Here is a 243,934-nt window from a genome sequence, read left to right on the forward strand (position 1 = left end):
CCAAGAGAAAGGGTCCTTGAAAACTTTTGAGCAAGATGGAAGGGCGGTCATTAAGACTGTTAGAAACAGCACAAGGGACGGGTCAGAGGCACTAAGGCAGCTAAGGGGAAGGAGGGTGGGCGGGGCTAGGACAGCACATGGACACGGTGATGGGAGCTTAGACCTAAGCAGAGAGCTGGCCGCTCTGGAAGGTGCATGTGACAAACTGGTCTGTCCGCGCAGGTTGTTAACTCCAGACAAGACAGCGATACAATGAGTGGACCTGGGAAGTTTGAGAGAGACTTGTAAAAGCAGTTGGTGACATCAGAGGAGGAAGGGGTGGAGAGGAAGAGAGCAATGGAAAACTAAAAATTTTTAGTATTAATCCTGCTATCTTCTCAAACTGCCACCAGCCCCTTATCCTGACTGGCAACCAGATATAAGGAGTAGCTCCATTGTTGCCCACCCTTTTATCTTGGTCATCTTCCTGCTGGAAACTGCCCCTGAAAAGTACCGGGACCAGCTTCCTGGCTGACTGGTCCTTGACCTTCACCACTAGGTGCCCTTGGCTTCTAAGCCCACCATTGGCATTTCGGACTCCTCTCTCCAGGGTCCCAGGTGTCTTCAATTCTCTTTCTCATCTTTAGCAGCTCCTCTCTTTCCTTTCCCTAAAACAGCTGGTCTCCCCAGGATCAGTCCTTACCATTCAGGTAGTCTCAGCTGAGACGCCACCTCCAGGATGGCCTCCCCTGTCCCAGCCCCTACACTTGTTTTCTTTCCTTCCCCTCCCTTGTGACCAGCCTCTGGACTGGGAATGCAGCCCCAGAGCTGGCACACTACAGAGGAGAGTGACGCCCTTGTGTCAGGTGAATGAGCACAGGCCTTCCACTGTAGACAGTTTGGTGCCACGGCAGCTCGGAAAGAGGGGTCTCCAGCCCCGTCTTTCACTGTCACTCCTTCTGCCCCCCCCCATTCTGCCCAGGCCAATTCTCTCTGCCCATAAGGTCTACTCAACAAAATAAAAATGGATTCAGTATTATAACCCCTAAGAAAAATGTTTCCCCTTCCCCAAAACCCAACAAGATAGAGCTGAAAACTATTCTTTCCTGAGGAAGATTTAGTCCAAAGAGAAATGACTATCAGAAGCTAGCCTTTCTCAAGAATGGGTATCCTGTAGGATGGTGATAACAGCCTTCCGTCCTCATTCCCCTTCTCCCAGGGCGCTGAGCTCTCCACCAGAGACATCTCTTTTCAAAGCAGTGCAGGGCCCTTAGCAGTTGCCCTGCAGTGCCACCATCAGGACACCTGAGGAACTGCTCCATGTCTGTCTGCACCCCAGGAACACTCCAAAAACAGAAAGAAAACGAATTACTGCTAACTTCTGGCCTTTGTTAACTTCAAGTGGAGAAAAGAATTGATATAATTCTATGATGGCCTCTGAGACAGTGATCCTCCTGTCTGGGCACTTGACCAAAACGGATAAAAGCAAAATGTTGTTTGAATCCCAGCTTTTGTTTACAGCCTGTGTCCTCAAAAGGTCGCTGGCTTGCTCTAATACACCGCCTCCGGGTATGAACAAGAAATAACGTCATCAGCCTCTCTTAGAGGATCCTGCGGGGAATTCAGCACAGAAGCAAAATTCTGTCAATACAGAGCATCACGCATGGACCACCTGAACGATGCAGGACCACCTGAACCTATCTCTGGTTACCGGAGCTTAGAAAGCCTCTGCACTGTGTGTGCATACTGCAGACAGAAGGAAGGAAATGGATAAACACGTAGCAGGCAAAGTAGAACCGTCTCCCCCACTCAGTCAGTCAGAAATAACATCAAATTTGGGTCATGAAAAATGGACTGTTTCCTTTAGGTAACAAAAAAATCCATTTTTGTATTATCTGCTCCTTCAAATAATTTAAGTTGACATTTTGACTAAAAAAGGGGTATGAGAACTCCAACAGGAAGTGCACGAAGATGGTAAGAAAAGCCTGACCTGCAGTGGCGCAGTGGATAAAGTGTCAACCTGGAATGCTGAGATCGCTGGTTCGAAACCCAGGCTTGCCGAGTCAAGGCACATACGAGAAGCAAGTTGATGCTTCCTGATCCCCCTCCTTCTCTCTCCTCTCTCTAAAATCAATAAATAAAATCTTTAAAAAAGCCCTGGCTGGTTGGCTCAGCGGTAGAGCGTCGGCCTGGCGTGCGGGGGACCCGGGTTCGATTCCCGGCCAGGGCACATAGGAGAAGCGCCCATTTGCTTCTCCACCCCCACCCCCTCCTTCCTCTCTGTCTCTCTCTTCCCCTCCCGCAGCCAAGGCTCCATTGGAGCAAAGATGGCCCGGGCGCTGGGGATGGCTCCTTGGCCTCTGCCCCAGGCGCTAGAGTGGCTCTGGTCGCGGTAGAGCATCGCCCCCTGGTGGGCAGAGCGTCGCCCCTGGTGGGCGTGCCGGGTGGATCCCGGTCGGGCGCATGCGGGAATCTGTCTGACTGTCTCTCCCCGTTTCCAGCTTCAGAAAAAAGAAAATTAAAAAAAAAAAGAAAAAAAAATATTTAAAAGAAAAAAATATTTTAAAAAAAGATAGTAAGAAAAAAAGTGGAATTTGAGAACAGGCTAACATTACATAAAAAACATAGTTACATAATTTAGATAAAAAATAAAAATGGTAAATATAAAATATGTATAATGTAGTAATTAAAGAAATTCAAAACAAAGTAACATTTTGCCATCAAAGAAGCATAACCTAAAGAAAACCAATAATATTAAAGTTGACTCACTAGTGAAAATATAAATTAGTATACTTTCTGGAGGGCAAGTTAGCAATATTGATATAAATCTTTAAAAACAAACAGGATTTTTGCCCGGGCTAGATAGCTTGGTTGGTTATAAGCATCATCCCAATACATAAAGGTTACAAGTTAAATCTCTGGTCAGGGCACATACAGGGACAGGTCAGTATTTCTGTCTCTTTTTCTCTCCCTTCTTCTTGCTCTTAAAAAACACAACTTGATAGGATTCTTGACCAGTAGTACAACTTACAGGAATTTATCTCATGGAAATAAAGATAGAGGGAGCTTCAGCTGCAAACACCATGTGTAAAGGGAAATTTGAAAAGACCCTGTTATCTAACCATGGAGGTTTATTAAATAAACAGCTGTGTTTACTCAACGGGCTACTATGCGGCCATTAAAAAGCACATCAAATGCCTTTATAGATCCACAGATGTGAAAAGAATATTACACAGGAATAAAAGCTAGGTAATGCAATAACAACAAAAAACTTCATGTATGATCCAATCTGGCAACAACAGTCGCTTACGTAAGACTGCAATCAAAGGGACAAAAGCTGTACAGGCAGCTGAAACCACTTACTTTAAAACAGTTTTCCTTTAAATAAATAAATAATTTTTTCGCTTTCATTTTTATTTTCTCAAATTGCTATAATGAAATATATTCTTTAGGTAATAAGAAAAAAAACAATGAAGAGAATTTCCTAGACTGAATAGAAAACCACTGTAAGAGATAAACAAACTGCGCTGAAGCAGGAAGACAGGCAGGAGCACGAGCCCCATCCTCGGCTGCCGACCACCCACCCTCAGGCCGGCCACTCCCACCCAGAGCTCCAGCCTCCCCAGCTCCATCAGAAGGTGGTCAGAAAACATGGTATCTCAACAATACTTCTCATGTGACTCGATAAACATAAAAGGCAAAGCTATTTCAGTAGGACTTGGTTGCACAGCCGTACCTGAGGTAAAACCCGAGTTCTGTGCAGGTCCTAGTGCACAGAAGCGCCACAAGAACCATGCTGGAAATGGCCACAAGAGGCTCCGCGACTCTATTGAGTTTGCCCATTCTGAGGTATATTTTCAGGATTCTATTGTAATACTTACTACATAAAAATAATGTAAAAAACACTCAGTGGTAATCACAGGACTGTAAAACACAGTATGTACAGTAAATAAACCCAGAAGGTTTTCGCACATTTCCCACGGTGGATGAGAACATCTGAAGTCTCCACTCTCCACATTGCGCAGGACACCATCACGCAGTCTTAGACGGTGTACCGCTTCTCCCCTTCGTGTTTTCCCTTGTAGTACTTGACATAGTCATTGTGCAGCTCCCGGAAGACATCTCTGGCCCCTGGAGGCAGTGAGGCCCGCAGGAACTGGACGTCTGGCTCTATGCAGAGGTCCAGGACAAGGTAGATGCCCTCCTGCAGAAGGCCTTTCACTGCTGGATACAAGGTGACCTGGGGAGGGACACATGTCTCCATCAGACAAAACAGGTAGGTGCTAGGCAGTCCTGATGAGGCATTTCAACGTCTGCCTCCAACTTGAGAAAAGATATTCCTTTTAAAATACCAATTTGTATACAACTTACATAATTGAATATTCATATCTTAAAAGTTTCTACTTCGGAAAAATAGAAGCCAACTCAAGTGAACAAAAACCTGGACATCACAGGGGTAACTTTGAATAAATAAACACAGGAGGCCTATATGTTTAACAGGGGCAGTTAAAAATGGGACTCGTGGCCCTGGCAGGTTGGCTCAGTGGTGGAGCGTCGGCCTGGTGTGCAGGGGACCCGGGTTCGATTCCCGGCCGGGGCACATAGGAGAAGCGCCCATTTGCTTCTCCACCCCCCCCCCTCCTTCCTCTCTGTCTCTCTCTTCCCCTCCCGCAGCCAAGGCTCCATTGGAGCAAGGATGGCCCAGGCACTGGGGATGGCTCCTTGCCCTCTGCCCCAGGCGCTAGAGTGGCTCTGGTCACGGCAGAGCGACGCCCCAGAGGGGCAGAGCATCGCCCCCTGGTGGGCAGAGCGTCACCCCTGATGGGCGTGCCGGGTGGATCCTGGTCAGGCGCATGCGGGAGTCTGTCTGACTGTCTCTCCCCGTTTCCAGCTGCAGAAAAATAAAAAAAAAAAAAAAAAAAAAAAAAGGGACTCGTATTTACATCTAAGCTGCCTGCACATGGTGTTAAATTCTTCCACATGGTCAATTGCGCTAGAGGCTATACTAACTGGCAGCAATGTTTACTACCCTGACTGACCTCACCGCCCCCAAGCGAGCAGTGAGTGAATAGGCAGGGGAGCAGAAAGGCTCTGACACTCAACAAACAGATCACTGACAGGCCTACATTAGCGACTAAATCCCACTATACCACCCAGCATCAGATGTGATTTGATTATCACTTAATGGATATTTTTATTTCCATCAACAAAAGCACAATGGGCCCTAAATCTCTAACTGCCCGAGAATGGTCACATTGGTCCCTGTGTCTAAAAGGACTGATTTCTTTCCTGACATTCTGGGTTAACTAAAACCTAGACTACAATAGCAGAGTGGGCAGTCTGGCTCTGACTGGGTTATACTGGATATCACACACAAACTTTCAGATCAGACTCAGACTAATATCTAGACAAAAGACCAGGAGAGCAGGACTGGCCTCTGTGACTGCTGCTCAGGTTTCAGCTGAACGTGGAGCTGAGCAGAGTCTGAGTGTCCCACGAACTGAAAACAAAAAGCAGTCGAAAGGTCCCACCAGCAGAGAGGTCGGGATGTGGCTGACTTTACTAATGTGCTGATGACCTAGAAGAGGTCATCTGCAAACCACAGTGCCTTTCCGCTAACTACAGCTTGCAGCGGGGACCTAGCTTATTAACTGGGAGGAGTCTGAGTTACCAAGGCAACCACTGGGAGGTAGATTCCTAAAGAGGCCATTTGTGTCTGTCACTAAAAGGATGCTATTCTTCAAAGTCATGATCATGTTCACATGAGAGTTCAAAACACTTGTGACAGATGATCATCTTAAATTGCACTGTTTTATAAATGAGAACACTCAAGGACGAAAGGTGCACTGCCTTGCTGGTAGATTTCACAGTACAGCAGCAGGGAGGGAAAGAAGAATAGAACAAGAAGGATAAGTGAAAAACAAAAGGAGGGTGAGGACTTTAAAGTCAACTGTTCATTCCCTCATTCAATCATCACACACTAAACAAGTAACTCCGCTTCCAAAGGCAGAAGAGGTGAAGTGACTTCCCAGGTGCAGAACTGAGACTGGAGCCACGTTTGTCAGGATTCCTTCTCACAGATAGGATGTCAACACCGGAGCCGAGAGCTCTGGTGGCTAACAGGAGGCCCACATGACCATCGCATCTTTATGTTTTAGACCAGTGGTTTTCAACCTTTTTATATTTGGGGAACAGTGAAAACAGAATTATTTCAGAGACCACTAAGGCAGAAATCACCCTGAGCATAAGCAAATTCGACTTAGTTCATGGGGTCTGTAATCTTCATACAACCTGAGAGTGGATTAACTCTTTCACAGACCAGCATGAAATTTCTGGGGGACGGTCCATGGACCAGCAGTTGAAAAACTGTGTTTTAGACAACTTACTTATAAAACAAGGAGATAAAAGTCAATTTCTATAGCATTAAGATCACTGGCCAATAAATGAAAATATCCCTGAGTAGCTCCAAAAAGTCTTGGGCAGGATGAGCAGCACAAACTATTATTTTAAGCTATTGCAGAGGAACAGTTGTAAATTTGATCTATGGGTAAAAGAGGAAAGTGACCATAAAAGAAATGCCCTGACTCGTCTCCACTGTGACACATTACTGCATGGAGGGAACAAGATCTGCAGGAGTCACTGCTTCTTCTGAATGACGGTCCCACCAGGTCATCTGCTCAAACTACTGACAGACCTTCACTAATGCCCACTCCACAGAATTATGAGGGGAACGCAAAGAGGTTTGCTCAGCTTTACTTGCTATCTATCAGTAATTAACTTTAAAATCATCCTTCCGGTCTACAAAGATTCATAGCTCTTGCAGTAGAAACCTCTGGTGCATAAGGACTATTTTCTGCATCACTAAATTGAGAAACAAATGAAAGATAAGCACAGACTCTCCTGCCAATGGATGCTGGGATACTACAGCCCTTGTTAATTCCCTGGGCCTTTGGCTTTCAAGATTAAAAATAAAAAAATAACTGATAAGCATAAATTAGACAGGAATAATGAGGTCAGGAAACCAGAGACTTTTTATAAGGTGAATTTCAAGAGTAATAATTAGGGACTTACGGATTCAAATTATAACTTCCCTTCTTGGCTCTTACTTAAGTGATATCAGTGTCTCATTTTATTTTTCAACGAAACAGAAAATAATGCCAGCTTTTCCTTAAATGAACCCTTACAGATTAATACTTAAGTGCTTGGAAAATATCAAGACTATAAAAATGCTAAACAATCCCAAGGAAACCAAATTCCAAGCCCACATCTCATTCAGAGGCTGATTCAGAGGACAATTTGAAGGTCTTAAACACAGAGGGTCTGGTGAGGACAAAGTGTGCTCCCTTGGAGCAAGAATGTCCCCTAAAGCGTGGTCCCTCCTCCCTACCTGGCCAATGGCCCACCATTAACAGGCATCTCCACAGGCTGAGGTGAGCAGGGCCAGTGGCATTGAAAATTATCTAGTAGTTATACACTCATCCCAAGATGGGGTCAGGATGAAAGCTAGTGCACTGCCATGTTTTGTGAGGAAGGCCATCCAGCCTAATGGCCCTTGAAAAATGCAGCATCTCTAACATTACAAGTTTACCAATGGTTTTAATTGTTCTGCTGCTGCCCCCACCATGTCATCTACTCTTAGGGTCTGGCAGCAGCAGAGTCACATGCACAGTGGACCCAATGAGAATAGATCCGTGAACTCCTGCTGCTGAGGGGTCCCAGGGCCCCTCTTTCTGGTCACCAATAAGCCTGGTCCTATGAGAGCTCCTGTGTTCCTGGGGAGCATTTCATCTTCCTGACTACTCAAGAGGCTAAGCTAAACAGGGGCAAGAAGAGACCTAACAGTTACTGGGTGCATGCCATGCACCAGCACTGTGCCCTTTGAACGTCACTTCGTTCAGTCCTCAACTACAATGCAGATGTGCTGCTCTGCCCCTGGGGACATGCAGGACAGCTGCCTCAAAACTGGATGAGCCGGCCAGAACAGCAGTGGACACTCTCATGGAGAAGCTGCTCCAAAGGGCGCCGGCGGAAATACTGCGGAGAGGGGGCCACAGGCTCACCTTCTGCAGCTCCATCACATACTGGGCCACCAGGAAGGGGGAAAACACCGTGAAGTCCTCAGCCCGCGCGGCGATGTGGCTATACATCCTCTCCACCAGGCGGGCGCACTCCAGGACCACCGGCAAGTCATCCGCACTGCCTGTAGGAGCCAAGGTTGCCAAACCAATCTGTTCAAAAACCACGTGTTGTAATTCTTCCAATTTTATACTTTTCATTTAGCCCCAAATTATACAAACTTTCTATTTGTCTCACTCTTTAATTAGACTACTCTGTAGCCAGAATGAGGGAAGATGCTATGTCCAAATATTTGCCTGTATAACAGAGGGAAAAACATTTAATATACTTAAAACACTTTTTTTTAAGACTCTACTGAAATAAGCAAGATTTTTAGGATGAAATCTAGGATATATATTGTATTTGAAAAGGGATGGAGCTCTACAAGGAAGGCTTAAAATATAGAAATGATGAAAAATTCTCTTTAAAAATGGTTTTTGACATCATATGACTTTAAAGATGGCCTAATTATGTCATTACCTCCTTATATTTCAGAAAATATGTAGGATTCTTCTCTTATAGGCAGACACATGTATTAGAATCAATTATTATTACTATCTTCCCAAATTTCTTTCTTTTTTGGTGACAGAAGCAGAGAGACAGAGACAGAGACAGAGAGAGGGGCAGATAGGGACAGACAGACAGGAAGGGAGAGAGATAGGAAGCATCAATTCTTTGTTGCAGCATCTTAGTTGTTCACTGATTGCTTTCTCATATGTGCCTTAACCAGAGGCTACAGCAGAGTGAGTGACCCCTTGCTCAAGCCAGCAACCCTGCACTCAAGTTGGTGATCCTGCACTCAAGCCAGTGAACTTGGGATTTCGAACTTGGATCCTCTGCATCCCAGTCTGATGCTTTATCCTGTGCCACCACCTGGTCAGACCCCAGATTTATTCTGATTCCTAGTTCCTTCCATCTTAAGGTGCCAGGGCCATGCAAACCCTCTTTAACAAATCCCACTCAAGAACTTGAACACTTGAACAGGGTGAGACAACTAAACCAAGAATTCTAAAGTGTTACCCACAGCCCAGATTATACTTGCTCCCCCAGGCCTCCACCACAGAGTCAGGTGGAGAACCCCAGCTCAGCCAGAGGACCTGCCCCATTCTCATCATTCAACAGAATGATATACCTACTTTTATAAAATCCTAGAAAATGCAAACAGGCTACAGTGCCATAAAAACAGATGAGTGGTTGCCAGGGGCTGGTGCCTCAGCAGGGAACAGACTGCAAGATCCTGGAGGCCTGACTGGTGGTGGCGCAGTGGATAGAGCAACAATCTGGGATGCTGAGGTCCCAGATTCAAAACCCTGAGGTATCCAACTTGAGCCCAGGACCTCCAGCTTGAGCACAGGGGTCAACAGCTTGAATATGGGATCACAGACATGATCTCATGGTTTGAGCCCAAGGTCACTGGCTTAGCTGGAGGCCCCCAGTCAATACATGTATAAGAAGCAATCAATGAACAAGTAAGGTGCCACAACTACAAGTTGATGTTTCTCATCTCTCTCTCCCATCCTATCTGTTTCTGTTTGTAGCTAATAAATGAAAGATTTTTAAAAGTGGGACTCTAGGGCGTGATGCAAATGTTCTCTAGTTTGATTATGGTGGGGGGTTTCCTGCATGTAGTTGCTTATCAAAGTACATTAATTGTATACTTTAAATGAATATAGTTTGTGACTCAGATATTATGACTTAATAAAAACTTGATTTTTAGAATGCACAATGTCTTCTTTAAGATGTTGATTATACATACAAACATCTTACGTATGTGCAAATTTTCTAGATCAATGTTATTTCATAAAACTATGTAAATTGTTAACATTCACTAGATAGTACATCAGATACCAACCAAAAGAGAGCAAGTGGTTAAAATTCTACTTGGTCATTCCTCAAAAACATTAGAGAACCACGTCTTGGCTGACTGGAGATGACTGAGCCACACCAGCTTGGAGGCAGCAGACCATATGGCAGAATCAGCCCACATACTGTGTCCCCATGCCTCCTCAGGACAAAGGACACATGGTGAGCTGCACATAGAACCGCCTGCGACAGCGTGTGACCAGGACTCTGAGGACTGCTGCGCTGCTTGGTGAGACCACGAACAGGGCTTCCTTCTCACTGAGCTGAGACGTGCCCTGGAGGCCTCGACGCGAAACTGCAGTTGGCCACCAGCAGCTGACCCAGGCTCACGGCAGATCTGGAGCCTGTTTCCCAATCCTGCCCCTAAATATATTTACATGATCACATGGAAGCTTTCTCTGCACCAGGCACGGGATACAGCCAAACACCTAACTGTGTAATCTCTGACTAGTCTCCAAATCAGGCAGAATAAATTGGTAATTATAACGCTAACTATACCTGCTCTTTCCCCTCAAAAGTTAGTTGGTTTGAATAGAGACAGCTTAAATCTATAAATCTGAACCTGCTGAACTGATTCACAGTGGCAGGGGAGAAGCGGAGCACCTCTTATCTATTCCTAGTCAGTCCAGAACCACTGCCCAGGGTCATCTCTGACACCCTCCAACTGTACTTACAAAGCCCTCCCTTACAGTCCCAGGCTCCCATCATATGGCATGATGCCGGTCCATGCTTAGCAAGCTAGACAGTGCGCAATACACAGTCTCACTTTACATGTCTTATTTATATTTACATTTATAATTTAAAACCAAATTTCTAATAAGAATCTCCCCAAATCAGAAATTTAGCAGGAATCAACAATCTTCTTTATTTATTTATTTATTTATTTATTTATTTTTTTTTTCAAGGCAGGAAAACAAGTCGTCCATATCATGTATGTCTTGCCACATAGCAGCCGGCTTCATTGGTAAACAAGCAGGACTTCACCAGGATGGGGCTGGCATGCGGAGCTGCAGGAGGGACCCATCCCTTTTCATAAAGCAAGACAGAGCTACAACTGCCTGTTCCTCTTTATCTCCCATTAAAATATGAAGTTCTTAGGGCCAAGAATGGGATTCTAGCTGCTTTTATATCCCTTTTATATAAAAGTAAATATTTTCTGAATCTAGATATGGGTTTTTTTTCCCCAGAAAAAGAACTAGTTCAATTAGGAGGTATCAAATGCATTCACTTCTAGATATAGAAAAAAATTATGACAGTCTGAAATTTTTTAAAATTGTTTTTCATATTCATTTGATGGTCGGAGTATTTCTTTTGCTTACACCCAACTGAATGGTTTTATTTTCAGTAGCATATGTGGCCAGAGACACCGCAAGATAAACACATTTGAAATTGTGTGGCTGATTATCTGACTATGAAGTTACTTACCTTTGTCTTTCTGCCTTCCTTCATGCATAACTGAAACCACCAACCGATGAAAACAGTTCAAGAAAGAAGGGATGGCTTTCAGCATTACCTGTAATGATAACAGACAAAAGAATGTAAAAATATGTAAGTAATTGTTAGTTCAACTTTTCTTTGAAGGCGTTCATCTTCATTTCCCTCTTAACCTCATTTGCTAGGATGTTCTAAGCAGCTGTGGTGACATCTTTTTTGCCTGGACTTTCTGGGGAAATTGTTCATCTATTTACTTGACTCCTTAATACTTAAGGTCTGAGGCAGGGCTTCCATGCTGCAGAATGTTAGGAATCTAATGGGGCAACCCTAGTTTATTATTTGCTGAATCTGTATCTTTTACTATAAACTATTACATCTGTATTATGGGAATGGGTAGAAATAAGCAATAAAAGGAACAAAAACCAATGTACTCAAATATAACTGGCACTAGAAAAAAAATTATGTAAAGCCAATACATTTAAAATAAGGATCAAGGCTCTTCTTTCTTGCCCTGGACAGTTGGCTCAATGATAAGAGCACTGGCCTGGCATGCGGACATCCCAGTTTCAATCCCTGGTCAAGGCACACATGAGAAGCAATCATCTGCCTCTTTTCCCCTCTTTCTCCCCCTTCTCTCTCTCTTCCCTTCTCATAGCCAGTCACTCAAATGGTTTGAGCGTCAATTCCAGGCACTGAGAATAGCTTGGTTGATTCCAGCGTCAGCCCCAGGCACTAAAGATAGCTTGGTTGATTTGAGCATCAGCCCCAGATGGAGGTTGCTGGATGGATCCTCCTCAGAGAGCATGTGGGAGTCTGTCTCTCTAGCTCCCCACTTCTTACTTTAAAAAAATAAATAAATAAAAGAAAATTTCTCATTTCTTAGTGATGAAAGGGCTGGTTGGAACTTTATCTTGAAAAATGATATGAAAATTATGAACACGCTTCTTTTATATTCAACCATCCTTAGATCACAAAACAAAAAACTGTCCAATAAAGTATCCACAAACAAATCAAATGTGACAACTTACTAATTAAAATTCAGGTCTTAGTCATATAGTTCCTAGACCACATTTCAACTGGTTAAGACATGTGTGGCCAGTGGTCACCATGCTGGACAGTGCAAGTCCAGAGCATATCTCTCACCACAGAAAGTTCTTTCAGACGGCACTGCTCTGATTCTTAGAATGAACAAACAATAAATCCAAGGGTGGAATTGTTTTCTTTGGTCCAACTTATCCAGCCAAATGCTTAGCAACAAAACATCACATTCTTTTCATCAAATTATCAACATTTTCAACAAGTTCAGAAAAAGGTTATTTCTGCAAAGTACTCCGGAGCCTCATCAAATCTTCCTAGGATCTGTTAATCCTCTATTATATAATTGAAAGTGCAAAAACCCAGGGCCAGACTATCTGAGTTCACACCCTGGCTTATATGTGATCTTGGGCAGGTCACCCAACTTTTCTGTGCTTGTTTCCATAGCTACAAATTGAGAATGATAACTGATCATAAGAATTAAATAGCTACAACATGTAAGATGCTTAGAAGAACACCCGCTGCTGACCCTTCTGCTGGGTGCTCTGCCCGGGCTCGCTTCATGCCACCTCTCCCCTTTCGGCCGACCTAAGCAGATTCCGGCCTGGTACACCCATCAGCTTGGACCTACTGCGTACACTGCCAACACTGACCAGGTACCACAAGGGCCCCATTCCCCCTCTCTACCCCACAGGCAATATGAGGGTGAGCAATTATTATTAGTCACATCATCCTTATGCCATTATCCTTGTCAATTCTCTCATTAAACAGTCTGATTCTGCTAAATGGACATTTGTTACTGGTTTCGCAGGAGATTTATACACCCTAACATTACTTTTATCAGTTGTGTGAAATCCTACATCTTTCAGAAGACCTGCAATTTCAGCTTGTTATTGATTGCTACTGTATTTATTCTATGTGGTCACATAAAACTCTGTCAGCAGAGAGACTGAATAACAAAGATTCTGACCAGAGAGGCAGAGCCAAAGGCAGCTGTTCAGTAAGGGGGCAGCACTAGAGTGGGCCAGTATCATGTGGGATTAGTGTGCCAGGGAATGAATGTTTCAAAACCCGCATCACTGGCGGGTCTCCATCCTTAGACATTAAAACACTCAGAACTTAGTGACTACGCCTGTGGATACATCTCTATCCTTATTTATGAGTTCCCAGGCATCCCACCTGTAGACGTGGCACAGTGAAAAGAACACTGGCCAGAGAAATCCAGTCCTAAATGTAAGACTTAGACTTAGCTGGATGACACTGCAGTTCTGAGCCTCTGTGTCTTTATCAGTAAAATCGGATTACCACCTGCTTTTTACATTTGCATGCAGCAGTGAAAGGAGACCTATAGCAAATGTTCAATAAATATTGGCTGGACTAGATCCCTTTCTACCTTTTCTGAGGCATTAGTTTCCAGTGTCAGTTTAATTTAAAAGGCAGCATACTAGCTTGACCGGGCAGTGGCTCAGTGGATAGAGTGTTGGACTGGGATGCAGAAGACCCAGAATCGAGACCCCAAGGTTGCCAGCTTGAGCGAGGGCTTATCTGGTTTGAGCAAAGCTCACCAGCTTGGACCTAAGATCGCTGGCTCGAGCAAGGGGTTACTCGGTCTGCTGAAGGCCCACAGTCAAGGCACGTATGAGAAGGCAATCAATGAATAATTAAGGTGTTGCAATGTGCAACGAAAAACTAATGACTGATGCTTCTCATCTCTCTGTTCCTGTCTGTCTGTCTCTGTCTAACCCTCTCTCTCTCTCTCTATAAAAATAAAAAAAAAGGCAGCATACTAAAAGACTGGAACTCAGGATGCCTCCCTCTCTATACCCACTTGAATTACAAACTCAAAAAGAAAGCTAAGCAAGTGAGTGACATTTAAACACTTGATCTGCAAAAACAGAGTAATTTCTAATAAGCTTCCTTAAATAGCCAGTAGGCAAACACTGTTCAAAGTGTCAGATCCAACACTCAAACAGCCCAATGGGAAGGTCAAATATCTCTGTGCCTGAGAAGACACTCTGGCTCCGGAAAGTACTGGAGCCAACTGTTCACTGAGCAAATCACTTTTATCCCGCTACAGTGAAGTTTTACTGCTGCTTTTCTGAAGGCAAAATCACCATGCCAACAAAGAGAAGGCGACCCAGCCTCTCAGTCTTCACCTTCGGATGGCACTGCAGGATCGAGAAGAGCACGTTGTGCACCCGTGGGAAGATGCTCCCATACTCGGAGGGCTTCAGGTGGTCCACCGGCACTGTCAGCAGGATACTGAAGGCCAGGCTGACGTGGTGCGGGTTGCCAATGGCCTCCTCCCCCTGCCGCAGCAGCGCGGCCAGGACGTCCAAGGTAGGCTCAAACACCGCCAAGGGCAGGGGCTGCTCCTGACAAGCCTCTTGGTTTTGCAGCTACAGGACAGGAAGAAATGAGAGAGAGAAAATAAAGGTGATTTTCAAATGACATAACACAAAAATGAAGAAGACAGGTAAGAACTGAAGTGACAGAAGTAAGAACATTCAAACTCCCAAATTTATCCATGTGGTTGGTCAATGGGCATCTCCAAGGGCGACCACTATGGACTTGGCCATTTTAGGCCATACTTTTTTTGGATCCATCTACTGTGAAAAGAAGCCATTTCTTATCAAACTGTGATTCATCCAATTTTTCAAAACTTCACATCAAACACATATTTTCCTTAAAAGATCATTAGTTCTACATGTCTCTAATTAAACTTATTTGTTACAGTTTTGAACAATCAGTTCTAGTTAAGAATGTTCAATTACGATTCTTGAGCATAAAGAGAACAGACTCCAGACGAGAGGTAGCTCAGTCTTGCCTCCGTAACCTGCAAGCAAGTCCCTGCGACCCTCTTCCCAATGCCACTATCTGTAAACAGCACTTCTGCTGAGGCCTCTTAAGGCCTGGGTCTAACAATGCTCATCTTTTTCTGGGTGTTCTGGCTGTGCTAACATCACACTATCCCATTTAGATCTATCTAAGCCATATCTAGCCTGTTGTTTATAGCAACACAGACCTACCCACGCACACAGCCAACACTGACCACAAGCCACGTGGCCCCTCTTCTCCAACTCTAACCCCCCACCACACACACATTAGTTAGAGATGGGATTCATCACCTAACTCAGGTTCCCAGGAAAACAGCAAAACAGAACAGAAGAACAAGCAAGAACAGCAAGTCTATTCTTCTGACCCTATGTCCTGGAAATGTGCTAACCTAGGGCAGTCCTCTCAGTCAGCACAAGCTTGCATCAGGGCTGGTGAGGATGGCAAATAGATGTTGATCATTCAAACCAAAGTATAACACTGATGCCAGACTTTTCAAAGGACAGAAACACTGAGTCAGTCCCAATCAGAAGTTGGCTTTTGTTCTAGTGAAACACAAAAGACCTGTGATGACTGTACATAATCACTAGGTGCCGATACATAACGTTTGGGTGGGATTATAACAATAATCTACCTGCGACATTATCATCCCATTCTATAAAGCTATTTTTCTCTCACTGTAGCACAGACTTTAAACACACACACACACACACACACACACACACCTACAATAAATGAATGCACTAAAATGACCACAAAATTTTGTGGGGACCAAGGAAGCTCCAGAATTACTTCTCACCTCATCTGATTTAAACAGGCCTCCATAGTAGCCTCATCTATGACTACATTTCTTCCATTGCTGCCTGTCTACAGGGTCACAGCCCAGCACAGCAAGGGAGCAACCCCTCACCCTTGGAAGAAGTTACCAACCAGAACTGATGTGACCTCCTAGATGTTAATGCCATTAACATCAACACTGTCACCCAGAAAAATACAACAATAAAAACTCTAATGCTTCCTAATGCTCCTCAATGTCCTCACACCACCTCCACGCCATTATCTTCCACTGGTGACCCTGATGTGCGCAGACAGACAGAAGACGGACACACACTGACAGAGAAGCACCCTGTTGACAGCCTTCTCCAGGACGCAGCCCCTGGAACACTCCACACAGAACCAGAGACCGGCAGAAGCAAACAGCACCCTCTGTCTGCACAGGGAGATGAGGTGGAGCACTCACAGTCAGCGCCGTGACGATCTGGGGGCAGGCGTGCCAGAACAGACTGGCTTTCTCTCCACCAAATGGGCAGTTCAGCAGCAACTTGATCAATTTAAGAGCCGACAAAATGGCCTAAGGAAAAAAGAGAAAAAACTTTGCAGAAATAGCTACCTCTCTCCTAAGAAGTCCACCTTGGGAAGAAGCTTGTCACTGGTGCTGAGGTCATAGAGCCGAGCCCATTAGGACACAGTGTCAGGGTCATGGGCAAGGCCTGGCTGGGCGAGGTCCTGAGAGGGATGCTCTGCATCCCCAAACAAGGAATAAATGAATAAGGTGCGCAGAACTGGGGCAAAGTAGGTCTTTCCAATAGTGTCTCACTAAACCAGTGGTTCTCAAAGTGTGCACCAGGGTGCATTGGTGCACCCTATAAGATTTCCAGGTGCGCCCTATGGTATTCCAGAGAAATATGTGCCTGTTAGGGATCAAAAAACCAACAGGGTTTTTGGAGTTTAGATTCTTGGGGGACAGAGTGTGGGGAATTGGCTGTAAGCTGACAGTCTGCCCAACCCCCCACCTCACTTGCCTGATTAGGTTGCAAAAGGCTGTTAAGCTGTGGTGCTGGATTGTTTATACTACCCCCCCACCATGTTCCCCGGAAAGACTGGAGGTAAGTTTCTTCTATCCTTTGTTTGGTGTCAAGATGTGATATGTATGGTGGGGGTTTTCTGCACTCAACACAATTAAGAGTAAAAAGAGAGGAATTCTTCAATGTATTGATGAGGAAATGAGAGTTTGCCTATCAAATACATGCCCAAACATTGAAGAAATCGCTAGGACACATCAGGCTCATGTTTCTCATAAACACAAGAATGGAAAAACTTAACACATTCAAGCTGGACCTGCCAAATTTACTAAATCTTACTAAGATGTATCTATATATATATATATAAAGATTAACTTTTTGTCCTTTTTTTAAATTTTTTAACCCCCCTTTTTTACAAATTCTAAAAAGCATAACTCAAAAAATGTAACACAAAAATGTTTTTTAATGTCAAAATAAATTTAATTTTGTTGTTTTTATTTCGTTTAATTACCATAAAAGCACGCTTGGACTTTATATATTTTTTCTTTAATATTTGACTTATTATAACATATTTCTCAGAAATTTGTATATAGTCTGCCTACAATTATATGTAGGATTTTAAATGCGTCCCGACTTCGAAACGTTTGAGAACCACTGCACTACACCAAACATGTACAAGTGTCAGGACGGTGCAATGATAAGCCACAAATGAGTTCAGCGATCCAAATGTAGAGATCCTGTCTTGTCATGACAGTGTTGTGAGAAGGCCGGCTGCAACCTACTTGTTTCACTTTCCATTCAAGAACTGTGAGTGCTCACGGATGCAAGGGGTGAGAGGAAACAGGGACAAAGTAAAATAACTGGATTAGATGCTGTGATTATAGGTGATGGTTTTAAACCATGAGAAGGGAACTACGCAGGAAAGAACCCACTTTTACGTGGTGCTGTCAATAAGTGGGCATTTCACAACATCAATTTCAGCCTCTCACCTTCTTCCCAACACTGCAAATCACAACCCACAAATTCTGACTTCCACCCTTTGCTTCTTTCCCTGACTACTTTTGATTACACACACCCCTACACTCTCCCACAGCCATCAGTGGCCCTGCTCCCTCCCACCCGCCTGCAGGGTATGTCTCCACACCAAGGCCTGCCCACTGGCACCTCCCTTGCCCATCCATTTTCTCACACACACACACACACACACATGCACACCCTCTGCTCACTGTGCTGTGCCCACACCACCCTTGTCCTTGTCTTGATAGCAATGTCCCCCTGCTCTGGGCCATCCCACCAAAATCTTCTCCATCTCTAAATGCTGGGCTTCAGTCTCACCTCCTCCTCTGTGAATCTTCTCTATCTGACTGGTTTGAATAGAAATGTGTGGCTCGTTGAAGGAAAGCCCAAAGGCCTTCTCAAAGCCAGAGCCCAGCCATGCTGCAGACACACAAGATGAAACTCCAGGAGATAGGCCAGCACTGTGGAGGGCAGAAAAGCCGGCCCTGGTCCCACTGTGCCTCAGGCTCACACAGGGAGATGGGAGTCCCCTCTGCTGACCCACTCTAACATATAGCACCCTCTCCAGCTCCCCTCCCACCCAGATCAAAGCCCAATCCCTTTGCAGATTATAATCAAGAGTCAAGAAGACACTTCTGAGGCAGAGAAAGTTTAGAACCAGAAACCTAGCCTGTAATCCTGGCCCTGTGACAGCTCTGTGGCCTTCTGCCTCCTGGGTAAGAAAGCATATCTCACCAGTCCAGGGCATGGGGCCAGTAAGAGAGCTGATGCCAGTGTGTGGGCTCCGTGCAGAGGCTCTTCAAAACACAAAGGCCAAATGCAATGCAGGGCTTTATTAGAAACTACCAAATGCACAAAGGTACAAAGGACCAAAGGGCAGCCTGCTAAGTTGATTCTTAAATGAGATCCAGACTATTAACCAAATCAACTAAAAATTTTCAAAAAGGTATAGTAAGAGGTATTGAAAGGATGGGCAGAATTTAACTTGTGTGTCTATTTTGAGTATATATTTAATATTTTACATAATAAGAATATAGTTGTAATGTGAAACATAATATCTCTTACATGGAGGCCGTGGGCCTCCGGAAGCCAGAGCTCCTTCCATAAACTCCCTCCCTGCCTAAAGTCTCTGTCTGCGTGTGTGTGTGGTTTTAGGGGTGACATGACATCTTAAGTTTTCCCATTTGAGCTAATATCATTCACGTGTCTGCCACGCAAGGGAGGTAGGAACGACCTACCTGCTGGTCTGCAGTCCACACGTTCCTGATGTCCAGTCCTTGGAGAATATACTGCATCATCCCCTGGAAGTCCTCTGTTGTCCCAACTTCGAACATGTGGGTGAACAAGGCTCCCAAATGAGGCTCAATGTCCTGAATTACCTGAACTGGAATTGCAGGATCTGTGTGGAAAAGAAACCACAACTGTTAAGATGTGACAAAGGGAGGTGAAATAAATCAGAGCAGCCACATGATGAAACAGTGTACAGCCATTGAAGTCCCCACTCCAGGGGCATGGGGATACCCCAGCACAGGCCCACCCCCCTCAGCATGCACAGTGGAGTGCTTGTCAGCACACAGTACAGGGAAGTCTGAGGGACAGCAATAGTGATCTGGACTGGGGAGACAGATGACTGTGACTTTCTGTAGTTTTTTCCTACTTTTCTTGAGTGCTTTTATAAAACCAGCAGGGTCTTAGGGGTGGGCTCGTACTTTTAAACAGATGAGAATGTTAAAGTGATTAAAAGAACTTTAGAGGCCCTGGCCAGTTGGCTCAGCAGTAGAGCGTCAGCCTGGCGTGCGGGGGACCCGGGTTCAATTCCCGGCCAGGGCACATAGGAGAAGCGCCCATTTGCTTCTCCACCCCCCCCCCCCCCCTCCTTCCTGTCTCTCTCTTCCCCTCCCGCAGCCAAGGCTCCATTGGAGCAAAGATGGCCCGGGCGCTGGGGATGGCTCCTTGGCCTCTGCCCCAGGCGCTAGAGTGGCTCTGGTCGCCGGGAGGGGCAGAGCATCGCCCCCTGGTGGGCAGAGCGTCGCCCCTGGTGGGCGTGCCGGGTGGATCCCGGTCGGGCGCATGCGGGAGTCTGTCTGACTGTCTCTCCCCGTTTCCAGCTTCAGAAAAATACAAAAAAAATTAATTAATTAATTAAAAAAAAAAAAAGAACCTTAAACATCTGGAAACTTCCTGTTATAGTCACCCAGTTCTCTCACCCAAGGCAGGAAAGCCTCCCAATATGCCGGGGTCCCTCCTCCAGCCTGGAGTTTCATAACAGAGCCCTTTACAATCTGACCCAGCTTGTTTCCAGCTGTGTCTCAGCCAGCAGTCTGTTGCATACTGTATCAGACTACTGCACAGTGTGGTATGCATTCCTGTGTCCGTCTTTACTCACTATGTACAGCATGAGGGCAGAGGGATTAAAGGCTTTGAGAGATCTGGTTCCCAGTCTCCTACAGGCTGTAAGATCCTAGTTGCACGACCTCTCTGAACCTCAATGCCCTCACCAGTGAGATGGTCGTAACCGCACCACTCCTGGGTTTGGCACTGCAGTTTGGATCATCTGGGAGGCTGTGCGTGAGTACCATCTCCACCTGGCTTACCGATCCTTCCAAGGCCATTGCTTACTAAAGCTCTGTCTGCATGCAGTCTCTCAACCCACAGTCCCAAAGTCTGGTTCACTTTACAGCATTTCATAGTCTGTTTACTTAATTAGGTAAGTGAAAATCAGTACTTTATCTCCAAATAGGATAGAGTTCCACATGTACATGAGCATTTTTAAAAGTGAAAGTCTTCCTAATTGAACTAAAGTAGTCTATTCTACCGTCACCTTTATGGGGGAAGCACAGATGAGTCCCCCATGGACACAGGTGGCCACCCTTCAGCGGACACCTTACTGCTGGCTCTCTCTGCCCGACACCCTGAGCTTCTCCTAACTTGGCACTCCTTCCAGACCTCTCACCACTTTGGTCCCTTCTCAGCAGCCCAGGTATGAGGCCTGGACACAGAGGTAACAGCCGGGCCCATGGTCTGAGGGGGCTGTGGGGTGGCCAGCTTTGCCTTCAGACTGCCCTGAGGTCAGAGGTACCACAAGTCAAGGGGCACAGTTAGGACTCACGGGCTACCACTACTCATGACGCTGGAGGGACATAGGATGACCCAGCATTCTGTTTAGCAAAGGGGCCCTGGGGCCAGAGCTTCAGACCATCAGCTGCCATTTCTTAGGACATTCATTTAGAATGCTGTAACGCATGTTAATAAGAGACTAACTTTCAGCCTCCATTCTCTAAGAGTTGCTGACAGAATAACATAGAACATGTCACACGGAAGTCTTTCATCAGTCCAGAACCCAGGAAAAGACAGAAAGGCCACTGACAGGGAGACGACAGCAGCTATTCAGGCCACCGCACCACAGCCCTGGAACTGGTCCAGGCAGCCAGTGGCTCTGCTTCTTTGCGGCCCCATTTAACACTTTCGTACTTGAGCTGGTCCATGGCTCCTCCTCGCCCATCACAGCTTGTCTGCTGGGAAACAGAGGGGCTGGCACGCGTCTGAGGTCAGGCTTGGCTGATAGTTCCCCCAACCTCACCTCAAAAGATCATCCTAACTAACCGCAACCCCCAGGACAACCAAAACAAAAAAGATAAACCCACGCCAGGTGTGGTACATGATATGGGGTATCTTGAAACAGTTAGGGATGGAATCTAGCCCATTAACCTTTGACCTAGGGGACAACAGATATAGAATTCCAGTACATGAAGACACTGGCTGGCTGTGCGGTCCCGGGACATCCCACTAAAACACCGCAATAATGTCACAGTCTGAGCCAATCAGCTGATGATGGCCAGCACCACACTGAAACCTAGGGGGCTGAAGCCCAGCCCCTAAGGAATTTTATGGGATTCCCTATGAATCAAGTCATTGTCACTTATCAAAAGTTAGCAGATTTTGTACATTTCTTAAGGCAATTGCTGGCACTGAGGAGCTGATACAAAGAGCCCACTAATATGAACGGAATGATCTGTGTTGACTACCCAGGGCCAGGACAGATAAAAGCTGGAAAAGAGAAGTGGAGATTTCAAACCTATAAACTAGAACCATCTGCAAAAATAAGTGAAAAACTCAGGTGCTACACAACACACCTCAAAGGCTACTGTGTGAGACACTGAAAAGTGTGGGGGCCACGGATGACCTGTGCAGGAACACCCACACTGCCCTGGAATGCCCAGGGAGGGCTGGGGAGAGGTATCCTCACGGCTCACGTGTTGCACCTCTGAAATGCACACCTGTTCCTAATGGGGAGAGGCTGCAACTCAGTTTGTGGGCCGGTTCACTAGCTTTTACCGAAAGCCCTAGAGTACAGAATTAGCTTGAGAGAAGACTTACCTGCAAGAACTTTCCTCACAGAATGAAACATGGAAGTAAATACAGACTCCTCCTTGGAATGTAGTTCTGGGGCTAAAAGGAAGAGAGTTAAAAACCGCACAGCTGCCTGGAGAGACTGAGAGCTTCCTGCCAGAGCTGGCAGCTCGGACAGTACTTGAGAGTAAACGCTCTGGTAGAGGGCAGGGTGGGAGAGCACTTCGTCCACCCCTGGAGAGATCTCTGCCCCCCTGTGCCTGCCCTGCTGGCCCACATCCGCTTCCAAGAGCGTGCTGACCGCCAAGATGAAGGCGGAGGAGAGGCGCCAGGCCCCGCAAGCCGCATCTGTCTGGAGCAAGGTGCCCATCTGGAGCACAGCCTGCTGCAGCAGCCCCCGCAGGGCGGTGGGGCCCTCGTGCTGCTGCTGCTTCCGCTTTTTGACCAAAGGCCCTAGGACTTGGCACAACTTGGTTAAGGACACCAGAAGGAGCTGCCAGCCCAGAGGATTCTGATTTTTCAACCGTCTTCCTGAAGCTGCACCAGCGTCCACTTGGCACGTTGAAAGGAACGCGACGATTTTCCCAAAGTTGAGCACCAAGCTGAGCTTCATCTGGACAACCATCTGCATCAGCTGTTCTAAGAATGTCCCCATCACTTGGAGGAATTCCAACCAAGAGGGGTCATCCCTATCGATCAGAAAGCCACTACTGACTTTGAACAAGGAGGTCAGTATGATTTCAAAAATATCACTGGCATACACAACCCTGAGCACTGAGTGGGCGCTTTTCCCTCTTTGCAGGTAACCGAGCAGCCGGCAGCAAGTCATCAGAAATTTCAGGGTCAGTGAGGAGGAGCAAGAGCCTCCCAACCTGGTGATGGCCGTGGACAGTAACAGAAGGAAACAGTGCACGTGGTGAGGAACCCAGAGGCTGTCCAGCTGCAGGGCAGACATGACTTTCAAAAGCCCCAGGATACACTCTAACTGCTCTCCCTGCAACTGAATGGGGAAGTCACTCTTGACCAAGGACAGTAAGTTCTGGGCAATTTCTCCTCTTGGTTCTGGACCTTCACGGCTGACTTTGGCAAATCCGTTTTCCCAATGAGCCATATCCATGAGGTCCTTTTCAAAAAGCCAGGGCAACTTCTGACTGAGAAGACAGGGGTCACTCTGGGCACCGGCACACAGGATGCTAGCGCACTGCTTAGCGATGCCCAGCAGGAAAGCGGAGTGAAGGGACTGCAACTCTGGAAAGAGAGGACTGTGAAGCATGGCCTCGGATATTTTTTCAAGTGTGGTGTTTGGCTCTTCTTCTGCTGAGTCTTCCTGGGCTTTGTTCACTGGCAAAGTTCTCAGCATGACATCGGCCAGGTATGTCACATCATCTGGACAAAGATAGGATAGTAAGATTGTGAGATTCGACACAATCAAGTGCCAGTGTGCTATAGGGTATGTGACTGCGCTTACTGTCCCAACTTGGCCATCCCAGGAAGCAGTTATCCCCTGAGTCAATCTTGCTCTGCCAGAACCAAGAACATGGGCAGCATCGTCCCTCAGAGCACAGAGGGCTTCTTCAGACTGGGAACTAGTTTGCATTAAAGTCCTTTTCATCTTCTGCAGGTAGAGCTGTTCTAAACAATACCTGCCAAGAGAGTTGAACTGAGCTGCAGTCTTTTCTATCTTCTTCCAATGGTGTGTTTCTACACCTGGGAGCAATAAAGGGAGGTCTGAGATCTCCAGGGCAATGCCTGTAAGGGGTCCAGACATGGTGTGATATTGACTACAGTTTAACCTGAGCATGGTGTCAACCTGGGCCCAGGTGTGAGAGAGCAGCAGTGCAGAATCGCTGACCTTCTGCAGCCACAGCTCCAGCTCTGGGCTCCGGGGATCCAGGAGAAGGTCCAGCAAGGGCTTCATGAGTTCTCGGAGCATCCTCTCCATCGTGCCCTGCATTCGCCTGACGATGGGCAGAGGTGTGCTGTTGTCCAGGCTCCTCATGTTGAACATGATGCAATGCAGCAGTGAGCTCAGCGACAATGACTTCAGGGCCATGTCATAATCACCCCACAAATAAGGCAGGACCAGAGACTGGAACTTGTCCAGCACAAGGGACCATGTGTCCAAGACCTGACTTGGAGGCAACTCCACAAGGCACTCACAGAGGACTGTGGAGAGGCCTGCGGCCAGCAATGGCTGCCTCAGCGCCTCGGCTGCTGGACGACACAACACCCCCAAAATCTCCTCAAACAACTGTGGCACCTGTCGAAGTTTGATATACGTCTGGAAGAGACTGTGAATAAGGGCCTCCTGGGCCTTTTTAGTTCGAAATTCTGTTACGTCTGCATCGATCCAAGCTGAAGCCAGCAAGTCGTCCAGGTCTGGCTCCAGGATCAAATGATTCAGAGACATCAAAACCTTGAGGCAGCGGAACCAGGCGGGCACAGACGCCTGCGAGTGGTTTATCAACAGCTCAGCCACACGGCGGAAGAAGCGGAACTGAACCTCTCCGTGCTGAATCTTATCAGCCGCAATGTTGTAGATGTTGTCTGCCACAGAGTTTAACAGCTGCTCCACAACCAGGAGTTCTGTGGTCCAGTCCGATGTGGACAGGGTTTGCGTCTGCTCCTCCTGCAGGCGTGAAATCCTCAGGCAGCCAAACAGCCTGGGGAGCACCTGGAAGCAGAGAAGCTGATTGCCCTCCTTGAAGTAAGAATCCAGAAAGAGCTTGTAGAGCAAGGCCACCGAGCTGGCCACAACAGCATCATGCAGGGATGGTTCACAGTAGCCAGCCTCTACCAGCCTAGCAATCACAGTGCCCATGGGCGCTAGAAGATTCTTCATGGCCCCCATCTTTGTGTCATCCTGCTGCTGGTCCAAGAGCTCCTCCTTGTAGGATGAGAGCAGCTCGAGCTGAAAGATTCCACCTCGAAGCATGGCTTCAATCTGACTCCTAAGGTCCCGGCTCAGCGCCTGCTGCAGCTGGCCCTGGCGGGCCTGCATCCACGTGCCCCCTGAGAGTAGGTGCCTCAGGACCAAGCAGGGCTGGAGCAGATGCCCAGTCACCTCTCCAAAGGCACGCCTTGGGGTGACCTGCTGCTGTTGGATCAAGAGGTAATGGCCAAGGGCCAGATGAATGACCTTGAATAACAGGGCCACCACAGTGCCTTCTGGTTGCCTGCAGGCCGACCAGCACAGCTGGCTCAGCAAGGCCACTATCAGCTCCTGTCTGGCCGTATAGATGACAGCAAGGGCAGGCATCGAAAGGATGCCCTGGCAGCAGCTGAGCACAGCACAGAGGTTTCTTTGAGATCCTGAAAGTGAGAACTCAGCTATTCTCTCATTTATGATCTGAGCATTAAGAGAGAAAGAAAACTCATTAGTGACCCTTAACTCACACATACATATAAAAAATATAACAGAATTAATCAACTCTCTCCTTCCCCCATCTTGATAAGAAATACCAGATTATCACATCTACGTGAACTTGAACCTGTTTCAATTCCTGAACATACCCTTCTCCTACCAATATAAATTCAGAAAAGGATGCAGAGGAGTGCCTTTGTAAATCTGCTGTCCCTTTTTAAAGAGCTGGGTTTTATAAGGCTTAAACTCCAAAGATCCTAAACTAGCAATTCAGCTTAGATATTACAGCTTGATGGACAGCGGCCTTTGGTTGTGATCCTGCAGTTCAAATGATATTTTTGTAGTCAATTATACCGTTTCTGTTTTTAATGCCAAAAGAAAAGGACACTCTTCAAAGAGGAAAGGAAATGTTTTCAGTTACTGTGTATTACACGGCTAACCCCTCTTGTACTGCTTTCAAAATTCTGAAATCCATAAACACCAGAAATTATGATGGTTGGACAGATTCCAAAATCCACTCATAGGCTAAGTGACCTGATCCCAGCCTTACAGAATCTGGGAATCAAATTTATTCTAGGTGCTAAGTTGTCAGTAGTTCAATGAAAGGTGTGATTATCTGCATTCAAGTAACTGCTGGCTCTGGAAAAGCTGAAACAAAAATGTCATAATACTTAAAGGCCAATGTACTGCTATACTATTCTGATCACACAACTAACCTGTAACACTTTCTCCACATTTATACCCAAATAAGGGTAATTTATCTACATACTAAATGCATATACTACAGAATTAATATTTTATATAATTACAATGCACACAAAAATATTAGAATATGACTTTTGAAAAAATAAAGATTTTCTTACCATTCTCTCAAAGAATCATTCAGAATAACCCACTTTAGTGGTCACCAGTCTATTATTCTAAAAAGTGACATATAATTTAGAACATAATTTAAAGAACCAGTAAAGTACATAAACCATCAGGCAGCTGCACTATTTAATTCCTGTTAGCAGCCTTCACTGGTTTCTTCTTCTTCCTGCACACACATGGGCAAGGCAGTGTGATGGTACAGGGCACAGCTTTGTAGTCGGGCAGTCTTGGGCCACTCACAAGCTGTGGCTTTCAGCAAGTTATTTAACCTCTCTGAGCCTGGCACACAGTAAGTGCTCATTCTTAGTGCTTTTCATTGTTACTAGCTATTCTCAGAGCATTTCCAAATACTCAGTTTTGACAATGAAGTTCGTAAGTCTGATCTGAGACTTCAAAATCACTTTGAGTCAAGAATCTGAGAAAATTCCTATCCTGATTTTGGCCTTTGCTATCTCTTCAGGGCAAAAGAAAGTTCAGGGTGTGTGGGGGGAATCACAAAGTTGCATCATTTGCTGGCTAGTTTTTCTAATTAAAAAGGTAATTAATAACCACTCCATAAGATAACTCGAAGGTTTTCTCAAATATTAACAAAGTTCTTAGCACACAGTGTACAGTATACAATACTTATTCAGTAAATATCTTTTTTTTTACTTTTATTTACTCATTTCTGAGAGGAGAAAGAAGGGGGCAAGGAGCAGAAATAATCAACTCCTATATGGGCGTTGACTGGGCAAGCTCAGGGTTTCAAACTAGCATTATCCACTGCATCACCACAGGTCAGGTAATATAGTCATTACAATTCAAATACCTGTACTCTTTTCTTCTCTCCTGCCTTAGAATATTCTAAATCTTCATACAATTAATCCTAAAACAAATAAGCCTCCAGCACTAAGAGGAAATCAACAAAGATGCATGTAACATATACAGGACAGCCTAAGTGAACACCTGACACTATTACCTTGACTAGGGAAATCTGAAGGTTAATTGTCTTTCCATTCTTGATGAAATTCTGTAATTTTTTGCTATGCAGAATGTTATCTATGTAGATCCAAAGCCTTTCAACAATGTCTTCCTTCAGTTCAAGCTTCTTCTTATAAAATGCAACTAATGACTGTCTTGCCCAGTCAAGTAATACCTAAATTTGGAAAAATAAATCAATAATTTGAATATAAATAAATAATCTGAATATAAATGAACTTATTTACCAACAAATAAAAACACTGAACATTTACAGAGACATTCCATGTACAAATAAATCCAACTACCAGGGAGAAAGCGCTCCTTTAACCCTTTGAGTAGTGAGTTTTCATGCTCGCTGACCCCCAGAAGTGAGTGTTTTTTAAAAAAATGAAATCAGTTCCAGTTAGTTTTATTAACTTAAAATCACGTTTGTTTGATAACCAATTAATGGAAACAAGAAGAACATACATTTGCCTTTTTTTAATGTTGCCTTACACATTTTTAAAATAAAATTCTTTTTATTTTGGATGGTCAGGAGGCACGAGGACATACATGAATGTTCAAACTACTCAAAGGGTTAAGACTCACCTTTGACAATATTATGTTACATAAATGGTCTGGTTTGTCAAGATGTTATTATCCAAGAATAAAAACAATTTTGTCTTCATCTGAGGCCAACAGCAAGTTTTATGTTAAACTCTAACAGCGTCCTCTAACTTCTTTATATAGTTATATGCTAAGTTTCAAGTGTTAGAAGCACAATAGTTGCTCAGAATAGCCACAAAATGAAGCAAAACTGCAAAGTTAGAAGACGGGTTTGTATTTTGGCTTCCCATGTAACTGCTAAATACACTTACCTCGTCTAAAAAGCAGAGAGATTCTTCTATAAATAATGCACTAGTGCTTTATGAAAAAAAGGGATGGGCATGTGTAATTTCCATTATTGTGACATTTCTTTATTCAATACCAGAACTGTCAGTAATAGTATGAACAGTGACAGATGCTAAAAAGAAATAACCTATCAGGAGAAGAGTGGAGACCTTGATCAAGTTGCCTGCTATGACCATAAAAAAGAAGGAAATCTTACCATTTGCAACAGCATGGATGAGCTGAAGGGTATTATGCTAAATAAGTCAGACAGAGAAAGACAGATGCCATATGATTTCACTTACATGCAGAATCTAAAGAACAAAATAAATGAGGAAACAGACTCATAGATACAGAGAACTGATGGTTGCCAGAGGGGATGGGAGTTCGGGTGAAGAGGGGGCAGAGGAACTGGGTAACTGGGTGAAAAAGGTGAAGGGATTAAGAAGTACAAATTAGTAGTAACAGAATAGTCATGGGGATATAAAATACAGCACAGGAAATAAAGTCAATAATGTTGTAATCACTATGCATGGTGCCAAGTGGATACTTGAAATATCAGGGGGGTCACTTTGTAAATGATGACTGTCTAACCACTGTGATGTACACCTGAAACTAATATAAAATAATATGGAATGTCAGCTATAATTGAAAAGTAAAATTTAAAAAATGTCTGCCGTAACTTCCCCTTTCATCTTGCCCTGTGCAGAGCTTACCAGGTGACTGTCAAGCTGCCAAGAATCTCAGGTGCAGCCAGTTTTAAAAACTACTAGATGTGCTAGTGTTCTACATACTGTACCTCATGGTCATATAACAGATGTAATCCATCTTTGACACATTTTGTGCTGTTGTCTTTAATACATCTCTAACATATGGGTTGTAGGCAAACCCAATTTCATGAGCTCATCCAAATACACTTAGCCAAATAAGACTGAGAAATGATAGCAAAGAGCATTGTCTTTTTTGGTCCCTAATCCATTTCTAGAATGGCTTAATACAATACTAACGCTTCGCTACTTCTCAACCTTTGATTCACCAAATTGCAAAGATATTTAACAAAGCTTCAATAAGCAAGCATATGGAGTGTCACTCTGGATTTAAAAACAAATGGAGCTGCCAATACAATCAGAACTTAACTTTTGTAATCTAATTTCCAATTTTTTACTGATGTATATATACTTAATTTGGAATATAAGAGAGGTTTCTAAATATAAAAGGGACACTAATGGAGGTTTTGCAACAGAAAAAGTTTGTTAATGAAACATCTACCTGACTTATTGTTTTTCAGACATTAACTTTCAACCATGTTTCCTTCCCAAACTTTTCCTCTAACCTTTAAAAATTTTAACTGTCAACATGCAATATACATAAGTGATAAGTATATTAGATTATAAAAATGTATGTTTCAGATATAACTTACTTGTTCTTTATTTGGAAGAACACACTGGTGGGAAATCCAAACAAAATGAGCTAGCTTTAGTTTATCTTCCCAGGAAGTTATCTTGCTTTTAAGCTTAAGGGAAATGCCAGAATAAACAGCAGCCATTGCTACACTTTATCTACAATATAAAACAATGGAAAAAATTATACTAAGGTCAAAGTCAAGAAGCACCAAAAATAAACGTTACATATCTTTTTTTTTTTGAGAATTTTTATAAAGGTTTATTTGAGCCAAACTGATGACATGCTGGGAATGCTCTGGAGAAGGACATTTTTGAAGTCCTTTTTATACATTACACATCTTATTATCTACATAATATATGTGTGTATATTTTCCTTTAATGAATTAAAAAAATCAGCAGAACTGTTGGGCATAAATAACTCTATACATAAGTTGCTGGGGCCCAAAAATTTTCTGGGGGAAATTCAGGAGTGTTCCTGCTGTGATTGAACTCACATCCTTAAAGGTGAGTGTGCAGAATTCAACTGGACAAAACCCAAAGTGTTCAAATTACTTGCAAAAAAAGATTCATTCACACATGGTTTTAGGTTGAAAAAGTTATATTTTGTACAAATCTCCTAAAATATACATGAACTATGTATTAGCAACAGGTTTGTTAAGCAGTTCAAAGAATTAAATAAGAAGTATTTAGAGAAAGTAATATTCCTCCAAGTGAAAAGGAAATATAGCACAAACCCAGTCACAATGAGAGTACTGTTATTTCAGCTGCAACAGTAACTTCCCACTGTAACTTTATTAATGTATAAATTTACAAAGACACACTGCTTCCAAAAGGACTACAAAATATAGCTACACAATTAACACTGTAAATAGAAAATACAATAAAATTATGAACAAAAAAGGAAAGCAAACACACCAACCAGCTATGCTACCTAACTAAGGTAAATGTAGCTGTGAGTTTCCTAAAAGTCATAAAAAGGGAAAATATATTTGGTTAAGCCATTTTAATTATATGAAAGTACACAAGTCAGTTCTTTAAAAGAGAAAATTTTTCATGATACTAAATACTGAAATAAAATGATTATAAATAATAAACAAAATGAAACAATGGAAATACCAAAAGAATACCCGCAATCCCATGATTCTAAAATAAAACTGTCAAAACTAAAAAAAAAAAAAAAAAAAATTGCTGCTGGGCCACTTTTTTTTTTTAAATCTATGAGGGCTTGAAATTCTATAGATCTACCTTCAGAACTTACCCCCACCCCCCACACACCCACACAGGTGACTGACTACATAACGAATGAGCAAACACCGAGTGACGGACACACTCAGCACGGTTTCCTTCACTCTATCTAGCACGGAGAACAAAAACAATGGAGAGCTGTCATTTTCCTGCTTTGTTAAAATGTCCAATACCTAACAAAAGTTACTTAGTCTAAGTTCAATATGTTCGCAGCTATCGCCAGAGCTACAAAGTACTTTAAAAGTGTTTGCAGAACTGGCTACAAAGATGCCCCAGGTATCCACCCGGAGTTTATGAACGTTCCACTCTGGGTTCTCTCAAGTGGTCTTCTTACAAGGAGTGTGAACAGCCCAGTGTGACAGCAAAGCCCCGTTATTTCCCACGCAAAAGCTGCTTGCGCGAGGCTACTCTAAATCTCGCTAAGGTTGTGAGCCCAGCGAGCTCTCGCCCAGCGAGTAACTGAAGGAGAGGCCGAGACCGGGGCGGACGGTAGCCGCCAGGTAACCAGCTCACCTCGAGTCCACGCCGGGTAGGGGGCCGCGGGCGGGGGCGGGGCGGAGGGCTGTACTACGTTAGGTGCTCACCTCCAGGTCGACCCCGGGTAGGGGATCAACCTGTAGGCGGTCCCCAGGTAAGGGGCTCACGTCTGGCCCCCGCTACGGGCGAAGACGGAAGGCAGTCCCCACGTAGGGAGCTCACCTCGAGGCCTGGCCGGGACACGGTCCGCGGGCGAGAGCCAAGCACGGCGGCGATGGTCCGGGCTCCCAGGCTGCCCACCACGTGGGACCGGCCCCCGCGCTCCTTCCGCCCGACGGCGGCGGGGCGGGGCGGCGCGCACGCCAGGCATCGCCAGCAGAGCGCCGAGGCGCCTCGCCCATTGGTGGAGAAGGTTGCGCGTTGGAGGCCCGAGCGGCCCAGCCCGCGGCCCACTCCGTGTCAGTCAGTCATGGGGCGGCCGCCCAGAGCCGCGGCGGGGGTGGCGAGGCGCGGGGCGCGGGGGCCCGGCTGAATCGGCCGTCGGAGCTAGACCCTGCAGCAGAGACGACGGAGGCGGAAGCAACCCGATCCCGGAGGCGGCGGCGGCGGGAGGAGCCGGAGCCGCCTGGGATGTTCAGTAAGTGCGGGGCGCGCGGGCGGCGGGGGCCGGGAGCGAGGGAGGGAGGGCGCGCGGGCGGCGGCGCGCTGCGAGGCCTAGGCGGGGCGCGCGCTCGCAGCTCCCGCCGGCGGGGCGGTGGGGGCGGGGCGGGCTGGGCTAGCTGTGCGCGGGCGCTGTGGCCGCGCCTCCGCCCTCGGCCTGCGAGTCCCGGGCGCCCGCGGGCGGCGTGGCCTGCAGTCAGCGGCTCCACCTGGAGGGGCACCACGTTCCTGCTCGCGGTGGGTCCTGCCGGGGCGGCTTCGGGGCGCCCTCCGGGAAGGGGTCCTGAGCGCTGGGCAGCCGGGCCGGGGCGTCCGTCCAGAGCTCTTTTTCATTTAAGGGAAAAGGAAACGTCTTTGGCCCGAACTCAAGATTAAACTTCGCACATGGTGATGGGGGGCGGATGGATGTGAGATCGACCTCGGCTTGTGACAGGGGAGATCGCGAGTTAGAGTAGTTGTTGCTGGAGAAGAGCTGCCTGCAAGGTGGCCTTTCAGGGGGTTTAACTCATGACAGCCCTGGAAGAATTGGGCGCTTAGGTGGCATTCGCAGAGCTCCGAGGCTTTTGGACCTGAATTAGGTGAGGCGTTGGTCCGAAGTGAGTTGATGGTTAGAATAGGGGTGTCAATGTTAGACTTAGCGGAAGTGCAGCGCAGGAGAGCTTGATGCAGTTCTATCAGATGTAAGAAGTGTTCTTATAATGCGGATCTCGCAGCATGTGTGATTCTAGGATCAATAGGTAAGTCTGCCAGCCCCACGCGGCGCTCGTCTTCAGTGAACTAAACTCAGACCTTGCTGACTGAAATCTTGGAATGGCCCCTCCTGTTAACGATCATTTTTGGGTGCAGTGTTGGGAAGAACAGTAAGGGCAGAGTTTTTCTCCTGTTAGGTGATACAAGTGTGTCAGATACCTGAGTTGGGGGCGGGGGGACGACGATGACGCTGTCGCGTTCCCCAGCCTAGGTCACAGCCCTGCTTGAAAATGAGAGTAGGAAGGGGAGTTTGTCTCACACCTTTAAACTCCGAAAAACTTAATGGAGTGGAGGCTTGGTAACTACAGAGACCTGAGGTAGAAACTATGTTACTATGTGTAACTTATGTGAGCCTTAGTTTCCTCTTAAGGTAGAATAGAGAAATGACTGATAACTTAGATGGAGCTATTAAAGGGTACCAAAGAATGGAATACTGTACATGAAAATGCCAAACAGGAAGTGCTCTGTAAATAAATATTAACTATGAGGTATTATAATTTATTTTTTGTCAAACTGCCTTCAAGGTTCCTTGTAGGCCTAAATTTTTTGTGTGTAAAATGTGAAGCAAACTAACTTGATTTTCTTTATGAATTACAAATTCTTTCTGCCTTGAAAATTAGTGTTAAACTAGAAAACCAAAAGATGGGTTTGCCTTGAGTGTTTTTCTTTGTGATCAACAATAAATTAGATCAAAGTGTTTTGGAATAGTTTTGTTGTTCCTACCTCTAAATGTGAGATTTATGTGTGCTGCTTTCACTCTGAAACTAGGTAAAGGTCTCACTTAACTGCTCAGTAACTTTTGGGTTTGGGGGAATGGGTATTTTTGCAAACCTATGAAGGCTAACTCTGGAGAAAAGGAAGGGGTTTTGTTTTTGACAGTTAGCTTTAGCTGGAAAGGAGTCCTGGGGATCCTGTTAAACCAGCATTGCTCAGTGGATAATACTAGAAGTCAACTTTCCAGCCTCTCTCCATGTGGCAGACAGCTTCTTAGGTAGTGACTGTTCTGATCACTCTCTTCACAAGCATCAGGTAAGCCTTCATTATTGTTTCCACCAAAAGGCCCTGATCTAATGTAGAACCCTTTGAGCAGTGGAACACTAAAGAGTAAGAGAGCTCTCAGATCTATGGCCAGAGTTCCCAGTGAGCCACTGTGGGACCTTGGGCACATTGTCTCACTTCTCTGGGCCTCACCTTTCCTATCTGAAGAATTGTACCTATCTCATAGGGTTGTTGTGAGGTGTAAAGGAGAGGCACTTAAAATCGTTTTTTACAAGTGGTATATACCCAGCAAGTGTCAGGTATTAGTAATGGTAATGAAGGAAGTAGATCAATGGTGTGGTGAGTACTGTCATAAAGGTTTGCCCCCGGGTTCAGTGGGTTGAGGGGTCCATACTCAAGGAAGCTTCTGGAAGGAAGAGATGGCTGAGCTGTGAAGCCTGAGTAGGATTTAGCTAAACCAGGTTGGAGTGCCAGTATGGGGGTGCCTTCAGGAGGAGCCTGACCAAATCCCTGAAGTGAGAAGGCGGGGTGGTAACCACCAGTTAGGTTAATAAAGGTGGATCAGAGTAGCCTTGAAATGACAGAGTGGAGATTGAGGGGTGTGTTTTTTTACTCTCCACACTAATGGAAGCAATAGAACATTTTGAAGATGAGCACAGATCACATCAGATTATCTTTCTGGAAAAAGAGTATCTGCAGTTGTATGAGATTGGGTTGAAAGTAGAGAAGGCTCATCCACTTGTCCTGGCAGCTTTGTGTCTGCCTGACTTCTTACGGAAAAGGATGGCTTAGCAGAGACATTCTAATCCAAATATGGAAGCCTAGAGAGCACTTATGGGAGGCGTGAAGGAACTTAGCTCATTCCAGGCAGCCTTCCCTCTTAAAAATTATCTTCATGTGTACACTATATATGCCTGATTAGAAGACAGTTACCCCTTTGAAAAGAGGGTGTCACTACGTATTCAAGTCTCTCCTATTACAAGACACTTCTCAATTACTGTATCTCCAACAACAAGATGCTCTTTGGGAAATACATACTGGACTCAAATAACCTCAGTCTATGCCTGATTGAGTATGTATACAATCAATCGATAAAGTTTGTGATAAATGAAAAAAGCTATGCCCACCTGAAGGGGTATTGCTGGCTGGGTTGAGATTTCTATTGAGGGCATCATATATGGATTCAAGCAATGCTCTGTCATAGCTGATTTGGTAGAAGCAGAGATGATGTACTCTGGAAAATGGAATCTAAAGATTCCAGAGTGGCGCCCTGGCCGGTTGGCTCAGCGGTAGAGCGTCGGCCTGGCGTGCGGGGGACCCGGGTTCGATTCCCGGCCAGGGCACATAGGAGAAGCGCCCATTTGCTTCTCCACCCCCCCCTCCTTCCTCTCTGTCTCTCTCTTCCCCTCCCGCAGCCAAGGCTCCATTGGAGCAAAGATGGCCCGGGCACTGGGGATGGCTCCTTGGCCTCTGCCCCAGGCGCTAGATTGGCTCTGGTCCCGGCAGAGCGACGCCCCGGAGGGGCAGAGCATTGCCCCCTAGTGGGCAGAGCATCGCCCCTGGTGGGCGTGCCGGGTGGATCCCGGTCCGGGGCATGCGGGGGAAAAAAAAAAAAAAGGATTCCAGAGTGGCTCAAAGGACCACAGACATTGATGTTGAAGGTGGTGGTTAGTTAGAGTAAAATTGTTTCATGATAATATTCCTTATATAAGGGATTAATATTTATGTAATATACTTTTAAATACATGTAAATTAATAAATTAAAGATTATAAGTAGACATTTAGCTAATTATCTACAATCCATGAGGTTTGTTTTTTTTTAAGTTAAAGGAATTTGTAATTTTCTCATTGCAAGGGTAAGGTCTTACCTTTTCATTGGACATTTTACACAGATTACTGCTCCATTGCTCTGCTGAAGCAAATTCCCTTTTCCCATCTCTTTTTAAATCTAAAGAGGTTTAAAGAATATATACTGGCAAGATTTAGAAAATGCTTCAGAGAACTTCCACTCAATAGTTCTTTGTTTAGCAGTCTAATAAGTATTCATCTGGGAAGATGTAGAGAGGTGTATCTGTATCTTAGTAACTTTACAGTGTTTGTTGATAATAAAAGATAGCTTTTACCTGACCTGTGGTGGCACAGTGGACATTCAACCTGGAATGCTGAGGCCATCAGTTGGAGACCCCAGGCTTGCCCGGTCAAGGCACATATAAGAAGCAACAAGTTGATGCTTCCCATTCTGCCACCCCACCTTCTGTCTGTCTGTCTCTCTCTTCTCTCTAAAGTCAATAAATAAAATCTTTAATAAATAAATAAAAGATAGTTTTTTACTTACAAAGTATTAGAATTTGGAGTTTTGGTAATTTAGTAATCAGAAGTGTTTTGCAAAACTTGTGAATTAACATTTGTAAGCTAAGGTGCTGAACTGTGTTGTCCAATACAGTAACCATGAGCCACATGTGGTTACTTAATTTAGTTTAATTAAAATTTAAAATTCAGTGCCTCAGTTGCAATAGCAGTTTGTGACTGGTGGCTACACACTGAACAGTGTAGATCTAGAACAGTTTTGTCATTGCAGAAAGTCTCATTGTACAGTACTATGAAAAACTGAAGGTCATTCCACTCTCTCATACACACACACACACACACACACACACACACTGTAGTGTCATTAGAGCATCTCTGAATCCTCACTTGCTGCATTTGAATTCAGTTTCAGGGAGAATGATAAACACAAAAAGACATATCCTCCCTTTTTCTCTGAGAGTAAAATATCCTCTCTTTTTCTGTTTATAGTGGTGTTTGCAAATAAAGCAAACATGGATGTTTTCTCTATGAAGTCAGAAATGTGGTATTTGTACATGTCCATTTTGTAGATCATCCCGTACTCTTTCAAGTTAATGAAATTTTGTCTAGAAATAACTTTTCTGTGCCATAAAACAGTATTACTGTAGGAATCAAATATGTATGCCTTTTTGATTCATAAAAATCTAGACAAATCATGACATTAAATTGTCAGTTCCAAACAAAAGCTAGACAACCCTCACATTATTTTCAATGTGAGTTTCAAAGGTGAGACAAACACTGTCCCAGGGAGCTCTCCATCTGTCTGGGCAGCTATGGGCCAGTGATGGCAGGGGATGGGTGGCCTGCATCACGGCTGGAGGGTAGAGTTCAAGCTTAGGACTAGCCTAATCAGATCTGTCTTTTACTCGGGCTACAGTCTAAAGCAGGGGTCAGGAACCTATGGCTCGCAAGCCAGATGTGGCTCTTTTGATGGCTGCATCTGGCTCGCAGACAAATCTTTAATAAAAAAAAATAATAACGGTAAAAATATAAAACATTCTCATGTATTACAATCCATTCATTTCCTACCATTCGTATTCATGGTCGTAGGTGGCTGGAGCCAATCACAGCTGTCCTCCAGGACAACACCAAATTTTTATTGGATAATGCCTAACGTACACGGGTCCTTGTATGGCTCTCATGGAATTACACTTTAAAATATGTGGCGTTCATGGCTCTCTCAGCCAAAAAGATTCCTGACCCCTGTTCTAAAGGGTGGTTTGAGGTGGGGCTGCCCAGCTGAGAAGTGACTTGTTCTGTCAGAACAGTAGCAGTGACGATAGGGAAGCAGCAATGACTCCAACAGGGAATCCTGTGTAGAATAGGAGTCGGTGGCCTCTTAGAGAGAAAGAGTCATAAGATGATGACTTTTTTTGGCTTTAGTGGTAGATGACAGCACCAAAGGACAACTACAAGCAGGAAAAGGTTTTAAAGAAGCATAAATCTGAGCACATTGAATTCCAAGATGTATGCGGCATCCAGGTAGAAATGTCTTTTAGACTTGAGCTCAGGAAGGCAATCTGACTAGAGACTGTACGTTGTGGGTGAGTAGTGCAATGATGTAGGGAATGTGAGGAATGAGAACCAGACCAAGAATTAGAGGGGGGGGGCACAGAAGACATGCTTGCAAGGGGGTGCGACTGAGAGAGGGAGTTTCGAGAAAGGAGGCATGTAGGATAATGTGGACATGTGACTATTAGATTTGGCAAGATTTGAGGAATCTCAAGTCTTAGTAAATAGCCCACTGAGGTAGGAGACAGGGTCAGCTGGCTGGGTAAGGGGACAAGTGCAGGTTTGGAATTGCTGGAGTGGGGGCTGTAGGGAAAGAAAGTAGTTGGAAAGCAGTCTTTACTTCTGGGATGTCACAGAGGTCCCAGCTGATGTTGGAGGAAATCAGTTTCTAGTGGTATCTGGCTGCCTGTTTGTATGATTTCTGTTTCCCCTTTTTCTCCCCCACCACCTCCGCCAAAAACAAGAAACAAAATAAAAACATCTTCAGTTGCATCCTGAGCCCCCAACTTTGAGCATTATTCTTGTGTCATTTATACCTTAGGACAGATATATCCATGTCATTCTGTATCTGAGCAAAAACTGAATATAAAAGGCCATCATCATTTTAAAATCACTTAAGGTATGACTGAAGCTAAGAGTGGTATGGCTCATTTATTTTTTCTCTATGATTTATATTTTCACGAAGCTAATTAAATACACTTTATCATGATTAATGGAAAAGGTTAGACTTTTAGGTCCTACTCAGAATGACCTTTTTGATACCTACTTCAACCATTCAGACTGCAACAAATAAAAAGTAAAGAACTGCCCTGGCCGGTTGGCTCAGCGGTAGAGCGTCGGCCTAGCGTGCGGAGGACCCGGGTTCGATTCCCGGCCAGGGCACATAGGAGAAGTGCCCATTTGCTTCTCCACCCCTCTGCCGCGCCTTCCTCTCTGTCTCTCTCTTCCCCTCCCGCAGCCAAGGCTCCATTGGAGCAAAGATGGCCCGGGCGCTGGGGATGGCTCTGTGGCCTCTGCCCCAGGCGCTAGAGTGGCTCTGGTCGCAACATGGCGACGCCCAGGAGGGTCGCAACATGGCGACGCCCAGGATGGGCAGAGCATCGCCCCCTGGTGGGCAGAGCGTCGCCCCCTGGTGGGCGTGCCGGGTGGATCCCGGTCGGGCGCATGCGGGAGTCTGTCTGACTGTCTCTCCCTGTTTCCAGCTTCAGAAAAATGCAAAAAAAAAAAAAAAAAAAAAAAGTAAAGAACTAATATCAGAGTGAGTGATTGGCACTTTACATGACATCTCATTTAACAATAAATACAAAATAGTTTTAATCTGTTTTTAAACAATAAACAACAAAAACCTAGCTACCTGTCAGTATATTCAGATAGGCTGCTGATTTGAGGATAGTGGTGGTGAATGTGCTGGATTGATTTTAAACCCATCTGTGCTCAGAGTTGCCACTTCTTATCTGGCAGGTGCTGTCCATATAGTACTCTATTGGCATTTCAGGGAATTGTGTAGTACTTAGTCTTTGAGGTAGTGGGATGGAGGCATTTCTCCAAACACCCGTCCACCAACCATGTATCATGTACATTTAAACATAAGCAGGTGGGGTTAGGATGCAGTGAAGAGGGAAGGGTTACTCAGCTGCGGTCCCATATTTGCATCATATTAAAAGTGTGCCTGGTTTCCATGTGTGTTTGCATCCCTATATATATATGTAGATAAACATTCAGAGTGGCTGAGGTTCTTCCTGCACAGTTGTTACTATGAAACAGGAAAATAATCATGTCCTGATTTTATATGGCAACATTGTTGAAGTATTAAACAGTGGACAACTATTGGCATATGAGAAAGAGATACATATTATGTCAGAATCCTCAGTTTAAATACTAATAATATGACAGAGAGAAAAGGTATGTGATCATCTATTTTTATCTTTAAAAGTTACGATATTGGCCCTGGCCGGTTGGCTCAGCGGTAGAGCGTCGGCCTGGCGTGCGGGGGACCCGGGTTTGATTCCCGGCCAGGGTACATAGGAGAAGCGCCCATTTGCTTTTCCACCCCCCCCCCCTTCCTCTCTGTCTCTCTCTTCCCCTCCCGCAGCCAAGGCTCCATTGGAACAAAGATGGCCTGGGTGCTGGGGATGGCTCCTTGGCCTCTGACCCAGGCACTAGAGTGGCTCTGGTCGCGGCAGAGCTACGCCCCGGAGGGGCAGAGCATCGCCCCCTGGTGGGCAGAGCATTGCCCCTGGTGGGCGTGCCAGGTCGATCCCGGTTGGGCGCATGCAGGAGTCTGTCTGACTGTCTCTCCCCGTTTCCAGCTTCAGAAAAAAAGAAAAAAAGAAAAAAAAAAGTTACGATATTTAGGTAAATTGAAAATTATGAGAAATCCTGAAATTTTAACAAAGACACATTTATATCCAAACTCAAATTTAAAAGACTTTTGTGATTAAAAAGCTAAGCTGTTATTCTTTTTTTTTTTTTTTTTTCCTGAAGCTGGAAACAGGGAGAGACAGTCAGACAGACTCCCGCATGCGCCCGACCGGGATCCACCCAGCACGCCCACCAGGGGCGAAGCTCTGCCCACCAGGGGGCGATGCTCTGCCCCTCTGGGGCATCACTCTGCAGCGACCAGAGCCACTCTAGTGCCTGGGGCAGAGGCCAAAGAGGCATCCCCAGCGGCGGGGCCATCTTTGCTCCTGCAAGCTAACACTGCAGTTGAAATTGCAGTGTTAGTCTCATGTCTGAGTCTCAAAAGGCAGATCTATTTTAAGGAGGGTTTTCTTTAATGTGTCCATTTATGGATATTAGTACTATAAAAATAAGTTGGAGGAAGGGAACTGACTTCTCTGCAGAATTCTTTTAATTTTTTGAGGGGGGATTTTTATAAGAATTTATTTGAGCAAACCTACAACACATGCTGGGGGAACAAGATCTCAAATGCTCCAAAGAATAAGTTTTGGCCCTGGCCGGTTGACTCAGCGGTAGAGCTTCGGCCTGGCATGCAGGGGACCTGGGTTTGATTCCCGGCCAGGGCACATAGGAGAAGCACCCATTTGCTTCTCCACCCCCCACCCCCTCCTTCCTCTCTGTCTCTCTCTTCCCTTCCCACAGCCAAGGCTCCATTGGAGCAAAGATGGCCCCGCCGCTGGGGATGCCTCTTTGGCCTCTGCCCCAGGCACTAGAGTGGCTCTGGTCGCTGCAGAGTGATGCCCCAGAGGGGCAGAGCATCGCCCCCTGGTGGGCAGAGCTTCGCCCCTGGTGGGCGTGCTGGGTGGATCCCGGTCGGGCGCATGCGGGAGTCTGTCTGACTGTCTCTCCCTGTTTCCAGCTTCAGGAAAAAAAAAAAAAAAAAAAGAATAACAGTTTTGTGGCGGCTTTTATGCATTTGAAATTAAGGAAGGAACTAAGGAAGATTTACATGGAAGTGGGAGAAAGCAAGGCAGGGATGGAATTACAGGCTAGTTAACAAGGTTAACTTGTTATGTGCCCTCTAGAGGGTTAATACCCCTTAAAGGGATATTACTTCTGATATTTCAGAGGTGTGTTAACCTAGATGCACAAGAACAATGGACAGAACTGGTTTAAAACTTTTCACTAAAGAAGTTCTGGGCCTGATGCATGACAACCTACCATGACCTGCCCAGTTAGGAATTTATGACCCAATCTCCCGTAAGGTTACTTTCTATATAAGCCCTTTATGTTTTTCTATCCATAGGTGCCTATTTTCCCGTAAGGTTACTTTCTATATAAGCCCTTTATGTTTTTCTATCCATAGGTGCCTATTTTGGTTATTAATCAACCTGAAAACCCGCATCAGTGACCAACATTTTGGTCAGGTAGTGTGGTCTCACAACATTTAGAAGGCTCTTTCCTAAGACACACCCTGGTGGCCACAGGGATGTGGGGCAATACTGTAGCCATAAGGATCTGAGCTGAGGCTGAATTTTCCCAAAATGGGGAGGGCAGATAGTGGAATGCAGTCAGGTCTTACAGCTTTCACTAGGGTGGGCGGGGGGGGGGGGGGGGGGGCTCTGAATTACTTCTAACCAGTGAACTGTCATGATCTGGTTTTGCCTTCTAGCTCATTTTTCTGTATTTAGCATGTAGTATTACATTTACATAAGCCATGATAAGGGTAAATAGTTGGACTATATAGAAAAACCTAAAGGACAAATATACCATTATGGCTAAAATCATTTGCAAACAAGTAGAGACAAACAAAAGGGGTTCTGAGTTCAGTAGCACTCTGTCAGAGTACTGTCCTTGTTGATGTCTTGGAATAGCTGTTGAGCTCTGGTGTCAATGGCTTCTCTAGAGTCTTTGATGTCCACTCGTAGTTAGGTTCCTTCCAGTGAGATTGAGGAGTGTCTCTGTGTGTGTGTGTGTGCGTGTGTTTGCACGTGTGTGTATGCGCACGCGCGGGAGTGTGTCAGAGACAGATAGGAACAGACAGACCAGAAGGGAGAGAGATGAGAAGCATCAATTCTTCATTGCTGCACCTTAGTTGTTCATTGATTGCTTTCTCATATGTGCCCCGACTAGGATCTACAGCAGACTGAGTAACCCCTTACTCAAGCCTGTGACATTGGGCTCAAACTGGTGAGCCTTGCTCAAACCAGATGAGCCCATGCTCAAACCGGTGACCTCGGGGTTCAAACCTGGGTCCTCCCGCATCCCAGTCCGATGCTCTATCCACTGTGACACTGCCTGGTCAGGAGACAGGGGAGTGTCTTTTATTTGATGTCCTTTCCAATAAACCAAATCTCTAGGTAGTGAGCAAATGATCTTTAAAATCTTTGTCTCCTGGTAACTCTCTGTGAAAGAAAATGGTTGTTACCAACTTCTCATTTTCTTGAATTGACTCTCAAAGCTTGGTGGAAACTCACTAGTTTATAAAATAATGTTGGATCCAGATTTTGCCCTGGAGGCATTTACATCTGCCCTTGGTGAGTCAAGTTCCAAATGACCTTCCGCCCTTTTAAAATAAGAATGGCCATTTTTAATAACTCAGAGAATTGGGTTGACATCATTCTGCCTACTTTTAAAACTGGCTTTTTCTAACTGTGCATGGAAAAGATTAATTTAGAAATGTCAATTCTTTCTTTGGCCATCTTACTTATAAATAGGAGACTGACTGTGGTGGGTCTTGTTGGCATCAGATGCGGGATGTCCCGTGTGAATTTTGAGATTGGAGTAAACTTCTAGGGAAAACCAGCCTTTACGTGCATGTCTTCAGATGCGCCAGTAGTGCTGTGGATATCCCTGTAGGACAACTTTATGCCCTAGAGCAGGGGTCTCAAACTCAACTCAGCATGTGGGCCACAGAGCAAGATCACAGCCGTTAGGCGGGCTGCACTAGGTCTACAAAAGGCAACTGTTACGCAACACTTTTCTCACTGCAGTTGAAAACAAAAAAAAATCAGTACAACATGCACAATCGTACATGCGTTTACTCAGTGTCACAAAACGACCAGAAACTGTAGTTCGCATCACAACTGCTGTTAACTAAGCTAATATCTAGCTAGGATGCTAGAGAAATGAAAAATACAAGTAGGCCCCTAGGCTTACTTAATTTTATCCAAAATATTTTGAACTTCGTGGATTAGTCTGCGGGCCGCGGGCCGCGAGTTTGAGACCCCTGCCCTAGAGGAAAGTTTCTCAGGCAACCCCATAAAGATTCATTAGCCACCTGAGAATACCTGAGCAAGGGCCAGTGAGAGCTGATTGGATGACACCAGAACCAGAACTACACTGCTTCCCAAGGCACAGGTTCATCTCAGGTGAACCTATTCCAGGGCGTCCTCTGCAGAACTCTTTTTATGTTTTCATTTCTCTTGAAATATGTTCATTGGAATCAAATGCAGTTTACTCGATTGAATCATGTCCCTGGTATCTTAGTTGAGTGTGGCTAGTAAAGAGTTAATGCCAGCATTCTTGCCCTTCAGAGCCTTGTTCCTACAGTTAGTGGCTCCCTCCTCACCTCAGGAAAAGTCCCATGTTATAAAGGGTGGTTTAGATCCAGAGAGACTGCCATCAGGGGCAACTAATTTGGGCAAATTTGTTAATATTTGCAAACTAGTTCCTAGCAATCTACTTTTACTGTCATTCATTTTCATTCCTTTCTGTTTACTCTTCAATGACCTTTCTATCCTTCTCCCTCCTCAGAAATGGAATTTACATTGTCCCACCTTGAGAACACTGTCACTACCCAGTCTGTTCTCTTTGTCAGTTTTCCTGCCTTTCACATTCTTGGTTTTTGTTTTTGTGGGGTTTTTTTTCATTAGAGAAGTGATCTCTTACTCCGGTCTTATTTGGAACACTAAGGCAGTGGTCCCCAAACCCCAGGCCACAGATCAGTACCTGTCCGTGGGCTATTTGGTACTGGTCCGCAGAGAAAGAATAAATAACTTACATTATTTCTGTTTTATTTATATTTAAGTCTGAACGATGTTTTATTTTTTAAAAATGACCAGATTCCCTCTGTTACATCCGTCTAAGACTCACTCTTCTTTTTTTTTTTTTATAATAATTTTATTTTTTTAATGGGGTGACATCAATAAATCAGGATACATATATTCAAAGATAACAAGTCCAGGTTATCTTGTCGTTCAATTATGTTGCATACCCACCACCCAAAGTCAGATTGTCCTCTGTCACCTTCTATCTTGTTTTCTTTGTGCCCCTCCCCACCCCCTTTCCCTCTCCCATTCCCCCCTCCCCCCCATAACCACCACACTCTTATCAATGTCTCTTAGTTTCACTATTATGTCCCACCTACGTATGGAATAATACAGTTCCTGGTTTTTTCTGATTTACTTATTTCGCTTCGTATCATGTTATCAAGATCCCACCATTTTGCTGTAAATGTTCCGATGTCATCATTTCTTATGGCTGAGTAGTATTCCATAGTGTATATGTGCCACATCTTCTTTATCCAGTCATCTATTGACGGGCTTTTTGGTTGTTTCCATGTCCTGGCCACTGTGAACAATGCTGCAATAAACATGGGGCTGCATGTGTCTTTACGTATCAATGTTTCTGAGTTTTTGGGATATATACCCAGTAGAGGGATTGCTGGGTCATAAGGTAGTTCTATTTTCAGTTTTTTGAGGAACCACCATACTTTCTTCCATAATGGTTGTACTACTTTACATTCCCACCAACAGTGTATGAGGGTTCCTTTTTCTCCACAGCCTCTCCAACATTTGCTATTACCTGTAAGACTTACTCTTGACGCTTTCTCGGTCACGTGATACATTTATCCATCCCACCCTAAAGGTGGGTTCGTGAAAATATTTTCTGACATTAAACTGGTCTGTGGCCCAAAAAAGGTTGGGGACCACTGCACTAAGGGATACACATTGATACAGGCATACATTCCCATGGCAACAAGAGATTGGCAGTTTGAAATCTGGAAAAGTTTTAGTCTCTGTTAAAATACAAGGAATCAGGCTCCTTTGGAAGAATTTGGATACTAAGGGCTCTTGAAGTTAGATTAAAAGCAGGTTTAGCTGGCGGGAGTGGGGTGGGGGTTGAAGGTGGTGGATTAACTAGTCCTGACTTTGGGCCAATCTGGGAAAGGGCAGTACTGTCACAGGCTCTATGGGCATTTAATTTTTTTCCCTCTAAACATTAAATCAGAATCTCAGGGCTGAAGTTTACATACACACCACACACTCAGTCAGAAGATTCTTATGTGTAACCAGGTTAGAGTACCATGGAGGAGCACTGGTGCAAACTGGTAACAGTAGTACTTCTTAGTTAATACAGAGAAACAATTATCTGTCTTCATTAATGGAATGCTTAGAACAGGGGTCCCCAAACTTTTTACAGAGGGGGCCAGTTCACTGTCCCTCAGACCGTTGGAGGGTCGGACTATAAAAAAAAACTATGAATAAATCCCTATGCACACTGCACATATCTTATTTTAAAGTAAAAAAAACAAAACGGGAACAAATACAGTATTTAAAATAAAGAACAAGTAAATTTAAATCAACAAACTGACCAGTATTTCATTGGGAACTATGGGCCTGCTTTTGGCTAATGAAATGGTCAATGTCTGGTTCCATATTTGTCACTGCTAGCCATATCAAGTGATATGACGTGCTTCCAGAGCCGTGAGGCGTGTGTCCTGCGTCACCGGAAGTAGTACTGTATGTGAGTGACGCCGTGCTTTGCGGTGCCGCCACATACAGTGCTCCTCTCACTGACCACCAATGAAAGAGGTGCCCCTTCCAGAAGTGCGGCGGGGGCCAGATAAATGGCTTCAGGGGGCCGCATGTGGCCCGTGAGCCGTAGTTTGGGGACCCCTGGCTTAGAACAAGGATCCCCACTCTCAAAGTATCAGAATTCTTAGAGTAGCAATTAAGTAATCTCTATTAAAAAATAATCTAAGTTATCAATACACTGGAGGACTAATATACCATAACCAAGTGGGGCAAATGCATAGTGAAAAGATGGTTTAATATTGAGATCAGATCAATATTAATCAGATCAGACCCAGTGCCCCTCCATTTAAACAAGTATTTTATATACTCTCTTAGGTAATCCAGAAATGAAATGCATAGGTAATATAATCTTGCTACACACATAATTTAAAATAATGTATTTATGATGTCCTAACATTTTATATGAAAGGGGCCACCACAAATCAGGTCAGAAAGATTATTTACAAGTGACTTTGGACCAATTTGTTTGCAGCATTTGGTTGCTCACCATATGTTCTACACTGAAAGAAATTACAGATGGATAAAAATTAGACACAGATATATATTTTTAAGGTTTAAACAACAAAAAAATAGATTTCTGGAAAGACGGGAATTCAATCTTTAGGAAGAATGGAAAAGATCATAAAGAAGAAAGCCAGTGCATGTCGTTGAACAAAGTTTAAATACTGAAAACTTCAATACATCCAAACAAAATTATCAAAAGCAGATTCCCCCCCCCCAAAAAAAAAAAAATTGAGAGCCCTTGACTCAGGAATGTTACGTGGCTAGGGACAGTCATGTGCATGTGGATAATGTTGTGTGCATTCTAAAATGGACACCATATTTTCAACCTGAAGGTGAACAATTTGCTGCAGTATCTGCATAGATGGACCTAGAAGGGTCATCTGCATCGCAGTATTCTGTTTAAGGCCCTTGGTGATATCACGGATTCCTGTCATTCTTGATAATAAATTTAACAGTCAAGGAAAATAGTTATTTTGCCAGGGAAACCCTCAAATTAGCTGTAATTTATTCCCATTGAACACTTCTCACCATTTTCCTTTTTTTACAAGAATTCATGAGACGTATTCTAACTCATATATATACCCTCTTACCGTTTTGATGCTTTTTCTGTACTTGCAGTTACAAATAGAGACTGAGGGAGGTAAATAATATGTTTAATATGAAAACATACTGTTCAGAGCCTTGACTTAATGCTGGCAGACTTTTCCTGACGATTAAGAGACAGCATAGCATTCCCTTTCCCTATTATTAACTTCTCACTTTCTCAACATCTATTTATCCATTTTCTGACTTTCTCAGGTCTTTGCTTTTGTGCTGCCTCCTGCCTGATTTTTTGGCTGGCTCACTGCTAATTAACACCTGTCTCACAGAGTAGGCAGAAGAATTAAAGGCCCTAGAATTCAACTGGTCTTGTTTAGTCTTTGATAGCATCTCTAATGAAAAGGTCAGTGGAGCTGATCCATATCTTGACATTAAATGGAGTTGGGGGGTGATCTGTGGGGTTCATTATCTATGATTTTTCCAGTTTTTCATAATTGACATTAGTTGTATTGTCACTGGGAAAATAGATAAAATGAAGGTGAGCACCCGGTTGGTATTGAGGGAACTTAGTTTTGTATTTTAGCTATTCACATGGCTAGTCTTTCTCTACTGTTTATTTGATGGGAGTGTGACATCCTGGCTAAACCAGTGGTGTCCCAGCTCACAGTGCTGTGTCCTGTGGTCCCCAACCCCCAGGTCATGAAACGAGTGCGCACCGAACAGATTCAGATGGCAGTGTCCTGCTACCTCAAACGCCGACAGTACGTGGACGCAGACGGTCCCCTGAAGCAAGGACTGCGGCTGTCACAGACTGCTGAGGAGATGGCAGCCAACCTCACAGGTAACGGTGGGGGCTGCTCTTGGGAGAGCCGGAGCAGAAGGACTCATGCCCAGGTCCATGAGACATTACTTGCCTTCTGGAGATAATGCCGGAGAGAGCAGACTATCCAGCAGCCTCAGTGGGCAGGCAGCACAGGGGAGTGCTGGCCTCCGAGACGCTGTCTGTCCTTCAAAGCCATGCTCAAATGCCACTTCTAAAAACCTCCTGTTGCAATATATCCCTCCCCAGAATGCTGAATGCTTTTATCTCTACCAGGTGTTACAGGCAACTTTCTCCTTCTATAAACTATTATCCTGCAAGACTGACAGAGCTGGGTCTCTGTCCGCCTCCTGTGTATGCTCCCTCTGCTGTAGCCCAGGGCCTTGCCTGTGGAAGTCAGGTTTGCTTGGTGAATGAGTGCTTTGGGATCAGTGGTTGCAAATATTGGCAACATAAATATGTTCCTGAGATCTTTTTTTAATTTGGGGTTTTGTTTTCTGTTTCAAAATTGGATTCTCATTTTGAAAAATTTGTCTTAAATTCTTCTGGAGCAGCAAATAATTGTCATACTATTTTGTGAGTTCAGCTTTTTATGTGAATATAATTTTGTTTTTGAATTTATGCACTGGAGATTTGGCGGGGGGGGGGGAGTTCACGGTTCACTGTGGTGCGTTCAGGGTGATTACGAACTTGTTTCCTGGGCATAGGTGGGGTTTGAGTTAGTGTTTTCTCCAGCTTGGCCCGGTTCCTCTTACCTGCCCACCCTGGGCCCTCCCCCTCTTTGTTCCTGTCCTTCCTTCTGCTTTTCTAAAAATCTCTCACCACCTGCTCCATCTCTGAGTGGTTTTGGCCTTCATGCTGGTAGTGGCAGCCACCTTGCCTACCTTTTTCCTTCTTACCTCCAAAGTCAGGGACCCAGACCCTCTCTGCTCTCAGGGTATATGGCTGTGGCTATAGAAAAGAGTGTTGAGACAGCGAATAGCAGAGGATGTCCTCAAAAGCCTGGTTCCAGCCCTGGCCAGTTGGCTCAGTGGTAGAGCGTCGGCCTGGTGTGCAGGAGTCCTGGGTTTGATTCCCGGCCAGGGCACACAGGAGAAGCACCCATCTGCTTCTCCACCCCCCCTCTCCTTCCTCTCTGTCTCTCTCTTCCCCTCCCGCAGCCAAGGCTCCATTGGAGCAAAGTTGGCCCCGGGCACTGGGGGTGGCTCTATGGCCTCTGCCTCAGGTGCTAGAATGGCTCTGGTTGCAACCGAGTGATGCCCCAGATGGGCAGAACATCGCCTGCTGGTGGGCATGCTGGGTGGATCCCAGTCGGGCTCATGCTGTGGTCTGTCTGACTGCCTCCCCATTTCCAACTTCAGGAAAAAAAAAAAAAAAAAAAAAAGCCTGGTTTCTGGTCTCTCCAAGACAGTAGAAGAGACTCAGTTAGGCATCAACCTTCTGAGCCTTCAGCATAGAAGCCACCTATTGTTCCCTTCCCCAGACTCTACGCATCACCCTTGACAAGAACAGGGCCAGATGATAGATTTGGGATAGAGTTTGTAAATGCTTTCGGAACCTGCTGCTGCTGTCACAGCCTTTCACGTCCATCAATCGTCCCCTGCTGCCCTCTGTTCATCAGGACCTGCAGTTGTTGATAGGACATAGGGGCCAGCACTGTTGCAGACTTCAGAACTCCCCTAGTTCAGTCGCCTTAGTTACATATAATGGCTTATTAGGAGAGTCACTGTTGTTCCTGGAAAACCACCAGCAAATGTGAGAAGCGTGAAAGTAAGATTTTGTCCTAGGTCTTTTCTGTTAATCTGAGTAATCTGAATACTTCTGTCTTCACTGAGCAGATAATTATTGAACATCTGCTGTAGGCTGTGCTGGAAAGTTCTAAGGATAGCTATGATTTGCTCCATCTACTGAGGAGCTTAACTTTCCAGTCGGGAAATAGAGCAGATAAATCAGCCATAACAGAAGGGCGTATGTTAGTAAGTTCTGTGTAGGGCAGGTGCTTCAGATTCTGTAGAAGCAAAGAAGATTGTGATCTAAATTAGCCTGACAGGTCAGAGAAAGCTTCCTAAAAGTTCTCGTGGTGCCTAGCATATAGCCAGGGATCAAGGAGTCATTGGTTATTGAAGGGGTTATCCCAAGTATCAAGTGTGAATGTTGGAAAGGTCACTATGGCAGCTGTGCTGAGTGGGAAGGCCCAGATGAGAAGCAGGGAAGCTAGTTAGAAGGCCACAGAGCCATGCAGTGAGAAGGGAGAGCAGCCTGAGTTAAGAAAGGGCAATAGCAGTGGAGGAAAAGAAGAGAGGAGAGGTGTTCAGAATCTAAAGGACTTGGTAATTGATTGACTCAGGTGGTGGCAACATAAAGGTGAGGGAAGGGTTTCATTCTTCTTTCTACACCCAGCATTCTAAAACACCCTCCTGCTTCCAGCGTGTCTTTGGGCTCTGGCAGAGTACACAGACCTCTCCTCCTCTGGGTCCTGCTCTATGTCATGGCTTCCTCAGTCCTGCATTGATTACCATTCCTGCATCCATATTCCATCCTCTGAAATGTATTCATGTTTCACCCAGATTATTATGAAACATGGATTTTCTCTGTCCCAGTACCTCCCTCCTCCTGCAAAAAAAGGGGAATTTTGTTTTTCTGTTTAGAAAACCTAAACTCACAGAACAGAGATTAAGTGTATATACTGAATATTGAGACTCCAGCCTTCTTTTCCCTGGTCCTCTGCCCAGAACACTAGCAGCCAGGCACATGTCCTCCAGGAAGGCAACTAAAAGATTCTTCCTGGTGAATCTGACCTGCCCAAGAGAAAAGACCTAAAGACACTGACTTTGGGAAATGGCTCATCCGGGTCATCCTGGGCGATGAGCACATGCATGGAGTTCCTCCGTGCTGGGACTTTAAGCTGTGCACTGACCACTAGGGACTGTCAGGCCCTGGCAGAACCTCATCTACTTACTGTGAAAAATAGAGATGGAAAGAAATAGTGAAAAGCAACTTCAAGGAAGCAAACAGCAGAGGAAAGAAAACTTCAAAAATACCATCACTGTTAGTCTTGAGACAGAGAGAATGCTATTTTTAAAAAGAAAGAACGTTCTTAGACCAAAAAAAATTTATAAATTCAAATATGTGATATGAATGTGAGGGCGATCTGGCTGCGACATCTGTCACCCCATTGATCACTGTCGTTGATCCAGCTGATCTGGCTGGCTAGGCGAGGGTCCCCTTCCTCCCTCACTGCTCCATGTGCATCCGACCCGAAACTGCGCGCTGGGTCAAAGAGGACGACCTTCCCCAATAGAGGAGAGGACTATTCTTCAGTCAAGGGTATACGAGTAGCTGCGCTCCCTGCTAGATCCTCCAAACAAGTCTCAAATGCATAATAGTAAAACTGAAAAATTGGAAGAGGTGAAAGTTAAGGAAGCAGAGCAGAAAAATAAGTGGAATATGGGAGAGAAAATTAAAGGATCAATTCTGGAAATCTCACCTTGAAACAATAAGAGTGCCAGAAAGAGAAGACAAGAGAGAGTCAGCAAAATGATTCAAGAAAATTGTCCGGAACTGGAAAACATGAATTTCCAGATTGAAAGGGCCACTAAATTCCCAGCACAATGGTTATAAATAGACCCACACCAGGGCATATTATTGTCAAATGTCAGAACGTGGGCTCAGACGCTTCCAGATAAGTTGGTCATGAATCTGTGGACCTACCCTCTCTCGTTAAACTAAATTATTCCATGATTATAACTTTTCCTTCCTCTGCTGTCATTTTGTTGGGTATCAGGAGGGAGAGGAGATAGATGTGTATCCTCAGTCTGGGATATTGAACAAGAAGCCCAGAATACTTTGAAAATCTACTGAAATGTTGGTTGCTATTGATGCAAACTCAACACCCTCTCCCATCCATCCTGCCACATATTGGGCTAATAATTCTCTTTCCCCTCCCTATCTGTGTATCTTTTCCTCCTTAGTCCAATCAGAATCGGGTTGTGCCAACATAGTGTCTTCAGCCCCTTGTCAGGCAGAGCCCCAGCAATATGAAGTACAGTTCGGACGACTGCGGAACTTTCTCACCGGTAAGTACTCAGCACTAGGAACCTTTTTTTCTATTAAGGGAATAATGCCAGTTTCCCTCAAAACCTGTAATATTCCAGGTATGATGTTAAGTACTAGAGACTCAAAGGTAGTTTAACACAGTTCTTGCCTCAAACTTAGAGTCCGTTGGAATTTCTGAGAGAGTTAAATCACAAGGTTAACATTTGCAAGGGCCAGGGCTCTAAGTGTTTTATTTACTGTTTTATCCATGGCCTTCACAGTGACTGACTTGTGTTGAATAAATGAAAGCTAAATCAGCCCTGTAGAGTAACATGTTTAAATAGTGTGTTTGAAATGTACATTGGTATCATTAATAATAGTATACAGTATACGTCAAATGGTCTTTCCCCTTATTTCCAAAAGTGCAAGACAATAGTTTCCATGAACCAAAATTAAAAATTGTAATTTCAATCAGCTTGTGGGTGGTATAATGAAACACAACACAATATCAGTAGCTATGAGTTCTAATCAGTTCTTCTGATCACTGTGTGACTTTTTAAATCAGTCACTTTTTTAAAATGGAGTCACTTAGCCTTTCTGGGGCCTTTGCTTCCAGAAATGAAGAAGGCATTTCAAACGGGAAACCAACTGATTTCATCCAGTCCTAAGATGACTGATTATATTTTTAATCTTAGAAAGATGATTGCAGTAAGAGAGACCATGTTGATTCTAGTTATTAGTCTTTTGTTGAGTACTTTATGTAAAACAACTTTATGTATAAGAAATACAACATATTCTCTGTCCTCAGAGGATTGAGAGTAATTAGCATGTATTAGTGGGAATACTTTGAAATTGTTTTATTTTTCTTTTCTTATTTGAATAATCCTTGGATTAATCTTAATGGTAAAGATGTTTATAAGGTATCAATATGTAAACCAAAATAATATACCCTGTTTTACACACACTTACTTAGAGTTGTCCTGATTTTACTTGATCCTTAGGTTAGTTTTTTGTGTGTTTTTTTTTTTTTTTGTATTTTTCTGAAGTTGGAAACGGGGAGGCAGTCAGACTCCTGCGTGCACCCGACCTGGATCCACCCGGCACGCCTACCAGGGGGCAATCTACCCATCTGGGGGGGTCGCTCTGCCGCAATCAGAGCCATTCTAGCGCCTGAGGCAGAGGCAATAGAGCCATCCTCAGTGCCCAGGCAAACCCTGCTCCAGTGGAGCCCCAGCTACGGGAGGGGAAGAGAGAGACAGAGTGGAAGGAGAGGGGGAGGGGTGGAGAAGCAGAAGGGCGCTTCTCCTGTGTGCCCTGGCCGGGAATCGAACCCGGGACTCCCGCACGCCAGGCCGACGCTCTACCACTGAGCTAACCGGCCAGGGCCTAGGTTAGTATTTTAAAGGTAAGAATCCATACTTTCTGTATTCTTTGGTTGGGGAAATTGGGGAAATGGCCAAAATGGTACAGGAAATAAAGGTTACAAAATAAAACCATAGAGAGGGTTATCTTATCGGTCTCACAGTTGTTGAGTAGTGAAATTCATAACTACAGACTAGTTTGTTAAATAGTTACAAAAATGGGAAAAAAAATTCATAAAGATTAAAGTTTTAATGAAAAGAGTCTATTATGTTTAGCTGGAAAGAAGGAAATTCCATTAAGCTCCTCATATCATATGAATGTTAAATATCTCAGAACAGTGATCAGCTGCTTTCCATCTCCACTATGGATAAAAAAGAAAAATTGAATTTATAAGAAGGATTTCATTCAGAGGTAAGCAAGAACTTGGAGATAATGAGTTATTTTTTAATTGTTGATGTTGGTTTTTAAGGCTTTAATTGGTTTTTAAATTTTTAAATCAGTATTTAGAGAGCTAATTTACTTGGTTTTTTAAAAATGGTGATTTTGTCTCCATGGTAGATTTCTCTCGCATTCTAGTGGTGGCGAGGCTGGCTCAGAGAGAGGAGGGTGGCAGAGTCCCCGCCCCTTTTGCCTTTCTCTTTAGTCCTTCAGCCTATGTTTGTGTTAAGCACTGCCAGCGTACCAGGCTAGATGTTGCAATACACAATATTGATCACTAATGTGGTTTATCCTGATACAAGTTTTCTGTTCATATTTATCTCTTTTGGACCTTGATATTTTTAAAAAATATTTGCCAGAGCTCCTAAAGTAAAATAACTATCTACTCCTCGCATTTGATGGTGTAGTTTTTTTTCCTAAAATGTGGCACCTTCTTCATATTTCTCTTGCCCAGAAATTTACATTTCCATGTATTGGGATATGACAACATTTTTCTTCGTAATTTTGTGTATTGTTTAAAAACTGAGAAAGTTGTCTGTTATAGTGTCTGTAATTTAATTCTTTAATCCATTGGTCACAGATTATTTGGAAGGGGTGAATATATATGTTTCTCCTTAAAGACTGCTTTTCCTGGAACATTTTTCTCTACCTTCAGGTCTCTGAAGAGCAGTCAACCAAATCAAATGAACAAATATTTCCTGGGCACCAAGATCAAGTATAACATGTAGCCATTCATCTAAATTGGAAACTAATCATAACATAAGTCTAAAAGTAAAAGTTTTTAAATAAAATCTAAATTTGAACATAGAACTGTTTTTACAAACCAGTGTGAAATCAGCCGTTGAATGTTGTCCATAGAGGATTTGCACTTGGAATGGAAGGAGAAACAAATTGAGATGGTGGTGTAGTCAGAGAAGGCCTTAGTAGGATGCAGGATTTAAGTTAGCACTTGGAAGATGGGTTGGAAGTTGGTTGCAGCCAACTGTGGAAGAGAGGAAGTAGGAGGATCAGGGTACGTGGAAAGATGGGAGCAATAGTGCAAGATGACAGGAATGGCATTCTTGTGCAGGAGCAGTGAAGGGTCCGGCTTTGTTGAGAATAGGGCTCTCAGGTTGGAGATGAAGCCAGACACATGGGAGTCCAAACCTCATCTTCTGTGATGGAGACAACCGTTGATGTGACTAGAGGTCGGAAAGGAGTTTGTAATAGGATTTGTAAGAGGGGTGACTAGGAAGCCAGCCTGAGGTCCACCACAGTGCTTGAGATGTGCAGAGAATAGGCCCAGAATTGCCAGTGTGGTGGGAATGGAAAGCAGGGTCTTGCTTTCATATTTAGATTAACCAAGCCAGACTCTCCAAGGCTTGGAAGTAAAGGAGGAAGAAGAGGTGAGAATGTCTTAAGCTCCAGGGAGGGGCCTAAAATATATTGAACAGAAGTAAGACCATTATGGATGTAAAGGGTCTGGCTCAAAGGAGGTGGATGCACATTCAGTGTTCATTCAACGTGAAAAGGAGCCCGAAAGCCGAGAGGTGAAGGGCGGGAAGGTAAAGGGTCAAGCCAGATGATGTCAGTATTTCAGAACAAAGGACAGGATGTCATGGTCAGTGGCATCCAGCCCTACTAGAATGAGGGCTGACAAGCTCTGTTTGTGTTTAACTTAATGTCCTTTTCACTACAAATTTCTGCAAACGCCATGAAAAACTCCGTCGTTCTTAGGTTTTAACATCAGCAGAGTGGAGGACCAAGTAGACATTCATTATATATTCAGTGGCTAGATGGATGGAAAGAAGATGAAACACACGTTTCAGAAGATGTGTTAATTTGTAATGAGAAAAAATACATACTTTAAGCAAGCACAGCCTGACCTGTGGTGGCACAGTGGATAAAGCGTTGACCTGGAACACTGAGGTCGCAGGTTCAGAACCCTGCACTTGTCTGGTCAAGTCACATACGGGAGTTGATGCTTCCTGCTCCTCCCCCCTTTCTCTCTCTTTCTCTCTCTTTCTCTCTCTCATACTCTCTACTCCCTCTCCTCTCTAAAATAAATAAATAAGCAAGCACACTTTTGGTAAAATATACAGTGTATGTTGTGACTGCAAGGGAGCAATGGTCAAAAAGAGTTAAGGCGAGTTTACCGTATTTCACATATAGAATGTGTTGATTGATGTTTATTTTATACATAACATGCTGTTCTATTCAAACAAGAGAAAAAAATTAAGCAGTTTTGAAACTGAGCTCAAACAACAGTGAATTTCAATAAGTTTTAAAGCAGTGCATCCTTATTTCTTGATGGCTATATTTTTTTCTAAACTTACCAAAAATAAAATGCCTCTCATTTGAAAAATAAGCCTGAAACTAAGATTTTAAGGAGTTGAAAACACTTCTTCATCACAATAAAATATATAGGCAGTCTAATTGATAAGGGTGGAATCTTTTTTTTTTAATAGTATTTTGAGAAATAAACTTTACAGAGGTTTTCTACAGAATACAGTATTTAAAGAAATACCAAAATCTGTATTAGTCAGTGTTCTCCAGAGAAATATAATCAACAGAATGTATATATAGAGAGATTTATTAAGAAATTGACTCATGTGATTATGTGGGTGAGCAGGCCCACAGTCTTCAGGGCTGGCCAACAGGCTGAAGACCCAGCAAGATCAAATCCAAGAGCGGGTGGTGGTGGGGGGAGGTCTTTGTTCTCTTAAGGCTTTCAACTGATTGAGTCCCACACATATTGAGGGAGGATAATCTGCTTTACTCAAAGACTACTGATTTAAATGTTAATCTCATCTAAAAGTTACCTTCCCAGAAACATCTAGAACAGTGATTCTCAACCTTTCTAATGCCGTAACCCTGCAATACAGTTCCTCATGTTGCGGTGACCCCAAACCAAAAAATAATTTTGGTTGCTACTTCATAACTGTAATTTTGCTACAGTTATGATTCGGAATGTAAATACCTGATATACATTATGTATTCTCATTGCTACAAATCAAACATAATTTAAACATAGTGATTAATCACAAAAACAATATTTAATTATATATTGAGAAATATTTATTACTAATGGACCTCCTTACCTAGTGTATTGGGGCTACCATTCCGTAAATAGCTGCTTAACTAATGGATCTGTTTTTTCCAGATTAGTGGCAGGTTTTCTATATAGAACAGTGTGAACTACGTCATAGGATACACTGCAGTTTCTGCACAGCATGGTATCTTTCAGGGCTCTTTCACACTATAAAGCAGCGGTTTCTGCAGTGGAATCCACATCTCCTTTACTTCAATGGGAGACCCGTGGATTCTGCAGAAGAGAGATCCCCTGTACGGCAGAAATGCAGTTCTGACACATTTCTTCCTCTCCTATTCAAGTCAACTCCCAATAGACTGAAAGAGGCCTCACACTGAGGAATCTGCTGTGCAGATTCTGCAGTGTAAAAGATCTGCCTCCTATAGAAGTCTACTGGGGGTGGCGGATTCCACCTTTGGAATTTTTCTGTTCTAGGAAAAGTTCTAGCGTGGAAAAAATTAAGCAACATGCTCTATATTTGATCGGAATCTGCTGCGGCCTCCCATTGACTTGAATAGGAGAGGAAGAAATGTGTCTGAAACTGTCATTTCTCCGCCTCTTATTGAAATCAAAAGGAGGCTGCGGTGGATTGTGTGGTAACCCAAGATTCTCGGGAGCTCTCTTCCACAAAATCCGCAGCACTCCCAATGAAATCAATAGGAGGCGGATTCAATGCTGGAAACCGCTGATTTCAGCAGTTTCCTCATTCAGAATATGGGAAAATAGTGGGAGATAATTATACATTGGGGAACAGTGTGAACTACATCTTATAGTGGTCTCTTATAGTATAAGACCGATGTAGTTCACACTGTGTAAATGTATGGTGTTTTGTGTAAGTGTAAGCTGCTTTGTGTACTGTGTAATGATTACACACAAAGCACCTTACACTTACACAGTATTGTGTGTATGGTGTGTATACTGTTTTTACATTATTAACCTTTTTTACACCAGCAGGCTGTCTCACAGGCTCTCTTGGCTCTCCGCCTCTTGCCTCTCCGCCTCCTAGGCTTCTGTCCTCTGGCGCTTGCTGCCCCTACCCACTGATGACATCAGCAAGCACCGGACACACATATTGCACTGCTATGGATGAGCAGCCATGCTGCTATGGACTGTGGAGCGTCCCCCCCCTTCCCCCGCCCTTAGGCCCCGGACAGATAATGCAATCATATCTGCGCATGACCGCAGGCATTCAGTTTGGAATGCATGTCCATAATGGCGTGCGTTCAAGCTGAATAGCGCTGCTGCAGACCGTAGCGCAGCTTCTCAGCAGCTAAAGCCATCGGAAATATGTATTTTCCGATGGCTTTAGGCAACCCCTGTGTTTTGGTCGTTGGACCCCCGCCGGGGTCGAGACTCACAGGTTGAGAACCACTGATCTAGAACAATGTTTGACCAAGTATAAGGCTGCTGTGGCCCAGCCAAGTTGACCCATAAAATTAACCATTACAAGGCCCCTGTCAAATTGGTACCCATTTCCATCTTTTTAAAGCACACTTAATCTTCAAGGAAAGACAGTTAACAGGTTATAATATGGCCTACTATAATCCAGCTCTCCTGAGCATAGCTGAAGATGCACTAATCCCCCAGAGAGGAAGTAGAGTTCTTGGTGATGCTCACTCTTCTCCTGATATGCCCTTACTAAATACCGTGATGTCTAGTTAACAATACTTAAATACTATGATATAAAGTCAGTGTAACTTAAATTATATATTAAAGGGATAGAGGAAAAGACATTTACATATATAAACACACATATTAATAACAAAACAGAAAGGATACTCATGACAATTGCAGTCCTCATTTCTGTAAGTCACATAGTCATAGCTGATATTTAACTGTGTTCTTCACTGTCCATTCAGCAAGCATCTCAGCTGGTCCTGGCTATTTACTGAGTGGTGTGACCCAACCTTCCTTCCTGAAGGGTCTGGGCCATTACTAGCCCTGCCTGGATTGGGTTGTGGTTTCTATCGATCTTAACTACAGGGCACGCTAATCTAAGGAACACCCTCTGGGGTCTTATATTTTCCAGACGTACTCTTCCTTGTCTCTGTGGTGAAATAGCTGTCCAGTTTCCCCTTGGTAGTCCAGATCAGTCACCCCAGCTAGCACAGGGACCCCCTTCTCTGCCTGTGGATGCAGTCATGAAAAGCCCAAAGTGGCCAGGTGAAAGTCTTTCCTTCCAGTTCAGTGGAATTATTATAATTTAAGTTCATGTTCTATATATGTATTTAAGTAGGGACACCTGTATTCTAAAATGCATATATAATACTAGAAAGCCCGGCGGTCATACGAAATGACCACTGTTCTAGATATTATAAATTGTAATTAAAATGATTTGTGCAAAGGTGTCTGCTAATTCAAACTGAATTACCCAGGGCAGGCGGCGAGGACGCCCCTTTGCTTACTGCCCCATGGGGTTTCCCCCTTCTACTTGCTTAATTGCTTAAAGTAGAGTGCAATGAAGGAAACCACTGGCGGTACATTTCTTAAGAGCCACCACTAGCTCAATAAATAAAGGTGATTTAAATAATAAAATGTTAATTCACATGTCAAAGATCTCTTTGTACACAACATTTCTTGTGTAGATCTTTCCATCATTTTTAAGCTCGCCTTGCAGAGGACCATCAATTATTTTTAATTTTTACGTCCGTTCTTTCACGAACTCTTGAACAGGCAACATAAAGTTGACCGTGTCCAAATGCAGGCTCAGGTAAAAAAATGCCAACACACTTAAGCGTTTGGCCCTGAGGTTTATTGATGGTCATAGCAAAGGCAAGTTTTACAGGAAGTTGTCTACGTCTCAATTGAAATGGCAACCCTGTTTGAGATGGAGCCAAATCAATTCTTGGAATTACATGTATTTCACCTTTAGAGGAGCCGGTCAAAAATTTAGCTATTATGACATTATTTTTCAATTGGAGAACCTCTAGTCTTGTACCATTGCAAAGACCCCTTCTGGTATTAAGATTTCTTAACAGCATAATAATTGCTCCAATCTTTAACCTCAGTTTGTGAGGTGGCATGCCAGAAGGCAGGACTATTTGAATGCCGTGGCAACTTCACCCCATTGGCTAGTATAGTTATGCAAGCAACCAATAAGCTATCGGCAACAAACAGACACTTAAGCCTCATATAATAAAGATAATTAATTCACCTATGATAAAGTGAAATAAGGTATTAAGCAGAGATAGCATGGTGGTAACATTTATCATCAAATTAGGGAGGCAAGATTCCCTAATGCAGTGTTCCTAAATCTTGAGCCATGTGTGTGTTTCTTTTCCAAAAAAAATACTAGCAGAAGTGCTAGGTGTACAAACATTACATTAGATATAAAACCTTTATGCTTACTATATTTCTGAATGAAACCTAAACTTACAAATAAAGTATAAGCAAAAACCACAAAAGCAATAAAGTTCAAATTAACAGTGAGTGAGTGTAATGGATGGATTTTGCCGGAATTAATTGGCTGCTCCGTGTGGGCACAGGGATGGTGCTGATGGCGGTGACACAGGCTGGTTCCATTCAGCTCTCCTGAGGCACCTGTGTCCTGCAGTGGCCCTGCTCTCTGCTGCTGATGTAGGTGTTAGACGCACCTCTGAGCTTTTCTCATTGGCCCATGACAAAGCTGTACACTCTTTTGAATATTCTTTGTCATGGTGTTCAAGTCTGAAATTGGCAAATGGTTTAGGCTTAATGACATGAAAATGTCTGGTTTGTAACTGATCACTGCAAAAGAGAAGTTTTACTGTTTAACCAACAAAATCAAAATGAGTATACTGACAGGACAATTAAGAATGAATGTTGTCATCTTAACATTAGGATATGCCAGCCTGGGTAGCCAGGCATGTTAATGAACCTACTAAAATAAGTACTTTGATTGCCGGGGTCCAGCCCCGGGGGGAATCCAGGGGTCCCACAGGAAGAGACGGCGTCAGCACGAATTGAGTGAGAGAGCCGAATTCTTTTCTTTCTCATTCTCTCGTTAGCATTTACTGCCAGGCATCTCTGCCAAATGCTGGTCTAGCTTTCTTTTTATGCACACACACTAAGTTACAATCACATGGTATTTTGTTTCACTATGGTTACATATTTCCAGATAACAGTTAATTCATATCTATAAGCTACAAATCAGGTGGTAAGTTATTCAAAGTACAATTATACAATAACTTGAATAGCAATAACAATATTGGTACAAACTTCTAAAAGATTAGTACTAATTAATAACTCTACCTTACTGTTGTTGTGAGTCAAGGGCGCAGAGAGAGATTAGCAGACGAAATCATCAAGGACTAGCAAAGGACCACCGCTTGCTCAGGCAAATGGCCCTGAGTTCATGCAGTGTTCTAATTTTTCTCACAAAACTTCAAAAGGCTTGCTTATTCAGAAACTGGCATAGCATCAAGAGTAATTTTTGCTTAAAGATACATAGAGTGCACCTGCAAGATAGCTTAGTAGCAACATAATATCAGAAGGCATTAATTGCTATTGCTGCTATGGATCCCACCACATTCCTCTCCTTATTCTTGGAAAATACAAAAATCTCATGAGAATGTTTTACTGAGAAAAAGCCCAGCAACTGCCTTCAGTCACAAAACAAGTCTCTTATCAAAACATTCTTTACTTGCCGGCTGTGCTCCTATCCAAGGCCACGCAACGGGCCACTCCACTACACCTTACCTAAGATTCTATTGTCTAGTCAAATTTTATTTATTTACTATATTCATACACTAGTTAAGTTCTAACTTTATTCTTTCTAACATGATTAATAAGAAGAAATTCTCCTACAAACTTAACCCTTTACGAAGGATATCATAGCCAGCCTCTTATGTTTATGAGCCCAGTTCAAGGGCTTTTCTGTGGAACTTACACTTTCTGTCTCATTTCCAAAGAAATTACTACGAATCTACAGGGAAAGCACGGTACTATTATCCCTGTGCCATAAATAATAGCACACACCCAGAAAAGGGGGGATATAAGGCCAGATTAATTCAAAAAGGTCAAAGGGGGAAGTATCGTTGTGCCTTTCCTTTGCGGTGACTTTGTCAACCCGCAACCATTGGTCTTCAATGCGGTGACTTTGTCAATCAGCAGTTTTTGATCTTCTGCTGTGTCCTTGTCAGCCAGCAGTTGTGGGTCTTCTCCTGCTGTGACCTTGTCAGCCAGCAGTTGTGGATCTTCTCTGCTGTGACCTTGTCAGCCAGCAGTCGTTGATCGGCTCCCGACATTTGATATCTGATATTCCTGCAGATTATGAATGCCAACAGTAATCACAAAACAAAATAGAGCACCAAAATTCATATGTCAATACTTATTTGCTAAATGGCCTTCCAGATAAGTCTGAATATACTTGTGTTCATTGTGTTTTAATTATCATCTAGTTAAAAAGTTTTTCTAAAGAACTCATACATACCCTTCCAAGAATATATCTGCAGACATCTCCAGAGGTCTGAGTTTCCCAATTTTAGAAACACTAATGTATTGGGGAAAATACTGAACCTTGAAGATCTGGATAGAAGCTACTGAATTGTTGTAAGAACTTGGGCTAGTCACTTAACCTCTCTGGGCATCAAATTCCTGATTTGTGGCCAACTTCACCAACCACATTTGCTGGACTTCAGAGCCTATGTTCTTCCTTCTTCAGTCAAAAGCCTGGACTTTTGTGTCCGTAGTCATGGTGCACTTTTTTTTTTTTTTTTTTTCATTTTTCTGAAGCTGGAAACAGGGAGAGACAGTCAGACAGACTCCCGCATGCGCCCGACCGGGATCCACCCGGCACGCCCACCAGGGGGCGATGCTCTGCCCACCAGGGGGCGATGCCATGGTGCACTTTTGACCAGTCACAGGAAAGCAACAAAAGACGATAAAAATGTGAAATTGCACCAAATAAAAGGAAAACCCTCCCAGTTTCTGTAGGATGATGTGGCAGCATGTGCAGATGATGATGTAACACTGTGTATACAGCGGAGCAGCCCATGGCCATGCCATTCAAGATGTGGACGGTACAGAGGAAAGTTTAGTGTGTTCTGTGGCTCACTAAATTCGAATCCATGACCAAAGTGCAACGTGAATATCTATCGGCGCATTTATAATGAAGCGCCACCACATAGGAATAACATTACTCGGTGGGATAAGCAGTTGAAAGAAACCGGCAGTTTGGTGGAGAAACCCTATTCTGGTTGGCCATCAGTCAGTGATGAGTCTGTAGAGGCTATACAGGATAGCTACCTAAGGAGCCCTAAAATATCTGTGTGTGAGGCCACATTGAACTGCACTGAATAGGTATGAAACTGGGAGTTTTCCTTTTATTTGGTGCAGATTTCACGTTTCTATCATCTTTTGTTGCTTTCCTATGACTGGTCAAAAGTGCACCATGACTTTACGGACACACTATATTTCCATCACTAGACTCAGAAAATAGGATCCTGACAAGAAAGTGTTGTGTGATAGTGGGCCCCCCAGGAATGTGACATTGTTCTTGGAGATTATACTGATTATAAAGTCCTCACTTTTTTCCGTTATAGATTCTGATTCCCAGCATAGCCATGAAGTGATGCCTCTCCTCTATCCTCTCTTTGTCTACCTCCATCTCAACCTGGTCCAGAACAGTCCGAAGAGCATGGTGGAAAGTTTTTACAGTCGCTTCCATGGGATGTTTCTGCAGAATGCCAGCCAGAAGGATGTCATTGAGCAGCTACAGACCACACAGACTGTCCAGGACATCCTGTCTAACTTTAAGCTTCGAGCATTCCTAGATAACAAGTACGTGGTCCGTCTCCAAGAAGACAGTTACAACTACCTTATCCGCTACCTCCAAAGTGACAACAACACGGCCTTGTGCAAAGTCCTCACCTTGCATATCCATCTTGATGTGCAGCCTGCCAAGAGAACAGATTACCAACTCTATGCCAGCGGTAGCTCCTCACGAAGTGAGGGCAACGGCTTAGAGCCTGCCGACATGCCTGCTCCGATTCTGCAGAACGAGGCTGCGCTGGAGGTCTTGCAGGAGAGCATTAAGCGTGTCAAGGATGGCCCTCCCTCCCTCACCACCATCTGTTTCTATGCCTTCTATAACACAGAGCAGCTGCTGAACACGGCAGAAATCTCCCCAGACAGCAAGCTGCTTGCTGCTGGGTTTGACAACTCCTGTATCAAACTATGGAGTTTACGATCCAAGAAGTTAAAATCAGAACCCCATCAAGTAGACGTGTCCCGCATCCACTTGGCTTGTGATGTTCTGGAAGAGGAGGTATGAATATTGTTTTTCTTCCCTACATCTGCCTTGCTAATTTGCTTAGAATATTTTTTTCCAGATGTGGCTGATCTTATGGAAAATGAACTTCATTTCCCTCAACCTATAGTTAAAGCCAGACTAATGCCATTTAAGCTGTAGGCATGGATGTCCTGATCATGCCTAATCTCGGAAAAGAGGAAAACAATTTTTAACATTAACTGAACATTACTAATGATGGTCAGAATTTACTACCATCTGAAATGTGGATAACATTGCTAAGCCTAATTAAAGGCCTTGAGCTAATACTGAGATTTGCAGTAAGTGCATGGACATGTGAACGTTAACAATTACAAGTAAGATTCCCGGGTCAGAAGGGGTCTGCATTTTCATTTGGGATAAATAGTGTGCCATTTCCCAGTCCCATCAAAATAAGCGAGAAGCCCAGTTTCTGTGCACCTACAAGGGGTGCACAGCCTTTCTGAGTCAGCAGGAGTCCTCTAGCATCACGTGCCCCATAGTGGTCCACACCTTGTTCTGAAAAGGACAGAAAGCATAGTTGACATTTCACCCATCAGTCAGTGTAATGATCTTGTTTGCTCTGTTTGGGGATGGTCATTGAAAGGGGTAGGCTGAGTGGCTTGAGTGTCAGGTCACTGAGAATCACTGGGTGCAGGGAGATAGAACTTGAACTTTACAGAGTTAACTTTCCCTGAGAGACCGCATAAATGCTGAGGGCTGGAATGTTTTGATCACATCACCACTGAAAATCAGATAGCTGTGCTTCAACTTGCTTTGGAGGGAAAATTCTCTGTGTGGGATTAGAAAATTAAGGAATTAAATAAAAAACCCACGAGTTAATTTCCAGCTGCTTCTAGGATATCAAGAATATTGGATGTAGGCTCTGGCTGGTTGGCTCAGTGGTAGAGCACTGGCCCAGCATATAGATGTCCTGGGTTCGATTCCCTGTCAGGGCACACAGGAGAAGCAACCATCTGCTTCTTCACCTCTCCCTCCCCCCCCCTCTCTGTCTCTCTCCCCTCTCCCTCTCTCTTTCTCTCTCTTCCCCTTCCATGGCCATGGCTCAGTTGGTTTGAGTGAGTTGGCCTCTGGTGGTGAGGATGGCTCCATGACCTCTGTCTCAGGTGCTAAAAAATGACTCTGAGCAACAGAGCAAGACCCCAGATGGGCAGAGCATTGCCTCCTAGTGGGCTTGCCCAGTGAATCCTGGTCAGGGTGCATGCAGGAGTCTGTCTCTCTGCCTCCCTTCCTCTCACTGGGGGGGGGGGGGGGGGGGATATATATATGTGATGTACAAGTTAAGCTCTTTTTTTCTATTCCTGTTCTCTTACCTTTCAGTTAGTATAGTATGGCCTTTGAATGTTTGTTTCTTACAACTGAGCAATACAATTCATGGAGCTTGTCATGAGGAAAGAGTCTAAATTCCAATGAATAAACTTTGATTTCTAGAATTTTATGGCACTCTCTAAAATGTTTTTTTTATTGCACATGTATTGAATTATCAAATTTCTCTGTTCTTTGGAGACAGTTCTAGTCTCTTGGGGGTCTTCACATGCAACTGAGGATACAGCCCTAATTTTATTTCTCTGTAAATACAGGAAATTTTATTTCTACTGACAAGCTCAAATGATACTGAGCTTGGGAATATTCTAGGCATTAAAAGTTAATATAGCCTGACCTGTGGTGGCGCAGTGGATAAAGCGTCAACCTAGAAACACTGAGGTTGCCGGTTCAAAACCCTGGGCTTGCCTGGTCAAGGCACATATGGGAGTTGATGCTTCCTGCTCCTCCCCCTTCTCTCTCTCTCTCAATCTCTCTCTCTCTCTATCTATCTCCCCCCTCCTCTCTAAAAAATGAATAAATAAATAAAAATTAAAAAAAAAAAGTTAATATAAGGGAAGACAGCAAAGAAAGATAGATACAAAGATGGAAAAAAACATTAGACTAAAATAAATTTTAAGATTTTCCCCTGGCTGTATGACTTGTTCTCTGAAGGTGAAGAATAGCTTGATGAATTCCAGGAAATGAAAGAAACTCGGAATGGCTGGAGTTGGAGGAAACTATGGTGCCGCTCTCCAGGAAATTATAGTAGCCCAGACTAGGGTAGTGACAGTGGACAGAAATGCAGTGGATGGGTTAGACAAGAGCTCGTTTACTGGACTAATGGAGGGACTGAGGGGAGGAAGATCAAGGATGACATCTGTGTCTCAGGCTTGCACAATGGAGTGGTTGGTGGAGGAACTGTCCACCTGAAAGAGAACAAAGGACACAAGGGGAGCAGTTAGCTGTTGGTTTAAGTAACTTTCTGGTTTATTGACCATTAATTGAAAGTAGTAAAGACAACAAATTTCATTTTAAACTTTAGAGCTAAAAGTTGAGATATCAAATTATTATTATTATTTTGTTGATTGATTTTAGAGAGAGAGAGAAAGTGTGGGAGAGAGAGAAACATCTTGTATATGCCCTGACCAGGGATCAAAGCCACAACTTTGGCATATTGGAATAACTCTAACCAATTGAGCTACCCAGCCAGGGTAGCTTGATATCCTAGAAGCAGCTGGAAATTAACTCGTGGGTTTTTTATTTAATTCCTTAATTTTCTAATCCCACACAGAGAATTTTCCCTCCAAAGCAAGTTGAAGCACAGCTATCTGATTTTCAGTGGTGATGTGATCAAAACATTCCAGCCCTCAGCATTTATGCGGTCTCTCAGGGAAAGTTAACTCTGTAAAGTTTATTTACAGAGAAATAAAATTAGGGCTGTATCCTCAGTTGCATGTGAAGACCCCCAAGAGGCTAGAACTGTCTCCAAAGAACAGAGAAATTTGATAATTCAATACATGTGCAATAAAAAAAAAACATTTTAGAGAGATCCACTCAAAGTTGAGATCCTCCTAGTCTGTCTTTGAGGTGTTTTCTGTTTGAGGTTTCTATACCCCCTCCCATTTTATCACATCAGTTTGGGGGAGTTTTCTTTTGGTTTCTGTCAAGACACATTCTGTGATTAAGCAAGGTATAAATTAATTCTAGAAGTTGTTTTTTTAATGTTTCTTAATGAGAACTTAGACTTTCTTTTTTTCCTTGAAGAATTCACAATTAAAATTAAGACTCTTAATGAAAAGGCCACAGACTCACATACCTGTAGAGGCCAAGCGAGTAAATTGTGAAGCCACTTGGACCAAACAGATGGTAGGAAGTATGAATGCACCATGCAAACCTAATTAAAAAGCCAGTTTGCAATCTCTGCTTTAATCTTTGTGAAGCAATAACTGTTGCAGAAAGTAGTGGATAAAATATTTTAACAGCCTGACCTGTGGTGGCGCAGTGGATAAAGCGTCGACCTGGAAATGCTGAGGTCGCTGGTTCGAAATCCTGGGTTTGCCTGGTCAAGGCACATATGGGAGTTGATGCTTCCTGCTCCTTCCCTCATTTTTTTCTCTCTCTTCCTCTCTCTCTCCTTTCTAAAAAAAATGAATAAATAAAAAGTATTAAAAGAAAAAAAAAATTTTAACAGTAGGCATTTAAAACAGTGATCAGACCCAGCAATTCCACTTCTATGTATATAACCAAAAGAATTGAAAACATGTTCACACAAAAACTTGTTCACAAATGTTCATAAAGACATTATTTATATATTCAAAAAATGGAAACAGCCCAAATGTCCATCAGCTGATTCTTGAGTAAACACAATGTGGTATATCCATACAATCTGGTAATCTTTAAGTTTGAAAAGTAAAGAATTCAGTCTTGTCAATATTTAGTTCTGTAATTTATATATAAAACTGTCATTTATGTCTTTGTGTTGACCAATGGGACTATAATGCAAGCCATATGTGTAATTTAAATTTTGCTAGTAGCCACATTAAAAAAATAAAAACAAATAGTTAATTTTAGTAATGTATTTTATTTAATCCATCCAGTATGGCAAAAATATGATCATTTAATATATAAGCAATAGAAAAAATTATTAATGAAATATTCTCGCTCCTTTTTGCCCCAAGTCTTGGGAATCTGGTGTGTATTTTACACTTGAGCACATGTCCAGTCACACTGGCCACACCACCATCTCTGATCTTGTTCAGGCAACTGTTGTCTCTCATGTGGAAGCAGCACCACGCTTGTTTCCAAGTCTTAACTCACTCCCAAACCCAGCCACACTTAATTTTTTTCTGTTCCACTGGCAGCTAATTGGAAAACAACCCAAAGCTAAATCCCAGACCCCCAAAGCACTACTGACCTGGGAGTGACTGGAGTGTGAGCTAAGCACATGGAGCCCCCAGTCCAGGGGTAGACATCCATCACTAGCCTGAGATTTTAGGGACTACAGGGTTTAAAGCAGGGGTCAGCAAACTACAGTGCAGGCGTGTGTCAGACCATATTTAAAGATCTGTTTATACTTTATTTTCTTATTTTTTAAAATATTTTATTTGTTTATTTTGGGGGGGCTAGAGAGGGAGAGGGTGAAAAGCGTCAACTCGTAGTTGCTTCTCTTTAATTGTTCATTGATTGTTTCTCAGCTGTGCCTTCATTTCTTATTCTTTTTAAATTTCTTTTTTATGCATGTTTTATAATGTATGTTTTATAGTTTATTATTACACAAATATACTTTATGTATTAAAAATTCCTATTTGGGCCCTGACCGGGTAGCTCAGTTAGTTGGAGCATTGTCCTGAAGCACAAAAGTTGCAGGTTCGATCCCTTGTCAGGGCACACACAGGAATGGATTGATGTTTCTGTCTTCTTCTCTCTCTGAAATCAATAAACAAAAATTTTAAATTATTAAAAATTCCTATTTGGGCCCAGTCTGGATGGCTCAGTTGGTTAGAACTTTGTCCCAGTATGCCAGGGTTACAGATTTGATCCCCAGTCAAGGCATGTACAAGGGTCAACCAGTGCATGTATAAATAAGCAGAACCACAAATCGATGTTTCTCTCTCTCTCCCTCCTTCCCTCCCCCTCTCCCTCCTTCTCTCTTAAATCAATGAATTAAAAAAACATGCAAAAATTCCTATTTGGGATGCATGAGCATTTGCTGTGAGTGGCTCAGTTGTAGGGAATTTTGGAGTGTCGTCCTGTTAGATTAGAGCAGTGGTAGTCCACCTGGTCCCTACCGCCCACTAGTGGGCGTTCCAGCTTTCATGGTGGGCTGTAGCGGAGCAATCAAACTATAAATAAAAAGATAGACTTAACTATAGTAAGTTGTTTTATAAAGATTTATTCTGCCAAACTTAGCGAAAATCGACATAAAGTACTTGGTAAGTAATTATTATTATATGCTTTAACTTCCTGTAACTCTGCTTTATAAATTTTATAAAGAAAAGTTACTTTCCTACTTTATAAATCACCATTACTGTGGAACCAGTGGGCGGTTAGAAAATGTTACTACTGACAGAGATACAAAAGTGGGCGGTAGGTATAAAAAGGTTGACCATGCCTGGACTAGAGGAACGAGAGAGGGAAGACTGGGGCTGGGCATGTGTGAGTCAGCTGCTTGTTTGGGTTTCATCTTGATGGTGCTGAGGCCTGTGGGACTGAGTTGAGCCACAGAAGAAGACGTGGCTGGTTATTTAAGCTGTGGTCTTCGCAAAGAGCTGATAGTGATAGCTAGCAGGAGCATCTGATTTTGTCAGTTCTTGGTCTGTTGAATCAGCCAGACACTTTTCCATGGGTTCAAGACAACAGTCATCAAGACACTTGGAGCGTCCCAACTTGACTCCTGGTGCACTCTCCCCATCTCCGAGCATGCCATTTTGGTCCCCACTAAGGGGGCAATGATCACTTCTACAACACCCTGTTCCAAATGAAGACTATATAAGATAGTACTGTACTCTATTCAACCATCAACTTTCAAATGATCTTTGTGTAGTCTACTCAGGGTAGGTCTTGCTACCACAATTCTCAAATTGACTTTCTGGTGTAGTCTTTCTTGAAATTGTAAAGTGTTGAAATAACCTCTTTGGAAAGGAAAATTACTAATATTCTGGTAACAGTCGAACATTAAGCTCCCAAAAGCTTATGTATTTTTAATGTTGAGTGTCTGGAATAGCCACTTTGAATATTCATGTACAGTCATGTTTATTTTCTCCTTTCTCAAATGTGTACACATTGGAGGAGTTTGTTTTACTTTGAATTTAATGGTTTTCAAAAAGTTAAAAGGATGCCTTTTTCCTGTGCAAGAACCTGAAGCTTACAAAGATATTTCTAAGCCAACAAAGCCAGTTGGTTTAAGAATCTTCATCTTACTCCTCATTCTTCTAGCATTTAATGAAAACTCATTTTAATTTATGAGTTCCAGGATAGAGACAGCTGTAGTTTTAAGGAGCTTGCCTGTGAGAGAAAGAAGGGACATGGATTTTGAACACAGATAATGTACTTGTGGAGAAGAGGATGAGGAAGGGGACTTACTCTCCCAGTACCCTGAGCAGCTGTCTTCTCTTCTGTCCCCAGACAAGGAATATTTCTAAGAATCACATGAGTCAGTTGGCTTTAAAGCAGTTCTGAACCCAGGCCTTGTTTTGTTACTTTGGGAAAATGTTTGAGACCCTCTAGAACGTCACAATTTTCTAACTTCATCTTTCTTTATTTTTTTGGACACCAGCAGTTTAGGCCTAGTCACAGGGTGTTGATTGTAATTTATTTATAACTATACCCTTCTGGCTTACCATTCTGATATGTCCGGTTTTATTTTGGCTAAACTCCTATGATGTTTCTGTATTAATCATGAATTGAGACCAGGCTGCCTTAATCATTGACCCCAGTCATGGGACCACTGAACACGTCAGGATATGTCTTAGTGGACAAGAAATGGGGAGTAATGTGGCTTATAAAGCAGCTAACCCTGACACGCTCGTAGAATAAAAGAATCTAAGAACTGAATGTAAGTTCAAAAGTAAATCTTTTTGAATGGCAGAGTTAACAATGGAAGTTACCATAGGTTCACTTTGAATCAGCTTTTAAAATCTGTTATCTTCAACCTAAGAATAAGGTACACAGTCATGCAAGCCTGCATCTCTGTATCTTTTGATTTGATTTATTCTTGAATTTAAGGAAAGCCATTTGTAAGCTTAAGGGACTTTTTATTCAGTTACACTGTTATGAGCTGTTTTCCTGGGGTCACCCTAAGGGCAACAAGACAACTGTCATTTACCAGGCAGATGCTATTTTCCAAGTAGTGTCCATGCAGACCACTAAACACTTTTTTCTTACGTGTCTCCTCTGCACCCCTTTCCCCCGCCGATGTCACAGGATGACGAGGATGACAGTGTGGGCACCGAGATGAAGGTCCTACGGGGACACTGTGGACCAGTGTACAGCACACGGTTCCTCGCCGACAGCTCAGGGTTGCTCTCTTGTTCCGAAGACATGTCCATCAGGTACTGGGACCTCGGGAGTTTCACCAACACTGTGTTGTACCAAGGACATGCCTACCCTGTCTGGGACCTGGACATCAGCCCATATAGCCTGTACTTCGCCAGCGGGTCCCATGACCGCACCGCAAGGCTGTGGTCATTTGATCGGACGTACCCACTGAGGATATATGCAGGACACCTGGCAGATGTGGACTGTGTTAGATTCCATCCTAATTCAAACTACTTGGCTACAGGCTCAACCGACAAGACTGTCCGGCTATGGAGTGCTCAGCAGGGGAACTCGGTGAGGCTCTTCACGGGCCACCGTGGCCCTGTGCTTGCTCTTGCCTTTTCTCCCAACGGTAAGTACCTGGCATCCGCTGGTGAGGACCAACGGTTGAAGTTATGGGACTTGGCCTCTGGGACCCTTTACAAAGAGTTGAGAGGCCACACGGACAATATCACTAGCCTCACCTTCAGTCCAGACAGCAGCTTGGTCGCCTCTGCGTCCATGGATAACTCAGTGCGCGTCTGGGACATTAGGAACACCTACTGCAGCGCGGCAGCTGACGGCTCCTCTGGTGAGCTCGTGGGTGTGTACACCGGGCAGGTGAGCAACGTGCTCAGTGTGCAGTTCATGGCCTGCAACCTTCTCCTAGTGACTGGAATCACACAAGAAAATCAGGAACATTGATTTTTTTTTTTTTTTGTTCTTTTAACGGACTGGGGCAGCAGTGGAGCAGAGCCTCCAGGTCGCAAGTCTTATGATGGAATCACTGACTGACTGTGAAAGACTCCCCACTTCTCCCCGTCTCCCATGCAGACATCCTGAGCATGTCACCCCTTCCCTCAGCCCCCACGTGTCGAAGGACCAGTGGGGGGGGGGCGCACAGGTGGTGATTAGTGTACCTGAGATCACGAATGGAGATGCTCTGGAGGTCAGATGGCAAGCTCTTACAAAGATCCTGCTGTGTCTTTGTGCGAGCACCTTCATGTCTGTCTCCTTTTCCCCTTTGTGAAATCACGATGTGCTGACTTGGCCAGGTGCTGCGCTTGTCCGAGGACAGCTGCAGGGGCTCCCAGGGGGAGCCATGCTGCAGGGTCACGTGTCATCAGTCACCAGGCGGAAGGGGATCTTCACTGGTGTTAGAATGCAGGGCGGGGGACAAGGAAGAGGGGCAAGGATCATCCTGGAGAAAGTCTTTCCTTTCCCGTAATTACAGAGAACAGGATTTTTTATTATTGTTATTAAAATTATAGTAATTATTATTGAGAAGAGGAAACCTAGCACTGGCAGGGCCTTCTCTGCTCTCATCCTTCAGGTCTGACTCCTGGCACTGGCTGTGATACTCGGTATTTTGAGGTTCAGGGAATTCAGAGAATCTGGTAGCACAGTGTACTGTGAGAAAGGGAAGATTCCAGGGGACACATTGGTTACACCCTTGGACATGTTGCTAGCAGTGGGTGGGTGGATCTGAGTGAGAAGCCCTGGGCTCTGGATGATGGTGGGGAAGAGTCTTGTCATGGCTGCACTTCTGGGAACAATTCTCTCCCCTGAAAGGACAGATTGTCATAAAGAAATGATTTGAGGTGATAAGTCAAAGATAGAATTAGAAAATGTTGAATTACACAATGAGCATTTATTCAGAGGGTGGCTTTTTGGTCTTTCTTTGAGATCATTGGCTCCCACCTCCTGCATTGCAGCGGCAGTTCAACAAACACTTTGTGAAACAAATTGTAAGTACATATGCACGCATATAAAACTATGCTTTGAGGATAAGGCGAGTTCTAATTTGTGGAAAAAGGATTAAATATTTCTGTTTTCTGAAAAGGATTATTTTGTATTTTGTTTTCTATTAAAATGTATTTAGTTTCAAAAAAAAAAAAAGGTGTTGGCATCTCATTTAAACTGTGAGGAGAGGTGGGTGTGTGGCCCTTCCTGTGGTGACAGGCAGCTCACCTCTCTTCAGGGTAACAGCTAGTTATGTAGGCCAGCCTAGCCAAAAGGAGGTACATTCTTACCTGCTTCTGTATTTTGTTCAGCTCACTTAGAATCATGATTCCTTGGCATTCTCATGGATTATTGATAGCATTTAATACTGTTGATATATCCAAGATTGCCAGTTGCTTACCAGAGACAGCATATCTTTTGCCATGTAAGATTCTTCTTCCAGTTTTCTTTAAAGACCCTATTATGAAATCACTAACGGGCATAAGGACTGTGTTATTTAATTAACTCAAACTTATTTATCAAACAATTCCAGATAACAGATTCATTCAAAGATTTAAATGATGCCAGAACTTTAAAAATGTACTTTGATTCATCATTTTCTGGCAAGGACACCAGAATTATCAGGAAATTAAATGAGAGGACTCTGGAATTCTGTGCCAAAAATCTTTTTTACTTGAGCCTAAGGTACTAAATAATAGGAAATGTTTCTTATAGATAAAAATATATATTTGAGACATTGTAAAAAGGATCCTTTGGCAGTGTCCCCTTCCATGTGGTTAATAGGAGAAGCTTGGAATTCAAATGTATTCTTATCTATAATTGAATTCTTAAGTTTGATTGGTGTATTGCTAGAAATGATGAAATTCATAAATTGGTCTGAATTATTCTCAGAAGTGGGAATATTGCTGATTTGGAAGGTTTTTATATTTATTTTTAACATAGGATTTCTTTGATTAAACATGAATGTACCAGGTTGGTCAGTCTTCACATTATTGATCGTGTATATACTTTGTGATTTCAATTGAAACTCTTAATGATCTGGGTTTTTTACCATTTTTTTTTTCGTGAACTAATTTTAATGTGAGTAGTTGAACTTTATAAAATGCCCCTCAAAACTTCCCAAAAATCTTAGAAATATTATAAGGGGTGTGTGTGTGTGTATATATGTTTCTGTCCACAAGGGTGTGCAAAGGATGGTTATCCCTGCCGGTTGCTCTCTTGCATTGTTGTATTTTATCTTCAGAGCAGTCCTATGATGTGGACAGGACTGATGATGTTACCATTTTGTATTTGAAATACCGAAAGTATAGAAAAGCTGTATTATTTATTTTTTGGAATAAAGAAACTTTAGAATATTTAGTTATTTTGAGCCACAGTGATAAATCTCTGTGATGTATAGAAGGTGGGGGGAAAACAGCTGAAATTTTTTAGATTGGCAGGCTCAGAAAATATGACTGTAATTTTGATTTAATCATAGACTGGCCAAAGAAAGAAAGAAAATTAGGATAAAGGAAAATAAAGAATACAGACAAAACAGGAACCAAAATTTTTCAATTCAAGGTCCAGCCTCTAAGGAACATGATTACTAGCTTTTAATTTGTTTTTATTTTGTGTATTAAAAATGTCTTGGCTGGTATAAAAAAAAAAGTGAGTTTGCAGGCTTCTCATTTTGCTATTGCCCAGATTGGTATTTAAGTATATGGATTAAAAACATAGTCTTTATTTTAACTTGGCTTTCAGTTACATGTTTTAGAAAAGCATCCATTAAATCTATGCTGAGCCCCCACCCAAAATCATATTACCAACACATACATAGCAGCCAGATGAAACTGCTTTGTGGTAAATAGAATCTTCACTATAGAATTTAAGGAATGCAAATATTCCTTGTCAGTTTGACCCGTTAAAGCAGTGGTCCCCAACCTTTTTTGGGTCACAGACCAGTTTAATGTCAGAAAATATTTTCATGGACCAGCCTTTAGGGTGGGATGGATAAATGTATCACGTGGCCGAGACAAGTGTCAAGAGGGAGTCTTAGACGGATGTAACAGAGGGAATCTGGTCATTTTTAAAAAAACAATACATCGTTCAAACTTAAATATAAATAAAACAGAAATAATGTAAGTTAGTTATTCTTTCTCTTTGAACTGGTACCAAATGGCCCACGAACCGGTACTGGTCTGTGGCCCGGGGGTTGGGGACCACTGCGTTAAAGGACAAATTGGATAATTTCATATGATTGATATTCCTAAAAAATATTTCTATATTAAATATGTGTCTGTTATTATAGTGGGTGGAAATACAGTGGTAAGCAAAACTTATATAGTCCATTGGTTGCATTATAGTTTAGAGTGAGAGGCAGATATTAATCAAATAATGCCAAATATGAGAGACAAGATGGCGCTGGAGTAGGCGGACGTACCAACAACCACCTCCCAGAACCAAATAATGCCAAATATTGCAAACACTAGCAATTGCTATATAAGATGCTATGGGATCTAATTTAGACTTAACATTCAGAGAAAGCCTCCCTGAAGAAATAATTAAGCTGAGACCTGGAGGGTAAATAGGATTTAACCGGGCAGAGTTGGGGAAAGAATGGTCCAGATCCCCAAATGGGAAGAACCTGTACATTCAGAGAAATCCACTGGGCTAAGCACTGTGGGTAAGGAACAATAGCATGATAGGGATTTGGACAATTGCAGTGCTCTGGGCACTGTCTGGAATTTGGCTTTTATCCCAGGTGGGATAGAAGACATTGAAGGGTGTAGAACAGAAAAGTGATGCAGTCCTGTTCCCACCTTGATATCACTGGCAACAGGAAGACATAGACACACACTTCAACATCAGGATAACTAAGCAACATTTGTTGAGCCCAGTCTGTGCCAAGCATGGTGGGGCACAGCAGAAAGATGGAAGCCAGCTGCCAAATGGTGAGCTGCCTTGTGGAGGGGCCCCTTGGGCCGTGAACTGAAAATGGCCACCAACCTACAGCCTGTGAGGACCTGAATCCTCCCAACAACCACACAAATGAGCCTGGATAGAGATTCTGCCACAGTCAGGCCATCAGATAAGACTGCAGCCCTGGTTGACATCTCCATTGCGGACTCCTGATCAACCTCGAGACAGGCACCCAGCAACGTCTGCCCGATTCCCAAATCAGGAACTGGGAGATATTAAATGTTGTTTTAAACCATTAATGTTTGGAGTAATTCTTTGTGCAACAATAGATAATTTAGCCCACTTATCTTCATAGTTTATTCTTTTAATTGCCACATTATAGAAAATGAAATTATTACTGATTTTTTTCAGAATCACTGGCAGCTGTGAGGAACCTATGAAGTGTGTGCGAGTGAGTTTAGACCTGCAGTCATCCAGGGCAGAGATGAGGGTGACAATGGGCTAGACTGGCTACAGTGGAAATGGAGAGAATTGGACAAATCTATGACATGGAACAGACTATCCCTCAGAGCCACTAGAAGAAATCAATGCTCTGCCAACACCTTAATTTCAGGTTTCTGGCCTCCAGAACTCTGAGAGAATAAATGTCCATTGTTTGAATCCACCAAGTTTGTAGTAATTTGTTAAGATAGCCATAGGAAACTAATGCAGACAGCCCACAAGTTATTCTTTTTACCCAGAGGCATTGAGAATTTTTCCTTTATCTTTGAAGTCCAATAATCATTTTATTGTATCATTCTCAACTAGCTGTGGGCTCTTTATTTTCATTAATTAATTAATTTATTTTAGCAAGAGAAAGGGACAGAGATGAGAAGCATCAACTTGTAGTTGCTGCACTTTAGTTATTGATTGATTGCTTCTCATATGTGCCTTGATCAGTGGCTCCAGCTGAGTCAGTGACCCCTTACTCAAGTCAGCAACCATGGGGTCATGTCTATGATTCCATGCTCAAGCTGGCAACCTCGGGGTTTCAAACTCTGGGTCCTCAGCATTCCAGGTTGATACTCTATCCACTGTGCCACCACCTCAGACTCTGTTTCCTATAATACTTATAGCTTCTTGCTGATGAAAACTGCATTCTATATGAATAGTGCTGGTAGTTTGGGGTTGGGTTACAAGATTTCTAGTTCAAGAGTGTCCTCTTTGGTCAAACTAGTAAAGTGCAATTGATTTAAGGGATGGCTTGCTTTTTGAAGGGAGTGCAAAGGATTGCATGGTCTTTGATTTGGGTTCTTACAGGATGCTAAATTTCTCCTTCCTTTTCTCTTTACCACCAAATCTCAGAAAAAACACTTCTTTCTTTATACAATCTCTTTCCCTCTTCCATTTTTGGGGAAATTACCTTGAGTCCTATTTTTTTTTTAAATGAGAGACAGGGAAGGAGATAGGCAAAGCATCAACTTGCGGTTGTGACACCTTAGTTGTTCATTGATTGATTTCTCATATGTGCCTTGACCAGTGGCTCCAGCTGAGTCAGTGACCCCTTATTCAAGCCAGCGACCATGGGGTCATGTCTGATTCCATGCTCAAGCTGGGAGCCCCACATTCAAGCCAGATGAGCCCATGCTGAAGCCGGCAACCTCAGGGTTTCCAACCCAGGTCCTTAGTGTCCCAGGCCTACACTCTATCCATGGTGCCACTGCCTAGTCAGGCAAGTCCTGCTCATTTTAAAGTTATTTTCCTGCAGTCAGTGTTTGATCCACTAGAACTCTTTAAAAACAAACAAAAAACATCTGCATTGTTAAGTTCTCTTTTTTGTGATGTTAGGTGAATTTTAGATCCCCTTTCTTTTTTTCAGTTTTCCTGAGGTCCTTTCCCAGTTCTGTTCAAAGCCTCATGGTGGAAGCTGGAAAGATAGCTCTGGTAGAAATAGGTATTTATTCTATTTACTGGTAATTTGAGGTTTGTAGTTATGTTAGAGGTATGAAACCTGTGTAGTTTTTTGGTTTTTTTATTTGACATAGAGAGAAAGGGACAGATAGGGACAGACAGACAGGAAGGGAGAGATGAGAAGCATCAATTCTTTGTTGCAGCTTCTTAGTTGTTCATTGATTGCTTTCTCTGCTGTGCCTACAGCAGAGCGAATGACCCCTTCTTGCTCAAGCCAGTGACCTTGCTTCAAGTCAGCAACCTTTGGGCTTAAGCCAGTGACCATGGAGTCATGTCTATGATCCCACACTCAAGCCAGTAACCTCGCACTCAACCTGGTGAGCTGTTGCTCAAACCAGATAAGCCGGCGCTCAAGGCTGTGACCTTGGGGTTATAAACCTAGGTCCTCAGCGTCCCAGTCTGACACTATCCACTGCGCCACTGCCTGGTCAGACGAAACTTGTGTGGTTTTGTTTTTTCTGTTACTCCATATAGTTTTGGGAAAAGGAGAGTGTGTGTGTGTGTAAGAGAGAGAGTGTGTGTGTACAAGCCAGAGTGCTGAACCTCTGCATACATTGCACTCAACCTGCCTGAATCATGTTTCTAAGAAATAGAGTTACAGCCTCAGCATCACTGTAAGCACACACAATGAAATTACCTAAAGTGCAGTCCGACTTCAGGGGAATTTACAAAGCACTTCTGTCCCTGGGTCACGCTTCACATCTGTATGCTCCACCTTCAGCCATCACCCTGCCCCCCTGCCCTTGACAACTGGAGCTGCAAACTTGAATTAAGAGAAAAAGAAAAAGAAGGGTCAAAGGACACCACCAGCCCCCAATCAGATCACAGACTGCAAGCCAGGCAGCCTTTTGTTTGCTTCTTGGGCTATTGTTTTCCATGGTCCCCCTCCTGCTGTCCTCATGAGCTCCCTTGTCACCCTTTGAGAGGGACAAGAACCCACAGGTGGGACTGTTCTTGAAGTACTCCCCCAACTGCTCTCAAGTTTCAGTCAAAAAGAAGTCCCCCCTTTTTTTTTCGTATTTTTCTGAAGTTGGAAATGGGGAGGCAGTCAGACAGACTCCGCATGTGCCCAACCGACCAGGATCCTCCCGGCATGCCCACCAGGGGGCAATGCTCCGCCCTTCTGGGGCGTTGCTCTGTTACAACCAGAGCCATTCTAGCACCTGAGGCAGAGGCCATGGAGCCATCCTCAGAGCCCAGGCCAACTTTGCTCCAATGGAGCCTTGGCTGTGTGAGGAGAAGAGAGAGACAGGGAGGAAGGAGAGGGGGTGGTGGAGAAGCAGATGGGCGCTCCTCCTGTGTGCCCTGGCCAGGAATCAAACCCGGAACTCCTGCATGCCAGGCCGACGCTCTACCACTGAGCAAACCGGCCAGGGCAAGAAGTCCTTTTTGAATTCGATACCTGTTGGCCACTAAACCTATTAAAATTCTATTCACTGAGGTTGTACTGCTTGGTGCAATCACACCTCCACCTAGAGCCCTTTCTGTCTTTCTTTGGGCAGGAGTTGAACTTTTGCTTTCATTTGTTGTCTCAGAATTAACATGTGACCTTTCCTTGCTTTGCTGTGGCTTTCTTTTTTAACTATTAACCCACTTACAGCTAAGTGCTTTGCTGCTTTCTTCCCCAAACACACCTTAGAGCAGCGGTTCTCAGCCTGTGGGTCGCAGGTTTCTGATGGCTTTAGGCGACCCCTGTGTTTTGGTCATTCGACCCCCACCGGGGTCGCGACCCACAGGTTGAAAACTGCTGCCTTAGAGCATTTCTTGCCCTTTTTAGTTGTCAAAAATTTTTATTGTAATTTCTAAAAAGGCAGTGAGAAGTTGTCTTTATATTCAAGTGGGAATATGTGATTGTTTTGCATTACTATGACTTCTTCCAATTATATATACACATATATGTGTGTATGTGTGTGTACACATATATATACACATACACATATATATATGTAGTGCAGGTCTATTTTATTATGACTATGTAAGTCCAGATGATCCTTCTCCCAATATTTATTCCTTACTCCATTCCCCCACTGTATTTTTTAAATAGCCATGAACATTTTCTTTATATTTTATGCTAGTAAATAATTCTCATCTCATATATGATAGCTAGCTGGGATTTTTTATTTTAAACATGACAATTTTGTTGGGGATAAGTATTGTCAGATGATTATAGGACTGATTTTTAGAAATGCAAACAGCACAGAGAGGTTTGTTTGTTTTTATTGGTTAGTTTCTAATTTGCTACACACGAGTTACTTTTTTGTTGACTCCAGGCTCCAGAGAGCACTGCATGAAAAAGCCTGGTGGACATCATTCCAGGGAAGCTCAGAAGGCCAGGGCCAGTCCTGCCTTTCCCAGACCTTGCAGCAGCAATAGTTTTCTGAAAAGTGGGAAAGAGAAAGTAAGAAGGTTACATTTGAGTTAAAATTGTTACTTTATCTCCAGGGTGAAGAAGAGCATTCTTCCACACTGCTGCTGCTGGGCTCAAAAGGGAGGCAACATGGTGTGTAGAGTATGAAGTACGTACTACCTCCCTTTTCAGATGTCACCTAACAAAATTCCTCCCAGAAGGAACACACCTACTCACAAGTCAGTGGTGTCAATTTTAACCCATAATCTATACCCTATATTCTATAGTTTAGATACCAATGAGAAACTAATCTAAGCAGTGGTTAAGTAGGGGTACTCCATGCCTGCCTGGATCTAAGAGGTTCAATTCATAGGATGGCATGCCTGCTGCTCATTTCACGGGAACATTTATACCTCGATTTAATTCCACACTATCTATTATTGGTACTTCCCCTCAAAAATTCTACTTTTTACCTACCAGGGGCCCAAGTAGGGTGAGGTAAGTAAGGCATTCTCCTGGGGGTGAAATTTAAGGAGACCCTAAAAAGTCTCAGTAATCAAGTAAATAATATTTTAATGCAAAAATTTTACAAACCAAATGGGCAAGCTAGATCAGCTGCTGCCTGCCTTTGTAAATAAGGTTTTCAGTGCTGAAATTAGAGTGAGAAAAGAGAGGCAGGATTGTGCACATTCAGGGGGAGGATCCTACCTACATTTGAAATTTCAATATAGTGCTCATCATGAATTTTCTTTGCACTTTGCATTAAAATACTTATCCTGAGGGGTGGTGACCAGACATTAAAATATACAGATCATGTATTAATGAATAGCACACCAGAAACCTATATAATTTTATTAACCAATGTCACCCCAATAAAAATTAAAAATTTTTAATAATTTATCTTGATTATTTAGGGGTCCCCCTCCCTCCACGAATCCGTAAATCTTGCAATTGAAACAAGTGCCTTTAACTAGCCTCACCCTAGTCCCCGGTCCTGAAAAATAGTTAGCAGTCAACAAAAAGCTACCCACCGTCCTCAACCACAACTCTTAAATAAATCAGGCTGGTCCTCTGACCATCCATCAGCGAACAGCTACTCCGACCATGACGTTGCCTTGTGTCCTAGTGAGTTTTAAGAGTCTCTCCTCCCGCTTTCCAAGCACGTGTATTAAAATACAGAGCACTGTAAGCAGCCGAAGGGCCTCGACCACGTGTGTTTTTGCACTTCGGTTCACGTTATAAACTGATCTCAGTCTCTTCTCAAAGTTATCTAAATGTCACTCTTCGCCAACCAACTCCTCCACAGCGCTTTTCAGAACTGAACTGACCTGCAGCAACGTTCTCTCCGGAGTGTTTCTACGCCTCAGCCCTGGGCTCAGCACCTGGACGTGAAGTGTCAGTACCCGTCCGGGCCGGAGTCGCCCGGGCCGCGGACAGGTACCACGCCCTATTCAGCTTGCTGTCTTGCTGCCACATCCTTGCGCCGGGCATCGTGTAATCGCGTCTGCGCGCTCCGCCGAGTCCACCGGCGTGAAAAAGGGCTCGCGCCGCACCCAGGTTCTGACGGGAGGAGAGTGAGAAGCGCGAAAAAGCTCCCGCGCGCCGGGGCGCAGGCGCTGCAGTCCTCTGAGCTTTAATCCACCTCCTTTCTGACAGCTCCGGCGGTTTGCCTGGCGCTGGGCTGCCCAGTGGGGGGCGCAACGAGGAGGGCGCCCGAGGCAAGTTTGGGCTCTCTAGAGGGCGTGTGCGGACGGAGGGGCGCGGCCCCGGGGCGGGCGCGTGGGGGCGCGGGCTTGATGGAGCGAGTGACGGCAGGTGACAGCGGGCGCGGCGGGACGGCAGGCGGCGCCGAGTGCACGTCCTCCGCTCGGCCGGGCCGGCAAGGTCCTCGGGCTCTGCGCGCGCCGGGCCGGACGGGCTGAGACAGAGCGCTCTGACGCGGCGCCATGCGCAGCCCCGCTACTTGGCCGCTGCGGCTGCTCGTGAGGCAGGGCCCGCTCGCCCGCGCATGGACACCCGCCGCCCGCGCGCTCGTGTCCCGGCCGCAGCCGGCCGGCCTGGGGCCGCTGCGGCTTTGGGGAGCGGGGCCGGGACTCCTCGGGGGCGCGGGCGCCGGGCGAAGCCAGCGGCGCTGGGCGAGCAGCTGCCCGGTTGGGGGTCCCGGCGGCCCCAGCGGCGGGGCGGGTCTCGCGCGGCTCCTGGGGCTGTGGGCGCGGCCCCCCCGCGCCTGCAGGTGCGGAGCACTCGCGGGGCCCGCAGGCCTCCGGCTCCCGCGCGCGGTGTTTCCTGGCGGCTTCGCCGTCGTCGCCTGCGCGGGGGGCGAGGCCTGGCGGCGCGGGCCGGTGTCGCCTGCGGCCACCGCTCGTAAGGACGACTCAAGGCTGCGCCCGGCGGCGACCGGGCGCCCTGAGGCCCTGAAGCTCCTGGGGCTGGCGTATCCCGAGCGCCGGCGGTTGGCAAGTACGGCCCTTCCCGTCCTCTTCCTGCCCTTCTGCCTGCAGGGCAGCTTACTAGCACATGGTCCCGGGGCCACCAAGAGGGCACTGTGGGGGCGGCAGAGACCCGAGGCCGCTTGCCCAGCGTGGGGAGGGAGGGGGATGGCCTGTTACCTGCGGGTTTGTAGCGAGCGGTTCTGGACCTCACAGTAGAATTATTAAGCCTTTCAGGTTAGCTGGGCACCTGTTTGGGTCTTTTCCTCCGCCAGCGTTCTCAGAATCAGCTGGGTTTAATATTTTTCCATCTCTTATTTTCAGAAATTAACTCTAGCCAGAAGCATACCGATTTTATATTATGCAGGTATACTAATTTTTAGAACATTATTTGCTTTAAGCAAGTTTCTTAAGCACTCAATATTTTTGCTAAGCGAAGCAAGAACAAGCTACACCTTTCTGATTTGTCTCGGTGTTTTTGCCTCTTGAGTGGGAAGTTCCTTTGCTCTTTTCAGAGTAAGTAACCTGGGCTGGATTATTGGTCTGTAAACTCCAAAAGTTTTGAGAAACTAGATTACAACCCAAATAAATGAGTCATTTCTAAAAGAAAATGAAAGTTTTATAAACCAAGTCCAGATAGACGATTTTCTAGAGCTCCTCATTTTTAGTCGTAATTAGAGAAATCTTTAAGTGCAAGTTTTTCCGGTTTCTCTAAACTTCGTTTCTTTCGTTACATACTCGGCCCTGAAGTCACGCTGGTGAGCTGGAGGAAGCATGGTTTCTGCTCCTGCTGGGGCTTCCAGCTTAGTGCGGGGAGAAACATGAATGAAATTATCATGTTACTAGAGAGAAAACTGCATCTGTGGTAAAGGCTTGGAAAGAGGGCCTGTGAGGCTGTCAGTTGCAGCAACGGAAACCAGGGAGGATCCCACCTTCTTTGCAAGGAAACCAGTGCCTTACCGAGGAGACTCCTGGAGAGTGGTTTGTGATTTGGGATGCTTAGTGTTTTGGAGGAGGAACATTTTACCTCTCACTGACCAGTAAAGTTTAGGGGGAGTCTTGGTATCAGTGAGGCATAGAGAGAATTATTTCATCTCTTGGTTGTATGTAGATTTTAATGGAAATGAAAATTTTTTTTTCTTTTAAAAGAATATTTTGAAGTTAGGACCTCTCGTGAATTGAGCTGCTTAAGAGAGTGGCTGTGTCGGGTTCCGCCTTCCTGCTCTAGTTCTCAGTGTGTGCGCAGAGCGGGACCTTGGCGTGCCTTACATGGAGGAGTAAATGATGGCAGACTAGGTCCAGATTGAGACCTGAATTTGAGACCATGATTACTGCAGGATGTGTCCACCATTCTGCATGCAACTCACAGTTAAGTGTACATACAGAAACCCAGCTTTGTTTCACTTATGAAATAATAAATGTCAAGGAGGTTGATTTAGGAGTTGGGCTTTTCTGGCGCCTGAACATGCTCAGTCTTCACGGGTAGCCCAGGCCTGCCTCTCTCGTGAGCGAGGTCTCTGTGCCCTCCTTACTCTGTTCCCACATGTCCAGCCATGCTGGTATGTTGAGCAGACAGCCTTAAACAAGGCAAGAGCTGGACCTCCTTTTATTTTAAGAAGGGAAGCTATTTTGCACATTGAATAATTGTGAACATAAAATTTGAGGAAATAAGTCTGAGGTGACACACTAATATTTTTAAAAAGATAATAAATATATATTGTATCTCATGAGGAAATTTGATGAGAAACCCTGATTAGGACGTATGGTCTTCTCAGAAGTCATTATATATGGTTTATTTAACCAGTCTGGATGTTAGTATTCATGGGCCTGGGGGGAAGTGAGCAGCCCCAGATGTTGGCAGGTCTCCTTCAAGCACTAGAGATAAAGAGCAGCTGTGCATGTGTGCCTCTTGTTTGTTTAGTCAAGAGACCAAAGAAAGCTGAGTTGAAGAGAAGGGATTCAGTGTTAATTTGTTAATTTTTAGGACAATTGTTTTTTCAAACATTTCACTGTGCACATGAATAACAGTATTTTCAACTGCTTGCAGCAATTTGTGAAAATGCCACCATAACTGTGTGACCAGAGAATTTTGATCTTAAGTAATTTGTATCAGCAACTTAAAAACAGAGCCTGCTGTCTGAAATGTTTACAGAAGCTTGCCAAAAAGTGTTAGCATTGTTTCCATTTAGCCCTCCTGCCCCTCCACCCCCTGTTCGCTGTGTGCAGGAATTTATAGCTATCTTCCTGCAGCTGTGGCCTACAAAGCTGCTCCCAGTCTTTTTTCACTGATAATTCTTCATCTTATCACTTTGGCCAAAGTAGTCTTAAAGATGCAGGAGCAAACTAAGAGCCCCATGTGGGCTGATGGGATAAGAAGTAATTGATCTGAGCCCTCTAGCTGCATCTGGCAGATAGAAGAGGCTACCGAGAGATCTGACCATCCCCGTGAGTCAGGCAGGAAACAGGGTATGTCGCCTTAGGCCTTTGCCATGAGCTGTGGGCCCTTGGGGTCCTGTGAGATTGTAATGGTGCTGCCAGCCTGGAAGTTCTGTAGTGAGCCTCAGTGTGCAGAGGCAGCTCACCTTCCCCACACCTCCCAGGCGAGTTCCTAGTCAAACTGAAGGGTATATACATCCATCTCTCCACCCCAACATGTTCATTTGGAGCCTCTGTGGAGGACTTGGGAGGGCGCCTTTCACTTAATTGATAAGGGCTGTGTGGTTTCAGATTAGGACCATTCTTAGAAGCTGATGTGCACTGGGAGCTTTTGCTGAATTTGTAGTTATGTTTTATGAAGATAGACCATGAAGTGACCAAAATAAATTGAGTGTAAAACCAGTGGATGCAGTGAGCAAGGAGAGGCTGAGGAGTGCTTAGAATGACTGTTTCCCAAAGCCCACATCAGGGTACAGCTTCAGACAAGGACAGTGGGCTGAACCTTTGACATGGAGACTGCTCCAGAAAGCCAGGGATGTTTGTTTGCTATGAAAATGCCATATTTCAAAGAAAACATTAACATTCTTTGCTGTGAATGAACTTGTCAGCACTGGTTAAAGTATCAAATACACACCAAATTTTGAAAAAAATTATTAGTATTAAAAACAGTACAGGCCTGACCTGTGGTGGCGCAGTGGATAAAGCATCGACCTGGAAATGCTGAGGTCGCCGGTTCGAAACCCTGGGCTTGCCTGGTCAAGGCACATATGGGAGTTGATGCTTCCAGCTCCTCCTCCCCTTCTCTCTCTCTGTCCTCTCTCTCTCTCTCTCTCTGTCTCTCCCTCTCCTCTCTAAAATTAATAAATAAAAAATAAAATTTTTATTTTCCTGACCTGTGGTGGCACAATGGGATAAAGCGTCGACCTGTAACGCTGAGGTTGCCAGTTCGAAACCTTGGGCTTGCCTGGTCAAGGCACATATGGGAGTTGATGCTTCCTGCTCCTCCCCCCCCCTCTCTACACCCCCTCTAAAAATCAATAAATAAAAATTTAAAAAAAATTAAAAAAAAAACAGTACAATATTATTACTTTTCTATCTTAATTACATGTTGATTAATATTTTTAATATATTGGACCAAATAAAATACATTACTAAAATTAATTTTACCTGTTCCTTTTTCTCTTTTTAATGTGGCAACTAGAAAATTTTAGATTACATAGTATGGTTCTTATGTCTACAGGAGAGCAAGTGCTAGAGTCAAAGGCCAGCCTCCTGTTGTAGCTGTGGCACAAGTGCCTGTATAGCACACGCTGACCGTTTGGCCTTGCACCAGACTTGCCAGGGCTCAGGTCTTTGTTCTACAGGTTACTCCATGAACCTGCAAAGTTTCCTAAACTCGCTGCTTCCTGCTGGTCTGTCTTGTCACTTCCTTCCTTGTCCAGCCTAGATGCCCAGTTCCTGCACTGCACATCTCCTCTGCTCCTTTGTTCCCTATAATAGCCACAAAAATGTCTTCTAGACACCTGAAAACTTGACCAAAGTTACTTGAAGCTGCCTTTCCTCCTCTGTCCCTTCTCTCAGAGAGTGGGACCACAAGCCAGACACATGGTCACTTTTGACTCCTTGCAATGAGAATGGTAATAAAAGTTAATATTTATTGTTTAAAAGCTAATATTTATTGTTTACTAGATACCGAGTGCTGTGCCAGATGCTTAACATGTGTATTACTTGACTGCTCACACCATTTCCATGAGGAAGCTATTGATTTTATCACTGTTTCACAGAGGAAGAAACTAACTTACAGAGAGGTTAAGTGACTTGTCAAACAGCTTAGTATTGACCCTGTCAGTCTCAACTTCAGAAACAGTCCTCCGAATGCCCCCCAAACCCAACATCAGGTCCTGTAGAGTCTCTAGTTCTTAAAAATACCTCCAGTCTTTAATTTTCTGTACCTTCCCTGTGCATGGCGAGGTCGTTGGCCCAGCTGTACCTACAGCTTTTCTGCTTCCTGGCCTGCCCTAACCCCCAGGCAAGGCCCATGCTGCTTTCTCTGCTTGGAATGTGGGAAGATGAGGAAGACTGGCTTTGTCTCGGAATGTGCTTTTGCATTCTATGAACTGGGTGACATTGGGCAAGTTTCATCACCTGTCTGCTTGAGTTTCCTTTGAAAACCCAGAGGCCTGACCTGTGGTGGCGCAGTGGATAAAGCGTCGACCTGGAAATGCTGAGGTCGCCGGTTCGAAACCCTGGGCTTGCCTGGTCAAGGTACATATGGGAGTTGATGCTTCCAGCTCCTCCCCCCTGTCTCTCTCCTCTCTCTCTCTCTCTCTCTCCCCCTCTCTCTCTCTCTCCTCTCTAAAATGAATAAATAAAATAAAAATTAAAAAATTTAAAAAAATATTAAAAAAAAAAAAAAAAGAAAAGAAAACCCAGAAAGATGAGAGGGTTGTTGGGAGGATTGAAGGAGATAATGTGTATCAAAAGCTTCAGATAGTGCTGGGACTTTTTAGTGCTGCATCTTTAGTCCTTCAGTGACAGCCGGTATAGCTGCACCTGTTTAAAAGTCAGATGACTCATTAAAAGCACTATCCCATGTACAGCCTATGGTAGGCACATTTCACAGCTTCCTCCTCCCACCCCAAGATGCTGTCCTTCCACGAACTTCTCCCAGAGCCTTTCCACCAGCCATCTCTGCTTAGCTTCTCTTTCCTTTTTCTATTGAAGGGTATTTCTTCCACTGGATGCCAAGATTCCATAGAATGAGGGTAACAGAAAGATACTTTAAACTGTCAGAAGACAACAGGAGTTGTCAAGGTCTCTTCATTATAGAATAGGAGCAAGAAGCTTTAAACCATGGAGAAAATGTGAAGAATTTCAGGGTTGCGGGATGCTCAGTGTGTTGACTTTAGGGAGAAATCTGAAATAATTATGGTGCAGGTCTAAATTATTGATTAACATTAAAGAGTGATATTTAATAAAACCTCGATTAACAAGATCCATTAAAAGCTAAACAAATCTTTTTGTCTATATTGGATGTTTGTAGAAAAGAGGCAAATAGCAATAAAACAAGCTGATAATCTTTTTTTTTTTTTTTTTTTTTGGTATTTTTCTGAAGCTGGAAACGGGGAGAGACAGTCAGACAGACTCCCGCATGCGCCCGACCGGGATCCACCCTGCACGCCCACCAGGGGGCGATGCTCTGCCCCTCCGGGCGTGACTCTGCCGAGACCAGAGTCACTCCAGCGCCTGGGGCAGAGGCCAAGGAGCCATCCCCAGCGCCCGGACCCATCTTTTGCTCCAATGGAGCCTCGGCTGTGGGAGGGGAAGAGAGAGACAGAGAGAAAGGGGGGGGGGAGAAGCAAATGGGCACTTCTCCTATGTTCCCTGGTCGGGAATCGAACCCGGGTCCCCCGCACGCCAGGCCGACGCTCTACCGCTGAGCCAACTGGCCAAGGCCGCTGATCATCTTTTTTTAAAATTAAAAACATGAGAGGATGTTTTTAAATGAAAAAACATGAGAGGATGTCCTGGAATGAGTTTGGAAATAGCTAAATTCCTTTCTGTTTGTAATCATTATCAGAATGTGTTCAGAATAAAAAATATAGGGCATTTCATTCATGAAATACAGAATCTTCTTTTAGAATCGTAACTTTGATTTAGAACTAGAGGAAGGAGGGGGAGGTGGGTCTTTATAGCACTTCACATACATTACACTTTGGGAAGTATTTGCTAAGGCAAAAGAACAGATAAGAAAGATTAATAATGAAAGATGAAACCCAGAGCTTTCAGATTAATCCCCAGTTCACTAGCACACCTGTTTGTGAGGCATGCAGGTTCATCGTGATTGTGTCCTACAAAACCCTGAGTTAGACAGCTTCCCTGCCCTTTGGGCTGCCAGTCCTTCTTGGCATTTGAAAACAAGACCCTGGCTTTTACAACAAAATGAAGTGGCCCCCTTGTCCGAGTTCACGCTATTTCATTAAACTGTGATTATGGGATTTTAAGCCAGGCATGTGGAGTTTCTGGCTCTGTGCAGAGGAGTCATTTCCATGTGTGCTTTCTAAGCTGCTAGAGTTTATATTCCTATTTAGGCTATTGAAGAACTTTGGTCCAATACAGTTTTATGCCTCCTTTGTCGAAGTTCAATTTATTTATGTATTTATTCCACAAATACTTATTGGGCTTTACCATGTGCCAATCCTCCATAGGCAGTAAGGTTAGCAGTGAACAAAGCAGACACAAATCTTTTATGTCCTAATGGAGAGAGAGACAGTAAGCAAGTGACACATTTAGAATGCCTGAAGGTGGGAAGTACTAGGAGCAGAGTGAAGAGGGAGTGAGGTAGGCAGCATTGGGCATCTGTGTTTTAGGTGGTCAGAGCAGACTGTCATGAGAAGAGGACAGATGATCTCCAGGTAGCAAGAGAGCAGTTGTATAAAATGTTCCCTTTAAGGTTCACATTTCACCTAGAACTCTGCGTGCCAACTAAATAACCAGTTGGCACTGAATTTACTTTCTTGTTTTTTGTTTTTTGTATTTTTCTAAAGCTGGAAACAGGGAGAGACAGTCAGACAGACTCCCGCATGCGCCCGACCGGGATCCACCCGGCATGCCCACCAGGGGCGAGGCTCTGCCCACCAGGGGGCGATGCTCTGCCCCTCCGGGGCGTCGCTCTGCCACGACCAGAGCCACTCCAGCGCCTGGGGCAGAGGCCAAGGAGCCATCCCCAGCACCCGGGCCATCTTTGCTCCAATGGAGCTTTGGCTGCAGGAGGGGAAGAGAGAGACAGAGAGGAAGGAGGGGGGGTGGAGAAGCAAATGAGCGCCTCTCCTATGTGCCCTGGCCAGGAATCGAACCCGGGTCCCCCGCACGCCAGGCTGACGCTCCACCGCTGAGCCAACCGGCCAGGGCCTCTAGTTTTTTTTATTAAGGTTATATAATAGTAATACCTGTCACTGAAGTGGTAGCATTAGGCAAAACAAACAGAAGCAACTGCTGTTCATAGGTTGTTGGGAACTCCCATCTCCAGGGGCTCCATCCATATTGTGTTCCCTAGGAACCTCGGTGGTGACACTAATTGAGTTCCTAATAAGGCCAAACTCAAAAAGCGCACAGTAGCACATACCCCAGCCCTAAGTTGCCCAGTACCAGTCCTAAGGAACCTGTGTCATCTGCTTCTTGCTACTCTTCCCAAGATGTTCTGTGTGTATAGACTTGAAAGACCAAGCAAAAAAACCCCCCCAAATGTTAACATTTGTATCCCTGACTATTTTCACTAAGTATATTTTGGTGGATCGCTCATGTCAGTACCTATAGAGCTGCCTCTTTGTCTTTAATGACTGCATAATATTTATAAAATAAATGTTCCATAATTGATTTTACATGTTCTCCACTGATGCCTGTTTAGGATATTTTGAATCTTTTGCTGGGATGGCAATAATAAAATGAAAATCCTTGATGTACACTTTTGCACACTCACATGGGAGTATGTAAGTTAAATTCATAAGAGATGGAATTGCTGGATCAAAGGGAACGTGCTTTTCCCTTCTGACCAAGTGCTCAAATCGCTACCCATTGCAGTGGTGCCATTTGCACTCCCAGTAACAGTGTAAGAGCCTTTTCCCAGCTTCACCAACACAGCATGCTATCAGACCCTGATCTTTACCAGTCTATTAACAGAAAATGCTGTATCTTTGTAGTCTAATCGTGTTCCTTTTGTTATGATTGCAGTTATCTGTGATATGTGTTGTCCCTAGTTGGATATTCTCTACATTTTCTTTTTGGATAAGACTCTTGCCCCTTTGTTTGTTTTTTTAGGCATGCCAACAATTGTGTTCTTATGTTCATGTCAGGCTGATACTCTGGTGCTTCATTCCCCAAAACAATAATATTAAGAAAAGACACGTCACATGTGTGGTGAATGCCTTTTACTGCTTTCCAAAGTTGAGTTCAAGTATTTTGAAGCACTAGATAGAATCAAGAGCTTTACCTGCATAATTTGATATGTAAGCTAAGATATAGTTAGATGCCAAGGAATAATATCGTATAGCATGAATGTGGGAAAAAATATCATCTGAGATGAACACTCAAATCAGGAAACAGGAAATGAGACAAGAAGGATTTCTGGTGGTTAGTTAGCTCTGTCATTCCTAGCAAGGAGATGGTCAGATCAGGGTAGTGAAAACAGTTGTTTATTGGGTGTGAGCAGTCCCTCCCGACAGTCACCCTACTTGTTCTGGCCCTGGAACCCATTGGTGTTTCCCTGTAGTGACGGGCCTGGGAGCTAAGGAGAGAGAAGTCTCAGCACCCTAACCCTTGGCTGCAGCACCAGTGACCCTGAGCTCTACCTCTGTTTTCTAGCTGCGATTGGGTTTCTAGCCGTGTCCAGTGTCATCACCATGTCTGCTCCCTTCTTCCTGGGAAAGATCATCGATGTCATTTACACAAACCCCTCTGTGGACTACAGCAACAGCTTGACCCGCCTCTGCCTGGCGCTCAGCGGCGTTTTCTTGTGTGGTGCTGCAGCCAATGCTGTCCGTGTCTACCTCATGCAAACTTCAGGTAAAAAGGCCCCTGGGTGAGTGAGTCTCCCAGAGAACAGAAACAGGAGCCGTCTGGGTAACACGTGCTGCAGGCCCCAGTTTTTTCTTCTCTTCCTCCTCATGTTCGGTGGGGATATGGGCCCCCACTGGAGCTATGAATTGTTTCAGTTCTCTTTTTACATGAGTTGGAGTTGAGCTGGGAGGGAAATAGCCCTGTCTGTTTTCTGGGAAGTTTGAGAACAAGGCCTTCACTCAGGAGACTGGAGTATGGGCCCTCTTCCCAGAGCCGCACCTGGCATGTGCATCCCCTCCCCTAGGAGCTGGGTGATAACTCTACAGTATGTCTGTGTCAAGGCCAGCTTGTTAACAGGCAGGTGATGTCCAGAGCTCGGGATACCCGACTCTAAGTCGGTTGCTTCCCATTTAGCTAATAAAATAAATACTCAGTTGATAATTAACCAGTTGTTGCCATTTGAAAGTTCAATACAGAAAAGGGTTGCCAAGGAAGTATGCAATTAGTTTTTGAGCAGTTAATACAGTAAAACTCTTTTTGTAAATAATACTTTTGAAGAATCTCTAGCCCTGGCTGACTGGTTCAGTGGATCAAGTATCGACCCAGCACACCAGAGGACCCAGGTTCCACCCCTGGACAGGGTGCATATGTGAAACAATCAATGAGTACACAACTAAATGGAACAGCTAAGTGACACAAACTGATGCTTCTCTCTCTCTCGCTCTTTTTAGTTACTAAGATAAAATTAATGCTTGTTACTAGCTCCTGCCTGTCCATCTGCCAGGGCTCAGGTGAGTCTGTATCCAAGGGATTGCTAGGCCGCCAAACATGTCTCTGAGGTACAGCACTAATTGGTGATGGCATCGGCCAAGCTGGTATATTTTAGGAGTCTAGACTAAGCTAATACTGTTCCTGTTTGCTTTTGCAGGTCAGCACATTGTGAACAGATTGAGGACTTCGTTATTCTCCTCTATTCTGAAGCAGGAGGTTGCTTTCTTTGACAAGACTCGCACAGGAGAACTGATTAACCGCCTCTCCTCAGACACTGCACTCCTGGGGCGCTCAGTGACTGAAAACCTCTCAGATGGGCTCAGGGCCGGTGCCCAGGCTTCTGTCGGTATCGGCATGATGGTATGTCTGCCCAGCTGTCATTCATACCTTCTGGTCAGGGTTTGGCCTGCACCAGGCCTCTCATGCATGACATGAGCGCACGGTGAGCTGTCCTGGGCACTCTGTAGCCACTTAGCCAGCCGTGCTGCCACAGAGGCTACAGGAACCCTGAGCCTACTTCTTCCCACAAGTCCTCTTGCACCTCAATGAGTCCTCCCCAGAATGAAATCTGGAGAGTGAACCTGTCATTTAGAAAGGATGACATTGTTACCAGGCTTGTCTGAGAATGTGCAAAGGCAGAAAAAAGCAACAGGTGGAAGGAACCCTGGATTGCCTCCTCAGGCTGGAACAACAAAGCACCACAGACTGGGAGGCTCAAAGAACTGAGATTTATTTCTCGTAGTTTTGGAGGTGGGAAGTCCCAAGATCACAATCTTGGCAAAATAGGTTCATTCTGAGGCCTCTTTCCTTGGCTTATAGGCAGCTGCCATCTTGCTGCATGCTCACATGGCCCTTCCTCGGGGCTTGTGTGAAGAGATGAGGTTTGTTGGTAGCTCTTCTTATAAGGACACTAATCCTATTGGGTCAGGGCCCCACTGTTATAACTTCATTTCACCTTAATTACTTTCTTAGAGGCCCATCTCCAATATAGCCACACTGGGGCTAGGGCTTTAACATATGAATGTCAAGGGGACACAAACATTTGGCCCATAGCAGGGCCTTGTGAAGTAACATCACTTGGGACCCGGCCTGTAGCTCTGGAAAAACAAAAGTGTGCTCCATTTCTCTTGCCCAGCTACCCGGACCTGGTTTATGGTGAGCCCACTCCCAAGAACCTCATGTTTATGCCCTGCTGCTGGGTTAGTAGTTTAGACATGGGATCTTCCTTCCTAGCATTCAGATGTGTGCTCCGGCTACTCCAGCACTCCTTTGTGGTGACAGGGCCCTGCATTAGTCTTCACAGGTTATTACTAAGCAAAGAACCAGAGAAAGAGGGTAGGTAGTTCTGGGACAGTCTACTCAGTTCCTGGGGACCTGATGGATGTTCCTGCCCCACTGCAGAGGACACCTATGCACTTGGTTTTCTTGTGCTTAGGTGCATTCAGGCCCCAGATCTGTCAGGCCTGTCCTAGTCGCGTCACTGCCCCTGCACGTATCCTGTGGTGACCACCATCCCAGTGCCCTCCTGGGCTGTGTGGCTAATCTGCTCAGGGTGGACCATTCCTGCCTTGTGGCCTCTGTGCACTTGCTCTTCTAAGACCATATTACACCTGAACTTATTCCCTAGGTCTTTCACCTGCTTCCTCTCCACTGTCCACTGTCCCCTGTCCCCTGTCCCCTTGGATAAAACCCCATGTGGATCCTTTCTCAGGTGCCTAGAATACTGTTTGCTGCAGGTAGGCATTCAGTAACAAGTTGTTGAATGAATAAATGAACAAATGATTGGTTGTTTTGTCTGTTACTTTACATTTCTGCAACTTTTTCTCAGCATTTTAGGAGAGCCTTGTACTGATTATACTATTTTCTGTGCAAATGAGATTTGGCAGATTTTAATAATTTGTTGAAGAAATGCTAGTACCACTTAAAATACAATCACCTAATTGCAGGGTTGACAGGAAACCCTGCTATGTTACTTCTGATAATTGGCTATTTCTTTTTTTTTTTTTTTTTTTTTTTTGTATTTTTCTGAAGCTGGAAACGGGGAGAGACAGTCAGACAGACTCCTGCATGCGCCCGACCGGGATCCACCCAGCACGCCCACCAGGGGGCGACGCTCTGCCCCTCCGGGGCGTTGCTCTGTTGCAAACAGAGCCACTCTAGCGCCTGGGGCAGAGGCCAAGGAGCCATCCCCAGCGCCCGGGCCATCTTTGCTCCAATGGAGCCTCGGCTGCGGGAGGGGAAGAGAGAGACAGAGAGGAAGGAGAGGGGAAGGGGTGGAGAAGCAGATGGGCGCTTCTCCTGTGTGCTCTGGCCGGGAATCGAACCCAGGACTTCTACACGCCAGGCTGACGCTCTACCACTGAGCCAACCGGCCAGGGTGCTGGCTATTTCTTCTTTGAGCAGCTCCAACTGTTAGGAATCTCCTTATGCTGAGTTCTCATTTACCTTGCTATAGTCCATGAGCCATGGGAACTGCTCTGAATTTTCTTCCCCTTGTTAGTTGTGTCCTCCCACCAACTCTCTTTTATCTGTCTATCATAGGATGTGGGTGTTTTTGGTCATTTCTGTGGGACTCATTGTTCTGGTTGTTCCGTGTGCTTGATATAACTCAGACTTGAGTATAGAATTCCTGGTGTGGTTGGGGCAGCGTGAGCAGAACGGGCCTCCCTCCCTCGCTCCCATCCTTCCTCCCCTTCACTGCTGTTGAATGTCATGGTCTAATGTACACAGCATGTACTAGCATTGATACAGCATGGAGGGTGGAGTATTCCTACCCTTTCTTCAGCAGCTCTGGTTCACATCACTCCTGGGTAGCATGCTGAATATCCATTGTTTCTATGAAGATTGAAGATGTCTGAAAAGCTCCACCAATACTGATATACAATGTCGAGATAACACCTTCAAGCCTGTCTTTTCATTGAAACACACACACACACCTACAGTAGGTAATGAGAATTTCTTGCTATTCTGTGTAATAAACACCTTTTGGCTTTTGTTTTCGACAGTTTTTTGTCTCACCTCATCTGGCCACTTTTGTTTTGAGTGTGGTACCTCTAATATCCATCCTTGCTGTGATTTATGGACGATATCTACGGAAACTGACCAAAGTCACTCAGAATTCCCTGGCACAAGCCACTCAGGTAAAGGCCCTTCCTTGGAATGGTCTACATTGAATGAGCTAAGAGCCAAAGCACCAGTGGGCAGACCCCAAGCAATGTGCTTAAGCTTTTCAAAAAGTACTTAGTTGTCCTTCCATTAGACCCCCAGATCCTAGATACCTACAGTGTTCTGCCTTCTAGACTAGATTACTATCTACTTGTCAGTGTAGATCCACCTTAACTGAACAGTGTATGGACTTCTTACTTCTTACCATCACTATTTCTTGTCAGACAAAAAATCTAATCATATTTTCAAAACACTTTCTGGATAACACTATTCTTCCTTAATTAATAAAGGTAGTTTTATAATGCTGTCCAATGTTGCCTTTTTAAAAAAAAATTAAACATAATTGTGATATTTTCATATTACAAAAAGCATGTATGTTTCTAATTGAAAATTTGAAAATATAAAAAGAAAATAACCTTTGTAATCCTGCTTTTCAATTAGCATTATTAACATTTTGGAGTCTGTCCTTTTTATATATCTTTTTTTCGCATAAAACTATATTTCAGTATTTAGCTACCCACCCTCCTGTTCATCTTTCTGTCTACTTCTATATGTGATGTGCATATGTACAGGTCTGTGTTTCCAAAAATAAAGTTGTTCTGTGTATTCTACTTTGCAACCTGTGTTTGACTTAGTCATATATCACAAGTAACTTTCCATCAATAGTGTCTTAAAAATGAGAACCACATTTTAATTGTGCCTCTAGAAATCTTGAAGTATGACTTTGCTCCCCCTGAAATGTTTTGTGATTCTCCCAGCTAGCTGAGGAACGTATTGGAAATATAAGAACCGTCCGATCCTTCGGAAAAGAAATGGCTGAAATGGAGAAATACACCAGCAAAGTTGACAGTGTGATGCAGCTGGCGAGGAAGGAAGCGTTTGCCCGGGCTGGCTTCTTTGGGGCAGTAAGTACATTGTTCTGAAAGAGTGAAAAATGTAGATGATGTCATTGGGAGAGATTTTTATGCTGTGACTCTTGCCATAAATAGAAAATTATTCTGTTCTACCTCAAGTCTAAGAATTGCCTTCCTTAAAATATTTTTGTGAAAGAAGAGGAAAACACGTAAATATACTGTAATTAAAGACAAGGCGGCAGGTGGTGAGACGCAACAGTATTTGATCGAGCACCGATTCTCAAAGTAGAGTTCAGATGAGCCACACCAGCTTCACTTGGGAGCTGGTGAGATGTGCAGACTCTCAGCTCCACATACACCTGCTGAATCAGAGACTGCGATGGGACCAGCATTCTGTTTCCTTAATAGATTCTCCATGTCATTCTGATGCAGACAGTTCAAGACCCACTGAGGATTAATAACCTAAGAGCATTTCAAAAAGGAAGTATAAAAAAATTGATCATATTGATCACTATGAACTTAAATAAGACGCTGAACTAAAAAATACTACCAGGGAGGAAAATTCAGATGTTCAGACTGATAAGAACTTTGTAGCTGGTTCAATAATGGCCATGATTTGACAGATAGGAAGCAGAGGCCCAAAAGGTAGCAATTACAAGAGACCACATGTCTAACACAGCTAAAGGTAGATCAGAGATCCAAATCCAACTTCTCCGTCCAGTCTTTGTCCAGTGAATCACATTAGAATATATAAACACACATGCTAACTTTGTATTCATTGCCTCTAGTTAGGGAAAGAATCCTTAATTTAACTTTTTTTCCTTTGCAAATTGATTAGATAGAGTAAAATAGGAATCTGATGAATGCCTAGTGTCTAGGTTTCCATGTTGATGAGATTATTTCTTTCAATATTGCAATATTTTTAAAGTATTTCTTTATTTGAAATTCAAGTGAAAACACAGTATTTTGGGAAAATCTTGCTGAGCTAGTTAAATGCAGAAAAGAAATTATAGGCCATGTTAATGCTTTTTGCATTTTGGGTCTTTAGGTCCCACCTGACTTCTGTTTTCTTCATTGACAGACCGGGCTCTCCGGGAACCTGATTGTGCTCTCAGTTCTGTACAAAGGAGGGCAGCTGATGGGTGGCGCCCAGATGAGCGTGGGCGAGCTCTCCTCCTTCCTCATGTATGCTTTCTGGGTTGGAGTGAGCATTGGAGGTACATCATATAAATGGGCTTGGGGAGTTACAAGTGGAAAATCACATTCTAATTTCTGAAACAAAAATTTTACTTTTCTATCCCTTCACTTCACCTGACAAAACCATTTCCTAGAATGTTATTCCATTGTGACTTCAAAAGAAAAAAGAAAGATATGAGTGTACTCCTCCCATGTAGGCAAACAGTGCCTTGGTTGGGAAGTTAGGATTTCTGGAGGCCACTTGTTGCTGACTGAGCTCAGGGTCACTCTGGAGCAGTATTTTCTGATGTGCAAAGCTTATTCACTTTTCTCATAGAATGAATGTGGGGAGGAGGAAGGACAATGCTAAACAGGTGTGCACAGGAAACCCACAGTCCTGTGGTGGGGATTGTTTCATGACTGGCAAATCACCAGAGAGTAAAAGTCCTTTGTACACAGTCACCCATGTTCAAAATTAATGACCAATCAAAAAGTATAAGTTAGAAGGTGCATGAAACAGAATTGCTCATTTTTGTTAAGAATCTGAGTTCAGTTCTTATTGTCCCTTTGTGGTGCAGGCAGGCAAGCTGTATGCAGTCTGTGAAGTGTTCTGTTCAGTACCTTTCCTGCATCCCCAGTCAACAAGGGTCAGTGGTTTCCTGCTTTTTTTATTTCCTTCCCCTCTTTGAAAACCCAGGTGGAAAGGTTAGATAAATAGCGTGAGGTCTGATTAATGGAACTTGAGTACCCACCTCAGAGTGAGATTTTTATTTTCAGAATTTTCTGTCTACTGGTTAAAGGTAGAAACTATTCCTTAGACACCTGCAGGCAAGTGAGAATAAGTCTAACTTATTTTTTCTTTCATGTATTGTACTTTTGGTGTTATATTTGAAAAGTCATCACAGAACACAAAATCATTTCAGTTTTCTCCTATATTATCTTCTAGACAATAGAAGATTTTACATTTTGGTCTCTAATTCATTTCGAATTAATTTTTGTGAAGGGTGTAATGTCTGTGTCTAGATTCATTTTTCACATGTGACATTCAGTTGTTCCAGCATTATTTGTTGAAGACTATCTTTATTCCACTGAATTACTTTTGCCCATATATCAAAGATCAGTTGACTATATTTGCCTGGGCCTATTTCTTTCTTTTTTTTTTTTTTTTTTTTTTTAAAGAAAGTATTTTTTTTTTAATTGTTTTATTTATTCATTTTAGGAAAGGGAGAGACAGAGAGAGAGAGAAGGGGGGAGGAGCTGGAAGCATCAACTCCCATATGTGCCTTGACCAGGCAAGCCCAGGGTTTCAAACCGGCGACCTTAACATTTTCAGGTCAATGCTTTATCCACTGCGCCACCACAGGTCAGGCCTGGGCCTATTTCTTACCAATGCATTTTTAATACAACCTGAAAGTTTTTTTGTTTGTTTGTTTGTTTTGGGGGGGTTTTTTTTTGTATTTTTCTGAAGCTGGAAACGGGGAGAGACAGTCAGACAGACTCCCGCATGCGCCCGACCGGGATCCACCCGGCACGCCCACCAGAGGGCGACGCTCTGTCCACCAGGGGGCGATGCTCTGCCCCTCCAGGGCGTCTCTCTGCAGCGACCAGAGCCACTCCAGCGCCTGCGGCAGAGGCCAAGGAGCCACCCCCAGCGCCCAGGCCATCCTTGCTCCAATGGAGCCTCGGCTGTGGGAGGGGAAAAAAGAGACAGAGAGGAAGGAGAGGGGGAGGGGTGGAGAAACAGATGGGCGCTTCTCCTGTGTGCCCTGGCCAGGAATCGAACCCGGGACTTCTGCACGACAGGCCGACGCTCTACCACTGAGCCAACCGGCCAGGGCCAACCTGAAAGTTTTAATCCACAGCATCTTGCACAGATATACACAAATACATGCACCAATATACCTTAGGAAAAATATTTGAATTGCATGTTTTCAGCTTGTGGGAAAGTGTTACAAGTGTATGTTCTGGCAGTTGACGAGGACCAATGTACTTGGAGTTTAAGTCATTAATTAAATCATTAATTATTTAATTATGAATTAGTTCAAAGGTAAATTTATTTTTTAGTAAAGTACAGTTGACATACAATATTTTAGTAATTTTAGGTGTTCATAGTGATTCTGCATTTGTGACCTAATGATATGATCACCACAATGTGTTTAGTAACCATCTGACATTAACAAACTTATTACAATATAATTGACTGTATTACCTGTGCTGTACATTATATCCTCATGACATTTATTTTATAACTGAAACTTTGTACCTCTTCTTTTTTTGTGTGACAAAGAGAGGGACAGATAGGAACAGACAGGAAGGGAGAGAAATGAGAAGCATCAGTTGTGGCACCTTAGTTGTTCATTGATTGCTTTCTCATATGTGTCCTGACCAGGGGGCTACAGCAGAGCGGGTGACCCTTTGCTCAAGCCAGCAACCTCTGGGCTCAAGCCAGCAATTATGTGGTCATGTCTATGATCCCACGCTCAAGCCAGTGACCTGGAGGGTTTTGAATGTGGGTCCTCTGCATCCCAGTCTAATGCTCTATCCATTGCGCCACCACCTGGTCAGGCTGTACCTCGTTTCCTTCATCTTTTTCACCCATCCCTATATCTACCTCTGGCAATTATCATATTTTTCTTTGTATCTGTGAATGTGTTTTTTTTTGTAGCATCCACATGTAAGTGGAGTTATATAGTATTGTCTTTCTCTCTCTGATTTATTTCACTTAGTATAATACCCTCTAGGTCCATCCATGTTGTCACAAATGGTGAGATTTCACTTTTTATGGCTGAATAATATTCCACTGTCTATATATACCATATTTTCTTTATCTGTTTATCTATCAGTGGACACCTTTGATACTTCCATATCTTGGCTATTTCGAGTAATGCTGCAGTGAACATAAGAGTGCATATATCTTTTCAAATTAGTGTTTTCGTTTGCTTTGTATAAATGCCGAAGAAGTGGAATCACTGGGTCATATGGTAGTTCTATTTTTCACTTTAAAAAATATGTATTATATTGATTTTTAGAGAGGGAAGAGAGAAGGAGTGAGAAGCACCAATCTATAGTTGCTTCTTGTATGTGCCTTGACCAGGCAAGCCTGGGAGTTCAATCTGCAACCTCAGCCTACCGGGTCAACACTTTATTCACTGCACCACCACAGGTCAGGCCTATTTTTGTACTTTTTGAGGACCCTCCATACTGCTTTCCATAAAATGCTGAAGCATTTTACAATCCCACCAACAGTGCATACAAATTCCCATTTTTCACATTCTACCCAATCCTTAATATTTGTTGACTTTTCATAATGACCATTCTGACAGGTATGATGTGATATCTTGTTGTAGTTTTGATTTGCATTTCCCTGATGATTAGTTGAGCATCTTTTCATGTCTGTTGGCTATCTGTATATCTTCTTTAGGGAAATGTATATTCAAGTCAGAGAGCCTAGAAATTAACCCACGATTATGTGAGCAATTAATCGACCACAAGGGAGACAAGAATATACAATGTGGAAATGACAGTCTTTTCAATAAATAATGTTGGAAAAACCATATATATGCAAAAAAAGAAAAAGAAAGACAAGAGAAACTGTACCACTCTCTTCCATCATATACAAAAGTACACTCAAAATATATTAAAGACTTAAATGTAAGACCTAAAACCATAAAACTCCTAGGAGAAAACATAAGCAGTAAACTCTCTTGAATATCAACCCTAGCAATACTGGGGTTTTTTGTTTGTTTGTTTGTTTGTTGCTACATCATTATGAGCAAAGGAAACAAAGGAAAAAAATAAATGGGACTACATCAAATTAAAAAGTTTCTGCACAGTGAAGGAAACCATCAATAAAAGAACCTGCTGACCAGGGACAAAAGAGACTTTAAGAGGTTCTTGGAATATTTCATGTTACCAAATTTCTTTCTAGTTGTTAGCCTAGTAAAAACTGAATTTTTCTGTGCTTGAAAGGGAGATTTGTTCTTTGTGGATATGAATTTAAAATGAATATTGGGATATTTTCTTTTCCTTTTAAGTATAGGATAAGCATTATATATTGTATCTATATGGCTATGTTTTTGACAAGGTAGAATTTTCTCTGTAACATTGTGATTTTAATTCAGTAGTTGATTAGTATGGCTCTAAGTATTTGTAAATCCCCTCATCAACCATTAAATCCTTATTTGAAATCAAAGAAATTGGAGGGGGAGAAGCTGAAGGAAAACAAGGGTGTGAGACAGGGAATTCTGAACATGGATTCCCAGGTAGCTGCCTCAAAACCTGTTTTGAAAGTAACAGATTTTATATTAAAAACAAGTTGTTGCCTTTCCCAGATGGAAGTAGCAGATGGCTGTGTCCTGGTACCAGTGATGGATGTCAGCTTCTCATCCTCAGGTCTGAGCTCTTTCTACTCGGAGCTGATGAAAGGACTGGGTGCCGGGGGCCGCCTCTGGGAGCTCCTGGAGAGAAAGCCCGAGCTCCCTTTCAATGGTGAGTCTGAGACGCATTGCTTCCTTTCGCTGGGATTCAAGAAAAGCGGCTTTGGACAGTTAGGCCAGCTCCCTGCCCTGCCTGTGAAGGATGAGCATGACAGGTATGTCATTCCTGCCACATGCAGGAAAGGGTCATCAGAGAGGCGGACAGTAAGAGAGGAAAGACAGCTACTGGAGGGCCCAGGGATGTCCCTGACAGCACAGGGCTGACTACATGGTGTGCCGCCCACTGTTTACTGCCCTGCAGGTGGTTTGGTACCACAGACAGCAGAATGGCAGCCAGGTGTGCCAGTAGGAAGGGCCCTTGACAGTTCCCAGATTCATTTTCCTTAGGGATTTTGATGTTTGTGTGGGGACAGGAGAGCAAGAGGCATCACACATATAAAAACCTCTAATTTTTTTGGCTTTTGGGGGTGGAGTGAGGAATGCTGGTGCTAATTGTCTAGAACCATCTCCTTCACCAGCTGTTTCCCTGGAAGCCAGTACCCAGGGCTCAGGAGAAGGAGCTGTGAGCAGTAACCACTCCCAAACACTCACTGATCCCTAGGTCCTTGTTCGTGAACACCCAGTATTCTCCAGTATCATAGGCTGGAGGAAATAACCCAGGGTCATACCAGGAGAGCATAGCCCCTGATCTCCTCTGGCTCCACAGCTGTTGTGTAATGCCCACGTAATCCTGGAGCAAGGGAGCTACAGAGGCGGTAGCATAGGGAGGGTGAAAGCTAACTTCAGGACTTAATAGCTTGGGCAGGTTGTTGTCTCTAAGCCGCAGGATCCTGTCAGTAGAGCTGGGATTGTAATTTCTACTTCTCAGGGCTGTGCGAATCAAACAGGACCACAGATATATAGCTTCTTGGATCCAGTGTATGCAGAGCAGGCTCAGAAGAGACATTAGACAGAGGCTTCTGACGTGCTCGGAGAGCTCCTACTCTGGGCTGAGCTATAGTGGGGCTGCCTTCTGTAGTTAGCAAAAGGGAACTGAGTTCAGCTGTGACTTTGATCTTTGCATTAAGTAATTCATATTTCATTTTATGTTTCAGACGGGCTTATCTTGAATGAGAAAAACTTTCAGGGTGCTTTGGAGTTTAAAAATGTGCATTTCACCTACCCTGCTCGCCCAGAGGTGTCCATATTCCAGGATTTCAGCCTTTCCATCCCATCAGGATCCATCACAGCACTGGTTGGCCCGAGTGGTTCCGGCAAATCCACAGTGGTTTCTCTCCTGCTGAGGTTTTATGACCCCATTTCCGGTGAGTAGTTCACCACATTGTAGGGCAGGAGAACTGTCCTGAGCCCTCCGACTCCTGTGTCCTGAAAGAGGTCAGACTGTGCAAAGACTTGGAGGCTGAGAGTTCTGAATGCCAAAGGGATTGTCCCCAGGAAAGAAATCTCTTCAAGAAAGGTGTCATTTTTAGGGTCACAGAACTTCCTTCAGAAGGTCCTTCAGGCATTTTGTATATTTCCCTCAGACCTCTTCAAGTCCTGAGTGACATCCTGAATTCTTCCTTCTCATATCCCATGTGGGGGTCTCCTGAGCCCCTCCCAGGGGGGGGGGGGCTGGGGGAGCTGTTTAGCAGCTACAAGCACCATGCCCACCACCCAGCACCATGTAGCAGGTGCCACTCAGCCAGCTGCTAAGCTCATGCAGGAGCCCATGGAGCCCCCCAGGAACTCAGTGGTCCCCATGCACACGGTGTCTGCCACTCAGTGACCCCTTCTCTGTGATAGCTGCATTGAAGCTTCTTGAGAAATCAGAAATTTGCTTATGTAGCTTTCTCATTCTGGTTTTATTTTAACTAGACTGGAGCATCTTTTATAGCAAAGAACACATGTTTTACTTCTTAATATCCTTTTTATTGATATATAATTGACATATATTTCAGGTATACAACATAATGATTTGGTAATTGTATATATTGCAAAATGATCACAGTAGGTTAAGTTTATATCCATCACCCCACAAATATCTTTTTTTATATCACATCCTGGAGTAGATATGATATATGTATTGGTTTAATTTTGAATTGAGAAAATTATGTTTTTCAGCAAGAAAACAATTGTTAGTAAAAATCAAATCATGAATTTAAAAATACATCTTGTGATCTCTTTTTATTATTATTATTTATTGATTTTACGGGGTTGGGCAAGAAGTATCAACTCCTAGTTGCTTCACTTTAGTTCTCCATTGCTTGCTTGCTGCTTGTCATGTGTGCCCTGAACAGACAGCCCAGCATTTCAAACCGGTGACCTCAGTGTTCCAGGTCGACGCTCTATCCACTGTGCCACCACAGGCCAGACATCTTATGGTCTTTGTACCTATATTGTTTGTTTAAGACAATGTGAGAACTAGTTATGTGCCAGATAATTTTTCTGACTTGCAGATCCTGATGCACAGAATCACCAGCTGTGTACAGTGGGTGTCACTGTACTGCTTGCCTCTGAAATCTTGATTTACTCTCTACTTGCTATAAAATTCTGAGTTCAGAAAAATCCTAGTTAGGTGGTGGAAGCAAAGTCAAAATGTTGGCTCTCTAGTTTCTTCATCACAGTGCATAAATCGTGGAGAAAAGAAACTGTGCTTCAATCCCTGCCTTGTGTAGCATCTAGATCACTTAAACGTTTAAATCAAAGACCTCAGGGTTTTGCCAGCTTATGGAAGTTTACAGCATTATTGAGTGCCCTCACTCAGTAGAATTAATTCTGTTAGCTAAAGTCAGAGTTACATCCCATTATTTAGAAGCTCTGCCACAGTATCCATCAGATTCTTAGTTTCAGTTAACAGAATCTCCTCCAAGTTCTACAGGAAGGGGTATCTTAATGAGTAATAAAAGAGTTCAAAATTCACTGGCGAGGTTGGACTTCCAGGACACTTCCCAGAACTTTACTGCAGAACCAGGCCTTCAAGGTAGTTGCTGATGGTGACATGGTCAGAAGGCTGAAGAATTAGGCAGCCACTGTCACAGATGCCAGCCTCAAAGCTGTCACCTCTGCCAGTATTTATGCAGGTGGACACCTCCCAGGTCGTACCTTTCCCACATAAATCTCGAGAATCAAAGCTTCACAGGTGCATCTTACTGCAGATCCCTGCATTTCTCCAGGGACTTTGGGAAGCTCTGCGCAGCCTAGGCAGGAAGGCAGATGGAGGAGTGCGATGGGCCAGTTTGCTAACCACTGCAGGGACAGTGGACGTGGGCTATCCAGAAAGGCCCTTGTAGCTCAGAAATTCCTGGAGACATGTTGAGGTTAAATTCTGTTTGGAGATTTTGAGTATACTTTTAATCTTTTAAAAACTGAGTCTGGAATTTTCCCACCAGATCCTTTCTGTGTTTACATTAGTTATTGGCCCCATGACACTCAGTGACTTTCCTTCCTTCTTACAAGGAACTATCAGTCTTGATGGTCGTGATATCCGTCAGCTAAATCCACTCTGGCTGAGATCCAACATTGGGACAGTGAGTCAGGTAGGAGGAAAGGGATTTATTTTTACTGTACTTTCTTTTAAAATTGCTTTTGTCGTTGTTTGTTGCTTGGTCTTGGGTCTCTCAAAAGAGAAGGAGTGGAAGTTTCCCAGATGTGTTAAACTAGCCTCACATGTAGGTTGTATATATACAGTTATATAGAGTGCTGTTTCCTCAAGACTTTCAACACATTAACCAGTAGAAGCGTTGCCTTTTTACAAAAGCAGGGCTGACACAGATTAGTAATGCAGATAGTCTAGAATAGTGTTTTTCAACTGCCAGTTCTTGGACTGCTCCACCAGAAATTTTGTGCTGGTCTGCAAAAGAGTTAACCACCCTGATATTGTATAAGGATCACAGACCTAATGATCTTAGTCAAATTCCCTTATGCTCTCAGGTGATTTCTGTCTTAGCGGTTCCCCAAATAATTCTCCTATTTTCACTGGTCCCCTAGTGTAAAAAGACTGAAAACCACTGGCTTAGAAGATGGGGAGAGAAGCTAACTGTTTAGCTTCTACAGACTTTCCCAACTCCCGTTTTATCAGAGTCTCCTGCTGGGTATAAAGGAATTTAGCAAAAAGCAAGACAAGACTATGGTACAAAAGAGCCAGGGTCCCCCTACGAGAGGTTTCTATTTTCAAGGCAGTATGTTAATGTAATATGGTCACTTCCATGAGGCTGTTTTCATAAGACCACGTGGCGCAGGGACATTGACACAGCTGTTTATATTTTCATTCAGGGTGTGTGCACAGCAGACCTGAGCCTCTGCTTCTAAGCGTCCCCACAGACCTTATCCTCAGCCCCTTCTACTGGGTTGGGGGCAGGTAGGGCAGAGATGGGGTCTCTCAGTAATGTAAGGATATCAGCGGTGCATATTTATGGGATGGAGCAAAGATGGAAGTTTGCTTTTTAGAATCATTCCACAGAGTTCTGTCACAGTGTCATATTTCCATCTAGTTTGTGTACATTTTAAAAAGGAATGTCCTCAGAGGAAGGCAGGTGGCTGGGAAATGCAGATGGTCTTCCAGTGCCTCACAGTTCCCCAGGAAAGGGAGCTTGCATTTATGAAGTGCCTACTGTGTGCCAGGCGCCGTGCAGGCATCTACTGTGGGATCTCACTGCCTTCAGCGTTGTGAGAACTACACACAATAAAATCAATCCTGTTTATGGTAATACATGCACTTTTTTTTTTAAGTCTGCTGGGTGAATTTATGGAGAATGAAGAAGTAGAACCAAGAAAATAGCATCTATTCTGTGGGAGCAATTTAATAGCTTCCTAGATACAAGTACTATACTAAGCTCCACTATATTTACTAGACATGTGTGAAGTCTGTTTTGACAGCTGCGATAAATATGTTTTATTTACAATGTGTAGGAACCAATTTTGTTTTCTTGCTCAATTGCTGAGAACATCGCTTATGGTGCAGATGACCCTTCCTTGGTGACTGTCGAGCAGGTGCAGAAAGTGGCTGACGCGGCCAACGCAGCTGCTTTCATCCGGAATTTCCCTCAAGGGTACAACACTGTGGTCGGAGAAAAGGGCGTTCTCCTTTCAGGTACCTCTTATTGCTGCTTTGTAACAAAAAGTCTCTGCTCCAAACATGTCGTGTTGCAATATTACTTTTTAATTAGGCTTTTGTTCTCAGAGTTTATGAAATTAGACTGTCCACTTTCTAAATCTCTTTTGCATGTGGACAGCTCCTCAGTTTCCTTCAGTTTTTACCCAAAAGATGTTCCCACTGAGTGTCCCACTGAGTAGCAGTCAGCCACAGCAGCTTTTTTTCTCATCTGAAAAAAGATGTTTTGCAACCCGAGGTCGTTGAAAACTGTAGAAAATAAGACAGATACAGGGTGGCGGGTTTTGTTCAGGGAAGCAGAGATGAATCAGGAACAGAATTGAAATGGAAAGAGTTCTTTAATCCCCTAGTTTTTACTGTGCATGTTCGGCCAAGGGTGACAAACTTCTTCAATAAAGGGCCAGAGAGAAATAAATATTTTAGTTTTGATGGGCCACATGTAGTCTCTGTCACATAGTATTCTTCTTTGTTGGTTTTTTAAAGAACTGAGTAAAATATAAAGCCATTCTTAGCTGGAGGGCCGTGCACAAAGAGGTCCTGGCCCAGACCTGGCCCATGGCATCATTTGCTGTGCCCTGCACCAGACAAATGGGGGACACACTATCGCTGTTCCCTGTGACATCAAAGCACACCTGGCAGGTTGTCTTAGGTTGTGGGTACTAGACTTTCAGGAGGGAAAAGAAAACTTATTTTCTATTGCATCAGAGTGCAGATGTGGGAAATAAATTTTTAAATTTATTTATTTTTTTTTTTTCATTATAAATACTGAAATGCTCCCTTCCATGATAGTGAGCTCTCCAGCAGTGCAAGGGCCTTAGCAGGGGTGGGAGACCCCACATCACGGTGAGGGCTGCTGGGTGGGAGTAAAGCAGGAGTCCTGTTCAACACTGAACTTGTTATTTGAGGGTTAACCACAGAAAACTTAACACAAGATGGTTTAAGTTTATTGTGTATGGCTTTTTATAACTATTGACAGTAGAGGAAAAATGTTTTTGCTAGATTTACGAAGTTCCAGAAGGAGAATTAGATATTGCTGTGTAACATGAACTGCTATTGCATCTGAAATGTGTCCCCAGAAGAAAACCAGCTGGAGCTGCTCCTGGTGACATTATTGACATGGAGGAATGGGGGCGGGAGCTACCTGTGCTCTGTCCTGTGAGCACGTCACCTTCTCCCCGGGAACAGATTCTGCATGTCTGTTCCTCTCCCAGGGTACTCGAGCTCCATTTCAGAGTGACATCACCAGAGGGTTCCATCCACACTGGCTTTCAAGAAAGAAAGGGCACGTAGCAGTAGGTACCCAGTGTACTAACTGGCATGGAGGGTTTCTCCTAGCAGAGGAAGCCCTCAGCTGGCTACTCGAATGACCTGCCCTAGTGCCCCCGGCACACTCACTGGTCTGAGAGGTGGGAGAGAAAGCACTTCCCTGCTCCCTCAAGGGGAGCACAGGGTCGCTTGTCTGAGCAGCATCACACATTTCAGCTATAAATGATGACCTTCTTTTAGATGAAATAACCTCATGTCCAAGAGTTACTATTAATAAGTATTTTCAGCCAATAAAATCAATCAAAAAGGAATGATTTCATCTCCAAAAATGAGATTGGGTTTCTATTACGAAAAAGGTTGGGAGGAGTGTGTCTTGAGTACTGCTCTCTGAGACTTTACCAGTGGTGACTTAGGAATAGTGTCCCCTGGAGGAAAGGAGGAAGGGTGATAGAGACAGAGGTAAGGAAGGGGAGTTATCACAGACTTATGTTCACCTCCTCCTGTCCTGTCTGCATTTCCCCAGTGCCACCCTCCAGTCTGCTTCCTTGCTTTCAGTAGAATCTGTGCTGTATAGAGGGGGTATTGGTGTGGCTTACTGTGTTACCTCCAATTTCACGCATACACTAACCATTCTGTATACAGTTCTTCCCCAGGCCAGGAGCGTGACATGAAAGTGGAAGGTGTCAGTAGTGCTCGGAGGTAGAATGACCGATCCCAGCATCACTGATGCCCTCTGCTCCTGTCCATTGCACGTACCTCTGGACATCCTGAGCTTCTGCTTTCCCAGCTATGGGTGTTCTATTAAGGGGCAGTGTGTGTAGTGGTTAAAGCATAGCCCCGCACTGTGTAGGTTCAGACCTCAGCTCTGCCACAAAGCGACTGTGGTACCTTGCATAGGTTATCTTGTGCCTCAGTTTTTCATCTGTAAAAAGGGAATAGAAATAGGATCCACTTCATAGGATTTTTTAAAGACTAAATGAAATGATATGTATAATGCATTTAGAAAATGAATGGTACATAGGAATGCCTCAATTAATGTAAGCTATGATAATAATTGTTATTATTAACTTTGAGGTTAATGAGGAGACAATATATTTAGAAACAGATTTTTGTCCGACCAGCTATCTTAGCTATGACTAACTGGAAGGAGCTGCCTTCACATTGCCACAGGGCTTATCAGAAAAGCCCATTACCAAGAATTTTTGTTACAGCTTTCAATTTAAAAAAAAAAATACTGTCATTGTCAGGTGGACAGAAACAGCGGATTGCAATTGCCCGAGCTCTGCTTAAGGTAAGCCGCAAGCCACTTGGCTGGGATTTTTTGTTACTGTTTTTAATTAGAGACCTTGTAATTTGTAACTTACTATTTTTCTTCTTTCTTTTTTTTTGGAAGTGGAGGGTGGATGCATGGTTGACAGTTCTGATGAAAGAAGAGTGAGGAGCCCGACTGAGTGCATGTTGTCCAAACTTAACAAGTATTTCTTGGGTATCAGGCCAGTACTGTGCTAGTGTTGACAGAGGGAGAAAAGTTTAATACATGGGCCTTCCATCAAGAAACATAGAGTCTAATTAGTGAAATAGTGATTGTATCAAAATAGCAGAACAGTACAAGTATGCTTCCTTGTAGAATTGGTAATCAGTGCTCAACTGAATAATACTGACTTGAAATACTTGTATAAGACTTTTTAAAAAAATTCTATTAAGTGAAACCAGGGAGGCAGAGACAGACTCCCACATGTGCCCTAGCAGGAGTCCACCCAGCAAGCCCCCTACCAGGCAGTGCTCTGCCTGTCTGGGCCACCGCTCCGTTGCTTGGCAACCAAACTAGTTTAGTGCCTGAGGCAAGGCCATATAGCCATCCTCAGCATCCAGGGCCAACTTTTCCTAGAACCATTTGTGCCATGACTGTGGGAGGAAAAGAGAGAGAGATGGGGGTGGGGGAATAGAGAAGAAGCAGATAGTCGCTTCTCCTGTGAGCTCTGACTGGGAATTGGACCAGGACTTCCACACACCAGGCAGATGCTCTACCGCTGAGCCAACTCGCCAGGGCTCCTTATATAAGACTTCTAAGAGGTGAAGGAAAAACCATTTTCCTTGAAAGTCAGACATTGTATTTTTAGGAAATGATAGTCTTCCCCTATGTTATTTAACCACTCTCCTCAGATTTATAGGTGATTTTTTAAAAAGCTTTATTGAAGCATAATTTACATGCCATAAAGTTCACTAATTTTTAGTGTACTTTCAATTACTTTTAGTAAATTTACAGTTATTCAACCATCACACAATCAAAACAAAAAAGAACATTTTTTAAGAATGTTTCTATCACCCTAAAAAGACCCCTTATAGCTATTTATAGCCTTTCCCCATTCCCAGCCCCAGCCTCAGGCTGCCACTAATCAGCTCTCTGTCTTGATTCCCCTTTCTGATATTTGGAAATAAATGGAATCAGACAAGATAAGGTCTTTTGCATCTAGTTTCTTTTACTAGCATAATGTTTTTTTCCATTCCTCCATGTGGTGGCCTATGTGAGAACTTTATTCCTTTCCATTGCTGAGTAGTATTCCTTTGTGGGGCTAACCTATGATTTGTTTATCCATTCACTGGATGATGAACATTTGGGTTGTTTCCAGTTTGGGGCCATTGTAACTAGCGCTGCTGCAAATGAATGGTATGGATATGTTTTCATTTCTTGTGATAAACTCCTAGGCAGAGTTAGAATTTAATGTGTTGCACACATCAGCTTAGTCTTATGTTTTTCTGTTTTACATGATACTCCTAACTCTAAGCAGGACCTTGAGAGTGTAGATTCTTTTTTTTTTTTTTTTTATAAATAAATTTTTATTTTAATGGGGTGACATCAATAAATCAGGGTACATACATTCAAAGAAAACATTTCCAGGTTATCTTGTCATTTAGTTCTGTTGCATACCCATCACCCGAGGAGAGATCGTCCTCCGTCACCCTCCATCCAGTTCTCTCTGTACCCCTCCCCCTCCCCCTCTCCCTCCTTCCCCCCCCACCCCCCATAACCACCACACTCCTGTCCATGCCTCTTAGTCTCGCTTTTATGTCCCACCAATGTATGGAATCCTGCAGTTCCTGTTTTTTTCTGATTCGCTTATTTCACTCCGCACAATGTTACCAAGACTCCACCATTCCGCTTTAAGTGATCCGATGTCATCATTTCTCCTAGCTGAATAGTATACCATGGTGTATATGTGCCCCATCTTCTTCATCCAGTCCTCTATTTTTTTTTTTTTTTACAGTGATTAAAAGCCTTTAAGCAAACTCTTGGCCAATACAGTAAGGATCCATAAAAAAGTAGTGTCCTTAACATGTTCACCAAGTCCAAGTTGGCCCCATCACCATGCCAAATCCCTGAAAAATGCAACCCAACCACAGTTCAGTCTGTTAGGAGCTGTCACAGGGAGCAGGAGTCCAGGAAAGTTCCCCACAGGAAAAGTCCACATGGCAATGGAATTGTTGTCACCCTTCTATACTTTGCAGCTCATGTCCAAGTCCCAATGACCACTGCTTCTAGCTGGTAATGATTCAGGTAGACTGGAAAAAGCCATTTGCACCATGCGTGGATATGGAGCTTCTGTTCTCCTCTGCCTGGAGAGTTGAGACCAGGTTGCTTTTCCCTGGAGCTCTGTGACTGTGGCCTGGTAAAGAGAACCTTGGGATACACTAAGCTGGGTGGCAAAGGTAAATTCATAATACAAATAGGCAAAAGGAGGAAAGAGAGCTCTAAATTAGGAGTAGGTCCCAGCCTGAAATATGAGTGGAGCATTGGGGTAGGAGGGATAAAGGAAACACTATATATTAAGCAAAGCAGCAGAAAATAGGACTATCAACACCCACAACAGAGATCTTTGAGGGAAGAATAAAAAACCTGACTATTCAGGCAAAACATAGTTAAGTGGCCCTTGTGCAAATGAGATCAGTATACCTGCTTCTTGGAAGAATACCCTAGGCTCGTCCACAGTGTTGTAGATGGGGCCGACGGCCCTGGGCACCTTCAGCCTTCAGTGGCAAACCCCAGCTTTCTGGGCAAGGTTAGGTCATAGGTGGCTGGAGCAGGGCTGGAAGAGACTGAACCCTCCCTTAGAGGAGCGAGGGGGAAGCCCACCTTCCAGTGTCCCTGTTTCCTCACAGCAGAGGCATGTAAGTCTGGCAGGCTTTAGCTCAATGACCTTCCTTTCCACTGTTGAAGCAGGATCCAGATGGCATCCTATGAGACCCCTTTGGGGCGTTGGAGCCTTTAAGGGTGTATCCTAAAAGCTGGTAGTTCCCCTGATCTCTATTGGGCTTTTTCTGCCTCTAGGTATCTTAAAAGCCATTCTCAGAAGATCTTGCTGAGGGGTTTGAGGATCCCCATCCGCCTATATAAATCTTTTCCATATATCTGGAGCTATTTGGAAAAAGACAAAACAGTGTTATTAGCTAGATCTAATAAAGAAGGTAGTTTGCAGGCGAAAAAGATTTGGTGTCTCCTGTTCATCAGCATTCAAAAGAAATGTAAATTTTTTTTTAAAAGCATGATATGGTAGACCCGTCGGAGTCATTGGCCTGGTGTGCAGGATTCCCGGGTTTGATTCCTGGCCAGAGCATACAGGAGAAACACCCATCTACCTCTCCAACCCTCCCCCTCTCCTTCCTCTTCGTCTCTCTCCTCCCGCCCGCAGCCAAGGCTCCACCGGAGCAAAGCCACCCCGGGCACTAAGGATGGCCCCATGGCCTCCGCCCCAGTCGCTAGAATGGCTCTGGTTGTAACAGAGCAACACCCCAGATGGGCAGAGCATTCCCCCCTGGTAGGCATGCCAGGTGTATCCCAGTCAGGCACATGCAGGAGTCTGTCTGACTGCCTCCCATCTCCATCCTCAGAAAAATACAAAAAATAAATAAATAAAAGAAAAAATACTACCAAAAAAGGGGGGGGGGCATTCCCTTGTGCTAAAGCTCCAGGGAGCATGGAGTGAGCTTGAGTATGTCCTATGAAACATGGAGCTCTATGTTGACATATAAGTCTTTGAAGAAGGAGGAACTGCTGAAATAGTTTATCAGCATTTGTCCCTAAGACAGCAGTCTTTATAGTGGGAACACCATACATAAATATGTGCTGTCTGTCTATAGATTAAGGGGAGAATATGGCAAATGCTAAAAAGCCATGATCTTTGTGCCCCTCCCCTCCCACAACCCCCTCCCTCACCTCCCCCCACCCTGTAACCCCAACACTTTTGTTCATGTCTCTGAGTCTCATCTTTATGTCCCACCTATATATGGAATCATATAGTTCTTAGTTTTTTCTGATTTACTTCTTTCACTCAGTATAATATAATGTTATCAAGGCCCATCCATGTTATTGTAAAAGATCCTATGTCATCATTTCTTATGGCTGAGCAGTATTCCATAGTATATATATACCAAAGCTTTTTAATCCACTCGTCCTCTGATGGACACTTGGGCTGTTTCCAAATCTTTGCTATTGTGAACAATGCTGCCATAAACATGGGGGTGCATTTGTTCTTTTCAAACAGTGCTATGGTGTTCTTGGGGTATATTCCTAACAGTGGTATAGCTGGGTCAAAAGGCAGTTTGATTTTTAATTTCTTGAGCAATCTCCATACTGTTTTCCACAGTGGCTGCACCAGTCTGCATTCCCACCAGCAGTGCAGGAGGGGGTTCCCTTTTCTCCACATCCTCGCCAGCACTTATTCTGTGTTGTTTTATTGATGAGCGCCATTCTGACTGGTGTGAGGTGATATCTCATTGTGGTTTTAATTTGCATTTCTCTAATCATTAGTGATGTTGAACATTTTTTCATATGCCTGTTTGCCATCTGTGTGTCCTCTTTGGAGAAGTGTCTATTCATTTCTTTTGCCCATTTTTGGATTGGATTGTTTGTCTTCCTGGTATTAAGTTTTACAAGTTCTTTATAAATTTTGGTTATTAACCCCTTATCAGACGCTATGTCAAATATATTCTCCCATTGTGTAGTTTGTCTTTTTATTCTGTTCTTATTGTCTTTAGCTGTGCAGAAGCTTTTTAGTTTGATAAAGTCCCATTTGTTTATCCTGTCTTTTATTTCACTTGCCTGTGGAGACAAATCAGCAAATATATTGCTGCAAGAGATGTCAGAGAGCTTACTGCCTATATTTTCTTCTAAGATGCTTATGGTTTCACGGCTTATATTGAAGTCTTCTATCCATTTTGAGTTTATTTTTGTGAGTGGTGTAAGTTGGTGGTCTAGTTTCATTTTTTTGCAGGTAAGAGAGTGTAGATTCTTACTCACTTTAGATCCCCACCTCACACTAGTAGCTGATTGGCCAGCAGGATAAAACTGCACTATGAACAATATCCAGTCTAGAGACTGCTGTGGTAATGGTTTAAAGTCATCTATTTCTAACTCTTCTACTTTCTGCTTTTCTCAGATACTTAGGAGTTTGTGGTTTTCATTTTTTATATAGCACTTTATTATGATATAATTCACATTATACAATTTACCCATTAAAGGTGTACAATTCAATGGGTTTTAGTGTACTCATTCTTGTGTATCCATCACCATAATCAATCTTAGAACATTTCCATCCCCCATAAAAGAGACTCTCTACCCTTTAGCAGTCACCCACACCCTCCCTATTTCCCTGTTGACCCTCCCGCAGGTAACCACTAGTCTACTAGAGTTTCTATAGCTGTGCCTGCTCTGGAGAGTTTGGAGAGTTCCTATAAATGGAGTCATAGAATATGTAGCATTTTGTGTCTGACTTATTCAGTGAGCAGGATGTTGTCAAGGTTCACTTATGTTTTATCATGTACAGTAACTCAGTTATTTTAATTACTGAGGGTTTGTATTTTTCTAATAAAATTGTTTTCTTTTTAATGTTTTATTTTCTACAGAATCCCAAAATTCTTCTCCTAGATGAAGCAACCAGGTGAGGATACCTTAATACTATGTGTAATTGTATTAAATCAAATTCCTCCTTTACCAAAAACTTATTTTTCTGTACTTCATAGTGTAACAGCGGAAAATGCCCTTTTCCGCTCACTTTAAAGTGACTGAGTCTGGATTAATAATGACAGTTGGGAGGCTGAGCCTGGAGTTGAGGGTTCTAGTTGTATTCAGACACAGTTGTGATGAACCCCTAATTCCTCTAACCAGCTACTGTGCAGATTCTTTTCTACTTATATGACAGTAGTTCCATGGAAATCGAGAGTCCCAAACTTCTTTTTTGATATTATCTTTATAATCTAAAATATATCTAGTAGATCCAAGAAGTTACAGTTTTGATCATAGTAAAAACTCACTGTTAATGAAGGGCCACTGTGTGTGTAACAAGAAATACATGCATACACTCTGTGCGTGGCACTGACATCTTTGCTTTCTCACATGGTTTTCCTGTTTAAGTGCACTCGATGCTGAAAATGAATACCTTGTACAAGAAGCTCTAGATCGACTAACGGAAGGAAGAACAGTGTTAATTATTGCCCATCGTCTGTCTACCATCAAGAATGCTAATATGGTGGCTGTTCTCGACCAAGGAAAAATTATTGAATGTGGGAAACATGAAGAACTGCTTTCAAAGCCAGATGGTATATACAGAAAATTAATGAACAAACAAAGTTTTATTTCAGCATAAAGAAGCAATCACTGGCCCTGCCTGGGTAGCTCAATTCGTTAGAGCATTATCCCAATAAGCCAAGGTTGTGGGTTTGATCCCTGGCCAGGGTACATAACAAGAATCAACCAATGAATGCATAGATAAATGGAACAACAAATTGATGTTTCTCTCTATTTTTCTTCCTCTTCCTTACTCTCTCTCTAAAATCAGTAAATTAAATTTAAAAAAAGAAAAAGTGATTACTGGTAAATGAATTTGAGAGACTTTAAAGCAAAAGAGTATTGCAGGGAAAAGAAACTTAGAGATGGTATGGAATCTGTAAATTATACTTCAGGTTATCTGAAATATGCCTATATTTTCCAAAGTATATAAACTATTGTTTTGAGATGTACCTGTTCTCAAGACCTTTTTATTCAGAGTTTTAATAATTATAACTTTCTAAATGTCTATAGCACTGAAGTTATTTTCATGTTTTGTACTTTCTTTTTTCTTGGAATATTTTAATATAGCATGGCACCTCATTTTTGTTTTTGTTTTTACCTGCTGTTATAGATTGAAGTCATTGTCTAATGACAACTTTTAAAAGGGAATTATAAATAAAAAGCCTAATTATTTTAAGCCAGTTTGCCAATCACTGTGTAATTCTCTTGGTAGTTTTCTATCCATTTGGGGTTGAATGAAACAGTACATCTGTGACAATCATTTTAACAAACTTTACTTTTAATCTTTAAACCATTTGCTATTATGATGTGGTTCACAGAAAGCCAACAGAGCACAATTACAAAGTTGGATCTGAGGGAAGTCTCTTTGTATTAGAAGTATTTTCAAAATTGAATTTGATCATTATATTTTATTTTCTAACACAAGATGTTCAGTGTGTCTTCAGGTAATATATTGTGGATTAAAATTTATAGTGAGTATGGAGATTCCTCAAAAAATTAGAAATGGAGCCCTGGCTGGTTGGCTCAGTGGTAGAGAGTCGGCCTGGCGTGCGGAAGTCCCAGGTTCGATTCCTGGCCAGGGCACACAGGAGAAGCGCCCATCTGCTTCCTCTCTGTCTCTCTCTTCGCCTCCCGCCGCCGAAGCTCCACTGGAGCAAAGATGGCCCGGGCACTGGGGATGGCTCCTTGGCCTCTGCCCCAGGCGCTAGAGTGGCTCTGGTCGCGGCAGAGCGACGCCCCGGAGGGGCAGAGCATCGCCCCCTGGTGGGCAGAGCGTCGCCCCCTGGTGGGCAGAGCGTCGCCCCTTGGTGGGCGTGCCGGGTGGATCCCGGTCGGGCGCATGCGGGAGTCTGTCTGACTGTCTCTCCCCGTTTCTAGCTTCGGAAAAAATACAAAAAAAAAAAAATTAGAAATGGGCCCTGGCCCGTTGGCTCAGTGGTAGAGCGTCGGCCTGGCGTGCAGGAGTCCCGGGTTTGATTCCTGGTCAGGGCACACAGGAGAAGCGCCCATCTGCTTCTCCACCTCCCCCCCTCTTTCCTCTCTGTCTCTCTCTTCCCCTCCTGCAGCCGAGGCTCCATTGGAGCAAAAAGATGACCCGGGCGCTGGGGATGGCTCCTTGGCCTCTGCCCCAGGCGCTAGAGTGGCTCTGGTTGTGACAGAGCGACGCCCTGGATGGGCAGAGCATCGCCCCCTGGTGGGTGTACCGAGTGGATCCGGTCGGGCGCATGCGGGAGTCTGTCTGACTGCATCCCCGTTTCCAGCTTCAGAAAAATAAAAATAAATAAATAAATAAATAAATAAATAAAATTAGAAATGGAACTGCCCTTTGACCCAGCCATTCCACTTATAGGAATATATCCCAAGGACACCATATCACTGACTGAAGAAAAGAAATGCACCCCCTTGTTTATGGCAGCATTGTTCACAATAGCGAAGATCTGGAAACAGCCCAAGTATCCATCAGTGGGCGAGTGGATTAAAAAGCAGTGGTACATATATACAATGGAATACTATGGGGCTATGAAAAAGAAGGAAATATTACCTTTTGCAACAATATGGAGGGACCTGGAAACTATTATGTTGAGTGAAATAAGCCAGGCAGAGAAAGAAAAATATCATATTACCTCACTCATTTGAGGAATCCAAGGAATAATGAGAACTGAGGAACGGAATTGAGACAGAGGAGGGATCAAAGGAACCAGAAGAAAAGAGAACAGAAGGAAAGGGGATGATTGGATGGGATAAACCTGAAGGGAAGGGGGGAGGGCGCAGTAGGGAGGAGGGCAAGGAGATGTTGAAGGGAATAGGGGGGAGGAGGATGCATTCGGGGTGACCCTAGAATCTATATAAACAAATAAATTTATAGTGAACTTGATCTGTGCCTGTCACTTTTTTATTTTTGGTATTTCTTATTAAATTTATTGGGGTGATACTGATTAACAGCACTATAAGTTTCAAGTGTAAAATGCTATAATACCTTATCTGTGTATTGCATTGTGTGCTCACCACCCAAATTAGTCTTCCTCCGTCACCCTTCTTCTCCCTCCCATCACCCCCCTTTTCCTCTGTAACCACCTTCTGCTGTCTATGTGTATGAGTTTATTTTTTGCCTAAAGTGTCTGTACTAGTTTACATTCCCACCAGCAGTGAATGAGAGTTCCTTTTTCTCCACATTCTTTACAACACTTGCTATTTCTCGTTTTATTGATAACAGCCATTCTAACAGGTGTAAAGTGGTATCTCATTGTGGTTTTAATTTTATTTCCCATATAGCTAGTGAAGTTGAGCATCTTTTCATATATCTGTTGGCCATTTGTATGTATTCTTGGGAAAAGTATCTGTTCAGGTCCTCTACCTATTTATTTATTTATTTATTTATTTATTTATTACAGAGACAGAGAGAGAGTCAGAGCGAGGGATAGACAGGGACAGACAGACAGGAACGGAGAGAGATGAGAAGCATCAATCATTAGTTTTTCATTGCATGTTGCAACACCTTAGTTGTTCATTGATTGCTTTCTCATATGTGCCTTGACCGCGGGCCTTCAGCAGATCGAGTAACCCCTTGTTGGACCCAGCGACCTTGGGTTCAAGCTGGTAGGCTTTTGCTCAAACCAGATGAGCCCGCGCTCAAGCTGACGAGTTCAGGGTCTCGAACCTGGGTCCTCTGCATCCCAGTCCGAAGCTCTATCCACTGCGCCACCGCCTGGTCAGGCTAAAAAATGTTTTTATTATTGTTGTTAAATTGTATGAGTTCTTTATATTTTTTGGATATTAACCCCTTCCTGGAGGTATTATTTGTAAATATCTTCTCCCATTCAGTTGGTTGCCTTTCTGTTTTGTTGATGGTTTCTTTTGCTCTGCAGAAGCTTTTTAGTTGATGTAATCTCATTCATTTATTTTTGCTTTTACTTTCCTTGCCTTTGGTCTCAAGTTCATAAATCCTCTCTAAGACTAAGGACCATAAATTTAGAACCTCTGTTTTCTTGTATGTATTTTATTATTTTAGGTCTTATATTTAGGTATTTAATTCATTTTGAGTGAATTTTTATGTATGGTGTCTAATTGCAGTCTAGTTTTCTTCTTTTGTATGTATCTTTTCAACTTTCCCAGCACTGTTTATTGAAGAGGCTTTTTCTTCCATTGTATGTTTTTGGCTTCTTTGTCAAAACTTGGTTGCCCATATATGTGTGAGTTTATTTCTATCCTCTCAATTCTGTACCATTGGTCTGTCTTTTTCTGCTAATACTATACTGTTTTGATTATTGTGGCTTTGTAGTATAATTTAAAGTCAGATAGTGTGATACTTCTGGCTTCGTGTGTTTTTCTCAGGATTGCTTTGGCTATTGGGGGTCTTTTGTTGTTCCATTCAAATGTGATGATTTTGTGTTCTGTTTCTGTGAAAACTGCCATTGTGGTTTTGATGGAGATTGCATTAAATCTGTATATTGCTTTAGGTAATATGGTCATTTTAACCATGTTAATTTTCTTCATTGTCCATTGTATGTCTCTTGTATTTCTGATTTTGTTTGAGTCTTTTTTTTCCTTAGTGAGTCTAGCCAAAGGTTTGTCAATTTTTTTCCTTAGTGAGTCTAGCCAAAGGTTTGTCAATTTTATTATTCTCTTTAAAGAACCAGCTCCTTATAACATTAATTTTTCTATTGTCTTTTTTTTTAATTTTTATTTATTTATTTTTTACAGAGACAGAGAGTGAGTCAGAGAGAGGGATAGACAGGTACAGACAGACAGGAACGGAGAGAGATGAGAAGCATCAATCATCAGTTTTTCAATGCATGTTGCAACACTTGAGTTGTTCATTGATTGCTTTCTCATATGTGCCTTGACCGCGGGCCTTCAGCAGACTGAGTAACCCCTTGCTGTAGCCAGCAACCTTGGGTTCAAGCTGGTAGGCTTTTGCTCAAACCAGATGAGCCTGCACTCAAGCTGGCGACCTTAGGGCCTCGAACCTGGGTCTTTCACATCCCAGTCCGACGCTCTATCCACTGCGCCACCACCTGGTCAGGCTTCTATTGTCTTTTTGTTTTCTATTTTAATTCTGCTCTAATTTTTATTATTCCCTTTCTTCTATTACTTTGGGCTTTATTTGCCCTTTCTCTAGTTCTTCAAGGTGAAATGTTAGTTGTTTGAGACATTTCTTGTTTCTTCAGGTAAGTCTGTAATGCTGTAAACTTCTTATTACCACTTTTGCTGCATCGCTCAAATTTTGATGTGTCATATTGCCATTCTCATTTGTCCCTATGTATTTTTTTATCTTTTATTTCTTCTTTGACCCAGTCTTTATTTATTAGCATGTTGTTTCATTTCCACATATATGTGGTTTTTTTCAGCTTTCCTTTTGTAGTTGATTTTCAGTTTCAAAGCATTGTAGTTGAAGAATACAATCCTTGGTCTGATTTCAACCTTCTTAAATATGTTGAGGCTACTTTGTTGCAGCATACTATATATCCTCTAAAGAAGAATGTATATGCTGGTGTTCTGAGGTGAAACACTCTGTAAATATCAATTATGTCCATTTGGTCTAATGTCATTTAAGGCTGATATTTCCTTATTGATTTTTTTCTTTGGATGATCTGTCCATTGCTGCCAGTGGGTATTTAGATCTACTATAATTGTGTTTTTGTCAGTCTCTCCCTTTATTTCTGGTAGTAGTTGCTTTATATATTTTGGTGCTGTCAGGTCAGATGCATATATATTAGTGTTAGGTCTTCTTGATGTATTATCCCCTTTATCATTATGAAATGTCCATCTTTGTTTCTTGTTACCTTTTTTATCTTGAAATCTATTTTGTCTGACATAAGCACAGTCACACCCATTTGTCCTGGACACCTTTTTCTTGGAGTATCATTTTCTACCCCTTCACTTTGAGTCTGTGTTTGTAGCTGCAGTGTGTCTGCTAAAGGCTGGGTTCTGTTTGCTGATCCACCCCACTACTCTGTGACTTTTAATTGATGAGTTCAGTCCATTTACATTTAGGGTGAATATTTATATATGAGTATTCCCCATAGGCGTTTTATCTTTTGTTTTCTGGTAGCTCTGTATTTCCATTGTTTCTCTACCCTTATGTTATGTTAGTTTGGTGGTACTCTATGATCCTGTTTCTTTTTCTGTTATGTGTGTCAATTCTAGATTTCTTTATGTGTATGATTCCCATTCGGTTTATGCCAAAAAAAAGTTTCATATGTACAGTAGTTCTTTTTGTTCTGATTGCATCTTATCTCTTCCCCTGTGCAAGTTCAATCCTTTCCCTCCTCTGCTTCAGTGTTTTTGTTACCACAAATTATCTTTTTATGCTGTGCATTCATTTCCTGCCAGACCCTCCTCCTGTGGCCTGCCCAGCAACAAAATACTCATCAGATTGTGAAAGGCTGCAAAACCTTTCCAGCCTAAGTGTCTATACTTATGTGGCTAAACTCAATGGAGAGAACAGAGCCACCAATATGTAAACCCATTACCCTCAAGCCCACATTCCCCCTCCCTCACGCATGGGGCGCAGCCTAGTAGAGGCAGCTGGGTCAACTGCTGGCGGCTTCTGGCTACAGGAAGGCAGTGCCAGAACACACAGGCCAGGAACCCATAGCCTGCCACTTCCTAACATGGGAGTGGTCCCCAAGACTGGTGCCTAAGACAGAGGTAATTGATTGGGTTGTAAAGGGAGGCCATCTCCTCAGAGAATATGGGATGTTCTCCACAGGTGAGTCCACACTGCTTCACAGAGATCCCTGAAGCCCTTGTACTGCTGGTAAGAGAAAATAAAAACCTGCACTTCAGCACCACCTACTGGAAAACAAAAGAAAGACCTCCACTAATCAACCTGCTGAACAGTGGTGTGTGAAATACTTAAAAAAAAAATTTTCATTTTCACAAATGCTTAGACAGAGAAATAACTCATCAAACACAATGAATAAACAAAGTAACAAGGGAATTCAGAAAGAAAATAAACCTCCATAAAATAAACTTAAAAATATGGAAGACTGATTAAAATGAAAGAATTCAAGATTGCAGTTCTGAAAAAAAAACCCACAAGATACAAGAAAGCTCAGAAAAGCAATTCAGTTAGCTCAGTAGTAAAAAAACAAAAAACAAAATTAGTACTGCACCAAAGTGATTGAAACTATAAAAAAAGAACAACTCAATAAGTGAGATGAAGAATAAACTAGCAAGCCTAGGAAATAGAGCAGACCAGTGGAGGAAAGAATTAGTGATATTAAGGATAGAAATCTACAAATGACTTAAAAAAATTGTGATAAAAAAAAATGAATCTATGAGAGCTATCTGACTCCATTAGAAAGAGCAATACAAGAATAATGGATATACCAGAAGAAGAAGAGAGAGAAGGGAACACAGAGCCTAGTTAAACAAATGATCCACAAGAACTTCCCAAATCTATGGAAAGAGTTGGATCTTCAAATCCAAGAAGCTACCAGAAAACTTAATTATCAAAACTGCAAAAGACTTTCCCTAAGGCATATTATATTAAAACTATCAAAAATTAATGACAATGAAGGAATTCTCAAGGCAGCCAAGGAAAAGGAAATGGTTACCTATAAAGGAAATCCCATCAAAATATCATCAGATTTTTCAAAAGAAACCCTACAGGCTAGATGAGAGCAAAATCAAATATTCAAATTATTGAAAGAGGTCATCAGCCAAGAATAACATACAGCAAAGTTGTCCTTTATATATGAAGGAGACACAAAGCTTTTCCAGAGATACAGAAGCTGAGAGAATTTACCACCACAAGACCTGCATTACAAGAAATGTGGAAAGGCGTTCTTCTACCTGAAATAAAAAGGAGGAAACAAAACTATGAGTAAGATGACTAATATATAGAAGCAGGAAACTGCAACACTTGTTCAGAATAAGGTACTAAATACTTAAATATAACATAAACGTTAAAGGAGGTAAAAGCATTTAAAAAAAAAAAAAAGAGAATAGCTACTGCAATTTGGAAATGGGTCTTGCATCTGTGGAATCCTTTGTCTTGTGATGGCATGTTGTGGAATGCTGTTACCCTTTGCACCATTTCTCGGCTCCTGACCCTAGGCTCAGCTTTGGTGTGTGCCAGCTACCCAGGCCGATTGTGGTTTGTCCCGTGGGAGGTTGCCCCCTACCCTTCAGTGCTATCATGTCTGGTGGGGCCACTGTGAGCACCAGACTGTGGAGGCTCCTATCTGTCCTTCCCTCCACCCTCTGTCCCATCTCCCCTGTTTGCTGCCATTCACCCACCTTCTAATGTCTCCATGCACAGATCACTGAGATGTGTTTGTGTGCTGAGCAGGATCCTTTGTTGAATCATAGCTGTCTAACTTGTAACTTCAAGGGGAGAGCCCTGGAGGTTCCCTCCTGCCACCTTGCTCTTGTCATCCAATCAGTCTGTCACTTCTTGTAAAACTTTTTACTACGTTCAGTTTCTTACTAAAAGTTGGCTATGGAGATTCAGGAATAAAGAAAAAACTAACATTACAAATATAGAAAAATGAGTAGTAATTATAAGGTCCATTCCCACCCTCCTAAAATTCTTAATGTCCTCATTTGTTTGCTATTTATAAACATTGTTCAGTCGCTTCAACAGTGTAAATAAGTAAGTCCCTCCCACCCTCCACAGTGGACAGGAACTGAGCATGCTGTGGAGCTGATGACAAATAAGTAAGCATTGTATCTGCCCTCAAGGGAGCTTCTAGTTCAGAAAGAGAGACAGGGCAGATAAAACTTAATTACAAGAAGCTCGCTAAACCTCTCAGAGGTGATGTTGGTAACACTGTGGTTTGTACTCTTGCCTGTTTCCAGAGTGTCTGCACGTGTTGCCGTATTTGATATTTTGACATGCCTGTAATTTAAATACATGTTGTTCCACTTCACAGATGAAGAAAGAAAGCATAGGTAAATTGTAAGTGAATTCAGCATTGACACTGCATACAAGATCTCAGAGAAGTACACAGGAGCTGAGTCATGGATAGGCCTTCAGGGCTACACTGGAAATCTTAGTTTTTTATATTACACACATGGAGAGCCATTAGATGGCTTATATATTCATGTAAGCTATTTAGGAAATAACCAAAAAGGAAAACTCAAATACTCTGAAATCCTATGTGTGAAGATAAAGTTTCACATTGTGAGCTTAGCATTTTGTGACCACCCTCTAGGTCTTCCCTTTATGTGCAAGGTCTTCTGTGTCCTTGGACCTGACTGGTTCCCTGAAAATAATCACATGTCACAGCATTACAGGTCTCACCCTTGTAAGTGCACTTTTATAAAGTAGAGCTCCATTTTATTCCATAAAAATGGCAAAGTTGTTAGAAAATAAATGAAAACAAATGTAAACCTTACAAAGCATTAAGTATATTAATGAAATAAACATATGAAAACTATATTGTCAGTGTTCCTTTAGATGTGTTTTTCATTTTATTGTAATTTTTTTGCACATTTTATTACATCTGAAGCATCATGGTGTTTCCTGGTTATCTCCACTTATTCAACGCATTCAATAAACATTTACTGAAAAAAAATTAAACATTTACTGAGCATCTTCTATTTTGTTAGATCCTATGCTAGGTGCCAGTGTGTCTCCTTCATAAAGCCAGTGCAGGGGTCAGCAAACTGCAGTCTTCTGCCTGTTTTGTTTGTCTTACAAGCTAAGTATGGTTTTTACAGTTTTAAATAATTTTTAAAAATCAAAAGAAAAATATTTTGTGACATAAAAGTTACATGAAATTCAAATTTCAGTGTCCATAAATAGTTATTGGAATAGAGACACTTATGAGCAGTTGCAACAGAGACTGTAGAGCCTACAAGCTGGTCATACTTACCTACAGCCCTTGACAGAAAAGAGTTGACTGACTCCAGCACTGGTGAAAACAAATCACATTCTTCACTGCTTGAAGGATGTTTAAACTATACTGAAATTTAGCATTGTCTCACAAAGTTCCCTTGCCATTAAGATGAGAACTAGATGAATGCCCTGGAAATGACTGGCCATGGATAATTTCCATAAAATGAGCTTTTTTTTTTTTTTGGTATTTTTCTGAAGTTGAAAACGGGGAGGCAGTCAGACAGACTCCCGCATGCGCCCGACCGGGATCCATCCGGCATGCCCACCAGGGGGCGATGCTCTGCCCATCTGGGGCGTTGCTCTGTTGCAACCAGAGCCATTCTAGCACCTAAGACAGAGGTCATGGAGCCACCTCAGCGCCGGGCCAACTTTGCTCCAATGGAGCCTCAGCTGCTGGAGGGGAAGAGAGAGACAGAGAGGAAGGAGAGGGGGAGGGGTGGAGAAGCAGATGGGCGCTTCTCCTGTGTGCCCTGGCTGGGAATCAAACCCAGGACTCCTGCACGCCAGGCTGACGCTCTACCACTGAGCCAACCGGCCAGGGCCATAATGAGCTCTTAATTATTCCCCTGCCTTCCCGTTTTAATAATATCATGATTACTGTGCTGCCGAGAATGGAATGCTAACAATTCTACAACATCGGCAGAAACAATTGTGCCTATTTTCTTATTGATTGCAGGGATCAGCCCCACATAAATCAAAGTTTGGTATTAACTGAAAGAGCTGTGTTTTAAAGAGGGGAAGCACATATACAAGTTGAGATTCTCACACTTATACACATGTCTATACTTGTGAGATAGCTTTATTTTAAAATCATAAAATAAAAATGGGTTTTCTGGGACATACGATTTTTTTAACCAACCTGCTTTACTTATTTGATAACAGAATATTTTCCTACATCTTTATTCATTACACACATCCACATGTATTTTAACCATACATCATTGTATAATGTGAATTTACTGTATAAGTCTATTGTTAGCCATTTATCTTAGTTTTCTACATTATTCTTTGCTATAATAAATAATATCAATATATCTTTGTTATGATTTCTTTCAGATAAACTTCTAAAAGTGAAATAGCCATGTTTAAAGAGCATATACAATGTAAAGGCTTTTTGAGAGACTGTCCTCTTAAAAGGTTATATAATTTATAATCCCACCAGAAGTAAGACAGCACCTATCTCCCCACGGACTTTCAACACCAGCTATTTCTTTTTTAAAAACATTCCTGTTAGCTCAGCAGGCAAACAACGCTGATGTGTAGTTTAATGTTCATTTCTTTAATTACTAGTGAAGATCTTTTCATGTGTTTTGGTCTAGTGTTTGACATTTCCGTTTTTCTATTAAGGTAGTTTGCTTTCTCATATTGATTTTTAAAGAGTACTATTTTATTGGAAATATTTTTTCTTTAGTCTGTTTGCTTATTATGTTTGTGTTTTTGAACATCTACAAAATATTAATATATCTGTAGATGTTCATATCTGTAACATATTACCTATTTCTCAAAAGTGGGTACTACCAGTAATTTAACAGACACATACAGCAAATAGAAGAGGTGGGATTTGAAGCAAGTCCCATTTAAACCCAGAGTGTATACACTCTCAGTTACTACACCAGCGGTGATCATAATGTGGTCCCCAGATAGCAGCACTACAACACCTAGGAACTTGTTAAAAAAGCAAATTTTCGAATCTCAGCCCCGACCTACCCAGTAGGTCTGAGACATTTTGAGGACAGCTTAAACCCTCTGGGTGATGCTTAAGCGTGAGAGCCATTGCCTACTCTATCCCTTCTCCTAGATTTCTAGCGTAAGCAACTGCAATGGATAAAATAAGATATAAAAAAAACTAAGTAAGGAAATGGCAGCCACTAGGAAATGGTAGGACAATGCGGAGTCATAAACCACTCTTGCTGTCCCTAGGCATCTGTCCTGAATATCTTCACTTCCACTCACAACCCATTCTAGGAGAGCTGAACTCCATGGATTGTACTAGGGATGAATCTCTTCCTCATTCCTAAAGAATGGCATCCAACTCTCTAGTTTCACTTCCCCCGTAAGTCCTGAACTGCTGCCGCTCTGGGCCGGGGCCAACACCAGACCCCTGGCACCATCCTAGGTCCACAGCTCCCACCTAGCCTGCGGATCCGCGCTATGCCTTGCCGTCATCCCCACGCGCCCTCTTTCTATCCCCACCTCCCCAGCCACGCCCCGCGGCGCTAGGCTCTGACGTATTTACCACGCGCCCTCCCGCCCCTCGGTTGTTCAAGCTCCGCGCGCGGCCAGGTCTTTTATCCTACGGTCCGGAACCCGCGACCCCTCTCTGTAGCTTTCCCGTCATGTTCCCGGCGGTCTCCTCTCCGCGGACCCCGGGGCCTGGAACCCGAAGGGCCCCACTGGGCGGAGTCGGGCCGGGCTCCACGCCGCGGACAGCAAGTAGGAAGAGTCTGGCCCTAGGGTCAGCGGTCAGCTCCCCGGTGCTCTTCTCTCCCGTCGGCCTGCGCAGCTCGCTCAGCTCGCGGTGAGTGATCGTCCCCGGTTGGTTTGGTGACTCACAGGCTTACGGGATTCGGCAGGTCTGATAGGTTGGTGTTTCCAGAAGACGCCGGAATCTGAGGCAGAGGAGGCAAATGCCAAGGTGTTGGGAAAATAGACTTTCGCTACCCTTGCGGGCATTTCAGCATCACTTTAATTCATTAACTGTCTTCACTTTGCACTTTCCATGGAATTACCTTTGTACGGAGGTGAAGATCAAACTGGATTTGAATCAGTGGTTACCTCCCTCCCTCTTACTACCCCGGTGATCTGGTGTAAGTTACTCATGGCTCTTCTGTGAAATGGCAATAATAGTATCTGCCCTGAGCCTGCTTCACTAAGGTCAAAGGAGTCAGTATGAAATGCCACGACACATATATAAAGCGGTGGTGGGAATGGGAAGAGACAGAATAAAAGGCGTACTTTATTTAATATATTTTTTAAAAATTTCTTCTTACCTTCTGATGATCATTTAAAGAAAAACTTTGTGGTAATACTCTATCGGTAAACAAACTCGTGACCACTCTGTATTTGCATCTTTTCTGTAACCCACATATGATAACCTTTAAACTGGTAACTGTACATTATTTTTTTGAATGTTAAAATGAAGGTGAGAAGAAAATATAGTTTCCACTGCTGTATCCGCTGCATTGAAGACCAGATAACAGCAAATGCTCATGACTCATTTCATTTCTCACTTGATTATACAGATCTGATAGATCCTTATAATTCTAGTGGACAAGAGGTTAAAGATAATCTAATACAAAGCTTGTAAAACATTTTTGACCATAGCATGTGATAAACTCTTATTTTATATTCTATTTTGTTTTCAAAAATGTTAATGGAGACTCAGAATTACCCACAATTTGAAAAACACTGATCTAGTCCAACCTTCTTATTTCACAGCTAAGAAAGCAAAGTTATAGATTGTTAACTTAATGGTGCATGCATCTAAAAACTAGAGTTTAAGAGTCTGAGGCCAAGTTTTTCTAAATCCTGTCAGTCTTTTAAAATGAAAAGTCATTTAATTACACTGAATACAGGAGGAATTTTCTTTTCACTGTTCCATTTCATATTTCTTATTTATCAAAGTTCTTTGTTGGGAAAATACAGACACAAAAATTAGGATAACGGAAAATTTAAGTTATGGTGAATAATGGGGTCTCTGTTTTTTTAGAGGAACACCTACACGAATGTTACCACATCACTCCATAACTGAGGCTATGAACTATGATGTGAAAACGTTTGGATCGTCTCTTCCTGTTAAAGTAATGGAAGCCTTAACATTGACTGAAGGTGGGTGTCATTTTCCATTTGCCTCTATTAGCAATTCAAATGAAGCCTGGTTCTAGCAGGTATATTCACATTTGTGCTTTCTCTGATATACCTCTACCTAAATAGGGAGAAAGAGGTAATCTATTTAGTTTTTCACTGTCATTAAGAAATATAGGCCCTGGCCAGTTGGCTCAGCGGTAGAGCATTAATTAGACCAGTGTGTGGAAGTCCCAGGTTCGATTCCTGGTCAGGGCACATAGAAGCAACCATCTGCTTCTCCTCCACCCTTCCCCCTTTCCTTTCTCTCGATCTCTCTCTTCCCCTCCTGCAGCCAAGGCTCCAATGGAGCAAAAGTTGGCCTGGGTGCTGAGGATGGTTCCATGGCCTCCATCTGCCTCAGGCGCTAGAATGGCTCCAGTTGCAACAGAGCAGCTGCCCAAATGGGCAGAGCATCGCCCCCTAGTGGGCTTGCTGGGTGGATCCTGGTCAGGCGCATGCGGGAGTCTGTCTGCCTCCCCGCTTCTCACTTTGGAAAAATACAAAAAACAAAAAAAAATATGTAAGTTAGAAAAGCAGAATGAGTTCACACTGGCACAAATTAAATCTTTAATGGCTGTAAGTACTGTGTATGCAAAACTCAGTCCAATTTCAAAAGTTGATCGAGTATATAAAATTGAGCTTTGAAATAAAACCCCAAAAACTAGAGCCTTGTGTTACTGGGTTTAAGAAAGCAGTAAAACCAAGTCTTACATTCATTTCTGGGTCCTATGCAGTTTCACAGAGACTCTTTGTGTAAATTCATGCTCTTATGTGGTGTACCTTTGGAAGAATCTGTTGGCAGAGAAGTAGAGTGGGCATTTGCAAGATGTAGTCAACACAAGCTTCAGAAAGGCTACATTAGGATGAGGGTCTGGATGACTGGATGAGCAAAGTTAAGAGCATCCTCAGTGATCTGCCTAAGCCATTTTTATTAAGAATTCAATTCTAGATCTTTGTAATTTTCTGGAATGTTATTTTGCAAACTGTGGGTAATTGAAATCAGTTTAGTGGTTTATAAACAGCATTTTTTAATAAAATGAAATAAAATTGCAGAATATCAGAGTACATCTTATAACATATTAAGTAACTTTTGTTTTATTTAAATCATGTGTGAATGTATTTCATACTATAATATAAAATGTATTTCATACTGTGAATGACAGAAAAATTTAAAGTGCTCCATTCTAGAAGGAGGAGTATTTCTTGTCAACTTGAACTTGAACGTCTGGACTGGAAGTCCTTGGGAGCTTTAGGTACAGTTGTCCACAGATAGCTACAATTCTCCTGACCCCTACATGCATTGTTTATATATACATATCACATGTATTTTCCCCTCTAACAATATATATTGTATATATCATATGTTAAAATAGTTTAACATATTCGTGCGTCAGGTAATGTTACAAATAGTACAAGAGTCTCTAGAAACGAGGATGTGTGAACTTGAGGAACTCTTCCCCACATGAAAACCTGCCGAGGGCTCACCAGTATATATAGTGCTTTCAGGAAAAAACAAAAACACTACTGAGCAGATATTTCACTTCAGCCAAAAGCACACTTAGCCTGGGCATAATTTGATATTTTAGCTTGTGTGTTATTGATTCCTCCTCTCCACTCCAAGTGAGAATGGGGCGGGGAAGCAGACAGACAGACTCCCGAATGTGCCGAATCGGGATCCACCTGGCATCTCACCAGGGGGCAATGCTCTGCCCATCTGGGGTGTTGCTCTTCCGCAATTGGAGCCATTCTAGCGCCTGAGGTGGAGGCCATGGAGCCATCCTCAGCACCAGGACCAACTGCTCCAATGGAGCCTTGGCTGCGGGAGGGGACGAGAGAGATCGAGAGAAAGGAGATGGGGAAGGGTGGAGAAGCAGATGGGCGCTTCTCCTGTGTACCCTGGCCGGGAATTAAACCTGGGACTTCCACAAGCTGGCCCAATGCTCTACTGCTGAGCCAACCGGCCAGGGTATTGATTCCTTTTATTTTGCCTCTTTACCCTGCCTTTCAGCCATGAGTAAAGGTCAGATTAAATTTCCAGGACTGTTAACATGTTTATGGAGGTTTATCTCCAGTGCTTAAGAAAGCATATGCTAATTTCATTTTTGCCACTTAATACAGAATGTAACCCTTTATGTCTCTATATAATGAAGTAATTAATCATACTTTCAGGGAGGTCTTATTTGAAAATCATGTTTTTTTTGAAGGAACATGATTTTTCCTTGAAATATTTTGTGTTTTTAATGAGATTTATTATTGTGTTGCTTTATGAAAATAAAGTTATGAATATTATTAAGTATTACAGAAAGAAAGATATCTGGTCATAACAAAAATTAAGAAACATTAAACCAAAGCACAATATATTTAGATGAATTTCTAAATTGTTAAATAGATCTCTTGTTTTGGATGGTAATAACTCTTAAATTATATTCAAGTGTATTTTTATTGTGAATTAATTTATTTTGTGATTGGTAATTTTTTTGGAGAAGAATGTGGCAATAAAGAAGATTTTGGTATAAGCAATTTTTATTTTTGTATAAGCAAATTTTAACAATTGCTTTTATTCCTACACTGTTAACTGTGTGCCTCATGTTTTTGTTTAGATGATGATCAGCTGTCTGTTCAAATAGATGAGGGTGGATGGGCTTGTCTGGTCTGCAAAGACAAACTTATTGTTTGGAAGATTTCTCTGGTACCTATTTCTAAGGTAATGTCTCTTTGGAGAGATAAAAAGAGTTAGCAGAGAGGGGAACCAATTGGTTCTTGATATTTACCCTATATTTTTAGAATTGTTGGAGGAAGTAATTTGAATTTACTCAAGCATTATGGATTGTACTTTCACAGTGATATGAAATAGTGAGCATGCACACACATTTGAATATTAGGAAGAAAGTTTCTCCCCTTTAATAGTTTTTGAACAAGGTTCATATTATTTGAAATCATTTAATAAAATTAGAGACATTGAAAAAAAAATTTTTTTAAGGTGAGAAGAGGGGAGACAGGCAGACTCTTGCATGCACCCCAACCAGAATCTACCTGTTAACTCCCTTCTGTGGCTGATGCTCAAGTACTGAGCTATTTTTAGCACCAAAGGTGATACGCTCCAGTAGAGCTATCCTCATTGCCCAGGGTCTCACTTGAGCCAATTGAGCCCCTGGCTGCAGGAGGGAAAGAGGGAGAGAAGGAGGAGAAGGAGGGGTGGAGAAACAGATAGTTACTTCTCCTGTGTGCCTTGACCAGGAATCGAACCTGGGACATCCACATGCGGGGCCAATGCTCTTATCACTGAGCCAACTGGCCAGGGCCACAGTTTGTTTATTTCTAAGAAGGTAGGACTGTGTTTTACTGAATCAACTGAATGATGCTTAATAAAATAGGAAAAAGTGATACCAATTTTACAACTGCTAGTTTAACTTTCAGTTGTCCATTTCTCACACAGAGGTTGTCAATTGTATGTTCATTTGTATGTCTAGTAACTTGGCCTGAGCAACCTCTTTTTCTGTCTGTTCCAGATCAGGCATGCTCTCTTGCATCACTTATATTATTTACCAGGCCATTGTTGTATTGGAACTCGGGTCTCCTGCTTACCTAATATTTCCTGTCTACTGGCCTCTATTGCTGCCTAGAAATTTGTGTTTGTAGTTAGAAGCATAGCTGAGGGAGAAGTCTTGGGGGGCATGATGAGATTGGACGAGGTGATATTCTTGGTCTGGTCTGGCTCTTAGATTTTCTGATTTCTATCTCTTATGAGCCTTTGTTTTAAAATTACTGAAACCCATGGTGAAAACTTGATCAAAAACTGAGAAGAAAGATTATTTGTAAAATTGTATTTCCAGCAATGAATCAAAATGTAAAATATGCAGAGAAAGGAAATAGTGAAGTCAGATGCATGTTAGAAACACTGGGTTTGATGTGAAAGGTGTTTTATCTGGCTTTGTCCTGCAGTTATCTGTTTGCAAAGAACTTCAGCTGCCGCCCAGTGACTTCCAGTGGAGGGCTGATTTGGTGGCTCTCTCTCACTCTTCCACCTCAGGGGAAATACATTCTACTCAGGTAGGTGACTTAAGTGCTTATTGAATAATTTATTTTCAAATAAGGTAATCTAAAGTTGGAAGGATAGTTTGTCCTAATTCTGAGACATACCTTTGTTGGAGTTAAGACACTGGTATTGGTAAAGAGACAAACACATAAGGCAGGGGACCAGAACAAACAGAAAACCACACAGAGGTGGCCCCTTGATCTCTGACAGAGGTGCAAGAGCAATTCAATGGAATAAGAATAGTCTTTTCAGTAAATGGTGTTGGGAACCATTGATCATCCTTATGCAAAAACATGAATTTTCTCCTAAACCTCATACTTTATACAAAGATTAACTGAAAATGGATCATAGACCTAAATGTAAAACGTAAAACTTTAAAACTTGTAGGAGAAAATCATTAAGACGTAGGATTAGAAGAGTTCCTGGAAATCACCAAAGAGCATGATTCATAAAGAGAAAAATGGATGACTTGAACTTCATCAGAATTAAAAACGTGGCCAAAGACACTAACAAGAAAATGAAGAGACAGGCTACAGACTGGGAGAAAATAATTGTAAATCAAATATCCAGCAAAAGACCTGTATCCAGAGCATAAAAAGAACTCTCTGAAGCTTAATAAGGAAACAATTTCATTTAAAAACAGCATAGGGCCTGAACAGTTACTAAAGAGGCTATAAGGATGTCAGATAAGCACATGAGGAGATGTTCACATCATTAGCTATTAGGGAAATGTAAATCAGAACAACAATGAAATACTGCTACACAGCAATTACATGGCTAAAATAAAAAGTACTGACACTACCAAGTGCTGATAAGGATGTGGAGCAGCTGGAACTCATACACTGCTGGTAGGAATTCAAAAATGGTACAGCCACTTGATTTTCACTGTGACCTAACAATCCATTCCTGGCTATTTGCCTTAGAGCAGTTAAACTTACATTCACACAAAAACAATACATAAATGTCATAGCAGCTTTATTTGTGATAGGCAAAGATGGAAACAACCCAAATGTCCTTTAGCAATTGAATGGATAAACAAACTGGTTCAACCATAGAATGGAATATTACACAGCAGTAAAAAGGAATGAGCTGTTGACACATGCAGTGATCTGGATGAATCTCAAATACATTATGCCAATGACATAAGTCAATGAGTGTCGAAGTTTAATTCTATGTATATTATTTCATTTGTTTAACATCCTGGGAAAGATGAGACTATAATGATGGAAACTGGTTGCCAGGGGTTAGGATAGAGAAGAGTGTGACTATAAAGAAATTGGTGTAGGGAATTTGGGGGCTCATGGAACTATTCTGTATTCTTATTGTGTGGTGGTAGTTAACGTGGTTCTATACATATAAGATAAATGTCTTTAATAAAGCTTTCATTCAGGATTAAACAGAAACATGAGTCTATACATGTGTTAAAATTCCTACAACTGTACAGCAAAAGAAAAAAAGTCAATTTTACTGGATGATAATTTTTAAAATATAAAATGGAATTTTTATTTTTCTTAATCAAATAGTAAATTGTCCCATTATTTTACTATCAGTTTCATCAGACTCCCAGTTATTGGGTCCTTTTTTTTTATTATAATTGCTGAGTGTTACAATCTTGTTTCCAGTCTGTTGCAGTCATGGTTGCCACCACAGAAGGGTCCATTCGCTACTGGCCAAGCCTTGCTGGTGAAGACACCTACACAGAGACTGTTGTAGATTTGGGAGGTGATAAGACTTGCAGTTTCCTAACAGCAGTGCAGGTGTGTTGATGGATGTTTTTTTATGTTTATTGGAAAGCTGTGATCTATGATGTGGTTTGGAAGTGGGATTTGAATGACTACAAATGCAGGGTTTTGAACAGATTATACAGGCCAGGGAGGGATCAGAACATCGAGAAGGATGTAAGGGGCCATGATTTGAATAGTTAGAAAAAGGATAGCCCTTCTCATAGGGCTCTGAAATATCAATACTGGATAGTATAGTAGGGAGTGGCATTATTTCTTTCAGGAACATTTTCCAGGAGGGACTTAGAACCTAGAACCTTAGACACTGTGAAGAATGGTTTGCTAATGTATACTCTACAGGTTTACCAAAGAAATAAAATCTGATGTTTGATTTGTTGAACCTACAACTTGGTGAACCTGTAATTTGAAAATCAGGGGGGAAAATGCAGTTAAAAAACTGCAACAAGTCTTTCTAGATTAAATTAGTAATAGTAAGTGAATGGACTCATAAGTAAATTATTTTAATAACATTGTTCCTTTTTTTTATTCATTTAGATTTGTTTTAAGGTATAGATGATTTTTCAGTGCATCAAAGCATTTTGTGTTAATTTTCTTTATATTAGTCTTAGATGCTTAACTGACCTAATTTCACAATATATGTCCCCAGGGAGGAAGTTTTATTCTGTCCTCATCCGGGAGCCAGCTGGTCCGGCTGACCCCTGAGAGTTCAGGGAAGATGCATCAGCGCATCCTGCCTCAAGGACAGGGCGTGCTTTCAGGAATTGGCAGGAAGGTTTCTTCTCTTTTGGGAATTTTATCTCCTAGCAGTGATCTCATAGTAAGTAGATAACTTTGTTTTATAAGTTTGTTTCTTAGTGAAATCAGTAAATTGGACGTTTCCTATGAAGTTGGTGTTGCCTCCATATGAACAGTAGTGCATGTGAAGTAAAACCTTTGATCTTTTCAATGAAACGTTTTTATTACGATAACCAAATGAGTTTCTGCTAACCCCCTCACATACCCTGGAATGTGAATATTCTTAAGGCACACAGATTACCGGTATCTTATGAGTGCATTCTTTAAATGAAAACTTATGTAAAAGTGCACGTGTTCAAGACTAATTTTGCTTTCTAGACTTAACCAAAAGTGTGTTCTCCACTCCCCTGACCTCAGCTCTCTGTGCAGCTGGGCGCCCTCGAGCTCCAGAATAGTGAAGGGAGGATGATGGCTGCCAACAGTTAAAGAGCGTTTGCTGTCTGTTAGGGGCTCCATATCTGTTATCATATGTAAATTTTATGGCGCCCTATAATATAAAGCACTTTCTCTCTAATTTGCCAATGAAAAGATGGCTTCAGAGACCAAGTAAATTGCCTAAGGTTGCAAACTAGTAGCAGAGTCATGCCTAGTCCTGTTTGAATTGAAAGGACATCTTACTGTGCTGTTCCCCTCTGATTTCAGCTTGCTGTGTTCCTCTGCTTCCTTGAAGAGTCTTGAACCTAACACTTGTCTGAAAGCAAACTGCTCATATTCTTCTCTGCTGCTGACTACACATTGACCTACAAAATTAATTTCTTTTTTTTTTTTTTTTTTTTTTTTTTACACAGAGAGAGAGTCAGAGAGAGAGATAGACAAGGACAGACAGGAACGGAGAGAGATGAGAAGCATCAACCATTTGTTTTTCGTTGGGACACCTTAGTTCATTGACTGCTTTCTCATCTGTGCCTTGACCAGGGGGCTACAGCAGACCGAGTGACCCCTTGCTCGAGCCAGTGACCTTGGGTCCAAGCTGGTGAGCTTTGCTCAAACCAGATAAGCCCGTGCTCAAGCTGGCGACCTCGGGGTCTTGAACCTGGGTTCTCCGCATTCCAGTTCGATGCTCTATCCACTGCACCACCACCTGATCAGGCTAATTTGTCTTTTGACCTGGCTGTTTCTTTTAATGGCACTGTCATTTTTTTCAGTGACCCAGGGATAAAACCTTGGTTTGGGGGGAGGGGGGTGTCTCTCCTTTTGTAGCATGTTAGTTATTTACCAAGTAGTCTGCGTTTGACTTCTGTCATATCTCATTTTCACCCCGATCTTTCTGCTTCCATTGTTCTGTCCTAATCTACACTTCTGGTCAATTACCCCTAAGTTCTTGGTGCCGGTCCAGTTTACTCACTGGTGGCTCTTCTAGACTATTAGTGTCCAGAGTCACAGTGCAGAATTGGACACAATTAAGAGTTTTCATTCAAAACACTCATATATAGGCAGTGTCCTTGGCAATTCCCCAGATCTGTCTCTTGTTTCAATAGTGTTTTGATAGAACAGACCCGAGAACACCCCTTTTTCCAGTCTCCGACCGCCCTCTAACCTCTTTACAGTTGTGATCTTCGGAAACACCTCAGCTCTCCTTGGTCTCCAAGGCCAGCCTTAATTAACTCCTTATTGCTGAACCATGAGCTCCCAGATTCGTCAGAATGATTTCACCCAAGTGGAGGTCCCATCAACCACCTATCACCCTGTGTCTGTGGGCTCCACACCTACCTCTCTCTGGGCTTCTGTTTCTACCGTGACAATCTGGAGGGCAGGAGCCGCTTCTTTCACAAGTTGGCTGAGAAGACGTGCGAGACCACCCAGTGTCTCTTTAAGGTGCAAAACCAGTGCGGTGTCTGCGTTCTCTTCCAGGAGGCGCAGAAGCCTTCCTAAGATGAACATGGACTAAAACTCGGGACGCCATGGAAGCCTCCATGCGCATGGAGAAGAACCTGGTCCAGGCCCTGTTGGGACTACGGCCCTGGGTTCTCCCCACACAGATCCTCAGCTCTGTGACTCCCTGGATAACCACTTTTCAGATGAGGAGGTGAAACTTATCAAGAAGACGGGCACCCACCTGATTCACCTCTAGGTTGGCCAGCCCCCAGAATGGGCCAGGCGAGTGTCTAATCAAAAGGCTCACCCTCAAGCATGACTATGAGCTTTTGGAGCCCAGAGACATTTGAGGGGCCTCTTGTATTCCCCTAGCGTCTGCCTTTTACCTCTCCCTGAAACCACTAGGCATCCTTTTAACCACCCAAGAGCCTTCTCCCATGCATTGGACCAAATGCAAACAGTAAAGTTTTTGTGACAAAAACAAAGTCATTCCTGTGTACCCAACTTAAAAAAAAAAAAATCTATACTTCATGAGCAAGCAGGAGCTTAAAAGGCAGATAAAATAGCCATATGTAAGTAACTACACCCATCCCTGCCACACTCATTTGCTTTGACAGCTCGGTGCTCAGAAGCCACTGGCCATCTCTCCCTTGCTTACTAGGTTTACAGACTCACATTCAGGACTCTGCTGCGTGTTCCCACTTTTTCATTTGAGCCTCATTTTTGCCTTTTTTCTAGTTATAGTCTACATTCCAGTCTACTAGTTCTCTGAAGACCCTTTACTTTCTCCTGCCTCCGAGCCCTGCTCTTGGTGGGCCTTCTGCCTGTGGAAGTCCTACCTTGCTTTCCAGGCCTGTTTCAGGATCAGTTCTTTCTTTGAACCCTAAATAAAGAGTTCTCCTAGGAATACTAATCAAATTATAAAATAGATGAAATTTGAATTTCAGAAATATAGTTTGTTGACGTTTAACTTAATCTACAAACTTCAGTTTTTCTTCTCTCCATACAGCTTTCAAGTGTCCTTTGGGATAGAGGAAGAGCAAGCTTTTATAGCCTGACAAGTTCAAACATCAATAAATGGGAACTAGATGAGTCTTCAGAAAAACAAGTATATAGTTGGGATATAAATCGAGCCCTGAAAGAAAACATTACTGATGCTATTTGGGTAAGGAACAATAATATTCATCTCTAATTCAGTTATGGTTGGATGGGAATACTTGTTCATTTAGTTGTTTTATTCATAACATTTTAATGTAGTATACAAACATATAATCTTTAGCCTTCAGATAAACAAACTGGGTATTCAATCTCTAGAAATATTGTAATTCACTGATTACCTTATAATTTTTAAAATGCACACACTATTCACTCAGTTACTGCATCACTGTTGATGAGGCACTTTAGTAGGTGCTGGGGATACAAAGGTGGAAGTAAATGATTCCTATACTTACATTATTGATATTTTCATATAGGGATCTGAAAGTAACTATGAAGCTATTAAAGAAGGGGTCAACATTCGGTATTTGGATTTGAAGCAAAACTGGTAAGCAGTTAATTTGTCATAAAGAATATAGGTGTTTGGAAAACTAAATGATGTTTATTATGAAATGCTGAGCAATCTTGCTGTATCTTCTTCTAATGCTAATTTTATACTATTATGCCTTACTAAGTGGTGCTAGTTTATTTAAGAGAGAGAGGCATCTCAGCCTCCAGCCATCTATCCTAGTTAGAGATGTGTCTTGTCTGCTCTCCCAACTAGATTCTCTTTCTCTGCTAAGAGTGGCCGTTCCCACTGCTGTGAGGCTCATACGTCATCTTTCTCCTCAGGCGGAGATGCTGGGCCCACTTCTCCAGCCCTCGTTCTGTTACTAAAGGAACCTTAGGAAGCTGTGTTTTTGGCTTTATTGAGTAAAGGAAGGACAGGCTGAGGTTTTCTCTTAGCAGGACAAGTTCATGCTCAACCATGGTATGTGCTCAGAGTGAATTTCCTCTTAGAAACAATGCTGTAAGTAGCCTGATAAAGCTAATTTATCCCACGTTATTCCTTAGCTTTAAACCCAAGGGTGATGCGGAACTTAACCATTTGTTGCATGGTCTCTGCGAGGAAGTTCATAATGATTGCAAATGTATGACTTGTAATCCTTTAAGACACAACTTACCAGAAGTTAATGGCTGTTTTTATTTGTTTTAGAGTAATTTACTTTAATGAAGCAAATCTACTGGGTTTTTGGAAGGATATTGCAGTTTATGTAATTCTTCTCTCTCAGGCTGTCAGGATCCTTCTCTATAGTTTCTGGAAATGTTCCAGAAACTATCAAAGGAGTACAAATAATTAGTATATATTTAATTTCCATAAGCACTTTAATTAAATACAAGTTTACCAGTTTTCATTATTTTTACTGGACTTTCAGAAGTTTAGAACTGCAGCTGGACACAGCTCACTGTGCACACAGGTGCGGACATTTTCACACCATATTCAGAATGGAGACATGGTTTGAGAACAGAGAAGAGAAACATGCTTAGGAATTGCTCTGTTGGGTCAGACCCAGGGCTGCTGTCCCCACTGTCATCATGCCAATAAGATTCTTGTGAGGCTGTGAGACTCAGCACTCCTTCTCCTTGACCTTCCTCCCCACCTTTACTCCAGGTTACCCAGTCATCACTCTCATGTCTCCAAGGTCAGCAACCCCTACAGGTGTCCTGCCTCTGAATGGTTTTCTGCTCTTGAAGAACAGCGTTTGTCTTCCTAATGCTTGTTGATACCCTTTGATCGGTTGTTCCTTTGGATCAGGCTTATATTTTCAGGGAACAGGCTTATACATTCTTCTACTAGATTATTACTTTAGATGTAAAGTTTAGATTTTTTTTTTTTTATTTATTTATTTTTTTAATTTTTCTGAAGCTGGAAACGGGGAGAGACAGACAGACTCCCGCATGCGCCCAACCGGGATCCACCCGGCACGCCCACCAGGGGCTACGCTCTGCCCACCAGGGGGCGATACTCTGCCCCTCCAGGGCGTCGCTCTGCTGCAACCAGAGCCACTCTAGCGCCTGGGGCAGAGGCCAAGGAGCCATTCCCAGCGCCCGGGCCATCTTTGCTCCAATGGAGCCTTGGCTGCGGGAGGGGAAGAGAGAGACAGAGAGGAAGGAGGGGGGGTGGAGAAGCAAATGGGCACTTCTCCTATGTGCCCTGGCCGGGAATCGAACCCGGGTCCCCCGCACGCCAGGCCGACGCTCTACCGCTGAGCCAACCGGCCAGGGCCAAGCTTAGATTTTTTTAAATCTTAAACGTATTACCTTATAGGTACTCACATAAAAATTTGTCAGATTTTACTGATTTTACAAAATTGTGATTTTCTTCCTATCATCCTTACCACCTAAAATAGTCTCATGTTTTTTAAACATGAAGAGTTTTTAATAAAGATGTAACATGTACATATAAGTTTTTGTGTGAACACCAGTTTCTATTTCTCTTGGATAAGTATCTAGGAGCGGAATTGCTGGGGTGGATGGTAAGTGAATGTTTAACTGTATAAGAAACTGCCAGGCTCTTTTCCAAAGAAACTGTAGCTGTTTCCTTTGCCTTGCTTAGTGATGGCCTCCTGGTTCTGGCAGCAGCGTGGCACCCAGCAGATATCCCATGCCTCGTCTATTATTCTCTGATAACAGTGGAAGATCATGGCTACCAAGTGTCGGATGCAGCAACTGTGGAAGTCACTCAGTATAATCCACCTTTTCAGGTAAGTTTTCTCTTTGTAAGTTAAATCCCAAAGTGATAACAACATACAGAGTTTTCTTTCCCTAAACATTGCCAGGTCAGACAGAGTCTTTGAGAGAATCATCAAGGATATATTTGGATATATTTTTAAATAGCTACATTTTAGACATTGCATTTTATTTGCCATCTCAGACTTGTTCCTTTGCTCAACCTTAGCTAAAGAGAAATGAGAGTCAGAGCAGCTGACAGCAAGCAGTTTGTTTCTTCTGATCAAGCTCTATGAAGAGATTCTCATGTCTCTGTTGTTGAGTAGAAAGAAAATACTGATGGTGGACTGCAGAGTGAAGAATAAGGAAGAAACCTGATAGAAATTGGGGTTTGATTTTAAGTTCTGTATATTACAGATAAATTCCCTTTCTGCTCAAAGTACAGTTATTTTTGTAGGCATTATATACTTATCAAAGTTCATGTAAATTGTCAAAACAATTTAAAGATCTCTAATATTAAGCTGCTTCATAGCAATTGGACATATTGTTTAGTAACTGCTGTTCTGAGGGAAAGCCATGACAGCTGTAAGTCCATTTCACTTAACCTTGTATAATACTAATTTTGTTACATCCTTATTATTTATTTATTTATTTTTGTATTTTTCTGAAGCTGGAAACGGGGAGAGACAGTCAGACTCCTGCATGCGCCCGACTGGGATCCACCCGGCACGCCCACCAGGGGGCGACGCTCTGCCCACCAGGGGATGCTCTGCCCCTCCGGGGCGTCGCTCTGTCGCGGCCAGAGCCACTCCAGCGCCTGGGGCAGAGGCCAAGGAGCCATCCCCAGCGCCTGGGCCATCTTTGCTCCAATGGAGCCTCGCTGCGGGAGGGGAAGAGAGAGACAGAGAGGAAGGAGAGGGGGAGGGGTGGAGAGGCAGATGGGCGCCTCTCCTGTGTGCCCTGGCCGGAAATCGAACCCAGGACTTCCGCACGCCAGGCTGATGCTCTACCACTGAGCCAACCAGCCAGGGCCTACATCCTTATTCTTAACATGACTTGTTAAACTGGATACTGTAAGGAAGTCTTCTGATTTGTTCTTTTATTTCAATAAACCGTAACATATATTCTGATTATGCAAGAAAAATATACCCAGTGTTAAAATTTTCAGACAGTGCAAATAGGTATAAAGAATACAGTTGCAGCCTGACCTGGTGGTGGCGCAATGGATAGAGCCTTGGACTGGGATGCGGAAGGACCCAGGTTCGAGACCCCAAGGTCGCCAGCTTGAGCGCGGGCTCATCTGGTTTGAGCAAAAGCCCACCAGCTTGAACCCAAGGTCACTGGCTCCAGCAAGGGATTACTTGGTCTGCTGAAGACCCGCAGTCAAGGCACATATGAGAAAGCTGTCAATGAACAACTAAGGTGTTGCAACATGCAACGAAAAACTAATAATTGATGCTTCTCATCTCTCTCCGTTCCTGTCTGTTTGTCCCTGTCTATCCCTCTCTCTGAAAAAAAAAAAAAAAAAAAGAATACAGTTGCAGTGCCCTGGCCAGTGGTGCAATAGGTAGAGTGCTGCCCCGAGTGCCAAGGTCACTGGCTCAAGCCTGAGATCACCCATCCTCAGGTCGCTGGTTTGAGCCCCAGTTAGGGCTCAACCCTGAAAACACCAGCTCAACAACCCTGAGGTTGCTGGTTCAAACCGTGGACAGGGCACACATGTGAAGCAGTCAGTGACGCAACTAAGTGGAACAACAAGGTGTTGCTTCTCTCTTTCTCTCTCTAAAAAGAAAAGAATACAGTTGGAGAAAAATAAAATTATTTGATCCCACTTTAATGTTTTATTTGTAAATAAATCGCTTCTTGAAAATAGTGATATCTTTTTTTTTTTTTTTAGAGAGGAGAGGGAGAGACAGATAGAGAGAGAGAGGAGAGACAGAGAGAGAGAAGGGGGGAGGAGCTGGAAGCATCAACTCCCATATGTGCCTTGACCAGGCAAGCCCAAGGTTTTGAACCAGCGACCTCAGCATTTCCAGGTCGATGCTTTATCCACTGCGCCACCACAGGTCAGGCCAAATAGTGATATCATTTTTAACATTTAATTTTATTTACAGTTGTCCTTTGAACAACGTGGGGGTAAGGGGTGCTGACCCCTCTCCCCCACAGATGAAGGTCTGCATATAATTTGACTTTCCAAAACCCGAACTGCTAGTAACCTACTGTTGACTGGAAGTCTTTCTGATAACAGTCAATTGACACGTGATTTTGTATATTACATGTATTATATACTGTATTCTTACAGTAAAGTAAGCTTCAAGAAAGAAAATTATAAGGGAAAATACATAGTACTGTAATGTATTAGTGTAGTAAATTTGTCATCTGTTTGCAAGATGAATTGTCTCTGTTAGTATGTACATCAATATTGTCTTATATGATACAAAACTAGGTGTTTTTATATATGTTGCTAACACTAGACATAAAAAAGATAACATGAAGATCGTATTTATTGGCAGGTGTAATGATTCACACATTGCTAACGAAGAAGCAGCAATATGATTGCTTTATGATAGCCTAGTGTCATCCATGTAATTGCTTCATGGTAGTAAGGAAATCTCTAAAAATTTTCTAATATTATTTATTGAAAAATTTGCATATAAGGGGACCCACACAGTTCAAACCTATGTTGTTCAAGGGTCAACTGTAATTAGGTCTTATTTCTGTTTCTGATTCTGATTTTATATATGAACAAATTAACTTGGTTTTCTTGTATCTGATATCTTGATAGTGAAGTAAGAACCAAAATGTTGATCAGGGATTATTTATTAAAAGTATTTACTAGTTCTAAAATAAGTAATATAAGGAATTAATCCTTTAATTGTTTTCCTCACATTTGTTAATAGGCTTCTAGTTAAAATGTTATGATCATGGAAATGTTTTCAAAATTTGCTAATTAGCACTGGGGAATTTTTTTTTTTTTTCATTTCCTGTTGCATCAGGTTTTAGAACTGTTTCTGTATATTTCTATATCGCTGTTTCCAAATCTGAAATCGTTTTTTTGGTGCATGCTTTAGTTTTTATGCAATTTTAATTTCTTTTTGTTACAGTTAATGGCATGCATTGGTTTTTAAATTGGAGTTAAAGGGCAGCGACTTTAATTGGATTGAACATAACCATAGGCAATTAATGTTTTAAAGACATCACTTTTACATAATTATAGTTGTTTTTAAATGTAAAAATTATTATATGTAAAAAACATCCTCTTATTTTGTGTTAAGATTGAATCATGCCTGACCTGTGGTGGCGCAGTGGATAAAGCATCAACCTGGAAATGCTGAGGTCGCCGGTTCAAAACCCTGGGCTTACCTGGTCAAGGCACATATGGGAGTTGATGCTTCCAGCTCCTCCCCCCTTCTCTCTCTCTGTTTCTCCCTCTCTCTCTCCTCTCCAAAAATGAATAAATAAAATTTAAAAAGAAAAAAAAAAAAAAAGATTGAATCATGGCTTCTTCGAGTAGGCATAAGTATAAGAATACTCCTGACACCTTCTGTTATATATGTGGCTGTTACACACTTCAACGTTAAAGGCGCAATATTTCATCATTTGTGACACGTGCATATATTGCCTATTTTCAAGTTCTCCTTGGCGATCAAGACGAGAATTGGGCTCCTCATATTGTGTGTCATAATTGTGAGGAAATACTTCATGACTGGACGAAAGGAAAACGCAAAGAAATGCCTTTTGGTATTCCCATGGTTTGGCATGAACCTAAGGACCACAGCAGTGACTGTTATTTCTGTCTGATCCATACAAAGGGCATCGGCAAGAAAAAACGGCATATGATCGCATATCCTAATATTCCTTCAGCAATACGACCTATCTCACACTCTGAGACACTCCCAGTTCCAGTTTTCAATGGTTTTATTTCTTCTAAGGACAAAGAAAGTGAACATGGTGATCAAGTGTATTTTGATAAGATGCATGAGGAAATGGATGTAGAATCTGAAGGGTCTTCTGATGCCAAGCAATTATTAACCCCTCAGCAGTTTAGCCAACCCGAATTGAATGACTTAGTAAGAGATTTGGGCCTATCAAAGAAAGCAGCTGAGTTATTACCCTCTAGACTTCAAGAAAAGAATGTACTTTATCGGTCAGCTAAAGTATCCCATTTCAGGAAGCATGAACAAATTTTTGTGGACTTTTTTTCTGAAGACAAACACTTTGTTTACTATCATGATATCAATAGTCTTCTCAGCCAGCTAGGTGTTACCACTTACAGTCCAACCGAATGGTGACTATTTCTTTACAGCTCTAAACGAAGTCTGAATGTGTTCTTTTACACAACGGTAATGTTTATGCAGTGGTTCCAATTGGTTATTCAACTCATCTGCGAGAAGATTATAATGACATAAAAATTGTCCTCGACTTTCTGAAGTATGAGGAGCATAACTGGATCATTTGTGTGAATCTTAAAATGGTAAATTTCCTGCTAGGACAACAGAGAGGTTTCACAAAGTATCCTTTCTGTGTTTGTGGGACAGCCAAGCTCAGGAGAAACACTGGACACAGAAGGAGTGGCCGAAACATGAAGCTCTGGAAGCAGGGATGCAAAATATTGTGAATGAAATTGTAGTTAATTGAGACAGGATCATTTTTCCCCCACTTCACATCAAACTTGGCTTAAAATGAAGCAGTTTGTTCAGGCTTTGAATAGAGAAAGTGAATGCTTTCAACATATTATTTCTGCTTTTCCTGCCATGTCTTTTGAGAAGATAAAAGTAGGTGTATTTGATGGACCTCAAATTCAAACCTTCATATGTGATGAAGAATTTGCCAGGAAGATGAATAAGGAGGAGAAAGCAGCATGGCAGTCTTTTGTGGCAGTTACAAAGAACTTCCTTGGCAACAAAAAAGCAGAAAACTATGAACTTCTGGTTCAAAGGATGCTGTTGGCTTTCCGTGACATTGGATATAACATGAGTGTTAAGATTCACTTCCTGAACAGTCACCTTGATAAGTTTCCTGAAAATCTTGGAGCTGTTAGTGAAGAGCAGACTACTGCTGAGCATCAGACGAGATTGTCCTCAACAAGTACACAAACGCAAGAACTACAAATGCAAATTTTTGCCTGAATAGAATTTAAATAAGCAGATTTTATGATTAAAATAAGTGTGTTAATATGTTCTATTTTGAAATTGTAGACAAATTCTGATGCAATCATATCTTTTAGTGTATTAGTGTATTTACTGCATTATATAAATTATTATATTTTCACAAAGATGATGTCCAAGAAGACATTCTACTTCATTATGTTAAACTAAATGTTGAAAATTTTACAATAAGATGAAAACGTAAAATCTTGAATTGCAAAAGAACTGTAGCTTACAGAGAAAAACTAATGTCAGATTCGAAATCAGCACACTTGAATTAGGTAAGAACAAGTGTTTTTGTGGGTGCAACAAAAATTTAATTCCCCAGTGTTATTTGCAGCTCAATTTCTCTAATTGATGGTTATTATAAACTTTTTCTGTCATATTTTGTAAGTCATCTATCTCATGGGTAATATTTATTATTATGAGATAGTGTTGTGTAAAAACGGGAATTATAAAATCATGCAAACAAGCATTTTTGTTTCAGTTCTCATTAAATGTAATTTTAAATTTAATTTTCAGTCTGAAGAGTTGATTATGTGTCGATTGATGCTCCCAGACTTTTTGAACCAGACTGCCTATCTGTACAATGAAAACGCTGTCTTTGTGTGCTCCACAGGAACGGGGAAGTTTTCCCTTCCTCAGGAGAAGATTATCTTTAATATACAAGGTATAGTAGCAGTGTTAGACAGCACGATTAGTGAACTCACTCATTCTTAGTACTGTTCTGTTTTTTTTCCCATAAGTGCTGCTTCAAACATAATACCTCCATGTGTTACTGAGACATTCAGTACCATACACTTACAGTAGCTGAAGTCACAAGCCTCCTGAAAAAGCAGAAGGGTACTAGAATTTCCAAACTGTCACATTTATGGGCAAAAAATATCATAGTAATGCTTTCTCCAGAAGAGACCAAGAAGGAAAAGACTAATACTAACAAGTACCGTAATGGCTTATTCCTAGTTAGTAAGAGTGACTTATTCTGAGTTGTTCTTTAAGTGTCTCCAGACCCCTGAACAGGAAGAATCTCAGGTGTTGGACTAGTTGGGGAGGGGGAGGGGCAGAGTCATCCAGTAGTGAACAAAAGCCAAACAAATGGTTCAACCAGGATAATTACCTTAAGGGGTTGAGCAGAGAGGACAGAATCCAGGTGAGGCAGCAGGATGGAACTTAGGTTTTCTAGTCCCAGTACAAGAGCCTTGACTAGGGGAGGGTAGAGTGGTATCAAGTGAGGCACCAAGCAAGCATAGACACCCCCCCCCCCCCCCCCCAGCCACTGGCTTACTCTGTAAGTCAAGGCAGAATTGGGCAAGATTATGAAAGCTGTTATTTTGAATTTTGTAGAATGACTAATTTTCATATTTTTGCTTACTATATTTGTTGTTGCTGTCTTGCAGGGCTGATTTTTATTGTCCTAAAGTTGAAGGGTATAGCATCTGCCACTTTGAGTAGCAATGGGTTCTCAACATTTGGTTGAGGATTAAAGAACTGAGCTCAAAGTAGGAGTAATATCGTAAAGGAAAAGAAAATGTTCTTAATTTATTGAGATGATTTTCTGCTCGGTGGTAGATTTTAGAACATATTTTTTTGTTCTGTATAATTGTGCATTTTTCTTTCTTTTAGGGGACAGTATTTTAGGAGCTGGCTCCTGTGGAGGGGTTCCTATCCTTTTCTCTAGAAACAGTGGGTTGGTGTCTATTACTTCAAGGGAAAATGTGTCCGTGTTAGCAGAGGACCTTGAGGATTCTTTAGCATCTTCAATTGCTGGACCAAGCAATGAGGTAATGTGGTTTTATATGATTTTTAAATTTTTATCAGATCGTTTCCTACAAATGTTTAAAAAGTCAGACAGTTTTAAAAGAGCCATGATGAAAACAGTAGGTATCTTATTTCTCTCATCCCCTTTGTCTTCTTTGCCAAAAGCAGCTACTTTTAAGTCTTGTAGCTGTTTCTTCTGGTATTTTTGTCTTTATTTATAAGTAATATGCATATATTGTTATATCCTAATTTACCAATTTTAGACGTCTGTCAATTTCCTAAAGAATTTGGGGTAACATGACTTTCTCTGCCTTTATCATCCCATGTATAAGTGACGTACAAAGAGTCTTTACAGTTCACTGAGTCCAGTAATATACTGATTACACTTCCTTCATTAGAGAACTTCATGTGATCCTTGGAGTGTGTAGGGGCTTATTTTATGTTTGCTTACTAAACTGGCTTATTCTCCCCACACCCTTCAGAGCTTTCTAGATGTCTATCAGCAATCTTCCCCACAGTTAGATCTGTAGGAACTTGGTATATATTTTCCCCTCCCTGTCCTTGGCCTCAGACCCTCATTGGGACCTGTCCCTGCACACAGACTGAGGTCGGCCTTGTCTCCCCTCCACTCTGTCATTTGCCATTCCTTCTTCTGGTTTCTGTCTTCATGCATTGTGGGTCAAGTTACAGAGGTTTGGGTGGTTGTGCTTTTTTTTCTTTTGGTCTGATTTTTGAGAGGGAGAGTGGGGTAAAAACCATAAATTTTATTTTTCTGTCATCTTGAAACCTTGAAAACTCATCTATAAGATTTTTATCATTCATTTATAGGAGTTGGGAATAATTTTCATTTGAATAGTATATGAAAGATATAGACTATTTCTGTAATTCAAAATTAAAGTTATTTGGTACAGTTTCAACAAAAAACTTCTAAAATTCTTCTGTAATCGTGGATTTTGCAATATTCTGATTCTTGAAGCTGCCTTACACTATTCCATTTCTTTAAAATTCTTCAGATTCGCCTGACCAGGTGATGGCGCAGTGGATAGAGCGTCAGACTGGGATGTAGAGGACCCAGGTTCAAGAGCCCAGGGTCTCCAGCTTGAGCGCGGGCTCATCTGGTTTGAGCAAGGCTCACCAGCTTGAGCGCAAGGTCACTGGCTCGAGCAGGGGGTCACTCCATCTGCTGTAGCCCCCCCCCCCCCCCCCCCGTCAAGGCACATATGAGAAATCAATCAATGAACAACTAAGGAACTGCAACGAAGAATTGATGTTTCTCATCTCCCTCCCTTCCTGTCTGTCTGTCCCTATCTGTCCCTCTCTCTGACTCTCACTCTCTGCCACAAAAAAAGAAAGATTTTTAAGAAATATATAAATAAATAAATAATAAAATTCTTCAGATTCTTCTTTAAGCTTGGAATCAGCCATTATGCATAGTAATAAACATTGTGATGAGTTGTATAAGAGCAAACCCATTAAGCAATTGTTGCTTATGCTGAAATCGCCAATTAATTTTACTCACAATATAATCCTTCAAATGTATGTACCTTTTCTCTAGGACTTTGGATGATCGTTTGGTGCATTTTATCTTGTTTCAATTAATGTCTTATATATGTGAACCATTGGCATAGAGAGTATGGTAAACAGCTGGTATACCTGTGTTGTTGCTGTCTTAGGTCGGCCCAGTTTTTAGTCCAGTAATTAAGAATATTCTGGTACCTTCACCTCTAACTTATTTTTGTTATTTTACAGAGTATGGTTTTTGAGACCTCTACAAAGAATGAAACAATAGCCCAGGAAGATAAAACCAGATTGCTAAAAGCTGCTTTTCTGCAATACTGCAGGTATAACGTGTTATTTAAATGGTCGCTTATTTTAATTCTGAGGACACGTATTTGACAAGCTACTTATTTGTCGACTGGCAGGAACAAATTGGGGGAATGATGCCAGTAAGGAGAAATATTTTTTTGAACTTTAGCACTTTTAACAAATTGTTATTCTGAACTTGATAGTCACAGGAGGGTTCTAGCTAGGCTGGGAAAACATGGTGCAGTATACCCTGTCCACTTAGTGGGAGGCGGTGCCCCAGTAAAAGTGGTGTCATGAGGACAGCTAGCAGGCATTCTTTTATATATATAATTTATTTTGGGTATGTTGTGTTTCTATTTTTATTTTTTTCAAGATTTTTTTTTTCTACAGAGACAGAGAGAGAGAGGGACAGATAGGGACAGACAGGAACGGAGAGAGATGAGAAGAATCAATCATAAGTTTTTTTTGCAACACCTTAGTAGTTCATTGATTGCTTTCTCATATGTGCCTTGACCGTGGGCCTTCAGCAGATGGAGTAACCCCTTGCTCGAGCCAGTGACCTTGGGTCCAAGCTGGTGAGCTTTGCTCAAGCCAGATGAGCCCGTGCTGAAGCTGGCAACCTCGGGGTCTCGAACCTGGGTCCTCTGAATCCCAGTCCAACGCTCTATCCACTGCGCCACCGCCTGGTCAGGCAGCAGGCATCTTTTATGTATAACGTCAAGACGAACACAGAGTTTTATGGTGTGATAATGGAATTAAGTTGGCATGTTGGTTGGGTTTTTGGTGTACAGAATCACCACAGAACTTAGTGGCTTGTTTAATATAGCTCATGATTCTGCAATCTGGGTGTTTTGGGTTGGGCCTAGATGACCCTTTTACTGGTCCCTTCTGTGGTCAGCTTCCAGCTCTACCAGCTAGACTTGTATTTTCATGGCTGTGTCTGGTCAACCCTTTCTGCTTTGTGTGGCTTCACCCCATCTGGCAGGCCCCCCAGTCTTCTTTACATCACACGGTTCTAGAAGTAGCATGAGACTAAGCCTCCATGCACTTGCTCTTGTCACTTTACTTGTCCTCTGATCACTCCGACCTATTTCAAAGAGTCTAATTCTTTATACTGGCGCACCCTCCCTTTAACTGGTGGTGTTTCTAAAAGGTATCCCTTGGAAGCTTTTGCCTCTTTCTCTTCCCTGGACAATCTCATTCCCTCTCATTGGCTTCAGTTCTCTGCTGAGATACAGGCACACTTGCTTGGGTGTGACCTGTGCTCTCTGTGCCACTGTCTGCCCTGCCCCTCACCCACTCCAGCCTCCCTGTACTTCCAGGAAGGTTCCCTGCCCCTGTGATGGTTTTGGTTTCCTCTCTGTTCTTCTCCATCGTAGTGTCTGTGTGACTTTTTGTTTAATCATCTGATTCCTCATGATACTATACTCTGTGAAGTCTTGGACTATGTTTTGTTTTTGTTTTTTCTTTACAGGGACAGAGAGAGAGGGATAGATAGGGACAGACAGACAGGAACGGAGAGAGATGAGAAGCACCAATCATCAGTTTTTCGTTGTGACACCTTAGTTGTTCATTGATTGCTTTCTCATATGTGCCTTGACCATGGGCCTTCAGCAGACCAAATAACCCCTTGCTTGAGCTAGCGACCTTGGGTCTAAGCTAGTGAGCATTTTTTATTTTGCTCAAGCCAGATGAGTCCGCACTCAAGCTGGCAACCTCAGGGTCTCGAACCTGGGTCCTTGGCATCCCAGTTTAATGCTTTATCCACTGCGCCACCACCTGATCAGGCTTGGATTATGGTTTGTTGTTTTTTTTTTACAGAGGCAGAGATAGACAGGGACAGACAGACAGGAACGGAGAGAGATGAGAAGCATCAATCATCAGTTTCTCGTTGCACGTTGCGACTTCTTAGTTGTTCGATTGCTTTCTCACATGTGCCTTGACCGTGGGCCTTTAACAGACCGAGTAACCCCCTGCTGGAGCCAGCAACCTTGGGTCCAAGCTGGTGAGCTCTTTGCTCAAGCCAGATGAGCCCGCGCTCAAGCTGGTGACCTCGGGGTCTTGAACCTGGGTTCTTCCGCATCCCAGTCCAACGCTCTATCCACTGCGCCACCACCTGGTCAGGCTGGACTATGTTTTAATGTCTTGTTTGTCATTCCATCTCCAGTGCATAGCATATTCTAAGTAGTCTTCATATATTTATTGAATTAGCGATTGCATAAGAGTTGTCCCTTTTAAATAAATGTTATTAAAAGTATTATAATTAACTTTGGGCTAAAATACAGGATTAATTTCACCATTAACTTTCGTAGTGAGCATTGAAAACGTTTTGCCTCCTTCCATACTTTTGTCTTCCAATTTATTACAGGAAAGATGTAAGTCATGCTCAAGTGACAGTTGATGAACTGTTTTCCTCTCACTCGAATTTGGATTCCGATTGTGAACTAGACAGAGCTGTTGCCCAGATCAGCGTGGACCTGGTGGATGACTACCCAGCCTCTGACCCACGGTGGGCCGAGTCTGTCCCTGAGGGTAAGAACATCCTCATTTTAATATTATGGAATGATCTGTTTTGAGAAGAGTTTTCTGGTTCTTTTGGTAAAGTGGCTCTCAAAACATATGTTTTTGGTTTCTTAAATAATATTAATTCAGTATTTTTAAAAAGGTTGCAACTTTTTTTTTTTAAGCCAAGCACTTTATTTTTTTTTTTTATTCATTCATTTTAGAGAAGAGAGAAAGAGACAGAGAGGGAGAGAGAGAGAGACAGAGAAGGGGGGAGGAGCAGGAAGCATCAACTCCCACATATACCTCTACCGGGCAAGCCCAAGGTTTCAAACCGGTGACCTCAGCATTCCAGGTCGACACTTGATCCACTGCACCATCACGGGTCAGGCCGGTTGCAACTTTTCTTATAGTAGATTTTGAGAAAGGCTCTGAACAGGTCTACACAACAGAATAGACACCGAGGGAACATTGAGGCAATCGACTTGTTTCTTTAGGAAGGTGATTGATTAGCTCTCCTTTGCTGCCTCAACATTTTATTTCTGAAAGGAAGGCGGTGTCATAGGCCCACTTATTAGCCCTCACACTAAGTGAATATTTTGCTGTAATTACTGTCATTGACTAATAGAAACTATACATTTCCCTAAGAGCTACAGTGAGCAAATCCCATAATGTGTAGCGTGGGCACATCATGTGTCTGTGCCTGCGGCCTTCCTGCCCCCCTGGAGACTGTCCTTGTGGCACTGCTGCTGCTGCTCTTGGCACTCCAAGGGTTCCCAGATACCGGGGGACTGCCTCAAACATCCATCTCTCTCCCTGGTTTCCTACTTAAACTTTTGGGTAATGTTACAAATAATTACATTGAAAGTTTGGTATTTTCCTTTCATATAGATTTTTGTTAACTTTTTGTTTTAATAGTAATTACTATATAGCTGGCATATTATGTATTTTAAGTTTTGTTTCTGTGGTTCAACAGAAGCACCTGGATTCAGCAACACGTCGCTGATTATCCTCCACCAGCTGGAGGACAAGATGAAAGCCCACACCTTCCTCATGGACTTCCTTCACCAGGTAAGCAGCCCAGTCGCTGTGAGCAGGCCCCAGGACACTGGGCTCTGTGGTGCCCTTGCGGGCACCCTCCAGGACAGCGGGAGAGCTGTTTGGTTGGGTGGGGCACGACTAGTGTTGCACATTTTCTTTTCTGGCTTAAAAGTAAATCCAGGGCTGTGTAGAGGCCTATTGCTCCAAGTATGAAAGCTGCATTGAAAATAAGGAAAAAGGCAGAAAAACAGTGTTTCAGCTTTTCTTATAGTGTCCTATGAGGTCCTGCCTTTTGCTCAAAGGTCCTGTGTGCTTTTATGTGAAACTCAGGTTTTCATGAGTTGTTTCTGTATTATTAGAAAAACAATGAAGAATAATAAGGGAATAAAAATAGGATTTTTATCTGTGGATTTTTGATTTAGAAATGCCATTAGAAGCAAATTCTCATTTAAAGTTTGTTTTTTTGAAGGGATATTCCCATTTATATGAGCCTAAACTAAACATTAGAAAATGTTTTTGCTGCTAGACAGAATTGTTGTGCAAAACCACTGATTACTGCCCTTAGTAGTGGCTCTTTAGACTGGACTGCTTCCTGTGGTCTTAGGGCAGTACTCCAAGGGCATGACTTAGAAGTTGTAGTCTTCTTAATATCTCATGTCAGATGTCATTTAATGTCACTTCCACAAAGTGACACTGTTCAAAGCAAGTCATAAGGCCAGGCCAGATGAAAGAAATTGAGAAATCAATTTTACTTTTTTTTTTTACAGAGACAGAGTCAGAGAGAAGGATAGACAGGGACAGACAGACAGGAACAGAAAGATGAGAAGCATCAATCATTGTTTTTCATTGCGACACCTTAGCTGTTCATTGATTGCTCTCTCAATATGTGCCTTGACTGTGGGGCTACAGCAGACCAAGTAACCCCTTGCTCGAGCCAGCAACCTTGGGTCCAAGCTGGTGAGCCTTGCGCAAACCAGATGAGCCCGCACTCAAGCTGGCGACCTCGGGGTCTCGAACCTGGGTCCTCCGTATCCCAGTCCGATGCTCTATCCACTGCGCTACCACCTGGTCAGGTTCAATTTTACTTCTTTTTGTTTGTTTGTTTTTACAGAGACAGAAAGAGAGTCAGAGAGAGGGATAGACAGGGACAGGAAGACAGGAACAGAGAGATGAGAAACATCAATCATTAGTTTTTTGTTGCTCATTGCAACGCCTTAGTAGTTCATTGACTGCTTTCTCATATGTGCCTTGACCGTGGGCCTTCAGCAGACTGAGTAACCCCTTGCTTGAGCCAGCAACCTTGGGTCCAAGCTGGTGAGCTTTTACTCAAACCAGATGAGCCCGCGCTCAAGCTGGCGACCTCGGGGTCTCGAACCTGGGTCTTCTGCATCCCAGTCCGACGCTCTATTCACTGAGCCACCACCTGGTCAGGCACAATTTTACTTTTTTGTTTGTTTAATTCTTTTTAGAGAGGAGAGGGAGAGACAGAGAGAGAGAGAGAGAGAAGGGGGGGAGGAGCTGGAAGCATCAACTCCCATATGTGCCTTGACCAGGCAAGCACAGGGTTTCAAACTGGTGACCTCAGCATTTCCAGGTCGACGTTTTATCCACTGCGCCACCACAGGTCAGGCCAATTTTACTTCTTAATGGAAGGAGTGGCAGAGTCACGCAGAAGGGTGTACATTCTGGAAGGGGGGAAGTCCGTGACCCTGAAGTGCCATACTGGGGACACTGATTGATCACCGGTGAGAAGGCCCTGGAATGAGCACTGTGGCAGTTGTTGGTAGTAAAGTTCATTGTAAGGTCATGATCTAAAGATCCCATTTGGCTACACCTTTGTGTTACTTTTTAATATTTAGAGCTTATTTCACTGAGGGAGTTACATTAATAATCAGGAACTAAGTCTCTCCTGCTGCTGCCGCCACACTACACAGCAGCAGGGCTGTGCTTCACTCTGGAGGGAGAAGGGGACTGTCCCTGCTGCAGGACAGTGTCGTGCCTCTGGACTCTGGTGGTGAGGGCAGTGGTGTCCTCACAGTCCGCAGAAGTGGGGCAGGGGCTTCACGTGCTCCTCCTCACCATACGGAAGAGCGATGTGCATGCGTGGCCTGCTTTGCTGGCCACTGGGCCCTCGGCTGATGAAGCGGCAGCTGGGGCCCTCACATAGAAGTGCCCCTGTGGTGTCTGAGGGAGCCAGGCAGCTGATTCAAAGCAGGAAAAAACGTGTACCTCTTTATCAAAATAACCATGAGCAGTTTGAACAAATTAAGACAGGTTGATTCATCGAAATATTCCATAGTCATTAAAACTAACAAGGAATATGTAAATGATTATGAAAAAATAGGATGCTATCAACACAAGGAATGGAACAATATATATAGTGACTCCACTTGTGTTAAAAAGATAACTTCAAGAGCCCTGGCCGGTTGGCTCAGCGGTAGCGTCGGCCTAGCGTGCGGAGGACCCGGGTTTGATTCCCGGCCAGGGCACACAGGAGAAGCGCCCATTTGCTTCTCCACCCCTCCGCCGCGCTTTCCTCTCTGTCTCTCTCGTCCCCTCCCGCAGCCAAGGCTCCATTGGAGCAAAGATGGCCCGGGCGCTGGGGATGGCTCTGTGGCCTCTACCCCAGGCGCTAGAGTGGCTCTGGTCGCAACATGGCGACGCCCAGGATGGGCAGAGCATTGTCCCCTGGTGGGCAGAGCGTTGCCCCTGGTGGGCGTGCCGGGTGGATCCCGGTCGGGCGCATGCGGGAGTCTGTCTGACTGTCTCTCCCTGTTTCCAGCTTCAGAAAAAATGGAAAAAAAAAAAAAAAGATAACTTCAGCATACAAATGCATTTATAGCATATAGAGTTATGAAGGAAACAACCACAGTTACTGTAGGGAGAATGGGCTGGGGCCTAGAGACTCACTCCTCTGTACCATTAAATTTTCTAACCGTGCACATGTGTTACACATGTCAGTAGGCATGCTCTGGGGATTTGGATAATTTTTGTTTTTGTTTTATCTTATTTTTATTAATTTTAATGCAGTGACATTGATAAATCAGGGTACATATGTTCCAAGAAAACATCTCCAGATTATTTTGACCTTTGATTATGCTGCATACCCCTCACCCAAAGTCAAATCGTCCTCTGTCACCATCTATCTGGGTTTTTTTGTGCCCCTACCCTCGCCCCTCCCCCTACTTCTCCTTCCTCGCCCCCTACCCTCCCCCCGCCCCACCCCTCCACCCCACTCCTTGTTACCATCACATTCTTGTCCATGTCTCTGAGTCTCATTTTTATGTCCCATATATGCATGGGTTCCTATAGTTCTTAGTTTTTTCTGATTTACTTATTTCACTCCGTATAATGTTTATCAAGGTCTATCCATGTTATTGTAAATGATCCAATGTCATCATTTCTTAAGGCTGAGTAGTATTCCATAGTATATATGTACCAAAGCTTTTTAATCCACTCGTCCTCTGACGGACACTTGGGCTCTTTCCAGATGTTTGCTATTGTGAACAATGCTGCTATAAACATGGGGGTGTATTTCTCCTTCTGGAACTGTTCTATGGTGTTTTTGGGGTATATTCCTAAAAGTGGGATGGCTGGGTCAAAAGGCAGTTCGATTTTCAGTTTTTTGAGAAATCTCCATACTGTTTTCCACAGAGGCTGCACCAGTCTGCATTCCCACCAGCAGTGTAGGAGGGTTCCCTTTTCTCCACATCCTCGCCAGCACTTATTCTGTGTTGTTTTGTTGATGAGCGCCATTCTGACCAGTGTGAGGTGATATCTCACCGTGGTTTTAATTTGCATTTCTCTAATGATTATTGATGTTGAGCATTTTTTCATATGCCTATTGGCCATCTGTATATCCTCTTTGGAGAAGTGTCTATTCATTTCTTTTGCCCATTTTTTGATTGGAATGTTTGTCTTTCTGGTGTTGAGATTTACAAGTTCTTTATAAATTTTTGTTATTAACCCCTTATCAGATGTACTGTCAAATATGTTCTCCCATTGTGTAGTTTGTCTTTTTATTCTGTTCTTATTGTCTTTGGCTGTGCAAAAGCTTTTTAGTTTGATATAGTCCCATTTGTTTATCCTGTCTTTTATTTCCCTTGCCCGTGGAGATAAATAAGTAAATATAAATATTGCTGTGAGAGATGTCAGAGAGCTTACTGCCTATGTTTTCTTCTAAGATGCTTATGGTTTTACACCTTAGATTTAAGTCTTTTATCCATTTTGAGTTGATTTTTGTGAATGGTGTAAGTTGGTGGTCTAGTTTCATTTTTTTGCAGGTAGCTGTCCAATTTTCCCAACACCATTTGTTGAAGAGGCTGTCTTTACTCCATTGTATTTTCTTACCTCCTTTGTCAAATATCAGTTGTCCATAGAGCTGTGGGTTTATTTCTGGGTTCTCCGTTCAGGCATATGTGCCTGATCTTATGCCAGTACCAGGCTGTTTTGAGTAAAATGGCCTTGTAGTATAACTTGATATCAGGAAGTGTGATACCTCCCCCTTTATTCTTCTTTTTTAAGATTGCTGAGGCTATTCGTGTTCTCTTTTGGTTCCATATAAATTTTTGGAATATGTGATCTATATCTTTAAAGTATGTCATTGGTATTTTAATTGGTATTCCATTGAATTTATGTTACTTTGGGTAATATAGACATTTTAATGATGTTTATTCTTCCTAACCATGAGCACGGTATATGCTTCCACTTGTTTGTATCTTCCTTGATTTCTTTTATCAATGTCTTATAATTTTCTGAGTACAAGTCTTTAGTCTCCTTGGTTAAGTTTATTCCTAGATATTTTATTTTTTTGGTTGTAATAGTGAAGGATTGTTTCCTTAATTTCTCTTTCTGACTGTTCATTGTTGGTGTATAAAAATGCCTCTGATTTCTGAGTATTAATTTTATATCCTGCTACCTTGCTGAATTCATTTATCAGGTCCAGTAGTTTTTTGACTGAGACTTTAGGGTTTTCTATATACAATATCATATCATCTGCAAATAATGATAGCTTTACTTCTTCTTTTCCAACTTGAATGTCTTTTATTTCTTCTTCTTGTCTGATTGCTGTTGCTAGGACTTCCAGGACTATGTTGAATAAGAGTGGTGAAAGGGGGCACCCCTGCTTGTTCCTGATCTTAAGGGGATTGGTTTTAATTTTTGCCCATTGAGTATGATGTTGGCTGTGTGTTTCTCATAGACGGCCTTTATCATGTTGAGGTATGTTCCCTGTATTCCCACTTTGTTGAGGGTTTTGATCATGAATGGGTGCTGGATTTTATCAAATGCTTTTTCTGCATCTATTGAAATTATCGTGTGATTTTTCTCCTTCCTTTTGTTTATGTGATGAATAACATTGATAGATTTGCAAATATTGTACCAGCCTTGCCTCCCCAGAATAAATCCGACTTGATCATGGTGTATGATTTTTTCCATATATTGTTGGATCCGGTTTGCTAATATTTTGTTGAGGATTTTAGCATCTATATTCATCAGGGATATTGGCCTATAATTTTCTTTCTTTGTGTTGTCTTTGCCTGGTTTTGGAATCAGAATTATGCTCGCCTCATAAAAGGAGCTTGGAAGTCTTCCTTCCTTTTGAATTTTTTGAAATAGTTTGAGAGGGATAATAGTTAGTTTTTCTTTGAATATTTGGTAGAATTCACTTGTGAAGCCATCGGGCCCAGACTTTTCTTTGTTGGGAGTTTTTTTATAACTGTTTAGATCTCATGTGGTGTAGTTGGTCTGTTTAGGTTTTCTGATTCTTCCAGATTGGTTTTTGGAAGATTGTATTTTCACGAAATTTGTCCATTTCATCTAGGTTGTCTAGTTTTTTGACATACAGTTCTTCATAATATTTTCTTACAATATTTTGTATTTCTGTTGTGTCAGTTATTTCTCCCCTCTCACTTCTAATTTTGTTTGAGTCCTCTCTCTCTTTTTCTTGGTGAGTCTAGTTAAAGGTTCATCAATCTTGTTTACCTTTTCAAAGAACCAGCTCCTAGTTTCATTGATCCTCTGTATTGTTTCTTTAGTCTCTATGTCATTTATTTCTGCTCTGATCTTTATTATTTCCTTCCTTCTACTACCTCTGGGCTTTACTTGCTGTTCTTTTTCTAGTTCTTTTAGATGCAGGAGTAAGTTGTTTATTTGAGCTTTCTCTAGCTTCTTAAAGTGTGCCTGTAGTGCTATGAACTTCCCTCTCAGTACTACTTTCGCTGTGTTCCATAAGTTTTGAGTTGTTGTATGCTCATTATCATTCGTTTCTAGGAATTTTTTTTTAATTCATTTTTAGAGAGGAGAGAGAGGGAGAGAGAGGAGAGAGAAGGGGGGAGGAGCTGGAAGCATCAACTCCCATATGTGCCTTGACCAGGCAAGCACAGGGTTTCGAACCGGCGACCTCAGCATTTCCAGGTCGACGCTTTATCCACTGCGCCACCACAGGTCAGGCTCTAGGAATTTTTTTATTTCTTCTTTGATCTCATTCTTAGTCAATTCGTTATTTAACAACCTACTATTTAGTTTCCATGTGTTTGAGAATTTTTGAGCTTTTCTGTTGTGGTTGATTTCTAGTTTCATGTTATTGTGATCAGAGAAAGTATTTGATATGATTTCAATCTTCTTAAATTTGTTGAGACCACTTTTGTGCCCTAACATGTGGTCTATCCTAGAGAATGTACCATGAGCACTTGAAAAGAATGTATATTCTGCTGCTTTAGGGTGAAAGGTTCTGAAGATATCTATTAAATCAACTTGATCTAGTAGTGTGTCCTTTAAGTCTGCTGTTTCTTAATTAATTTTCTTTCTTGAGGATCTATCTGTTGATGTTAGTGGGGTATTAAAATCCCCTACTATTATAGTATTGCTGTTGATCTCGCTCTTTATATCCATCAAAGTCTGCTTTATATATTTAGGTGCTCCTATATTAGGTGCATAGATATTTATAATAGTTATTTCTTCCTGTTGGATTGCTCCCCTTATCATTATATAGTGGCCTTATTTATCTCTTACTATATTCTTTGTTTTAAAGTCCATTTTGTCTGATACAAGTATTGCTACTGCAGCTTTTTTTTATTTCCATTTGCATGAAATATTTTTTTCCATCCATTTAGACAGCATATGTATGGGTCCTGTTTTCTTATCCATGCCACTACCCTATATCCTTTGATTGGATCATTTAATCCATTTACATTTAATGTTATTATTGATATGTAGTTGTTTATTGCCATGTTATTCTTTAAAGCTATATTCCTCTTTTGCTATATTCTTTTCCACCTTGATCTGTTTACACCATGCCCCTTAACATTTCCTGCAGCATTGGTTTGGTTGTAATGAATTCCTTGAGTTTTTTTGTCTGGGAAACTTTTTATTTCTCCTTCAATTTTAAATGATAGCCTTGCTGGATAAAGTCTTGGTTGTAGGTTCTTGTTCTGCATTACTTTGAATATTTCTTGCCATTCCCTTCTGGCTTCAATTGTTTCTGTTCAGAAGTATGATGTCATCCTTATGGGGGCTCCTTTGTAGGTGATAGCCTCTTTTTCTCTCACAGCTTTTAATATTTTCTCTTTATCACTTAGCTTTGGTATTTTAATTATGACGTGTCTCGGTGTAGGTTTCTTTGGGTTTCTGTTTAGTGGAGTTCTCTGTGCTTCTTGAATTTGTGAGAGTTTCTCCTGCATTAATTTAGGGAAGTTTTCAGCTGTGATATGATTGAACAAAGCCTCTATCCCTTGTTCTTTCTTTTCTTCTTCAGGAACCGCTATGATGCAGATGTTATTTCTCTTCATGTTGTCATAGAGCTCTCTAAGAGTTTCCTCAGACTTTTTGAGTCTCTTTTCTTTTTTCTTCTCTACTTTCATACCTTCATTCCAGTTGTCCTCCAGCTCGCTGATTCGATCCTCAGCTCTATCCAAGCTGTTTTTTATTCCTTCCATTGTGATCTTCATTTCAGATATTGTATTTGTCATCTCCGACTGATTCTTTCTTAATATTTCCATATCCTTTTTTATACTTGCTATTTCTTTATTTAGGTGTGATGACCATCCTTTGTTGTTCTAAGATCCCTAAGCATCCTTACAATCATTATTTTAAACTCCGCATCCGGAAGTTTGATTATTTCCATATCACTCAGTTCATCTTCTGAAGGTTTCTCTTGTGGTTTCATTTGGATTGCACTTCTTTGTCTTCTCATTGTGTCTGTGTGTTTGGGTGTTTTCTTTGTAGAGCTGGTTGAATCTAGGCTTGGTGTTGTCTGCCTCCAGTTTTCACTTGTGTTGTTTCTAGGTCTTGGGTTGGCATTAGCTATTATTTCTAAGTCTTGATTTATTTGTTTTCTTAACAGGTGATTTTCTTGTTTGCTGATCTCAGCAGGGGGCTTATTTCAAACTGTATCCAGTAATGCAGTGGTTGTAACCTGAGACTCTGAAGTCCTCTTCTGCCAGTTAATCTCTCTGGGGGCGGGTTGCTTTCTCCCCTTCAGTAAGGAGAGGTGTATCTCATCTCCATGGAGACCTGAGTTACTGCCCCTCCTCCCTACTTCTTGTTTTCAGCTGTGTCTTGTTGCGCTGATTGGAGCTGGAGAATTGTCTGTATCTCTGTGACCTGGAAGTACTTTTGTATTTTGCTTTCTGGAAGGATCAGCCCCTTCCCCAGTTACGGCCGCCTCCAGCACTGAATCAGTCAGGTTTTCATGTCATCACTTATATTTCTCTCCTCCTCACTATTGTCTCTCTGTCTCTCTCTCCTTTCTTTTTGGAAGACAAGCGGGCCCTTTCAACACACCTCATTCCCTGGTCACCAGGCAAGTGGCTATGAGCAGTATTTACTGCTCTTTTCCTTGGAGTGAGAGCCCAGCCTCAACCCCCCCCCCCCCATTCCTGTAAGCAGGGGAGATTCATGCGCTCCCTACCAGGTTTGTTGTGGTTTCTTCTTTGCTCCTTGGTTTTTGAAAGCTGTTCTTGTAGTCCAGATTTGGTTTTTCACAGATTGTTCATAAATTAGTTTATAATCCAGTTTGGTGGTGTGAGCCTGGAGTCTATGCATCTGCCTACTCCGCTGCCATCTTCAGGTCTCTCTTGGATAATTTTTGTTTTCTTCGTTTAAAATAAATTTCAATATATTAAAAAATCAATTCAATTATTAATGAAATGGATTATACTGAAAATGTGAGTTTTTATTATTTATGTCTGTCTCTTGGCTTCTTAATAGTTAAGGTTATTGTAATGCTTTATCAAATAAAAAACTTACGAAAACACCTAGAACCTAGTAACATACTATATATGGGCACCAAGAAAATCAGAGGTAAGAGATGCAAAGGATTAAAGACTGTCCCAGCCACACACTGCTCTGGCTTTAGGGTTCTGGCAATCAGTCAATATTCCACACAGGTTTGAAATCTAGGGAAGTTAATGGATGCATATAGGACAGAGCAATTTTTCGTTCTGATAACCATACATAGTAATTTGAGGAGTAAGATGGGTAGAGACAATGTTAATGGACAGAAACTTTGGATAAGCCTAATCTTAGAGCTGCTGTGTCTACCTTTCTTACAGATGTTAGTGGCCCTGGCTGAATTGTGTATGTGTTAGAAATACCCCGAAGGAGAGACAGCTAGAGACAACTTTCTGGGGAGAGCTAGGGCAGTGGCTGTATACCCTGCGTACTTCTGGTAGAAGTGTGACTACATTATTTGTGTTTTGATGTAAATGCTTTTCAAGTATATGTGTGTGCTTGTCTTTCACCAGGTTGGTTTATTTGAACGTCTGCGTACTTTTCCAGTAAGAGGGATGTTCATGGCAACTCGACTATTGCTCTGTGAGCATGCAGAGAAGTTGTCAGCTGCTATTGTTCTCAAGAACTACCATTCACGGCTGTCTGACCTCGTGAACACAGCGATATTGATTGCTTTAAACAAAAGGGACTGTGACATCCCATCCAGCCTGACCCCTGCAGACATCTTTTTTAGAGAGGTAAGACAAGCCCTCTTTCTTCCCATAATGTGGCACGTGGGGCTGTGTCATTTACATACTGATCATGCCCCAGGCAGGGAAAAGATGGAAGACGAAAGAGCTTGTTGGAATTTTAAATAGAGGACTCTGCATTTTCTAGGTAAATTATCACTGAAAATATATCACTCATTTCTCACTTTCCCAGTGCTTGTAGAACTGACTAAGAAGTCCTTACCCTGTGCTGGATGTTGCCCTCTGTCTCCAGATCCACTTTGACTCCTTCCCAGGGGGCGTCTTTGCCTGCGGTCCCCTCCCTGAGGCACCCTCAGAGTTGGGAGTGGGTGCTCCCCCAGCTTCCTTCCTTGCCTGCACTGTCCCTTAGGGATCATGGCTCCTATCTGTCTGCTTTCTCTGCATTTCTAGTAACTGCTTCCGCCTGGTTCCCCTTCAGGCCTGGGCTTCATTGTGACTCGTCTGTTGCTAGCCCTATGTGCTACATTTGTAACCTTTATTCAAAGGTGGCATTGAGCGCTGTTGGCTGTAATAAGTATTTCAGCTACAGTCATCACTTGGTATCTATGTAGGGGACTGATTCCAGACACCTCTACCCCCATACTAAAATCTGCAGATGCTGATGTTCCTTATATAAAATGGCAGGCAGAGTATTTGGCTGTAACCTGTGCACATACTCCTGTATACCTTAAATCACCTTTAGATAGCTTATAATAATACTAACAATAGAATTGTAATATGTAATGCAATGTAAATATACTGCATTGTGTAGGGAGTAATGACAAGAAAACACAGTCTGTATCTGCCCAGTACAGATGCAGCCACGGTAGGCCTAAATACACAGTACATGTCAGGGAGTAGATACCACTTTCTGTTTTTGTTTTTTTAATAGCACAACTTATATATTTCAAATGGACCAAAAAAATCAGTATTATTTATAGTATTTTTAGATAAATTGCCTTTGAATGAAAGATTCCTTTCCAGTACTTGGAGGTCTATAAGATGTATCTATATAGAAAGTTTACTTGTGTGAGAAATGAAGACTGCTTAAATCTAATGGGGGTTGGGGTGGGTCTGTGGTTTTCTTTTTGATTAATTGCTGTGACACTGCCCTTCAGATGGCAAAGGGAGTTGCATATTTTCTTTAGATGTCATCAGGCACAAAAACTGCTGCAGGAGAACTTTGATGCTGTGTGAATTCTGCCATGTCGCTAGCTCTGATACGGCTCTTGGTCCACCATGCCTTGATTCATTTAATTTTTGTTGTAAATCTTACAAAGGGGGGCACTTCTGGATTTAGGTCCACATTCTATTTTAAATCCATATATTTGGTTTTCATAAAATTGTCTGAGCCGATGGTGGCTGCTGTCTTGTGTCACTGTCGCTCAAAGGCTGGCCCCTTCTTTACCCCTACCTGTTCCCGGGACCTTCTTTATAACATTTTCTTTCCAGATATTTTGGATTCCACAGATACAGAATCTGCAGATATGAAGGGCTGGCTGTACTAGTATTTAAATTAGAAATCTACCTGGTAACACTCCAGAATTCACTTACTTACAAGACTTAGTTTGAGCATTCTAACTTAAAAGTTGGGACATTTGAACTTTCCTTGGTTTTTATATTTATTTTCACCATTAACTTTTTTTCTGAGTAATGAGCTGAGGGTATATCTTAATGGGACAAGCTCATTGAGTAGATTAGTTGTCATTGTTGCCCATCTCATAGTTTTTATTACATGTGGTTAAACGTCTCTCTACTCCTTTAGGTGTCCCAGATAGATACTATCTGTGAGTGTTTACTGGAACATGAGGAGCAAGTCCTAAAGGATACAGCTTTGGACTCAGTTGAATGGGCTGAGGTGGTGATCAATGTGAACAGTATTCTCAAGGTACCAAAATACGGTGAAGATTTGAGCAAACCAAAGCCCAGCCAGTGTGTGGTGGAAGAGAAAGTGGTTTCTGTATTCCTGCTCCGTATCACCAATAATTTATAAGAGTTTAGCCTTTTGTTAATTCCAAAAAGTTAGAAAAATATCCATCATTTTATCAATCGGTTAACAACTGTTTTGAATATTTGCCTTGTGCCTATTAAAAGTTTCTATAGTCCTGAGCTCTATTTGGTAGAATAAGCCTTTTCTTTGGAGAAGGATATATATATATATATATATATATATATATATATATATATATATATATTTGCAAATGTATTAATGTTACTGTAACAGTCTAAATAAGTCTGTTTTTTAATTACTCAAAAGCTTACTACTTATTGTTTAAAATGTTTAATGGCGTTTTTACTTTGGTTACTGTAGTTTTCCCAAATCGAAGTAAGATTATGAAGTTAAACAAATTTTAAATGCAAAAAGAACCGAAAAGTTATCCTGTACACTTCTGTTGAGTATTTTTTGCATATTAATAGATGGTGATGATTCAAATTACCTTTAGAAATACTGGGATGCGTTGCTTTCTTTTTTTTTTTTTTTTTTTTTTAAATATTTATTTATTTTTTACAGAGACAGAGAGTGAGTCAGAGAGAGGGATAGACAGGGACAGACAGACAGTAACAGAGAGAGATGAGAAGCATCAATCATTAGTTTTTCATTGCGCGGTGCAACACCTTAGTTGTTCATTGACTGCTTTCTCACATGTGCCTTGACCGCGGGCCTTCAGCAGGCTGAGCAACCCCTTGCTGGAGCCAGCGACCTTGGGTCCAAGCTGGTGAGCCTCGCTCAAACCAGATGAGCCCGCACTCAAGCTGGCGACCTCGGGGTCTCGAACCTGGGTCCTTCCGCATCCCAGTCCGACGCTCTATCCACTACGCCACCACCAGGTCAGGCGGATGCGTTGCTTTCTGCATGTGATAATGCATTTCATTTTTTTCTAGGACATGCTGCAAGCTGCTAGTCATTATCGACAAAATAGAAACACCTTGTATAGAAGTGAAGAACCACGAGGAAAGGAACCTGAGTATATTCCGTGGACAGGTGAGGCTTCAGTCACTAAGCCCAAATATACTGATTATTAGCAGTGATTCAAAATATATTCTAGTGAGCCATCATTTTTGGAAGCTGTAGTAGTCCCCTAGTGCAGGTTTGTAAGTGAAATGAAAAATAACTTCTGAGTGCCATCTCCAAAAGGAACAATTCTTGTGTAAATTGCTTTGTTCCCTTGGAATAAGGGAAATAAGCATATTCCCTTAATATAGGTCTTTGCGATTTACTTATTGAATCAGTACTTATTATATATCTACTTGGTTTTGATGCATATAGTTATTCTTAGAAGCAGGCCCTCGCCTTGGAAGCATAGACTATATTTTATGTTGACTTAATATAAGCAAGTAAGTGGAGTAAGTAATAGGAAGGAATTGAGAAAGAAGGCAGGATCATGTTTACCTGGCTTTGCTGAGGAAGTCTCCATAAAAAAGATGGACTTTGAACAGGACAGAGAGATGTCAGCTGAACCCCTATTGGATTTATTTTTCCAGCAGTTGTGAAGTTAGGTAATTTTTAGGCAGCCGGTCTCCCCTATCCCTTACAGAACCCTTACATCCCACATTTTGTGTGATTTCACAGCAACGAGTGGTCCCGCTGGCATCCGAACAGCAGTCACACGCCAGCATGGGATCGTCCTGAAAGTGGTTTATCCCCAGGCAGACAGCAGCCTCCGAAACGTTTTGACAGAGCAGCTGGTGGCACTGATTGACAGCCTCCTGGATGGCTATACTTGTCAGCTTAAGTCTCTAGACAGATCCAGTGATCAACAAAGATTTAACAATCTGGAAACTGAATACGTACAGAAAAGATCAGATCTCTTATCTCCGCTTCGTAAGTGCATGGCATTTAGCTCAGGCAGCGGGTCTTTGAGTTTGCAGAATAAAGGAATCAAATCATTAATGCAGTGTATTTGGGTAATATCGTTAATCTGTTCCAAGAATTTAAATAAAATATGTACAGTTTTCTGTGTTTATTCAGCCTTGTTTTCACTAGGATTAGGAGGCATAACTTGTTTTGCTAGCACACGAAGGAAGAGTTTATTTGCATCTGAGGTAGACAGTGATGAAGCAGGGACGGCATTTGCATCTTTAATAATTTTATATGAATTCTGAAACCAAATGCCAATAACCAGAAAGGTTTCTATTCCATTAATTATTTGTAGGATATAATATGAATAAGGGTAAAATTGCAAGTAATATTTTTATTATATCTTAAGTTTTCACTAATGATTTTTTTCCATCTGGTTTCATTTCTGCAGTTGCACTAGGCCAGTACTCATGGGCTGCTTCATTAGCAGAAAAATACTGTGACTTTGATATCTTAGTACAAATGTGTGAGCAGACTGACAACCAAACAAGACTCCAGCGCTATATGACCCAGTTTGCTGATCAGGTAACAAACCAACATTAAGGATGTCTATAGGGCTCCTATATTAAGACCTTACCGTTTCAAATTTTACATGGAGTTTTAGAAGATGATATATTGTTTTTGTGGTTAACTTAGATACTAACTTACCTATTATGTTTCTTTGTAAATTGGTTGTGAATTCTTTATATAAAAATAATACTGAAAAATTTACTTAGGTATGTGAATATTGATAGAGTTTTTAAAACTTGAGTAGAGAATTGTGGGAGCACAGGGTGATACTGTGGGAGTCCCAGTTTCTGTACACATAGCTTGCCTTTTTACCTTGTTTGAAATCATGCTTCCTATTTTTAAAGAAAGTTCCCAGATGACATTATATAGGTGAGCTTAAGTTGCTCTTTAAAGCCAGCTTATTTAGACATTTGATTTTTGTATAAAAACTGAATTTTTTTATTACAAAAGTGACATATAAAATTCAGAAAACACCTATAAACAAAAAGAAGATTTTTTTTAAATCACTTATAGAAACCTATGTGTTTCTATGGAACAATGTTACCCCATTAAACCTAATTTCTAAATATAAAATACATGTAAATATATCTAGGATCTGAAAAATAAAATTTTAAAAATCATTTACAAATTTCACCATCCAGAGAACCCTTTTAAACATTTGGTTTATATTTTTCTAGTTTTACTCTATATTATTACAGACGAATGTATCTTATCAACTCCTTATTTCCCTTAATAAATCACAGACATTTATCTACGACATCAAATAGTCCACAACATTTAATAGTTTTATAATTTTATGGAATGGATAACTTATCTTACTTGGTCAGTCACTAATTGTTGGACTTGATTTATCTAGTATTTAACAGTAGTGAAAGTAAATGATTTTGTGGTCATCATTTTTATTCTTTTTATGGATTCTAGTTTCCTATTGACATTTGTCATCCATTTTTGCATTGTTTGTTTCTTTAGTAGTTATTTTAAAGTCCTTTTGTAGTGAAAATCTGATCCTTTGTAGGTCCGTTTCTATTGCCTGTCTGGTAGTCATTTTTTCTGCTTATGTTTTGTGGTTTTTAATTGTATTTTGGACATTGTATATAAAAGAACCATAAATATAGAAATCACTGCTATTTTTCCCCTGGGAGGTAAACTAGATAAGAGGCCAATAATACCCAGTTCATGGAGAGCAGGGCCGGGTCAGGCTTGGTTGCAGCTTTTGTTACTTTTATTTCAATTCCATTTTCAAAAGCATGTGGGACTGATATGTTCATTACAGAATTCTCCCCTTAGGGAAATCTCTCTTAGTTACTATGTGTCTGCAGGATGTTTTCCTCTTCCTCTCCAACCCACTGTCCCACTCCACCCCAGCACTCAGCAGGGGACCTGGCTGGGCATATGGGGTCTCTAGATTCTGATTTATCAGGCCAGCCCACATTGCTATTTCACACAGAACTCTACCCCTGAAAATTTTTATTCTGGGGTGATAAGAGTCTTGGCACTGTCCACTGGAACTTTCTGCGATAATGGCTATGTTGCTTTCTGTGTTGTCCAAAAGGAGCCTTCTAGCCACAAATTGCCATTGATCACTTGAAATGTGGCTACTGTGACTGGTGCTGAATTTTTAAATTTTAATGAAGTTTAAACAGCTACATGTGACCACAGCTACCATATTGGACAATGCACATCTAGAGTCTGTGTGATTTTCAGTGGTAGAGTGTTGGCCTGGCGTGCAGGGGTCCCGGGTTCGATTCCCGGCCAGGGCACACAGGAGAAGCACCCATCTGCTTCTCCACCCCTCCCCCTCTCCTTCCTCTCTGTCTCTCTCTTCCCCTCCCGCAGCGAGGCTCCATTGGAGCAAAGATGGCCTGGGCGCTGGGGGTGGCTCCTTGGCCTCTGCCCCAGGCACTAGAGTGGCTCTGGTCGCAACAGAAGCGACGCCCCGGAGTGGCAGAGCATCGCCCCCTGGTGGGCAGAGCGTCGCCCCCTGGTGAGCATGCCGGGTGGATCCCTGTCGGGCGCATGCGGGAGTCTGTCTGACTGTCTCTCCCCGTTTCCGGCTTCAGAGAAATACAAAAAATAAATTAAAAAAAAAAAAAAGAGTCTGTGTGATTTTGAGCAAGAAAATCTTCCTGAATCTGAATGTCCTCATTTGTCAAATGAGGTGATTCAATTAGTTCATTGTTGAGGACCCTGCAATATAGAAAATTAGCATTCAAAACAAGATCTCTATGCTGGAGTCTGAGACCTTAAGAAGAAACTTAATATTTTATTATCAGAAATTATTTTTAATAACTATTACTACATAGTATTGGTTTCTTGGCTGTGTTACAGAATTTTTCAGACTTTCTGTTCCGTTGGTACCTGGAGAAAGGAAAGAGAGGCAAACTGCTGTCTCAGCCCACTGCGCAGCACGGACAGTTGGGGGATTTTCTGCAAGCTCATGAACACCTCAGCTGGTTGCATGAAATCAACAGCCAGGACTTAGACAAGGTAATTCAGTTAGGTGGCGCAGATACCTGTCTCTTTTCCCAGTAATTAGTGTGAGTGGTTGATAATTTATTGTGAAATTACTTTTCCATACGTATGGTACTCAGCAGTTTTCTGGTGTGCTAATAATTACTTGCTCTTTCATTGATGGATGAGAGAAAAGTTTGAGTTGTACTTAATGTTTATTTCCACTTAAATCACCAGATCTTATCACAGTTTTCACGTTTTGTTTTTTGTAGGCTCATGCAACACTTCTGGGTTTGGCAAATACAGAAACTCGCTACTTTGCAAAGAAGAAAACCCTTCTTGGCTTGAGTAAATTGGCTGCATTAGCTTCTGATTTTTCTGAAGATATACTGCAAGAAAAAATTGAAGGTAAAAGAATTTGTACAAAGTGACAGACAAATCAGTCATGCTCTTGGTGAACTCCTTTAATAAGTTCTATATCACTTAATGGGATTCATTAGAAACAGGACCCATCTTTACTTTGAGGAAAGCTTCTTATTCATTGTTGTTACATAATTATTAAGTTATATGCCTGGGATTCTCTTTTTAGAGAAAAGTAATTTGTGTTTTAAATAAGAATTTCTAAAGAATAGATTCAAATGATTTGAACCAAGTACTCTGATGACACCCTTAGTGACTCTTATTCTGAGAAGAACTGCAAAGAAATCTTGACCTTCACTCTGGGGTCTGTTGTAAGTAGAGGTTCTGAAGTTCTTGTTTTCAAGTTCAGAACTTTTTTATGTCGTAACTATAAATCTATTTTGTGTATATGGTAGATTGAAAAAAGAATCAAATATATTGCTATATTTGAGAACCAAGGAGAAGAGAAATATAGACAAAATCTGTATTCTTGCATTTGAATTGGAGATATAAGATGGAATCATGATTATTTAAAAATGATTGGCTCTGTCCACTGAAGAGCCCTAAAAAAGCCATGACACCCCAGGAGTCTTATACGTACTCTCACATTTTGGTTTCTAACTACCATTTCTCAATAAAAGGAAATGAGGCCTTATTGAAGAAATGATCTTGGGAATTCTTGTTGGGCCAGAAGCAGGGTTAATACAGTATAGAGATATCAAACAACACAATAGGTCCCACCAGACTAGCCAAATTTGGGAATAATTTGAACACCAAAAGAATGACTGGAAAGGATTTTACTTTAGTTTGAAAAAGAAAAATCCATAAATCCATAATGATACCCAAAAGGGGAGGGGGATCAGTGAAACGTTTCTTTACCAAAAAAGAACACCAGCTAATGAATGCAGAAAGAATGATTGACTTGGGAAGCCACCATTTTGTGACCATGGTGTATAATGGGTCATTAAAGGACACTAGAACCATTGAGTTTAGGTGTTAAGGGGGAGAAGATAGTCTCATATTTTTAGAGTTTCATTGCACAGATCTGACAAATGTCATCACCCACGGTGAGACAAACTCACATTACATACTTCCTGGAGTGATGTAATTTGGCATATCTCCATCTGTGTGTATTCTTGCTCAAAATGTTCAACCTGAATATGATCTCAAAGGAACAATTAGATATATCTTGATTGTGGGGGCATTTAACAATATAGTCAGGCCAGTTGGCAACATGAAAGACAGAGGAAAAGGAAGCTGTCTTAAATTAAGAAGGCTAAGAGCCATGATAACCAAATACAGTGTGAGAGTCTTGATTGGCTCCTGAATCATCCCCTAAATAACCAAAACAACTGCAACAAACATTATGGAGTCAACTGGGGAAATTTGAACATATTTACTATTAGGCAGTATTGCTATATTGATAATAAATTCTTTTTTTTTTTTCAGATACAGAGAGAGAGTCAGAGAGAGGGATAGACAAGGACAGACAGACAGGAACGGAGAGAGATGAGAAGCATCAATTATCAGTTTTTCGTTGTGAGACCTTAGTTCAGTGGTTCTCAACCTGTGGGTTGCGACCCCGGCGGGGGTCGAACGACCAAAACACGGGTTGCCTAAAGCCATCGGAAATACATATTTTATTTAAAAATGTATTGTATAGTAAATATGTATTTTCCGATGGCTTTAGGCGACCCCTGTGTTTTGGTCGTTTGACCCTCGCCGGCGTCTCGACCCACAGGTTGAGAACCGCTGCCTTAGTTGTTCATTGATTGCTTTCTCATATGTGCCTTGACCAGGGGGCTACAGCAGACCGAGTGACCCCTTGCTCGAGCCAGTGACCTTGGGCAAGTTGGTAAGCTTTGCTCAAACCAGATGAGCCCGCACTCAAGCTGGCGACGTCAGGGTCTTGAACCTGGGTCCTCTGCATCCCAGTCCGACACTCTATCTACTGCGCCACCACCCGGTCAGGCGATAATAAATTCTTTAGACCTGGTAGTATTGTGGTTGATTGCCCTTGTTCTTAGGAGATGGATGCTAGCATTTAGAAGTGACCTGTCTGGCCTGACCTTGGTAGCACAGTGGATAAAGCATCCACCAGAAACACTGAGGTCGTCAGTTCAAAGCCATGGGCTTCCATGATCAAGGCACATGTGGGAGTTGATGCTTCCTGCTCCTCCCCCCCTTCTCTCTGTCTGTCTCTCCTCTTTAAAATGAGTAAATAATAATTACGTTAAAAAAAAAAAAAAAGAAGAAGAAATGACCTGTCATGATGTCAGCAGCTTTCCTAGGATTTAGGGGGGGAAGCAGAGCAAGGGCAGCAAAGGCTAACAGCAGGTGACCTATACAGCACACATCATAGTCTTGAAATTTTTATGTAGGTTTGAAGTTTTTCAAAATAAAATTGGTGGGAAGAATCTCAGCCATGTGGACAGGGACGATCTGGTGGCGAGGCTTAGCCACAGAATCCAGCCCCAGGTGTCTGGATTCAAATTATGCTGCTGTCATTTCTTTCCTCTGGGGCGGGGGTGTAGTGGAAGAATCTGGACAGAAATTAGATCTGGTCTCATATTTTCTCCAACTTACCAACTTTGAGACCTTGGGTAGCTGATTCAACCTCCTGAGCTTCCATTTCCTCATCTGTAAAAAGTGGGTACTTGTAAGGATCAGAGATATTGTGTGTGTTCCTTGAAAAAAATGTCTTAGGAAATCATGGCACTTAACTTTTATTATTAAAGTTATTTTTCACTGTTTGGGAGAATCTTTCTTGAGTCTTTTATTTTAAGCACAAGCAGTACCTGTTGTCCTAGAGAAGGTTATGTGTAGTCTGCAGGGCTGGCTGACAGTCTGGAAGGAGAGCCATTTATTAGCCGGACACCAGAAGTAGATTGCTATTAAGCAAAATATTTTAACATGGGTCTTTATTATGATATTTCTCATTCCCCCCCACCCTCAATATCATGGGTGCTCTGGTCATCATTTTTGCATTTAATGACAATTTTACCTTTTGCTCTCTCAACACAATGGAAATATCCATTGTGTTTAAGTAATTTCCTACAGACTCTTATCACAATGTGTCCAAGCAAAGAAAATAACTTTCTTTCTGGTTTTATAAATAATTCCTTATAGAAATTTGTAAATCTTCTGTTACTGTTTTGTGTATTTTCCCAGTCTGTTTTTATAGGTATGAAAATTACACAAAAATGTTTTAATTTTTTATAAAATTGGGATCTTGTTGAATAATACCAGTGTTCAATGAGCATGTATGTGCTTTGGTCACTTTATTTTGCTGTGGCTACTTGTTTTTGAGATTACATAGCAGTTCTCAACCCTTTTTCTCTACAATCCAGCACATTTTCATGGGCAGAGCCAGGTTATGGGGCTGCAGCCTGGATAGTTTATGGCAAGGAATAACCCCTTTCACCTCATCCTCTGGAGATAACCGTTAGTTAAGAGGCTTTATTTTGTCTAGAATATACTCATGGTGGCTTTTAAATAGGTCATCCCCTTAGTGAATGAAATTAGACTGGAAACTCTGGCAGGAGCACTTTAGTGAGTTACCATAAAATGGGTCTGGGAGAGCCCGGATTTAGGGGACTGTGCCTCACAAAATAGCCATCTCTTCTACCACTTCTTTAAGCAGCAGGGTGCGTTTCTTTACCTCTTCTCTCCCTGTGTAACTAGGTCTGGTTGCTGTGATAATTCACATGACTTGGATCAAACGATGAATATGTTTTAACAGAATCAGGACTCAAGAATATGCAGAATGAAAACACTCTAAGATCATTGATTAGTGATGATATTATCTTTAGAGATAATTCCTTTTTCTTTTAAAGTCAGATCTGTTTTATGACAGAACAAAAGCAAACATTGACTCCCCTCTGCACCCCCTCTCATTTTGCATTCTAGAAATGGCTGAGCAGGAGCGCTTCCTCCTGTACCAGGAGACCTTGCCCGAGCAGCTGCTGGCGGAGAAGCAGCTGAGTCTCAGCGCCATGCCTGTGCTGACCGCACCGCAGCTCATCAGCGTACGTGCTTCTCACATACTTGCCCCCTTTTTTGCTCTCAGAACAACCACAAGGTTTCTTGGGCCATGTAGTATAGTTTTTAAGAATAGTCATCCCTCCATGTCCTGTTTCCTAACAACTGTCCCCTGGCATAAGTTGGGAGCAGGACGCCAGCTAGCGGAAAGCAGTGAGTGGACCAGCCTCTGCCCTCGTGGATCTCCATCTGCTCCTAAAGATGCTTACCCAGGCAACCAGGAGAAATGACAGGTCTCTTGCTTTTCCAGTGTAAGACAGATGTGTACCATGAGATGCATTTCCGTCTTCTCTGTAAGAAGAATGATTTAAGGGCCAGGATTTAATAGTGTGACTAGCATCCCCACCCTTTCCCTCTGAAGCATACCCATTCCTAAGGGCATCACTAGGGTGTGGGCTGCAGTCTAGGGAAGATAGTTTTGTTACCATATCACTTGTAGCTTCAACTCTGCTTCTTTTCCTTTCAAGAAAGCATTTCAAATGCAAGAATGATACCATAAGATTACTTTGAATTTGATCTAATTATATTAAAAAGAAACAATTCAATAACATCAATATTTTCTCTATTAGTAATGAGTTTCTTATAATTGAGCTGATAACAGCCTCTGATATAGCATATTTAATTTTAAAATCTAATATGTTGTTGCTTGTATGACTTACCATTATTTTATGTATCAGTAAGAAAAGTCGTGCCAATTTTTACACTGATAGAACATCATTGTTTTTTGGTTTTTGGTTTTTGTTTTGTTTTGTTTTGTTTTTTGAGAAAGAGAGAGAAGCATCACCTTGTTCCACTTAGCTGTGCCATTGATTGTTTCTCGTATGTGCCCTGACCTGGGCTTGAACCAGTGACCTCAGGGGTCAAGCCATACCCTCAGGATTGTAGACTTTGGTGCTCTGGGCTGATGCTGTATCCACTGTGCCACTGGTCAGGGCACTACACCATTAACTTTTTTTTTTTTTTTTTTTTTGTATTTTTCTAAAGTTGGAAACGAGGAGGCAGTCAGACAGACTCCCGCATGCGCCTGACCGGGATCCACCTGGCACGCCCACCAGGGGGTGTCGCTCCGCTGCAACCAGAGCCATTCTAGCGCCTGAGGCAGAGGCCACAGAGCCATCCTCAGCGCCCGGGCCAACTTTGCTCCAATGGAGCCTTGGCTGCGGGAGGGGAAGAGAGAGATAGAGAGGAAGGAGAGGGGGAGAGGTGGAGAGCAGATGGGCGCCTCTCCTGTGTGCCCTGGCCGAGAATTGAACCCGGGACTCCTGCATGCCAGGCCGATGCTCTACCACTGAGCCAACCGGCCAGGGCCTACACCATTAATTTTAATGCCACATTCCAAGTTCAAAGACGTTACCATTGTAGAGAAAAAAGGATGTTCAGAAACAATGAAATTAAGTAATGTTTTTTAAGTGTTGTAAGACAATGAAAACAAGTAAATAGCTTTTTTTCTGAGTACTTCTGTTAAAGGATTGTGTACAATATTTTTAAATGAAATTTGTTATAAGCAGTTATAAAAAGATAGGAAAATTCAAATTGCTATTTTTAATAAGGCAAGTATTTTTTTTTGATTATAAAAATCACAGGAAATTTGCATAATACAGAAATGAGTATAGTCAGCTATGGTCTAACCAACCAGGGATGACTGTTGGTAACATGTTGCTGTGTGTTTTACCTTTTATGTAAAACTGTAGACCAACTTCATGTTTTATCATAGATCTCAACTTGTAAAACTATTTGAAAGGGCAACAATTCCAAGGCATAATAACCAGCTTTAAAAATGCTTAGGAATGCTAAAATGTATGGTACCTTGGTCTAAAGAATATAAATTCACTGACATTTTAAAAGTATATATACCAATTAATTACTGATTGAACATCTGCATGTTTTAAAAGAGTTTACTGTGACGCACATGAAGTGTAGTTTGGAAACCTGTTCTTACCATAAAAATACCTATAACTTACTTGAAAGACCATGACTTCTTTTCTCCTGTAATTTCTCTAGTCAATTATCTTTACTTAAACTAGTCCTCACCTGACTTTCATTTGCCATAGCTATATATCTGCGAAGAGAACAAAAGAGCTAATGAATATGATTTTAAGAAAGCTTTGGACTTACTGGAATATATTGATGAGGTAAGTAAAATCACTCACTTTAATCACAGGCAAGAATCAGATCTATGTAGGGTTTTCTGTAGAACTGAATACATACAACAGAAAAAAAATACCTTTTAGTCCTGAGGTGTTTTTTCTCTTCCATTTATTAAGTCATTATTAGTTCCTCAATTTATGTTGCTTTAGCAATTTATTCTTGTTAGTATTCAACCAAGAGAAGCTGTTTCTCAGCCTTTGGAAAAAAGGATTATAATGAAAATTCTGTGGGGTAAGTAATTGGCCTTGCAGTTGAAAGTAATTGTTTGGTAGCTTTTTTTTTTTTTTTTTTTTTTTTAAGAGAGTCAGAGAGAGGGATAGACAGGGACAGACAGACAGGAACGGAGAGAGATGAGAAGCATCAATCATTAGTTTTTCTTTGCACATTGCAACACCTTAGTTCATTGATTGCTTTCTCATATGTGCCTTGACCGTGGGCCTTCAGCAGACCGAGTAACCCTTTGCTGGAGCCAGTGACCTTGGGTTCAAGCTGGTGGGCTTTTTGCTCAAACCAGATGAGCTGGCGCTCAAGCCAGCAACCTCGGGGTCTCGAACCTGGGTCCTCTGCATCCCAGTCCGACGATCTATCCACTGCGCCACCGCCTGGTCAGGCTGTTTGGTAGCTTTTTAAAACAGCCATTCGCAACAACATGTATGGATCTTGAGACTGTCATGCTTAGCAAAATAAGACAGGTAAAGTCAAGAACCAGATGATTTCACTCATGTGTATGATGTAAAACTGAAAGCAGCAACTGAACAAACACAATCTCATAGTCACAGATAACCACATGGTAGTTACCAGAGGGAAGGGTGTGGGAGTAGTACAGGGGGCCAAACACATGGTGACCGAAGATTTGACTGCAGGTGGAAATAATGTAGTACACAGATCATATATTGTAGAAATGTACAGTTAAAACCTGTATAATTTTATTAAATAGTGGCACCCTAATAAATTTAATTATTTATTTATTTTATTTATTTATTTTTATTTTTTTGTATTTTTCTGAAGTTGGAAACGGGGAGGCAGTCAGATAGACTCCTGCATGCGCCCGACCGGGATCCACCCGGCATGTCCACCAGGGGGCGATGCTCTGTTGCAACCAGAGCCATTCCAGTGCATGAGGCAGAGGCCACGGAGCCATTCTCAGCGCCCTGGCCATCTTGGCTCCAATGGAGCCTTGGCTGGGGGAGCGGAAGAGAGAGACAGAGGAAAGAGAGGGGGAGGGGTGGAGAAGCAGATGGGCGCCTCTCCTGTGTGCCCTGGCCGAGAATCGAACTCGGGACTCCTGCACACCAGTCCGACGCTCCACCACTGAGCCAACTGGCGAGGGCCAAAATTTAAATTTTTTTTTTTGTATTTTTTTTTTTTTTTTTGTATTTTTCTGAAGCTAGAAACGGGGAGAGACAGTCAGACAGACTCCCGCATGCGCCCGACCGGGATCCACCCGGCACACTCACCAGGGGGCGACGCTCTGCCCCTCCGGGGCCTGGCTCTGTTGCGACCAGAACCACTCTAGTGCCTGGGGCAGAGGCCAAGGAGCCATCCCCAGCGCCCGGGGCCGTCTTTACTCCAATGGAGCCTCGGCTGCGGGAGGGGAAGAGAGAGACAGAGAGGAAGGAGAGGGGGAGGGGTGGAGAAGCAGATGGGCGCTTCTCCTGTGTGCCCTAGCTGGGAATCGAACCCGGGACTTCTCCACGCCAGGCCGACACTCTACCACTGAGCCAACCGGCCAGGGTCCAAAATTTAATTTTTAAAAAGAAAAAAACAGCTTGACTGGGCAGTGGCACAGTGGATAGAGTGTCGGACTGGGATGCAGAAGACCCAGGTTCGAGACCCCAAGATCGCCAGCTTGAGTGCGGGCTCATCTAGTTTGAGCAAAAGCTCACCAGCTTGAACCCAAGGTCGCTGGCTTGAGCAAGGGGTTACTCGGTCTACTGAAGGCCTGCAGTCAAGGCAGATATGAGAAAGCAATCAGTGAACAACTAAGGTGTTGCAACGGGCAACGAAAAACTAATGATTGATGCTTCTCATCTCTCCGTTCCTGTCTGTCTGTCCCTGTCTATCCCTCTCTCTGACTCGCTGTCTCTGTAAAAAAAAAAAAGAAAAAAGCAAGAGTTTTGGCTTTTACATTACGCTGTTTAAAATCTTAACCTTCTCAGGGTTTCTCATAAAATCAGATTATCAGAGAATAATCAGACTACTTTATAAGTTATTAATTGGCTTACTCTTCTGTGTAGTGTTAATGTTTTAAAGAAAGGGAAGTTTTTTTAAATTATGAATTAAAGTGAACCAGTAGTTATGCAGAATTATGAGGTAAAGTAACTCAAATTTTAGCATGTATTTTTTAAAATCAGGACTTACTGATGAATTTTTTGTTTTGTTTTGAAGGAGGAAGATATAAATATAAATAATCTGAAACTGGAAATCCTTTGCAAAGCTCTTCAAAGAGATAAGTATGTTCTCATAGCATGAATCTAAGATATGGTTTTGGTAAAGTACTCTTTAGGAATATTATGTCATATATCAAATAATTTTGTAGGCCCTGGCCGGTTGGTTTAGTGGTAGAATGTCAGCCTGTATAGATATCCCGAGTATAGATATCCCGAGTTCATTCCCAGTCAGGGAACACAGGAAAAACAACTATCTGCTTCTCCTCACCTTCCTCTTTCCCCTTCTCTCTTCCTCTGTCCACCTCTTCTTCTCTTCCTCTTTCCTCTTTTCCCCTCTCCCCCTCTCCCCTTCTCCTCCCACAGCCATGGCTCAATTGATTCGAGCAAGTTGTGCCCCACACACAGGATGGCTCCCCTGCCCCAGGCACTAACAATAGCTCAATGGCCAAGCAGTGCCGCAGATGGGCAGAGCATCGCCCCATAGGGGGCTTAGGTTGAGGCGCATGCAGGAGTCTGTCTCCCTGCCTTTCCTGCTCTCACCTAATTTAAAAAAACAAGTTTTGTAACCTAATTGTATTACATCATATACTAATAAATTATTAAAAATTTAGTGGTGGCATTATTAATCTTACATTTTTCATTCAGTAATTACAGGGGCTTGAGGACTTAGGACAACTGGTACTCTATTTTTGATTTTAAAATTTAGACTCAGTTCACACAGAAGTCTGGCCAGTTCTGCCAAACAAGACTTGAGGTTACTTTTTCTTTTTTTAATAAGAAGTGATTTTGCCTGACCTGTGGTGGCGCAGTGGATAAAGCGTCGACCTGGAAATGCTGAAGTCGCCGGTTCGAAACCCTGGGCTTGCCTGGTCAAGGCACATATGGGAGTTGATGCTTCCAGCTCCTCCCCCCCTTCTCTCTCTCTGTCTCTCCCTCTCCTCTCTAAAATGAATAAATAAATATATTTAAAAAAAAAAAAAAAGAAGTGATTTAATAGGAAGTGATTACAGTTGGGGATTGGCACCCCCTTCTAGGTGTGAAGACCTCTTTTTGACATCCATCTCCTTCCTGCAGAGGATTCTTGTCTGCGGTGGCTGAGACAGACTAAGAATAATCAGCTGTAGGGATGGGCTGTTTCTAGCAAAAGGATTTTAAAGAGAGCATGATTTGGATGCTAAAGCATTTCCTACTCATGGATTTCTTTTTCTCATGGTGTGGAGAAATCAGAATAGAACTATTTTTACTCAAGTATTTCTTCCTCTGATCACTCCCAAATAGTTAAAATTATTAATTTGGTCTTGGAGGTCACCCTCTGAAGCATCTAGCTCTGCCTGATTCTCCTTCCTAATCATAACTAAATATGCTGTAATTTGACTGGAATTTCTGGCTTTTTGTTTGACATGTGGAATATATACATTGATTACTATAAAGCAATTGTTCTGTGTGTTTGGATTTCAGTAGCAGATAATCTAAACTAGATAAAGCAAACTTGCATACCAGATGCTGGTTACCTACTTTTACAAAGACCAGAAAATGTTAAAACATGTGTGACTATTGCCTATGCCCTGAAACATCATAGTGTGGGGCCCTTACTGGATTTATTACATCTGTGTAGAAATTCCTTGGAAAAGAAACCTCACTACTTGGTTTTGATATCAAATCCATAATGGTTATATTTGGTGAATAGCTACCTCAGTGCAGCATCTTGTATTTAACTTAAAGACTCTAAGTATAGTCAAATTTAAAACTCCTTGTTTAAATAATTTGAAAAAGTCACTGAACTCAAGGTTTGCCATGCCTGTGCCCCTATCAAGACAAAACCACAAGAGCAAGCAGATGTCATTCATTTCAGGTATGTCCATGGTTTCATTTCCTCCTTGTTTTCTTTTCTAGCTGGTCCAGTTCAGATGGTAAAGATGATCCAATTGAAGTATCTAAAGACAGTATATTTGTGAAAATCTTACAGAAACTTTTAAAAGATGGTAAGTGGAATTATAACATTACTGCTCAGTTTCAGAAATGTTAGAACAATGAGGATTTGCCAAAGTGTCAGGTGCCAGGATGGTTTAAGATTAAACAGTATCATTCAGAACTAGAGAGATTTATTTAAAATTAAGGAAGGGCTCTATTTTGTTTGTAGGTGAGGGGTGGAAGTATTGAGCAAAAAAGGACAAATAAAAGAGAAACTCATGGACATGGACAACATGGTGCTGATTGAGGAGGGCCGGTGGGGTAGAGCTCTAACCAATTAAGCTACCTGGCCAGGGCCTGTAAAAGCTATTGAAAATTCAGTAGTCCTAATTGGATATGCATTTTATCCATCTTGCTGACATTTCTACACATTTGAAAATTTTCTATACATATGTCAACAATATACATTATTTAATCCACATAAAATCTGTCCAACCCAGTGCCTGGTACATTTTGTAGTAGCCACTCAATAAACATTTGTTCCTTGAACATTTAGAATTATTTTGCAGATTCATAGCCCCAGCTTTTCTGTACTAGATTCCATTCTACAGTCCCTCATGTTAGAATCATTGGCTTAACCAAGTGAAATGAAGGGGGACTCTCAGAGAAGTGCTGTGGAACTAAACGCACCAACTAATATTTTGAGGGTAAGGAAAAACAAATTCAATGTTTGCATTTCAGAAACTTCTACCTTAGAGCCTATCTACCTTGATCTCTTAGCTTACTTTTCAGATTTTAAGCCTCCATTTGTAACTGACTAAATAAATGAAAATGCAGTTCTGTAACTAGATTACTTGGAACTTGCTCAGAAGTGACCTGGACTTTTATTTATGAAAAATTGATTTTTGACCACCCCACATTAACAGTAGATTCCATGAGGGCTTTCATTTTCAAAGATGAGTAAATAACATAAAGGTTCATTAATTAAGCCTTTTCATTATCAAAATTAAAAATGAAATGATGAAGGAAGGGATATAACAAAAGAAAATATATTTTGCTTGAAAATGTAAAATTCAGAAAGAGCAAATATGTATCTCTAAGACTGTCTTTTCCATAATTGGAATTTGAAGAAATAGCTGGATGTGGGTGATGGCTCTGTATGGCGGGGGCTCCCCGGCAGAGCCTAATACGTGATTAGGAAGCACTTAGACCCCGATGCTTTCCATGAAGTTCTCAGGAAAGATCACAGAACCGAGTTGTGGCTAATTAAGTATTCAGTGCTAATTCAGGGTGACTTTGCAGCTTTTGCTATTCTTAGGTTATAAATCATAGATGGGAAGGAATCAGGAATGGGAAGTTATAATTTTACAAAAAGTTCCTAAATTTTGACCAAAGGACAAAAACAAGCGGAAACTATTAAATGTGTGTGTGTGTATAAATAAAAGGTATATGTTCATTATGACAAGCCAAGGACATTTATTTTTGAAACCTTTTTAATAACATGACTTCCCTGTACAATAGTAAATGTCTTTAAAGGACAGATTCTGGAGGTAGAGAGATATAAATATCCTCACATTAAATTTCACAGACTATTTCAGCCTGTCGCATGAATTCCTTCTGCAGATGTACTTTTTTAATTAGCCACATGGAGCCCTTTGGTTTGTTTTCACCTGTTATTGAAGTACATTATACATACAGCAAAATGCACATATTTTCAATGGACATGGAATTCAAAATTTTTACTAATTACAAATATTGATTGACTTACAACCTACGCAACTTACAATTATTCGACTTTACGACCATAATCGCTAGCCACGACTGCTTCTTGTCTGGCAGCGCAAGCGTTGCCCGGCTGAGCGTACAATAGTGCGGACCAGCTTCCGCCAGCACTACCATCTCCGCGTGCACCATTTCAACTGTTATCCCAGACTCCGTACAGTAATTTGTGTTTTGTGTCTTGGATATTTGTCATCAAACCCCTCCCAAGATGTCTACCAAAAGGAAATTATCTTTGCAAATATTAAACCAGTTGTACTGGTAATGCAGTGTTTTACTTAAACCTGACAAATATAAAAATAAGAAACAAAATTTATGATATATAACAATAGTGAAAGAAAATTATGATAAAATATGACTTAAAGATTTTTATGCCTGACCTGTGGTGGCGCAGTGGGATAAAGCGTCGACCTGGAACACTGAGGTCGCCGGTTCGAAACCTTGGGCTTGCCTGATCAAGGCACATATGGGAGTTGATGCTTCCTGCTCCTCCCCCTTCTCTCTCTCTCTGGCTCTCTTTCTCACTCCTCTCTCTCTAAAAAATCAATAAATAAAATATTTTAAAAATATTTTTATAACATCATTTCACAGTACTGTACATATAGCCTACTCAACTTACAACCAAATCGTGTTACGACTGCTCTGTCGGAACCAATCGTGGTCGTAAGTTGAGCACTAGCTGTAGTCACCAGCATTTAATAGTTGAGATGAGGTTGTACAAAAGTCTTGTGTTCTGACTCCTTTTAAAAATCAGAAGATTTGCCTACAGCAGCCTGGCCAGCAGTCAGCTGGAGCCGATGAGCTGCCCCTTCTGGATGGGGCTACCGCTTAAAGTGTAACAGACCCAGACCGCCACCTTGTGCCCTCCCTGCCAGACCTCTGTATTCATTCAGCTTTCGTCCCCTGCTCTAAAGAAAAGAAATGACCCATCAGGTGTTAGGTCTACCCAGAAGGCCTATATTGTAGAAACAAATCAAATAAGATGTTAACTTTTTTAGAGAATTGATCTTATAGAAATTAATGTGATATTTTTACAAGTGTAACATTATAGAGAATTTGGCTTTATTAAAAGTGTTAATGGTAATAAATGAATATAATTTGGATTTAGCCTAATAATATTTATTAATCCAGATTTTTATTGTATACCAAGTACAAAAAAAATGATGCTAAGCTCTTTGAGGGCATTAAAAATAGGATTGTGAGAACTTTATGGTAATGTAACAAATTATAAAAAGCATTTTATTTAAAATTTTTCTTCCGGTTTTCTTTATCAAATGAGAAAAATTATACACACTCTTTTATAACTAACCAGACCTCCCAATTAAAAAAATTATTTATAAAATTTAATTTAACAGGGTGACATTGATCAATAAGAGTACATGGGTTTCAGGTGAACTGTTTATTGTGTTGTGTGCCCATCACCCAAAGTCAGATTATTTTTCATCACTATGTATTTGTCCCTCTTTACTCCTTTCCCCCTGGTAACCACTTCACTTTTATCTATGTCCATGAGTCTCATTTTTATATCCCCAGATCTCAGTTTAAGCAGTCTGTTTAATCAGTGCTCATTGGCTTCCCAGCTCTCCTCCAGAGGACTGATAAAGAAATTATTCTTCCACTACATAATTTTAGATTTAAACTTTAGTACATCTCTAATACATTTGGAGATACTGTAGCTAGCTTTCATGAAAGGATTTCAACTAAATTACTTCCCAAATAGGAGAATATATCATTGTTTGAAATACTTGTTTTCAAGTGATTATTAATTTAAAAAAAAACAACAACACACAACTTCCCCATTGGAGGAATGCTTACAGCTATAGAGAAAAATGAAAAGATTCCAGGTCTTATTAAAGACTTGAAATAGATTGGTTATTTTAGCCACCAAGGGGAAAAACACTCAAGCCTCTTCTAAGAATGTCATGTGGTTAGACTTGCAAATACGTTTGACAGATGGAAGGAATTTCAAAGAGTATTTCCCAATAGCAGAGTGACATTACAGTTTAAATAGAAGCACAGGTGTTTTCATCATCAATCATCCTAATTCAAGTTTTATGAAAGTAAACACTGACTTTCTGTGTTTGTGTCTGTAGGCATTCAGCTCAGTGACTACCTACCGGAGGTGAAGGACCTGCTACAAGCAGAGCAGCTCGGAAGCTTGAAGTCCAATCCTTACTTTGAGTTTGTTTTGAAGGCAAATTATGAATATTATGTCCAGGGACAAGTGTAACTTTTTCTAAAAATGGTTATTGTTGCTGAAAATCTGTTACAAAGTTAAAAAAAATGTTAGGCCTTGAACATCTAGCAGTTTGTACAGTTTTATAATATGTTTTGCTGAGGTTTTTTATTATACGTATATACTTTATTTCAGGGGTCCCCAAACTTTTTACACGGGGGCCAGTTCACTGTCCCTCAGACTGTTGGAGGGCCGTACTATAAAAAAAACTATGAACAAATCTCTATGCACACTGCACATATCTTATTTTAAAGTAAAAAAACAAAACGGGAACAAATACAATATTTAAAATAAAGAACAAGTAAATTTAAATCAACAAACTGACCAGTATTTCAATGGGAACTATGCTCCTCTCACCGACCACCAATGAAAGAGGTGCCCCTTCAGGAAGTGCAGCGGGGGCCGGATAAATGGCCTCAGGGGGCCGCATGCAGCCCATGGGCTGTAGTTTGGGGACCCCTGCTTTATTTGGAAGCTACTGATAAACAACTATATGGCTACAGTTTTGTTTTATAGGTACATTATATTTTTCTCACCTTTTCTCCACCTGAAATTTGTTAGGTGTTGTTTCCATGCTCAAGACCTGTTCTTGTTCATCTCACTGCAACCAGTTTCCAGTGTTCTGTCCTGGTTCTGACTACTTGGATCCTTATATTACTTCTGTGCTTCCATTTCTAACTAAAAACCACAGGATTGCACTAGATTGTCTCTGAAATTGCTGTGACTTGGGACATGATGCACTGAAGGAAAGCTGGGGTTATGTTCTCTGTTTGGTGAGGGCAGGTTGGAAATATCTAGTAAGATAAATGTGAAATTTCACTTATAAACAAAGAATTATAGGACTAAATGGCAAAACAGAGTGGGTCTAATGCATGTGACTTTGGTAACTAATTCATTGGGAAAACTTTAAAACTTCTATGTAAATAAAGTATTAAACGGAAGTATTTTAGTAAATAAAACATTTGTGCCCTGGCCAGTTGGCTCAGCGGTAGAGCGTCAGCCTGGCGTGCAGGAGTTCCAGGTTCGATTCCCGGCCAGGGCACACAGAAGAGGCGCCCATCTGCTTCTCCACCCCTCCCCCTCTCCTTCCTCTCTGTCTCTCTCTTCCCCTCCCGCAGCCAAGGCTCCATTGGAGCAGAGTTGGCCCAGGCGCTGATGATGGCTTTGTGACCTCTGCCTCAGGCGCTAGAATGGCTCTGGTTGCAACAGAGCAGTGCCCAGATGGGCAGAGCATCGCCCCCTGGTGGGCATGCCGGTGGATCCCGGTCAGGCGCATGCGGGAGTCTGTCTGACTGCCTCCGTTTCCAACTTCAGAAAAATACAAAAGAAACCCAAAACATTTGTGTGGCTTTCTTTTTAGTGTTGATATTAGTTAAAATCTTTTAGTCTAAGGATTCAATCAGCTTTGTGTATTTTTAGGATGATTTACACTGAATTACAGTTTTATCTCAGTCTGTATAACTATTATAAAGCATGTATAATGGCTAGAAACCATTATAAATTTTCTTAATATGGCAACTGGTTTAACTGAAAAGCAGTGGTTCTTAAAGCTTCCTTGTCTTGACTCAGTTTTTATCCAGTTTTAAAGAAAGATCAGAGATTAAACAGGGAGCTGCTGGCATAGTCACTCTTTAGTCCAGTTGAAGGGTCACTAAACAGCTTGCTACACGCAGCTGAAAAGGTCAGAAGGTAGACAGGGTGTAAGAGACTCCAGTTCCTGGTTCCACAGCATAACTGTCGTGTGTACCCTGCACCCCACCCCTAGGCTCCAAATCCAGCCTTTGAATGTGTTCACAAGATGGGTGAAGGGGGCCATTTATATTAATCAAAGGAAGGATATTAACAGCCACCTCTTTTTCTGTTTGTGACTTGTGTTTTGGGCAGTATCAGTGTCCAGGTTAGGAGGATAGTGAAGTTAGGAAGAGGGACTTGTCCGATGACAGGTAAGAAGTAACAGTAATGGTGAAATTAGGCCTAAGGTTTTGAATATTTTTTTCTTCTAAAGTTTTAAAATTGGTCCCATAGGATAAGCCTTTCTCAAAGGATTACTGATGTTTATGTAAATTAAGTAACTGATGACAAATTATAAAAGTGCTGCAAAGGTGAGTGTGCTTTTTAAGGTCTGAGAAACTTCACTGACTTGAAAAAGGACCTTTTCCTGTCCTTGAATACTGTTCTGAGGGACACAGTGGCTGGGACAAAGTCAGGGGAAGGCTGTGGATTTGATCACAGGCTCTGTGAACTTGTGGCTGTCAAGGATGAAGGCAGAACTTGAGATACATTCTAAGGGACGTGCAGAAATCCTTTGTGGGTGCAAGGCCACGGATACCCACAAATCCGTTTTTTAAGAAAGCTTTTAAAAACTGGGTTGTGTTTCCTTTTTTACTTTGGGGTCTGGATCATAGTTTGCCTGAAGCCTCCCCCGGCAGTGTCCTGGGGCCAGGCAGGCATCAGTGGGTGGCTCTGGCTCTTTGAGGCATTTCATCTTCTCCGGTAACAATGGAGGGACAGCCACCTCAGTGACCTTAGACTTGCTCTGTTCTCATCCGACACACTTGCGTCTTCTGAGGCTGATAACTGCAAATATATGTATTTAAATAATTTAGCCCTACCTACTTATTTCTGGACATTTTACTGGGAATTGATTGAAGGGAAAATGACTTTACCTATTCTGATGTAATCTGCTCATTAAATACTGAAGTACATTTTAAAAAAACAATCTTGTGTAATTCTAACAACAACAACAAAAACTTAGAAAATGTTAAACCTAGCCTGACCATGCTGTGGCACAGACTGGGACACGGAGGAACCAGGTTCGAAACCCCGAGGTCGCCAGCTTGAGCACGGGGTTGCTGGCTTGACTGGGATTATAGACATGACCCCATGGTCACTGGCTTGAGCCCAAGGTTGCTGGCTTGAGCAAGGGGTCACTCCATCTGCTGTAGCCCCCTGGTCAAGGCACATATGAGAAAGTCTATGAACAACTAAGGTGCTGCAATGAAGAATTGATATTTCTCATCTCTCCTTCCTGTCTGTCTGTCCCTATCTGTCCCTCTCTCTGTCTTTGTCACACACACACAAAAAAAAAGAAAATGTCAAACCTATTTTTTTAAGTATATGGAAGAAAATAAATTTAACCAGCCAGAAATAACTTCAGTTGCCATTTTGAAATATATCTTAGAATGTTCTGGACAGTGAGTGCATCCTGTTATATTCTGTGACCAACTTCTTTTTATGTGAGATATTGGAAGCATTTCTGTGTGTCCTTCACCTAAGTGCAGTAAGTCCTCACTGTTGGTGGGTTCTGGGAACTGCAGCAAAACATATAATGAACCAGCTTGACCACAAGCTGATTGATTTAAGTCCAGTTAAGTTCCTAGGCATCTCATTGTTACAGTGACCTGTTCGATGAAAGAAACATTATTTGAGGACCTGCTTTTTCTCAACTTTTTTTTTCATTCATAAAGAGTCTTTGTATGTAGTGTTTTCCTAATCACTCTGTTCCTCTACCCCCATGAAAGTTTAATATCATGGATATACTGTATATCTAGTTATGTACATGTCCTTTGAAGGCTACAAGTCACTGTAATAGCTAAGATTTTTTTTTTCACCCCTCCAAGAGCCAGTTCTTCCCCCCTTGAGAAGGCTTGTCTTCAATATTCTTCAAAATACAATTTTTACTGACTGCATGATTCTGCCACTTGGTAGTATCAGTATTGAACAGTTCTCTCTTTATAATAATCTTAAAACACGGGTTAATGGTTTTGGTTTCATTTGGGTTTTGTTGCGTTTTTCTATTTTAAATAAAAATGCTGTAATAAGTCTGTACAAAAATCTTGGTGCACTCTAAATACATTTAAAATTAGATGAACTTGCCTAATCTGTGGTGGCGCAGTGGATAAAGCGTCGACCTGGAATGCTGAGGTCACCGGTTCAAAACTGGGATTACCTGATCAAGGCACATATGGGAGTTGATGCTTCCTGCTCCTCCCCTCTTCTCTCTCTCTCCCTCTCTCACTCTCCTCCTTCTCTCCTCTCTAAAATGAATAAAGTCTTTAAAAAAAAATTAGATGAACTCTTCCTATTGTTTGTAACGTGTGTTTAATGAACAGATGTAATCTTTTTTTAATGTGACAGAGAGGGACAGACAGGAAGGGAGAGATGAGAAGTATCAATTCTTCATTGCAGCACCTTAGTTGTTCATTGATTGCTTTCTCATATGTGCCCTGACCCGAGGGGGGGGGGCCTATAGCAGATTAAGTTACTCCTTACTCAAACCAGCAACCTTGGGCTTCAAGCCAGCGACCATGGGGTCATATCTATGATCCCACGCTCAAGCTGACAACCTCATGGTTTCGAACCTGGGTCCTCTGTGTCCCAGCTCAATGCTCTATCCCCTGTGCCACTACCTGGTCAGGCCAGACAACCATTTTTAATGTGTTTTGCTAACCTCTCAGTTGCAGAGAAGGCTATGACTTCATTTCAGGATGCCCTTGGCCCCTTAATTGGAAAAGATGCCTAGAGGGTCTCATGTTTCCAGAACTGTACTAAGTTTGCGGAAAGATAAAGGAAGACAGAAAGCAGTCCTCGCCTTTCCCTGACCTCTCGTGAGAGGGAGCAACCATCCTCACTGCTGCGGATCTGGGGCATGTTGTCTACCTCACTGAGCCTTGGTGCTCTTATTTTTATTTTATTTTATTATTTATTAAGAGGAGAGGTGGCAGAGACAGACTCCCACAATCACCCCAACTGGGATCCACCTGGCATGCCACCTATAGGTCCAATGCTGTGCCCATCTGGGGCGTTTCTCCAATGCTTGGCAACAGCTCTTTTTAGCACCTGAGGCAGAGACTGCTGAGCCATCCTCAGTGCTTGGGTGGCCAACTTGCTCAAACCAATAGAGCCATGGCTGCTGGATGTGGGGGGGAGAAGAAGGAGGGGAGGAGAAGCAGATGGTTACTTCTGTGTGCCCTGACTTAGAATCAAACCCGGAACATCCACTCACTGAGCCGACACTCTACCACTGAACCAACTGGCTAAGACCGGTGTTCTTATTTTTAAAATAATAGCACCTATCTTATTTACTACAGGATAGTTAATAAGTTTAATGAAAGCATATAGCATGTTTTACAAATGCATGTTTAAGTTGATAGGCAACATGATAAAAGGCTTAGGCTAAGCAAGATCGGGATATACAGATATATGAGGGCCAAGACTGGAGAGAAGGGGATGTGGGTACACTGACTGACTTGGAGCAAAAGGGCCTTGTCAGAGTTATCGGGAGCTGAGGCCTCACCCTTCGGAGCAGGAGCTGTCAGGCAAACCCTCCAGGCTGACCTTAGTGTGAGTTCTCAAAAGGATATGCAGGCAGTCCCCGCTTAGACAAGAGAACAGCCCTGGTGTGCTCCCCAGAGGCGTACATGTATGGAGTTGGCTTTTCCCTCTGGTCATTAGGTCTGTTCCCTAACCTAAGCCAATGAGAAGTCGACAAGACCAGAATAGGACTGAGCTGCCCATAGTGACCTGTCAGAGACTATTTAAGCCGGCCCGCATTATGGACAGAGAGCAGATGTCTGGACCTGTGTTCTCAGGACCCATCTTCCCAGGGTTCGCTGCACTGGCAGACCTCTCTTAGCTGTGAGTGGTTTTTATTCACAGCTTTCCATGTGTGTTGGAATTTATAATAGACTCTGGGCTTAGAAAAGCTTGCTCTAGAAGAGAGAAGAGTTGCGCTGAGTTTTGGAAAATATTAAAACCATTCTTTAAAATGTCAACAAATTATTAGGTATTTAGTGAATTATAGCACACTTATTCCCACATTTAAGACCAAAATTGAAGCTATTCTCCACCCCCCACACACACACACACCCCTTTTACTACAGGTATTAAAAATGAAATGTACTTCTGTCAATTATTCATTTGTTCTCTGAAATAACTGAAAAGGCTAAACATGAAACCCTGATAGCTTTTAATAGAGGGTGGATGACCCTCTATACTCACTAATAGGCCCTGTACTACCTCCTTATTCTTTGACTTTGATCATTTTTAGGAAGTGCTTCTGATGGGGCTACAGAGGAGGGTTACATGTGCTTTTAGGTTCCCCAGGAGAGCCTGCACCTGTCCCAGTTGCTGAGTTCCACTATCAAATGGCAATTGCACCTATTTTGGTAACACTTAAGCACATCAGAAAAATCAATGGTTCCATTCTGGCTCGCTCCTCATTGCTGATGTACTCCTTTAAAGCATGTCCCTGAGTTCATCACAGAAAATTGTTTCTCCTTGTGCCTTGCACAGCAAGGTTAAAACTGTTCTCATCCTGGAGCACCGACTGGATAACCTGTGACCCCCCCCCCCCCACTCCACCTCCTTACAAGTAGATCCAAACCCTAAAAAATTTAAAAGGCATAGGCCATATAGCAGGGGTATAAATAGAAGTGCTCAGCCAGCCCTGGTAGACGGTGACTTGCTACTGGGAAGTGGCCTGGCCTTGGCGAGCATCATCCTCTAAATATAAAAATGAGTTTGTTCAACTTTTGCAGAAGGAAAAACTGCTGCCTGTCGTACAGTGCAATGTTCTTGCCCTCTTTATTGAGAGGAAGGACGAGCAGGGCTTCCTCGAATAAGAGCACTCACCTCGGGTCCTGCGCTGTGACCCTCCCGTTTCAGTCCCAGCAGGACACTCTTAATGAGCCCATCAAGGTGTGGGGTTGGGGCGCTCAGCTTGGCTCACCACAACCTGGGGCCTCTCAGTATGCGAGGAAGAGAACGTCTCATAAAATTCACATTTTTCACCAACCCCTGAGCGCCGCTGCGCATCACCCTGTCACCCAGGCGGACAGCTCCAAGTACCCTGGCTTTATGCCTGGAGCTGCCAGAGCCACTCCCTGGGCCTGTGCCCGGGAACCCCACGCCTCCTCCTCGCCCTCGCTGCCCACTGCCAGTTGTCTGCCCCGGGACAGCTGCACACCCTCCCACCGCTGGGGGCCCCCTCCCAGCGGTGGGGGTGGGGACCGAGTTGGATCAGCCTTCTGGATTCGAGGAGCTCATGGTGAAGATGGGAGTAATGAAGTTCTCTAGGGGCAAGGGTCGCCTTCCTTCCTTGCTTGGAAGGCTGGGTGTCCCTTTCTCTCAGGCCCCCCGCTTGGACACGGTTCCTCCTCCCTGTAGACCCACGTGAGGGGTTGGGGTTTGAGAAAAGAACCTGCAGTAGGGGTGAAATGTGGAAGTCACAGTCTAGAACGTCCAGTGCGCGCAGAGTGGACTGGGGAGAGGAGGCTTTCGGGACAGGTGCAGCCCCGGGAGAACAGGCGCGCAGGCGCAGCCTCAGGCGCAAACGGTGATCCTGGCTCCACCCTATCCCCTCCAGCGGGCAAATGGGCTGGGTCGAGAGGGGTTGACCGGCCGGGGAGACACTCCATATACGGCCCTGCCCGCGCTACCTGGGCCCGAGCCAGGCCGCTCCTTCTTTGGTCAGTGTAGGGGACCCGGGCGGGGGCCCAGGCCGCGAACCGGCCGGGAGAGAGGTCTCTAGTGCCCAACACCCAAATATGGCTCGAGAAGGGGAGCGACATTCCTACGCGGAGGCGCGGGGGGAGGGGGGAGCGCCCGCGGGCTGTATAAACCTTGAGCGGGGGTACAATCGGCCACCGCAGCGGACAACGTCGAGAGAAGCCTTGCTTCCCTCCCGCGGCGACCAGGGCCCAAGCCGGAGAGCAACAGGTGTAGCCACTCGCCCAGGTAGGGCAGGCATAGGGAGGGAACAGAGGGACAGGATCCAACTAACTCATTTGATCAGACCCAAATCTGCGCCTTGAGCCTCGGTTCTCAGAGGCACACGCTCTTTAAAGAGGAGACAAGCGACAAGCAGCTTTTGGAAACATCTCCAACTTCACATCCCTACTTTGGGCTGCTCTACCTGGCATTTAATGTGTGCCCGGATATATAAAAAGTTTTGTTTTAGTTGCCCCAAAAGCAATTACCTCTTAACTGAGCGCCAGAGCCAAGGGACAGTAAGGACCATGACTTCCTGCGCTCGCCATTAGACGAAAGAGTGCCTCGATTGTCAGTCTGTAATGTCGTGGGGTTCCAGAGTAAGGCATTTCTCCCTGGATGGTGCTTCATGGCCCTTCCCACAGGCTCCTTCCACCCTCACACTCGCTTAGCGAAAGCCAGTATCGCGGCCTTAACCTCCTTCGGCGAGGCCACCGAGGCGCGGTGAGGGTGGGCGCTAGCGCCTGGCTCTTGCAGCAGGTAGCTTGAAGCGGAACACTGTGCCCCTAGGTTCCCGGGATGGAAGAATTCTGTGTGGTCTCAACGACCCTTGTGTCTCTCTCCCAGGCTCAGAGCAGCCCCGAGCCCGGGGAGCGAAACTAGAGATGGTGCCTTCGGCTGTTCTTCTGGCCTGATGCGTGTAACCGGGAGCCTGGGGGTGTCCATAGGTCCCACAAGACAGAGGGTACTCGGGTCGGCGGGGCCTCCTGAACTGACGCGCAATGCATCTACATGGCTTTTCTGTCCTTGCAGAAAACAAACACCATGTGTGACGAAGACGAGACCACTGCCCTCGTGTGCGACAATGGCTCCGGCCTGGTGAAAGCCGGCTTCGCCGGCGACGATGCCCCCAGGGCCGTGTTCCCATCCATCGTGGGCCGCCCTCGCCACCAGGTCAGGCTGAGCCTCCGCGGACGGGACCGGGCCGGGGTTGCCGCGTGGCCCAGCCGCGCCGCCCTGAGCCGAGGTAACGAGTGTTCCGTGTCTCCACTCCGCAGGGCGTCATGGTGGGTATGGGGCAGAAAGATTCCTACGTGGGCGACGAGGCTCAGAGCAAGAGAGGTATCCTGACCCTGAAATACCCCATTGAGCACGGCATCATCACCAACTGGGACGACATGGAGAAGATCTGGCACCATACCTTCTACAACGAACTCCGTGTGGCCCCCGAGGAGCACCCCACCCTGCTCACCGAGGCCCCCCTCAACCCCAAGGCCAACCGCGAGAAGATGACCCAAATCATGTTTGAGACCTTCAACGTGCCCGCCATGTACGTGGCCATCCAGGCTGTGCTGTCCCTCTACGCCTCCGGCCGTACCACGGGTGAGTGCCCGCGGCTGAGCACCACCCCCGCCCCGCAATGCGCGCCTGCTCTCAACGCGAGAGCCCGGGCCGGCCTCGCTCCTACCCAAAGGCGGGCCTGCCGCGGCCCCGCGGCGTGAAGGAAAGCTCTCACTCCTCGTCCTGCCCCCCTCGCAGGCATCGTGCTGGATTCCGGCGACGGCGTCACCCACAACGTGCCCATCTATGAGGGCTACGCCTTGCCGCACGCGATCATGCGCCTGGACCTGGCTGGCCGTGACCTCACGGACTACCTGATGAAGATCCTCACCGAGCGTGGCTACTCTTTTGTAACCACAGGTGAGCGGCGACTGGATCCCCTGGGCGGGCGGGGCGGCGCATGGGCCCCGAGGCCCCGCACTGAAAGCTCCTGTTTGGTTCCTCTCCTCTGCAGCTGAGCGCGAGATCGTGCGCGACATCAAGGAGAAGCTGTGCTACGTGGCCCTGGATTTCGAGAACGAGATGGCCACAGCCGCCTCCTCCTCCTCTCTGGAGAAGAGCTACGAGCTGCCCGACGGACAGGTCATCACCATCGGCAACGAGCGTTTCCGCTGCCCGGAGACGCTCTTCCAGCCTTCCTTCATCGGTGAGCCCCGCCCATCCTCGCCGGTCCCGGCCCGTCCCCCCGGGCCGCGCGCGTCCCGCCACCCTCCGCACCTGCTCACGCTCTCCCCCGCCATCCCCAGGCATGGAGTCGGCGGGCATCCATGAGACCACCTACAACAGCATCATGAAGTGCGACATCGACATCAGGAAGGACCTGTACGCAAACAACGTCATGTCGGGGGGCACCACCATGTACCCGGGTATCGCCGACCGTATGCAGAAGGAGATCACGGCGCTGGCCCCCAGCACCATGAAGATCAAGGTGGGCGGCCGCCCTTGCCCTTGCCCGCGAGTGGGCCTCGGGCTGCGGGCCGCCCCCACCTGACGCAATGTCTTTACAGATCATCGCCCCGCCTGAGCGCAAGTACTCAGTGTGGATCGGCGGCTCCATCCTGGCTTCGCTGTCCACCTTCCAGCAGATGTGGATCACCAAGCAGGAGTACGACGAGGCCGGGCCGTCCATCGTCCACCGCAAATGCTTCTAGACCCCGTGTCCCCACAGCGTGCCCACTCTCCTCAGGACGACAAATCTGCTCACGTGGCAGGCGGCTGACCTCGAGCCGCCGCGCAGCAACTTTCTCTCCAGCAACTCCAGTTGCTGCGGCCGCAAACCGACACAGTGTTTATAACGTGTACATACATTAACTTATTTACCTCATTTTGTTATTTTTAAAACAAAGCCCTGTGGAAGGAAAAGGAAAACTTGAAGCATTAAACTCAGCCATTCTGTTATGCTGCGTCGTTTGTTGTGTTTATTTGACTGGGTGGGGGCGGGGGCGGGGAACCAAGGTGGGGAACCACCTCTTCTTAACGTCACTTTCCACAACACTAAGTACGCTCCTTATAAGACCGTGGTCGGTGTCCCCTCTGGATCGCATCCATTCCCAAACCCTGGCAGGAGCTTCCGGCCGCTGACACGGTGGGTGCTGAGCGGCCCCGCCCACTCAGGCCGGGCGCTGACCGTGGTGCTGAGCCCGGAGCTGCCCGCGGAGCTTTTGGCTCCCCCCACCGCCGCTGTCTTACTGAGTCAGCGTTTTCCACAGAATCTCGAAACCAGATTGAAACCGTTGTTCTACGTTTACTGAACCAGTTTTCATGTGTGTGTGCAGACAATCACTTCCCTTTCCCAGTTGAGAAGGCTTTTTGCTTCATGCCACGTGATGGTGGGTTAGGGAAGCCTCTTCCAGCGCCGAGTTGGGAAAGAACGGCGCCCCGAGGTGGGAAGGGGCGAAGAGTGCCACTGGAGCGCTTCAGAAAGGACCGCATGTGCTAGGCGGAACGACACCCACGTGGCGGTGGGCGGGGGACAGGCGGCCCAGCGAGGCAGTGAAAGAAGAAGAGTTAAACAAGGGAAGACTCCCCCCCACACACACACCTATATACACTTTTATTTTATTTTATTTTATTGACAGAGACAGAGAGAGTCAGGGAGAGGGACAGATAGGGATAGAGAGACAGGAAGGGAGAGAGATGAGAAGCATCAATTCTTTTTTTTTTTTTTTAATTTTTTTTTTGTTTTTATTTATTCATTTTAGAGAGGAGAGAGAGAGAGAGAGAGAGGAGAGACAGAAAGAGAGAAGGGAGGGAGGAGCTGGAAGCATCAACTCCCATATGTGCCTTGACCAGGCAAGCCCAGGTTTTGAACCGGCGACCTCAGCATTTCCAGGTTGACGCTTTATCCACTGCGCCACCACAGGTCAGGCGAGAAGCATTAATTCTTCATTGCAGCTCCTTAGTTGTTCAGTGACCTATATATACTTTTTAATTTTTATTAGATTTTCGCCAGAGAGAAAGGGAGAGAGAGAGAGACAGACAGAAACTTCGATCCATTCCTGTATGTGCCCTGACCAGGGATTAAACTGGCGACCTCATCATTCAGGCAGAATCTGACTTTTTTTTGCTGATAATAAACATGCTTTGGCATATCTGAGCAAACACAACACACATACACCAGCCTGAATAATTCATGCATCCAGCAACCTGGGAAAATATCAGAATCACAGGAGTTAGCTAACTTCCATGTTAAATATTTTTTAACCCAAACTCCACATCACTTAATTAGGATCTAAGTCAAGTATGTAAGGAGGTACTCACCCAATTTTCCCATGATCATCATCTTCAAATGGTTCATGATATTTTAGAACTGACAGAGGTTTTCAATATAATCCGGTAGCATTCTTTTGATACCACCTTTGATATTACTTCTACTGATAACGTAAAAAAATTATGAATTCTGTGGTTTCACTTGAAATGTGCCAGATATGAAAATTTCCTTTTCTGACACTTCTTTGAACAACAATAAACATCCGCATTTTATTAGTGTTCTTTATCTTTCCTGCTCTCCTACTGTAGATATTTAGTAAATTGTATTATGTACGTTAGGCCTGAAAGAGGATTTTTGGTGTGGTGTACTAAAACATGAGTCTTGATTGATTTTAGAGAAAGAGAGGAAGACAACAACATTCATCTGTTTCTGTATGTGCCCTAATGGGGGATCGAACTGGCAACCCTTGCCAATCGGGAGGATCCTCCAACCAACTGAACCATCCAGCCAAGGTTAAAATATGAGTCTTTAAAAAATACGTATACATGTACCTGTGCTGGGTGAGGGGAGAAATCACTAATTCCAGCAGCTCTAAAAGTGTCTGCAGTACCAAGGAAAAAGAAGCCTTGTGTAGCTTGGCGCTAGGAGGAGTAATGTTCTGGTTGGTTCCCCACTGAAAACCTGTCTCAGAATCAGTTTCAGAGCTGTGAGGGAATCAAAAGCAACAAAATATTTCCCCTCCTGACAGCTACAGTGTGCTTCCTTAGCCTTGGCAACAGGGTTTATCCAGGATCTAACTGCTCCTTCTCACAAAAGCTCATTTAATTTTCACCATTTCCCCCACCACACCAAATCTATAGGACTAGTGTCCAGTTAAAGAAAGAAGAAAGGGGAAGAGCTAGTGTGTCGGCACTCAAAGGAGGGGTTAGGATTGAGTGGGAAATGGAAGGATGGGGACTGGGGAACACTTGTGACTCTACTATTCAAACCTTTGGAAGTTTAGAATTAGACCCTGGAATATTGTTACAGAACAAGGGGGCCCACCCACTTGATGCGTAACAGAGCCAAACACTGAACAGGAGTTCTGCAGTGGAGAATTTAAATCAGGGCATCAAGTCAGGAAAACTCTACTTAGAGCTCAAGATCCAACTCCCCACAGGTTCTTATCAAGGCTTTTTAAAGGCAAAGATGTGGGGGGGGTATAGAAGGAGGGGTAGGAGTTAAGGGAGAAGCTGTTTGATTAGTTCTTGTGCAAACCTCAGCGGCTTTCCTTAATCTGATTAATTTGGTTCATGAAGTCATCTTGTCTGGAGTCTTCCTCACTGTGGTTGGGTTACCAGCTAGGTTGAAGAACCAAGATTCTGAAAAATATCTCAAACTTGTGCATCCATGATGTTATTTTTAAATCAAAGGGCAGAAAGTAACCATCTTGTGACCACTGTTTTGTTTAAGCTCTTGTTATTTCGTGTTTAGCTACTTTTTTCTATTATCTCAAGTAAAGTGTACTTTTAAACATATTTTTTTCTGGAACTTGCTTTACAGGTAGGGCTCTAAGACATGACTGATACACTTTCTTTTTGACCACAAGTTACGTGACAACAAAAGCAAATGGAAGTTTAGTTAAAGCCTATACTACTTATATCTCTACACTCCTTCCTCTATACCTAAACATGTTTACGATTAACAGCTGGTTTCAATATCCGAGTTCCTGTCACCTATAACTGTTCCTGACCCAACACCCTTCACCTGGCAGAACTCACAGGGTCTATTAAATTACTTCATTGACCACATACTATGTGAAATGTACAGAGAAGGCTGGATATGGGTCCATCCTTAGCAGTTCGCTGTCACTATTCCCACCATCACCAGGCATTTATGCCTTGACTCTGATGACCACAAAGCTTGGTCATCAGAGAAGGTAGGAGCTGGTGGCTTGAGGCAGGCAGGGCCCACCCTGGACTGTGGGTCACTAGCTGCTGTGAACATCGTGACTGTTTGACAGCTTGTTCAGCCACTTGCTGCTACAAGGACTTTCTCCCCCTTCACCCACCCCCTCACAGCATTGTTTTCTGACGAGGCTGGATGGGATCAAGATACTGATACTTATGGAAAAACATATCCTTCATTGTGTTCAAGGAGGCCTGCCTTGAGGTTGGCGTTAGGGGCAGAATGATACCATCTCTCACTCGGAGTGCCCCAGCCCTGAGGACTGGAGATGAAAATGGGCTCATGCCACACTGGCACTGCCCATGTGAACACTTGTGTAGCCAGCCTACCTGCCTGCCTGCCTGCCTCCATCCCTTCCCTTTTTGTCTCATTTCTGTTGCTTTCATTCCCTTTGTACCCTGCACTGTCCTTTGGAAGGCAGTCACTTTAACACTGTTGATGTGTCATAGTCCTGAGGAGTTACTGAAAGCTGACGATCCCTGCCTCAGCCATGGCTCTCGGCACATAGGCAAGAAAATTGGCCTTTAATGGTACTCTAGTTAGGTAGGCAGCACCGTGGGGACACAGGATTAAAGACCCACCTGTGTCCTCATTATCCATAGCCAGAGCCACTCTTCCAAGCAAGCCATGGGTTCCACCTTCCAATGGCAGTATCAGCATCAGGTGGCAAAGGCAGCTGGCAGTTAGCTGGATGTGAAGAAAGAACATTGGCGGCGGCGGTGGGAGGGGGGGTCACCAAGAAGGGAAGCTGGAGGACCCATCACTGGGTGAAGGAGCCCTGAGCCTACTAACTGACCCTGACCCCCCTTATCAGTTTCTTAATAACTTTTCCTTATATTGAACAGTTTCTGGGGGTGATGAGTGAACATAAGAAAGACTGTGAAAGATGCTAAAATGATGTTGCTGGTTCTCATAGGTATTAATAGAACCAGGATTATCTTTTGCATGATAATCACTGGGCTTTCCTAAACCTCATTACTATGCAGAGTTTCTGGTCCCTGGGCTGGCCTCCGGGCTAGTGGGTTCCTGTGGATCAGGGGTCCCCAAACTTTTTACACAGGGGGCCAGTTCACTGTCCCTCAGACTGTTGGAGGGCCGGACTATAAAAAAAACTATGAACAAATCCCTATGCACACTGCACATATCTTATTTTAAAGTAAAAAAACAAAATGGGAACAAATACAATATTTAAAATAAAAAACAAGTAAATTTAAATCAAGAAACTGACCAGCATTTCAATGGGAACTATGGGCCTGCTTTTGGCTAATGAGATGGTCAATGTGCTCCTTTCATTGACCACCAATGAAAGAGGTGCCTCTTCCGGAAGTGCAGCGGGGGGCCGGATAAATGGCCTCAGGGGGCTGCATGTGGCCCGTGGGCCATAGTTTGGGGACCCCTGCTGTGGATCCTGGGGAAAATGGCAGCTATAATATCATGCAGTTGCTTCCTGATCTCACGCTGTCTTCCCTAATTGTCTTCAGGGCACCTGCATTAGGTTTCCGTGGCTGCTCTAACAGATCACCATCAACTAGGTGGCTTAAAACAACAGCACTTATTTTTTAAATAGTTATACAGGCAAAAAGTACAAGATCAAAGTGCTGGCAGGGTTGGTTTCTTTTGAGGACTCTCTTCTTGGCTTGTAGACGACCAACTTCTCCTTGTGTCCTCACTTCTACCCCCCTCCCTCCATGTCTGAGTCCACATTTCCTTCTCAGAGAGCACCAGTCATGTTGGATTAAAGACTACATGCTGGCCCTGGCCGGTTTGCTCAGTGGTAGAGTGTCGGCCTGGTGTGCAGGAGTCCCGGGTTCAATTCCCAGCCAGGGCACACAGGAGAAGCGCCCATCTGCTTCTCCACCCCTCCCCCTCTCCTTCCTCTCTGTCTCTCTCTTTCCCTCCCACAGCCAAGGATCCATTGGAGCAAAGATGGCCCGGGCACTGAGGATGGCTCTATGGCCCCTGCCTCAGGTGCTAGAATGGCTCTGGTTGCAACAGAGCAGTGCCCCAGATGGGCAGAGCATCGCCCCCTGGTGGGCATGCTGGGTGGATCCCGGTCAGGCGCATGCGGGAGTCTGTCTGACTGCCTCCCTGTTTCCAACTTCAGAAAATTACAAAAATACAAAAAAAAAAAAAAAAAAAAAAAAAGACTGCATTTTAACTTAATTACTTTTTAATTCTCTCTCCAAATACAGTCACATTTTGAGGTATTGAAGGTTAAGGACTGCAACATATAAATTTGGCTAGGGAATGTAATTTAGCCCATAACAGGGGCAACAATTTCTCAACCCACTATCGTACCTAAGATGCCACCATTAACAATTCACTGTCATAGGCCATGCACCTCCTATGTCAATATTGTAGCTTATGCTAAAAGAAGCACTTTCACACCCATTAACTCATTTTATCTTATAAGGTAGCCAGGGCATGAATTATCATTCCATTTTCATAAATGATAAAATTGAGTCTTTAAGACTGAGTGACTTGCCTAAGTTTATAAATCAATGAAAGTGGTGGAGAAAAAGACTTGGACTTATAACTCTTGACACTATCCTTTTATTTTCTACCTTGATGTATCCTTACATTTCAGTCATATTTCCTGTAAACGGCATATGGCTGAATAGCTCTTCCAGCTTGACAATTTTGTCTTTAATTGAAACAGTTGGTCCATTTATATTTAATGTAATGACTGATATATTTGGATTTAAATTTATCATTTTATTTTGTGCTATTATTCCAACCTGTTTAAAATCTAAAATTGTTCAATACTTTCACTTTTCTTGCACAATATGAGACCCTTTGAAAACTGGGAATTTACTGAATTACCTTCTCCCTGGAGTGTCACATGTTTTCATCTTATCTTTTTAAACCCATAGATATAATTATTTGTTATAGACCAGTCACAATTGTAATCTCCTTAAGATATCATAACTGTTTTATACAGTTTAAATTTCCTTGTAGATTAACAATGACCTTTGCTCACTCTTTCTCCTGGGTCTCTTCCATGTGGGGTCATTTCCCTTATGCTTGAAGCACAGGCTTTAGAATGCCCTGTTGGGAGGGTCTGTTGGTTGCAAAATCTCAGTTTTGTTTTCCTGTATATATCTCATTCTTGAAAGATATTTTTTTAGAATACAGAATTCCTGGGTTGCAGTTATTTCTTTTGGCATATTGACAGTGCCATCACTGCTGAGTGCTATCATGACAGTTGAGAAATCAACAGTCAGCTTGTTCTTTTTTTTGGGGGGGGGTGTTGGGGAAGAAAGAGAGAGACAGATAGACAGGAACATCAATCTGTTCCTGTGTGTGTCCTGACTGGGGATCAAACTGGCAACCTCTGTGCTTCAGGATGATGCTCTAACCAACTGAGCTACCTCGCCAGGGCAGACCTCAGGTTTCAAACAGGTGACCTCAGTATTCCAGGTCAAGGCTCTATCCACTGTGCTATCACTAATTCAGGCACTTTGACTCAATCTATTGTTAAACCTTTCTGTTCAGTTTTTAATTTGTGTTACTGAATTTTTTACTTTAATAAATTTTTAGAAATTCCATTTCATTCTTTTTCAAAATCAACCAGGTCATATTTTTACAGTTTTCTGTAGATATTTGTTAACTTGCCTCTTACTCTTTAAAAGAGCAAGCACAGTTTTTTAATAATGTGAATCTAATAATCCCAGTAGCTTAAGTCTTGGAGTTTGTTTCTCCTATCTGTTGTTTTGGTTCTTACTCATACTACCTTGTTTCCGTGTGTACCTAGCAGTGTCATGTTCATTGTCACTGAAGAATCACATTTAGACTGATGGTCTCTTCAGACAGGATTTGTATGTGCTTCTCTACTAATGTGAGATAATGCTCAAGGAAATTCACAGCCCAAGATCGCTTGGTCCCCCAGGTGCTGTGAATTTGAGCTGCAGATATACATGAGGACTCAGCTTGTGTTTACAGTTCCCCAGAAATCGGCACCCCACATCACCACCACGTGCTCAGTGCCACAGCAGCTGCTTTTCAGACCCTTGAGTGGCAGTGTGGGGCAGGGGATACTTCTGGCTCACTCCTCCGCTCTACCCTGTGGTGTAACCCTCAGTTCCCACTTTCCTGTTGGGAGGCCCCAAGCTTTACAAAGTGGTTATTAAATTCCACGTAGGAGGTCATCAAGCTAAAGCAAACACAGCACAAGAGCTGTTCCTACAACCACTGCACCTCTGGCTTCCCTTAGGCTATGGCCCAGGGATTCTTCTTGACTGTCCTGTAGGATATTTAAAATACTTTGGCTCTTTTAGTTGTTTTCCACAGGAGTGTTGATTTGGAGAATTTCTCCTGTCATATTCCCTAAAAATGGGACTTGGTATCTCTTATGTTTCAGATTTCACTTTAGCTACTCCTGAAAAAAAGCTCCAAACTCATACACAGGTTCAAGGAATTTTGCCCATATGTGCTGGTCTTGAAAATATCCCCAAGATCACAGGCACCAGCTGGGAGGATGAGGTGCCTTGAGCCCTTGCAGTCCAATGCTAATGTGCCATGTGTCACCAGGGATCAGCTGAACCATGGGAGAAAAAAAGAAGGGCAAAAGGGACAAGATAAGCAGGTTAAAGTGACAAATTGCCACAACTGCTTCTGTGGGTGGGATGATAGGTCATTTTTTCTGCCCTTTTTATCTTTAATATTTTTTGCAGCCTTCCCCCCCCAAGATATATGTTATTAAAAATATTAAAGTGAACAATAAAAAAGATAAATAAACATAAAAGGTCCCGCTCTCCCAGCAGCCATTAATGGTGTTTTAGTGGCAGGGATGTGTTTGGGCAGATCATTCCTTTGTGACCCAGCCTATGACCACAGACTGGGCTCCTGGGGCAGGAGGACGGCCGTGCCATGCAGGATCCCAACATGGCACCTGCTAGAAGGAGCTAAACTTCCTTTTTTCAATTGTCTGCTCTGAGCTCCAGAAGACAGTGTGGGAAGAAGAACTCTGGGGTCCCTGAGACTGAGTTCTAGTTCTGGTCTCCTGATGAGGCTGGATTTCTCTCTGATACAAACAGGAGGACCAGCTTGTCACTGGTCCCTTTTTCTCTGACAGTTTGTGGTTCTGCCCTCCTCACTGTACCTGGTGGAAAAATGGGTACTGAAGGCAGAGCCATTCTGTTGCAGCTCAGGATGCAGGACAAAGGGGTCAACTGGGAGATGGCAAGGCTCGAGGGCTACTGAAGAGTCCACACCCAAGTTCTCTGTGAAGTTCTGCAAAGGGTCCACCTGACACTGCGCCCTTCCTAAACCAGAGGGTTCAAAACTCTCCCTCTGTCCCTCCATCCTGCCTGCTTATCAACACATATTTCTTGAATATCTTTTCTATTGCAGGCACCGAGAGGAACTGTGTGGAACGTTTGACTCTACTTGAACTTCTCCAATAAGTGCTTAAAAAGGATGCCTAGTATCTGTCACACTTGTCTCTGGAAGGTTCTCTGGAATCTGGGTCTCCTTCTGGTTTTGTGTCAGGCCCCTGAGGCTCAGAGCCCGTAGGCAGAGAGGAGGGCCATGGGGTAGAGGCAGGCCGCAGGTGGACTGTATGCTCAGGTGACCAGGAATGCCACCAAGGTGGAGCCTGCCGTCTGTCTGTGTCGCTTGGGTGATGCTATATGTTTCTCCCTCCATCACCAGGCGGTGGAGGCCAGGAACTTGAAAGCTGGGATGTCAGCACCTTTGAAGTTACAGGAAGCCTCTGTCATGTGGGCACGCACACCGGTCCAGTCTGGGCTGGGAGAGGGTGAGTGAGGCTTACCCTATACTTGCACTGCCATACCCCAGACCCAGACCCCTGCTGGGTGGCTATATTTTTTCCAAAGGGCAACCCAGGCACCGCCAGGCAAACAGATTTGTTCCAACCACAGGAGAACACAGCCAGGGAAGTGTCCTTCTCCTTCCCCCATCTTCCTGGTTATCCAAGGACACAGCTGGGGAAGCTGTCCTCAGCCTGGGACATCCAGACAACCCAATATCTAGTCTTGATTATTCTTAAGATCATTTTCACCCCACTCTTGCCTTGCTATGGGCACACCTGCCATCATCAACTAATTTGCTGGCTTCTTCAGCAAACATTTACTGAGCACCAGCCCTGTGCCAGAAAAGTCAAGTTCTCTGTCCTCGGGCTGATCAAACAATAGCACAAATCTGTAAATCTGCAAATCTGACACGTGCTGTGACATTGGGCCATGGCCTATGACAAGATAGAATAAACCAAGGGTGGCGGGCAGTCCGGAGCAAGTGGAGGGTGAGGTGCACTTGAAAGGTCAGTAGGAATTAGCAGGCAAAGCAGGAAGGAACCACCTCTGCGAGGCCAGGTGGGGACGTGGGTGCGGCAGGGAGAAGGGGGGTGAGGAGGATGCAGAGGGAGGCAGTCTGAGCAGACCCATCATTGCTGGGTATATATATTTTCTTTATTCCAAGAGCAATGATGAGAAAGAGAGAGAGAGAGAGAGAGAGAGAGAGAGAAGCTGGCATCACGGAGGCAGGAGGGAGAACTCCATGGCAGCTCTCAAGTCTCTGACTCACATTCAGATCTTCAACGAAACATGAGGTCCTGGTAGCCTATAAGCATGGCTGGTGAGGGAACCAGGGACAGCTGGTAGGGAGCAGAGCAGGCCTGCCCCCCCCCCCCACCGAGCTGGGGGCGTGGCCTGGGCTGCAGTCCTTTTCTTCCTCTCAGTGCGTTCCACGGAGCTGGCAGGATGGTCATCAGCACTGGAATGTTCTCTGTAGAAAGTGCACAGCACCACAGGAGAACGAGAGCTAGTGGCCCTTAGGCATTTCCTCCATCGCAGGCTGTGACGCAGTTGCTTACACAGTAAACGGGCCTTAGAGAAGCCTGCCGCGCCTAGTACAGCTCTACCCTTCTGCTCTGAGAACTCGAGCATGGTGGTCTGGGAAGGGGAAACTGGGAGGGCGGGGAAGAGGAAAGGGAGGGGAGGAGGTACAGAAGAGGGGTGGAAGAGAGGAAAAGGGCAGAGGGGGAAGGGGAAGGGAAGAAGGGGGAAGGGAGAAAAGGGATGGGGCGGAGGAGGAGGAAAAGGGAGGGGAGGGAGGAGGGGAGGAGGGGAGGAGGCCGCAGCTGTCTGCCAGCCCTGCCGCCTGCCTGCCACCCAGTGAGTCATGGTACTAGTTCCCAGCGCCTGCCTCTATTTTTATATCAGTGCCTGCTCATATCTGACTCGTTTAATAAGCCTTCCAACTGTGGAAGAGAATCTGATGGCAGAAGATGAGGACCGAAGGAATCATTTAGAAGTCTAAATAGGAAATATAAAACAATCCTTCTCTCTTACTAGGAGATCTGCAGCTTTTTAATAACCAGGCATTTAAGCTGCTGCTGCAGGAAGGTGTGAAGATGCCAGAGCCCCGCAGCAGTAACGACTAGGGAGCGAGCCCAGAGTCAGCCAGAACAGCAGCCTGGCCTTTGGCACCCGGGGGTGGTGGCGGCTGCAGGAGGGGCTCAGGGAAGCTGTGCTAATAGGCACTTCAGTGTGACACCAGGCCTAACAAGGCTCCTCGGCAAAGAGCAGGAAGGCTGCCACTATCACACTGAGTAGAGTGGCCAACAGATGGTCAGAAATAAATATAAGCGCCAGGAACCTGGCAGTCAGATGCCCTGGGCCACCATCCTATAAGTCAGGTTACCCTGTGTAAATTGTTTGATGGCTTTGCGCCTCAGTTTCCTCATCTGTGAGAGGGGGTCGTGTGTCCGGCCATGTGACATTCGAGAATTGTGACAAACTGGAGTTGCTGTCTCCATGTTTATTGTGGGGAGGAAGCTGTAGACCTCCTGTTTCCTCTTGTTGTCCATGAGAAGAAGAGCACTTTCCCCCACTCCACGTACCTCCTAGAGAGTTAGTGTTGCTCTTTCCTTGGTCTGTGATGGGTACACAGGTACACAGCCTTTCTGAGGTCACTGGCAGGGGTCAAGAGGTGTTCTGCCACGTGCCTTTGAACCTATCTGGGGCTCAGCACCTCACCTGGAAAAAGCAGACAGCTTGGATGATCTCCAAGGTGACGCTCCTCCTCAGAGTTCCTGTGCCCTCAACAACATGCCTTTTTGGTGCATCTAATTAGGAGACTGCTGTTTGCGTTCAGGCTCCTGAAGTTAACCTGTTTGCATCACATGAAAAGGTGAATGCTGATTGATGCCTTAGAGGGACTGAGAAGAGGAAATTAGTATTTACTCTTGCTGGGAGGCAGGGTGTGCTTTGTAAGGGGTGGATAGCTAGAGCCAGTGTGTCCGCTGTGCCCTCAGGTTGGACACCAGCCCCGCTGTTCTCTCCAGTTCCCAGGCCTGCTGGAGAAGAGACAGGAGCAGCTCTGGTCTCTCTTGAGGAAGAATCCTCACATTCAGACCCAGGGCTCAGGGGCTGCTGAGGTCCAGAGAGGCTGAGCTGCTGACCCCACACGGCTTCGAGCACCCTGAGGGTCACACCTACAGGACAGGCGCCTGGCCACTGGCACAGGCTTCTCCTTTCTGAGGACTCCCAGGACAGGCAGCTGTCTGCCTCTTCATACACTATACCTGACCCTAGAAGGAAACAGAGGGACACTGACAAGTGGCCTGATTTTGTTTTCCCCTTTCTCCTTGGACAAGTAAGGATGGCCTTCAATCCAAAACTTTAAAGCCTAGAGTGACTGTGGTGGGCTCTGGAAGAGAGACTAGAGCATCCAGACCCTGCTAGGAGGACAAGGGGCCAGCTAGACTCAGGGCACATGCTGTCCCTCTTCCCTTCCCCCAACTCTGAGCACTGTGGAAGGAGCCTGAGGCCCCATTCCCTTAGACTTTGCCTCTCTGTGCCTCAGGCGCCTGGCTCCAACATGCCAAGGAGCTCACCCCTCAGTATACACCTCCATTTTTCCTGAGCAGAGCCTGTGAGTACCTGCCCTTGGCCCAAGACAGATCGCGATGTGCCAACACCAGAGGCACGGCAACCTGACCTTGAACTGCTGGGATACATACCCCCAGGCCCCCGATGCCTTGGGTCTTGTTCATTTCAGGTGCACCCTGAGAGCTGTGGCCGAGCCCCCTGATAATGTGGCTCCTGGTGCCACCCTGTTCCTTCCATAGGGTCTGGTCCACCAGCCAGTCTCATGAACTGGGCTGAGATCGTCCCTCTGTGGCTAAGGAGCAGTCAGCTCAAGAGAAAAGCTAGAAGTGTTTCCATTTCACAGATTTGGAAAACAAGGCTGAGAGTTGGTCATAGAACTCTAAGCTACTGTTGCATCAGGAAGCCCCTGTTTCTAGCTTGCTACTTTCTCCAGAGCCATAGAATGCCTAGGGGTGGGGTGGGGGGTGATTCAGGGATGAGGTGGTAGAAGTGTGGGGAAGCCTGTGGCAATCCTGCAAAGATGAAAGGGGGCCTTTTCCCTCTAGAGCCCAGCTATCAGAATCAGCATTGAGGACAGAGCCTTGCATTTTCCTTCATCAGGTTTCTAACTTTTCTCTCTTCAGGTGGCCTCTACTCACTCTCTGCGCCTGCTCATTCATTTCCTGGGCTCCTTTGCATCTGAGAGCACAGGGAGGGCTGAGCCACAGCCCAGGCTATGGAGCCTGGAGCAGGAGAAGGATGTGGGGACAGAGCAGCCTTTCTGGGCTGGGCTCACTGTGACAGCTGGGCCGCATACCTGCCATTCCCCCCAGCACGCTCATCCTCTTAATATAGGGCGCCACTGGCACACCCAGGCAGGGGTCCTCTGGCTCTGGGGCATGACGCCTTGCTGCTTTAGGGCAAGGCCAATGGGGACATGCTGGGCTGGTGTCAGCTTTCTTCCTCTCCTTGCATGGCCAGGACCCGGAGCTTGCCTTCTGATTTGTGTGTATTATTAGGTCCCAGGGACTCCTACAGCCATGGGTGAGCCTCTGAGGGTGGGGACAAATTCAGTCTGAAGCGGCACCTGAACTTCCTCTGGCATCAGAGAGTAGGCCCACTGCCTCCTCCAGGCACAAGGAAGAAGGTGCCTTTGCTGTTTTCAGTGCCTTTTCTTGCAGTCCCTCCACTGCCTGTGTGTTCACACAATGGGGGTGGGGAGCTGCCTTGCTCAACCGCTCCTTCCGGTACCTCCCCCCCTCAGTGGTTCGTTTCTGTTCTATAAAGTAACCTAGTTCATGGCTGACAGGGGCTTAATTGCTTTCTCTCCCTGGTAGCATATGGGCATGTTTATTGGGGCGGTTAATGCCACAGCTCTACAAGGAGAGTTAATTTTGGAAATGGCGACCACACTGCCCAGGAGGCCTGCCTGGGGGCCAGAGGGCACTATGGGGCAAGCTGTGACAGGGAGGAACACACACTGTCTGCTCTTTATGCCCAACACCATCTGACAATGACTGGCAGAAGGAGAAAGGCTGTGCAGGCTGTGCACCAAGGTGATGGCAAGTGACAAGTGACAGGCAGGTATCTTTAGGCAACTGGAGAAGAAGAGGTAGACCCCTCCTCTCTGCCTTCTGCCAAGGACAGCGAGCCTGCCCCTGGCTCTTGGGGGACTTGGAGCAAAGGCCAAGCTTTCCGAGCAGGTGTGGCATAATTTTAGTATAACTATTTATTTTAATTATGATTATTATTTTACTGGGCTGAGAATTTTTGTCTTCAACCTCCTTCCCGGGCCGCGTCAGCCTCATGAGCTGCGAGATGAATTATGTGTGAGCACAATCTACAAAGAGCAGCACCTAAAAATGTTCCAGAACAAGATGTTACCAGACTCATGAAAAAGCATTTATTATAAAACAGCAGCTCCCACTAACTTCTCCAGGTTTTGTCTTCTTTAGGAGTTGACTCAATTGAGTGTGCCTCCTTCTTGGAAGCCCTGTCAGAATTTTCCACCAATTTGGACCTTGGTCATCACACTCAAGCCCCGATTTGAGCAACGTGGGGAGAGTTGGTCATCAAAGCCAATCCCTGCGAAGCGACTGGAGAAGCTTCGTCTGCTGTGTGGGAGGAAACATCTCGATGTGAACCCTTGACAAGGACCTTTTCCTACCTGGGATATATCGGCGTGGTGCTGCGGTCCTAGCAGCTACCTTTCCCCAAAGCAGGCATCGCCAGGCCAATCCCTTTGCCCATCCTTACAACCTTTGGCTGCCCCCACCTCCTCTGATGTCCAGGCCAACTTGACTTGGGGACAGTCCCTCCATGATTCAGTACTCTCCACTCCAGCCCTTACCTTCTGCATCTGTAAAATAAGGGGCATAACAGTGACCTCCAGGATCCCTGTTTGCCCCAGAGTCACCATTCAGAGCTTCAGGACTTCCAAATGTATCTTGGCCAGTGGTAGTAGATTACACCCCTCCACCCACCTCTTCCAGAAGCTCTGATGTCCTCCTCCCCGGGTTACAGCACCCCGCCTCTGGAGTGAGTTAATTCAGGCCTGTCCCTTTGTGCTCTGCCAGCCGAGGGACCTCAGGCTCAGGCCAGTCTGTGTGCTGTGACAAAGAGGGTGAAAAATGCCCCTTACAGTGATTGGGTAGTATAGGTCATGAATCCTATGTGAGATCTCGGGTAGTTCACTCCCAACCCTGCTGCTTCCTTGTCAATAAACTGAGAAAAATATTTGCAGAAATACTGTGAGGATTGATGTGATGGAGTCCGCATAGCCTCAGCGGGGCGTGAGGTGCATAGCAGCCACTCAGCGACTGCTGGAAGCTGTCACTGTTATTGAAAGGACAAGGCCAAGACCACAAGCATACATACCCCTGCCTCTCTGCTCTTGTCTCAGATTGGGGCGAATCGGGCAAACCAAGCTCCTCCCTTGTTCCCTTGGAAGCAGACAAGGCTACAGTGATGTGGTTGGCAGAAGAGCCTACAAAGAGGTCCATGTTCTAATCTCCAGAATCCTTTTCCTGTTACCTTCTATGGCAACAGAGACTTTGTGGACGTGACTAAGGCAACAGCCTTGAGTTGAGGAGGTTGACCTGGGTGATCTGAGTAGACCCATTGTAATCACAAGAGCCCTTATGAGAGGGAGCAGGGGGTCAGAGTCAGAGAGGATATGTACTGATGGGAGCTGAGGTAGTGTCACTGCAGAAGGGAACGTGAGCCTTGGACTGCAGGCAGCCTCTGAGAAGGTGGACCCCCCCCCCAGATCCCCCAGAGGGCACCGGCAGCCCAGCAGATACCTTGACTTGCGATCCATGTCAGACTTCTTACCTCCAGACATGTAAGATGATAAGCTCACATTCCAGCCGTCAAGTTTGTGATCATTTGTTCAGCAGTGATAGGAAATGAGCACAAGTGTCTTATGAAAAAATGACCCTTTCTGGGGCTGTCTTCCCTGCTCCTGGTAAAGAAGCAACAGAGGCCATATGATAGAGTGACCTGTTTTCTTTGTGATCTGAACTACAGACACGCTGCCCGGGGTAGTTAACATTGATGCTCATGTTAGGTCCCCACCACCTACCTCCACATAGAAAGCAAATTTATTATCTGCATCACCCTCACATAGAAGGAAGCCAACTTGCTTTCCTTTCTTTGAAGTTCTTACTAATTCCTTTTTGGAAGGTGGTAATTATGTGCCTCTGCTATTTAGATGGTCTGCATTTCCTAAATATCAGGATGGGAACAAAAAACACCCTGTTGATAGAGCCTCTGCAGTCTGAAGATTCATCTTCATCCATTGCTTTTTCTTTCTGAGTAAAAAGTGTCTCAAAGGGAAGGCAGCTCCCAGACCTGGGCATGCAGGACAGTGACACTTCTGTGTGTGTGGGTCTGTGGGGGTGTGATATAGATGGACTAAACCTTCTGTGAGATTGGGGGAGCCTTAAAAACAATAAACCTACTCAATTCTGTGTGCATTGTAGCTGGTTGAAGATGGAACCGGAAATGTGTCCCTTTAGGTAAGACTTCTCTGCCAATAGAAGCCTCTAGCAAAAGAAGTCCTTGGTCATGTTATAGATGTGGCCACTGACAAAACCAGTAGAGCCTATGTCCTGCAGGTTCTCAGTGAGATAGGGGAATAGCACGTCAGAGTTCATCTAGTAGCCCTTGTACATGTATCACTTTATACTTTAAACCATCTTACAAATAACGGCTACTTTTTGAGAGTTTGAGATATGGCAGGGACTGCACTAAGCTTTTTACTTAGGGTAATGGTAGGGAGCTCTACCTTGGGAGCCAACTGCCTGTGTTTGATTCCTGGCTTCTACCTCTTACCAGCTGAATGGTGTTGTCCAAATGCTTCACCTCTCCATGCCTCAGTTTCCTGTTCTGTAGGAGAGAATAACAATATTTACTCTCAGGGGATTGCTCCGAGGATGACATGAGAGGTATTTGTAAGGTTCTTAGAATCGTGTCTAGCATCTTAGAGATTCTCAGGGCATCCTTGGTGCAGGTATTTGTTCTGAACCCAGGTCAGATATATCACCTGCCTCAACCTGGGGTTTATAACTCTAATTGGATTAGGCTCTTCATGTGAAGTCCTTGGTTAATGGCCAGTTGATTTGCAACAAAATGAAGGAGAGACTGATCTTTTCAACAAATGGTGCTGGGAAAACTGGATATCCATATGCAAAAGGGTGAAGTTGGACCCCGACCACAAACCATACCTAAAAATCAATGAAAAATTGATCGTAAATCAATGTAAGAGCTAATGTTATAAAACTCTTAGATCTTTGTGACCTTGAATTAAGCAAGAGTGTCTTAGATATGACACCAAAAGTGCAAGTGACAAAAGAAATTGGTAAATTAGAATTCATCAGAATTAAAAACTGTTGGCCCTGGCTGGTTGGCTCAGTGGTAGAGCGTCAGCCTGGCGTGCAGAAGTCCTGGGTTCGATTCCCGACCAGGGCACACAGGAGAGGCGCCCATCTGCTTCTCCACCCCTCTCCCTCTCCTTCCTCTCTGTCTCTCTCTTCCCCTCCTGCAGTGAGGCTCCATTGGAGCAAAGATGGCCCCGGGCGCTGGGGATGGCTCCTTGGCCTCTGCCCCAGGCGCTAGAGTGGCTCTAGTTACGACATAGCGATGCCCCGGAGGGGCAGAGCATCGGCCCCTGGTGGGCGTGCCGGGTGGATCCCGGTCGGGTGCATGCGGGAGTCTGTCTGACTGTCTATCCCCATTTCCAGCTTCAGAAAAATACAAAAAATAAAAAAAAATAAAAAAAAAACAACAAAAAAACTATTTATTCCAAGTTCTGTATTGTGTCCTTTTTCTTGTATAAGCATACCTGGGGAGAAAGGTCACATCTGTCTTCCTTTCCAGGGTCTTCCTAGTGTCTGGTCAGTGTCTAAAACTTAGTTTGCTCAACAAATAGTGAACTGATGAATAATTGAATGAAATTATGCTGAAAGTTTAAAGTTGATTCTAATAACATCCTTATTGTGTGTGCCATATTTGTTTGTGTGACTTTTTTTAAGTTAGACATACTGGTCACAGTTGCTGAAAATTTCAAAACAGAGTGTGTTCTCCTGTTGTTCTGCCCTGCATGTTGTCAGACTTCCTGGATACTTGGACAAATGTTCCCACCCATGACCTTAGCAACAAAACACTCCCTGCAGGGGAAAGTGGGGCATGGAGGAGGCAGTGCACCTGCAGTCCAGGACCTATTTTCTTACCAAGTGTGGGGCAGCTGCGTTAGGCTTGCTCGCGGGGTTACCAGCTGCAAGCCTTTTGCCTGACTGGTATGTAAGTGTGTGGCTGCGCCCTGTGTGTGTGGCCTATTTAAGGCTATGGATGCTTGCTCTCTGAGGAGATGGTGGATTGATGCGCAGATTGCCTGCTCGCCTCTGTGAGGGGCCTTTTTTGCTGTTTGTTTGCCTGAGAGGCTGTTTCCCCTGTCTGTCTGCTTGTCCGTTGTGAGACTTTATTAAATGGAATGACCCAATGCTTTTCTGCTCAGCTATTTTTCTGCCATCTGCCTGAATCCAATGTGGACTTACCTGGCCTCGGCCACTGGCATTACACCAAATCTCCCTTTTATTTCTTAATTATTTTAATTTTATTGATTAATTTTAGAAAGACAGAGAGAGAAAAGAAAAGCGAGAGATAGGGGTAAGCAATCATTTGTTGTTCCACTTATCAGTGGTGGGATTCAAATAACTTAACAACTGGTTCTCTGCCCTTACAACCATTTTAAGTATAAAAAATATATACTGATAGGTAGTTTATTATTTCATGCATTTAATACTTAAATAACTAATAAAAGAGGTATACAAAACTAGATTATGTTATAAGAAGGAGTTTTAAAATATTAATGAAAGAATATTAAATAATACCTTACAAAAAACAATAAAACTGTTAAAGATATTTCTAATGACAGCTTGTCATGCCCTGGCTGGCATTTTTTCTCTTTACATTATATGTTTATTTACAGAAGTAACAAACTCAAGGGAATTAAACTGTAGTATTTCATCAGAGGTATAATTAGTTTTATGAAATGAATAAATAAATATTACATGCATAGTTCCTTCAAATATTTTTTCACCTATGGACAGAATGAACATTACTCTGGGTGCTTAGAATATGCTGTTGTGCAGATGAACATTAAAAAGAGTAAGAATGTAAATTTGTGATTTCCACATTAGGCGGCTGCCCAGGTGCCCACCTTAGAGAGAACCCTGATTACAAGTGCCATTTTAACAATCAGTTTGCCAAACTCAACAAAAAATTAGGTATCAGTTCTGCCAAACTGGTGCAAACCCGCTGAATCCCACCACTGCACTTAGTTATGCATTTATTGGTTGTTTCCCATATGTGCCCTGACTAGAGATCTAACTCACAACCTTGGCATTTCAGGAGGGCGTTCCAACCGACTGAGCTATCTGGCCAGGGCCTCCCCTTTTATTTTTAATTGGCATTTTTTGCTTTGAAAGTGGCCAGAGAGTGGGAAGGTTATACTTTTACTGAAAGGATGTGTCACCTCTGGCTGAAGTTTTTCCTAGACCAGGTCTCCACTGGAAAATGACGCTCGTGCTAATTCCTGCAGAATGAACTCCTGACCACGAGATGGTCCAAGCTGACCTGATGTGCAGCTGGCACTTCCCCAACATGGGTGAGTTCCCTGGAGCCACATGAGTGGCTTCTGGGACTGAGAGTAAGTGAGATCCCAAGACAACTAGGCTGCCAACCCCTAGCTGCAGGAAAAGAGACGAAGAAAGTGGAAAAGGGAAAAGAAACAGGGGCGGACATGGGCAGAGACAGAAGGGGGCTGAGTGGGTCTCCTGCCCACATTGGGTGTTACCACCTTTTCCTTTGGAAATGTGATGGGTGGAATAAGACCTTGACTGTTGAATTTATTTGTGTTTCTTTATCTACTAGTGAAGCAGAACTTTCTTTCTGGAACCATGTGTGTGGAATATGTTATACTGGTCAAAACTTTTCTCTTGTGGCTTGCCTGTTTGTTGACCAGACGTCCGCTTTTCCTCTTAGCTTGTTAGGACTTCCCATGCCAGTCTCTGGGTTGGTTGGTATGTTGGAACCATTTTTTCTGCCTCCTCTGTGCAAGGTGGTGTCTTTCTGAAGGGCAAATTTGTGGTGCATTTGCAGCCATTTATGCGTAGTCGGCTAGCGGAAGGGCACATGCTAAAGTCCAGTTTGAATTTCACTCTGGCAAGAAAAAGCCTTGTCACTAGGGATGATAAATTTACTTCACTCATTGAATGTGCTGAAAGTGCTTTATGGGCTTCAACAAGTCCTATGACATCCTTGCTGACTGGGTGAGGAGAGAGAAAGAGGGCAGGGAAAGCCCTGGTGACAGGGAGAGTAGTGACAAGGACTTAGACCCAGGGACAGAAGCCTCTTATTTCTCTGGGCCAAGGTGACTTCATCTAAAAAGTGAGGGGCCCAGGCCAGGTAGCTTAGTTGGTTAGACTGTCATCCCGATATGCCAAGGTTGCAAGTTTGATCCCCAGTCAAGGCACATACAAGACTCAATCAATGAATGCAACAGTAAGTGGAACAACAAACTGATTGTTTCTTTCTCTCTCTCTTACCCCTTTCTTTCTCTCTAGAAATCAATCAATAAAAAAAAATACTAAAAAAACAGATACCTGTGTTTGGATTATGAAGATTGTTTACAGTTATATATTTAGAGGTATTTAGCAACATTAAGAGGAGATGTGTTACCTATTTGGTAGCAAGTACGATGAAAGTATTCCAAGTAGCTAAATCAAAAGCCAGGGAGGGAAGTTTATTAGGAGAGGGTGTGAGATGCCCCCAAGCTCTGGCAGGGACAGAGTGGCACCGTTCTTGTTACTTGCCACCTTCTTCTTCGAATGTCCACATTTTCTTCTTTTTTTTTTCAAAGTATGTTTTTTTAAAAAAAGTACTGATATTCTGCTTCTTTCAAAATTACCTAAGAGCATTGATTGATTACAAGTTGACACATGCTTTGTCTTTATGATTCGCCGAATGAACTTTCCTATTTTCAGGAGTCCTTGTGCTAGGAGACCTAGAGAGATGATACTTCTTGCTTTTCACCCATTCTCTGCTAGGTGATGCAAGAAGAAGCCCTGAATTCATTTTAATTTTAGCTCTCTCCTGTTTTCTCACTATGAGAGGCAGTTTCTCATAGGTTCCTTTACTTAGGCTGATGCCATCACATCAAAATGTAATTGAATAAAAGCAATATTTTGGACAGTTAATTAAATGCAGACAGTTCTCTCTTCAGGTCTAATTGTAGTCACGATGTTTTTTAGAGTACTTAGGTTAGTGATCTTTGTGATCCAGGCAGCTGTGAGAAAGACACTCCAAGAGCTGTGCAAGGAAATCCATTCAGCTGGGGAGTTTTGCTAATAATTATGCAGTCATTTTGTCAAAAGAGTATTAGTTTTTTTTTACATTTTTTATTTATTCTCAGAATAGAGTGAGAATTTTTATAATTAAGATGAATTGACAATGTACTAATGGATATTAGTTTATTTTCAGTGTATCTTAAAGTATTACAGTTCACATCTTCCCAGTTAAGTGGATTTAAAGGGGTTTTTGAAAAAAAATGATTAAATATAGTTCTAAGGAACAACAAGAAAATTGCAAAACTGGTATAAAGTCTTTGTTACATAATATGGTAAAGATAATCTGACAAGAAGTTGTCTAAAAATGTCTGAATTATCAAAAAAATATTTGAAAATTTACATGTTATTTTTAATAATGTGTCTTATGGAACATTGATATAATGCCCAGACATTATTAATACTATTTTAAAAATAGGATAAAAAAAGTTTTTGAGGCCCTGGCCGGTTGGCTCAGCGGTAGAGCGTCGGCCTGGCGTGCGGGGGACCCTGGGTTCGATTCCCAGGCCAGGGCACATAGGAGAAGCGCCCATTTGCTTCTCCACCCCCACTCCTTCCTCTCTGTCTCTCTCTTCCCCTCCCGCAGCCAAGGCTCCATTGGAGCAAAGATGGCCCGGGCGCTGGGGATGGCTCCTTGGCCTCTGCCCCAGGCGCTAGAGTGGCTCTGGTCGCTGGTGGCAGAGCGACCCCCCGGAGGGGCAGAGCATCGCCCCCTGGTGGGCAGAGCTTGCCCCTGGTGGGCGTGCCGGGAGGATTCCGGTCGGGCGCATGCGGGAGTCTGTCTGACTGTCTCTCCCCGTTTCCAGCTTCAGAAAAATACAAAAAAAAAAAAAAGTTTTTGAACCATTATAAAAATAAAACAATTTAAAAATATTGCTTATTTAATTTTTAGCTGATAAATTAAAATTTTTTATTTTGATCTATGGTTTTTGTTTTGTTTTGTTTTTAAATGATTTTAATTCATTGTGTTTACATAGATTCTAGTGTTGCCCCAAATGCATCCTCCCTCCCCTGAATTCCCCTCAACATCTCTCTTGCCCCCTCCCTATAGCGCCCTCCCCCCTTCCCTTCAGGTTTATCCCATCCTATCAACCCCTTTCCCTCTGTTCTCTTTTCCTCTGGTCCCTTTGATCCCTCCTCTGTCTCAATTTCGTTCCTCAGTTCACATTGTTCATTGGATTCCTCAAATGAGTGAGGTCATATGATATTTTTATTTCTCTGCCTGGCTTATTTCACTCAACATAATAGTTTCCATGTCCATCATGTTGTCGCAAAAGGTAAGATTGCCTTCTTTTTCATGACCCCATAGTATTTCATAGTATACATGTACCACTGCTTTTTAATCCAATCGTCCACTGTTGGACGTTTGGGCTGTTTCCAGATCTTCCCTATTCTGAACAATGCTGCCATAAACATGGGGGTGCATTTTTCCTTTTGAAACAGTGCTATGGTGTTCTTGGGGTATATTCCTAAAAGTGGGATAGCTGGGTCAAAAGGCAGTTCAATTTTTAAATTTTTGAGGAATCTCCATGCTGTTTTCCACAGTGGCTGCACCAGTCTGCATTCCCACCAGTAGTGCAGGAGGGTTCTCTATTCTCCATATCCTTGCCAGCACTTATTCTGTGTTGTTTTGTTGATGAGCGCCATTCTGACTGGTGTGAGGTGATAGCTCATTGTGGTTTTAATTTTCATTTCTCTAATGATTAGTGATGTTGAGCATTTTTTCATATACCTGTTGGCCATTTGTATGTCCTTTTTGGAGAAGTGTCTATTCATTTCTTTTGCCCATTTTTTGATTGGATTGTTTATCTTCCTGATGTTGAGTTTTACCAGTTCTTTATAAATTTTGGTTATTAACCACTTATCAAATGTATTGTTGAATATGTTCTCCCATTGTGTAGTTTGTCTTTTTATTCTGTTCTTATTGTCTTTAGCTATGCAAAAGCTTTTTAGTTTGATATAGTCCCATTTATTTATCCTGTCTTTTATTTCCCTTGCCTATGGAGATAAATCAGCAAATACAGTGTGTCCGTAAAGTAATGGTGCACTTTTGACCAGTCACAGGAAAGCAACAAAAGATGATAGAAATGTGAAATCTGCACCAAATAAAAGAAAAACCTTCCCAGTTTCTGTAGGATAATGTGGCAGCATGTGCGCATGCGCAGATGATAATGTAACATGGTGTATACAGCAGAGCAGCCCATGGCCATGCCAATCGAGATGTGGACGGTACAGAGGAAAGTTCAGTGTGTTCTGTGGCTCGGTAAATTCGAATCTGTGACCAAAGTGCAACGTGAATATCTATCGGTGCGTTTATAACAAAGCGCCACCACATAGGAATAACATTACTCGGTGGGATAAGCAGTTGAAGGAAACCGGCAGTTTGGTGGAGAAACCCCGTTCTGGTAGGCCATCAGTCAGTGACGAATCTGTAGAGGCTATAGGGATAACTACCTAAGGAGCCCTAGAAAATCTGTGTGTGAGCCCACATCGAACTGCACTGAATAGGTATGAAACTGGGAAAGTTTTCCTTTTATTTGGTGCAGATTTCACATTTCTATCAACTTTTGTTGCTTTCCTGTGACCGGTCAAAAGTGCACTATGACTTACAGACACACTGTATATTGCTGCGAGAGATGTCGGAGAGCTTACTGCCTATGTTTTCTTCTACGATGCTTATAGTTTCACGGTTTACATTTAAGTCTTTTATCCATTTTGAGTTTATTTTTGTGAATGATGTAAGTTGCTGATCTCGTTTCATTTTTTTTGCAGGTAGCTGTCCAATTTACCCAACACCATTTGTTGAAGAGGCTGTCTTTACTCCATTGTATGCTCTTACCTCCTTTGTCAAATATCAGTTGTCCATAAAAGTGTGGATTTATTTCTGGGTTCTCTGTTCTGTTTTATTGATGTATATGCCTGTTCTTATGCCAGTATCTAGCTATTTTGAGTACAATGGCCTTGTAGGATAACTTGATATCAGGAAGTGTGAAATCACCCACTTTATTCTTCTTTGTCAAGATTGCTGAGGCTATTTGTGTTCTTTTTTGGTTCCATATAAATTTTTGGAATATATGTTCTATATCTTTGAAGTATGTCATTGGTATTTTAATTGGTATTGCACTGAATTTATAAGTTGCTTTGGGTAATATAGACATTTTAATGATGTTTATTTTTCCTAACCATGAGCACAGCATATGCTTCCGCTTGTTTGTATCTTCCTTGATTTCTTTTATCAATGTTGTATAATTTTCCAAGTATAAGTCTTTAATCTCCTTGGTTAAATTTACTCCTAGGTACTTTATTTATTTATTTTTTTGCAATAGTGAAGGGGATTGTTTCCTTAATTTCTCTTTCTGAGAGTTCATTGTTGGTGTTTAAAAATACCTTTGATTTCTGAGTATTAATTTTATATCCTGCTACCTTGCTGAATTCATTTATCTGGTCCAGTAGTTTTTTGACTGAGACTTTAGGGTTTTCTATATACTATATCATATCATCTGCAAATAATGATAGTTTTACTTCTTCTTTTCCAATTTGGATGCCTTTTATTTCTTCGTCTTGTCTGATTGCTGTGGCTAGGACTTCCAGGACTAAGTTGAATAAGAGTAGTGAAAAGGGGCACCCCTGCCTTGTTCTTGATCTTAAGGGGATTGCTTTTAATTTTTGCCCATTGAGTATGATGTTGGCTGTGGGTTTCTCATAGATGGCCTTTATCATGTTGAGGTATGTTCCCTGTATTTCCACTTTGCTGAGAGTTTTGATCATGACTAGGTGCTGGATTTTATCAAATGCTTTTTCTGCATCTATTGAAATTATCATGTGGCTTTTCTCCTTTCTTTTGTTTATGTGATGAATCACATTGATTGATTAGCGAATATTGTACAAGCCTTGCCTCCCTAGAATAAATTCCACTTAATCATGGTATATGATTTTTTTTATATATTGCTGGATCTGGTTGGTTAATATTTTGTTGAGGATTTTAGCATCTAGATTCACCAGGTATATTGGAAGAATTTATTTGTAAAGCCATCGGGCCCCGGGCTTTTGTTTGTTGGGTTTTTTTTGATAACTGTTTCGATCTCATTTGTTGTAATTGGTCTGTTTAGGTTTTCTGATTCTTCCCGATTGATTTTTAAAATATTACATGTTTCAAGGAATTTGTCTATTTCATCTAGGTTGTCTAATTTTTTGGCATACAGTTCTTCATATTGTTTTCTTACAATCCTTTGTATTTCTGTTGTGTTAGTTGTTATTTCTCCACTCTCATTTTTAATTTTATTTATTTGAGTCCTCTCTCTTTTTTTCTTGGTGAGTCTGGTTAAAGGTTCATCGATCTTGTTCACCTTTTCAAAGAACCAGCTCCTAGTTTCATTGATCTTCTGTATTGTTTCTTTAGCCTCTCTGTCATTTATTTCTGCTCTGATATTTATTATTTTCTTCCTTCTACTACATTTAGGCTTCACTTGCTGTTCTTTTTCTAGTTCTTTTAGATGCAGGGTTAAGTTGTTTATTTGAGCTTTTTCTAGCTTCTTAAGATATGCTTGTAATGCTATGAACTTCCCTCTCAGTACTGCTTTTGCTGTGTCCCATAAATTTTAAGTTGTTGTATGCACATTATCATTCGTTTCTAGGAATTTTTTATTTCTTTTTTGATCTCATTGTTAACCCATTCGTTATTTAATAACATGCTATTTAGTTTCCAAGTGTTTGAGTATTTTTCAGTTTTTCTGTTCTGGTTGATTTCTAGTTTCATGCCATTGTGATCAGAGAAAATGCTTGATATGATTTCAATCTTCTTAAATTTGTTGAGACTGCTTTTGTGCCCTAATATGTGGTCTATACTAGAGAATGTACCATGAGCACTTGAAAAGAATGTATATTCTGCTGCTTTAGGGTGTAAGATTCTGAAGATATCTATTAAATCAAGTTGATCTAGTGTGTCCTTTAAGTCTGCTGTTTCTTTGTTAATTTTTTTTCTTGAGGATCTGTTGATGTTAGTGGGGTATTGAAATCCCCTACTATTATAGTATTGCTGTTGATCTCGCCCTTTATATCCATCAAAGTCTGCTTTATATATTTAGGTGCTCCTATATTAGGTGTGTAGATATTTATAATGGTTATATATTCTTGTTGGATTGCTCCCTTTATCATTATGTAGTGATCTTCTTTATCTCTTACTATAGCCTTTGTTTTAAAGTCCATTTTGTCTGATATAAGTATTGGTACCCCAGCTTTATATAATTTCCATTTGTATGAAATATTTTTTTCCATCCTTTTACCTTTAGTCTATGTGCATCTTTTGTTTTGAAGTGTGTCTCTTGTAGACAGCATATGTAAGGGTCCTGTTTTCTTATCTATGCAACTACCCTATGTCTTTTGATTGGATCATTTAATCCATTTACATTTAAGGTTATTATTGATATGTAGTTGTTTATTGCCACTTCATTCTTTAAAGTTGTATTCCTTTTTTGTTATATTCCTTTTCCCCTTTGATCTGTTTATAAAAGACCCCTTAACATTTTTTGCAGCATTGGTTTGGTTGTAATGAATTCCTTGAGCTTTTTTTTTATCTGGGAAGCTTTTTATTTCTCCTTCAATTTTAAATGATAGCCTTGCTGGATAAAGTAGTCTTGGTTGTAGGTTCTTGTTCTGCATTACTTTGAATATTTTTTGCCATTCCCTTCTGGTCTCAAGTGTTTCTGTTGAGAAGTCGGATGTCATCCTTATGGGGGCTCCTTTGTAGGTGATGGCCTTTTTCTCTCTGGCAGCTTTTAATATTTTGTCTTTATCACTTAGCTTTGCTATTTTAATTATGATGTGTCTTAGTGTAGATTTCTTTGAGTTTCTCTTTAATGGAATTCTCTGTGCTTCTTGAACTTGTGTGACTTTTTTTGCATCAATTTAGGAAAGTTTTCAGCTATGATTTGATTGAACAAAGTCTCTATGCCTTGTTCTTTCTCTTTTTCTTCAGGAACCCCTATGATGCAGATGTTATTTCTTTTCATGTTGTCACAGATCTCTCTCTTAAGAGTTTCCTCAGACTTTTTGAGTCTCTTTTCTTTTTGCTGCTCTGCTTTCATGCCTTTGTTTATCTTGTCCTCTAACTTGCTGATTTGATCCTCAGTTTCATCCATCCTGCTTTTAATTCTTTCCATTGTGGTCTTTATTTCTGATACTGTATTTGTAATTTCTGACTGATTCTTTTTTATTATTTCAATGACCTTTTTTATACTTGCTATCTCTATTTAATTATTTGTTATGACCATCTCTTGTTGTTCTAAGATCTTTCAGCATCGTAACAATCATTATTTTAAACTCTGCATCCAGTAATTTGGTTATATCTGACTCATTATGTCTTTTTCTGGGAGTTTCTCTTGATTCAATTGGGTTGCATTTCTCTGCCTTCCCATTTGTCTGTATATAAAAAGGGTGTGGCCACTGAAGTCCAATGAGTGTGGTCTCCCTGTTTCCTAGTTGTGGTCTGTCTGCAGGCCCACCAACCGCTCTGCTGCTGCCTTGGGCATTCGGGTATGAGCATTGCCGGCACCGACTGGCTGTGGCTGTTGCTCCGGTTTCCTCCTGTCTTCCAGTGCTCTTCTTCTTTTTTATAGCTGCTTTTTCCTGCTTGTCCTGCCTACCCTAGTGAATGGACACCCTCAGCGCCAAATGTACACTTCCAAGTTCAGCCACAGGCAAAAACTCTGATTCTCTCTCTGTTCTAAAGGGGAATTTCAGGAATAAGAAAATCTGATTAGTCTAGCTTGGTCAAGGTTGCACCCTGGCCCAGTAAGCAGTGGTTGGGAAAGGGGTGCCGAGGCATTAATGTGGTCAAGGGGTACTCTATGTCACTGATAAAGGGAGAGGAAAGAGGAGACATCCCCTGGAAAAGGATCACTGGCTTCTGGGTAGGAGGCACACCAGCAGATATACTTCAAAGGAATTAGCAGAACAGAGTGACCAGGAATCCAAAAGCTACTTAACTTCACATCCTACCTGCCTCATCCACTGCTGGAGACATCTTCCTAGCTGCCAAGGATGCGTATGACCCACAAATTCTTAAGGGGACAGACAGAAAAGGACAGACAAGGACAGCAAGGACAGACATCACTGTGTACTAGGGGCATCTGTATGTGTCAGGAGATGAACGTTTGAAGGGTTTGGGTTGGTTCCTGTATCCATTTTCCTGGGCTGCTGTAACAAAGCGTGACACACTGGGTGTTTTAAACAATAGAAGTTTATTATCTCACAGTCACAAGGGCTAAAAGCCCAAGATCAAGGTGTTGGCAGGGCTGGTTCCTTCTAAGGGCTGTGAGGGAAAGAGCTGTTCCAGGCTTTCTCCTTAGCTTGTCAATGGCTATCTGTCTTCACATTCACCATGGCTATCTTCCTGTGTCCACATCTGTCTCCAAATTTCACCTTCTTATAAGGATACCAGTCATGTTGGAGTAGGGTCCACTCGAATGACTTCAATTTAACTTGATTAACTCTTATAGGCACTGTCTCCAAATGAAGTCATAGTCTGAGATATTAGAGATGAGCACTTCAGCATAGGAGTTTGGGGGAGATATAACTCAATCCCTACAGTTCTCTCTGAGTGTCCCTACAAGTGAGTGGAGGCATGTAGGTAGCATGATGGATGGGTATGACCCTGTAAGCATCCTCAGTGTGAGCTCAGATCTTCTGTGTCCCCTGGGGTAATCCAAACCCAACACAGTCTCTACTTTGGAAGGGATAAAATAGAGATTCAAAGCTATTTGTTCAATGAGTAAATGAAAAAAAAGCAATGTACTTCTCAAAGTACATTGATTAGAAGGGAAGGAATTAGAATCAGAGTTGGGTCTTCTCAGCAAAAACAGGCCTCAATCCCCAGCCCAGGACATTTCTCTCCTCTCGAAATGGTGGGGAGACAGGTCAAAGCATGTGTGCATGTGTGTGCATATGCATGTGTGTTTCTTTTGCTCTGAGTTTTTTTTTTTTTTTTTTGTATTTTTCTGAAGCTGGAAACAGGGAGAGAAGGTCAGACAGACTCCCGCATGCGCCCGACCGGGATCCACCCGGCACGCCCACCAGGGGCGATGCTCTGCCCCTCCGGGGCGTCACTCCATTGCGACCAGAGCCACTCCAGCACCTGGGGCAGAGGCCAAGGAGCCATCCCCAGCACCCGGGCCATCTTTGCTCCAATGGAGCCTCGGCTGTGGGAGGGGAAGAGAGAGACAGAGAGGAAGGAGAGGGGGAGGGGTGGAGAAGCAGATGGGCGCTTCTCCTGTGTGCCCTGGCCGGGAATCGAACCTGGGACTTCTGCACGCCAGGCCGACGCTCTACCACTGAGCCAACCGGCCAGGGCTTGCTCTGAGTTCTTAATGAGTCTCCAATACTCTTTTTTTTTTTTAAGTGAGAGGAGGGGAGATAGACTCTTGCAGGTGCCCTGTCAGGGATCCACCTGGCAATCCTCGTCTTGGACTGATGCTCGAATCAACCGAGCCGCTGGTTGTGAGAGGGAAAGAGAGAGAGAAGGGGAGAGGGAGGGGAAGAAAAGCAAATGGTTGCTTCTCATGTGTGCCCTGACCTGGGATCAAACCTGGGACGTCCGCATGCTGGGCTATCTACTGAGCCAACCTGCCAGGGCCGACTCCAAGACGCTTCCTCAGAAAGTCAGATGCCTGCAAATAAAAGCTTTGATTTTCAGTGCTAATCTTTGGTATGGGTTTCAAGACCATGGTACAGAATTCAGAACCAAGAATATCCTGCTTTCTAAGTTCAGTCTCTTGAATCACAAAGCACATTGGCTGCCATAGGGTAACAGGAAATACTGAAGATGGTGCGACTTCCAGATATTTTTCTGCTTCATTATGATCAACAGATGTAATGATTCACGTGTCTCAGAAGGTGTTCAGGGAATAAGAAAAATGCTGAAAGACATAAAACTAAGCCACCTGGGCACTACTTCATCTTTTAACTTCTTTAATGTAAAATGACATATGTCACTTTTTATATAAGCCACTTTCCTTGTGACTCCATGAACTTCTTGATTTTAGTAGAAGAATATGCATCCTCTTAGGTGTGATACAGATTTTATTTTTGTCTTTGAAGGGACTTAAATGATATTGAACTTAGGAGATAAGTGGATCAAATGTAAACAAATGATTCATCATGTGGAAACTGACATGTGGCCCAGCCTCCACTACCCATGTCTCTGCAGATCATTTTCACAATCAGGGAGAAAAGACACTTTGTACCTTCATGTAAAATAAAAATAACACTCTGTCTAGTTTTGGTCTCCAGGGAACAAAATCTCGAGCATTTCCTGTAAGTCTGGACTCTGATCCCTGACTTTTTCAGGGTGGATGTCTGAGGCTGTCACATACATGTAGATGGTGATCCTGCAAGGGCTTGATGTTCCCCACTACGTAAGACAGATACAAACATGGTCATAGCATGAGGGTTTTAACATCAGACACCTGTTGGATTTTGTTATTGAATGAGCTTGTCTTACTGAAGTCTGGATTCCTTGCCCCTTTTTGCAAATAAAATTGTTTTTTTTCTTTTGAAATATTTTTCTGTAAAGAGGGACAAATAAATATACAGTGATAGGAAATGATTTGACTTTGGGTGATGGGCACACAATGCAATCAACAGTTCAAATATTTTAAATTTTGTTTAAAAAAAAAGTAGTTTTCTGCCTCTGAACCTTCTCTTGAGAGAAAAAGAGAGATAATAAATGATTCTGATTTCAGAATTTTGAAAAAGCCATACATATACGTAGCTCTTTGTAGAGCCATGCAGGACATCTCAGGGCCCCAATGGTGCCTGGTTTGCCGTGGCTTCATCCCAAGACTACATTCACCTGCCGAATAACACTGGCATCAGGGCGCTTGTCTGCCCAGGCCCCAGACACAGAAATGGCTACATGAGAAGCATGGGAACACCATAGGTCTGTGTCCTTGGTCCATGTGTGTTGTATGTAACCAACAGTGCTCAGCTCAGCTCAGTCTCCTTAGGGGAGTGTCTAACCCTGGGACTACAGGTGGGCAACGAGACATTCGGGGTCCCAGAGGATGCTGGTGACTTTCAAACCAAGCTTCCATCACTAAGAGCCACCTGTAGGGCATCTGCATATTTGGAAGAAAATATAGGGGTGCATGGCCTGATCCCTGGACCAGCCAAAATGTATGTGGAGCCATCTCTGTACTGAAAACCAGGGGCTATGGTCACTGGGACTGTGGGCCTGGTTTCTGTCTGGGCTCCTGCCAGGCCTGCAGGAAATGGGTTCAGCACACCGGATGCTGCTCTACCTTAACCCCAAGTGGACACACTCAGGGTCCTATGCCTGAAAAACAAACAGGACAAATCATGTAATCACATGAGCAGACGGTGTGGTCCCCTTGACATTCACACCTGGTGGCTGCTGAAACCCTAGAAAGAGACTGTAATTGGAAAACAAACCCCATTTGCTTTATATAATGATGTCTCTTGCCCAGTGAGAAATTCTACCCTTAAGCAATGATTTTATTGTCCATGAAGGTTGCTGCCTGCTCAGTGTGGGACCGCTGCTACTTTGTACCTTTATTTTAATGTAGGTGATAATAACGACCCAAATGTTACCTCTACTTCCAATAGCAACAACATAGAATGTCCTACATGTATCAAGTGACTCGTGCTTTGCAAAGCATGTCTTTATACTGTCAGAGATGTGGAAACACCTTCCCCTCTTCCTCCCTCCCAGTGTGTGGTGTGAGCAGTTCGGAGAGAGGAACAGCTCCTGACATCACAGCAGTCACTGAGAATGGCAGAGACAGACCGGCACACAAGCAGCTAGGACCACTGTAATGAGTGAGGCACCGTGATGCAGAGGAGGGAGACAGACTCTCAGAAGCAGCGCACCCAGATGTGAGCCCTGGAGGCTGAACAGCAGTTTTATAGGGAAATACCCGGGGACTAGAGAGTCTTCCCACTCAGGGGACTGTAAGCAGCACAGTGTTGTGGTACATAAGATAAACACAGGCTGGAGACTACGAGGGCAGAAAGGCAGGAGGGGTCGGATTGGGGTGGGCTTTATGTTCTGCCAAGGGGCTTGGGTTTTCCGCTGCTGGAGCCCCTACAAGGTCTTAAGCAAGGAGCTTTTAGCAAGATCTCTGAGGCAGGCATAAGGCGGAGGTCTTGGAGGAAGCATGGGGCTGGCTATGCACAGCTTGACAAAAAGAAAAAGTCTTGATGAATCAGTCTTAAATTAATAGATTTTTGCAAACTCAAGTGTCCATCATGGGTCAGTTCTCTACCCTTCATACCTTATTTAAGGGAAAATATTTGTGCCCTGGATAGATCTATTTAATGAAGACAGAGAGGCTGCCTGCCCACCATATACCTGAGACAGAGGTGGGGACACTTGGAAACACCTCAGGAGGGATGCTGGTTACCAGAGGAAACACGCTCAAATAGAGGGTTGGAATTTTCAGTCCCACTCCCTGATTTCCAGAGAGGGGAGAGGGGCTGGAGGTTGAATCAGTCACCAATGACCAATGATTTAATCACTCATGCCTCTGTAATGAAGTCTCCATAAAAACCCAAAAAGGGCAGGGTTTGGTGAGCATAGGGAGGTGTGCGGAGTGGCTTGCATGGAGAGGGTGTGGGAGTCCTATGGCCCTTCCCTCACACCGTGGCCTGGGCATCTCTTCCATCTGGCTGTCCTTGAGTTATATCTTTCTAAAATAAACTTATGATATAATAAGTAAAATGTTTCTCCAAGTTCTATGAGCTGCTTTAGCAAACTAACCAAACTCAAGGAGGGAGTTGTTGGAAACTTCGATCTCTAGTCTGTTGATCACACAGGTGACAACTTGGGTTTGTGATTGACATCTGAAGGGGGTGGGGTGTGTCTTATGGGACTGAGCCATTAAACTGTGGGCTCTGACTCTGTCTCCTGGTAGACATGTCAGAACTGAGTTGAATTGTAGGACACCGCTGGTGACAGGGAATTGCCTGGTGGTGGTATGAGAAAAAACCGTACACAAACATTGGAACTGTGCTAGAATCATTAGTCTGGGACCCAGTCCTTGAGGAGTTCAGGTTCTAGTGCTGAGACCCCAAACATTCAGGACCCAGGGCATCTTGTCCCAAGTTGGATTCCTGAGTCTTCCTGGGCATCACAGAGCAACTTGGACCCTGAAGCTGACCTCCCAGCTAGAAAATGCCTGGGCCATGGAAAGAGCTGAACACTATTTATAAGACACACTTTGTCCTGGAGTCTTGCTTCAGGATGAGTCCTCACACTAGCATCTAGGAACTTGACCCAAAGGATTGAAAGTGGGCAACTGTTGAGAGCAGGAGACTTTGTTTTTAGTTTCCAACCAGTGTGGCAGTAGAAGGGGTGACATAGGAGGTGGCACTTTTGTGACATATTGAAGTCTGAAGGCTCAGATTCCTGAACTCAGTTGGGCTGTTGGGAAGGACAGACACAGGGGAGGTATCTCATGTAATCCTGGGAAGGTTTGGGAACCAAGGTCGTTGATCATGATTTGAATTGAGGGGTTAGGGTGGGGTCAGTCCGAGAGATGAAAGCCATGCAGTTTGCTGTCATCCATTCATCCATGCTGTCTGTTTCTTCGTTATCTGCCACCTCTGGAGCAGCAAAACAGAGGTGGTAAGTCATGTACACATCTAATCTCACGAGCAGATGTTACTGGTTGGCAGGAAAGTAATTTTAGGACTCATTTAGAAATTAACACACTTCCTCCAGCACACATGCACGCCCCCAAGAGCGGAGGCGACCCTGCAGGCTCTCACTGGTTCAGTGCTGTTCTCTGGAGACCGCACACCCCAGGTTGTATTCGTCTGTGTGCTGTTGACCCTCCCCCAGCCTTGCACTTACCTAGCCCGGCTCCCGCCTCTCTCCACAGTTCAGGAGCTCGTTTTGGAACATGAATAGCCTGGTCCTTCCTGAGAGTCTGCAGTGGACAGCAGTGGCCTGGCGGAGGGCCCACCACTGCCCTCATTGCTATGGCCCAGCTGTGCCCTCACTTCTCACAGGATCACAGGACAAGGCTCTGTATCCCTTTGCAGCTGGACCTTAGTCCTCACCCTCTATGCTTGGGCTCACACACCTCTGAGGACGCAACCAGTGATAAATAGTGATAAGGACACCAGAGTTGAGGTGTTCTATGGGTTAAAATCGATAGTTAGGTAGCCTCCTGTGACTACACACATCCAGCCATGCGGAGTGGTCAATGGACAGTTGGTCAGCATCTTTGATGCCTTAGACCTCTGCCATGGGTGACGTGGATATGTCAGACCACAGGCCGCAGAGGGTTATGCGGCGCTTTACAGGCTGCAGAGGGTTATGTGGAATCCCACAGGATTTCTGAGTTAGAATCAGTTCGGCTGGCCCCTCCTTACACACATTTCTCACTCAAGTTCACTCCTGTGTCTGCAGAGAATACAGATCTGGAACTTTGGCCCAGACAGTGAGCAGGAGCTCAGTGTGACCTCCTCCGTTTGAGGCTGAGCACAGCATCAAGTCAGCAAACCAAGAGAGGGGTTTCCGTTCCTCAAATAAGCTGGGCCATTGGCATCTTCAGGATGTAAGTCTGATATTCTTTTCAGTATCCCAGTCCTTTATATATCTCCCAAACTCAGTTCCCCACACTCTAAGGAGTCTTCCCATCAAGTGCAGACTGTTCCTGTCATAAAACTCCAAATCTAACTCCAAAGTGCAGTTCGCCTGAAAACCCTTGGTTTTGTGATGGGCTGGCTTGATGCTTCCATTTCACACAAAGCAACTTCAGGAAAAGGACTTTATAAATTGGGAGAGGCAGGTGGAGGAATAGAGCAAAACAGGACAAAAAAATACTCATGGACACAGACAACAGCTGGTGATTGTGGTCAAGGTAGGTAGAGGAAAGTCAGTATATGGGGGATAAATGTTGATGGATGAAAACCTGACTGGGGGGGTGAACATACAAGACGGTGCACAGAGATGTGTTGTAGCATTGGGCACCTGAAGCCTGTATAATTGTTAACCAGTGTCATCCCAATAAAATTCAATTAAAAAAATAAAATATAATAAAAATTAGTTCTGGCCAGGAAGATCAGTGGATCAAGTGTCTACCTGATGCACCAGAGGCTACAGGTTCCACCCACGGTCAGGTCACATAAAAGAAGCAATCAATGAATCATAACTAAATGAACCAACTACAGGAAACAAGTTGATGCTTCTCTCTCTCTGTCTCTCTCTCCTCTCAAATCAGTGGAGAAATTTAAAAATAAATAAAAATAAAATTTAAAAAGCAATGTTGAGGACATGAAAAAAAATCTCCCCTTTCTCATCTCAGCCATGCTGTTTATGTTCCAGCCAACCCCCTACCCCAGGCCCCTCTAAAGATGTCTGGAGCTATTTATAAACGTGACACATGATGATTTTGGCCTTGGCAAGTGGATCATACAGAACTTGAAGTTTTGGGAGGAGGAAACGAATACCCGCGTCTGAATCTGGTCATGATATCACTTACCTTCTGATTTGCGGTGGCCTGCTGCCCCAGGAATGCCATCTGAGGCTTGAGTGAACCAGAGCCCCATGGGAACAGTCAGTCCGTGAGGACCCCAACTGGTAGGTTTGGAAATGTCTCAACTTTTAACAGGCAGGGGAGGCTCTAGCACTGGGTTTTCTTTGTTAATTTCTGCCTGCAGCCTGACTTGCGGTAGCTCAATGGGTAAAGCGTCGACCTGGAACGCTGAGGTTGCTGGTTCTAAACCTCGGGCTTGCCTGGTCAAGGAACATATGGGAGTTGATGCTTCCTGGTCCTCCCCCTTTCTCTCTGTCTCTCTCTCTCTCTCTGTCTTCTCTCTCTAAAATGAATAAATGAAATCTAAAAAAAAAATGTTGATAAAAATTTCTGCCTGCAGAAGAGTTCTCATGTGTTATGGAAATCAGAGTTCCCCCTTGTTTCAGTTCTCTGCATTATCATTGTAGGTAACAACATAATCAGGGTGAATGCTACATTTGAAATCAGATTTTTGAATGTCGAAGAAACATCTTGGCAACTCATGCAAAAGTAATTGGGGAGTTAGACCTTGGTTTGAAGTGATTATAAATAGACACAATCCAAATAAAAAATAATAAAATAAAATATACACAATCCTGCATTGCCTTCCTGGAATGTCCATGGCCAGATCACATGTAGGCCATTATGCATGAAAATTACTTTTCACTTAGTTTCGGCTGGGCCACATCTCAGTTCAACCCGGGCATCTGCATTTTAAGATCCAAGAACAGTAACAAACCAGAGAACATTGAGAGAGGCTTCTGGAAGCATGTCCTACAAAGGTGAGTGAAGGAAACATTTTTAGTGTTTTAGATATTTATGTTTTTAGTTCTTTACTATAGAAAACCCCCCAAAGAAATACATGTGATAAAAATGGGAAAAAACTAAGGAACAGTGGAGAAAATGACATCCAAGGAGGAGAAGATGAGGCTGGGGTTGTGGAGAGAGGATTGAGCTTCAGTTTCCTTCAAATGTTCCCTCTTTAAGAAGTTTACCTCCAGGTTGTTATTTTGTTCCAATCAGAAATGGTCCTATTGAGACTTGGCTACATGTTTGTTCTCTGTGCCCTCCTCCAGGGTGGGTTTTGTTCACTGTGAACATTTGTTGCTACCCCAGCACCAGGCACACATGACAGGTTCCATCCATGTCTGCTGGCAGAACGTGTCTGAGTTCTGCCTCAGAGACCTCGTGGTCTGACCTGGGGAGGAGACAGCTGTAACTGACCCACAGGTAATTTCTGAAGTGCAGGTGTGAGCCCATGCATCCTATGAGAGGCAGTACAGGAGTTTGGAGGCCTGAAGATGTGCACTGAGTTTGAGGACTAGTTGCGGTTTACCCATGTGACAACAGGAGCAGAGACTCCAGGTCCAGGTAGTCTCAGCAATGTGGAAGGACTGTGTTTGTAGGTTCAGATGACTGACCTTGGCAGACAACATGCTCAGTGAATAGCACGTGCTTCCCTATATTTTCCTGTGAGTTCATATGATCAGATCTAAAAAGGATGCATGTTGCTTCATGGCCATGGATGTTAAGAGCTGGTGTATCTTCTCCATCCCTGTGAAATAATAAAGTGTATACATTGGTCACTCTCCCTGGTTCCTGTCACCAAACTCTTAAAATTCATGTAATTTCCTAAGTGATAAGAACATCAGAAGTATCTTTTGTTCTAATATTTGGTCTTGGACTTTGGATCTTGACACAGAGCTACTAATTCCCTTGGAATTTACTGGGCAATGGTACTGTCTTGTTCTAATGAGGTGATTTGGTAGGTTCAGGATGGGAGCTGGTCACTGACCATAATTAGAAACTTGGGACTTAAGTCCCACTCCCTGCACTCTGGGAAGAGAGAAGTTGGAAACTGAGTTAATAATTGATCGTGCCTACATGATAAAGCCTCCATAAAACACCAGAAGTTGGGTTCTGAGAGCTTCTGGATTGATGAACACTTCTACATGCCAGGAGGCTGCACATCCCAAATCCACAGGGACAGAAATCTCTTCATCTGGCTGTTCATTGTCATACTTCTTTATACCCCCCTTCTTTTTCTTCTTTTCCAAGTGACAGGAGGGGAGATAGAGAGACAGACTCCTGCAAGCCTCTTGACTGGGATCCACCTGGCAACCACAGTCTGGGGCTGATGCTCTGTCCATCTGGGACTGCTGATAACCAAGCTATTTTTAGTGCCTGAGGTGAAGGCTCCACGGAGCCATCCTCAGCACCCAGGCCTGATGCACTTGAACCAATTGAGCCATGGCTGCAGGAGGGGAAAAGAGAGAGAGAAAGTAAGGAGAGGGTGAGGGGTGGAGAAGCAGATGGTTGCTTCTCCTGTGTGCCCTGACTGGGAATTGAACACAAGACAGCCACACAGTGAGCTAATGATCTACCACTGAGCCAACCAGCCAGAGCCTATTGTACCCCTTTTAATAAACCAGTAAGCCTAAGTAAGTGTTTCCCTGAGTTCTATGAGCCACTCTAGAAAAATGCTTGAATCCAAGGAGAATGGTCATGGGAACCTCTGTTTTATAGCCAAGTCAGACAGAAGTTGGGGTGACCTGGGGACCTACTACTTGTGATGGGCATTTGAAGTAGGGGCAGTGTTATAGGGCTGAGTCTGTAACCTGTGGATCTGATGCTAGCACCAGATGGATAGTATCAGAACTGAATTAAATTGTAGGATACTCAGCTTGTGTCCAAATTGCTTGACGTGTGGAAAACCTACACATCTGGTGTCAAGAGTGTTGTGAGTGTGGTGGTAGTGTGAGCGTAAAGGACACACGCACAGGGAGGGTTTTATCTCAACTTAATCCCTCCCTTCCCTTCACGTGACCTGGAAGCTATGCATTGAGATGGCCCTGTCACAAGGTGAAAGGACCTTGGATATCTGACTCACTGCTGGGAAGATAATCCCCTCTTTGTCTGAGTGAAAAATAGCCTTCTATTGTTTTTAGATACTGAGATTTTGGAATCTGTCTCCTGCATAAGCTGGTGGTTACTTGTCCTGACTAATACACTGGACCCAGTAGGAAATGCTCCCAGGAACTACTTTACTCTTAACCAGATGAGATGAACAGGAAGTACAAACCTATCAGATTTTCCTACTTTTCTAGAGAATAAGGATTGTCACATTGGCTTCATTTAAAAAATAAAACAAACTTCCATTTCACTTGTTTAAGCTTCCTTGGTCAGATTTCTTTAATGGAAGGCTTTTATTGTTCTTTTTTTAAGGCATAAAATAAAAAATAGAAATTTTTAGCGTTTTTGTGCTACTTGAGAAGCCCTTAGCGTGTATCTTGCTTAACCCTCAATGACACAAGCATAGTTATTATTCCCATATTTCAGATTTGGATGAGGAAGCTTACAGAGGTAATGGCTAGCCTGGGGCACACTAACCTGTGCGGAAATTGAGTGTTCAGCTCAAGTCTGCCTGCCCATAAATGATGCCACTGATCTAATTCAGTCCTCCAATAAACACTTAATTTCCAACAAGGGTCTTCTGTGGTCTTCCTGGTAGAGCAGCCGAATACATTTCTGGTCCATGTTAATTGGTAAGAAGTTTATTCTTTATCCTGAGATGAAATCAGCACTCCAGTCCTTCAATAAATGTTTCACAAATATAGTCATCATTGTCCTCCTACAATTGTGCCACTGTATTATCTATGCATCTTTCCATTGTAAGACCAAGGATCTGTGCAGGAAAAAGACAGAACTAAAGAAGGTTTCCTAACTTGCCTTCTGCTGCATAGAGAGGTAGTATACACAGCAGTGAAAACGGTAATAGTGCATTTCGACGGCATGGCAAGGAATGAGGTGGTGTTGACCATCGATCTCAGGACCTGCAGCACCCCTTGTACTATATTTCTGTGGTTATTTTAACAACCTGAAAATCTAAATTATATATATAACATTTTTTTACTTTTAAAATATATTTCTTATTATTGTATTTTTTGATGACAGTTTTCATCCAAAACTATTTTTTATTAGTTTCAGGTGTTCAGCACAGTAGATAGCCATTCACATAGGTTACAAATTGTCCCCTCTGGTAATTCAAGTACCCAGTATTACAACATTGTTAACTACATTCCCCATGAAATAAGCCAGACTGAGAAAGCCAAATATCACATGATATAATTTACTAAGGAATCTAAACACAATAAACAAACAAACAAAATAGAAACAAGCTCATAGATACAGAGAACAAACTCTCGGAGGCCAGAAGGGAAGGTAGCGGGGGACAGGGTGAAAAAGTATAGGATTAAGAAGAACTGATTGGTAGTGTATAAAACATCTTTATTGTGAGTCATGGACAATAGTATTCTCCTATATCAGGTGCACTCTTCCAGAATATATTCCTTCCACATGAATAAATAAAATGGAGTAAATTCTGGTCTCGTCTCTGTCAATCAGTGGATGGTCTTGGAAAAGTCACTTACCTTTACTAGGAACTTATAAATACGTATGTTCTCAGCTTTCAGGACTATAGGGATGTAGAGTAAGGATGCAATGAGATATTTTATACCTATTCCCATCTTCCTGTCAATGAAACTTTGTAGCCCTGATCAGAAGGCTCAAACTTTTATATTTTACTTTAGGTTTTATTCACTCATTTTTAGAGAGAAGAGAAAGACAATTGGGGAGGAGGGAAAAGCATCAACTACCATATGTGGCTTGATTGGGCAAGGCCAGGGTTTCGAACCAGCAACCTCAGCATTCCAGGTCAATGCTTTATCCACTGAGCCACCACAGGTCAGGCCCTTTTATAATTTAAAATCAAGGTGTTCTGATAAACTGTGTATTTGTTTTTAATCTCAAGTAGTGAGAAGTTAAGAGGGTACAACCCATAAGAGCATCCTCCCCTCAGTCACCAACTTTAAGTCTGTGACACCCGAAGTTTACCCTTGGGTTGATAATTCTGAAGGCTATTACACTCAAGGCTACAGTTTATAACAGCCAAGTGAAGAGGTGATGAGACAAAGTCCAGGGAGGTTCCAAAGATGGAGCTTCCAGTTGTCCTCCCAGCAACGATGTGTGACATTACACATGGAATGTTGCCAGTGAAAGAAATTATCCCAAGCCTTGGTATCCAGAGTGTTTGCTGGGGCTTCCTGGTCAACTGCCCTTGTGGCTGACCTCAGTCTCCAGACCCACTGCAGGTCTCAAAAGTCACTGTGTGACTCTAAAGCCCCACCATAAGTCACATTTTTAGGTATTCTGGTATGCTTCAAGATCCCCAAATCACAAAGACACTTATTGAATAGGACACTCCAAGGACTCCGAGACGGCCTGCTAGAGACTGAAGACCAGACCTTCTTTTGGGCATAGTTAAAATCATTACTACACTTATAGAGAAGTTTTTTTTAGATAAGCTTTTAAAGACCAATCCTTTTGTTTTTTAATCTTGTATTCCATTGGAGACAGAACAGAGTCAATTGCATCAACAATAGCAAGTAAGTTTTGAATATCTATTGTGCTTAGAAAATCCTGTATTAATTGTTGACATATTTTACCCTGCAATGTCTTAGTCGTGTTTTATCTATTGGCAAAAGGCTATGGGGAGGACAAGGTGACATGTTTTCAGGCATCAATAGCATAGGTTTCATGTTGCCATGGAGGGGTCACCATTCCTTGACCACACAGTGCTAAAGGTTCAAAATGGAATCAGCCATATCTGGGTTCCAGCTCTCTTTGCTACTTTCTGCCTGTGTGATGTTTGTCAAGTTTTTATGAGGTCTAGTCCTCAGTTTCATCATCTGCAGAATGGGCATAATAGTATATTTTCTCTCATAGAGTTGCTGTGAGAATTGAGATGATGTGAGGAAGATGTCTGACCTACAGTAGGCATTTCATGCTAGTTCTGATTAGGTATTTTGTTTCTTGAATAGAGGTTAGGGGTTCTTTTCCTGGGATCCATAAGTCAAGAAGGAGAGGATGATAGGTAGGCAAATGTCTGGTGTGTACATTTATTTTTTTCTGGGGAGAAAGTCTATAGCTTTTACCATATTTTCAAGGGACTATGTAACCCCTGCTCAAAAAAAAAGCTGGGAACCAATGAACTTGAAATGATCCTGGAGTTGAGACGTGAGTCTCTCCCATTTCCTGCCTTCAGCATGGCTGGACACACAGGAGGACCTGGGTCTCTCAGGTTTCCTCCCCTGAACAGTAATGTGCATGAACTTGCACTCCATCAGGACTAAGCAGCTGTGTCAAGGCCTTGGTTGGACGGTCCTTGATGTTGCCAGCCTGTTTTCATTCTATACAAAAAATGCCCGCTGTGAAATGATTCCAGAGCCACTTCTTTTGTCTAATAACAATATTTCAAAGCTAAGTATCCCAAAGGATGCTGGTACATCAGTCAGACTGCACCACGCCTCTCTGGCTGATAGACTGCCTCATGGGGGGAGGGGATGACTACTTACATGGCAAGTCTGCATTAGTCCACCTTGCCTGGCCTACATTCCAGCACCTTAACATAATAGCAGCTACCGTGTAAAAATAAGAACACAAACTGTTCATTTTTATTTTCATCCATCTACCTGTGGTTTGTTATACCCACCTTCAATTAAAAAAGGACTGAGGTTATTTAGGTATTGATTTCTTATTAAGATATTTATCTTGCCCTGGCCGGATGGCTCAGTGGTAGTGTCGGCCTGGCATGCAGGAGTCCCGGGTTCGATTCCCAGCCAGGGCACACAGGAGAAGCGTCCATCTGCTTCTCCACTCCTCCCCCTCTCCTTCCTCTTTGTCTCTCTCTTCCCTTCCTGCAGCCAAGGCTCCATTGGAGCAAAGTTGGCCTGGGTGCTGAGGATGGCTCTATGGCAGCGGTTCTCAACCTGTGGGTCGCGACCCCCACGGGGGTCGAATGACCAAAACACAGGGGTTGCCTAAAGCCATCAGACCCACAGGTTGAGGACCGCTGCTTTATGGCCTCTGCCTCAGGCACTAGAATGGCTCTGGTTGCGGCAGAGCAACATCCCAGATGGGCAGAGCATCTCCCCCTGGTGGGTATGCCGGGTGGATCCCGGTCGGGTGCATGTGGGAGTCTGACTGCCTCCCCATTTCCAACTTCAGAAAAATTTTTTAAAAAAAGAAAAGAAAATATATTTATCTTGCTTTCCTATGTGAGATCAGTATAGTTTTACATTACAGACTCCTGCAAGTCTCATTGAATTAAAAAATATTTGTATTTTATATTCATTTTAGAAAATTAATAACAAATTTCAAACAGTCAAAAAAGGATTTAAGTCAGCTTTCAAAACACATGTCCTACAAGCAGTTAAGATCAGTAAGAAAGGAAATCAGAACAAGAAAGAGATGAGTATAAGAAAGAACGAAGTTGTGATAGGTTACTGCTCCAAAGCCTATACTTTATAGCAGTCAAAGCAAAGTAAACACCAAATTTTCAGCACCCAAGGTAAAAAATAAGTCAATTTGTTAATAAAGAACCAAGACCGATTTCTCCTCTGGGTTTGCACAATGGGGACAAGGATGCAGTGGTGGTCAGGTCGCTGCCCCTCCCTTGTATGGATTTAATACTTTCTTCTGGCTGTTCTCTGTAGCAGCCTCAATGAAGCCAATGTTCTAACATCAGGTGCCATGCAGAAAAAGCAACTTTGTTAGGGGCCAGAGCAATGCTCTTGAAGTACACTGTTTTTTTAAAAATTTTTTTAAATTTATTCATTTTTTAGAGAGGAGAGGGAGAGACAGAGAGAGAGAAGGGGGAAGAGCTGAAAGCATCAACTCCCATATGTGCCTTGACCAGGCAAGCCCAGGGTTTCGAACCGGTGACCTCAGCATTTCCAGGTCGACGCTTTATCCACTGTGCCACCACAGGTCAGGCAGTACACTGTTTTTTAATGGGTTGGCTAGTATGCAAGGGAAACACGTTCAGAATTTGGAATACCTAGAGTAATGGAGTGAGAACATACCCATTAGGCAAGCATCCATGAAGGATTTTTTTTTTTTTTTTTTTTTTGCTTCTCAGCCTAACAGAGTTGGGGGCTGAATTCTCTGGTTAAAAAACCCAGACTGTAGATAATTTATGCTGCTTAACTAAGGAGTAGCAGAATGTCCATCTGCTCATGACAATTACAAAGCTTCAGAAAAATATTATCTCAAGCTGCACGGTGGTGAACTGATGGATAAGGCCAAGCATTTCTGCAGAAATGCACACAGTCGGCACCTCAGGGCTCAGTATTCCACACCCCAGAGCAAGACAGCAAGAAATGCAATCTGGGCTCACTTCCAAAGCAGGCGTGACCCATGCAGCCTGATGAGATTGCTCAGTGTTCCATGCCACACTGCCATGGTGATCACACTGCTTTTCTGGGTTTGATGGCTTATTATCTAGCAGTCAAGGCAACTGGGGATATTTTTGCTTCTTTGTTAGATGGGACCAAAAGTGGGAACCTCAGGGAAGGGGGGTTGTTCTGGAAGGTGACAGAGGCACTATGCTAGGTGTCCAGAAGAGAGAAAAGGGAGTGGGAGGTAAGAGTGGGGAGGGAGGGGAGAGGGAAACACAGAGAGAATGAGACTGAGAAATTGAGAGGAGGGAAGGAGAAAAAAGAGGAGGGATAGAGAGGGAGAGGAAGAGGGAGAGGAAAAGGGAGGGAGAACTTATTGGCTGTTCAGGGGATGCACTAGCAGGTAAAAGGCTCCAGTGGTGGAGGAAGGCAGAGAATTGCTAGGATTCAAATGTTTGTCTTCCTCAAAATCCATTTGTTGAAATCTACTCCCTAAGTAGATTGTATGAAGAAGTGGGGCCTTGCTGTGGCTGGATAGCTTAGTTGGTTAGAGCATCGTCCTGAAGCGCAGAGGTTGCTGGTTCGATCCCAGGTCAGGGCACATACAGGAACAGATTGATGTTCCTCTCTCTCTCTCTCCTTTCCTCTCTCACTGAAAATCAATATATAAATGTTAAAAAAAAAAAAAAAATGGAGCCTTTGGATGGTGATTAGGTCATGAGAATAGAGCCCTCACAAATAAGATTAGTGCCAGAAGATCCCCTGCCATTTTCCTGCCACATGAGGACAGACACTGTTTATGAATGAGGCAGTGGAGCTCCAGCAGGATCCAAGCACGTCAGCACCTTGATCTCAGATCCAGCTTCCAGACCTGTGAGAAATGCATTTCTTTTGTTTATGCCACCCAGGCTGCAGCACTTTGTTTTAGCTGTCCCCAAAGACTAAGGCAGGGGTTTTCACCCAAGAGCCAGGGCCAGGGTTGAATAGCCTCTCAGGGAGGAATTCAGTGGCAGAAATCAGCCAGTTTGCACCAGTTTGGCAGAACTGGTACCTAATTTTTTGTTGAGTTCAGTGTGCTGGTTGTTAAAATGGCACTTGTAATCAGTATTCTAAGGTGGGCGCCTGGGCAGCTACCCAATGTGGAAATCACAAATTTACACTCCTTACTCTTTTTCTAAAAAAAATTTAAAAAATTTATTCATTTTAGAGAGATGGCAGGAGAGAGAGAGAGAGAGAGAGAGAGAGAGAGAGAGAGAGAGAGAAAGAGAGAGAGAGGAGGGGGAGGAGCAGGAACCATCAACTCCCATATGTGCCTTGACCGGGCAAGCCCAGAGTTTCGAACCTGCGACCTCAGCATTCCAGGTTAACGCTTTACCCACTGCGCCACCACAGGCCAGGCTCCTTACTCTTTCTTAATGTTCATCCATGCAACAGTATATTCTAAGTGCCCGTAGTCATGTTCATTCCATCCACAGGTGAAAAACATTGCAAGTGAGGACGCCAATCAAGAAGCAATATGGATTGGCTCAGTGGTAGAGCGTCGGCCTGGTGTGCAGAAGTCCCAGGTTCAATTCCTGGCCAGGGCACACAGGAGAGGTGCCCATCTGCTTCTCCACCCCTCCCCCTCTCCTTCCTCTCTGTCTCTCTCTTCCCCTCCCGCAGCCAAGGCTCCATTGGAGCAAAGATGGCTTGGGCGCTGAGGATGGCTCCATGGCCTCTGCCTCAGGTGCTAGAATGGCTCTGGTCACAACAGAGCATTGCCCCAGATGGGCAGAGCATCACCCCCTGGTGGGCGTGCCGGGTGGATCTCAGTTGGGTGCATGCAGGAGTCTGTCTGACTGCCTCCCCATTTCCAGCTTCAGAAAAAGAAAAAAAAAAAGAAAAAAAAAAGAAGCAATATGGAAAATCTTAAACAACAGTTTTGGTTTTTTTTGTCAGGTATTAATGATTTTTCATTAATATTTTAACTGTTATAATCTAGTTCTGTGTACCTCTTTTATTGTTCTTATTTAAGTATTAAATACATGAAATAATAAACTACCTTTTGGTATATCAGTTTCTTTTTTGTACTTAAAATAGTCATTAGGGCAGAGAACTGGCTGTTAAATTGTTTGAATCTTACCACTGGAGGAACTCAACTGGCAGTCAAAGTCAGGATCTGTGGTCAGTGGGTCCTGGCACAGAACCTGTCTTCTCAGTGAGTGAAGGACTTAAGGTGGTTTTCCTCATGGACTCTGCAAGCCCCTGATGCAGGCAGGAGTCTAGGTAACCTGACTTCTGCTGGAGACAATGTTTATGGCTGGTGTTCTCTAATTAGGAACCCCCTTCCCCTTAACGACACCCCAGGCTATCTAGTTGGCTGTACTTCCCCAGGCTTCATGGCAGGAACGCAAGCTAAATACCTGTGGTTTTCAATGCATATTATTGGTTTCTCCTGTGGCTGGCATGGCCATGAAAAGTAAGGCTATGTCTACTAGGAATAAGCCAGTAAAACCAATGCTTAGTTTAGATCTCGTCCATATGAAAGGAACCATCTGTAAGGTTTTTTTAGATGATGCCTCCTGGCTGTGTCCAACTATACATGAGAAGGGAAATGGGGCAGGTAAGCATACTGAGCTGTACTGGGGGGGTTTAACAGTGTTCTTTTTCTTCACTCTCATTCAGCATCTGGACCAGCCCAAAGGTTGGAGTGCTCCCTCTAGTGCTGCAGGTGTGGCGCCCCCTGCAGCCGTCATCTGGGAAGGCCCTGTGGGCAGTAACTCAGCCTGCCTGCCCCTGCCTGCACACAACTTGTATGTATTGGGTCCCTGCTCTCTGCAGCGCCATGAAGGGGGATTGATGCTTGTGAGGGTGTCTTCACCTGGGACACGGTGGCTGGTCAACCTCGACCAAGGTGATACGAAATACGAGGGACACATGAGACCCCGTCTGATAGACCTAACTACTACAGCAAAGTGACTGCATGGGGTACTTAGGTTCAAGGATGACAAAAACATTTTGACCCTGTGACTGGGAGAATGAAAATGCCACTAACAGAAATTGGGAATGTAGAGAAGGGATTGGTGGGGGAAGCAAGATGGTGGATAGTAACACTGAGGTAGGGTGTTGGCAAGCTATGCCCAGGAGGTCTTGGCCAGGTGGTCTGCTCTGCAGAGAGGGGAGGACATGGAGGTACTGAGGGTGTGGTATGCAGAGGTGATCGCTGCTTGTGATCCCCTGTGCAGAGATGGGGTGAGAAGAGGGGTGAGGAAAGAAGGGGGGTCTTTAGTTTTAAAAGGAGGAGGAGGAACAGGAAGCTACCAAGGAGACTGGGAAGCCCATCAGGGAGGAGGAAGGAGCCAGCACAGTCCAGTGCATTAAAATGCTTAATTGCTAGTCAGAGAAATCAACATTGCTAATTTTAGAAGAAAAGACACATATTTAAAAATTGCTTGGTTTCCAGAATCTCTGGAAGGGCTGCAAAAGCAGGTTTGGTGCTCTGAGAAGAGGAGACCAACAGACACTGCTTCTCCCCTGGGGTGCTGGTCACTGTGGCTATATTCCTGAAACCGGTGGCTCTGGACGCTGCGTTTCTCTGAACATTGTGGCCACCGCAGCCCCAGGAACTCAGTCTTAAAATTGGCATTTCAGCTAAAAGGAGATCTCCTGGTCTCCCTTCTATGTACCAGACCCCGATTCAAAGAGTTCAGGTTTCATGGCTGCACTTTAATTGCATTTTTAGCTTTTACACCAGGAGGTGGAGTTATAAAAAATATATCGTGGATAGGGGCCTCCTGTGTCTGTTTGTGTTTGGAGACACACAGAGAGAGAGAGGGAGGGAGAGAGAGAGAGGGAGGGAGGGAAAGAGACACCAGCGCAGTCCAGAAACAAATGGGGAGGAGGTGTCTGATGGTGGGAGCACCGTGTGGAAGGAATCAGGAGGCACGGGAGTGAGTGCATGGCATGGAAAGACATCTTCTCAGAAGGAAGGAAGAGTAACGTCAAGGAATCTGCTGGGAGATGGCTTCCTTGGCTGAGAGGGAAGAGGTTATTGGCATAGGATGTTATGGCACCCCGAGGGAGTGTGAGTGCCAAGGCTTAGGGAGGACGCCTCTGGGCAGCAGGAATGCACACCCTTGGTGGTGGAGAACAGTCCTGAGGCGCTCATCTACTACTGTCCCATTGCTGGCCAGACATAGTCGCCAGCAGATTTTTTTATATTGAATCTGCATGCCTATGTAGCAAACATCTATTTTCCGTGATTCCTCAGGAGGCCAGCATCAGACCTTCCTTTGTTTTGGCTTCCAAATCTCCCTCATGGAGTGGCCCTTCCACTGGCTGCCTCTACCAAAGTCCAGGGGGCAGGAGGAGCTT

At 43.2% G+C, this 243,934-nt stretch overlaps 5 protein-coding genes, 3 long non-coding RNA genes, 1 other non-coding gene and 1 pseudogene across 18 annotated transcripts; 4 read left to right on the forward strand and 6 right to left on the reverse strand.

The window, feature by feature from the left end:
* Positions 1 to 3,092: 3,092 nt before the first annotated feature.
* On the reverse strand, positions 3,093 to 31,973 carry URB2 (URB2 ribosome biogenesis homolog). 4 transcript variants are annotated; one of them, XM_066234973.1, is made up of 10 exons: positions 31,839 to 31,973; positions 29,912 to 30,050; positions 27,623 to 27,799; positions 22,458 to 25,779; positions 19,319 to 19,479; positions 16,502 to 16,612; positions 14,583 to 14,825; positions 11,383 to 11,470; positions 8,040 to 8,179; positions 3,093 to 4,219 (listed from the first exon to the last, which is right to left on the reverse strand). In XM_066234973.1, the coding sequence occupies exons 2-10, from the start codon at positions 30,035 to 30,037 to the stop codon at positions 4,022 to 4,024; spliced, it is 4,566 nt and encodes a 1,521-aa protein (XP_066091070.1). In that variant the 5' UTR covers positions 30,038 to 30,050; positions 31,839 to 31,973; the 3' UTR covers positions 3,093 to 4,021. The 4 variants fall into 4 exon arrangements, with proteins under 4 accessions (XP_066091070.1, XP_066091097.1, XP_066091078.1 ...); XM_066235000.1 differs by having other exon boundaries at positions 22,458 to 25,104; positions 31,839 to 31,972; XM_066234981.1 differs by having other exon boundaries at positions 31,653 to 31,918.
* Positions 31,974 to 32,054: 81 nt separating this feature from the next.
* TAF5L (TATA-box binding protein associated factor 5 like) lies at positions 32,055 to 74,192 on the forward strand. Of its 5 annotated transcripts, none has more exons than XM_066235021.1 (5): positions 32,055 to 32,253; positions 47,843 to 47,987; positions 51,938 to 52,042; positions 63,393 to 64,117; positions 71,366 to 74,192. In XM_066235021.1, exons 2-5 carry the CDS (start codon positions 47,846 to 47,848, stop codon positions 72,161 to 72,163), a joined length of 1,770 nt encoding a protein of 589 aa, XP_066091118.1. In that variant the 5' UTR covers positions 32,055 to 32,253; positions 47,843 to 47,845; the 3' UTR covers positions 72,164 to 74,192. The 5 variants fall into 5 exon arrangements, with proteins under 5 accessions (XP_066091118.1, XP_066091125.1, XP_066091134.1 ...); XM_066235028.1 differs by lacking the exon at positions 32,055 to 32,253 and adding an exon at positions 32,387 to 32,513; XM_066235037.1 differs by lacking the exon at positions 32,055 to 32,253 and adding an exon at positions 32,537 to 33,013.
* LOC136308019 (uncharacterized) lies at positions 61,976 to 234,916 on the reverse strand. The gene is made up of 3 exons (XR_010726035.1): positions 234,735 to 234,916; positions 233,204 to 233,598; positions 61,976 to 62,050 (listed from the first exon to the last, which is right to left on the reverse strand). It is a non-coding gene; the product is annotated as an uncharacterized lncRNA (long non-coding RNA).
* LOC136308015 (uncharacterized) lies at positions 80,251 to 82,109 on the reverse strand. The gene is made up of 2 exons (XR_010726033.1): positions 81,725 to 82,109; positions 80,251 to 80,426 (listed from the first exon to the last, which is right to left on the reverse strand). It is a non-coding gene; the product is annotated as an uncharacterized lncRNA (long non-coding RNA).
* ABCB10 (ATP binding cassette subfamily B member 10) lies at positions 82,159 to 116,414 on the forward strand. The gene is made up of 13 exons (XM_066235012.1): positions 82,159 to 82,856; positions 91,622 to 91,822; positions 92,745 to 92,947; positions 95,593 to 95,727; positions 96,511 to 96,657; positions 97,688 to 97,823; positions 102,175 to 102,270; positions 103,313 to 103,522; positions 105,654 to 105,733; positions 107,106 to 107,286; positions 109,821 to 109,864; positions 115,474 to 115,508; positions 115,982 to 116,414. The coding sequence occupies exons 1-13, from the start codon at positions 82,343 to 82,345 to the stop codon at positions 116,211 to 116,213; spliced, it is 2,214 nt and encodes a 737-aa protein (XP_066091109.1). The 5' UTR covers positions 82,159 to 82,342; the 3' UTR covers positions 116,214 to 116,414.
* On the reverse strand, positions 99,545 to 99,620 carry TRNAD-GUC (transfer RNA aspartic acid (anticodon GUC)). The gene has a single exon. It is a non-coding gene; the product is annotated as a tRNA-Asp (tRNA).
* Positions 127,734 to 188,818, forward strand: NUP133 (nucleoporin 133). 2 transcript variants are annotated; one of them, XR_010726020.1, is made up of 27 exons: positions 127,734 to 128,004; positions 129,196 to 129,314; positions 131,933 to 132,036; positions 133,275 to 133,382; positions 134,991 to 135,125; positions 135,757 to 135,927; positions 138,730 to 138,885; positions 139,193 to 139,263; positions 141,313 to 141,460; positions 147,095 to 147,242; positions 148,196 to 148,353; positions 150,080 to 150,171; positions 152,505 to 152,668; positions 153,615 to 153,709; positions 163,423 to 163,647; positions 165,404 to 165,526; positions 166,522 to 166,621; positions 167,210 to 167,461; positions 167,889 to 168,022; positions 170,336 to 170,494; positions 170,731 to 170,866; positions 174,767 to 174,885; positions 176,950 to 177,030; positions 179,435 to 179,499; positions 181,330 to 181,418; positions 185,220 to 185,499; positions 185,838 to 188,818. XR_010726020.1 is itself a non-coding variant. In XM_066234926.1 (26 exons), the coding sequence occupies exons 1-26, from the start codon at positions 127,823 to 127,825 to the stop codon at positions 185,354 to 185,356; spliced, it is 3,471 nt and encodes a 1,156-aa protein (XP_066091023.1). In that variant the 5' UTR covers positions 127,734 to 127,822; the 3' UTR covers positions 185,357 to 188,818. The 2 variants fall into 2 exon arrangements, 1 of the variants encoding a protein (XP_066091023.1); XM_066234926.1 differs by having other exon boundaries at positions 185,220 to 188,818.
* On the reverse strand, positions 164,731 to 165,214 carry LOC136321043 (ubiquitin-conjugating enzyme E2 variant 1 pseudogene; annotated as a pseudogene).
* Positions 170,712 to 192,239, reverse strand: LOC136307925 (uncharacterized). The gene is made up of 5 exons (XR_010726022.1): positions 191,996 to 192,239; positions 175,108 to 175,189; positions 173,656 to 173,748; positions 173,444 to 173,497; positions 170,712 to 170,847 (listed from the first exon to the last, which is right to left on the reverse strand). It is a non-coding gene; the product is annotated as an uncharacterized lncRNA (long non-coding RNA).
* Positions 192,952 to 195,811, forward strand: ACTA1 (actin alpha 1, skeletal muscle). Of its 2 annotated transcripts, none has more exons than XM_066234952.1 (7): positions 192,952 to 193,081; positions 193,886 to 194,026; positions 194,131 to 194,455; positions 194,612 to 194,773; positions 194,868 to 195,059; positions 195,160 to 195,341; positions 195,421 to 195,811. In XM_066234952.1, the coding sequence occupies exons 2-7, from the start codon at positions 193,898 to 193,900 to the stop codon at positions 195,562 to 195,564; spliced, it is 1,134 nt and encodes a 377-aa protein (XP_066091049.1). In that variant the 5' UTR covers positions 192,952 to 193,081; positions 193,886 to 193,897; the 3' UTR covers positions 195,565 to 195,811. The 2 variants fall into 2 exon arrangements, with proteins under 2 accessions (XP_066091049.1, XP_066091040.1); XM_066234943.1 differs by having other exon boundaries at positions 192,953 to 193,099.
* Positions 234,917 to 243,934: the final 9,018 nt, after the last annotated feature.

This window comes from Saccopteryx bilineata, chromosome 1, assembly GCF_036850765.1.
Source record: "Saccopteryx bilineata isolate mSacBil1 chromosome 1, mSacBil1_pri_phased_curated, whole genome shotgun sequence".
Classification (NCBI taxonomy): Eukaryota; Metazoa; Chordata; class Mammalia; order Chiroptera; family Emballonuridae; genus Saccopteryx; species Saccopteryx bilineata.

Excerpts from the sequence above, each read along its gene's own strand:
- URB2 (XM_066234973.1), bottom strand. The coding sequence starts at position 30,037 with ATGGCTGCTGTTTATTCTGGCATTTCCCTTAAGCTTAAAAGCAAGATA. Across the intron at positions 19,480-22,457 it reads TGTGAGGAAAGTTCTTGCAG|ATCCTGCAATTCCAGTTCAG; the intron begins GTAAGTCTTCTC and ends TTTTCCACACAG. Across the intron at positions 14,826-16,501 it reads AGATCGTCACGGCGCTGACT|CTGCAAAACCAAGAGGCTTG; the intron begins GTGAGTGCTCCA and ends CCTGTCCTGTAG.
- TAF5L (XM_066235021.1), top strand. The coding sequence starts at position 47,846 with ATGAAACGAGTGCGCACCGAACAGATTCAGATGGCAGTGTCCTGCTAC. Across the intron at positions 47,988-51,937 it reads GATGGCAGCCAACCTCACAG|TCCAATCAGAATCGGGTTGT; the intron begins GTAACGGTGGGG and ends TTTCCTCCTTAG. Across the intron at positions 64,118-71,365 it reads GTGATGTTCTGGAAGAGGAG|GATGACGAGGATGACAGTGT; the intron begins GTATGAATATTG and ends CCGATGTCACAG.
- ABCB10 (XM_066235012.1), top strand. The coding sequence starts at position 82,343 with ATGCGCAGCCCCGCTACTTGGCCGCTGCGGCTGCTCGTGAGGCAGGGC. Across the intron at positions 92,948-95,592 it reads CTGTCGGTATCGGCATGATG|TTTTTTGTCTCACCTCATCT; the intron begins GTATGTCTGCCC and ends TGTTTTCGACAG. Across the intron at positions 97,824-102,174 it reads GGTTGGAGTGAGCATTGGAG|GTCTGAGCTCTTTCTACTCG; the intron begins GTACATCATATA and ends TCTCATCCTCAG.
- NUP133 (XM_066234926.1), top strand. The coding sequence starts at position 127,823 with ATGTTCCCGGCGGTCTCCTCTCCGCGGACCCCGGGGCCTGGAACCCGA. Across the intron at positions 147,243-148,195 it reads GATTATCTTTAATATACAAG|GGGACAGTATTTTAGGAGCT; the intron begins GTATAGTAGCAG and ends TCTTTCTTTTAG. Across the intron at positions 181,419-185,219 it reads ACAGAAACTTTTAAAAGATG|GCATTCAGCTCAGTGACTAC; the intron begins GTAAGTGGAATT and ends TTGTGTCTGTAG.
- ACTA1 (XM_066234952.1), top strand. The coding sequence starts at position 193,898 with ATGTGTGACGAAGACGAGACCACTGCCCTCGTGTGCGACAATGGCTCC. Across the intron at positions 194,027-194,130 it reads TGGGCCGCCCTCGCCACCAG|GGCGTCATGGTGGGTATGGG; the intron begins GTCAGGCTGAGC and ends TCCACTCCGCAG. Across the intron at positions 194,774-194,867 it reads CTACTCTTTTGTAACCACAG|CTGAGCGCGAGATCGTGCGC; the intron begins GTGAGCGGCGAC and ends TCTCCTCTGCAG.